The sequence below is a fragment of the Echeneis naucrates genome, chromosome 21, assembly GCF_900963305.1.
Source record: "Echeneis naucrates chromosome 21, fEcheNa1.1, whole genome shotgun sequence".
NCBI classification, from domain to species: Eukaryota; Metazoa; Chordata; class Actinopteri; order Carangiformes; family Echeneidae; genus Echeneis; species Echeneis naucrates.
The window spans coordinates 1,840,099-2,119,960 of NC_042531.1; the positions used below are offsets into that span (position 1 = coordinate 1,840,099).

The window sequence follows — 279,862 nt, forward strand, 5'->3', positions numbered from 1 at the left end:
TCGGACATGCGGTAACGGTCCATGATGTTGTCGCAGTCGTCCATCAGCTCGTGCATCTGACCTCCAAAGTTCTCCCTCTCATAGATCCTCATCCTGAACTGGCCTCTGTGCTGTAGGACAAAGGAGGGAACAATTTAATATCAATAGAAGTTATTTCAGATGATATTTCAGATGAGTGCATCCCAACGCAGTTTGGTAACCTACCATGGGGATCATACGGCAGGACCTGATGCAGTCCCTCATTCCCATCATGCTCATGTAGTCGGCGTACTCGCCCCTCCTCATGAAGTACTGGTTTCCCATGTAGTTGGGGCGGTCGTAGACCATGAAGCAGCCGCTCTCCACCCGGCAGGAGTGACACCTGCTCAGGTAGGAGGTCATGTCGGAGCAGTCGCTCATGCACTCATAGGAGCGACCCTGGAAGTTCCTGTCCTCGTAGAAGATGATCTGAAAAAGAATAAAATAAACAAACGTGGATTTATCAAATGAATGAAACGCCGTGAATCCGCCCTGAGGTGGGGGTGGGTGCTCACCTTGCCCATGGTCATGGTTGTGCTGTTTGTTCCTCAGAGAACTGGTGCTGCTGATGACACTGATGTCGGTCCTGTTTTAACCGTTACTTTTATACCTGACCGAACCCAAAGAATCCGCGGCGCCCTTTGTTGGAGAGGCCTGAGTCAGCAACATGGTATAGAGGCCTATAGAGTGCTGAGGGGCGTTTGTTACGCTTCCATGTGACTGGATGCCCCAGAAGACTTTAGAACGGATTTTTCCATATAGGGAAATAAACACAATGAGCATCTCACAATGCAAAAAAGCTGAAACAATGCGACTGTTTTACACAACGCACAACACACCGTATGGCTGTCCGATTGATCAACAGATCATTCACAGGCCCGAGTTTCCTTTTGTGTGAACACAATAACCTGACACGGCAGTATATAACACACATCTGTTTATCCAGCTGTTTGTCGACCTTTTATACTTCTATCTTTATTTAATTTGACGATAATAATGTGCAACAAACACTCCCTGTTGTGTGACACAGATGTGAGGCTGTTTTCAGCTTCAGCAAACATTTATTACAATTTTATCTACTTTATTTAATCCACTTCAGATCTCACAACATGTGAGACCAAACTACAGAAAATAAAATTTGAGTAAAAATACAAGTGTCTGCTGTTGTACTGTGTGCGTGTTGGACATTTTCCTTCAGATATTTTAGGAAAGCGTAGAAAAGTGTGAACAGAAAATATCTGAGCTTTTATGTGTAAATTTAGCAGAATGTAATTATAAGGTCATTAAAATTAAAACCTTTATTTAAAGTTTGAACAGAAATCCTGACGTGGATGTCAGGCCAATGCTTGACTCAGATCTTATAAATGTTGAACTCAAAGGTCCTCGGGTGCTGAGGATGGAGCTGCTGTTTCTCCTGGAGCTGTCGACGTTGGGAGATTTTGAAATATTCAGAAAGAAAGATGGTTACGTGAGCTGTGTGATTTAGGTGAAGTGGAAATTTAATTTCCTCTTCTCTCTTTTTGGCCTGCACATTAAGATGATTTAAGGGAGTTAATCTTCTATTTAATAGCTTAATCTGTTTGTTTAATTTTAATATGAAATTTACCAGATTAATCTGAAAATCCCAGCTTCCTCCGGCGCTCCATAATACGCATTCATTCAGCGATGTAAATAAACACAATCTGATGGGTCGAGTGTGAAAGATGCAAAGTTGTGTCTCCATGTTCGGACTATTCCAAACGAATATATCAGGATTATCCTGTAAACCTTTCCAGGCTGAAATAAAAAAATCATTCAATTATTCATAGTGGTCGAAGCTAAAGGAACTTTTTTTATTTGATACAGTATATTTATATAAAATAAAATGTTTTAGTGGAGCTCCTACAGCTTTCCAGCCGGACTTTGAGGGGACGTGTAAGAAAACGATGACAACGTGAAGATCAAACTTTGTGTGCAGAGTTTATTTCAGACTGAACAAAGATGATGAAGTCAGTAACACAGAGGATACGGCCCATTTATCTTTAAGATGTTTATTCATGTTCCTGTTAGTGTGTACTTTCAGAAACAAACATATTTCTATCAAAATAATAATACAATGCAAGTTTCCATATTTTTTGACAGCAGAAGAACTCCACAGAAACTCAGACATGTTTAAAATCGCATTTTGCTTCATTTTAAGAGACATTTTAAAGGACCTGGTTGGTGCTTTGCTTCACGGCCAACGTTAGCATTACCAGCTGCTCACCGGCCGGTCTGTTGAGGTCTGAGGTTTAAGGAGGTAGGTTTTAAAGGAGGCCTCGACACGGCTGCACTTCTCCAGGAAACTTTGGTGACTCTGTTTTCGCAAGATTGGCTGCAGCTAGCTGGTTAGCATGTTAACTCCAGAAGAAGGACAAGCAGTGATTAGCAAATCTATGCTAACGTTTGCTATGTAGCAAAAACAAAGCTCGGAAATTGCTCCTTCAATTCTGGTTTTACTTCCTTTTAGTGACTAAGCTAATATTTTTATTGGGATTGTCCTACACATTTACAGTGCTGTCATTCAAATGGGAAACATTTCTTATAGATTTCAATACAATCTGACCTAAATCAATCTGAGTTTCTCCTTGATAGTCGCTAGAGAGAATTAAGGCTGAAGGGTCTTCAGGTTTGGCTTCACGTTGTGGGCCCACAGTCCCACTGAAACATGATTCAAATGAAAAACCGCCACACCAGAATTTAGAAAGTTCTACCGTTTATTGAAGTTGGATTGTACAATTAGCACATGTCCATGATGCGTCTCATGCTCATGAACCTCATGCCGCTCATGCCCATGTCCCTGAAGCTGCGGTACTCTCCGGGCCTCAGGTACATCATCCTGCCTCTGTAGTGGGGCTGCTCGTACATCAGCCAGTGTCCGTCCATCACGTTGCAGGACTGGCAGTCGGACATGCGGTAACGGTCCATGATGTTGTCGCAGTCGTCCATCAGCTCGTACATCTGACCTCCAAAGTTCTCCCTCTCGTAGATCCTCATCCTGAACTGGCCTCTGTGCTGTAGGACAAAGAAATGTCTCAACATCAGGTCTCTGTGGAGGTGGAGTCTGGATTGGAATCTGTCTAACGCAGTTTGGTAACCTACCATGGGGATCATACGGCAGGACCTGATGCCGCCGCTCATTCCCATCATGCTCATGTAGTCGGCGTACTCGCCCCTCCTCATGAAGTACTGGTTTCCCATGTAGTTGGGGCGGTCGTAGACCATGAAGCAGCCGCTCTCCACCCGGCAGGAGTGACACCTGCTCAGGTAGGAGGACATGTCGGAGCAGTCGCTCATGCACTCATAGGAGCGACCCTGGAAGTTCCTGTCCTCGTAGAAGATGATCTGAAAGAAAGGAAAAAAGTGACTTTGGTGGCAGAATCAAGCATTCGTTTAATTTTATTTTTGTGTGTTTCCTACCTTGCCCATGGTGGCTGCAGTGGTTTCCCCAGATCTCTCAGAGAACGGCGTTTGAACTGATGCTCTGGTTCTGTGGACAAGTTACATTTATACCTGGACAGAGACAAAGACTGTGTCCCTCTCTATTGTCCAGAGTCCTGACACAGCAACCTCGCATATAGAAGCCTATAGTTTAACAGGAGTCAGGGTCACAACCTCTGCGCAGAATTTTCCTTTATGGAGGATAAAGCTCTTTTTTTTCATACATTTCATACATTACTTTTTATGTATGGAATAAAAATTGTTGCTGGAAGCTGCACAGAACAACTGACCGCATTAGTCAGCTATTTAAACACTGCAGATACTTTAATTAGAGCTTTTACACACAATGGGAGTCGATGGGCCGACATTTTGCCAAAGCTACATCACAAAAGCTTTTTCAAACTCACAGCAGAAACCATTTGTGGATAAGAAAGTAATTTCATTGTCACGTGACACCGTGGAGATCGTCCATGAAGGAAAAAACATTTTTACCTGGTTGAATTTAACGGTTCATCTTTCTGAGGCTGTTTATTTTGTTAATTTTTATTTGAACTGGTGAAATAAACTCACACATTCATATAGTCATCATACATTATTCAATATTATTTTTAAATAATTGTTATTCATATTTATGGATGTTTTATTTATTTCCAACGTAGCGTGATGTTGATATGTGGGTGGCGTTGCCGATGGTAACCCATAGCAACCCCGCGTACGTGCCGTAGGTTCACGGCGTTGTGTCGGTGAACGTCATTTATGTGTGTCTTCCCGCCTCCACAGAATTTATTACATGACTGTAACTTCTGTCTCGTGACGTTACACACTCACATACAAACGAGTCAAACACAACCCTCACACATCCGTTTTAACTGATGTTCTGTGGAGGGTTAGGGTTACCAACATTGTTTCTGCGTTGTACTTCCTCTTACTTCCTGTAACCCTAACCCAAACCCTAAACACAGATCAAGTCAAATGAACATTAATAAACTCTCTTTCCTTCTTCTCCAATAAATAGCTTTCCTGCGGCCGATGGGACGCTGCAGTGACTCGCTATCGGAAAGTGTTAAAGAGCAGCTAACCATGTTAGCATGCTAATGTCGTTTGAAGTGTGGAAACAGAAAACCAACATGTTCCTTTACTTGGTGAATGAGGGGATGAAATTTGACCTTGAACTGAAAAGATAACGATCTCCTCTTTGGGAAACGGAAGTAAAAAGTTGTTAATGTTGGTGCTAGCTATGTAGCAGTAGAAAAATAAACGGCTCCTTTACGTTCCTGTTCGGCTCACATGTAGTAAAAGTATTTTGTCTCCTCAGACTGTTTCAGTATTTACTTTACATTTTGCATCAGAAATGTATTTGTGCTCATTGTGAGTGTTCAGATATTCATTCATTCATTTAAATTTCCCACTCAGACAGTCTGGCTCGGCACGCCTGCTCCTCCTGCCATGTACTTTAATGTCATCTTCACAGGACGGACTTCTGTCTTTCATGCTCCACGTCCAGATTTCTGGTTTGAGGATCCTCAAACATCTCCAGCGTTGACACGCTGGAATTGGTCCAGATGTGGATGTTAGCATCTGGCAATCTTGGCCCATAGAGATGAGGGCTAAACATCGATAGCTAAGTCCAGGCCACATGTATGCTGCCTAAAATCTATCTGGTAGTTTCCTTCAGTTTAATGAACTCTAACGATCCCCCGACTTCTGCCAGGTGTGTTCAAGCATTCAGTTTTTCTGCCATAAAAAGCAACAAGGTTGGGGAAAGCTGAAAAAATTAAACCACCTTCATGTATTTTGTTGTTCTACAAGTTAATTTCTGCTGATTATCTGCAGACTGTGATTAAATGTTGGCATGGAATTAAATGTTTCAGATGAATGATAAATGATCTTTATGTTATTATGGTCTGTGTGGACACGTGATCATTTCAATCAGCGACACAAAAAGTCAAATTACAATTTTGTTTCTTTATTTAGAGGAATTTAGTAGCAGGAATCCATGATGCGCCTCATGCTCATGAACCTCATGCCGCTCATGCCCATGTTCATGAAGTTCCTGTACTCTCCGGGCCTCAGGTACATCATCCTGCCTCTGTAGTGGGGCTGCTCGTACATCAGCCAGTGTCCGTCCATCACGTTGCAGGACTGGCAGTCGGACATGCGGTAACGGTCCATGATGTTGTCGCAGTCGTCCATCAGCTCGTGGCTCTGACCTCCAAAGTTCTCCCTCTCGTAGATCTTCATCTTGTAGGATCCTCGGTGCTGTAGAGGAAACGTTTGACAGGTCAGAAAACGGGCCGAGCTGTAATGTAAAAATGAGGCGCAGACGAGGGCCGTCCTACCATGGGGATCATACGGCAGGACCGGATGCAGTCGGACATTCCCATCATGCTCATGTAGTCGGCGTACTCGCCCCTCTTCATGAAGTACTGGTTTCCCATGAAGTTGGGGCGGTCGTAGACCATGAAGCAGCCGCTCTCCACCCGGCAGGAGTGACACCTGCTCAGGTAGGAGGTCAGCTCGGGGCAGTCACTGCTGGTCTCATAGTGACGGCCCTGGAAGTTCCTGTCCTCGTAGAAGATGATCTGAAAGCACCCACATGTTATTTTTTGATTACCTTTGCAGTTGAAGTGTATTTTGTTGTTGTTCGAGTAGCTTTTCTTTCTTTCTGCACCTACCCTGCCCATGGCCATGATCTTCTGGTTCTGCTTGTGCTGCTGTGTATCTCTGTCGCTGCTAACCGTTACTTTTATACCTGCTCAATGTGAAAAACGTATGTCGGGCTTCTATTGTCCAAATCCCTGATTCAGCAACATGCCATAGAAGCCTACTGAGCAGCCGGGGTGCTAAAGGGTTATTATCTAAACCATACTGCTGCGGCTGAAACGCATGTACTGTACATGAGGTATTGTTGTCCGACATAAAGACAAGAGAAGCTTCTGACTGTGATATCGCAGCCATCTCTTTCCACCCACAGCGGACAGTTATACATGTTTTATTAAACATCTAGTTTATATGGAAAAAAAAGTCCAATAAGCAAACTGGACACACACAGTAGGAATAAAAAAAGACATTTTTTTAATTCCTTTTCTTTTAATGTGAGCTTCTTTCTGCAGGGACGAAGATAAGAGTGAAAATGTATGAACATATTTATTAACATAACATTAACTGTTTCTTTATTCATGTTTTAACACTCTTTTAACTCTCTTTGGCAGAAAGTGAAAATCATTAAGGACGTTTCATATTAATTATCAATGGTTGACCTTTTTGGAATAACGTAATGGCCAGGATGGTTTTTATACCGACAGCTTTACTCCCATCAGATTCATGATGTACAATTCCTCTTTTAATCTTCTTTGAAATGTTGAAAATGGAAAGTTTTATGACATTTGGCTGTATCTTCCCCTGTTGGCTGGAAATGAATCATATAAAACTGACAGAATTAAAATATTCCTCCTACTGAGTCTACCTCTGCTTTGTGAATTCATCTTCACACAACATCCATCTCCTCTTTGTCGATGTTGCTGTAATCATTTTTCACATGCAGGATAAAATCCAGATTCCACGTTCTGTATAAACACTGACTGAGCTGAACAGATCTGATTAATGAGGACAAATTTCTTCGTTTTAGGACTTTTTGCAGTTTTCTGTCAGTAACAATCACTGAAGTCCACATTTTACAGACTTTTAAATGTTTTAACAAACAAAGTAAAAAGCATCAGAAAACATTTACATCTCAGTTTTTATGGATGTTAATAACAAAGGTATGTAGTTTATTCCATGGCTGTTCATATTGTGTTACACTGTTAATCTCCTGATTTTACTAGGTGGTTTTAATACATAAAAATGTAAATATTATTTTACATATAACGAAAAAAACTGCTTGTTCATATTTAATCTCCACTGTAAAATGTCTGCATGATGATTTCTGTGGTCCTTTTTAAATAGAACTTTTGCTAATGTTTTTATTTTGTGTAGTAAATATCTTTTTGTTAGCTGTTTCTGTTTATTGATGTTTATACATTTATTCTTCTATTTATTGGAAACTGTGTTTCTAATAGTTTTAATTATTATAAAAGTGCCGTTGTTAGCATTATTGCTGACAGAATGTGTTATTTGTACGAGAATTTACATGCTTTAATATGAATTGGTGTCTTAGTTTGTCTTTATTTTTTTAACGCAGTTATCAGTGATGTTGTACGTTGTGTATGTTTCAGTATTTCCTGGCAGACCTCGCTGTGTAGAAGCTTCAGGTTCAAACAGACGCCAGCAGACCAAACTGAAATGTTTGAATCATTTATTGACCGTTATTGATGAACATTTTGCCGTTTTTCTAACAGGAGTCCATGATGCGCCTGATCGAGCCGATCCTCATGTCCATGGGGCCCATTCCCAGGTCCCTCATGCTGCGGTACTCTCCGGGCCTCAGGTACATCATCCTGCCTCTGTAGTGGGGCTGCTCGTACATCAGCCAGTGTCCGTCCATCACGTTGGCGGACTGGCAGTCGGACATGCGGTAACGGTCCATGATGTTGTCGCAGTCGTCCATCAGCTCGTACATCTGACCACCAAAGTTCTCCCTCTCGTAGATCTTCATCCTGAACGGACCTCTGTGCTGTAAGGTGAGCAGACAGAAAACCACTGAACATTTCACAAATAAAACTCAGGCCTCTCTCTTCGTGTCTTTGACCCGAGACGGGCTCTGATCCGGACTCGTACCATGGGGATCATGCGGCAGGAGCGGATGCAGTCGCTCATGCTCATCCCCATCAGGCGCTGGTTGTCGGGGTACTCCCCCCGCCTCACCAGCATCTGGTGGCCCATGAAGTTGGGCCGTTCGTAGACCATGAAGCAGCCGCTCTCCACCCTGCAGGAGTTGCAGCGGCTCAGGTAGGAGGTCAGCTCAGCGCAGTCGCTGCTGGTCTCGTAGGAGCGACCCTGGAAGTTCCTGTCCTCGTAGAAGATGATCTGCAAAACGAATAAAGTGCATTTAAAAAGAATTCCCTCTGAAATTTGAAATGTGTGACTCAAACTATGCCACCACATAAAAAATGGTCTCTCACTCGGCCCATTTTGGTGGTTTGATGCTGCCCCTGATTGCACTGGTACTTTGCCCGGCCAAAGGCTCACTTTTATACCCATCACGATAGCTCAATGATCTATGGAGCCTTTGTTTTGAACGTCTTACTCAGCAGCGTAGCGTACAGGGCTATAATGTTTGTTAAATCACTCTGTAAATGGTTATTATTCCAGACTGCATGGATCTGGGGCAGTGCCAACTGCAGCGGCCCTCCTGGGGGGGGGACAGGTGGGCGAATCAGCTGGGACTCTTTGTGCTGTCGGTGCTGGGTCTTTGTCATATTCACAGGTTAATCATCGCATCCACATCTTTGTCTTCCCATTGACTTCATGCCTGAAGAGAGTTCACTGACAGCAGGAATAAAAATGTATCAATGAATGAGTATCAAAACACAACTTTGAGGCAGTTTTGACAAATTAGGATTTCACACACAAAACACATTTAAATTCAAAATCTTTATTGATTAAACAAATTAAATGTCGACATTAACGCAAACGTCAGAAATGAAGTCAGGTTTACAACGGACCGCTTTCTCCTTTGTTGCACTTTTTGTGTGGCACATTTTAAAGCTTACTTTCTTTTAAATATGTTGTGTTCATCACTCTTTGGACTTTTTGCATGGTGATATTTCTACTTAAAGGAGCTAGCTGTAGATTTGGCTAAAGCTAACCTGCACAGCTGTTTAAAAGTCAAGAGGTTTAGAAACAATATGGCCACTTCGTCGGGGTCACACTGGACGGTGCACCGACTCCGGATGAAGCTAACTGGTTAGCACGCTAACTTCCGGAGAAGGAAGGAAGCGACAGAAACAGAACGGTTCTCAGTGAGCTGAGGAACAAAGTGTGATGACAAACTGAAACACAAATCTGTCGTAAAACATTTCTCAGGATGAATTTGTGTCTGTTTGTTTCTCAGGAATGTTACATATTGGTGGGAAAAGTCAGTAAAAGAACGGGTGCAAAAGAAATAAGTCATGAAAAGTGAAGTTTTATTCATGTTTATCACACACTACATGCTATTTACAACAACATGACAACGACAATGAACACAGTAAAGAGAGAATCAATACACACATAATGCTGAATGTTGTACAAAAGCATTTGAAGTATACACAGTCAGAACCGAGTGTCCAGACGTTTAGATCAGATCTGGATCATTTTACACAAACTGTGTCTGATTCAGTGAAAATCAGATGTGCTTGATTCGTTTCCATTTTGTTTGGTGAACTGTGTGCAAGCTGATAAATAAAAGTCTTCAAGCAGTTTGTGTGTCTGCGTCTCACATGTATTTCACGGATTGTTTTAATGTGTGTTGGTGATTTTTTGAGGGGATTAAAAACGAGTCCAGCTGATGCTTTTACATGACATAAAATGGTTGAATGTTAAATTTACTGTACGAATGTTGTCGAGTAGGAATATAACGCAGTTTCACAGAATGTGTCCTTCAGTTATTAATATCTGCTGCCTCAGAGTCCTGGATCGATGCGATGTGATGTAAAGACTGTCACATTCCCCCCCAAAAACCAATCTCCTGTGTGATATAAGACGCGGCGACAACGTTTGATTTGTGTTTCATTTTATTCAAAAGCACATTTCTCTGCTGCTGCTTCAGCAGGAATCCATTATACGCCTGATGGAGCTGAGCCTCATGCTGCCGAATCCCAGGTCCCTCATGCTGCGGTACTCTCCGGGCCTCAGGTACATCATCCTGCCTCTGTAGTGGGGCTGCTCGTACATCAGCCAGTGTCCGTCCATCACGTTGGCGGACTGGCAGTCGGACATGCGGTAACGGTCCATGATGTTGTCGCAGTCGTCCATCAGCTCTTGGCTCTGGCCCTGGAAGTTCTCCCTCTCGTAGATCCTCATCCTGTAGGATCCTCGGTGCTGTGGGCGGAGCAGCATCAGTTATTAGCTTTTTAAAAAGCACATTGTAGGAAAAATAAAATTATCTTTGTGACCTCTGACGTGTTTCTCAGCTTTGACCTTTTTAACGTCTCTGCCCACCTGAGGAATCAAACGGCAGGATCTGATGGAGTCGCTCATGCCAAAAGACATGTAGTCCGGGTACTCTCCTCTCCGGAGGAAGTACTGCTGGCCCAGGAAGTTGGGCCGCTCGTAGACCATGAAGCAGCCGCTCTCCACCCGGCAGGAAGTACACCTGCTCAGGTAGGAGGACATGTCGGAGCAGTCGCTCATGCACTCATAGGAGCGACCCTGGAAGTTCCTGTCCTCGTAGAAGATGATCTGAAAGAAAGGAAAAACAAAAACGACAACAACACCAAAAAAAAAAAAAAAGGATTCAGATTCGAGCCATTTCAATCATTTTTCACATTGCCTGCCTCTGCTCTCTACATACCTTGCCCATGTCTGATGATCTGTGTTGGTGGGAATCTGTCCAACAACCTGCGGCTGCCAGGCGGCTTTTATACTTTATAGGCGCTCTAACAGGGTTTTGTTATTCAAATTATCTGGAAGCTGATGAATAAGCAGCTCTGCGATCGCTGTTAATTTCATTTGTGCCATCGCGGTCTGGAACAAAACGGGAGGGGAAATGGTTGGAAGACACAAGGTGGGGAGGGAAGAGGGATAAGGACAATCTGAGTGTGACCCCTGTTAATTCCATCTTTATCTGACTTTGTTTGGAAACAGGTGAATTTGAGTCGTTCCTCATTTCTGATTGTGATGCTGTGAGAAGGACTAAAGCCTGTTTGAAGATTCACTGATCCCTAATTTAAATGAAGTGTTGTGTATGTCGGAGAAAAACACTTTAATCCTGACACAACTTTTTTGTTTGTTTGGGTTGTTTTAAACTTTGAGATGAAAACTGAAAGTGAGAGAATTAGTTCTGTCCATTTTTTAGAGATCCCACATAACAATAATAACTTCATTCATATGGCAGCAAAGATCTTCATGAGAGCTTTGAGTCTGAGGCTGCAGTCGGGTTTGTCTGAGAAGGTCTGGATTCACCTGCACGAACAAGACAGATGAAGTGAATACGAAAGGATTGAAGAATGAAATATTAATTACTAATAAATAATCTTCTCAAAGGGCAGAGATCAGTGAAAGCAACACAAACAAATTAATGATCTTAATCTTTCAGAAGTTTGACATCTCACTGTGGCTCCTTCTCAGAAACCATTTTGCTGATAATCAAAAGATTCTGCATCTCGATATAAACCACAACACTGCTGCAGCTGCGACGTCAGTCACAACGGGGAAGGTAAGGAGGGCACGCTTGGTCTGGAGGTGTCCAAGACCTCCTCAGTCCAGATAGTTTTCTACGAGGCCCGAGCTACGACCCTCCAAATACCACCAGTATGTCCAAAGCGGGGGGGGTCCTGCTTTTTACCTCATAACAGCCACCAAAGCCATCATTTACAACTCATTGTCTTGTTCCCATAAGTATAATGATAATAATGTCGCTGCACTGGCCTCATTCAGCCGCTCTGATCTACTCCCTACACCGAGTTCATGACATGAGGTTAAAATGGAATCACCGAAATGAAACAGAATGATGTAGTGAGCATGTTGTATTAAAAAAAAACGTTTTGTGGGTTAATTTCCTGCAGGAGAGTTCCCAGCTTCTGTCAAATACCACAAAGTGCACCAACCAAGCAGTAATCAGTCAAAGGCCAACAGACAAAAAGGAGAGATAAAGGGCTCATGATTTGGCAGCAGGGCGTTTTGTGTTCGTGCCCGTGCACATCAATTATTGAAGGAAACTCGGAAAACGGCCAAGAAACCCATTTTGTAGATGTGATCGCCAACTAAATGAGGAATTAAAGAGAAGGTCAAACGATTCAGACGCTGAACGCTGACGGGATTTCACCCACTGTAATTCTCTAAGACGGCATGTTTGTCCTCCACGACCGGCCCAGACTTCTACAGCGGCAGCCATCTTGGACTACATCGAAGAGTCATCAGGTTCTGGAGCTGGTTCCAGAGAACCCTCTGGAAGGGTCAACACCAAATTGGACCCTGTCGGGCCTGAACATGTGTCCTTCTCTCTCTCGACTCTCATGAATAAAATCACTTCCTGCTCAGAACAGTCATCTGTTTGCTCGCTAACAAAGCGGCCAGACACCTCAGAAGCTCTGAGTCCGTTCTGCTGACGTTCTCCAACGTGGAGAACATCTCCACGCACAGCTGGTCGGATCACATCGTAAGAAACGACCATAAACTGTCTTGTGAATCATTGCTTATTAAAAGCATAAAGAATGTGATTCATTCTGTACATAAAGACCAAAGGTTCATTTTTCTAAAATAATAAAACTGGATTAGTGTGTTCATCAGTCACACATAGCTGAAAGTCTTCGATTCATTCTTCTCCAACTTTTTGGTTTCATCTTGTCCAGAGACACGTCACAGTTGATGTGAACTGACCAGACGAAGGACAGCTCAGATCCGTTCAGACGGAGGTTTCGATACTTGGCACTGCCAAACAACTATTGTGTGTGGAAGGTCAATTCAGTGAGTTAGAACAAAGGGCAGAATCTAGATGACTTTGAACTGTAATAACGGTTATGTTCACCGCTAACCACGGGAGTGTCCGTATTGTTTCTGCCGCCTATAAAGAGAACAGCTCAGAGGTGAAGCATTTTGGCCTCCATCATGGAGAAGGTGGGAATCACCTCGGGGAGAATGTGAGCCTGTTGATTCATCTGTACATTTCTAATCCTGTCTCTTTCCAGATTGTGTTTTTCGAGGACCTGGACTTCCAGGGAAAGTCCTACGACTGCAAAGGGGACTTGGCCGACCTGCACGGCTACATCCGGAGATGCAACTCGGTCAAGGTGGAAGGCGGCTGGTGGGTTCTGTACGAGCGCAACAACTTCACGGGCTACCAGTACGTGATCGGGCCGGGGGAGTACAACGAGTACCGCCGCTGGATGGGCTTCAATGACTGCGTCCGCTCCTGCAGGATCATCAAAAACGTAAGTCGCCGCACACAAAAGTAAACCCGCCGTCAGAATCCAGCGTCCTTCACGCAGGCCTTTGTCTGTGCCGGTTTCAGGCCAAAGGGCCGCACAAGCTGAAGCTGTTCGACCGGCCCAACTTCGACGGGCGGTCTCTGGAGCTGACTGAGAACATGAAGTCTCTCCAGGAGAAGTGGCCGAGGCCGGAAGTCCAGTCCTGCAAGGTCCTCGAGGGCTGCTGGGTCTTCTTCGAGCATCCCAACTTCTCCGGTCGCCAGTACCTGGTGGAGAAGGGCGAGTACCGCCATCACCTGGAGTGGGGGGCCGCGAAGGCCATCGTGGGCTCCGTCAGAGTCATCGCGGAGGAATTAAAGCCAACAAGTTAAAGTCAAATATTACAAATAAAAAATGTCTTTGAATCTGAGGCTGGTCTGTGTCTGTGTGTCTCCTTTCACCGGAACACCAAAGATCGATAATGAGGGGCAAATAATAAAATTAGATTTTAACTCATAACATCAGAAAGAAAATATTCCTTCCAGTTTTGTTCTGAAACAGCTGTGATTGTTCTGCAGCTGAGCTCTGCTGATTTAAACTGATGGGATTCTCTAATATTTTAATGTCACACTAATAGCTGAGCAGCAGGGCTCACTGATCACAGTGACAGCCAGACGCCATTCACGCCATAATTTGGCCGCCGCGCTATAAACAACCTGAGCCCAGTAAATAGTTGGCACCGCATTTCCAGGAACACAGGAAGAATGTCTCTGCAGTAAATACCTGCAGCCCCGGACAGATTTACAACTGAAGACAAACTGTGAAACAGCAAGTTCTGCTCTGAGGGGGAATCATTTATAAGGAACAGCATCAGGCCTGTTGTGTTATATCTGCTGACGTGGGAATATAACATCTCACCTGCAACACTTGAATGAGATTTAAATTTATTTTTAATGAGAACTGTAGCCAACCCTCGATTCGTGCGTCGACTGAAGGTTTAAAAAGTCCGAATCTGGTACGAAAGTGACAGAAATGAGCATTAAATCCTCATCGGTGGTTGAAAAAGGCCGAGCCCTCCTTCCTCCAGGCCTCTCCGAGGTCAGCTGACGGAGGGCGGTGCACACCTGTCCCCGGTAAAGTCCACGCCGCCGCGGGCCACGTGGCCACACGCCAACTTCGCCGCAGCTTCGGCGACCAGTTGCAGAGGAGACAGTTTAATTTGATCAATAAATAGTTTCTGGAATCAGGATCAAAAGGTCAGTGAGCATTTTTAAAACAATTGCAGCATCAGCCATTGTGCAGATATAAATGCTGAGGTAATTAAAAGAACAATGACGTCCGCTGGCAGCACGTTTCGAACGCAGGATATATAAATCTGGGCCGCGATGTGGGCTAAACAAACGGTTATCAAACTTTGGTGTGAGGCCCAAACATGGACCGCATCGGGAAGGTAGGTGGAGCAATTGTTGGCCTTTTGAGAGAAAAAGGTCAGAAGTCTGCTCTCCACGGTTTAAACATCTCTCCGTTCTCCACAGATCGTTTTTTTCGAAGACAGAAACTTCCAAGGTCGCTACTATGAGTGCAGCAGCGACTGTCCCGAGCTCAACACACACTTCAGCCGCTGCAACTCCATCCGGGTGGAGAGCGGCTCCTGGGTCCTGTTCGAGAGGCCCAACTACCTGGGCTACCAGTACGTCCTGACCCGGGGCGAGTACCCGGACTACCAGCGCTGGATGGGCTACAACGACAGCATCCGCTCCTGCCGGCTCATAAGAAACGTGAGTTTGTGTTTCTCCTTATTAAATTAAATAACCTGAAGTAAGCCGTTCATTTCAGCCTTTTATCATTCAAAGCTACATTAAACATAAATGCCAGATTCTGTGAGCTGTCTGACTTCAGGTTAAAAACCAAACTAACATGGAGGCCGGATCCGGACCCTTGGGGACTAAGATTGAAGAATCTAATGTCTTGGAGACAGCGAAATATATAAAAGTTTAAATGTAAATGAGATTTTCTTCATGTGCTGTGATTTTTCTGTATACTTAAAAAACGTCTTTATTCTGAAGAGGACAAGGTCATGAAGAGAAGATCAGTTGGTATCTGTCAGACCAGACTGACTGCCCCCCCTCCTCTCTTTGTGTCTCAGACCTCCAACGTCTTTAAGATTCGTATCTACGAGCGTCCTGACTTCGGCGGTCAGATGCTGGAGTGCAGCGACGACATGATCAACCTGCCGGACCGCTGGCGCCTGCGGGAGGTCCACTCGGCCCAGGTCCAGGACGGCGCCTGGGTCTTCTACGAGCTCCCCAACTACCGAGGGCGCCAGTACCTGCTGGAGAGAGGCGAGTACCGCCGCTTCAACGAGTGGGCCGCCATGAACCCCAACGTGGGCTCCTTCCGCCGCGTTCACGACTTTTAGGAGCGGCGCCGCCTCAGTTCATCGTTTAATAAAGACGGATCGTGCTACATCTGCTGTCTTTTTCTCTTAAATCAACATTTAAATGAAACACAACACACAGACAACCCTGGAAGATGAATTCAGATGATTCAAAATCATTTTCAGATTCACAGACTTCTGTCTCCTCACATAAAAGTTTACATCAAATCTTTCCTTAAATGTGCTAAAGGTAGAAATATTCTCTGCATTACACAGAAACACTGAAGCAAACTGATCGAATGCTGATGTTCGGAATCAATTTAATTTCTGAATGAACTGAAAGAAAACAAACAAAACCAACAAACAGCTTCGTCGATAAAAACAAATTTTACTGACCAAAATAGAAAGCATGAAGATTGATGACGAGGCCTTCGAATGAAGAATTGAAAATTTGTATTTTAATTGATCAAATCATCTGCATGCAAAATCACAACATTCAGCTCCACAAAAGAAAAAGTCCATAACTTTTTCCTGACAGAAATCATCGGTGTATATTTCAGTTTACGAAAGAAATAAAAAAATTAAATACGTCGAACTCCCCTCACTGAAACATTTTCACTTTCTTAGTCCACTAAATGAACTTTCTATCATTTATACATATTTGCTAAATAAACTGAATGGAACTCATTCAGTTTTATTTTTATTTGTATCTGCAAAAATGGATGAGTACTGATGACTGATTAATGATCTGTAGAGGGGGGCTGAAACAGGTGTGCTCCGTCCTGGATGTCCCGGTCTGGTTCGCCTGTGCAGGCCGTCCTCTGGGGGGGGTCACAGAGATCAGCTAAACCTCGGACAAAGAGCTGCAGCCTGCTGATGACTCAGTGGGATTTGCCAGTAAGAGCCTGGAGCATGCCAGCTGCTGTTAGTGCTGACGCTCAGCTCACCGGAAAACAATGTGACCCCCCCACAAAAAAAAAAAAAAAAAACTAACAAAGAAACACTGAAAGGTAGACCAGCCAGCACGTTCTCCTGTTTGGGGGCATTCACCTCGAAAGCCTCTTTGTTTACAGGGAGGGGTCAGTCTGGGGGGCAGGGGCAGGAAAACGTCACACTGTGCCCCCTCTTGTGGGAGACGGGGGGAGCTGCAGTCCAGATGTGTTCCTGTGTTAAACCAGATCTTGGTGTGACCTCCGGAGATGCAGATAAAACGGCCTCACCTGATTGGTTCATTCCTGTGACGTCATAGTGGCCATCTTTGACTTTGTCCACATACTTTGGTCCACGTTGTGCGTTTCATGCTGAAAAAGTGAGACAAACTGAGTTGAGTCAAAAATGTCAGTTCACTCCGGATATTTATTTTTCCTCATTTCGTTGTTGTTGTTGATCTGGAATGTCCCACAGCTCTGGTTAATATTAACTTTAAAAAAATCTTAAGATCTTAAAAAGTTTACATGTTGGATAGAAACTTTTCAGAATAAATGAATATTAAAAATAAATACATACTTCATTTGATTAAAAAAGAACGAAAAAATATGTGTGGGTTATGTGTGTGTTTATAAATAGTTTAACAGTTGTAGTAGTTCTGATCATTTGAAGCCTGAAGTCAGACGTCTGCAGCAGGTTGTATGATTCTAACAGAAACTTCCTCCGAGGCCTTAAACATTCGTGCTTTCTTCCCTCCAGCTCGGTTATTTTTAACCGCTGTGATCTGAACTCTGTTAATCTCGGGGAAAGAATGTCGTTTCTGGCTGCAGCAGTTTCCTTGTATGGCAGCGGCGGTGGAGGCGAGACGAGACGGACACGAAGCCACATCAGACACATGAAACAGAGTTAAAAATAGCACAGCCTGTCAGGCTCCTAATGGCTGATGAGAGGTTCAGGAGGACCCGAGGACCACGGAGAAGGTTTCTGATGTCAGTCTGAGTCTCTGCGATGTGGCTTCCTGCCTGGGACGCCATCCTCCAGCCAAAAAGGAGGCGAAGACACACACACGCCTTCGTTCACACCTCTCCGGCGAGCACCGAGAACACATCCGGACCTGCTGGGGCCTTAACTTGGCCCCGGGGTCTGAACTGGCAACGCATCATGGAGCTGGAGATAAAAATCTCTCTTCTGTGCCGTCCTGAAGGACACAGCTGATCTGTCAATAAAGGCGTTTTGCCCAATTTGATCCAGTTCAAGGTCAAACTCAGTGATCTGGATCTCCAGCTCCTCCAGAGGCCTCTCCATCCCTGACCGGCTTTTTTCTCATATTTTACTGTCGTTGATTTAATTTACATTCCATGTTTGAAAAGCTTAAATAAAAAAAAAAATGTAGTTCTCAGAAACCCAGATCCAGATTTCAGTATCCAGCAGATAGAAGGACTGAAACACCAAAAGGTGTGATGAATGGCTCCCGTCTGATGCTTCTTCCCTCAGGATGTCTCTGCAGCTACAGGCATCACAGGAAATCCACAAGATGGCAGGATTGGACCCGGAGTTTAAAACCGGGTTCAGGCTCAGTTGATCCAACAAGTTCGCTGCAGGAGAGAAATCCAGTCCGCCCTCTCCTTTTGTCTTTAGTTTGAACGACTTCCACAGTTTTATTTTATTCCAGTATTTGATGGTAAAGATCGGTGTGAGAAAACAGAGAATTAGTGCTGGATGTGCAGCCAATACATGACTCACGCCACGCTCCTCACTTTCACACTGAATCTCGCTTTCATTCCCTCTTTGCCTGCACACACACACCTAAAGGTTTACCAGGGAGCCTGATGTGACGTCAAGCCGGGGAGAAGGAAAAAGAGACAGTATTGCCATGGAAACCCATCTCCCTCCGTTTCCCTATGATCTCTGATCCATCCTGGATCTGAACACGAAGGCTGCTTTATCACAGACAGGAGAAGAAGAAGAAGGAGGAGGAGAGCTATGTGAACGGATACAGGACGATAAAATGTTTTTGAATGAATCCCGTTTACAGACTTTTGAAGTGAACTTGAAGGCATCGCCAACATTTTGAACACCTTTCAGGTACACAGGTGTTTCCACTTCCTCCTGCTGATTGGCCACACAGTCCAGAGCCGTCCAATCAGGTGGGTCGGCTGAATAAACCTTTTGGTTCTGCTTCCTGTTCAGGAACTTCTGAGGTCTGAGGAGCTCGCTGCAGGAAAGTGGAGCAGCAGGTGAGGTTCAGTCACGACATCTGCCTCTTTCAAATAAGGAAACTTTCCTCTTTTTAACTTTTATTATGTGGAAGCTAAATGCCATCTGTTGTTATCCAAGATTAAGTTAGTTTAACATTGAATAATCTAACAGTAAGCTCATGTTCATATTTCATAAGTCCAAACTGACATTTATTGCTGGAAAAGAAAATGTAATGAGATTTCAAGTTTCTTGTTAAATTCAGATTCCAGGTTTGTTAGAAATGGAGTTTAAAAGTGAGCTGCTGTGCTGGATGTGACAGGAAAAACTGTAAAATAATGTATATGTGATCATTTTGAAAGTGACTTTCTGTGTGAAAGAAGATGTTTGAAATGAAATATTCACATTCTCAGCTGCCTTTAAAACACGTTTTATTCAAAGCTTTTCCGGTCAGACTACAATTTAAGATGTTTTCACCTGCACCCTAAACATTTGTTCACGTCTGCAGGATGCACTCGCTGCCTGTTTCAGTTCATCTCCAGCACGCACACGGTGAATCATCTTAAACGGTCCAAAGGTGAGTGTTTAACTGCCTCAGATAAAAATCCAATATCTGAATCCAGAGCGCAGACCTCGGCTCCTCGGTGAAGGTGGGGAGCAGCAAACAGGAGTGAAATATACTTTCTATTTGTGCTGTCTTGTTGAATTGATCCGGAGCAGTTGATGCATTTAAGTCCCTTTTCATTCCTCAGGTGTATTGGCTTTATTGATCGACGCAATCGACAGTCTAAATTAGCATTCAGCGCTAACAGCCCTCCCTTTCACTCAGTTGCTGGGTTGAATGTGGAAGATGCTGCTTTGTGTGTATTTTTGGGTTTCAGGTTGTTAAAAGCTCATCAGGCCCAAATGGCGGTTGTTGTTGTTGTTGTGCGGTGTTAAGGCTTGTTTTGCATCGATGACATCATCCTCCAGTTCATCCAGGCCTCAGGCCTCAGGTTATATCTGATGTTGTCATTGTTTTTATGATGCTGCTGGCTGACCGGCTGTGTGTGCACAGACTTCAACACTGTTTGCTCACAGTGTGTAAAAGAAGCGACACTGGGCTGAGTGAGAAAGGTGTCTGTCTCTTTAAACGACCATTCCACACAGCACGTTGTCACGTTTTGCATAATGTGGATTTATTTTTTTTTCTCTCCTTTGGAATTTGCATTTTTCGAACGTGGCTGTAATTTTTCAAGGTGACTTCTCTTTGTCTGCTGTGAAGCTGCGAGGCAGAAACGTTCCCCAGACATGTTGAAGTCAAAACAAAAAACCCGCACAGATGGCTTTAATTGTACATCAGCTCGATGATGCATGCTCGCCAAAGCAAACAGCGGTTTATGATGACGGGGGGGGCTGCAATGTGTCCAGCACACACAGGCCTGGTGCTGCCTGTCGCTGCCTCTCTGAGTGTTTACAGTGCTGGATGAGGGGGGATCCTGGGAGGCTGCTATTTTTAGCTCTGGTTTCATCATTCGTCTCTCTCCGCTCGTCATGCAGCTGCAGGCTGCTGCTGCTGCTGCATCCTAATGAAGACACGAGCAGGACGACACTTTCTGCTCACAGGCAGCCTGCTCGAAAAGCGACAGGCTACATCTCCATTTCTTTTTTTGTTTGTTTGTTTGTGTGTCGCTGTGAACTGCTGCGTGGAGCAAAGTTTAAATTTACATGAGCTGCATGCTGACCTGACCGGGCGCTGAACTCCAGCCTCGGCCTGGAGGGCTGCAGAACTGTTTCCTCCCTGTGTTGCCACAACACGCTCCTCAGCATCTCACCCCTTCAGTGAGCCCCCCCCACCCTTTAACATGTGGACGGGACAGGCTCGGTCGGGATGACGGAGCAGCAGAGGACATCAAGGTCAAATCCTCAGTGCTGTTGAGTCTAGTCTTGATCTTTGAAGCTGCGTTTTATCTTCACAACAGATTAATGGTGTCTGTTGAGTTTCTCTTCACTTTAAGTTTTCCTGATTTATTTATTTATTTATCTGCCTATTTTTTTGCCTATATTTTTTTTTTGCTTCAATTACAGTGTGAGAGGGAGACAGGCAGTCCATGTTCATGTGTGTGCCACATTACCGTCTAAGTGAAGCTTTAAATGAAAAAGGTGTTGAAATATTCGGAGGACACCTGACCGGCCGAAGGGAAGACCCCGGAGATGAAGGACAGTCCTCAGGAAATGAGGTTTGAACCGTGAGACCTCTGCCGGCCCGTCCAGTTCAGTGTGTGTGTGTATTTTGGGAAATTAGTTTTGTCTTTGAAGGGAAATCGTCATGGAGACCAAACAGCAACACAACAGCCCATAATGGAATGAGAGGTTCCCAAAGTCAGGTCTATTGATAGCTCAGTGGAAAACCAACATATCTGGGATAAGCTGCAGTGTTTTCCTTTTCTTCAACCTTTATTCATTTCTATTTTCTTTCTTTACGTAACTCGTCTTAAAGCGTCACCAGATCGGTATCGGCTGGTTACTGCGTCTATTCTTGGAGATATAAACAGATTTTCACTCCGAAGCGGCGCAGTGGGGTTTGTTTAGAGAGCCCTGGTGCTGCGTCACAGAGGGGGATCTGGGTTTGAGCCGAGGAGAGACCAGCGTCTCTGATTTTTCCATCATGTGAGGAAAATGTTCAGCAGATGAGCCAGATTCCTCCGGTTCTGTTCCTCTTTGTTTCATGTAAAGCCAAACGAAGGGCTATAACCTCTGATGACCATCGGGGGGCGACTTTTCCAGTTGGAAAAGTCAGATTGTGTTGAAGTCTATGGGAAAATGTCCCTCCTCCTCCCTCAGTAAATGTTTTGCTGATGAGTTTATGGTCTCTGTCTCCCCCTTTTTTTTTATTTTTTTAATGATTCTCCATTTAGTGGGAAATGGATCAGAAAGGAAGGAAGGGAGGGAGGGAGGGAGGGAGGGGTTAGGGGGCGGGGCGACTGTGTGACGGACAGACTGTATCACCCAATCAGGACAGAGTCCAGAGCAGGTCAGGCCCACCTGCTCCTCCAAATGTTGTTTTTACTGGTTTAAAAAAAAAAAAAATGGATGGCGGTTTAGTGAACTCCGAACAGGAAATGAGAATCGATGACATCACAGATGGTTATTTAGAGATTCAGAGTCCAGTCACATGAAGCCGTGTTGTTTCCGCCTCAAAAGCTCCTTAAATATGTTTATGAATCAGACTACACTAGGAAATCTGTTCCTTCTGCTCAGAGCTCCGTTTGCTTTATTTTATTGGGATTACTGTGACGTAGATGTAGGTGGAGGTGAGCCATAGAGACGACCCTCGTTATTCTACTTCACCAACTTCAGCGTGTTCTGTCGTCGTCTCTGACGTACGTGGCCCTGCTCTTCTTGTTTGAACATACGTGGCAGTGATTTAGTGAGTGTAACGGCGTGATCCAAAGAGAAGCCTGATGTGTTTGTGGATGGATGGGGGGTTTTCCAGCTCTGACGCCTTTATGCTCTGAACTCGTTCGATTCTGTCAACAGTCTGATAATGAAGGACGAGCAGAGACGCCTCAGAGACTCATTTAAATTTCAGATGAGACGCTGAGCTGCTGGTCTTAAACGCCAGCCGGAACGCAGAGATGATGACTGAGGACGTGAGCTGTAGGAGAGCAGCAAGGCCGAGCGACACATTAATGCCCCTCAGTGTGACGGGAGGTAAACATTTTCCCATACACATCAGTATAACCTGACTTCTACTTCGCCCTTAATGGCCACTGATTGAATCTGGCATTAATACTCTTCTGCTTTTATCTTAATTTCACCGACTCAGCAACAACGTCCGCTCCTGTTTGACACTTCTAGGGACACTGATGTTCACTCAGAGGGTTCGAACTCAGGCTGGTTCTGCTGTGAGGCGTCAGGGCCAACCACTGTGGCACCGTACCACCAAAGTCAGCTTAGAAATCCAACTTTAAGATTATATTAAATCATTAAAACCAACGATGAAGGCGTTAAAATCGAGAAGCTGCTTTCTACAAATATGTCCGACCTCATCTGTCATTTAATGAAGAATCAGTTAAAATACCTCAGTTACGTGTTCGGACCTTTTGGTCTCCTCTTTAAATGAACATTTCATCAATAAGAGAAAGGAGCCCCCAGATGTTCCTTTAAAAAGTGGCGTATGTGTCCTAATGAAATGCTGTGAAACAGTCGAGCTTAGCCAGCAGGGACTGATGCAGTAATTTATTCTCTTGTATTTTCTCTCCCGGGCAGCCTGGATAGGTGGCACAAATGGAGCATTTTAATTAAAAACTGCTGAGACACAGCGATCCTGGAGGAAGACTTGGCAGCCGCCGACGAGTCCACCCGTTCCTACGCTGTGTGTGTGCGTGTAGGCGGCGAGCGCCTCGTTCGGTCGAAGAAAACCAATAACGCAAACCCAATTATTACCTTAACGGGGAGCCAGAGCGCTCTGTGAAGGCCTGGCACCGTCGGCTGCTCTTGTGGGTTTATTTCCGTCTCTCTTTCAGGTCGCCATTGGCCCGACGCGGCGTTCGCTCCAGGCCTGTGCAGGGCGGCTTAGCATATTTATATGATGACCAATATGTCATCCTTCGTAGACGAGGCGTCCAAGAAATGATTAAACGTCCAATTCATAGCTGATTTCGATCTTTTTGCTGAGACAGAAATCTCCAAAGTAAAATTTAATTAAACGGAGTCTTTGTTAGTTTGTTTAAAATGAAGAAGAAAAATATCTTCAACTGTTGCTGCTCTTCAGAAGCCTGAGATTAACGCTCTGTCGTTTCCTTTTCTCTTTTTTAGTCAAACATGACCAACCACATGGAAGATTATCTCCAAACCTTCGTATGAATTATGAGCGCAGCACTTTACTGGCTGTGGAAATGCCTCCGTCAGGGTAACATGATTTCACAAAGTGCTGCCTCGCAGTTTTTCTGCTTCTTGCACGGAGGCACTTTAGCTTTGCTCACATTTCACCGCAGCTCTGCTTCGAACTGAACTGAGGCCTGTTGCATTTCTTGTGTTGGCAGCAGTCTCCAGTTAGTTCAAGTTTACTTTTGCTCCCCTCTGACCAATAAAAAAAATGGATGCTTTGCTTTACTCACCAGGATCTGACTCAATTTGTGGAAAATAATCATTCTTTTCTCGTACTGACGCTAGCATGCTAGCCACTTGCCCAGCTGAGGTCCTTCCCTGAAGAGGTCAGAGGCCGTTTTACAAACTCCTGCCTGATAAACAGCTTTTAAAATTATTATTAAAAGATATTTTTAGAATAGGACAAATGTTTCTTCAGCAGATTGTACTCTTAAATGTGACTGTTGGCTAGTTTGTTTTTAACTAATTTGAATATAACATGTCCTCTTCACCAGAGGACCAGAGAGCTGAGTCTCCACTGACAGGACAAAAGAAATCAATGCTTGTATCGTCTTCGGTGTGATATTAATAGATGATTTAGCATTTGTGGTTTCCTTTAATCAGCAAAATCAGAATGTGACTCTGAAGGGGAAGGTATCGCCGTCTCTGTGCGCTTCTTTGGTTTGTCGGGAAAATATTCCAACATCAGTGTCTCTCTTTTTTTTTTTCCTCTAACTGGTTATCTAGACGTCCACAGCGGGACCAGTTCACTTCCACGCTAATCACATTAAGAGTGCAGATTTTTGGCCGTGGAGCAGCAGGACACGAGTGCGTCCGCTCCCGGCAGCTGGTTCACATCCACAGCCAGCAACGGAAATGAAAGAAAATGATTCCAGGATGATCACATATGACTAATCAGATGACTGTTCAGCTGGGGATTCACTAATCTGCTAATTGCCCATTCGTCCTTCTTCTTTTCCTTCTCGTGCACTTCTGGTACGAGCGAGCAGGAGTTTCAATGATGTTTGGGCCGACATCGTTCTCATTATGTTGCAGAGAGTGATTTGTCTTGATGTGCTCGCAGTGAGCGCGAGAAAAAAGGCACTGCACAGTCGTGAGTATAAAAGTTTTCATCAGTCGGATTATGCAGAGAAATTAGGCTTTCACTTTTGGAATTTGTAGCTCAGCCAAGCGTCTCGTTTAAAAGTAATCAACTTCCAACGTGCAGCGTTTCTGTTAGCGATGAGCGGGTGGTGGTGATACTTCTGCGGTCTACCACAGTTGGTTGCGTGTCCTGTTGTGTCTAAGCCGTACACTTGGGATCATTGTTTGGAAAAATGGCAGATGACTGCTTTGAATGTTAAATTGTTGTGAGCACAAAGGTCTTTGTGACATTTCCATCGGGGAGCGCTGACCTCTGTGTCCTCGCTCTCTGTCCAGATGTCCACGGCGCCGCTGAAGTCACAGCCAAGCTCATTTCACATTAAAGAGAAGCCTTCGCTCAGGGTGAGGAATCTGAGGGAAATACAGATCTGCTGGAGCACCGGTGGACTGTTAGACCTGTCGGGCCGGCGGTGAGATAAAAAGATAAAAATGGTCCATTGACGCTCTCATTTGTGTTCATGGGAAAAAAAAAAAAAGTCATTCAGGTGGTTCAATGTGGGACTCAACAGGGAGAGACTGAGACAATAAACTCAAAACTTACTGAGCTTACTGCTCTCTGAGAAGGAGGGACATTTTCCCCTAGACTTCAATACGATCTCACCAGCAGAGCTCCCCCTGGATGTTTATTAGAGAGATTTCCTGTTTTAGGCTCTTCGGCCTTGGCTTCACTTCACAGAAGAGAATCTACATCCACTTTAATAGACAGTCTGCAGCTCAGTCTCCTGTTGTTGTTGTTGTTGTTGTTGTTGTTGTTGTTGTTGTTGTTGTTTCCAAAGTGAACAGAAGCAGAATAGAGTCCATGAGTTTCAAATTTTTTTTTTTTATATCTATTCTGTAAATAATAATTGAAAAAGGAATGAATAATAGATGATCGGGACTTGCTGAGTTACTGCCGCTGTTGGAAAATCAGAGTTAGAATGATTTATTTTATTTTTTTGTTGCGTAACGCTCATTATTTCCAGTTCCTGATATGCAGCTGAATTCGGCCCGTCAGGAGGGACGGACGCTCATTAACAGTCAGCTGGTGAGGAGCGAAGTGGCTCAGTGGCATCACAGAAGGATTTACCTCGCAGGATCAAAGCCGTCCTTGATAATCGTGTCCTTCAGCGCCTCCTCTGCATCCCGGCGGCTCCCACATCCACCCACACCGCTCGGCCATCTGGGACCATCCGAACAGCGTGCGCTCCGGATTAAGATTAAAAAGCACATTGTTTTTCCTCCACATCTAAAGAAGCCAATGTGCGTTATATTTCATTTGGCCGTATGCGTTTTACTGCTGGAAGAACACAGTGAAACAGAAGAACACTGCGAATTTACAAGTTCACAGGAAAAAGTGATGTTTAACATTAAAAAGACGTTTGATTTATAATCGTGTGTTCCAGGAAATGGAACGAATGAGGCAGCGATCAATAAGACGAAACTGCTGATGATAATAAAAAGGTGGTTGGATGAAATTGGTCTTTCAGTTTTCTCCTTTTCTATCCAACACACACACTCACCTCCGTAATCCAGATGACGCCAGGGGAGACTCACATGGACCGATAGAACTGGGCTGGAAATGTCACGGTCTATAAAAGACGGCGTGTGTAAATAAATTGATTCTCAGTGATTCACTTTGTCCCCATTTTTGGTCCCCAAGTGTCAAACCTGAGTGTGAGATCAACAGCCGGACTAGATGTTGGCGCTCTGGGAGTTCATTAATGAATCAAAACTGAGTCCCGGAGGAGTTTCTGCTCATCTGACTTCATTTCAAGATGCTCAGCAGCCTCTGTGGTGCCTCTGAGCCGTATTGGCCGAGAATATGGAGTAATTATTATCAATCCAATAGATCCCTCTCTCTGTCTCCGTATGATGTTCAGGTATTGTGTTGTGGGAGCTGGTCCTGATGGCTCATTCCCCCCCGGAGGAAGTCCAGGCTGCTCAATATTCCCCATATGAATCCTTTTATTGGCTGGCTGTGATGGATTACAGCACTTCAGTCTGACTCCTAATCTAAACCGCTCCTGGTTTCTTCTGGCCGTTGTATTAATGAGCAGTAACGACTTTTCTGTTTGATCATTTTATAGAGACTCAACCCGTTCAAGAACACCATTTAAAACCCAGATGAGATCTAAGTCTATGAACTGTTTAATTCCTGTTTTCATCATAATATCTGTCCTTTAGCAGCCTTTTAATAAACCCCATTTCCCACGAACATGGATGCACCGCTGCGAGCTTGCGTTCCTCCGAAACAAACAAAATGATTTTGGATGTAAATATTTGTTCTCTAATGCCACAGCAGTGTTGGTAAACCTAATTTTCGTCACACACAGATGAAAAGACAACGAATAAAGATGGAGTGAGATGAAATAGCAGAAGCTGGTCAGTTTTATTTTTTAATAAATAAAGAGTGAAGGTTGGGTTTGTTTGGCTCACTTCACTTCAAACATGCTACTTTTTTTTTTTTTTCTGCTCAGACAAATCATTTGAACCGTCTGAATCCTGACAACTCCATCTGAAACCCTCCTCAGCGAGTTTGTCTGTTGGGAAATGACTGCCAGCTGATGAAGGAATAAATTCTTGATGTCAAGGCCGCTAAACATGTATTAAAAAAAAAAAACAAAACAAAACACAGCCCACTCTTCTCAGTAATGGAGCCGTCAGCCACTTAACAGCCGTGAGTGTTCTCTAATGTGAAACGCTGGCGAGCATCCCTGACTGATATTTTTTTGTCGAGCCTTTGATTCATACGTTTCGGGGGAGGTGTTGATGCAGATGAATGGAGCTCAGATGAGTAGGTTGCACAGACGGGGAGGAGTGTGGCAGCGAATTTCCACGTGCAGCCGATGGTGGCTGAAACACTGCAGAGTGAAAACCTCCTCAGAGTCGAGTCGTCTTCTCTCCTCAGAGCTTCTGCATCTGTTTCTAGTCCATTTAATTCTGCCTCCCACTTCCTGTTTTGCAGTTACAGTTATTGTGAGTGTTAGAAACCGCCGGCGTGGGTGATGTGTTGTCAAATGTTTCCATGTCTACAATTGTCTGTAACTGAAACTGAAAAAATAAAAATAAAACAGACCTCTGAGGAAAACGGCCTCCTGTCAGTGGTGTCGTGTTTTAAAAAAGAAGAAGAAGAAGCTCCTCGGGGTAAAACAAAGGTGACGTTCAGGGGAAGGTGGAAACAGCAGCGTGTGGTGGTGCAGACCCACATGGGGCACTTCCTCTCTCGTCCTCATGAGTACACGCAGGCGTCACACGCAACCTTCAGTCTGAGCTGCGTTTTACCAAGAAACCACCAAGGCTTTGATGTCGCAACTGTCGTTTCTCCCCCCGCGACAAAGAGCCATCCTCTCATCAGTCAGACCGTTGAAGCCACCTGTGTCCGAGCCCACACACTGGAATCAAAAACAGTCAGTCAGGGAAACTGCAGAGGAGGATTCTGGGTCGGATTTGATGAGATTCTGCTGCTATTTCCTGAAAAACCTTTTCCTCAGCTCCGTTCCCAACTGTAACAAAATCCACTTTTAAAAGCGTGAATTTGCATGTGTCCTTCAAACGGGCCCTGACTGAAGAGGCCGGTGGGAAGACTGTGTTGCCTCGCTGAACTTAATATCAAACTCAGCAGAAAAAGGGGAAGAAGCTTTTTAAACCAACCACAAAACTTCCCTCGACTACAAACCGCCGGAGTTAATACGAGCGTGGAAACAACCCGACGATGTGAAGACAGTCAGCCACCGCCTCCCCTCTGATTCAGGCTCATTTCTTTTCTTTACACAACTTCACTGTTTCAGCTTGAGCTGACGCCACCGACTCTGGAGCTGGTGGAGACCAAATGTAGAGCTAAATGAGGGGAAACACCGGATTTGGCTTCCATCACAACAGTTTTTGGAGTTTGTCTGTGCAGTTTTAGCTGGAAACACAAACACACGACTGTTTTATTGGTGTTTGCATTAAAACACATCTCTCTTTATAGGTTAGGAGCAGCTGACCTGCTGTGGACTCTCTCCTGATTGGGTGGAACAGTCAGTCAGTCACACAGTAGCCCCGCCCCCTAACCCTTCCCCTCCTTTCTGGTCTGTTGGAGCATCATTTAAAAAATGATTGAAGAGACTGAGACCATAAACTCGTCAGGAAAACATTTTCTGAGATGATAAATGAGAGAATATTATAAAAAAATGCAACTTAAATGGGGTTTAAAAGAAAAACAAATACTTGAGTTCCTCAAATGGCCAGAAACATTTTTTCCAAAGATGATGGTGTATAAATAAATAAGTTTGACCTGCGTGAAGCAGAAAAATATTTCACTTCCTGCTCCGGAACAAAATGTTGCTGGTTTACTCATCACAGCATTTTGACCTCTTTTCTAATTCAGGAAACAGAAAAAATATCTAAAGGAAACGTACGACTGAATCCCACCAAGCGTTTCATGTAAGTGGAACATAACCGGATGAGATCTTATTTTCTGTCCTTCTCAAATGAAACTGAAGGGTTTGAAGGGTTTCAGCTCCTTTCTGGTCCTACTGGCACCATGTGACCTTTGGCTTCGCAGTGACATCATCATCATCATCATCATCAAGGTCCTCCTCCTGCCGCCTGGAGATCCAGCGCTTGAAAGTTATCAGTGGATGTCAGACATTCTTTGGGAAGTGGTAGAAATTTGGAGCGAAGGGTGTTTTCCTCCTCCAACACAATCACATTCCTGCAGGCCGCTCAGCAGCGCCAATTTCCCTTTTAGTATTGGTCGGTGGCCCTGTAGATTTCTCAGCTCATCCTTCCACAGAGTTTCCCATCGTTCGGATTGTCCCCATCTTTGGATTGTGTCCTAACCGTGACCCCCCCCCTCCTCCATCTGCTCCTGGCTAGTTTTTTTAGTTTTATTTACACCGCTCCACCTCTCCTTCCTCCGCCGGCTGCTCTCATATTATACAGTTACTAACAAAGGAGGAGCGGCTGCAGTCCTCTTCACTCAAACTGACAAGAGTTTTTGTGTAACTTCCAGGCGACAGGAAGATGGAAATATGGGGGGGGGGGGGGGGGGGGGTTGGTGGTGATGGTGGTGGGGGTGAACGCTCCTCCTGTTTCTCTGGGGATCAGACTCTTTTAGCTCAGCAGCAGGAAACGATGCAGGATTCTGTGAAACAAGGCTTTCACCGACACGTGAGAAAGAAAAACTCAGAAAAAAGACAGAGAAAATTGGTTCAGATTGTGTGCGTTGTGTGTTGTTCATATGTGTGTGTGTGTGTGTCTGTGTAGAAAAAGGGGAGGGAGGACAGATGGATGGATGCTATTGGCTTTATTCATCAATGACTTCACTACAGAAATAGCCGGCAGCACAACAACAGACCGACACATTGCAGTGACACCTTCAGAGTTGTGTGACACAGTGTGTTAGTGTGTGTCTGTGTGTGTGTGAGGGGGAGACGTCATGTCATAGTAAGTGCAGAAAGAAAAATGAAATATAAAACCTGATTTTTTTATTTTTTTTTTCAGTAAATGCTGATTTTATGTTTTGTGCTGTTATTGAATCTTTTTAATGACTCGGCTGAAACCATTCGTATTTTTTATTTCTTTTTTTCATCTCGTTTCACATTTTGAATCTTTAATACAATCCTCTTTAATGGAACAAAGACACATTAAAATAAATCTGAATAAAAAAAATGGATAATTGAGGGCTTTGAAACAATCAGTGGCCTCGATATTGACATCATGTAATAACAGGCTTTAATTCTGAGGTCTGGAACAGAAACAGGTCTTCGACAGGTGTACCTAATAAAGTGGCCACCGGCTGTCAGCATCTTTGGAAAAAATGTTGGTGACTGAGTTTAAATGACATCCAATTATTTGATGTCTTCCTCTACGTGTTATACGTATTATTCAGTGTAATTTGGTAATTTTGCAGCTCATGTAGCTCACGTTAACATTTTAAATTTCACCTCAACACAAATATGAAGGACTGTTTCTGTCGTGGCTGACACATTCTGACTTCCTCCACTTGGCCCATATTTCCTGATGTCAGTAAAATGATTGTTCTCTTGAACATAAATGTTTTGTTTTGCTGAAATGAAAACAGAGAACTCGGAATCTAAAAGCAGTTTTGTTTTTTATTTAAAAAATGAAGTCAGTGGTTCCTCCTGGTCATTTTAGATTATTCACCGCTGACCTTCACATTTCTCTTCTATGAACTGAGTAGGTTTTTGTATTAATGATTACTAATTTAGATCAGTTTTGGCTTTTTGAACCCAACATTAGAAAAACCAAAGTGATTAACTGAGTTTTGTCATCGATCGGGTGGCTGAGTGTTTTCATTCCTGTTATTTTTGTGTATTTTAATCTTCTTCTTTAATAAAAATAATTCACTTTTAGTTTAAATAAACATAATTTAAAATGCACACGTGTTTTACGTTTTTTCGGGGCATCTTGTTGAACTTTAGTTTAACTTTTAGCAGGAAGGCTTCCTCAGCTGTGAGGTTTTCAGTTCAGGTCTGAAAAGGAAATAATCCTCTACAGAATGCTTCAAACCTTCAAATAGAGACGTTTTGGGTTTTTTCTTTTTTTATTGTGAGCTAAGTGGTTTTGACAAAGAGCTTTAACCGTGCAGAAGGTGGAGTGAGGGAGGAAAAGATCGGTTTGCAGCTGTTGATCGGTGAGTCAGAAAGAGGGAAGAGAGCGAGAGAGGAAACTGAACACAAGGGGAAGCAGAAACGGAGAGAGAGGGGGGAGGAGGGGGAAGCATTAACCATGCGCACATGAGAGAGAGAGAGAGAGAGAGACAGAGAGGGAGACAGAGAGAGGGAGGGCAGCAGTGGGAGAAAAAAGCTTAATTAATTCAGGGTGGATGGGAGGGATGTTGCTGCTGTCCCTGCTGCCGAGGCTCCACAGCCTCTGCTGTCGTGCTGCTGAACCAGGAACCAGGAACCAGACTCCAGTCCAGACCGGCCCGGACCAGCACTCTGACTGACCGGCTGTCGGTCTGGCTGGCCAAACAGGGATGTTACACCGACTGTAGTGGGAGCAGCAATGGCCAGAGGTAGGGGAGACCCTCTCTCTCTCCTCTTTTATTTCTGTCTCGCCTTCTTTCTTTCTTTCTTCCATGCATGTCGGCGATCATGGTGTTATTTTTGTTGTTGTTGTTGTTGTTTGTGTCGTTGTGTTCGCAGCCCCCCCACCCCTGCCTGTGTCTGCTTTCCTTTGGACTCCTCTCCCTCCTCATTTCTTGCACAGTTCTCTTTCTCCTTCTGGCCCCATTTTAATGCTGCTTGTGCAAGTTATTTTACTACAACTGACCCCCCCACCACACCCTCCCATGCTGAAGAGGATTTGTCATGAATGGCATTGCAACTTGTGTGGTAGTCAAACAACCCTGGAGCTGGTGTTGTGCGTTTCGGTAAGAGGTGGGATGAAAAGCTGCAAAGAAGCGACATGGTTTCAGATCAATACTGTAGTTGGGTCAGCTGGTGTCTGGAGACTGATGGACGTTAATCTGTTGGGGGGGGGGTCAGATCACTGTTTGATGGAAGAAGAATTAACATGAAAAATGACTCCAACATGTTTCAGTCTGACCTTTCCAGCCAAGGACATACGTCAAATTAACAAGAGCTGAAATTTCTATCAATGCTTCAGATTATTTTGATCTTGTGTCTTCTGCACCGAGGGGGGGCCGGGGGGGGGGGGGGGCGGACACAGAGGTGGAGAGTTGAACTGTCGATCTGACACTTTCTTCGACCTGTTATTAAACACAACTGGTCTTTGAGTGTATGTCGCCCCCCCCACATCTTTAATCCCGCGCTGCCTCCTTCAGAGAGAGAGAAAGAGACGGCGACTTCTGATGATTAATCTCCGGTCGGCACGCCTAATTACATCTCATCAAGTGAGTGACCAAATGTGATGGTTATTTATTCCCTGAGAGCGTCCTGTTGTTCTGCAGTGAAACATCAGGGGTCTGTCTTTGAGTCGAGCTGGAAAGAGGAGCGACGGATGGCAGGAAGCACCTGTGTGACGGCGTCCCGTGTAGTCGTTTAGAAGTCATCTCGGTGAAGAGTCGGGGTGGGGGGGCAGCTGGCGGAGGGTTAGGGGAGGTGTTCTGGGCCTCACACCAGGACGACCCGCTTGCCGTCGCACAGATTAGGAGGTGGAGGGCTTGGAAGAGAGCACGCCGACGCCCGATGAAATGGATTCAAAGGATGACATTCTTAACTTGAATAATCGAGTTGGTTTGTAACGGACTCTGAACAGCAGGTCGTCTGTTTGAACTGTGATGTGACAAACAGAGGTTTGGGTTTTTGGTTGAAACCAGCTGAAACAGTGAAGTGATCCCTCGACGTCAGCTCGTACATGATGTTGTCGTGGCGACGTCTCACCTTTTTAAACTGGTGAGTCAAACGTAAGTTTCTCGTTGACACATCCAGCAGTGTTGGTCAGATCCATCGCTGCAGAGCGGATACGACGGCTACAAAAATTTGCTTTTGGTGTGTGTCACAGTTTTGCTGACAGAAATCAAAATGTTCACCCACGCCTGTTTTTCTGCACCAAATATGCACCACGCACCGCCTCGGTCCAGCTTTCCCTCTCTTTTATCTCTGTTTTTGGTCTCCTCCACCTCCTCGGGGAAACACACAGTCTGCCGTTTGCTGCTTCGCGCGTGGATGAGCTGATGATAAATAAATGATCAAAATCTTTGAGAAGATTCTTAAAAATGCTCCATCTTTCTGTTTTTCACACCCGTCTCACTCGGAGGAAGATTTTCACTTCTTATTTGACGTGTGAACCGGCAGCACAGATCTATTTTCTGACTGACTGTCCGGTTTATTAAGCAGACTCTTTCCCATCCTTGGGCATTGATCTACCCGCCGCTGCCTGAGCTGAGCCAGCAGTAAACTCCAGTAGGTCAAACTGGGCTGACTGGAAACTTTCAGAGGTTGACAAGCTAAATCCATAGGAATCCACCGCCCCCCCCCGCCCCCACCAAAAAAAACAAAAATAAATAATTAACTGAACTGCGTCTTAAAGCAACAGGCTCGGTTTCCAGAGGCCAGACTGTTTGTGCTGCCTCATCAGAGCCGGCCTGCAGCGACATTAAACTGTATGAAGCGGCTTCAGTGGAGCGTTAAATCTGAGTCACACTGTCTGACGGCTTTATTGTTTGGACTCTTTTTCACCGGCGCAGCAGCATGAGGTCATCTTTAAAGGTGCTAATTTTAGGTCGTCCAGTAGATGACCTTAACACGACCGCTAACGGCCGTTTGCTCACCGGGACAGAAGTTCAGCTTCTTCTTTTTATGCGAGTGCTAACGTTGGTTTAAAGGTGGCGCTGCTTACATGATGGCTGCAAAACATTAAACACAAAGTTAGTCACATTTTGCTTCCATAATGAATGTTAAACCTTTTCAACCATGTTTTAAAGGCAAAAGTGTTGATGTGGCCTCTTATTGGCTGCTTCCTGCCTCCTCCCCAAGAGAGTTTTTATCTTTTCGTGTCTTCTCATGGACGGCTATAATTTTCCAATATGTGACAGAAACAGGTTGGTCTGGAGGTCGATGCCTGTTATACTGTCGTCTGATGACTCACTTCATATTTTCATTCTGACTGAACTTCACCTATTTTATTCATTCTCTGTATTTCAGTTTGTTTGTTTGGTTTTTTTTTTGTTTCTCAAATTACACAATCTGACTCTGGAAATCAACAATTACTATATATAAATATATATCTATATATATATGTGTGTGTGTGTATATATATACAGTGTGGAAAAATGATCCCTCCTTCTCTTTGAGATTTGTTTCCTCTTGGCTGTTTGACCTTCGCTGTGCAGAGCTTAACGACAGACGGCTGTTTTTACACAACTTTAAACACCAGAAATAAAAAGATGGAAACGTCAGATGTCTGGTGGCTCATCTAAATGAAGGATTTCCAGATTCACAGATTTATTTAGGACGAAAGAATATAATTAAAAGGGTATCATTTGTGTGGCTGCAGCAGAATCCATATCCAGGATCAGCGGGTGCTGGCTCGGGGAAGCAGGTGTTTATCTTTCCTGTTGACACATATTCACGTTTCCTAGTCACGACTCCGACCCGCCAGAGGAGGAAGACCGCGTAAATCCACTCTCTGTAATTGGTTGGCATTTCCCTTTAAATTCAGTGCAATCAGTTGTTGTGTGTCGCTTGGCCTTTTCCGTTCCCCTCTGCGCTTTACACACAATCCCCCAGTTGCCATGACACCCAGGCCTTCCATAAATACTGCTGGTATTTGTGAGGCTCCGTCCCCGGCAGGTTAGAGAACAGAAAGCCAGAAGGACCCGAGCTCAGCGAGGCTGATCGATCCGCAGCGGCTGCCCCTCACACAGGATCCGAGTGGCCGGCCGTCTGACCTTGACGGTGCCCACCTGCAGCAGCTGAACCTGAGCGGATGACTAACGGTGGCGGGGAAGACGTGACGTTCAGCTGCTGTGAAAACTGGAGATGATTCACTCTCTGGAGACAGAAAAGTGAAAGATAAAACTAGAAAAGTGGGCACTAAGCAGAAACAGTGAGTCGTGATAACGGGGGTGAGAGGTGACGATAGACGGGAGAAGAAGCAGGGATACTGTGTGTGCGTTATTTTGTGTTGTGTTTGGTATGTGTGTGTCTTGTCAAGTCTTGACAAGGGATCAGCAGCAGGCCTTTTATGGGTAAAGATGCAGCTCAGGCTGCAGCCCCCAAGGTTAACCATGCCCCCGTGCACACAATATTAGCCTCTAAATTTGTCTTCATATTTGCCCCCCTCCCCTCCTGCCCACTGAAAACCTCACGCAGAAGACAAACAGGAAATATCAAGTTGTAAAAATCCACTTCAGCACTGTCTCGGGGGGGTGTTGTTGAGTTCAGGGACTCAAGGAAAAACTCTTTGTTGCTGTGTGTGTGTGTGTGTGTGTGTTCAGCTAAAATGACTAAAGCAGAGAGATGACTGATGTTAAAAGTGAGCAGTGAAACGACAGAATAAGGACAGAAAGGATCGAAGTGCCATGAAGGTGTTTCTGCTCCTCGGCCATAAAGACTCCAAATGTTGCATTCACTCATTCATTCATTCATTCATTCATTCATTCACTCGTTCATTCATCCATCCGAGTGTTTGAATTCAGCAGAACTCAACAGCGACAGTGAAAGAAAATAAGCGTAGACCCTTTTTGTGCAGTGATAGTTTGAACGGTGTGAACAGCAGATCAGCCCGCCGTCTCCTTCCTACCTTTTTCCCAACATGCTTTGCCACTTTAGCGTATCACTGATGTTGTGGACCTTCGGCCTCCCCGTCTGGTGGCCTGTTTTTCTCTCTTCCCGTCTCATCACCACCATCATGTCCACTTGCATCACTTCAACATTTCTCTTCCCTTTTTTGCCCCGTTCATGAACTGAGACAAAAAGAAATAAATCTACAGAAACTCACCGTTGAGGTGAAAATAAATTGTCTTTTGATGCCATGGTGACCATAATAAACACTTGGTTAGGGTTGGCAGGAGGTCAACACATGTCCTGTCCAGATGTCGAGTCGGACACAGCTGTACGGTGACGGACTCGGAGGAGGAAGTTCCAGTCACACTCTCCTCCGGCGCTCTGAGGAGTCGGGTCAGGAGAGGAGCCCAGAGTCCGACATTCAAACCGAGGTGTCGCTCAGCTTCTGTCACCGACGCTAACCAGCTGCCATGTTTGTTCGAACTGCCGAGGCCAGGCGGCCTGCAAAGCTTCGACTTCATCTGTGAAAACATAGCAGCTGGATGATTAACCAGGATTTATTTAAAGATGGATTACAACCTCTACATAACAATCTGAAGAGCCACATCTCAGCTGGCTCCTTTATTGATTTAATGTTCGACTCACCGATCTAAACCGCCTAAATCCTACTTGTCACACATTCTCACAGCCAAGGTTTTACATTTCTTTAGATTCTCTGCGTCTTATGAGCACCTTGTTGTTCTTCGTTACTTCTTTTGTTAGTAACGCTGTAGGTGATCCAAATTCTTCACTTAATCACCTACAGTACACAATTCAAATATACACAAACTGTATCTAGTGTGAGAGCAGCATAAAGAGTTTCCATTCTGAAGCTTCTGGTTTGTAAATTGGCAGTCACCACCTTGTTGTGGCTTTTCTTTCACTAGTAGAAACTACATCTGGAGGAAAAGGTGACTCTGACCTTCTCTGTACTCTCTCCTGACTGGGTGAAACAATCTGTCAGTCACACAGTAGCCCCGCCCCCCTAACCCCTCCCCTCCTTCCTGCTCTGTTTCCCTAAATGCAGCATCATTTAAAAAATGAACATCATGTTGTGTTGAAGATTTGAAACCAGACGTGGACAGAGTACGCAACTTCACGGCTTGAGTAAAAGTACAGATACTTCTTGTCAAATATTACTTAAGTAAAAGCACAAAGGTATTTGCCTAAAAATGTTGTGTTTGTAAACCTTTCATCATCTAATCTCTACAAAAACGAGATGTTTGCCATGTTGGAAGTAAAACAAAGGTGAGGCTGCATGTCTCTGAGTGAATTTCCCTCAGGATAAATAAAGTAGATATCTATCATATATATCATATTTATAATAAAAAGACAGAAAAAATATAATATTTCTGTTTCCCAGTTCAGGATGTAAACTTGAGCAGCATGGTGGTCAGTGGTCAAAAGCAGCGAGTAACGAGAGCAGCAGTAGAAATGTTGTGGAGTAAAAAGTACAATAATCGTCCTTCAAATGTACTGAAGTGAAAGTAAAAGTATACTCAAAGTACAGATACTCAAAAACTGTCCATTCCTGCTTGAAACTGAGACTGAGACCATAAAACGTTTACTGAGGAGGAGGAGGGACATTTTCCCATAGACTTCAAAACAATCAGCAGTTTAGTGCCTGATAGAATATTTTTATTGAAGCACGTGAACTGAATCAACAGATTCCTCGTAACGGTTTAATGAAGTTGTTTCATCGCTCGTATCGCTGGAAGCTAGTCACGGGCGTCCTGAGCCTGACGGGCTAATTCACCTGAGCGCAGCAGAGAGGAAACGTGACACATGCAAATTGACCTCGAGGCGAGCTGCTGCAGGTGTGTGGTGGTTTCAGATGCACCAACGATTATATTTACAGGTAACACTGAGAGCCGTGAAAATGAAAACGGCTGCGTTCGGGAAGGTTGAGACAATCCGAGCAGGTCTGAAGCCTGCAGCTGTAATTCGTCTGTCGTTTTAAAACCGTGTTTCTGGGAGGAATGGATGGATCTGACCAGCTCTCCCTTATGGTCCCAGGACTGAGACCATAAAGTCATCATCTCAAACCACAAACTGCTTCACTTTAATCCTAAAAAACCACGGAGGTCAAAAACAGCCTCCGGTTTCATCGGCTGACTCAAACTTCGTTGTCATCGTCGCTCGGTGAATTTGAGCGGGACCGGCCTGCTCGGGTTAGGGTTCGGTGCGACACTGGGGCTTGAATATCAGCGTTGTTCTGCAGGCGACCCAGTTCTAGCGGCTGTGTCTATATTTAGCCGGAGCTTGGATCGTGAAGATTATCTGGGTGCTGTAAGTGACTGATGTTTGACACAGAAAAGCTGCTGTCGGTATCCATTTAATCATTCGGCCGCACGGTCCCGCGGCTTCCTGCAGCAGCTTTGCTGTGTGTTTTTGTGTAGTGTGCCTGCTGCTATCAGAGGCTCGACACACTCTTCCTGTAGAGAGCCCGATTAGCCCGCAGCATCCTGCCCGGCGCTCCTGTGTGCTGCTGTTCGACGGACTCTCCTGATCCCGGTCACACTGGTGGGGCTGCTCACTCACACGTCTCGGCGACGCGTTCTTTGGTTTAGTCTGTGAAACAACTTCTGCCTGTCCTTCACTGACATCTGGACTCCGTCAAACCCAAACCTACACCCGTCCGCCTGCTTTGTTATTTTGAAATCATCTGCTACAGTTTTGAATCCTTTGGAAACGTTGACCTCGACTATCAGTGTTAAAAACAAGTCACAGGTCGATACTCTCACGGTGCTTGTTGTGTTTGGAGCAGCTGATGCATGCCCAATGTTTAAGAAGAGTTCTGACAGCGTGCGTGCTGGAGTTGATCTGGATGCAGATTTTTTGTCTGGCACTGAGCGAAAAATAATAAGAATCTTCAATCTAAATAAAAACATAATGAAACCAAAACACAGTGGATTTAGTGGATGTCAGTAGATTTAGTGAACTTTGTAGCACCTCGATAATGAAAATTCAATGTTCACCCACTTTAAGTCTGTTTTTGGCTGCTCAGCTTCCACGTTGTCGAGCGTGTTGTTGTTGACAGCTTTTCCTCTGATAATATCTGCAGCGGCTGGAAATGATGCTCTGAGCCATCCATCTCTCTTCTGGGACAGCTGACTTAAAAAATCACCTTTAAAAGTCAACACAACTGCTGATATAAAAATACCAGAGTAACATTTGGAAGATGCGCACACATTTCATTTGAGCTTTCAGAACAAACCCGTTGTGGCTCTCCTGAGTTTTCGCTGAAACAGATGGAGTGTTAAATGTGAAGGTGTAGATGAGCCCTCTTTCCCCCTCGTCTCTTTCCTCCTGACATCACTGACGCTCACGCAGCCAACTGTTCTTTGGTCTGTTTTCACTCTTATTATTGTTATTAAAGACAATGAGAGACACGGAGCTCTTTGATATTTTTGGAGAAATTATGAAAATCATATATACGTGTGTCTTCATCTGCATTTTAAATGTGTGTATTTAAAAACTCCTGGGAGGAAAAGTCGAAGTGACAAAACACAAAACCGAGACGAGAACATCAGATAACAGAGACGTGATGAGGAGAAAATGAAACATAAGCTTTCTGTCATGTTTTCGACATTTTGCACCAATAAATGCTTCACTGGCTTTTTTTTTTTTTTTTGTTATGATTGCGTCTTCTCACGGTTAAAATCTTTCTTGAAATCAGAAATGCTGCTGATTCCATTCGTCAGTTTTACAGCTTTAATCAAAACTTTCACCTTTTAAAAGCTCTCTGCTTCACTTTCCAGATCCTTCAGATCTGGAAGCTCATCCGTCCCTCAGTTGTGTCTAAAACTAAAGCGTCCCACAGATCAGATCTGCTCCTTCTCTGTTTTAAATCTGTTTTTGCTCACTGACCTTCCAGTTGCTCCGTGTTTTTCTTGTTTACTGAAGATTTTAAAGTGAAGGTGCTAAAGCAGACTTGGCTCGTTCTCCAACATGAATCAAGCCACTGAAGGAGACTGTAACACAAAGTGTCCACACTACATGTGTGTTATTGTTACTGCAGCAGAAATCCAATGTGTTGCTTTTCCTTCTATGTTCACTTTGATGTATTTCCAGCTTGTTGAACATAAACGGAATAAAATATGATGTAATATAAATGAAATATTATCCGAGTATCCCAGTAGATGTATTTCTGTTTGAATTCAGTTGTATAGAAGGACCATTTGCCCGCCTGAACCCATTTAATGCAGCTGCAGCGGTGATGTCTGTCTGTCTCCATCACGGCGCCCCACTCCAGTGACGTCATCGTTTCCAGGGCAACCTCGAGAGCACAACAGAATCCCTCGACTCGGCTCAGAGGGGAGGCCCCACGACGCCTGTGTCACGCGCTCGCAGCGTGTAGATACACATCTCCCCTTTTGTTCGAGCACACGTGCAGCAGCGGGGGAAGGATGTGGGGGGGGGGGGTAACAAAAAAAAAAAAAAAAAAAAAAAAAACACACCTGACGGCTCTCTGGTTGTCTCTTCTGCACCACAGACCTCCGCTCCTTTTAGTCAAAAAGCTGTATTCATTTATTTTTCCTCAACGTTGTTTAACCTAAAACCAACACTCCGCTTTACGGGCTTCGCTGCAGATTCACTTAATTCGAAGCATAATTGGAAATTTATGTTCACAGTGGACTTGACCTATTGATGCAGTATTGACTTTTCAGTATATGAAGCTGGTGGATGAGGATTAATGCAAAGCGAGCTGGATGTTCACGGCGCAGAGCTGCTGCGGGTTGGCTGGACAAGCCTGTTTCCTAATTTGGGTAAAAGCTCTTAGTCTAAAATAACAAATCTGAGGACTCACCTGCGTTCGAGGTTCCTTATGCTCGACCTCAGACACCGATCATCATGCTCATGTTTCCCAGAGAAAGTCAGCTTCATTCCTGCTGCCTTGAGCGTGTTTGTTTTCACTCGTATCACCTTTGAAAACCTTAAAAGCAAACTGACTGAGTATAAAATTTAGAAACTATGTGAAACATTTCACAGTCTGAGATGTTTGTGATTCTACGGTTTTGTTTTATTTTCTTCTCCTCGTAATTAAGAAAAGCAGAAAACACACTGACCAGCTAATGCGGCCGTGTCATGCTTGACCTTTTCAAAATAAAGCCACATTCTTTGAGGTTTGTCTCGGGGGTTAAGAATCCCATTGGCCTTGTACAAACATCATTTTCTTTCTCTCCACTGCTTCCATTTTTCCACCACGGTCAAATCATAACGGACTATGCAGAGAGAAATATTTAAAAATAGGCTGACTGTTGTCGAAATGACTCACATGAAGTTTTGTTCGTGGGACAAACCTTGAAAGATGAGGTGTTTCCTTGCAAAACACACAAAGAGCCCAATGTGAATATTTACCGAAGTGCATTTGTTTAAACTGAACGGGAGAATCTGACTGACTCAATCTGTGAATCTCAATCTGACTGTTTTTATGTTGATCGGCGCTTTGTAGAATAAATGAAACCTGTTTCTTTGAGCAGCTTCTAAAAATAAGCTGCTGTCGTTCCTCTCGGCGAGTCGGAGTTAGTCACCCGTGGATTTAATCTTCTTCTTTCTCAGAACTTCGTGTTCTGGTGTCAGTGATCGAAGCAGAGCCAGAACGCGTCACGGTGACGTCAGCTGATCCTGCTGAGCTGCAACTGATAAACGATTGTCATCCCAGTGAAGCCAGAAGGAATATGTCAGAATGACAAATAAATGAAAATGACCGACTACGTGAGCTGTTTGGAGCACATGAATCATATTCTGCAGAATTATTATTATTACTGTGTTAATAGCAGATTGATGCTCTCGTTCTTCCTCAGATCTGTCTGTCATTAACCTGAACTACCGTCTAACTTTTACTATAGTTTGTATTTTAGTGAGCTGACAGTGTTCCTGTCGATCCCTGTGTGTTTTTAGTTTTTAGTTGTAGAATTGTGTTGACTTTGCTGGCTTCCCTTCCGCCTCCTTCACCAAAATGAAATGAATTGTCGTGTTTTACTTGGTTCTCGGCAGAACTTGGAGGTATTTTCCCCTCCTCTGTCTCCTCCTCATCACGCTTTACCTCCCTCTCTGCTGTAAATCTCTTCTTTACTCTCCCTCCACATTTTGCTCAATTTTAGAGCAGTCAGTCCAGATTATCTCTCTCTCTGTCTCTCCCTGCAGGTCAGCGAAGGTCATGGAAGGTCATCTTTGGCTGTTTGGAAACCCAGATCCATCTCCGAGTCACTTCCTGTGAAGACGCACACCTGACTGACTGACCAACCTGCCATCGTCCTCGTCCTCTAACTGCTAACTTAACGGAATATAACACATCCATTTTTCTATTCTTTTATTTTTGAGTTTCTGTAAATTCAACATTTGGAGCACGTCGGGATCATCCTTGGTGGTGGTGGGGAGGGGGGGTCTGGGGTGCAGACATGACCTCCCGAAACCTCTTCGCCTCCGTCCTGTTACACAACTCGACCCAGCGATAGTCTCCGTCAGCAGCAGCCGAGGACTGACACACTGCCAGAGCACAGAGCCCCCCCAGGCCTCGGGCAGTATGGGAGACGGGAGCTGGGTATGTCTGAGCCCAGCTGAGTTCGCCCAGCTGCAACAGTACAGCGAGTGTAAGTACACGTCTGAGCCTCCAGACTTGTTTTTGTTTGTTTGGTTGTGTGTGTGTGTTTGTGTGTGAGTTTGTGCTGTGAATGATGAGTTTCTTTCTGCGTCTGGGGTGTTTGCAAATCCAAACTATGTGATACTGGCACTGTCGTACACAGAAGGCTGAAAATATCCTCAGCTCTCATTTAAAGCTTCAAATCTGAAGTAAAAAAATAAAATGAAAACTGAGATGCACCATCAAAATTAAAGCTTTGTAGTGACGATCACTTTTTATTACTCTACAAAATATGGTGTCATGTACACAATAACATGCAGGAGAGAAACTACATTTAAAGTGATTTCTTTTTTTAATCTCAGCTCATTTGTTGGCCTTTTTCATCAAACGTCTCTGTGTGAAGCTGTAAATCAATAAAAATATGAATAAGTGGAATTTTTTTTATGATCCACAGAACTGAATGAGATACTGTGTGGAAGTCCCACGTCAGCACTTTCAACCGGTTTTCTCAGCTTGTCTCAACACACATAAAATTATATAAAGCCATGTCATAAATAAAGCATGGTGAGAGTATCTACCCATCGGGTTGTAAAGATATCCCCAATCAGATATATAAACAAACAAGCAAAGCGTTCATCAAATCTATAAATTAAAGTTTTCTTAATAGTAATATTCATTTACTTGTACATGAAAAGGATCTGAAGAAAATCACAATCAGGTTCAAGGCTCACTTTACGCACCGAGTGCTAAAAAATCAGTCTGAAGACATCCAACAAAACTGGGATTGCTTAAATGTGCAGGTGTACCCTCCAAAGAGGTTCAAACCCAGAACCTCCCTGCTGTGAGGCCACAGTGCTAACCACTGTCCCACCCAACTCGTACAGAAAAATCAGCTGTGTCTGGATGGTTGACTGTTTCTCAGACGGAGTTTTCAGTGTCTCGGCCTTTTACTCGCTTCAGAAAAACTTCGGACAGGATGTTTTGCTGTCAAATTAAGATCCTCTCTCTCTTTCCTCCCTCACTGCCGACCGCCATTTGTTAGTCAAAAGAGCATCTGCCCCGTCGATAAACAGTGATACCCTCTCCCTGCAGAGGAGTCAGTCCTTTATAGACCTGCAGGAAGAGCCGCAGCAGCTGATGATGTCATTCACTGTTGGACTGAAGGTCAGCAGTCAGATACACGACGACTTTGGACCTGCGTGGAACCAATGCCTTTATTATTTAACCACATCCTGATTTATAAATGTTCATTTTCAGTCATCACAACATAAAGAGAAGCACCAAAAGTCCTCATTAGTGTTGAGGCAGAAGCATAACGCCAATATTTGCACATCCAAATAAAATTCTGCATTGATGTGAACGTAAAACGAAAAACAATTCCTAATATTAAACTGTACGGCCCAAAAGTTACTAGAAATGTTATTCAAGCAATAAAATGTGCCAAAACCAGACGCTGTCAATCAATCAGGCTGAGGGGTCACTGACACCGATTAGCCGGCTAATGAAACAGAACTGACACTTAATTGGCTGATCGGTTTGGTAATTGGTGAACGGTTGGGCCTTCTCTGACTGACTGATTCTTCTGAAATGTCGGGAAAATGATCATTTCTGTGTGTAATAAACTCAACATAAACAAAACAACGTGTCATGTGAACGCTGGTTCTGGGCAATTAACGACGCGATTAATCAATTCACAGAGAAACTAATCAGCTGATTAATCGAGGATGAAAAGGATCATTAGTTGAAGCATCCTCTGATACTGAAAAAATAATTACTCTGCATCATTATATCATTCTTAACTCGTTTAGTTCCACACTGATTCGTTTGTCGACTGAAAAAATACTATTATAGCAGCTATTTTGGAAATCTTCAAGCAAAAGCACCAAACTTTCCATCTACTCATTTGTGAGCATTTAAAAATGTATTTCTTTGACTTTAATGCGACAGTAAATCTGACATACACTGAACGATGTGAGGTTAATGTTTATTTAAGGAATATTGTCTGGTGGAGAAAAGAGTAAGCTGTTTGAAGCTGAATACAAAGATGTGATTGTTCCGCTCATTTTATCATTTTTGCAGCCGTTGCACTGATGTCTCTAAACACGGAAACAGGATGAGTCATTTCCATCTACTTACTACATTTATGTTGTATTTTTAAATGAATGGGCGATTTTGCAGAGAGATGTGAGCTTTCTGATGTTTGCAACAGGGAGAAAAACTTTCTCAGTTTTTTCCCCCTCAGACTCCACGAAGAAGCTGAAGGATGTGCTGGAGGAGTTTCACGGAGAAGGAGTCCTGTCCAAATACAACCCTGAGCAGGTGAACTTCCTGTCGCCGTCCTCCATCCTGTTGTCTTACTCACAGAAATGCTTAGTCACCCCCCTCCGCTTCAATAAAGGCCGTGATGGAGACACACCCTCGGCTCTGACTGTGGCGCCTGACGTCAGCTGAACTGTTTGTAAAACGCCGTCTGGCCTTTGTCTCACATTTCTGGGCTTTTTACAGCTTCTAAGGACAAACGGAGGAGTGTGTGTGTGTGTGCGTTATATTGATGAGGATAATAACGATAGCAGAGATGACGTACTCGTATTTACACAGACACACTTAATAATAATAATAAAATGATGATTAGTAACTGATAATAACAATAAAAGTTAAGTGTATATAAAAACTTTGACATATCAGTGATAGTTCTCCCTGGAGAAGTCCTGTAAACAACAATAATCACCTTACATCTTTTTGTTGCTTTATCGGTGAAATAAGATAATTGTTGTTAAAAACTGTCAGACTATTAAAATCAAAGTGTTTATGTAGTGAACATTTCAGTGACAAAACAGGAAGACAGAGATCAATCCAGCAAATCGCCACGGTCACATATTCCTTGGCCTCAGGTGTGGGGGCTCTGCGGGGTAATAATAATAATGATAATAATAAAGAGAAGACATCAGCTCATATGTTTATGACAATCTGCCTTCTTCCTCAGTCGTTACTCATCACCTAACTAACCGCCCGGCTGGACGTTTGGCGCCACAGGAAGCAGAATTAACGGTCACGTGGGCCTTCTCCGGCTGCACTGTCACCCGGCGCCACCGCTGCCGCCATTTGTCAGTGTGTGTTTGTGTGTAGTGGAATCCGCTGAGCCGGCCGGTGACATCGGTTTTGTGATCCCGTCTGTTTAAAAAGTAAGACCGATGACTCTCAGCTTCACAGGCCGAGGTGCCGAAACTCTCAGCCGTCAGACACCGTGTTGTTTAGCTGAGCTCTGTTTTTCTGATGACGCAGATTGAAAGCTCGTGTTTCGTCGATGGGTCGACGTTTAAACCGTAAACGAGGCTGCAACATTCAAACAAACACGTCGAGTTCCTCCGATTTGTGTCCCAACATGTGCAGTGATTTTGGGAAACTTGTATGAATTATATTTGGACAGCATCGTTTCAAAATTCTCATCATGTTTGCACTTAATCATCACGGATTATTGGAATTGAATCTACAGTTTGATGGGTTCTGAATATGTTCCGACCTGTTCTGTCCTCTATCCTGATTGGGTGGGACAGTCTGTCAGTCACACAGTAGCCCCGCCCCCTTTTTGTGATCCATCAAATTATGAACAGACGTCGGCCAGAAAATACTGAAACAAAACCATAAAATATCACGACTATAAAAAATAAAAGGAGAACATCATAAAGAGGAAGAAGCCGACGCCACATAAGAGCGAGTCTATAAAAATAAGTTGCATTCTACCTAATGTCCATGAAGTCTATGGGAAAACGCCCTCCCTGCCATTCCCGTTGACATTACTCATCTTACATAAAACCTCTAAAAGTCTGCTTGTGAAACAGATTTGTGGATGGCTGTGGTTATTTTAGGCCGCCGTGCACCGGTCCAGGTTAATCTCAGATCTGCATCCCACCACGTCCTGATGAGATTGACTTTACTGCTCTGTGGAGGTTTGAGGCGGACAGACGACATTTTCCCTCCTTGAACGAGAGAATCAGCTGTTTCTGTTTCTAAAGACCGAAGTTGGTTCAGATCGGGATCAGTCTTTGCTGCTTTACTTCTGTGTGTGTGTTTTTATCCGGAGAATTAGGAAGAATTCACTGACCGTGTTTTGGATTTTCTTATTTTCAGAGCTCCATCACAGTGAACAGTCTTCATTAGTGAAATATATAATTTGCTGAATTTGGTGAATATGTGGAGACATTTTTTAAAAAAGACAACTTTAGAAGGAAAACGGGAAAGCCCGAAGTGAGGGCTTAATGATGGTGACTTTGAACTCCAGTTTGGTCTCATCCCCTTTTTAATGGTTGAACTCTGCAGCCTCTCCAGGCCGTTGTTGAGTTTGAGCCCCACCATCATCTTCATCGCCACCTCCCACATTACCTCGCACAAAGGAGCTAACCCCTTCTCTTCTTTTACCCACTCCTCCCTCGCTCTTCCTTCCTTCCTTCCCTCCCAACTGTTAAACAGAAGCAGGACGTTCTGAACCAAGTAAGGCTCGGCCCGGCGGGCTCTGCATGCTGTGTGGTGTCTGTGTCAGCAGACTGCATGCACATTCTGTCCACTAACACAACATAACTCCGCCTTATCTGCAGATGGTCTGTCACTCTGCCAGGGGGGGCAAAGGGCCAAAGTTCATGGGGTCCCTGAGTCACCACACACTTGGTGCAGTCATCACCACAACTCATGACCGTTGACGTGAAGTGTGCCGCTGTCTGTTAGTTTTTTTTTTTTCTTTATGTTTTGAGTCACAAACGGATCAGTTTTGTGCCTCCTGGCCTCGCTGACCTCAGAGAGACCAGCCGACTGCTCTATTGGACCTCGTGCTTCTGACATTTCAATGACCTTTAAACCGGGACATGCTATAAAAACCAAAGAATGTTTTCATTTAGATGGTTTAAAGTGTATCAGCTGTGTCCCCACACAGCGGCTGCATCCTTTAGAGTTTCTCGAGGTTCTTGAGGTTTTAAGCATTTTGCTCTGTAGTTGAACTGTTACCTCTCTGCTCTCTGATGAATTTGGGGCCATGAAGGATTCACTTCTTTTTCATGTTTGAAATTTGTTTGCAATTTTTGTCTTCAAATGCAGCCTCTGACTCCGACACAGTTGATGTTGAGTCATTTAAGTTGAGCCACATTAACTTTTTTTTTTTTTTTTTTTTAAGACAAAAAACAAAAACAACAACATAAAACCTGGCATGTCATCTCAAACCTTCCATTTCAGGTCAGATCAACTCAAATCAAAAAGTCCATCACATTTCCTTCCTCTGTCGTTGTGTTGATGAACCGATTGTCTGTCGTGGTCTGTGTCAACGTTCTCACAGGCGTTCCTCAGCGATCCAGTTAACCGGTTTTGTGTTTCCTGTCGCACGCAGCCCATCGACTATGAGGGCTTCCAGCTCTTCATGGCCACTTACCTGGAGAACGACATCCCAGAGGAGCTGTGCCAGCACCTCTTCACCTCCTTCAAGAGCAAGACAGGAGGCTGCTCCCCCGATCAGTCCCGGGCGGGAGCCAGCATTCTGGGTAGGCAGCGATTTTAGTCATTTGTTGGTCTTTTATTTGTTGGATTTTATTCTGTTGCCACACTGCCACGTCTTTCCTCAGATGCTCTCAGCCATCCTAGAAGTTTTCAGCCTTTATTTTCTGGAGTTTTTCTCACTCTTTGTTTTCATTCTCCAAGCATTTCTACAATTCAGCCAGTGGAAAAAGTGATAGTTGTAATTACAGTAGTAGCAGAAAAGAAAAAATAGGAAACTATGCAAAAGTTCTATGGAAATAATCAAAGAAGCTTCCTGGAAAGATTCATGATGTTTGACCACCTTTACTGTGGCAGCGAGAGAAGAACAAATTAAAATAAGGAAACAAACTTAAGAAAAAAATATGTGACCTAACCAGAGCTGGATCCAAAAAAGCCAGCCTTCCTTTTGCTAGATTTTTATTATTGATGAATTCATTTTATTTAATTTTATTCATTTTGTTGAGGCTTTGTCTGAGTTTGAACGTCTGAGCTCGTCCCATTAATCGTTACTATGATCTCATTGTTAATTTGTGTTGCTAGGCGACATTTAGTGGTCGTTGTAACCATGATGGGGGCAAAGGGAGAGAAGTGATGTAATTTATACAGCAACAACCAAACACCAAAATATGACACAGGAAAGTGTGCGTTCGATTCCCGTGTGGAAGAAGCAGTCTCTTTTTGTCTGTGTGAGCGTTGTTACTCTAACCAACCTGGCTGTTTTTTATTGTAATTATGATATTTTTGTAACAATGACAGCACTAATGCATTTTCAGCAGCGCTGAAGACGAAAAGAATTATTATACGATGAATCACCACTTTAAAAGGAGTTTTTATCAATTCCTTCCTCGTGTTCAAGAAGCACGTGGAGTCCAGAGTGCAGGTCGTCCCTCGGCTCGTCGTGAACCAGGCCTGCGCCCCCCACCGTCCCCTGCGTGGGCCCTGGCTCTGGGTGCTGCCTGTCTGCTCCTCACCATGGAGCAGCTGAGCACACAGATGGACCGTTGAATGAGAAATCTATTTCTGCGGTTGAATGCTTGTAAAAGTGTAGAGAGGCCAAATGTGAGCTTAGCTTTTCCTAGAGTACGGCGTGAAGTGTCACTTCAACCATCACGTCTCACAGATTCAGAGCTAATTAAAAGAATTCACTAATCACAGCTATTTGCACACCTTAGCGGGACACGATGAAATTTCGAATGTGGCGCTGTCAAGTCGAAGTTAAAAGCACCTTATTCATCCATGTTGATGATGAGCAGGTCATCCTGAGCAAACTCAGAGGCCGGCGTCATGCTGTACCTGCCTCTGTGTGTAACTCTGTCTAAAATGAACTGAATGATGGTCTGCAGCCACTTCAGTGTGTTCAGTGTTCAGCCTGTGCTGCCCCCTGCTGCTGATCCTGGAGAACACACCCCGAACCATCAGCTCCCAGGTTGTGGGGTGTAAGAGGAGACCGTTGGGGCTGTTTCCTGGTTGGCCTGAGCAGCCAGAGGACGGAGACCCGGACAGGAGTGATGTGACTGTTTCCACCAATGATGCTGTTTGACTAAACATGACGTGTTATTTTCTGCTTTCTGCTCCATCATATCTGCCGCTCGTCCTCCACCACAGCAGCCTGTCACGGACCCAAACAGTAGGGCTTTTATTTTGATGTGCTCAGCCTCACTGATTCTCACTCATTCTTGCTGCGTCTGCCGCTGTCTCTCCCGTTTCCCTCCAAACAATGACTGGCCTCAGACGCCCGCTCCATTGACGCAGGCATCTCTATTCAGACCGAAGTGGCCTGTGCCCCCATTACAGGTACCGGTGCAGGCAGACCCCCCCCACCACCTTGCTGCTCCCCCCCAGAGAGGTCCTGAGAATCCTGCTGCTCCCTTGGTGGCTGTGTGCGCTTCTTGTGCTGATGTGAGGTGTTTTAGTGTTTACCTCAGCCTTTTGTGCCTTTCTGTGCCTTTTGATGAGTTTGTTGTTGTGAAGTTTTGCAGTGAATCTTTGTGTTGCTGCCCCCCCCCTCCCCCCACCACCACCACCACCACCAGCCTGATTAGCTTCCAGACTCTCCCTTCTCCATCATTTCTCTGACTCCATCCACTCTGTCCTGTTCAGGGATGAACGGGAAAAGCATCCTGTCTGCCATGGGCCGCCACACACCCGAGCACTCCGGCGTGATGAGCACCCCCGGCTCCGGAGCCACCACCTCCCCGTGTTCGTCTCGCTCCTCCTCGCAGCATTCATGGATGGGGGCCCACACTCCCGGGGGGCCCCACCGATCACCCTGCACCACCCAGGGCAAGGCCTTGGAGGGCAGCAGCAGTAACACACTGACCCCCAACGCCGGTCCCGCCAAGTCACCGGTGTCCCCAAAACTCTCCCCAGGTGAGACAGCTTTCAATACATCACCGTCAAACCTTCAATTAAAACAAAACACCACCTTAAAAAATATCCTTCTACACCTAAAAATATTCTGTTCATATCTCATCACTTCAGCTTTGCTAAAACTAATGACTTTTCTTTATTTGTGAGTTGATTTATTGTTGATTAGTTCATTAAATGAACATTTTCTCTGATTTCAATCAATCACGTTTTGACGCTTGTCTGTGTCATTTTGCTGTAAACTGATTATCTCTGTTGACATTCAGCCACTCTAAGTAGTCACTTCAGTTGATATTTGACAGAGTGGTGCACAGATTCAGTAATAATCATTAGTTGCAGCCAGCAGCAGTTATTAGTTCAATTATACATTCTGTTTCTTTTTGAGAAAAAAAAAAAACTAAAAAGAAAAGAAAAATATCTAAATATCTAAAACCTTAACTGACTGATTTTTCAATCACAATTGCAGCTGCTAAGATAAAATTATGAGTCGAACGGGTCAGCTTTGGTCCGTTTCATGTTATAAGAAGGATTTGACACATAACAAATGTCTGAATGTTGTAACTGGTTCTGGTCCTGCTCACCAACACTACCTCTCTTCACTGGGCCTCAGTCCAATGATTACAGAAGGAACCTAATAAAAGTTTACACTTCCTGTCCTTGGAGACAAACCAGGTGATGGTGGGTTCAGGGGAGGACGGCTGCTGAGTGAGGCCTCTTCCTTCAGCAGCCTCAGGAGGTCAGAGGTCAGAGGTCAGGGGTGGAGGGCCGTCTTATAGCATGACAGGCTGCTGCTAATCCAGTTATGGCCATGATCCCCGTCACATGATGTCATTTTGTCGCAGTCAGCGGGCCGACACGTCTCCGTCCTCTGTCTCTGCTGGTCTGGCCTCCTCTGCTCTGTTTTTTATCTCCTCCTGTCTCTTTTTAGTTTCTCTCTCTCTAAAACTGTCAGACTAATCCTTAAACGTGTAATTCACCGCCTTCCCTCCCTTTTAATTGTTGTCTGGTCGACAGAGAGGAGCCGCTCTGAGAAACATTTGTCGCTGCGGGGGAGCCCGTCGCCCCAGAAGGCCTCCTCGCTGCCGGCGCCTCAGGTGGTCTTCCTCAAGGACATCGTCTGCTACCTCTCGCTGCTGGAGAGGGGGACGCCGGAGGACAAGCTGGAGTGTGAGTGACAGTGGGACAGTGGGGGGGCGGGGGTCAGGTGGAAACAGCTCAGGTGGACAGTCAGAGAGAATGATGAGGCTGTTGCCTCCCCAGGGCTCCAGATGCAGCCGTCACACCTCCCAGATGACCAGCTTAGGCCCCCGCTGCGTCCAGTTGACCTCCTTAGTGTCCCAGGATATATCGGTTCACACTGACACGCCTAATCTCTGCTAACTGCCCTCCCCCATGCAATGGTGCAGAAGTAGCACGCTGCACTTCTTTAACCCCCCCGGCCATCTGGAGGGAGTCCAGGAACAAACGTTGCAGCTTCACAGAGCCACTAATTATCTGACGGCATCATGGGATCTCTGCTCTCTCCTCTCCCTTCTAGTCATGTTCCGGCTGTACGACACAGATGGCAACGGGGTGCTGGACAGCTCGGTGAGTGGTCTCTCTCTCTCTTATTTCCCACCTCCTCCTCTTCCTCCTTGCTGTTTTTGTCGCTCATGTTGGCCTTTTGGTCACAGAGCAGATCCAGGAATAGCAGCATGAGCGGGGCGGCTGTGTTTACATGAGCTCACTCATAGTGGTTCTGCTCAGTTTAATGTTAGCCATGTGCTGAAGGGCGTCACGTAAACAGACCAGTGGGGGGGCGCTTCACGTTTCTCGCACCTTGTCGTGTTGTGTTTGAAAATGTGTGAGAGGGGAGTGTGTTTTAGCTGGAGGTGTAGAGAGGAAGGCTGCTCTCTCACTATTCTCAGATCCGTGTTTCTTTTTCCAGGAGCTGGACCGAATCATCAATCAGATGGTTCACGTGGCAGAATATCTGGAGTGGGATTCAACAGAACTGAGGCCGGTGAGCAAACACACGTGCTGTAATCAAGTCCAACGCACAACAGAAAGACACACAAACAAAATAAAGTTGCTAGAGGCAGCTTGAAACAACAAACAACTACGCCTGCATTTATTCATTCAGACAAATTTAGCCATCAGTTCAATTCTACTATTGCAGCATGAATCTACAATGAAAACACATTTTATTCTGTCCTCAGGTCATTTTTATTCAGTTTTAAATCAAATTGAACCAACTAACAGTATTAAAGCTAAAATTTGAATCCATATTGTTTAGCAGAGTGTATTAATTCCAAACTGCAGCTGAAGGCTACAGTTCCTTTTCAGTTCCTCGCTGTTTGTGTTATAAATTTAAGATTACATAACATTCAAGTCCGTATCTGTGACTTTGGTGCTCAGATACTGAAGGAGATGATGGAGGAGATCGACTTCGACCACGACGGGACGGTCACGCTGGAGGAATGGATCAGAGGAGGCCTCACCACCATCCCTTTACTGGTCCTGCTGGGCATGGACACGGTACATACTGGTTTCTTTGTGTGTGTGTTTTACACCATCTCTCATTTAGCAGCACTGTGTTTTTACTTTGTTGTTTCCTGCGATACAATGATTGCTGTGCACCGTTAGCATCAAGTGTTGTGGTGGTGCAGTTTTTCATTGAAGACAGAAAGCTCCTTTTCTTCGTTGGTGGAATCACGCTGGCTGGCTCTCACATGAGCTGACATGGCTCATTATTTTTAACTGAAATCTGACTTCTTATCAGAAAAACTTACATATTGCAAAAACAAAAGTTACTTAGAAATGTAAGTAAAATGAAATTTACTGCGAATAGAAAGAATACAGTTTGGTTTGGAATGCTAATCCCCATTGGAGCCATCCATCGTTTTTTAAATTCCTTTTGAGTGGAGGGTTTGGACACAAAGCTGTCCCCATTCAGAGTCTTTCCCTGTCTCTTCCCAGAATGTCCAGGAGGACGGGCAGCACGTTTGGCGTCTGAAGCACTTCAACAAACCAGCCTACTGCAACTACTGCCACACCATGCTGCTCGGAGTCCGCAAGCAGGGCCTCTGCTGCTCCAGTGAGTCCCTCCGGTGTCCTCCTCTGACTTCCTGTCATTGTCTCCTCTCATGTCCCCCCTCCTTTGTGATCTGGCCTGCTGTCTCAGAGTATCTCTGAGTCAGAGCTCAGTCATCGTTTAGGAAGCATTCACAATCCCAGAATATCAAGTAAATCACTGACTGTCCTGCAGGTTGTGGTGGACTCATCACCTGAAGTGAGCTGTAATGTGCTGAATTATTTATTTGCACTTATTAAGGCGAGAGGAGGCCGATACGGAGTGTAAAATGGCTTAACGCAACAAAATGAGGATGTGTCAGCTGTTGTTGAAGTTGCTTTGTGATGTGAAGCGTGTTGTTGTTGTTTTCCTTCAGTATGCAAGTACACGGTGCACGAACGCTGCGTGTCCAAAGACATCGCCGCCTGCATCAGCACCTACGCCAAGTCACGTAGACACACCAATGTGAGTACAAACAGGGTGCAGCCGCCATTCTGCACAAGCTAACACTGTGCTGCTAACATAGCCTGATGATGCTATCAAACTGCCAACACAAACTAATGATGCTAACAGACTGCTAACACAGCCTGATGATGCTAACAGACTGCTAGCACAGATTAATGATGCTCAGACTGCTAACACAGCCTGATGATGCTAACAGACTGCTAACACAGCCTGATGATGCTAACAGACTGCTAACACAGCCTGATGATGCCAACAGACTGCTAGCACAGATTGATGATGCTAACAGACTGCTAGCACAGACTCATGATGCTAAAAGACTGCTAGCACAGCCTGATGATGCTAACAGACTGCTAACACAGCCTGATTATGCTAACAGACTGCTAGCACAGACTGATGATGCTAACAGACTGCTAACACAGCCTGATGATGCTAACAGACTGCTAGCACAGACTAATGATGCTAACAGACTGCTAACACAGCCTGATGATGCTAACAGACTGCTAGCACAGACTGATGATGCTAACAGACTGCTAACACAGACTGATGATGCTAACAGACTGCTAACACAGCCTGATGTCTGGTGGTGCAGGAAACAGAAGCCTTAGCAGTGTCGGCCTGCTGAGCAGGTTCCTGTTGGTCCTCAGTCCAGTTTAACAAAGTCTGGAGGATCACGGGATGCAGACTGGGTTAATGCAGTTCATGTTCTGTGTACTTCAGGCAGTCTGGGATGATTTCTCCGGCTCACATCACATGCTGACTACAATCTGGGAGCTTTGTGCTTTTATTCGGCTCTGGGTCACTGTCACGCTGCTGTTTATTATTTAATCATCTGTTGATGAATGGGCTGATTTTACTAATCACTCACTCCTTTAAGTTCAGCATGAAGCACAAATATGAATCATTTCTTATTTCCAGTCTTAACGCATGCTGATGGCATCAATGTAAATGAGACTATTTAGACTAATTAATTGTGAAGAAAATAAAACCGCAGTGAAATCCTAAAAATGACTGTTAACTTCCATTAAAGCCATCTGCGTATTGTGTCCTATCAATCACCACAGCTTCATTTTTTTACTAGTGTTTGAATTTAAATTTCCTCAACTCCAAACGATGATTACGTCCAGTCTGAATGACTGATTGTAATGAGTAACACCAAATATTGAATCTGCCCTTCAGGCTATGCAGCATGTGTGGATGGAGGGAAACTCTCCGACGAAGTGCGACCGCTGTCACAGAAGCATCAAGTGTTACCAAGGCCTGACGGGCCTGCACTGTGTCTGGTGTCAGATCACTGTGAGTAGAAAACCAGTGTCAGTGGGTCAGTTTTGCAGGAGTATTATCATTATATTTACATAATCACTCTCATATTTTACTTGACATTGCTTTTCACATCCACTAGATGTCACTGATGACTTGCAGTTTGTTCAGCAGTGATCCGGCTGTCAGCCCACAAAGTCCTGCACACCTTGTCACAGAGGCAGAGACATAGTTTGATAATGATGCATTAGATGCTGTCAAACAGTCAGTGTATCATTTCAGACAAAATTTTAAGTAAAAAAAGCGTTTCATTCTGGTCATGTTCGATACGCTCGTCCACTCACAGATGGATGACGCCCACACTTCTTATGTTTCTGCCTCTCCTTCCTCTCTGCAGCTCCATAATAAATGTGCATCCAGTGTGAAGCCGGAGTGCGATGGAGGAGCTCTGAAGGACCACACTCTGCTGCCCTCTTACATCTGCCCCGTCGTCCTGGTGAGAACTCCTTACTCAAGACGACGCACATACAAATAAACAAAAAAGGCTCACTCACACCGCTGTGTTTGTCACCATTAGCTGCTTTAAAGAGATTCAAAGGTTTCTGCTCCAGAGAACTTTGAGTTTTTACTCTTGATGGGGCAAAAAGAAAAAGGGAAACATCAAGTGAAGGAAACCTGAAGCAGCGTTGGACACAAGTTCACCAACAGTAGACAGCCGCCTTGTGTTGCTGATTTGTTCCCTGACTACCAAATCAGTCCTGGTCTGAACGCCACAGTCTATGTGACCGATGTTCATCCCTTCATGGCTGCAGTTCTCTCCTGCAGGATACTGGTCCTCACAAACAACAGCAATAAGTCCTGTGGACTTCACGGGCCCCAGTACTCAGATCAGACCCATTGGAATCCTAAAATGTTTGTCACAGACAGAAGCAGGAGACTTCGGGAGCTGAAGAGTCCAATCCATCACTGTTCCTCTTTGTTTCCACAGGACCGTCAGTCTGTGGTGAAGCGTGGCGAGGGCGATTCGCCGCCCAGCACCAGCCCTGACGACGCCAATCAGACTTTCAAATTCTCCCCCGGCGACGGACAAGCGCTGCAGGTACGTCCGGCCTCCTTCCTCGGGGCTGACGACTTCACTGCAGAGGAGATGACTGACTCTCTTCTTACTTCCTGGTCTCCAGATCAGCCCCCTACCTGGGACCCATCCGCTCCTGGTCCTGGTCAATCCGAAGAGCGGAGGGAGGCAGGGGGAGCGGTGAGTTTAGCATCCAACATTCGATGGAGAATTTATGATTAGAAATGCACAAAAAAGTTGATCTCTTTCTTTGATATCTCTGTTTTCAGTTCAAACTTTTGGATTTAACCCTTAAACTTTAGATATTTCTTTTCATTTTGTTTTTTTGTTTTTTTTTACTTGGCATTACACAGTAGTCATCTTTTTTTGTTGTTTTGACATCCAATTTCCTTTTTTTGTTTCCTTTTTCTGTTTAACATTTAATTATAGTTGGATTAGTGTAAAGTAATACAACTTTCCCTTTTAATTAAAGCACTTCCTGTTCAAATTTAATTCTGGCTCGAACAATCTTCCAAACAAACAGATTAATCACAGATTTATTATTTATTATTTTTTTTTATGATTTTTGGGCACTTTGTTACCAGCTCTTTGTGTTTTCCTTTTATTCTTCCTTGTGTTTGATTAACTGAAGCCTTTTTCTGGCCCGACAACCAGAATCTTAGATCACATCGTTCATTAGTGGTCACCAATGGTAACAGATGCAGTGTCTTATGGGACATTGTCAGGAAATGATATCACCTTTTTATGAGACAGATTCTGCCATCAGCTCTTCACCTGCCTGCTGTCACGTTGAACGCTGTGGTACTGATGAGGAAGGTTTTTAGTGCTTAATAAATGTCATCTCTTCATTGTTGTATTTCTCCAAACCTCCCTGGCAACTGGGACCAATCGCATCCTGTCCCTCTGCCTCAGCCTGACACATCACCATAGCAACGTCCTCTTTATTACCATAAGAAAGGAAATTATCCTCTATTAATAGATATTACAAAAAACAAAACAAAAAAGAAAACATCTTGAACAGGAAACCAAAGGCCAGTGTTCTGCTGTATCTGTCGGCATGTAAACTGAATCTAGTTTCTTCAATTCATCAGGTGTAGCTGTATGATAGTCAATCACATATCGATGCTTCCCATCCTTTATGAAATATTTGTGATGAAGTAGAGTAAATGAAATACACCGACCAGGCTGCTATTGGGCCATCCAAGCATATTAAGAGGTAATTAAATTCCTTGCGTGAGACGAGCATGAGGATGATTGTCGAGGCTTCAGTGAGTGTTTTATGTAACTCTCACAAGGTTACAGGAAACTGCCGCTCGGACTCGCAACTTGCAAACACACTGACAGTTTGTGAGAGAAGAGAGAAACTTCTCATCTGAAACTCTTCCTTCTGCAATTCAGAAATTCAGAAAGTGCTGCAGCACTGTACGACAGATGATTTAATAAATGTTTCACATAAAACTGGCCCCTGAAAATCAGCCTGCTCACTGACATTTAGAAGATAAGCTGTAAGAAGAATTTATTTTTGAAAAGTTTATTCAAACATATGAAGATGGATCCGTCAAATTATCTTGGCAGGGTTTCTGTGTTGTAGACTTTTTGATTTTGAGCTGTCAGAGGCGAACGCTGACAGTTGTGAGGGAATCGTGGTGATTCTGTTGTCAGCCTCTGATGATGGTTCCGATCGAAGTCAATTCGAAACTTTGACGGCTGAAGACAGCCTGCAATTTAACAGCGTTACAAATTTAGTAGCATTCATCAGAAATTGTTCCGTTTCATATTGTTACTGTACGACTGCAGACTGCAGCTACAAACCCCTCATGTCTCTGACAGTGACTGCAGAGGTGAAAGTGTGAAACAGTCCACCTTTATTTAAAGAGAGGGAATGATTTAAGCTTAGGCAGAGGGGTTGGTGGGGGTGGGGGGCCAGGAAGACCAGGCAAAAAGACAAGTGCAAAAACACGCAGGAGGTCAAAACCTGGCAGCCAAAGGCAAGTACACACACACAACAAAAAGCCTGACACCGCACAACAGACAAAGTGCACTGGTGTATGGTAAAAAGTGGGTGGGGTCAGGTGACTTGGCTAAAGTTACTTAGGCTTGATGAGATTATCTGAACTGAAACGCTAAAATCTGACTCGGCTGGTGTTTGTTTTGTAAACCTTAAGTGACAAATTAACCTGAAACATTTGATTCTGATGTCGGCCCGTCATCAAATGTCTGTCTCCTTGCAGGGTGCTGAGGAAGTTCAGGTACCTTCTAAACCCCCGGCAGGTGTACAGTCTGGACCAGGGGGGGCCGATGGTCGGGTGAGTCCCATCAGGGTCTTTCTGCACATTAGTGAAGGACTCAATGCTTTAAAGAGTAAAACCAGCAAAGATAATACTAATGACAACTAATGACAGGGTGTGAAGAACCAAATAGAATAAAAGAGAGCTGTTTGGAGGAGGATAAAAGCAGAAATGAAATTAATATAAATGTTAATAAACAATAATAAAAGAAAGAAGCAACCACAGTCTGAAAGTGGACTAAAATCATTCAGAGCTTTGGACACAGTTAAAAGGAGCTTTAAATCACAAAAATATCCAAACTTTTATACAGCAAATATCAACGATATGAACCATGACCTTCATCTGGACAGGATTTATTGCCTGACTTGAGTTTTGTTTCACGTCCTGATGAAACATTTATCTCGTCTTGTTGGGGCTTTTGAAAACTTTTGGGTCTTTAGCGTGAAGATGGAGGTTGTTATTGGAAACCTCATCTTTCACTGGATTAACTATTGAGTTAAAGAGCCGGACGCAAAGAAATAAAATGAAAAGCAGACGGGCTCTAAATTTATTTTACGTCAGCCTGAAGCTGCAACAGGACAAGACGGCGGGTACAAAGCTGAGGTGCAGTTTGTGGTGGTTGTATCAGTGCAGCTAAACCAGCTCTCCCCTGCGGTGGAGGTCAGTGAAGGGGAGCTGGGTGAGCATTTGATCCCTGAACACACACACACACACACACGCACACACACACACGTACTGTATATATGCGTCAGAGCTGAGCACAGCTTGTACATTAAAAATGAATGCTGCTGCGTTTCGTGTCCATTCACAGAGCGACTAAAAGAAAAATCTCCCTACGCAGCACAAGCGGCTTAAATGCTTCACCTTGAAGGTGAAGCTCTCCCTCCCCCACGTCCTCCCCCCTCCCTTGTCTCTCAGTTCAGGCAAACAGAGCTGCTGCCCTCGAGAACACATTGTAGGAAAAACGACCCAATGACGCACTCGGGTCTTTGGGGGATGAAGCTGTACATGAAACAACCACAAAGGTTGTTAACTCTGATGTGGCGTTGGACTCAGTGCTGTGATGTGACACTCTGCCGTGTAGCTTTTGGCTAAATCATCCTGAAACTTAGTTAACTCATTAGAACCACATTAAGGCTGTTTGGTTTCTCCTCTCATGTGTTTGGGTCGTTCTCCAGCTGATCTGAAGTTTCTGTCTTTATCTGATCAGGAGTTCAGCTCTAAACAGCAGACTGTCTTTATTCTGTCAACACAGAACTGATCCAGAGACTCTGAATGAGACGCTCTGATTGGCTGTGACATCACCCACCAGAGCCAATAGGAGCGTCTGAGGTAGAGACGTGACTCTAGACGTCACTATCAAAGATGGAGGATGAGAATGGACGGATAAACGCACAGAAGGAGTCAGAGAGTAAGACTGAGCCAGAGCTGGACTACCTTCGATCATACATTCATTACAGGCAGGTGATGTTCCCTTCTTGGCATCTCTGCCTGGCGCACCTCCGCCGGCGCCCTTTTGCCAGCTGCAGGGTCAGCCGGGAGCCGGGCCTCGCTGATGTTTTGCCCCTTTAATCCTGGAACATCTCAGGGTGGTGGAGCAGCCCGCTGCTCCCCTACAGCTTGTCCTTCCTGCGAAGCCAGAGCCAGAAGCTCCTCTTCTGCCTCTGATGACTGAAGAGGCGCTGAGTAGACGTTTTTCGAACATGCCGCGAGCTGCCATGTCTTGATGAGGGGAGACCAGAGCAGGGAGGTCAGCCGCAGCTCCAGGAGTCATGAAACACCACACCACTTGATTTCTCTTCGGTGGGCTTAAAATGGTTAACTAAGTTTTTGCTCAGTGAAATGACACTGCTGGGACAATAAGATGTCTCAGCGTTGTGTCATGATTGGGGCTGACCTGACAGTAATTATGTTCTTGTTCATTATTTGCTGTGGTTACACCGGAGTAATTCTGCTCTACAGTGAATACAAAACACACACACTCTCACGCGGGGCTGACTGTGTCACTTTGGGGGTTAACCTGCTCTCAGCTGGGCTCGCCACAACTGTTACCGTTGGTTCCCATGGCAACAGGCTCAGCTTTGAAGTGACAAGCAGCTCCGTCGCTTACACATCCGAGTTGCACTTACGGCTTTCAGCTCGTCCATTAAACCAGCACCATCCTGAGCTTGTCCTCATTTCACAAAGTGGGATATGAAGGCTTGATGAAAATACAGAAACACTAAAACAACTTTGATTTGATGGGATTTAATCACATGATTTAATCTAAATATGAAGAATGTGAAAGAAACCAAATAATGAAAGAAGAAAATGATCACACACACACACACTGAAGATAAAACCAGGACATAAATATTCAGCTTTATTCAATAAAATGGCTCAATAACATCCTGATTCATGTTGTACTGAAGACTGAAGAGTCAGACTCATCAGGAAAAGATTTACTGAGCTAATAAAGAAGCATATATTCAACATGACATCAGGAAAGACACCTTCTAACTTTCTGCTTCATAGTGTTAAATTGGGGGGGGGGTTAGTGTGCAGCACCAGGTGGTCAGGGTGAACGGGGGTGGACGTCCTGGAAGCAGCTGTCTCGTGACGAGGACAGATGAAAGCTCCCGTCCACACCTTTGTCCCAACGCACATTAAAAGTCCCTTTGAAGGACGTTGCACTCTGTGACTGTGGCGAGAGCACAGCTGGGGGGGGGCACGCATTGATTAACGCCCCCCTTCTCTCTCTCCCTCTCTCCTCACAGTCTCAACTTCTTCCACGACGTCTCTGATTTCCGGGTGCTGGCTTGTGGAGGTGACGGCACTGTGGGCTGGATCCTGGACTGTATAGGTACGATGTGTGAGAACTACAGTGGCCCTGAGAGCTTAAAAAACTGGATTATCATGTAATTTAATCCATCCAGATCTTCTAAAGCCACAAATCATTAAACCACATAATGAAATGTTTTTATTTCTGTTGTGTTATGAATTTGCACACTGAGATTTTATAACTTGTATTTTATAAAGTTCCTCTGCTGCGATAGCGCTTTAGTATAACTGCTGAAATCTGGGAGTGCTGCTGTCTTTTGTAAAATAGATAAATAAATAAACTATGAGCAGTCAGCAGACCAGACAGGTTGTAAACAATCTCAGTGTTGGCCAAATTATTTAGCAGATGTACTGAATGAATGGAAATGAGGTGAAGTTACATTCACATTGCGTCAGTGAATTACTAACCTCCAAAAACACAGCGAGGAGGTTTTATCATTCAAATTGAATGAACCTAGTGTGACTTTATTGTGTTAAACATAGTCTTATTTGTCCAACATCAATGGCAAATTTAAGGAAACTGGCATTGGAATCTTTGGAATTGGAAGTAAACAAGAAAATTCTCCATCTACTGTCAACATCAGTTTATCTTGGCTATCACACTTCCTGTGAAATGAGGAATTATTCCCAACTTTCTTCCTCACTAAATTCCTTTTTTTCTCGCCATGTTCCCAGATGCGTCAAAAATAAAACGTGACTTTTCCGGTTGTTTGAAAGTCTGCTGTACCAACCTGTGTTGTCTCTCAGATAAAGCCAACTTCTCCAGACGCCCCCCTCCGGTGGCCGTCCTCCCCCTGGGCACCGGGAACGACCTGGCACGATGTCTCCGCTGGGGAGGAGGTGAGACCAAAGGCAGCGTTACCTGACAGAGTGGGGACGTTTTAGTGTGGGCATTTTAGTAAAGTGGGGACATTTGGGCCAGCCTTCACTTTTTAAAGGCACGTGATGTTTGAGGATTGAGGGACTCGGGACAATAACGGGATTCAAAGCGCCGTTTGTGGCCTCGTTTGTTTGGGAAATAAGAAACGAGGGAACAACGAGAACTCTGACGTGTCAAATTAAAATCTGTTAATATGCAAAGTGCTGCTGCTGTAACTCCTCTGCCAGCCTGTCCAGGGAACTCTGGGACTTTTTGTTGGATAGATCATCCTTCCCGGAAAGAAACGCTGAGGTGGAGGAGCCGTTTAGTGTTATGAATATTAACTTTGGCAGCAAGGTAGATCTGCGTTGGGAAAATGAAGTACATTTTTAGCCGAGCTCGTCTCGCAGCCTCCGGGGATGACGCTCTCGGCCAGGTGGTCGATCCACCAACTCAGGTCTCATTTCGATTCACCTGCCAGTCATCATGATTTCCTACTTCCTGTCACATCCTGTTTTCTTCAGCCAGTAATATTCAGTTTACTGTCACAACAGCCGGAGCCGTTAAAGGAATCGTTAAACGCAGTAATCAACTATTAAAACAGAAATATGAGAAGCGGTATTAAACAGATTATGTGGATGGTAGACGGAGGACAAAGCACAGCGTCACAAACCTGCAGGCATCTCTGCAGACTCAGATCACAGAAAAACTGAAGTATCATCTGAAGGCCGACCTGTTTCAGTCTGAATGAACCACTCAGGCTGAACTCTGCTGAAGGAGTCGGTGAGAAATTAACTCAACAGTTCCTCACTTTTTTACGAGAAGGAAATCGTTCCCCGTGTAATTACTGTAATATCTTAAGGCCACCAGTATGTCAGAAAAAATAAAGCTGGCACATTTCCCAGACGAGCCTCATTAATGCCTCACACCCTCCTGACCCCCCCGGGGTTTTTAAGATGTCAGGCTGGAGCTGGATGTCAAAGGACTCCCTGTGGTGCTGTCCTTTTGTAGTCCAGCAAGGAAATGTATATTATCTGCCTCATTCCTGATCCGACTTCGAACTTTTTGATTGATTATTGGAAAACAGATAAAGTTATTCCTCTCTGGCCAAATGTAAACAGACATAATTCTTTGAAGGTTTCCAAATCGTGTCCCCACGCGTGCTCATATCTGTCGGTCTTCTCCGGCAGGCTACGAGGGCGGCAGCTTGGTGAAGTTCCTCCGGGACATCGAACACAGTACAGAGGTGGTGCTTGACCGCTGGAACATAGACATCATCCCTGATGACAAAGAGGAGAAGGGAGACCCCGTCCCCTACAGCATCGTCAACAACTACTTCTCCATCGGCGTGGTAAGGACACCGATGTTTATTTTCTTTACATACCTAGAATTAAAGCTGCAACTTAAAGCCAAACTTCCCACAGAACAAAAATTAAGCCAAGATATCGCAGAAATGAGCACTGCCATCTCGTTCTGGCTTGGTCCTGTACTTGAAACTAGAGACTGAGACTATAAATGCTTACTGAGGAGGGACATTTTCCCATAGACTTCAATACCTGACCTCTGATGGTCGACTGCAGGTTCTAGACTGCCGTGAGTTTTCCGACTCACTCTTTCAAACAGTGAACACACCTGAGCATTTTAAAACGGATCCCCAAGCGTACCGTCCCAGACGCCATCAGATATGTTGGTTGTTCGACACTTCACACTAATTGCCGGTTGTTTATATCACACATAAGCCCCCTAATTGTCTGATTGAGACACAGCTGTTACAATAACAGCAGGGGGACACAGATTATCAGCTCTGTGCGGACACGAGCAATTAGCAGATTCATCAGTGAATTTCTGCTCCCTCTCGGGCAGGTTTCTTTAATTGGAGGGAAGAAACATGTTGCCAAGGTTCCAGTTGCCTAGCAACCCTCCTCCCCCCTCCCTCTTTTTCTTGTTTTTGTTTATTTTTTTATTTTTTATCTTGTCCGGACGGAGATGGCGGTAGAAAGGCTCGGGGACATTTAAACAGAGGTGAAAGACAAACAAACAAGGCTTCGCTGGAGTTATCACATTGGAGACTTTAAATCGGCAGCAGGGAGGGATTCACACATTTACCAGACACACCGGGCTGAATCTAAAGCGCAGCCATTCCTGTTCATTTAAAAGAACCTCCTATAAATAGCTGGTGTCCAACTCTTTTGCTCAACGACATCGTACCTGATGGGGTAATGAGACTCGCACAGTGAACGTTGTGGTCGAAACCAGACGGGTAAACTTGGTGTGTTGCCAGACTTTGAGCTGAGTCATCACTCATACCAGCTAAAGCAGCAGCCATCTGCTGTTTTTATATTTTCTCCTTAAACATTCACGCACGATTAAGCTCATTACATGTACGGTACACATGAATATAAATAAACAGACGAGCAGAGACATATGTGAGCAGGTCCGACGTTAGAGGAGGGTTTTATTAGACAACTGAAATCTGCTGACATGTCAGCGCGCACACAAATCTGTGTGTCACTGCTTCATGTTTATTCTTCTTCTTTTTTTTTTTTTAATCAAAGCTCCAACACAAAAACTCAGTCAGTGTTTGATTTTTATTATTTAATCACTTTGGTGTCCAGAAGTTTGAAGTTTGATATTATCCACTCGCCTGCCTGGTCAGTGTCGGTCAACAGAGCAGTTCTGCTCCTGCATGAATTTATCACACAGATCTTTTTATTTCCTCCTGAACCATTTCATGTGATGAATTACAATTTATTAGAACTTTCACTTTTATTGACTTTTATGTCCTGATCAATCAGAGGAACCAGCACGTTTGTTTTTGGTGCTGATTGTTGTTAGTAAGATGAATGTTTCTCCCCCAGCTGATCATTTCTGTGCTCACAGAGAGTAAGAGGGTCAATAAAAATGATGAAAAAGTAAAAGGTAAACCTTAAAGTCACTAACCCCAACTTTCTTATTTGAGAAACTAATGAGACTTAATGTGACTTTTTCTTCCGCTCTCACCCTCCAAACAACAAAAGTCCACTACTTTTGGTCTTATTTATTCACCATACGTGGTGAACGCTCTGTGGGAGAGTGTGACCATTAATCTGAACCTGGAGCACCATTTCCCGCGTTAAGGTAAAGGTTGTGTGTTTTCTCCACCCCCCTGCTCGCGGCTCGGCTCTGTAAATAAAGCGACAGATCTCCGTGTCTCCAGGAGCCGCGGTGACAGATGGCCGAGGATCTGGACGCACACGACACCTGAGCAAACCAACCTCTGACTCACAGCCCGCCGTGTCGCCATTAGTAACCCTCCCAAACCCCGCTTCACGTATAACCATACAGGGTCTGCACTTCCTGCCGCCCTGATCGCAGGCCGAGGCTCGCTCGAGGAGGGGAGGGGAAGGGACGGTTGCTATAGCGACGGGAGGCTGGCAAGGCTGAATCGGAGAGCTTCCACAGTCATCTGTCCTTTATCTCGCTGACTTAATTGTGGATGACATGGCGTGGGCCATGTGGTTGGCTCGGGCCGAGGCACTCAGAGCTGTAAACCAGAAGGTGCATCATGTGATCTCTGTTTCAATCTGTGTCTTAGTTTTAAATGATGTAAGGCTTTTTTTTTTTTTTTTTTTTTTTTTTTAAAACCTCCGCGGGCAAACATTACATTTTATTCCTTCTTTGCTTTTTGTGTGTGTGCATTGTTGTTTGAGGAACAGCGTTGAAGTGAAGTTGTGTGCTGGGTTTGTGCTGTTGGCAGCGGCGGCTGGCTGTGTGAAGGTGGGCTCGCTGTGGGGGCTGGCAGCAGAAAAGATAGCAATAAGAATATGTGTGAAGGCTCTGCCTCCTGTTTCAGCTTCATGCGGCTCCATATAAATCTGTACTGTTGCATTTAATAGCCCCATCAGTCACGGCACAGATATTTCCTGGTAGGTATAAAAATCACGTTCAGCTCTGAAAGTCTTTAGTGGTTCGAGCTGGAGTTGTGTTGTTTTCTCTCCTCAAACTGGAGAATGAGATTGTGTGTGAAAATGATCGACGTCAGTTCAGATCTGGATCTGACTCCTTCTGTGTGTTTATCCGTCCGTTCTCATCCTCCATCTTTGATAGTTACCTCTAGAGTCACGTCTCTACATCGGACGCTCCTATTGGCTGTGGTGGGTGATGTGACTGCTCCAAAGAATGAGCAGAACTCCTGATCAGATAAAGACAGAAGCTTCAGATCAGCTTGAGAACGACCCAAACACATGAGAGGAACTTTCTGTATTCGACTTTTCTGTGGTTGTTCTGGTTCACAGAGTTTTTAAGGTAGAGCTATTTCCCAGATTCTGGAGAAGACAGTCTCTGCTGAGCCACATATGAGACTGAAGTTGCTCTGATTCTGAACGTGTGGAGATTTGGCAAATGATGACTGAAAAAGAGCTCTAATGTAGCTCTGAAAGGGTTAAATATACAAAAATCCTTTCGCTCATAAATAATTTCAGCAGATTAAAGCGCCTGTGTCCGCGTCGGGATTGAGATCGGCTGCCGAAGTGCATCCACTTGACCTGCAGCCTGGAAAGAATCCCGTGAGAGGAATCTGAGAGGAGGAAATCACACCATGTCAGCAGCCATTACAGATGCCGCCTCATGTTGCAGCGTTGTGTGTGTGTGTGTGTGTGTGTGTGTGTGTGTCCTGGTGTTAATGGCCAATTCCTAATGCGTGCCACAATCCCTGACTTTGCCTTCAGCCATCAGGGTGTTCAGTGTCCTCTGCCTCTTCTGATGGACATATAAGTCTCTAGCTGCGTCTCTCACCTGATTTGCAGTGCGGTTCTGGAACTTTCAGTCAATCCGCATCATCTCCTCCTCCTGCCGCCTGTCGTGTCACCCTGTTTGGATGCACAAATTGCTGTTTGTCTGCTTGTCGTTGGCTTAAAGGTTGACGGGGGAAGTTCGCTCTTAACCTTGAAAAAACAGATTCCACAGGGACTAACTCCACCGGCGGAGGAGGACAGCGTGATACAGCCAGACGCTCCACAACGGCCGCCGAACTGTTTGTTGTTGTTGTTTTTTTTAAACTCATGAATTAGTTTTAATTGAGCCAATGAAGTCGTTGATAAACACACAACGTAAGCCGGACAGCCTAACAGGATGTTGTTTTGGTGACATCATCATTTAAATACAGAGGACAGTAAAGATGCCACACATGATCCCTGATGGTGTTTATACGGGTCGTTAAAGCGCTGAAACAAAGGCCAGAAAAGTGTGCATACAAAGCGTGTGTGTGTGTGTGTGTGTGTGTGTGTGTTTGAGGGAGATGGAGTAGGGCTGGCACACACTGAAGGTCAGGGGAAGTATCAGTGACAGGAAGTCAGCGTCTGCCAGGTTCAGACCAGGTTACTGCAGTAATGAATGACCGTGCTGAGTGACACCTGGCTGGTCTTAAAGACGGGAGGAACACACACACACTCACACACACGCACGCACACACACACACACTCACACACATGCACACACACACACACACACACGATGAAGCTACGAATCCCCTCTAAACTCATCCAACGTTGAAAACATCTTCAGATCTGAATGAGACTTTATCTCCTCACTCATCAATCAGCTTCACACACTGCTAAATCCTGATTGGTCGACGGATTCAGATGACATCATATCTTTTTAAGGAGCGACCTGTTTCCTCCAAATCGTTCAGAGAAACACAATGTTGTGTTCTGTTGTTGTCATGTTTGCATTATGTTTAGTGGACGTTTTAATAATGATGGCGGGGGTGGAGGTCAGATTGTATTGAATTCTATTGGAAAATGTCCCTACTTCTGCGACTGATGAGTTCCCGGTCTCAGTCTGCACTAAAACCTCTGGCCTGCGTTGGCTTCTCGCTCCGTCTCTAACTCTTGGCAGACATCAGCGTGGCGTAAACGCAGCAACGGTAACAAGAATGCGAAAGCAGCTAACAATGGTGTAACAACGTTGTGTTGATTGGATTGAAATTAAAAATGTGTTTAGCCGGTCTGGCGTCACACGTGCCGCTCCGAGTGTCTCAGCGTAACAGCATCCAGGCTGACTGTGACATTTCTCTTTGACATTAATGCAAACCAAGCAGTCACCAGAGGCCAGTGAAACACAATAAGGGTGAACTGACAACCCGCCTCTCCATCAGGTCCCTGTGGGTCCCACTGAGGTGACATTTTCCAGCTAGGTTTTTTTTTTGTTGTTGTTGTTGTTTTTTTGTCTCTTTCTTTTTACCCCCCCACCTTCCTCTTTTTCCACATCAGCTGTCCGACTGCACCTCCTCTCGCCTCCACCCACTGTGTTCGAAACTTCAAATGGCAAGATCAAAACAACCTTCATCAGGCAGGCGACTACGGGCGGCGGCAAAATGTCACATATTGTTACCGCCAGATTTTTAAAGGGGGGACAGAAAAGTGGAGCTGGTCAGTGATTGCCCGTGGACAGGGACATAAAACAAGCCCATCATGTTTTGGAAAACCTTTGCGGGGCCATCGTTGTGTACTCAAGTCCAATCCAATCCACCAAAATCAGAACACACAACTCCCCGAGTGACTACAGATCCTCAGCAGCTTGGAAATAACACTGAACTGCCCTGTTTCCTGCACGTCTGCCATCAGTCACCTCGCCATGAGAAGCCCGGTTCTGTGCAGAGGATCTGCTCGCTTCGCCGCCCCCCCGGCCCCGGTATCAAATTCTCAGCCGGTTAAAGCAGCAGATGCAGCTCTATTTTAAGGTCTGATATTTGCCGATGGTGTTGGGGGGCAGGAGGGGGAGGGGTGAGATCTCGGCACAAGGTTGAGGAGGTGCAGCACCGCTGGATGCTTGGCGGGGAGTGACAGGTGAGAATGCGTCTAGTTGCACCTGTCCAGCTGCCTTATCACGGCCTTCCGCTCGCTGAGAAAACCCACCTGCACGGGCAGGCAGGACGCTCCGGCCTGTCAAAGCTGCAGGCGGTGACGCTGCCATGTGGATAATTTCATTAACCGGGCTCACAAAATGAAGCTAAACAGCTGAAACCTCTCTGGTTTGACAACCGACAGAAAGATTCACCAGAACGTGACAACGCTGGTCTGGATCTCAGAGAAAGTATGGTGACTGCAAAAAGTCTGAACCTCTATAATTTATTTAGCTGACAAAATGATAAATCCTTTAATAGCTCTGAAATTACAGCCACACTGTCACCACTTCCCTCTGCACTTATCTAAACGTTGCTGCTGAATAAGAAGAAAATTACACAATTAGAGCAGAGTGGAAGAGCCACTGATATTATATTACAGTGTGGTGAGCAGAGGCTTTCAAACAGCAAAGATTTATATTTGAGTTATTTATCAAATTATGTGACCACGTGAAACTCACATTTGAATTTAACGCTAAAGTTGTATTTACTCACCAAATTTGTTTTTGATTTAAATTGAAGTTCAATGTGGTCCTGTTTGTTTACATATTGTTGTATTAGGATTTTTTTTTCCAGCATTATCTTCGTGCATTAACGGACGGAGCAGGTCTGGTTGTGTCGTGTGTCTTGTCTCTGTTAAACAGATGATGTTATTACACTGTGACACAACGCCAAGTCAGAGTGACGCTCTCCATCACATCCGACAGCATTAGCCATACCATTTCCTTTTGACACATGGGCGATGGGGTCTCTGGACACGTGGATCTGGATCTTCATCTTCATTTATACGTATAAAGTGGCGGTTTTATCTGGATCACTTCCTGCGGCCTGAGGAGAGAGAGAGCAGCTCTGGTCAAGCTCAAGCTGAGCTCGCTCTCTCTTAAACTGATCACAGTGTGTCCATAAAAGTGGGCGTGGACTCTGTGAAGCCCATGCAAAGTCAGATTGTATTGAAGTCTATGGGAAAATGCCCCTCCTCCTCCCTGATGAGTTTATGGTCTCAGTCTCTAGTTTACAGTCTTCAGTACATGATTTACATTTTTTGGATGATGCTCCATTTGGAGGGGGATGGGTTAGGGGGTGGGGCTACTGTGTGACTGACAGACTGTACAAACCAATCAGGATAAAGTCCAGAGCTGGTCAGCTCCTCCTCCTCCTCTAAATGTGGTTTGTTCTGGTTTAAAAATAAAATACAAGATGGCATTGCAGCTGAGTATTTTGTGATGAATGAATAATAATCATAACCCTGATCAGAGCTTCATAAATAAAAAAAGATCTGTCACTAAGTAAAAAAGCAGAGGCAATGAATATGCAAAACAATATAAATAAAATATGCTTCACCAAAGGCTCAGACATAACACCTGTTCACCCTCACAGATATCAACTTTTACACAACATGTCAACCAATCTGAGATGTAATCGGAAGCAAGAGCCATTTAAAGCTTTAAATGCCACCAATAAAATATTAAAATCAATTTAAATTTATCAGGAAGCTTCAGAAAGGAGGTGAGCAGCAGGCCGGTGGACAGAATAAATAGGGTCCTATTGAACCTGCTCTTGTGACTGATCACTGACCCAGAGGTCAAAGGTTAAACACACTGGGGGAGGGGCCTCTTCTGTTGTTTTACACTGTGATACAACTGCAGGAAGCGACTATCAAATCACAGTTTGTTGTTTTCTGTATCAATCTGATCAAACATTGAGCTGCAACGTGGAAAATTCACATTGTGGGTTTTGACTTCAGTTGCAGTGATGACAGTCCAGTTTCCAGTATCGTTAGCTTCAGTTAGTGTTGGTAATTGGTGTATTTGGTCAATCCATCATCTGCTTTGAGTGAAATAAAATATTTTAGCTGATTTATAAAACCTAAAAATGGCTCCTGCCACCAACAGACAGAAAAATCAGCTTCTCTTCAAACGATAATCCTCGATAATCCTCATTGGTCCTAAACTGATTCATCAGGACTCCTAACAGGCCAAGACTTGTCATCAAGGATCAGCAGCTGATGGTAACTCCTGAGATGACGAATTCTCTGCTCTTCAAACCTTCTGCTGATACTCAACAACCTGGCAGCAGACGGAGGGTTTGAAAAAGGAAGCCAATTGATGCCTATAAAAAGAAAAACAGGAGAGGCTAATATATGTTATATACATATATATATATATATATATATATATATATATATATATATATATATATATATATATATATATATAGTCAGGAAAGAACTTCTAGCTTGACATTTCCACCGTCAGAAATGTCATTAAGAAACGGCAGATAAGGGAAACTGGAAGTGGAGGCACGAATCGGGAAGGGAAAGAAAACTTTCCGATAAAACTGCAGCTCTGCAGAGGTGCTGACTGAGTCCGTGTGGGGGGGCAGGAGGAAAATCCACCGCAGCCTCGTCACCACAGTCTTCTCTGCTGTGTCATTTCACTGAAAGAGGAAAGAACCATTTATAAAATCCACCTCAAGTCCTGAATCTCACTGAAAACCAGCTGGTAGAACTCAAGCAGCCTCAAACTGACTTCCTGAAATTTGTAAAAAAAGATCCCGTTTACTGTGACGTTTCTGAAACGTCTCCTCACGTTTCTGTGTGACCATGATCAGAAATGATCAGCTGACATCAGAGGAAAGGTGGATGAAGCTAACAGTTGGATGACAGTTAGCTGCTCCAGGACTGAGCTGATTGAGACCCGTGGTGCGTTCACTGACATCTGGATGGTGTGCGAGGTCGACTGGACTCTCTTTCAAATCCTGTTTCCCGTTTGATTCAGGAAAGACATGAAAAGTAGCTCTGGTGGTTTTGGAGGATTTCTGTGACGTTAGGCGGTCTGTGAATTTTCCCTGGCCTTAAAATATCTCCAAAAATACAAACGATCTCCAAAAAAAGTTTGTGAATATCATTCTGGAAAATAGCAGTAAAGTGTAGCTTTTACAGAAGGACCCTGTCGGTAACTGTCTCCTCCTCTCCCCTCCGTTGTCTCCTCAGGACGCCTCGATCGCCCATCGCTTTCACCTGATGCGGGAAAAGCACCCGGAGAAGTTCAACAGCAGGTAAATGTGTGAAAAAACAGAAATGCTGGTGCGGAGACATCTCTGGGGGGGGGGGGGGGGGCAGAAGTTCTGCATTAGCCAACAAGCTGCCTGGTAACCAGCTGGTGACCTCACACTTTAATCTGGAAACTCAATATCTCACTGAGTCACAAACGCCGGTGATCAATACACGGCGGGATCAATACACCTTTCTGTGATTAAACCTGACTGGACTGCAGCAGGTTTTTGGTTTTTTTCAACTGGTTTTTGTAGTCAAAAAGTCAGGTTGTATTGAAGTCTATGGGAAAAATTTAATGAGTTTATGTGCTGCCTGTGAAATGTCTTCCTCGTTCACAGCAGCAGTTTTTGCTCGGCCTATGTAGACAGATACTGTGGCCGCTGATGAGCATATGACCGGCATGCAGTGTGTGTCGCCTGAGGAGGGAGGGGGCGGGGTTGTGTGTGTTGGTGTGTCTGTGTGTGTTTTAAGAAACAGTGTCATAATGTGTAGTGTCTCAGAACTCAACGCGTCAGCAACTATCGCTGCTGCCACTTTGGATAAAAGCCATTCTGTGTTTACTATCCACACTGAATATCTGTGTTTGGGCTCATATGCACATATGCACATGAGTACAAATCACTGAGGATGCCCCCCCCCCCTCCTGAACAATCCCCCCCCCCCCCATTGTGGTCACAGTCAACTTTGTCAGACTCCTCAGTAAAGTATAAAATCTTGTTTTGACTCACTTGGGATCGGCAGCTCTACATCCTTGTCATGTTTGTCGTGCACAATGGAAATGTTTCATCAGTCTACATATGGAGGGAGAAAGAAAGAGGGAAAAAAGGCTGTTTATTCTTGGATTCAATAATTGATGTGTAACTTTCCAGCCATCGTCCCAGCCCTGATTCCAGCATCGATCTCAACACGGTTACCTATAAAACCTTTTTAGCGTTTTAACGGTTGAGAATATTCTTCTCCCACCAACCGGCCGCTCCGTCACTGTGTGAGCCGCTCGTGGCTCCGATCCAGCTATAAGCTCCAAGCGACGGCGCCCCAACACAAATCATCATCCTACCAGTCCGATATGGCCTATTTAGAGCAGGCCAACACTGGAGGTTATTGTTGCTGTGTGAATTCTCTCCTTCAGGACGTCTGCGGGGCAGCAGACAGCTGATGGACAGCTGCAACTGTTTCATTGTGGCCTGACTGATGTTTTGGCAGAGCAGATATCCGTCCATCTTTACAGCAGCGTCAATTGAAAGGAGTCAGTGTGCCGATCGAGCCCATTTTTCCCCTCCGTGGGGGAGCAGGCGATAAATGACCTTTGACCCCGGAGAGAGAGGCCCGCAGCCGCATGCAGCACTCAGCTGAGCGCTTCACTGTCCAGCCTGCCACTCACAATCCCACATTGTCTGCATTAGTGTGTGTCTTTCACACGCACTCACACTCACCAACACCATCCCCCGCTTGTCTACAACACCCCCCCCACCCCGTCCTGGGCCTGTTGGGACAGAGGGGTTGTGTGACTGCTGACACCTCGGCCTGCGGAGCTCCACCAGCTCTGCAGACCTCCAGGAGCCTGAAGTCCAGGTGCTAATGACTTCTCACACTTGGAACAATGCTGTGTGCGAATGTGTGAGTCTTTGTTTCTCATCGCAATTCGAAGGGGGGGCAGATTCAGAGAAGAGCTGAATTCAAAAAATCTTTTTCTTGCCTCAACATGCAGACTAGAGGATGTTTCCTTCACATGATCACCAAGTCAGTCGCACAATGAGAGATTTGGCTGAGTTAAGTCATCGTCAACAATGAAACTGCAGTGACACACTCGCTTCTGTGCAACAATCAATCAAAATAAATAAATGCATAAAAAAAATTTGCATTTTTTTTGTAAAGATGGGAAACCTCACAAACCAAACGAACAGATTTTAGCCTGAGTTACCGGACAGATCGGCCTGAAACACTCCTTAATATTTATCTGTCGGTTCACGTAAACGCCGTTAGCGCTTTCCAAAAGCTGCTCTGTCAGCTGATTGGATGAGCTCAGATCAGATGTCAGCACCTTTGTGACCTCTGCCCCCCCCCCAGCTTTCCGGCTGGACACGTGAGGATGTTGCTTTTTTCTGTTCAGCGTCTGTCGACTCTGCTGCCCGCGTTCTTCTGTTTATCCCAAACAAACTGCCGTTACCGTGCCGAGAAAACGAATAACAACAGCTTCTGTGTACAAGGCAAACACACAACCTAAAGCACGCACAACAATTACAAAACGAAGATGGGTTCATTATTATCTAATTAAAGCAATCTAAGATTTTAACACATCCTTTCCAAATTACTTTTCTGTTTCTTAATGCATGAATTGTATTTATAAAAAAAAAAAAAAACTGGTCACGCAGTAGACACAGTAGAAGTTTTATTCATCAGTAATTCACATAAACACCTCATGTAGTAAGAAGCTGTGACGCCGAAGCAGAAATCAAAGCTCTTGCTAATACAAAACATTCTGTCTCCATGACGGGGAGCAGAAAATGACTTTTTCTTAGATTTCTAAGCTTTAGGTTCCACTTCTCCATCAGCAGCACCTGAAATTCACTTTTCAGCTTGTTGATGTGATGTTTCCTCCTGATATGTGTCACAAAGTTTCTCTCTGCCATGTTGATTTTCATTCAAATAGTTTCTATTTATCCAAATTCTTAATTTTCGTTGGTGGATGATACTTAAAGGCCCAAACAGTATAAAGGTGAAATGTTCACGGAGAAATACAGTAACTGAGCCTGAAAACCAGCCGTCTGGATTTCTGGAACTTTGTGATGTCACAATGAGGCAGTAACCGCCCTAAGCCACTCCCCCCCGACCTTCGACCCCATCCTAGAGAGAGGAGATGATATTTTGGTTCTTTAAACCAGAAATACATCTTCTGATGGATCGAACACCGAAGATGGCAGAAATAAATTCCACTCAAGAAGAAACCAAATCAGCTCCTGCTCAGACTCCGGTTCATTGTGTGTCCTGATTTCACAACAGGTATGAGTATGGAGGGGCAGAAAGGGGGGGGCAGAAGGGTCAGGAGGTCACTGCTCATAGTGGGGATTAAAGGAGATGCCTATCTGTAGGGGGGCGGTGGGCAACAGTTTGGGCCAGAGACTTTGGGAACCCCCCCAATATTACAGCGTGAATGCAATCAGTCATCTTCATAGTCGCCATTAAAGCTGAGAGGAAGTACTCCTCTTCTCTCCAGTGGGAGCCTGGGGAGGGGGGTTCAGCCAGCTGCCCCCCCCATTTTTCTTTATTTTAAAGATCCCTTTTTGTTCCTGCCTTACATTAGTTCTTCGTGCAGAGACCTGGGAATAATGGAGGAAAGGCTTAACGAAGTGGCGCTTCTCCCTGTTGCACTCATAAGAGAAGGGGGGTCAGAGTGGTGGTGGTGGGGGGGGGGCAGAAAAAACATGAGTTAATTGCATTTTTTACTGGCCGTCTCAAGTGGAAGCAGCTTAATGAGGTTAGGCAGCTCGCCTGGTTGGGAATCACTACTGCTCCTAATTGTGATCTCAAATATGCTCATAATCCCCGACTTGACAGCAGCACAGGGTTCAGGGTGGGAGGGGGGCGTGAAGGTTAGAGAGAGAACGAGTGCAGCGGCGGCAGCAGCGGCGTTTTACTTACAGTCAAAGTAAAGCAAACTGTCATTAAGGAGTTGTGCGTTTTTGTCTGACGTGAGTTTTAAGTCTTTTTCCTCAGACGAAGTGAAAGTGAGTCAAAGCGTTCGATACCCTCGTCTCTCTCTCTCTCTCTCTCGCTCTCTCTCATAACCTTGTTATTGCTTCGCCCCCATCATACAGCGCTGTTGTGTCAATAGCTGTGTTGTCAGTGTCAGCAGCCGTCATTTCATGCATTACATTTCATTTCTGGAGTCACTCAGGGCGAAGCGTCCCTTTGAAACACCATCAACTTATTCCTGGTCTTCGTTAGTGTGTTCGTAGCATTTTCATTCATTAATTCATCTTCTGCCTCTTATCACGGGGGGGTTCTGGAGGGCGGGTCACCCTGGACAGGTGTCCAGTCCATCACAGAGACAGACAGACCTGTGGTTTAGAGTCACCAATGAACCCAAACAGGATGTCTCTAGAGACTGCACACAGAAAGTTTTCTGTTTTTGGACTTTCTTTAAACAGAGTCGTTGAGCTTTTCACTCTTTATCGACAGTTACAGTCTCAGTTAATGAATCAGTTTTTGAACCCCGACCATCGTGACACTAATTGTTAGCGCTTCGTTTTGATATTTCACCTCCACTGTGTCATTCAGCCGCTCTAAAACTACAACGAATGGCATCAGGATAGAAACAAAACAGGTCGCCGCTGACAAACCCGTCTGCAGGGCAGCAGTGATTCAGGAATATTTCCCTCCAGCAGCCATGTTGGCGTTTCAGCTCAGGTCTGTAGTATGGAGACCCTGCTGTAAGGCTTCAGGGAGCGCCAACGGCGCTTTGACCTCTGAGGTCACCACACGGCCGCTGGACGTCCCGAGCTGTCAGATTCAAAAACGACTGCGGGCGCCGGACGGCTTCAATATGTGTCCGCTGCACCCGAAACAAACGGCACCCCGGGGTGACTCTGCTCGTCACAAACATGTCCGTCCTCTCTCCTCAGGATGAAGAACAAGCTCTGGTACTTTGAGTTCGGAACCACGGAGACCATTTCTGCCACCTGCAAGAAGCTGAACGAATGCATCGAAGTGGAGGTGAGTCACTGAGGCAGAAAAGGGCTGCGCACCTGACAGAAAAGAGGAGAGTGGTTAAATACTCCAGATATATCGTATCTGAGGGAATAAAAAGGAGCATCTACGCCTCAACAAGTTCGCCTTTCTGTCCTTTATGCTGACGGGCTTTTCAACGCTGTTATTTCATGTTTGTTTGTTTTGAAGACATTTACGCCAAAGTGGTTCTGCCGTATTAACGAGGCAGACTATTCATAGCACAGCCGCAGATTAATGCTCCATAAAGTCACTGATTGCCTCATTCTGTCACACGGCGCAGCATAATCTGTCACCTGGGTGCTTAAATCACAGCGAGACTCTGAGAGGACATGTAAAGAAAAGAAAAGGAAAGACGTGCATACAAACTAAAAACCATCTGAAGGGGATCATATCCTGCATCCTCCATACATTCATCCTTTATTTACGATTTTTCACGATAATTTGAATAAATAGTTTGTCTTTACTTGTTTTTGATGTCCAATAGTCAAAATAGATGATCAAAGAGAGATTATTGCATTTATGTTTCTATTTTTGGGGTATTTTTCACCTTTATGCAGGATGTCAGCCCGTTTACAGTTTTGAAACTAATTGTAGGAAGAAGAAAAAACATCTGTGACGTGATGAGGATTGTGCAGATAGACCTAACCATAACCCTTTTTTCCTCTGATGGAGAAATTTGTCACAGTCTTCTTTAGAAAAATCTGAATTTCATCCCATCTGATCCGACGTTGTGCTTCGTTTGTAACTCAGATTGTTAACGTTTCGTTCCTCCGGCCGCCAGTCGCCTGTATCTTTGACGCTGACGTATTTATCTCTCTGTGGGGGGGGGGGACTTCATCATGAAGTGACATCATGTCTAATAAGACATGCCCACACAGACACTGCCTGTGTGGGCAGATTGCTGCGTATGAGGACAATCAGGTGATTTTTCACAGGCAGGAAACCTTCAGATGGCGCCTGGCGAGAGAAGCTGCGCCGCAGGATGCAGGAAATAAACGCCAGACTGAGGAGTGTTGGTGTGAAGACGCTGCTTTAATTGTTGACCTTGTGAGACCTTAGAGTTGTTCATTAACACACTAAGGTGGAGCAGTTGTGCGCTATTGAGGTTTGAAGTTGATGACGACAAGTTTTCCATATAACTCGCCTTTATTAAGAAGTAAAGTTCAATCCAAAGTCCTTCACAGCTTCGAAACCAACCTGTGCCCTCACAGAGGCAGCTCCTATAACATCATAAATAAAAATAGACCCAGTTAGCAACAACTTTCTCGACATCTTCTCTAAGTTAAATCGGGTTAGAAAAACAACCTGTGGTTCATCTGTGGTTTTAATTTGAGCTCCACCTGAAGCTGCGACGAAGCAGATATAAAACTGTGCCTTTAAGTCAGTGTACAGTGGAAATATGTGCAGGCACAAGTATGTTTCACACACACACACGCTTCACTGCGCTCTTTGTGTTTTGCCTGCATATTGTGGGCGTACGGTAAAATCCAGCATTTCTTGTAGTTGTGTTGACTCAGCGCTCTGCACACTGAGTCACAGCAACACACTGTTGACAATCTCTGCTGTGTCGAAATAATTATTTGAGTCCAGATGAGACTAGACGGAGTAATTCAGAGACGGGCCGAGAGTTTGTCCGACAGTTTCTTTGTGCAGATGATGAGACAGTGGGCCAGCGTACGTTAATCTTCTGATCATAAACGTGAACGCACATGTCAGAGTGACGATGACGGGAGCAAAGGGGAAAGCACAGCGATAGCTGCGTTCGATTCCCGTGCTATTTTTGCCATCCACAACTAATTGACGTGACGATTGCAACCATGACAACAGAAATAAATTAGACATTGTCATTTTACTAAAACACATCGAAACACAAGTAACTCACAAGCAACAATAAAAACTTTAAGGTGCACGATTATGTCCAGCGGCAGAAAACCAGTTTTGTGTTGCAGGAAATGGCACAACTGTTAAATCAGACGCTCAGACACGTACAGAAACATTACATAGACTTCAGCAAAACGAAAAAAGGCCAGACATCAGGAGAAAAGTCCTGTCTGTTGATTGTGCGACGTGTCTCAGCGTGTTAAAGACTGCTGAGCTCAAACATTGATAACGGCAGTAAAGTTTCAGGCTGTGGCTTCGAACCAGACAACGTTGGCCAGCAGTGGATCAACAGACAGATGGAGGCAGCACATGCTGGATCAGAAGAAGCTGGCTGTTAGCGTAAATCTGTCATCTTTGTCGGTCTGCGATGAAGGAGGATGTTCTGGATAAGTTGTGTTTTTCTGTAGCCGTTCCCACCGTTGTTTCTTTTTTTCCCTTTCCTTGCTCAGTGCGACGGGATCATCTTGGACCTCAGCAACACCTCCTTAGAGGGCATCGCCGTGCTCAACATACCCAGCATGCACGGCGGCTCCAACCTTTGGGGCGAGACGAAGAAGAGGAGGAACTACAACCGCATGAGCAAGAAGGTCCCGGAGAGAATGCCGGCCAGCACCGTCACGGACGCCAAAGAGCTCAAGTTCTGCGTCCAAGGTGAGTCAGTGCGGACACCATCGGCTTGTTTCCTGTCCGTGAAATGGGCGTGGCCATCATTGAAACGCAACAAAACCAGATTATTGTTAAATGTAAGTTTTATTTCAGTTTTTCTGCATCAGTTTAGTTGTGAACGAAGTTAGTCCAGCTCTGGATCAGTCCGACTCTCTGACTCCTTCTGTGTGTTTATCCGTCCATTCTCATCCTCCATCTTTGATACTGACGTCTGGAGTCACATCTCTATATCAGACGCTCCTATTGGCTCCGGTGGGTGATGTCGCAGCCAATCAGAGCGTCTCTGGATCAGTCCTGTATGTTTCTGAGTTTATTGTGGTGACAGAATAAAGACAATCAGATATTTGGATCATTAGAGGCTTTGGAGCTGATTTTTCATCATCAGAACTCCTGATCAGATAAAGACAGAAGCTTCAAATCAGCTGTAGAACGACCCAAACACATGAGAGGAACTTTTCTTTACACAGTTTTTATCAGGATATTCTTGTTTTGTGAGTTCTTAGCGGTTATCACAGTGAACACAGTCTTTATTGGGTCACAGATGGAGTTAGCTGAAGTTGGTGCTGATTCAGAATATGTGGAGACTAAAAGGGTTAACTTTTAATTCAGTTCTCTCTGAACGTCTGCAGCAGTGAAACCAGAACCAGCAGAGATAAGAGTGTGTTACTGAAACAAAGTGAATTTCCTCCTGATCTGCGCTGTCTGAAAAATGTCATTTAAAGTCTCATAAGAATCAGAAGATCTGCGACTTGTGAAAAATGGGTCCAGTTTTTGGCCTGAATGGACGCGGACCTGCCGTCTCCTTCTTGAAGCTGCCATAAAGCACCGAGCTCTAACAAAATAAAACTTAGAGATGCTTCATGTTATTTAATTCAAACGTACAGAGGCATGATGAAACAGTCTGAGACCGCCTCTGCTGCAGTGAGATGGACTGATAAAACAGGCCGTGAGTAATCCCTGAGCCCTGAGGGGGAAGTAGATCTGGTTGCTCTTTATTGTGTTTTTTTTTTTGACGTGTCTCTTTGAAAAGCCGTCTCCTGTCGAGCCCTCGTCACAGGTTACAGCCTCGGTCTGGAAATGAGTTACCATCGCTTCGGACGAAGTTTTATTATTTTGGGGGCGTGTCGTTTAACGTAGCAGCAGTGACACTACGAAATACGAGCCAAGGCGTCCAATCAGAGAAGAGCGAAGGCATTTAAAGGCCTTTTAGCACGATTTAGACATCGAGAGAGAGAGCCAGGAAGTGGCGACGTGCAGGAAGGAGCGGTGACGTAAATTTAAAAAAGGCTTGCTGAGCCCCAACAGCCGTATCGGTTCCTGAGAGAATAATTCCACCTCGGTTCATCCTTTTCGCTTCACTTCGTCTCTGTGTCTTCGCTGACTGATGTGAACCTTGTTGCCACGGCGACGGTGAAGCAGAGTCGGGAGGGGAGACGGCTGAGGAGGAGGCGGAAAGAGGAAACAGTGTTCGAAGACACTCAAACGAGTCGGTCACTGTCAGCCGTACCGGCCCTTCGTCGTCATGGTAACACCTGGTTGAGGAAACGCCACAGTACATTTTGGACACAAGTTTAGGACTAAAATAAAAATAAAATCGTCCTTAAGGTTAGGGGACACTTTTCATTGCAGTAACAAATATTTAAGTATTACATCTATTAAATGATGGATTCATATCGGCAGCACTTCCTCCCTCAACAACACTCCCATGATGCCTTGCTGCTTCACGCCACCAAACGCTGCCCTTTGTTGTGTTTTCGGCTTCATTCAGATTCATTCAGCTGCAAATTAGCTTAACGTTGAGACTTGCTAAGACAGAAGTTTTTAGACATTTACAAACACACACACTATTTACAGACACACAAATGTATAGTGTGTGTGTGTGTGTGTGTATGTCCAGGTTGTGTTGCGTGTTTGAACGTGTGTGGTGGAATCTTTGTCCTGCAGAGTTGTCCCTCAGGATTTAACCTTATTAAATTAGCTTCTCCTGCTAATGCTATTTGGAAACAGGACTCAGAGTGGACTGCTCCAGTTTCAGAGAGAAACTGTGTTAGCTTTGCATTTCTGTGTGTGTGTGTTTGTGTGAATGCGCGCCTGCATGTTTATCACACAGCTAATTGTTTATGGCAGTTGCTTTCTCTGGCACAATAAACTGAAGCTTTTAAATCCATTTGCTGCAGATAATGCAATGAGCGAGTGAAAGGAGCCCGCGGCGCTCGTGACCTCAGCGCTGAAGCTCCGGTCCTCTGAGTCACCCTGTTCCTGCTCTGGTTTTCGTTCTGCGTGGACAGAAACGACAACTGAGACAGTCTATAGCCACTTCCAACTCGTGTCACTGAAATTTCCACGTGTGAAGCGAAGGCCGGGCTAATCTGCATCGTGAATATCGTCCGACAGTCCAGGTTAATTTAACGTCAGCGTACCGTTTTACAGATTTTCACAGCCCAGGATCATATTTCTACTCCAGGTTACCTCTTTAGTATTTATTAGTCATTTCTGAGCGTCTAATTCAAATTTTAATTCTATATTCTCACATAGTGTCGCTGCACATATATGCTTATTAATATACAGCGTTTTTATTCATCATCTTGTCTCCAATTATTCTCCAGATGTGTCTCAGAAGGCGTCATACACAACACGTTATCATTTAAAGTTAAAAAGAGTGAATCCTAAAATGTGTTTTTTCAGGATTAAATATTTCGATTTGTCAAATCATTTCGTCTCACAAGTTCAGCTTCTTCTAAAAATCATGAATGAGTTTAAAAATTCAGCCTCAGGTGAAATGTCCAATTCCAGAAAGAGGTCCAGCATGTTAAAAACAGGTCGACCCCCCCACAGTATCAATGTTGTATATCAGGCAGCATCATCATCGCCAATAAAATGGACTTCTGGGATTAAATTATAATTATTAATAAACCGTTTTCCTAAAAAGTCTACGCATCGTTAGCTAAAAGCCACACGACAGGAGTCACCTAATGAAGCTCTCCATCAATTACACTTTGAGTCCCCCCGCCCAGACATCGACACAGAAAGCGAAACATTCAGAGGAGAAGTCCAGATCAGAGCTGCTGACAGTGAGGGTCCTGGTGTCAGCCTTTATCTGGACCATCTGGCTCCTCCTCTGTTTATTTCCGCTCTGCTCCTGGATCAGATTTCCTCCACTTCCTGTGGTGGATGAAGCTGGAAATAAAGCGGCTGTGGCCGGAAGGTGGGACTTTGTTGCTGAGGTTTGTGTGAATGTGCTGGATGGCCAGTAATAATCAGATGGGGGTCACTGAGGTCATTACAAGTTTCAAATTGGATAACACAACAGCAAACACACAGATTAAATAAGACCATATAATCTATGTTTAATCTGCAGGTCGGTATCAAAAAAAAAGAAAGATCAGTGGTTTGATTGGCAACTACCTGAGTTTTAGTAGTAGTAGTAGTAGTCTGAGTTTTAATCCGTTTTAGTCCGTATTTAGTATTTTTAGCTGCTCAAACTTCAAACTTTTAGACTTTTATGCTCAACAATAGTTGTTGTTCTGTCAAAGATAAGGACACACAACATCTAAAAACCTTTAGCTTGTTGTCGGTTTTGTTTGAGGCTCCTCCTCCATCTGAGTCCTGAAAAGACAGAAAACAAACCAGCACAAAAAGAAATTTCAGCCCTCCTCCAACTGCTTGTGCCTGAAAAGGATTGCAGCTGTGGACGCTCTGTGAGCCTTCAGCCGTTTGTTGGATGGATGTTGGTGTTTGCTCGGCCTGATGGGTAATTAACAAAGATGCATGAATCCATTTGTGATGATGAGTTGAAGTTCAAAGGTCACTGAGGTTATTTCAAGCATTTCCTGTCTCCCGTCCTGCTCGACCATCCATCACACCTCCCAGCTCGCTCTAACTTCACCTTTCCTTGTCTCTGCTTTCCAAGACCAACACCCCCCCGCCCCCACCACCCCCACCACCACCACCACCACCACCACCACCACCATCACCACCACCACCACCACCACCACCACCACCCTCCCTAACAATGGTCAAGCTGTGCCACACACTACGAAGGAGGTTATTTTAGGCCGACCCCATTCAGAGTCTGCTTATTGTTTTCTTCTCACACGAGAGGCAGTGAACTATAATTACTTTGACCCCCCCAGACACACACACACACACACACACACACACACACGCGCGTACACTGGAAATAGTTCTTGTACGAAGCTGCTGAGTCGCTCCCAGTGGATTGTGGGAGAGTGGACGACATGCTCAAAGTGAATGATTGGCAGCTCTCAAAGAGGTCGCTGTCAGACGGGATGGGAACGGAAAAGATCACACGAGAAACCGTCCTCTAATCGACGCTGACGTCCTCTCACAGAGGAATATTCTCAGGACAAAAAAATAAAAAAATAAATGAAAGAGGAGAAATCACCATCTGGATGCTCACAGTCCGTGCAAGAATTCAGCAGCCTGGTGTGTGCGGTGTATTTTCGTACCCTATCATAGTAACATAGTGTTCCCTGTCAGGCGGCCAAGTGCTCTCCCCCGTACCTTCACCTCCGTGGGGGCTGGCGAGGTGAGCTGCAGTTCCTCTTGACCATCTGCCATGACTCTGACCACCCTGAGACAATAACAGGTCGGTCAGGAGGGAGGCAGGGAGGGCCAGTGGGCGGAGGAAGGATACACAAATATGCCTGGCTATAATTATAGCCCAACACCTCGAGCTGATGCACAATGAGAGCTGCGGTTTTTCCCCTGAACGGTTTATAATTAATCTTTCAGACCTGACAGAAATAATTCAGCAGATGTAAAGACTTTTTATAAGCTCTGTTGTTGTGTGACATGATTCTTCATTAGGTCGACACCAGTTTGGTCAATATTAAGAACAGTTTAAAAAACTGCCGTCACCAGCTGTTGTGTGATGTCAGCCTAATTATGAGAAAACTCTTCTTTTAGAATTGAAAAATGTATGTTTATGTTTTGAGAAATGACTCATTTAGAGAAGTTATGAGTCTAAAGACAACAGAGAGAGTCTCCACTTGATAAATTGGCCTTTAATCATTAATGGGGCACTTTGTTCACTCGCCTCTGAATCAGGTAGTTTGTCTCTGTCTTTTAGAAGCCACCAGGAGCTTTGGACCTGTTTTCACTCGTAAGGAATTTATTTCCACCATTCCACAAATTTCACCTGACAGAAATTCATTCCTGAGCCAGAAACTCGATGGTAACACGTCCTCCGCTGTTTGATGGGCCATTTGCAAAAAAAAAAAAAAAAAAGATCTTATCAGAATATTTTATGCAAAATTCTATGACTTAACTTATTTTTAAAGCAAAATGATTTAGATCAATAATGAGATGATTGAATTGATCATTCTGCTGAGAATCGATGATAGCTCAGAAATATTTAATATTCAAAGCTGAGTTCTGACTGTATGAAACGTGACTCTGTTTGAAATAATGAATGAATTCTCGGCGGCTTCAGATTCGCCTGCACAGCAAAGGAAAAATAGTGCAGCACAGCAGTAACGATTCTCACTTGGCACGCCGATGCCATCCCGTCCCAGAATGCACCGGGGCTGCGTTATGTAAGAGGCTGTTCTGTTCTATTCTTAGTTCTACCTCGCTGAGATGTCACAGCGCTGGTTGCCTGAGAGTCGACAGAGCAGAGACCTGATGAGGCCGGACTCATCAGAGAGGTGAGAACCGCCATCAGGCCCTCGCTCCAGGACTCGGGCGGGACGGCATGCCCATCTTTGGTGCTTGGTTTTGGTTTGGGTGGGAGGTTGGAGTAGAAGTGTAGAGGTGGGTGATGTGCAGGAGCTTTATTTATTTGATAGCAGAACGTGTGTGAGCTACGCTGCTTTATAGTCCAAAAATAGGACACATCAGCGCTCACTGGAAATTTTACATCCTCCTTTCCTCAAAACCTTCTCACAGACTGACACACAGATGACAGACTCCATCCATCCTCCCTTTTAATTCCCATCTGTCATGTGGACAGTCCATTCTGCCCCCCAACACTCTCCCTCCTCCTCTTGAGCCCTCAGTCTCCAACTGTGGACTTTTTTCTTAATGGATGCCCAATCCTATTATGATTATTTCCTGGAAAGCTCTGCAGAGACAGAGAGATGCTTATGGTGAACTGTGTGTGTGTGTTTGTGCACGCGTGGTGGAGTGTTATTAATGAGAATTTCTGGATCTGAACATGTGATCAGAACACTAAGATCACATCCCGCTTGTGTTTTTTTTTTTTTTTTTTCCTAGGAATTTCCTGAGAATTACAGGAATCTGGAAAACAAAAACTGAGTTTCGTTTTGTGGAGCGTTTTGACTTTTATGTTGACAGATTTAAATGTTTAAAGCTGCACTAAACGGTATTTAAGGTTCATGTGATGATCTCCTGACTCCAGAGTGATCCTGAAGATGGGGTGTCAGTCAGTAACTGATTTATCAGGTCAGCTCCACTTTCTGCAAATTTAAACGGCGGCGAGTGCAGATTTATTACCTCTGGAGCTGAAGAGACAGAACTTTCACACCCAAGTCTTCTTTTTTGGTACCAGATGTGTAAATAAGCATTTTGATGAAAGTTCAAATATCCAGGCTGTGCAGCGAAAGCATCAAAATAGCAAAGGAGTGAGTATTCCAGCTGTTTCCATCATCAGATTTCTTTCCTTTACGTTAATATAGCATGCTAACGCTAACCCTAACCTCCGATTTGTCCTTTAGCAGTAAAATATGGCGTGAGATATGAAGCAGTTGCATCATCGTGCTGATGCCAAGCTGCAGCTTTAACATTTTAAAAAGGGGCTTCTGCTTCTTATTCCGCCTCCCGTTGAGCTGCTGTGCACTAATGCATCCAGCCCGACGGCTTCACTCTTCAGGGGACGAACGGAGCTGAAGTGGCAGCATCTGAGCGATTTTAAAATGTTTGTTCCCAACTCCACTTCGACGTTTTCCTTTGAATTGTCATCTGAAATATTAAAGAGTGCCAGTGACTCAGCGGTGATGCAGCTCAATTGTCTTTTTGTGGCGAGGCTCCAAACGGCAGCAGTTTTCACACGCACGTCCACGGTGATGCGTTAAAACACCTGAACCGACGCGGCTTTTGACCGCAGAGAGAATAATCAGGAGGTTACATGCCTTAAATGTCTCTGGACGTGAGAGGTGATGACTCAGCCTCGTCCTGACAAAACACAGCAGTTTCCTGTTTGTAGCTTGAAACTGTGGCAACAGGCCAAGCGAGGTCTGACGGCGTCTGGGAAGTGTTAGCGGGCAGACAGGCCTGTCTGGGCCTGGATGCGGGGCTGGCTCCTCTGATCCAGATCTGGGCGGCTCTGAGACGAGTCGCTGTCAGTCTCTGGGTGACATTTTCAGACGGTTTGTGACTCAGAGCTGAGCAGGAAGCTGGCCTGGGGGAAGCCCGGTGTTTTCTGCGTGCACCAGCGAGGGCATGAATGTGTTTAGGTGTTCAGCTGGCTCCAGGCTGCCTGTCTGAGCGAGTTAATCAACTCTCCAACCTGCATCATCGGCCGCGGAGAACGGGTTAGAGAGCAGCCTCACATTTCACTCAATTCTGGGTCTGTTTTTGTGTCGAGCACCAAAACACGCTTCTTCCTTGAGACGGAGAGAGATAATGAACCGAGGAAATCAAATCTGGAAGCATTTTTTAAAAAAATCAAATGATAACCATCAAAATAAAGCTCTTTCCCTCGATGACTGCAGGAAAAGATTTTTGCCTCCAACACAATTGTGCGATATCGCCTCACAAATTATCATGCTGGCTGTGGAGACGAAACATTTCCCACAATCCTCTCTGATAATTAATTTCTCCAAAAATTTGTGAAACACAGCGAAGTCTGCATCATCTGACATTACTGAGGCAGAGTGTAAAAAATAAAATGGGCTGTCATGGCAACAACGTCACGGCTGACCTTTCAGTCATGTCTGTAAATATTGACAGTAGAAGATAACGAGGAAAAAGTTTGATGGACTCATTATCACTGTGGACACGTCCTCCTCTGTGCGCTGAAAACAACATAAATAAAGTTTCAGCACATAATTAATATTAAAAGTTTATTTTGCTGCAGTAAAAGTCAAACAGAAAAAAAACATAATTTTGATTGGAGTGGACAGCGTGAAGTTTAGCTGGATCACGACTTTAGACGTTTGGTCGTCACCATCCGATGGCGGTGGTGGCCTGAGAAGTGCCAGCAGGAAACATTTTTATTATTTAATATGACGATGTGGAAGGAGTCGCCTGAATCTGAATCTCTTATTGCTGGGTGTGCGAGGAGGAGGGGCTTGTGTGAAAAGAGGCCACGCCCTCAGTTGTCCGTAACTGTCTTTATGCAGACTTCAGTGACCAGCTGCTGGAGGTGGTCGGCCTGGAGGGGGCGATAGAGATGGGGCAGATCTACACCGGACTGAAGAGCGCCGGGCGCCGGCTGGCTCAGTGCACCAACGTCACCATCAGGTCAGAAACCCGCCGCTTCCTCCCATCCTCCCCCCCGTTTGGTCCTCCTCTTCCTCTTCTTCCTCTGACCAACAACATCCATCCATCTCCTACTTGTGTGATCAAAAATGTGGTGTCGTTGTTGTGCGTTTGCATGTTAAAACGACAACACGTGTAGCTGTTAAACACATTTCGTACACCTCACAGAGCAACAACGCTCAGACGACAATCTCATGGCGAGTATCAGCTGGGCCTGTTTTTTTAAATGCAGATTTTTTACTTCTTTTTTGTCTTTGTTTGATTGTGGAGTAGCGAGGCAGCAACAGAAAGAATACAAAGTGCTTCACACGAGCAAAGAAAAGTATTAGAGCACGATTAGAAACACAATCAGCCATGAAAACCACAATAAAATCAATTAGGAGGGAGGAAAATGAGATTTAAAATAGATTAAATGAAATAAAATACATAAAACGCAGATAGACAAAGGTAATAGTGGAGCAGAAAGCGCAGTTATAGAGCAGTAATGGGTTGTAAACAAAGGAAATACCACACCACCGTTGAACTGTGTTTTATTTTAGACATGCTGCTGCGTGATGTTCCACTGTGTTGAAGCCTATGGGAAAATGCCCCTCCTCTCTGATGAGTTTATGGTCTCAGTCTCTAGTTTGCAGTCTATAATACAACATGATGTTGGCTTTTTAAATTATTGCTCCATTTAATCCCAAACATGTATTTTTACCAACTATGGTTGAAAAAGAAGCTTCAATAAACTTAAAACGGAAATGACTGGAGCAGAACTGTCGCCGAAGGATTTGGCTTTGATACAACGAAACGTGAACCTGGTCTCTGGTGGCATTCAGAGAACAAACAAACAAAGCAGAACCAGCCAGAACGTCACTGTTCACACAGTTCTGTTCACGCAGCTCTTGCGGGACCATTTTAACGTCCACAGTCGCTGAAGAAGTGGCGTTTACGACGAGCAGAATTAAAGCAGCATTCATCACACCCATTCTGCCGGGCCGTGTTTCTGTAGCCACGGAGGCATGCACCGAAGTCTTAAACCAACTTTCACTCTGTGTGTGGACACAGCAGGTCTGTGAGTTTAGCGAGTGGGGGCCTGTCTGGGACCGGGTCTCATGGGAACAAAGGGTGCAGTGTTTGACCCGGTCCCGGGACAGTGTGAACAGGCCTCTCGTGACTCTGAGGTGTATGTGAGCTGACCTGCACCACCCCCCCTCCCCTCCCCCTGCTCATCCCTCCGCTCTCTCTTCGCAGGACGTCCCGCCGGCTGCCCATGCAGATCGATGGCGAGCCCTGGATGCAGCCTCCCTGCACGGTGAGTTCAGACCTTCTGCATCGGTGAACCAGGTTGGTTGGTTTCGGTTCAGGAGCTTCTCTGTCGATGCGTTAAACCCGCTGATGTTCAGATCTTACATGAGGGGAACGCGGGCAGAGAAACCAGAACCAGCCTGAAGCAGGTCTTTATCGAACATGGTTGAACTTCCAGGGTTCAGAAGTGTCTCGTCCTCGGGTCACTGTCAGACGCTTCAGTCGATTACTTCAGGGCTGAGCCTCGCTCTTCGTCACGCAGATAAAAACCCACGGGGCAGTGTGACCCGGGTGTGAAGGATTCCCGGCCCGATGTTAGCGGGACTCTTTAGCGTAAACCTTGACAGAGGACAGAGAGCTCTTTGCTATCCGACTGATTTTCTGAAAGCTGCGATGTTAAAGTCATCACCGCCGGGTGTAATATGTTGGGACAGACTGTGAGAAGGGCCTTGTTGAGTTACCATGTTGTCGTCTCTCTGGTTGTTTCAGATCAGGATCACACACAAGAACCAGGTCCCCATTTTACTGGGCCCGCCTCAGAAAACACCGTTCTTCTTCTTCAAGAAACGCAACCGGAGCCGTGACTAAGGACGCGAGCACGCACAGAAGAACACAATAAAACACACATGCACAACACACACACACACACACACACACATGCACATACACACGCCTCCCACTACGTAAGCAGATCCATCAGATGACTTGTCTTCTGTTTGGAGTTGGGAGCTGCTTGAAAGTGGGAACTTTGATTTGCAGGATCACATCTGATCAGCGGCCCAGACAACCCCCCCCCCCACCTCCTGTGCAACCCTCGTCCTCTGGTCCAGTCCCGAGACCTCCAGGTCCCAGACATGGATTTAGTCTCAGCTGGGATTCGAGTGTGTCAGTCCAAGCCGCCTCCTCCATCACCCCGCCCAATAAAAATAAATAAATTTAGCCATATATCAGTACTGCACTGCCTGCTGCACACGCACCATGTTGGCTGCTGGGGTTCCCAGGGACTGTCGGGGGGGTGGGGGGGCAGACTGCAACACACTACAAGGAGAGAGAGAGAGAGAAGAAGAGCGGCGTGGCGGTAATCAAGGGCTGTTTACGAGGCTTCTGGGTAAATAGAGTAAGAGCCACCTCTCGGTTAAAACACCTGAATGAATAATGAAACAGCCATCGCAGCGGGGCTCCCCGCAGACCGACAACGCCATGAGGAAAAGCCTCATCCATTATTGACTGATTCTGTTTGTGGGCTGATGCCAGCGAAGCGTGACGGCGGCCACACAGACAGGATTTTAGCCCTTTAGCATCCAAACAAACATCCTTTAAAGCATATTTACAGACTCTGTTGACGACACCAGGCAGAGGAGGAAGCGCCCGTCCAGAGAGGTCGGTGCAGTCAAACGCCGCCATCCAGATCGCACCCACAGCCGGAGGCCATTTCTGCTGGGTCAAGGATTGAAATAAAGTCCCATCAAGGGTACAGGAGCAGGCCCCCCGGGAGGGTTTTTATTTACCAGAGCATTGACGGGGGGGGAGCTAAATTTATCCCCCCTTATTTCAGCGAGGGCCTATTTCTCCTGCAGTGAAACCCAACACTTAATTACTGTGTCAAACATTGACTCGCAATGTCAAGTGTGCTGCCCCCCCCACCGGCTGGAGGGGGCCGCGGCGACTTCAATGTGTTCACCATTTGTTTAACTACCAAAAGAAGAGACGGACAAAAAAAAAGAGGGCGAACTCAGTCCAGTGTTTTGTAAAGAATGTGTCCACGTTACTGTCCCCACAAATACGACAAAGTGTAATCTACCGTATGTGTATATTTCTGGAAAGTAGGTGTAGTGTAGCTCCAACTGTAACACACAGACTGATGTGTTTTTGATATATCATCGTTATTACTGTGGACGTTTTAGCTTAGACAGGTTCAGATCAGTATTCTTCACTGTGCAAAGGCAGCAGCTTCCCGCCTCGCCCGAGTCGCATCACGCCACCTCAACGGGACAGGAAGTGGGGGAACGCCACAACAAACTAAAGTCAGCTGGAGGTTTGGCTACGAGACGGAGGCCACACGTCAGCAGCTGAGTGTTTCTGGTGAAAGTAGACCAATCGGACATTTTTGTTAGCTTTTAAGTTGTTTGTTCCAAAACATTTGACTAAGAAGTAAACATCAGTTAGATTTAAAACGGTTCATCCTCAGAGGAACATAAATGTCAAACTTCAACAGACTTCATATCAACAATCAAAAGCAACAGATCTGAATGTCACAGTGAAGTCACCTCGAGCTGACATATTTTGAAGCTGAGGTCGAGACCGATCTCAGTCCTGGCGAACTGCTGATTTCCAAAATGAAAATATTGTGAATGTCCAAATCCGGATCTGTGAGTGCTGTGAGTCGGGCGAGGGCGGGAAGCTCCCGGGCCCCCTGCTGAGGTGCAGGGCAGAGTGGGACCGATGCTACCAACAGTCGGTCCACCGTCTTCAAACCCCGATTCCCTTTAAAAACACTCCGAGTCTTCACACCCCGGCGCTCAGGCCCCACCACATCAGCCGGGCTGGACTTCGGTTCGTCACTTTGTCACTACGTTTAGTGTAACACAACTGGCACACGCACAGACAACACAAGACAACACTGTGGGACTGTCAGAACAGAGCGCAGCACCTTTATCCTGACCGGGCCTGAGCGCCGAGAGGCCTCGGTGGTGAAAGAGTGCATGTTTACAGTAACTTTCCATTGAATGACAGAATGGTTTTAGACAGCTATAATACCAAGTGTATATATTTGTTTATAATATTTTATCTGAAGTTAACTTACATCACCGCATGCCTGCTGAAACAAAAGGAGACTGAACAAAACAGGAGAGAGTTGATCGGACTATTCAAACTTTTTTTTTTATCCATTTATCTGATATATTTATTTGTGGTGGTTTTTATTTAATTTTATTTGATAGCATGTTTAAGGAAAAAGCAAAATAGACGCTGTCTTGTTATATTTAAGAAAAAGAAAGAAAGAGAAATGAAAATGAAGTTTCTACCATCTATTTGTGATTCAGTGCCGGATTGAAACAGCAACACAAACGCTGCCCCCCCACCCCCATGTGTGTCACAACTCATGTCTAGGTCCGCTCGACAAATCAATCGCCTTAATAAATAAATGGACCCACTTTGAGCTCGCAGCTTTGCGACGGCGCTCCCACAGACAAATGGAGGGAAGTAGAATCAATCAAAGGCCGACAGCTGAATTTAGTTTTTCCCTCATGTTAAAGGACTGATGTCATTTAGTGCCACAGAGCTGACTTTAATTAGCAAACAAGGGAGGTGATATCAAATCTGTCTTTATCTGCAGCTCGACTTTAAAGACAACAAATCTGCTGCACAAAACACAAAACAAGGCCACTGGCTTTGTTTGTCTGTGGCTCAGCAGTTTTCTGTGTGCGGCTACTCCAAATGAATCTTTTAAAAACGGGTCACGTATATCTAGGTTCATTCCCTGTTGTAGTTTTCAGTGGACGGTGAAGTGAGTTAGGGAGCGGCGGAGTAATTACACACATTTGGTGCTCTGGAGTGTGTCACCGTGTGCAGCGTTTTTGTGATAGTTTTTGTTCCTCCTCATCATCACGTGTCGGTTGTCGGTGAAAAAAAAAGACAGAAGATCTCCGGCCTCGTCCTTCATCCTGTTCTGCTCTTCTTTAGATATTTTCAAACGGAAATCTCTCTGTCGGAGTCTCAGATGTATTCAGCTGTCCTCCTCCTTCTGAGGTCTTTTTGTGAAGACGCTCACCGGCCCGGTTTACTTCCCCTCTGAGACGTGTTGTGTTTCTGAAAACGATGTTGGACAACTCTCAGTGAGGGGAGAACACGCTTGTCACGTTGAGCTGAGCTCTCAACCTGAAACTCGATGGAGGTGTCCCCGCCTCTGGAGCGTGAGTCAGAAAGGCCCCGCCCTCTAAAACTTCCATTACTGTCCTATTCAAACACATTTATTTCCTGAGTGGGAGAATATTACTGTTGTTAGGGTGCTAACAGCTAAGTGTCACTGAATGATGTCCAATATCAGCCCCCCACACAACTCTGTGCCATTATTAGCAGCACTTTAATTTAATTAAAGCACCCAGTCATCAGTTTCCACCCCCCGTCTTTTTTTAGCGGCACTGCCCCCACCCTTTTTTTGCCCCCTCCTCGGGGGTAAAGTTGGCTCCGCAGGCCCGACTGCTGCGCTCCAGTTCTCATCCTGTGGCTGATGAGCAGCACTGAGTCACATCAGAGCCCCGGTAGCGTGTTGTCGCTCTACGTGCGCACAAAATCATCAGATAACGGAGCCACATATCGCAGCTGCAGTGCCGTCACACAACTTCAGGGGATCGTTAACAACGAGGAGAAACAATCTGCTGACACTTACGCTGTCTGTGTTATGAACTCCACGTCCGCGATACGAGCCCCCCCTCAGGGCCTGTATGGTGGGGGACTCTCAGCCTGCAGAGGGTCAAGGGCAACCCCCCCCCACCAATGTTGTCCACCACCTGATTGGATGAGAGAGGTGGAGGTCGATTTGCCCAGCCTCCACCGTCTGCCCTGTTTCTGTCGCCCTCGATGTTTGTTGGCTGTCGGCATTTTGATGGACTCAACATTTTACCAAATAAACACAAAAAGTTGAATATGCATTTTGTCCCTTTTCTGTATTTATTGTTACGTAATTACACAAATTAAAACAGCCTTTAGTCTAAAGGTCCTGATTCCGGCTTTGAATGCTGGTCCTGGTTCTCTCTGTTTGGATCCGTGTGTGTGGTTATGGTGGCCCAGCAGTGGGCTGGGGACGTTTCCAGGGTGGACCTCGCCCTCGCCTTATGTCAGCTGGGATCAGCTCCAGCCTCCCACGACAGATAAACAGTCCAGAGAACAGACGGAGGGACGTTCACGGTTCCCAGATGATGTTTTGCCACCAGCCGTTTGATATGTCTCCAGAACTATCAGAAGATTTACATGAAATCAGCAAAAACCCAGAGGATGAAACTTTTCCTCGACACGTTTCTCATGTCCAATCATTTAGTTTGCAAAACGCTGATCCTCGTTGTGTTTGGGGCTAATAAGCAAATGTTAGCTGATCGTCACGATAAACAAGCAGCCACATGCGTCTGCTGTGCTTCATGAAGTGATTATGGTGCTTTAAAGAAAGTCTGCACAGTTTGAGGCTTTAATATCGTCTCAGGAATCAGTCTGTCAAACTATTTATTCAGCCAACGGAGCTCAAAGCGCTGCTGCGGCTCACTGAGCTGCTTCCTGTTAAAACCTGCATGTGTTCAGTGTCGACAACCTGGAAGCAAAGAAAATCACACAATGTGCCATTCACGTGAAAACAACAGAAAGATTTTGTTTACTCTTTGTGATTTTTTTTCTTTTTTTTGTCTTCTCCTCTCACCCTTTTGTCCCTGATGTGTTCACGTAGCTGCTTACAGAGAAAAATAAAATTAAATAAAAAGAAATGCCAGAAAAAGATGGAGACATTGAATTAAAAATGGGAGGGAGACAAAGAGAGATGATAAAAGAAAGTGTGGTTATACAACTCGGAGCCTCAGTAGAGCCTCAGCAGAGCCTGCCTTTGGCGAGGCTCGCTAAGATAACAAAGCAGGAATTATCTCCCAAAGTGCTATTAATAGCAGGCGAGTCACATCTTGTCCCTCAGTGAGAGAGCATCCTGCGCCCAGAGGCACTACTTTCCCATTTTAACTCTTTTTGAAATGTGCATTTTGACAGACATTTGCAGGCCGAGACAGACTGCAGAGGCTCGGCGGAGATAATACTCTCAGCTGCTCGTGCTTCATCACGGCGGGGCTAAAGGTCAGGTCCGCTGATGGGAGCAGCAGCACGCAGCCTCGGTCGAGGCAGCGCGGATGTCTTCCGGCGTTTGGTTGACAAGTTGAGGTTCAAAGTTCGTTGTCTTCCTTTAAAGAGTCAGTCAGTGCGAACATTCAGCGGTGAACTTTGAACACGAGCTTTTGAAGGGGAACTCCGCTGATTTGACACATCACAGAAATAAATCAGAGGGCTCAGCAGGCCTCTGTAGTCGCCTCTGCTCAAGATGCTGCAGGCTGCGTCGGTTAATGTGCACAGGGGGAGTGTTGTGCTTCTGTCAGGAGGGAAAACATGAACCATCCTTACCAGCATGAAGGACGATGGCTCAGAGAGTCCAGACGTAGATTTGTAGCCGCTAAATGCATTTATTCAAATTTAGTGACCAACTTTATACTTTCAGTCCGACGCTTCCGAGGCAAACATACTTTTTCCTCACTATATGTTTCGTACCTGTGTTTGTTCGCTCCTTCTTCAAATTTAGAACACAAATTATAATTTGTAATTATTTAATATACTGAGATGACGGAGATGACGGAGATGACGTTATTTCACCCCTCTCCGGTGTTTCCACAACAGGTGAGTGTCGGCCAATCAGAGGAGAGGGGCCTAACCTGTTTAATTCTGAGTCCGTAGGTGGGCGGGGCTGAATTCATGTAGAAACATAGATCTGATTTTTATACAACACGGGACCTTTAATTTGTGCTGTGTTTGCACTTTAACTCTGATTAAAGATGTTCTTGTTCACCTGGGTTAATAAAGAACTCTTGATTCAGGATTAACCCAGATTTCACTCGGGAAGGTCGCCGCTGCTGACCTGGCCGTTATGTCAGTGTGACACTAACCCACAGTCATCGTCTTCAAGGGATCAGGACATCAAATCCTTCACCGCTCCTGCTCTCACACTCACACACCGGCAGCATGTCACCTCTTTTCACATATGGCCCGTTTATTTCAGGAAAGAGTCAGAGCAGCTCGCTCTCCACATCCGCACCGTGTGAATGAGTCTCTGCACACACACACACACGACTACAGCTGAATTTGACTGTGGATATTTTTAAACCTGCTCACCTCCATGTTTTTTTAGAGTCCCCTGAAAGACAAGCTGTTCGCATTTGGCCTTCAACCTCGGCGGCGACTGCCGAAGACCGCCCTCCGTCCTCTGTGACAGCCACATGTGTGTTTTGTGTGTTCTTGGCTTCCTGATCTCTGCGTCGTCTGGGATTATAGTTTCTGTACCAGCTGCTGGATTTTGTTTTAAACTCCCGGTGACGTTTGTTGTCATACCGGGTTTATACGAGGGATTCCTAATTTAGTGAGCGAGGTGATAATAGGCAAGGTTATTTATTTATGACCTCTGACCTTTGGGCTACGACAGCCGCTTCCTCACACACATATTTATGGAAATGAAGCTAAAGAAAGAAGGCATAACATTTATCATTTATATCAGATTCAGTCTGCACACCTTACGATGTTTGATAAGTTAAACAGCATGCTGATTCCTCTTTTCTTCATTTCAGTGCACCAAGTTTCTGTGATTTTCTCCAGAAGATTTCAGACCCTTTGCTTAAATTAAAATAAAACTAATCCAGACAATGCACTCACCAAATGGTTCCATCCTTATGAATTCATCTGCAGATTCTTTTCTCCATTAATCAACTGATTGTTCCATAAAACTCATGAAAATTATTCAAAATTATTGAAAACTATTTAAAGGTATGAGAATAAAACAAATGAAGGAACTCTCCATAGGAACCAGGAAATATTTGGGATCTGTGTAAGAGACATTAAGAGTACTTTAAAAAGAACAAGTATGCATGCTGCATTCAAACTGGAAGTTTAAATTGAGATAAAAAAGAATATAAATAAGATTAAAGACCATTGACTGGAGTTAAATACCCCCCACGGTGCATTTAATGCTAATGTGCCCTGTATTTGTCCTGATATGATGGACAAACTGACGAATCCTCTCCTAATCAACCTCCGGACATTGTGAACCTAAATGACATCACTCTAGGATTATTTAGTTTTTTTTGTTTTGATGGAGACATTTATTTCTAAGTGTCTGTAAATCAAATTTAACCGATTGATAGAAAATCAGCTTGGAGCTTTCAGATTTTCAGGCTATGTGGACGACACAGTCATTTTTATTTTCAGTACAACAGTTCAGTCCACAGCAGCTCGTGACTTAAACTCAAGATTAACTAAACCGGTTAGTTTCCTTCGGTTCAGGTTCTTCTTCAGCAGTTTAGGATTTAGTTATATGTTCAGTGTTTAAATTCCTATTAAATTCAGATATTTATATGATTATATTTAGAGTTCAAATGCTCCACATATTTGTTAAATTTAAACTTTTCAATCTCAGGTTACATTTTTAAACTTTTATACTTCTGTGTTTACTGATTGTTTGTTCATGAATCCACGGCCATTTCAGGTAAATCAGATTATAACGATCATGAAGAATGTAAATAAATCCAACAGTACAGTTGACTGAGTCGAGATGATCCGATTTGTTGCCCCAGTCCGGGGCAGATCTTTGCCCTCCGGGGCAGCTGGCCCTTTAAGAAGCTCATCTTGGCACCGCTACTTTAAAAAAAAAAAAAAAAAGTGTGAATGAAATCCAACCATTCATAAATAAAGGCCGCTGCCGCGCTCTGATTGGCCAAACCGCGGCTGCTACATAATTCATGAGCCCCCGGTGACGCCATTGGCCGCTCTCTTGACTGACTCCCCGAGCCGACCAATCAGAGGCCGACTCCGCCTCCGTCCGCCGGAGCCCGACGGGGAAAAGCGGACCGGCCCATTAAGGAAAAGCTCAGTCAAGTTTGTGAGTCGACGGATGCTCATCGGCTCCTGTTGTGTGTGAGAGTGTGTGTCAGACGGATACACGACTACAGACACGTTGTGTGTGTGTGGTAGTTTTGTTTTTTTTTTTTTTTTTGTGGATTATTCCTGCTGCATTTTTTACCGACGGAGAGGCGGCGGACACACAAATAGGAGGTAAGCTGCAGCACTTCTGTCGACGACAACTGTTTGTGTAGCTGAGGTTTGTATGTGTGTGTGTTTTTTGTAGACTCCCCTTTAAAAAAAAAAAAAAAAAAAAACCAAAAAAACAAAAAACGCAACGCCATTTTATTTAAAGAAATTTACTTTTTGGCAACCATTTTAAATCGGCTGTGTGTCGGATTTAAAGTGCGTTGTTTCATTTATTTATTTATTTATCTCTTAGCTTTTTTTTTTTTTGTCTTTTTATTATTATTTAAATTTTTTGCTGGCCAACGCGGTCAGGAGACTTTTTTTTTTTTTTTTTATGAATGGACAGGCCTTTTTTTCTTCCTCTGTGTTTCCACGGATCGAGTTTCACTTCATTGAGAAAAACAAGGGGAGGGTTGATGTGGGGGAGGGGCGGGGGAGGAGGAGGAGGAGGGGGGGGGGGGTCTTCCTCCCTCCCCAGGGCCTCCACTGAGGAGCCAAAGTTTTCACCAATAATTAGCTCAAAGTTGTTCTGGATGACTCAAGAACACAACTGTGACTCTCTTTTAGTGTCTTCTTAAAAAATATATATGATTTTAATATTTTACACTAAAGCTTCTGTTTCATTAGTGTGTGTGTGTGTGTGTGTGTGAAGTAACTTTATCTTATATTTAACTGTCTGTATTTAAAGTTGCCCCTCGGGGTGGGGGGGGGGGTGTGTTTGTTTTTTTTGTTTTTTTTTTTTTTTGGCTGTCTCTGTCAACTTTCTGCTGCAGATCGACTTGTTTTATTCTTATGAACCTGAACGCTGGCGTCTGTAATTATTGCCCAGCAGCTCTTTTATTCGTCATCCATTAACAGGAGCAGTGAGTCACATCGCTCTGTTGATTTTTGGGGGGGGGCAGAGCTTGTATTTCAGCCTTTTTCTTTTTTATATATAGTGCTTCTAACTTAAACGAGCTGCACACTTGGGGGGTCGGATCTGTTAACCATCAGTTCTGACACCAGCAGTAGATTCAAATCCCCTATAAGTCAATGATCAGCTCTGTGTTTGGCCCTTCTTTTATTTTATTTTATTTTATTTTATTTTTTTGTTCGGGCTCACCACAGACTCTGGAGAGCCCGGCTCCTCTTTCCAAGTCTTTTACTCAACATCTCCCAAGCTGCTTACAGTGGAAAGTAGAGCCCACAGATGGCCGGTGAGCGGGGCTTATATAACTGTGTTACATGCAGCCCGTAATGACTGTGTGTTTACATTGTGCCGCTCGCTTGTGTGGTTGAATTCAAAGAGATGTTTGTTGGTGAGATAATAAAGAGCTTGTCATCAAATTGTGATGCAAGAGAAGCAGCAGCAGTTGTTGTTGTTGTTGTTGTTGTTGTGCAGCTGCATGAACACATTTCTAATACTGAAGCTAAATATATGTCATGTCATCATGATTAAAAGAAAGTGTGTGGAAATAAGTTGATTGTGTTGAATTTCCATCCTCGTTTGAGTGCTTTGAAGATGTCGTCCAGGTCTTTTGGTGAACCTCGCACCAGGCTGCAGGAGCGTTTGATGTCCAACGTGGTTTGGTGTTTTTCCACTTTTCCACAAGGCCAGTTTTTATTCAAGGATCATTTCTATCGGTGGAGACGGAGTACAGAAAATATGAGATGGGAAAGAACAGGCTCTGGTGTCATTTTAATTATTTTGCCTCATTTATGTAGGAGGGCTGACGGGTTCATAATGGGTCTTTGATTTATAATGTTTTGGTCGTTTTAAAGAATGGGCTAATTTCATATTTATCACAATAAATTGGTAAATTGTCTCGTTTCAGCGAAACAAACTTGGACTGTTGTCCCCATGTTAAAATAACACATTATTACTTTTGCTGCTTTAAATGTGAAATACATTTTCTGACACCTGCCTTCTGTTCACTCTCTTTCTCAGTGACCTGCAAAGTGACCCCGGCGCTGTCGCTTTAAAGCGAACACGAAGCCCCCCCTCCTCCCCTGATCACCCAGATAACATGGACGGATTCTACGACCAGCAAGTCCCATTTGTGGTCCCACCCAGTGTAAGTGGACATGCGCCAGCCTCGCACCGACGTGGTCACCGCCGTGCGTTGACCGTACACTTCGCCACCACGTGATGCCTTCTGTTGATGTTCTCACACTTCTTCTTCTTCACCTTCTCTTGACAGCACAAGTCCCACGTGGAGGAGCCCTCTCACAGCAGGCCGCTCAACGACAGGAAAAGGAAATTTGTCGACACAGAGCTCGCCCAGGACACTGAAGGTAATGTCAGCCAGGTGTATTCCTGCAGTTGAATGCACAGATGGGAGCCGGCGCTGCATTCATGTTTTTGACTTTTTATTTCCAGAACTCTTCCAAGATCTGAGTCAGCTGCAGGAGATCTGGATCGCAGAAGGTGATTTTTTTTTTTTTTTTTTTTAACATTTATTCTCTCGTAGTTTGCTTTTAAATGATCTTTCTACAAGCAGCTCCCTCTGAGACCTTTTTGTTTCTCAAGGATGAGCCTGATGAAAGTTTTCAGATAAAAGATTAACCTGGTGAGAATGTGAGATGTTATGCTATTTTTGAGTTGGCAACTGGAGCAAGAAGGGCAAAGTACTGTGGATGAGGAACTGCTGACCGAGCTGCTAACAAACCAACTTCAGCCTGAATACTTTTCTAGCTTGGTCTCGCTTCATGTCTTCATCCACTTCTCTTTTTTTGGACAGCAGTTTTTTTAATCTTTCTCCTGTTTCCTCACAGCCCAGGTGCCTGATGACGAACAGTTTGTCCCAGACTTCCAGTCCGAAAGCTGTGAGTACCTGATTTCTCTTTTTCTTCTGGCTTAGTTTGTTTGGACCTCCTTCTTTTTTTTTTTTTTTTTTTGACCCCTGCTCATGATTAGGATGTTTTATCTCAGCCTGCTTCCTGCCTGATGGCAGTTACGGCAGTCAAGCCTGCTAAAAGGAGTCTCTGTTTTTGGCTTTCATATTTTTTTTTTCTCCCTCTTTTTCCTTTTGCGTTAACATCCGGATCGCTCCAAGTTTTGTTTTGTTTTTGTTTTTTCACTCTGCCATTCTTCGTCTTCAAAACGCAGCTCTGGGAAAGGCTGCCCCCTCCTCCTCCCCTCCCTCGCCTCCATTTTGAGTTTAATCAGCCGATTGGCATGGGGCATCACATGAGCCAAGCTCCTAATCTGATTTCACACTTTCCCGCACTCGGGCCCTGCTGCTGAGGTGGGCTGGATTCCAGTGGAGAGTGCTGCTCCCCGAGTTCGTCTGCAGCCTCCTGCTCGTCTCCCCACATCGCTCTGGGATATATTTGAATTATGCCCAAAGGAATCATTTCTGTCCTTCCCTGCCTCTCTCCGTCTTTCTCCGTTCATGTTTTTGTCTGATGCGTAGGAGGTGGAGACAGGGTGTGGTTGCTGCCTCTCTGTCGGGGCCGCCTCTTAAATTTTTGGTTAATGTGGCCCGGTGAGCAGCAAATTTGACCACAAGCCTTCAACGCTTTAAACACACGATGCATCAGCGGTGGGATGTGGAGCTGTGTGCATGTGTGGGTTTATGAAAAGCGTACTTGCGGTGCAGTCCCTGATCTTGTGTTGTTGGTATGCTGCGTTTTTGGGTTTGTAAGTATGTGAACTTTCAGTCAGTAGGGCATCACATGGTGAAGTGCTCCTTCATTTACCCTGCAGGCCTGAACTTCATGGACTTAGGAGGGAAGTTGGGTTTGGTCATTAATCCATTAAACCCTAACCCCCACCCCCCCACTTTGCATCAGTCCGCAGTAAGAAAGAAAAGATGCCTAATCTCCCCATTATTTACTTTTGTCTTTGTGTGAGGAGTCTCACACAAGCCATTAGGCTTCCCAGCACTCCCTGTGGACAGCAGGGGTGGGGGGGTTCACGTGCCCATTGTTAGCCCTCCTCGGGTCCATCAGCACCCTGGGTGATTTATCTGGCTCCCGCTCCTCTGTGCCCGGGGATCCAGTTTCTGTTTCTTATGTGGCGCCCCGGAAACTGCCACTGATACGCAGAAAGCTGCAGCGAGTGTCTAATGGTTACAGCACGGGAGAAGAAAATCATTCACCACCATTAGATTACAGCCACACTGATTCATGGGTATTGGTCTTGCTCTGCCCTAATGGGAATCAGACGAGGGGTTTGATGGCGTTGGTGTGTGCAGCGCGGTTGGTATCGTGCTACCTAGCAGCGGTGGATGGATGGCTGTTTTCGGAGTGCGGAGTCGACCGTCATTAAGGGCGGATGATAAATAGCTACTAAGTGTCTCTGTTGGTCGGGGGTGGGGGGGGGCATGCAGACGCTGTCCATGCCTCCCTTTATCCATCAACTCTAAATGTTGTTAAGATAACTGCTGCACTTCTGTTTATAGCTTCAGTTGGTTGATATCTGGACTCTATCTCGTGCACTCAATTGTGTTGTCTCCTCGTGTCCAGTGATGTTTCATGGCCCGCCACCAGCCAAGATCAAACGAGAGCTGACTCGCTCCAAAGAGCTTTCCCCCTGTCGCCAGGACAGGAGTCCCATGCCCTACGGAGAGAAGTGCCTTTACAGCTACAGGTGAGTGCCGGGTCGTCGACGCCGCATCGATCCTCCATCTTGGATCAAAGTGGTTCTGACCCCCTGCGTCTCTTCCTCTGCAGTGCCTGCGACAGGAAGCCCACTCCGGGGTTCAAGCCATTAACTCCCCCCTCGACGCCGGTCTCTCCTTGCGGCCCCACCAGCACAGGAGGAACACAGCGGCTGAGCGAGCAGACTCCCCCTCCCCACCCCCATGTAGCCAACTCAACCACAAGGCCGCGTCCCGTGCACGTACAGCAGCCAATCACAGCGAGCACCGGCCCTTCCAACCAGCAAGCACTCCCAGTCCACAGCCACAGCCCGCCCTTCGCCGTGCCCTGTGCACCCATCAGCCACGATGCCAACCACTTCACACCTGAGCACAGGTGAGCATGCACAAACACACACACGTGTTGATCTGGATTCCAGCTTCCAAAAAATCTCATTGACTCCCTGCTCCCCTCTTCTCCAGGTTCCAGAGGCAGATGTCAGAGCCATGTCTACCTTTCCCCCCGTCAGAGAGTCAGGGCCGGCCCCCATTCTTGCCGCAGCCCGCCCCCAGCAGCAGCAACAGCAACAACAGTCTGGCACGTGATGGCCGGCCACCGTACCACCGTCAGATGTCAGAGCCACTGGTGGCCGTGCCTCCCCAGGGGTTCAAGCAGGAGCTCATCGACCCACGATACACCGAGCAGGGCGTCCCCAGCATGGGGCCCCCCCAGGGCCCTCCGTGCCCAACAGCTTTCCACCCCATGGCCATCAAGCAGGAACCCCGTGACTTCTGCTTTGATTCTGGTGAGTGGGAATATTTGGAGAAGGGGAAAAAAAAACAAAAACAAGCAGAGACAAGTCCGTTACTCCTCAGTACGGCCCCGCGCCGGCCTTCTGCACATGCTCAGTAGGGCGGCGCCCTGCTAGCGTCCTGGTCCGAGGGTGAGGAATGTACCTGGCCTTGTTTGTTCTGGGTGCTAACACACGCATGTGAGTTTTAGCGTTGAGCAGACGCCTGCACACACAGGTGCTCAATTCAGACACACATATACACTCACTCAAAGCTTAATCTGCATCATTTCTCCAGAGCCACGGCAGCAAAGTAAAAGTGGGACTTTTAGCCCAGCGTAAGCCTCCAAGGGCAAAAAGTAAGTGGGTCATCCAGCCAGGTGCAGAGAGGCCTCTTCGCTGAGCCTACCTGGAATAGATCTAGGACAGTGCCCTCGGAGGACTTGGTGACCTGCAGCGCCGTAAGTCCATCGTAAGAGTCTGGAGACGTGCTGCTTGAGCTTTTTACCGAAAGCACAGTGCCGGTCCACCTCCTCCTTCCTCCAAAAAGACAGAGAGCCCTTTTCAAACAGCCGTGGCAGAGATGCTGTTTACTCACATGGTGCAAATCAAACAAGCCGGAGCGATTGCCGGAGCATTGTTTGATCCCGACGCCCACACACCCAGCTGTTACTTTATTTTCCTGCCTGCTATACGACCGACCAACCGATGGACCGGCTGGCTGTGCAGTGATGTAATGGCAAATCCTCTTAGCTTCTTATGGCCTTTAAATACCTATGTCACAGAGGCCTCACGTCTCTAGATGGATGGAAGATGTGCATGATCAGCATGCTTATCGTGGGACACGTGGTTACCACGCAGACACAAAGCCGCAGTTTGAATCCGGGCACAAAACTGGATCAGGGGCTGGACGGGAGGCGCCTTCGAAGTTTTCCTTTTGTTCCTGACTCGAGAATAACAGGCAGCTGCTGCAGACTCTTTCCTGAGTGAGAGACACTTGGTGCAGATTGATCTGTGGTTTCTCTTATCAGTGGACAGGAAATGGGAGTTATTGGTGGGGGGGGTGGAGGAGAAGGGAAGGCTGTTGGTGCTGCACTGCAGAGACACTGACTAACAGAAGACAGGCCTTGGCCCCCTGGGGGTAGGAGTGGGGGGGGCAGTACTGGGATAACTTGATTGTCATTGAGATAAAATACAGTGACCACGGCGATAATCCCATTTAACTGCTTGGCGGACATGTGAGGGATGTTGTGTGCTGTGCTGTGCTGCGCTCTGGGCTAGGTGTTTGTGTATCTATATTTGTGTGTGGATGTGGTGTGGCATTTTTTCAGCCCAGCTGTTGGAGCGTCCCATGAACGCGGCCCAGCAGTCGCTCCCGTGTTTTGACCTTTTATTTCCTCGTCATATATATTTATCAGTGTGACCTAACTCACGGATATAGCCTGGACTCAAACGTCTCCACAAACCCAGCCAACCGATATGATGCTGCAGATACAATATCAAAGCTGTGCGTCTGCCCTGCGCAGTGGCAGGGGTCCAGATATATCTGTCAGCTGCGAGGTGGATCTCCATGAATTACACATTTGATATGACAGTGAGGATGTCTGGGCTAAATTTATTCCTCTGTCTTCTTTGTTCGCAGAAGTGCCTAACTGTCAGTCATCGTTTGGGAGAGCGGGGAGCTTCTACCAGAATAACCACGAAAGTAAGTTCAGATTAGTTACTCTTGCTTCGTGTCTTCCGTGTTTTAAATGGAACCATCAACTTCTCGCAACAAATCGAGCTGCTGAAAGCTCAGCATGGGGCGATAGATGGGTGGAGGGGGAGCGGGCGGCGCTGAGGTAGAGGGAAAGTGAATCCGGTGCAGCTGCTCATCTCTGCCATCAGCAGCTCTGTGGGCTGAACACCGAGAACAAAAGCTTCTTTCCCGTGTTCTGTTTTCTTTTCTTTGGTGTTTTCAGATGACAGAAAAAGAGATTAGAGTTAATTACATCCTGTGCACGGTGCCGTTTTACAGTTTCTCCCAACAGTGTGTGCTGTTGACATTTTAGGGCCGGTTTACCTGAAGACATTTCCATCTTGAGAATTTCTTCTTTTGCAATGAAAATGGCAAAAAAGAAAATGGTTTTCATCCTAGTTGATGCTTGTCTAAAACTTCACAGAAGAAGTTACCTCAAAAAAACCTTCAAAATAAAGCAGGTCCAGACCTCCTCTCTGTAGTTTTTAAGTACTTGGCGACAGTGCTGAGCAGGAAAAGCCTGAAGCAGAACTGGACTCAGGTTGGGCGACCATCTGGACCAGTTGGTGAAAACCAGAGAGCAACTCATTTCTATTCTGAAAAATGATCCCTATTTCCTTTTCATATTCTGTTGTCAGTAAGTTCCAAAGTAAATAAAAATGATCAGCCATTGGTTTAACTGATTGCCTCCAACTCCTGAAAAACCTATTGAAAACGCTAAAAACAAAAATATATATTTTGTCCAAAATTTAAAAAACACCTCAGAACATTTTACAATGTTTATTATCGTTAATCTTCAGTAAGTGAATTCATCACGTTGCCTTCGCTATCCTTGCTTTGCTGCAACTCACACATTTCTTTCTTTCTTTTTTTCTTTTGCCAATTTTCCAGGTTTCTCCTTCGACAGAGATCCTCAGCTCTACTTCGATGATACCTGTGTGGTCCCTGAAAGACTAGAAGGTGAGAGCAGCCAAAATGAGGCTCACAGTTCAGCTGGATCCTGTGAGTCCAGGAAGGTTTTTTATTATCAGATTGGAGAGTGTAGACGGAGAAAAGGCAACTGATTCAGCCTCAGGTGTGAATAGAAAGGGGGGGGTGGTGGTGGTGGGGGGGGGGGGGTCGGTGGCCTGCTCAGACCATTCGTGCCCACATGGTCTGCTCCCTAACCGCTCGACTCTCTGCCCCCCCCCCGCTGTGAGCAGTTTCTGGAACATAGTGAACAGCAAGTCCACTTCACAGTCGGCCATCTGGCAGGAATGTCTCACCACACTGTGGCTTCTTCTTCTCTCTTTCCCCTTCTGCCTCTTCATCTCCTCCGCCCCGCCCGCTCACAGGCAAAGTAAAGCAGGAGCCCTCCGTCTATCGTGACGGCCCTCCCTACCAGCGCCGTGGCTCCCTGCAGCTCTGGCAGTTCCTGGTCACTTTACTGGACGACCCCGCCAACGGCCACTTCATCGCCTGGACCGGCCGCGGCATGGAGTTCAAACTCATTGAGCCCGAGGAGGTCAGCCTGGTGTCTCTTTGCCGGTTTGTTTGTCTTTGTTGTTCGTACTGCTGCAGCTATGTAACCTGTGTCCCACTCCGTCCTCAGGTGGCTCGCCGCTGGGGCATCCAGAAGAACCGGCCGGCAATGAACTACGACAAGCTGAGTCGCTCGCTGCGCTACTACTACGAGAAGGGCATCATGCAGAAGGTAAAGGCACGTTCACCATTTTCTTTTCTCTCCCTGCTGTGAAATAATGTAGGTAGAGATATTTGATGACCCTGTCAGATTCCACTTCCACATAAACAGTCTGTTTATGTTCAAACTGAACCAAATTTGATCAGAATGAATAAACGGCTGTTTTACCCATAATTCAAGAGTCCCTGAAAGGCCAATTGCCCATCAAGCTTCATGAGTCTGTTGTGGTGTCTCTCAGGTGGCTGGAGAGCGGTACGTATACAAGTTTGTGTGCGACCCTGAGGCTCTGTTCTCCATGGCCTTCCCCGACAACCAGAGGCCCAACCTGAAGGCCGACCCCGACGGCCTGCCGGGGCTGGACGACGACACCGTGCCACTCACCCACTACGACGACACCGCCCCCTACCTGCTGGATGCCGGCGAGCAGTGTGTGGCAGGCCTCGCTTTCACAGACGGCTACGGCTACTAGCAGACGCTCCGGATGGGGATTGGGGGGTGGGTCCTGACTCACAACACACGTTGCACACCAAAACACTCCCAAAAGTCTCTCAACGCCCAACTCTTTGAAAAAGATAAAAGATGGAAAACGAAATCCACAGCTGGACTTGCTGAGCTGCTTGGATGGAAGGAAAAACCTGGTGTTCCGCTCCTTCATGGTTCCTCTCCTGCCCCCTGGGAAAGAAAGAGCGAGGGCGGCAACAACAGTGACAAACTTGGTTCCTGCACCATCACATGAAAGAGAGAGAGGGGGGGGGGCAGTGAAACCTGTGATGGTGAACTGGACTCAGTGGACTCTGCCTGCCTTATCATGCAAAGTAAGGCAAAAAAGTGGGGGGGGGGGCGCTGCTGTTGCTATGGAGACCAAAACCAATCGAGGCCACAGTCCGCCAACTTTAACTGAACTGACAGACCTGCCCCACCCCCTTCGCCCTCCTCGCCCCTCCTTTGTACTGCGAGAGTTGTTACATTTCTGATTTTGTGACAATCTGCTTTTCTTAAAAACAATCAAATAACCAACATTAAAAAAATAATAATAAAATAAATAAAAATCTAATGAGATTTGAAATGCAGCATTATTCTGTAGTTGCCTTTTTGCCCCCGGTCCCCTCCTTCCTGACTTACTCCTCCCCAACATTTCCATGTCACCACATCCAAACTACAGAATCCGTGAAAGGGCTTTAATTTGCAAAGACGGATCCAACAAAACACACAAACTCACAGATTGACTTGTTTCCTGTAGATAAGACTGCAACTTTTTCTTCTTTTCACTTTTCTTTTAACTCTCCAGCTGTTCTGGTTTTGTTGACGCTTTAGAGACCCGGACCTCTCAGGTTTCTGGGGCGTTGCTGTATTTCAAGGCTAGTTGGTCGGGCTGCTCTCTTGTGTAAATGTTAACGTTTAATCGTTCTGCCCTCGTACGAGATAGTATCCACCTCCCGTTAGAGACTGCACCCCATCGGAAGGAGCCCCCGCCCCACTCCTCTCACCATCATTACTGGGTACTTTCTTTTTATTTATTTTGTTTTTTTTGTTCATTAGCACTCCCACATCCTAACCTTTAAAAAAAAAAAAAAGAAAAAAGAAAGAAAAAAGGGATGCACACAATACAAGAATGTCTTTTCCCGGAAAGCCCAAGAAGTTTATTCTGTATGATAATAAATCTTTTTGTTTTGTTTTAGTTTTGTTTTATATTTCTGTCTGGGTGCATAATATTCCCTCGGCAGTGTACTCGTTCCCCTGATGCACCAGTATGGCAGGAGCATCAGGATGTTGCATGCAAAAAAAAAAAACAAAATAAGAAAAGAAAGAAGTGAAATGTTTCTGCCTTCTTTCTGGACGCCTCTCTTGCCAACCAATCATGAGATGTCAGCAGGAGACCTCTGCTTCTCTTTGCATGGTGTAATCAGTCCACTAACATATCGCTTTATTGTCTCTGGACAAAGAAGATGTTTGTGATATTCTCTGCATTGTTTTTTTTTTTTTTTCATTTTCTCTGTTTCTGAATGGGGGCAAAGACAAACTTATATAAAGTATATATTTTTGCTATAAGGCTGCATTTGTTTTTGATTTTGATGTATAAGCTGTATAGTTCTGGCTCTAATAGACGTACCTTTTTAAAAAAAGAAAAACCTTAATCTGTTTGATGCTACTCCTGCAGACTGTTTCTTTAAGAGGCCTCTGTGTTTGGGCTGGACGGCAGATGAGATGTTGTTATCATGCCTGTAGATTTGTGTATGTGTGTTTGTGTGTGAGTCTGTGTGTGTGTGTGTGTGTGTGTGTGTTACACAGCGACAACACACATCATCATGGGATCCCAGCCCAGACACAGGGATTGTGTCTGCACTTGTACAGGCTTCGGTCCACTCCCCTCACAACGTGTTTCTTACACTGCTGAGTTTCTAATAATCTGTACTGGGTACAATAAACAGTCCTCTATGCTTCACTGCCTGCAGTCCTGGTGTGTTTCATCATTTTCTCCCACCCCCTCACTCAGTCAGCTGACCGGCTGCTGTGGTTGACCTGGCTGATTTCGGAGTCACATGCTTCTCCAGACTCTCTGGTGTATTTCAGGGTAAATGATTCTCTTTTAACTTTTGGCAAAATGTGTTTGAGTGAAACTAAAATCTATTAAAAAAAAAAACAAAACAAAAACATTTAGAAGAGTCCTGGTGATTTTGTTTTCTTGGTACTGAAACTGCTGCTTAAGATAAACTGACAGTGAATAATGTGTCATATTTTTAATGACACACAAAGTCGACGCTGCACGCTTTTAAACCGACTCTGTTGACTAATATTTATGGGTTAGTTACACGTCTGTGTTCTCACGCGCACATTTCTCACCAGTTAATAATTCACATTTTGACACGGCGAGCTCTGACAACACACTGCACAGGAGGAGGCGAACAGCGTTCGATGCCGTTGTTTGGTGCTTGTTTGAGTTTGTAGAATAATTCATGAGCTGAAACATTAGCCTTGACAGAGAGCACAGAGTAAGTCATAAATATTAAAACAGCCGATACAGGCCTGAATGACGGCTGTGAGGTTAAAGTGTTGATCCACAAGCAGGGTAAGAATCGTTTGATTTGTATTAAAAAACATATAACAGTGGTCAGCATTCTCATTTCTACCCTTATATTGTTCAACTTTTACCAACATAGCATGGTTCAGCAGTTCCAGGTTCTGGATTCAAACCCTGGGGCCTTTAACACGGCTGTCTTGTTACTGAGTAGCTTCCTTCTATATTTAGGTCAACAGAGCTCAATAGGTTAACCGGTGACGCTACGTTGTCAGGTGTGGATGTCTTTATGGATCAGGTCTGCCCAGCTTGGACTCCGTCCCTCGTCCACCGTCAGCTGGGTGCTTTATATCACACTGTATGGTTATCCATAATAAGGAGACTCCATGTGTTGCACGGAGAGGGGGATGAGCTGTCACATTCCTATTTACCCCACACTCTTTATAGATGAGTGATGAGCACAAGGGCACTTCAGCACACAGACAGGAGGAGCTGGGGAATCAAACCACCAACCCTGCAGCCGCAGCAGTGCCGGTAAAAACACAAACAAAGGTAATCATCGTGTGAAACGGTCAAACTGTATTATTTTACTGGATCAATATTACAGATGCATCAGCATTTAAGAAGCTCTTAAGAAGGAATTGATATTAAAAGCTTCATAAGCTCTCTGACAATGCAGCATATTTTAGAAATGATCACACATTGCCTCTAGAAAACAAAACCTGTGTTACAGCTTTGATAGAATTTGTTGTTTTTATTATATACTCCATTTTGTTTTATTGTAGAAAGTGAACACCATCTGAATTGTGTGGTGCTCCACAACTATCTTGTGATGTTTGTTTCATTTTAACGACCCACTGAAGATTTCCTAACATCTGAAACGTTTCCCCGGGGCTCGTCTCTTCACAGCGTCTGGCTCGTAATGTCACCGAGGTGCGAAGTTTGTGTGCAGCTGAATTTCGTCGCCCGACAGAACGATCTGGTGTGTGATAAAACGGCAAAGCTTTTTCAGCTCGGCCTTTTGTTTTGATGGCCGGCAGCACTCTGCCTGGTGTTGAGTCAGAAACTTATCAAACCACAGAGTGTAAAAGCCGAGCGTTGGTCTCCAGTAACGCAGCCTGGCAGGCAACTTTCCATTGATTGAGAGAGCAGAGTGCCTTTGAATGCTATGAAAGGCCTTTTAGTGTGCTCATGGGAGGTGCCCTGCCCTGATATTGTGTTAGAGAGAGTAGTTGTGACTGCATCCAGCATTCATAACGGTTGTGTACTCCTGGCTTCTCTTTGTGTCTTGCTCTTCCATTGAAAGCAGTCGTTGGAGGCGTATGAGTGCACTTCAGTTGACTTCTGAATGGTCGAATGGTGGAGATAATGTGTCCTCGGCTATGAAAACCATCCAGTCTGAGGAAGAAACGGTGGAAGTATCTGAAGAAAAAGAAAATGTGAACATTCACACATCTCGGATGTGAATTATCTCCCAGACACCCACAGTCAGATCGACGTGACACAACAGCTCAGTCACTTCAGACTCTCAGAGTTTGTTGCTTTTTTGACATGACCATGTCATGTCATGTTAGTTATAGTCAGTTATTTATGTGTGCAGCTATTAATGCTATTAATTCTTGTGTTTCTGCCGATTTCTTTATAATATTACAGGTCATTGTGTCGATTATTTCAGCACTGCGTTTGTCTTCTCGTGTCATTGTTATCATTTTTCCTAATTCTTAATTGTTTGTGTTTTTATGTCTCTACTGTGCATCCCGTATTATTCCCATTAAGGCCAAAAACAAATAAATTAAAGGGAACATCATTAGTTCGGTCATGGAGGCATTCAAACTTAACTACTCCAAATTCAGTTATTTAACATGTACACCTAATTATCAGCCTCACGGTGGCGCTGGAGAGTTTGTGGGGGTTCATCCTCTGGGAAACAAAATTTCACTGAATTCAACGTGATAGTTTCTGAGGTATATTTCTCTCTGTGGCACAGATTAAGACCAGTATAACAGTCCTGATGTGTGATGTCTCGTCACCTTGGAAACGCTGCCCAGCATCAGTGGACCAGGCAGAGGTTAACGGTACAGTATGGACAGAGCGCATACAGGCCGGAGATGTGATTTAAAGCTCCACAGACACGAAACAAACAAGCCTGCATCATAAACATCACTCCCAATCAATGCATACACTATTACAGAGTGCTTGATACCCGGCCCGGCCCGGGGGGGGCGGACAAATGGCTGCTACTTCAACATACATTACATCACATGACCACCAGTAAAGCTCGGGTCTAATATGTTTTCAACTTTACAGTCTTCAGACTATGGCTGACACACACACACACACACACACAAATATGGGTCACACAAGTGGGAAGGGATCAACACAAATATTTTACTTTATTTGGCCAACACAGTGTGTTCGCACAGTGTGGTTCAGTACTTTATTGAAACCTTGCTCCCTAAAACTCTGTTACATAACTGGAAGCACACAATCAAACACGCACACACACACACACACACACTCGCACACCACCCACAACTCATTGTGCAAGTCATATTTTCTCGGGGTAACTCGTATTTTGCACTGAGCATGGCTGCCCTCCAGTGGTTTGAGTCCTCAACCACGAAGGACATTGGCCCCATACAGTTTTATTATTGTTACTATTTATTTATCAACATTTTTACATCTTGCCATTTCTTTCATATGGCGCCAACTTTCTGATTATCGATTTAATAAATGTTAATGGCTTATATTCATACATACCATACATACCTTCTCCCAAGAAAGATGCATCCGCAACTCATTCCTCGTGATATTAATATTAGTGGGAGATATTACATTATAATAAAATAAAAACAAAATACACTGGCCTCCTGGTGACTGCGCTGCTAGTAACTTCTTATTATAAATATTTAGGGACGTGAATAGTGACCCAGGTGAGATACGACAGAATCAGCTTCCCCTCAGAGTTTTCAGCTTTATTTTTGCTAACACAATAAGGCGATGAGTGCTCGCTGCTGTTGGGGGTTTTTAGGCCAGCGTGCAGCCGTTGCTGCGAGCTAAACCTCTGACCTTTTTATTTGGATTTTCAGCTGATGGAGTTTGAGTTCCATCATGTGACGCTCATCACTCTTGGCAACTATCGCTGGTTACTAAACAACCAAGTAATTCCTGTGTTGTTGTTTTTTTCCACAGAAAGTCTGCTTCATTGTTGCATCACATCCTGTGTACTTTGACTCATTCACACACTCAGTGACTATAAAATGAAACCTTATACTATAAACTATACTTTTCTCTCTGCACCCTCCTGTCTTTGGGTTGATATAAGACAGCTCAGAAGCATCTGTGATCATATTTATATAATATAATGTGTTTTTGATGTAATGTTTTGTATGTCAGATAAATTGTTCTCATCCATGAATGTGCTCAAAAATACTGAAGTTAAAATTTAATTCATTCATTGTAGATTGAACTGCACGATCAATATAAACTATAAAGACAATCCACTTCCCCTTTCCCACTTAATAAACAGGACATATAAAATTTTTTGGATTAGTTTGGAAGTGCTGGTGATTGTGCACATAAAGCTTTGTTGATGTTGGAATTTTACAACTGTAAACAACACATTGCCATAGATGTACAAGCTGTTCTCTGTTGTGGCCGAATTCTCCACAGGCTGCAGCCCTCTCTCTTTCTTTCTGTCTTTTTTTGTCTCTAAACAGTGGGTGTTGTGTGGGAGCTGAAAAATGAAGCTTTGGTAATAAGAGTTTTTCACTCTCAGCTGCAACACATTGAATTTCTCCCAGTGGAACAATTAAGAGGCTGAAATAGACAGAACCGCGCGAAATAAAACGCAGCATGTATGGGGTTTGGGACATGAATACGTCCTGGTGGTGTAACCGTACTGTCACTTCACTGAGGACTCTGGCTTTTAAATGCACTGACGTCAGGATTATGTAATTGTCTTCCCTATGGCTGTTGGGAGAGAGTCTGACAACAGGATCCTGAAAGTATATTACTGGCTTCCTTTATTCACTTTCCTTTTTTATATTGAATAACATTATATACATTCAGTAAAAAGCTCATGCTCAGTCTCAGACATGTTCCAGCTCATATTACTACTCATGTCAGGGAAGGTTACTGTTAGATTTACTTCTGTGTTTTTACACATGTATCTTTAAGTAGCAGTGTCCAAGTACGCAGCACAGAGTCATTTCACCTCCTTGGACATGCAATTCTTCCTTCACCTACTCTTTAACAAGCAAATGTATTAACTTGTGGTCCATTCTATATTATTTTAAAATATGTTGGATGCTTTTTGTGCAAATAATGTTAAATAGATTGAAGGGGTTATTGTTCATAGGAGGCAGGAGGGCTGGAGTCTCATATAGATGTCCAAAAAAGAGCAATTAAAAAAAAAAAGGAAACAGTTAACTGGATTTAACAGATCATAACTGACTTTAAAAGAAGAAATTAGAATAACAAAGGTTACATACACTGACAGACAGACACACACACACACACACACAAACACAAACACAGTAACCTATAAACTTTAAAAACAGGTACTTTATTTGCCTCAACAGGCTTCCGTAGTTACCAATTAGCTTAATTAGCAGGTGGGCTCAACACATAGTTGATGCAGTGACAGGCCGCAGTTTGCTTTAATGTACATTTTATTCATCTTTTCACGGAGACAAAATGGCAGCACAACAGGTAACAATGGTTTAAATTTTCCTTAAATTATTTGTTCGTAATTTTTATATTAAATGGCAATTTTCTCTCTCCCTTTGCTGTTTGATTAGTTAGCTTAATGTTAGCTTCAAGTTAGCTAATGCTAATGGAGCGTTGCTAACGCTCCGTTAGCGGTTGCTTTATTTTTTTCGTTGTTTATTGATGGAGGTTTTTTGTTTGTTTGTTTGTTTTGTATGAACCCATGATTATTTCCCCAGACAGTGTGGCCTTGCTTCCCGCTAACATTGCCCTGCTACCTGGACAGAGAGTACGCCGGCGTGGTGGTGCCTTCGCCCTTCGTACACTTCTGCAGCACCGTGTACAAAAACCTCGGTGCAAGTAAGTGTGCAAGAGGATCAACTTGTCCACACACAATATGATCATCAAACTTTTTCTTAATTTTAAAAGTTTTCATGTAACAAAGTTCTCCTCCTCCTCCTCCTCCTGTGACGGCCTAATCCATCCCAAGATTCACTGCGACAATACGGAAATTAATATGGCAGCTTTATATATAAATAATGCAGAACTGGGGGATTATTTTTATTTTCAAGAATAAATTGTAAGAATTATGATCATTGCAGTACAGACAATACAAAGCTGAATTGTGAAGAGCTGAGGCTGTTTAAAAACTCAACTCACTGTGGTTTCTCCATCTGCAGAAGAAGGCAGGCAGTTCTTTCTGGACAGGTTTGTGGTTGTACATCTCCTTCAATCACTTTAAGGGAACACCTACTGTATCACTAACTTTTACTGTAACAGACGTCTCTCTTGCTCTGACAGGTCCGTGTTTGATTTGGTGGAGGCTCACCACTGTCTTGAGCTAACCGACCCAAAGCTGCTGTCCTGGTTTCTCTCTTTGTCTCCAGATGACAAACGGATCATCCAAGGTGTGTTTTCAGAGGTCTAACTTTTTTTTTTTTTTTTTGCAAATTGTGTTAAAGAACATTATAGCTACAGATGGATGTGAACACAAAATAGTGCGAGCTAACCAAGTATTCAGTCAGTTCAACAGAAAGTGTTCGTGAATGTGCAGGTTGTGGAAACAGAGGGAACCTTCAAATGTGCAGCTCAACATATGTTAAGTTTTATACAGATGGAAGACCATTAGCGTTTAGTTCAGGCTGTCAAGACAGTTGGCTTGTATTGGCCATTATGCACAGGAATATGCTAATGGTTACACATGACAAACAAACACAAACATTTAAAATAGGTTCTTTACTGTACCACTCCCGTTAAGAGTGCCATGATTGCACATGATAAAAGTAAAACAGCTATACGTCAAGATGATTATGGATTATCACACAGACAAGTATGTTTTCTGAGAAATCAAGACTTTCTGTATGTGCATTGTACACACACACATTTCGTCATGTGCTGTATGTGAAATGAAAAGTTCTGAAGTGTAATTTTTAGTTTCGATTGTTTTTCTTTCTCACAGATGATGGAGGATTTTATCATTTCCTACATAGACATCCTGCCTTAGAAATGTCAAGGCATCATGTTTATGTGAAGTGTAAGTTGAGCTGAGGTGTTATCGTCTTCTAACAGCCGTCCACACATTAGCATTAAACTGTCTGTTCTTTTTTTATCACAAATGCAGATAACATTGGAAACAGCAGCTCTGTCCAGCCAACCATAACCTCCAACAAGCCCAAGTATGTTTCACAGCACAAGCAGTGACCTGGTAAAGCAGTATCGCATCAATGAAACTGTTTTTTTTTAAACTATGATTTATGGATGAAACTCTGGACTTTTCAGATCTAAAGCAACAGGTGCAAAGATGCGCAAATGTGGTAACTTGCAAACGTCTCTCACACACACACACACACACACACACACAGTGATGCACATTTTATGAAGGAACATCTGCGATTGTAAATGCATCATTCAGATGTTTTTCATGCCTGTGTGCTGGCATACCGGCATTACGGGTTGTTCATTTATTGGATTCTTGTCAGGGAACTGAGTAGAGTTTGATGGTTAAAAGATCACTGGGATTTCACATTTTTGGCTATAAATCATGAATTTATATAAGTTTAGACACAATGTTACTCAAATCTGGGCATGAAATTAAGTTATGGGGGTATAGCCAAAAGAACAAGGTCCATTTCACTGTGACATTGTAATGTTCCACATAAAGACCTCTGGCTATTATTCAACTGCTATGTAACTCGAGGAGAGTGATCATATTTCCTTAACCTTAGCCTGTTGGCAAAGGCAAATAACCGTGAGGTGGTAATTCCTTCCTTGATGTATTTGTAAGAGTTTTGTTTTAGCATAAGTTTACAATAAGTTTGTAGCACCCATATGATGTAGATTGACCAATTCTTTTGTGACAAGACTGTTGTAATGGAAAACTTTTGCCTTTGACAAGTCCATATCTTCAGTCCAGTGGATAGATCAATGAAAAGTCATCAGTTAAAAGAACACATGGCTTTATTCTCTGGGTAACTGCTGCTTGATCTAATTGACATCAAATTTGCAGTCAGCAGTTGTTAAATTAAAACTTTAACTTTCCTACTAAAAAAAACTTCAGTGTAAGTTTTATTTCTTTGTGCCTCCTGGAAGAAATGCCCTGCACACATCTGGAATTGGAGATGCTGCATCGAAACGTGGACAATTTGACTCTATTTGGCTGTAACAGCAGGGACAGAACACAAAGTCAGCGACAGAAGACTGCCCCCCCCCCAAATCAGCTGATACACCAGCAGGACAGGTTCCCCACAGATTACAGCTCTATTGCACAGGTACTGAGCTATCAGAAGGACCAGATAAACAGGGTAAAACACTCTCTGTGTATATGTGTTCAGTTGTTTCTTCACAGTTCCGTTTGAAACTGGAAGTAATATGTGATCTTTGTTTTGAAGTGTTCACCTCTGTCCCAGCTGAATGAAGGAACGCCATCCTGGCACATGACCAGCGGTGGAGCCCTGGCAAGCTTCTCTCTGGATGTGGAACTAGAGCAACGCAAGCAGGGGGGAAAGCCTGAGCTCAAGAGCCAGAGTATAGACTTCACAAATGCTGAAGTCAATCCATTACAGTAAGAATGACTCCTATGGCTAACGTGATATGAAACATATTCATTTCATCCTGACCCTATTAAGCCCAAAGCCACGACGGCTGCACCAGAGACATTCTTTTATTTCCTCATTTTAAAGAGGGAAGTGCGTTTCTGTCTCACTTTGGTTTTTATTGATCAGCTCTGGCATCAATAAGTCACAACAGTGATGTTGCAGCCCATCAGTGTCTCAGAGGCCAAGCTGTCAGTTGCTTGAATAACCAAAACAAATTAGATCAATCATTTACTTTTCTCAGTGACTCAGTGAGGAGATGTTGGTCTGAGTTTAGTGTGCTGACAGAATAAAAACATGGACAAGATATTTAGAGCATAGAGGGTTTGGAGCAAATTTTTCAGGGAGAAGGAAAATAAACTGGATTGCAGCTCAAAAGAATGAAGATGTCCAAGTAGAAATAGAAACTTCAAATCAGTCAGTCACACGACCTGCTATTTCTCTGCTGCCTCTGCTAATAAAGCTAAAATAATAATAAAACTTAGAAGTCAGCTGTTAAATATCTGAAGTAGTTGGAGACAAAGATGAGTTTTCACATCAGTTTGTTCATATGTAAATATGTTTCGTGTTTCATGGTCCTCTGAGCAACACTTTCATGTTAAAGGTCAACAATTGAAAACACATCTCCTGAGTACTTCAGCTTTGACAGTTCTGAGATCGATACCGTCGAGAACAACAACAGGAGAATGGAGTGGGTGAACTGTCCTCTGGACTCGGCTGGCAAAGGCAACACAATAGGGGGATGTCAAGATTACACAGTGTGTGGAAACGAGCACACTGTGGATAAGAATGAGACGAGCTCATGCTTCAATGATCAGAGTGACAGCTTCCACAACGTCATGGAGGATGATAAGAGCATCCTTGTCTGTCTTGTCAGTGAAGGGCTGAAAACACATGATGGGGTTCATTCGGGTTCAGTCGGCACTAATGTCGAAGCACCGACACAGACCAGCAAAAACACAAAGTCCATTCAGTCTTGTCTAAATTTGGGCACTTTAGAGGACAGCTCAAATGCGTCCAGTGTTAGCGCCTGTGATGTCATGGTCGGCACAGAGTTGGCACTGCACACCTCAGCTTCCAACCAAACCGAAGATCCAGAAACTGCTGACAAAAACGTCATCACTGAAGTCCACATGGCAGATCTGGACTATCTCGCTGAGGTGAGGCTGAAGCCAAATCGTCATGATTGTAGAAGCTCCAGAAAATTGTTTAACGACCTCTTTTTAACAATTCAGGAATTCATCAAAATGAAGACCGCTCAAGAAAAACAGAGAGAGAAAAGGTGAACCAACAGATTCAGACAGTCTTTCTACTGGCACAGGACTAACATCTTTTAATATTTGACTTCCAGTTTGGGCAGTGAAGTGAGGAAAGAGTGCGCTTGTTCCCAGCGTGTTCAGCAGGCAGAGCTGCGTCTCCTGACTCTGCAGTACAGCATGTGCAGACAGCACTGCTGGACTCTCTATTGTACCTCTGCTGAGGGAGGCCAGCTCACCGCTCAGCATGAGGATATGAATCATCATCGGTCAGTTGTTAACCTGTTTCAACATGTCGCAGTTTTCCTTTCATAGTTATTTTTATTTTTTTTATATTGTGATACATCCGTCACATTTTGTTTCTAAGACACAGGAAGCCACCTGTTGTGATTCCCCTTTTCTCTTTAGGCCAAAGGACGCTCCTGTAAACTTTTTAAGTATTCTGCAAAAATTGGAATCTGACTATAACCACATGAGGAACCAGATCCTGGAAGGGGTACCCCTGGAGCAACTCCAGCCACTGTCTGTTGACTCAGAGAAAATAACAGCAGGAGCAAGTTATGTCCCTGCTCAGGTAAGGCTAATGTCTGAATATTTCAAACTGATGTCAAATATTTTAAGAGTAACAGCCGCGGTCTGATGTTCCCTCTTTAGATTGTCGGTGAAGTGCTGGGAGGCCCTCCTTTTTGGTATGTTACACATGTTTTATTCATTATCAGCACACTGAACATTTGACTGTGTAGACTGATGTTGTCAAGTCTGATCCATAAGGAGCTCCCTAAATCCACAACAGTGTAATACAACAGGGGAAGAAAATGGAGATCCCAACAGTGGCTGCCAGGTATACTCATAGGCTAAGATGTCAAGGAAGAGGACAGCCAGTGACAAATCTGAAAGCTGTTTGTAATTGCTGTATTTTTTATATTTTTGATCAGTCGCAGGAAAAACGGGGCAAGAGGGAAATCTGCAAATCAAGTAGGGCCGTCACTCTCATCCCCCACAATTCACAGCTGGAAGAGAAGCAGATACGTAAGTAAAAGTATTTCTACATAAGTACTTAACAAGAAGTTGATTAAATCAAATATGTACTTTTCTTTGTTTGGACAGAAGCTGCATGCAAAGAGCTCAAAACCAACGAGGCGTGGTATGATGCTGAAGAAGAACTGCAGCCTGCAGGATCCTCTGCAGCTGCTGAGACAACACAGGACCTTACAAAAGAAGGGTCCAAGGGTAAGGAATAATAGAATCTAGCTAAACATTTTCAGTGTAACTGGAGGATTTAGATTGCATTTCGGATCTGACCTTTGGGGTGGGGATTTTGTTATGACCCCAGAATCTTCGTGTGAGGAGACGGAGAGTTCTCTCCTCTGTGTTTCCAACCTGCCCGGTGATGTGACAGAGGTGAACAGACTCCAGAGAAGAAATGTTCTGCTGCTGTTGTAACATGAATCAGAATGAATATATGTTGGGAATGAGACGGCACTTGGGTGTTGTATTGTTTGTTTGTAGCCAGCAGAGGGCAGCACAGGCTGTAACTGAGACTTTGTCTGTGACAGAGTGACCTGATGCTGTGGTTTGAGAAACACAGTCTGTCTGGAGTTCACATCTGCAATTTAAAGAAAGATTCCAGGTGAGGGTGACAACATCTGTAGTAGGTTCACATTTCTCACTCTCTTTGTTTGTGTATTAGATTTCCGTATTTAGCACACACCCCCGTTTTTCAGCTTAGTCAATATTAACTGTACTGCTGTATAATGAGCTGACACCAGCCCCCGGCTCAATATCAGACACTGTAACTCTGCAGTCCTACAGCTTCGCTTTCGTTAATGTCTGACATACCTTTTTAAATGTTGTTACCTAACTGTGCTCTAATTTATTGCCTCCTTATCATCACCGTCACTTTTTTTCATACTGAACAATTGTGATGTTTACTTTGATTGTTCATGCTTGTGTTCGGACAACTTTGGTTTTTGAAATGTCTTTGTAAAGCACTGTGTAACTTGTAAAGGTTTTGCATGAATAAAGTTATTATTCCCTGGCTTCAGTCATGCAGCTGCTGCAGCAGGGTCTAATGTCAGAACAGCAATTTGCCTCCAAAATGGACCCATTACTGTCAGTGTAACAACTGTTCGTCTCACTGGCTGCGTTCTGCAGAGTTGCCATAGTGATGGTGAGTGGTGCCCAATCCGCCGAGGCTGCAGTGAGGGGGCTGAATGGCTGCAGCCTGGAAGGACATGCTTTGCATGTCGAGCACATCAACGGAGCTGTTGATGGGAGCCAGAGCCGGGCCTCACAGGAGGCCTCACAGGATGCCACCAAACCTCCACCCAGTAACACTGAAAAAGAGGTGGGACTATGAGAGTGTTGGAGGTGGTGAAATGGTGATTTTTGTTTTAATGCAGGTTTTAACAGCAGGGCACCAAAATAAATCAGGACTAATTAAGTAAAATGCTGACAATAGCAGATGTTTTCTGGTGCTCTTGATTTAAACTAATTGGTTAAATTGTCTTTCAAAAATGTAATGCCAACAAACTCTTGTATGAAATGTAGATGTTGAAGTCAAGCTGCTACATGTCCCTGCAAATTCACTGCAGTTAGCAATATTTTATGGAACAAAAGGTTCATCAGTTTTATCGATCAAAATGATCAAAAATGTAAACACGTTTTCTCTCGTCCTACTAGTCGACGCTCAGCTCCAGCATCAACCAGAGGAAGGAGGTCTCCGTCTCCCCCGCGGCGAAGACCACCTGGGTGCCCCAACACTTCGGCACCATGGGCAGCTTCGACAGCCTCACGGAGGAGCTGATGCGTCTCCACCCGGCTGTTGGGAGGCAGAGGATTATGGAGGCCCTGGTGGAGCTGAGGGCCACACACCAGGGCCTCCTCCGCAGCCTGCCGCTCGGGGTCATCCGGGAGATGACCTCCCAGCTGCTCTCCAGGCCGGCGGGGGCCACACAGCCCTGATGAGGGCGGTTAGCTGCTGATGAGTTTTATTTCACGTTAGAATCAGAACAGAAATATGTGAATGGATGGAAGTTCATCTGCCAAAAAAAATAATAATTTGGAGTTCATGATTGTTATTGAATCCAGTTCACTTCCAGCAGCTTTTTTTTTTTTTTCTATTTTCAAATAAAGAGAGTGAACACCTTCATCCCCTCTGCTCTGCCTTTTCATGCTCTCCCTGCTTTGGATCGCCCCCCCACCCTCCGTCAGGAGCCACCACTAGGTGTCCCGACCCAGCAGCCCGGCCTCGGTGTGCCGAAGGAGTTAAAGTAAATCCCCGGCCGGGGATGGGCGGAGATTGGAGCAGGGAACCGGACAATCCGAGCTGGGCGATCAGATCTGGGAAAAGAAAGTCAGCAGTCCGAGCTGTGCGTGTTTATGTTGTGGTCAGTTCGCCTCGTCCACTTGGACCCTTTTTCATTATTATTATTAATTCTGTTTTGGTTCTTACGCGGATCCATGGAGCCGCGCAGCCACCATGGGTGAAGCAGCCGCCGGCTGCAGAGAGGAGTCCAGACCGAGAGCAGACGGAGGACCGGAGTCTGAGAGGCGGATCAGCGGGACTCCGAGCAGCGCTGTCTTCGTGGACTCTGTGGAACTATGGAAAAGTCTCCGTCCTCACAGGGAGCCTTCACCCTGAGCGGCCGATAGACGCGCCTCAGGAGCTGGGATGGTCCAGGCGCTTCTGCAGACCAGCAGGACTGAATCCGGCTGGTGGGACTGAGATAAACCCAGAGACAGAAATCCGCTTTTTTCTTCGTCTGTCTGTCTGAGCAGCGCCATGTGCAGCCCGGGGACATGGATGTGGAGAGCCGCTCTGTGCTGCGTGCTGCTGGGGACGGTAACACACAGTGTCAGAGGTAGGACCACAACCAGCTGCTCTCCAATGCACAGACACACACACACACACACACACACACACACATTGGCTTTGACGTGGAAATATACAATTAACACTCCTGTTGCGTTAAGTTGGCAGAGCGATGGTGTTTTTCCTGCTGCAGCTTGTGTGTCTGTTGCATTTATATTATATGTCAAATTTACAGGTTCAGAGCTGAGGAAAGAAGTCTGACAACAAAAAATCCTGCATCACAAAGAATTCAACTGTATTATTACCTCTATTGCTCTTTCACCCTCATCAGCACTTGCTTTATTATGTTGAACATCCTCTTGAAAACTGAAGTCTGATTTTGATTGCTTTCCCACTTCCATGTCGGGGTTGTGACCGTCCGTCTCCATGATCTTTCTTCCCCTTTCTTCAGGTCTCAACATGTGCATGAGTGGCAGTGCAACGTCCTGTGAAGAATGTCTCCTGATTCACCCCAGTTGTGCCTGGTGTGCACAAGAGGTAGACGTTTTCTGCGAGTAATTCCTGTAGAACGGCTTCGTGTATGAGCTGCCTTTGTTTGTTGATGGCTTATCTGTCCTTCAGGTTTTTGGGTCAGGCCGGACTCTCACGTCACGCTGCGACTTTAGCCACAACCTGCTGAAGCGGGGCTGCCAAGTTCGGTTCATTGAGTACCCCACGAGCAGCATCTCAATCCTGCAGAACATGCCGCTGAGTTCGAAAGGGTCTGGGGCGACCAACAACGTTGTCCAGATCATGCCTCAAAGAATCTCCCTCAGCCTCAGGCAGGGTAAGATTTGTGCACGTTAAAGAGTCAGAGGAAAACAGGAGCGGCTAAAAAAAGAAATGTTTTTGTATAAATATTGCAAAGCCTCAGCTGCAAGAGTGAATCAGCTAACAGATTCTCTCCACCTGCAGGAGACAAGACGTGGTTTGGACTGCAGGTACGGCAGGTGGAGGACTACCCGGTGGATCTCTACTACCTGATGGACCTCTCGCTTTCCATGAAAGACGACCTGGACACGATCCGTAACCTGGGCACCAAGTTGGCTCTGGAGATGGGAAAGCTCACCAGCAACTTCAGGCTTGGCTTTGGCTCCTTCGTGGACAAAAACATGTCCCCCTTTTCCTACACAGCCCCCAAGTATCAGGAGAATCCATGCAGCGGGTGAGCAGTGGACGCAGGGCTCACCGCATGTTTAAACTGGGATTGTGCTTTTGGAGTTGAGAGATGTTCTTGTATGGCATAAATGCACTACAGCAGAAGGCAGCGAAATCCTGAACGCACACTTCTGCTTTCGCGCTTTCATGAATCATGCATACTTGGATATATCTACTGCAGAAAGAATGAGAGGTTTTCCATATTTGATAAAGAAGAGTGAATTTGCAGCTCTTGAAAATGGCCCCTCTCCTCCCACGCTGCTCAGGGTTGTTGATGGGGTCAAACTGAAAAGGAACAGAACAGAAAGGGGGTGAAAAAGCTGTGGCACACAATAATTTGCCCCGGAGGTGAGAGCACATTGCTCTAGCTTGCTGGCTGCCATCACGCATCACTTCCCATCTAGGTTATGGCTCTGGTTGTGTGTGTGTGTGTGTGTGTGTGTGTTTGTGTAAGTCACACACAGTTAAGCATGGAAAAGAAATATTAAAGGGATAGATGACAACGTGTTGACCCCAGACAACCCACCTCACTTCTGCCATTTCAAATGAGATAAGAAAAGACGTGCAAATCAGCTGGATCTGAATGTAACTGTTCTGATCCATCACTGAGTGCTTAAAATGGAATTAATAGATCAGTTATGTTATCCTTACGTGACTTCCAAAGGAAATGCCTCCATCTCTTCTTCTCTGTCTCATTTTTGCACAGATACAAACTCTTCCCCAGCTGCGTCCCCACTTTCGGTTTCCGCCACATCCTCCGGCTGACGGACAAAGTGGACCGTTTTAACGAGGAGGTGCAGAAGCAGATGGTTTCACGCAACCGAGACGCACCAGAGGGCGGATTCGACGCCATCCTGCAGGCTGCTGTTTGCAAGGTGACAAATGCCTCATTGTCTTAAACGCTGTGCTAACGCAGGTCTCTGTTCGCACACTGTTGCTTCACTCCCTCTTGAGTTTTTAACCGCATCCTGGTAATGTACACTGAGTCACCATCATTTAGCTACAGACGAGCATATTTTGGATGCCGAGATGCCCCCCCCAACCCATGACAGGCGTCTGACCTATTTAGTCTGTTAATTAAAAGCACCATGGGGGATTGACAGGAAGTGGAAGTGCAGCTGGTTAAACATGAGGACAAGTCACTCGCTGGCCCAGTCGTATTCCTCCTCTCCAGATTTAATTGTTTTCTGCAGGAAGAGAATGACTGGCTGCCTTGTAATTTACTCAGACTGCGCTATTTCAAACACACTGGTTAGAGGACTGGGCTGGGTCTGTCCCGAGGCCGCGCTGATCCAGATTCATTCAGTGTTGGACAGTGAGACATTTCATCCAAAGGTTATTTATATATATATATATATGCTTTTAAAACAAATGTGTTGATTTTCAATGACGAAAATGATGACGCATTAAGTTTCAGGACCCCCCCACCCACTCTGAGTCCAGTTTAGAAGAAGTTTTTCCTCCACAGGATCACCACTTGTAGCTCTTTGTTGTCCTTTTAGGACAAATTAAGGTCTTCAACTGACCATGTTAACAGCCTCAGGCTGTATGTACAAACAAACTTACGGATGTAATAGCGTGGAAAATAAATGATTCCCTTTTTCATTCTCCGACACCTAATGCTTCCCGGACTCTGCTTTGCAAGAACCAGTGTTTTTATTAAGAAAATAAATAAATAAATAGATAGATGTTTGCGCTATGAGTTGAAGACACTTGCTTTTCCGTCCAAGATAATTGTTTTCCTTTCTACCCCAACAACAGGAAATAGCGACCAGCTTGTGTCACGCGTGATGAAGAGCTTGGGCGTTTAAAAGCATAAAAAAAAACGAGGAGAAAAGGATGTTTTGTGAAACAGTCGCTGATCAGCACAGTTTGGGCGGGTCTGTGCCGCTCCGGCCGAATAATGGACCGAAGGCTCACAAAGGCCTCTCTCTCCTCACTGGTTGAATTGTTGTGTTTCTTTAGTGCCATGTATTAGTCAGCACTCGCTGTCAAACACTGCCTGTTGTTTCGTACTGATAAAGGTCAGACTGGGACCTGCTATAGAAAGCTCTGGCTGTTGTTACAGCCTCACTGTTTTGCTTGGAGAGAGTCTGAATCCATTAATGTGAATTTGACCTCCTCTGTACTTTCTCATTAACTCATTAGGAAAACTTTTACTGGACTAATAAATAAAGAAGTTGGACTGTTTCCTCATCAGCTTCAAGAACAGTCTGAACGCCAGAGTTACCCCCTGATGGTCAATAGATAGACTGCAGGTTTAAGGTTTCCCTTTTCAGACCCTGCTTCTGCAGTGCTAACCTTTCCCTCTGTTAACAGGCAGAAATAGGCTGGAGGAAGGAGGCCTACCACCTGCTGGTGTTCGCCACAGACGACGTGCCTCACCTCGCTCTGGACGGCAGGCTGGGCGGCCTCGTCCAGCCGCACGACGGACAGTGTCACCTCAACGACAGGAACGAGTACAGCGCCTCCACCAAGATGGTGAGAGGAGATACTCAGTGTTCGGGGTTTAAATAGTATCTATAATTTATTTTTTTTTTTTTTGTTGATGTCAGTTTTGCTGCTCAGTTCAGAAACATTTGGATCCAGATGTTGTCATACTGGAGATGTTTCATCCAACTGGCAGCTTTCAACATTTCTCATAAATCTGATCCACTTAGTGTTTGTTACTGTCATCTCAGCAAATTAATAGATATATAGAATTTTATCTGATAAAACAGTGATTTTAAGAGAAAGAGACAAAGCATTGCAATCACACACAGACACACAAGCTCATTCGCACATCCTAATGACGACGCAGCAGCCATGCAAAGTGCTCGCCTGCCCGTGGTAGCCACTGTGGGCTGCAGTGTTTTGCCCAACATGACTTTGGCAGCTTTGTGGAAAATCTATCCCAGCTAGATGTTTCAAGATTTTTAATAATCTCAGATCTTATTGCAGAAACGTCTCCGGGCAGCTTTACCTCTCAGAGAGCTGAAACCTGAGACTCACTGTGATACAATACCCCTTCAGTAAACCTCACTCTTTACAGAATCCAGCTGTGAAAGGACTTTGTTATTTCTGATGTTTACTTTAAGGACTATTAGTAAAAATTCCTGATGCCTTCTTTAATAACAAGGTCACACGCCAAGTTTTTTTTTTTTTTTTTTTTTCTCCACCCAATGATAGTGGGTTGTCTGGCTCCACTTGGCTCTCATCCAAGGTTCCCAAACCAAAAATCTGTCTTCAATCCAAAGCAAATATTCAGCAGAAAGTAGGCTGGGAAATTTTTCAAATTCTTCCTCAACCAGGCCGCTTGAGTACGAGCACGTTGTTATTAATAGCAGCAGCCTGTGGTGGTAATTGTAGAGGGAAGAGCCAATGCACGCGTCCACACCTGAAGGCTGCCTGTAAAACTACACAACAGACAACCCCACAACCCCCCTCACACACACACACACACACACCCCACCAGTGACCATGGGACATCTCTGACATGAGTTATGATACCAATCATGAGCCAATGGAATTTTTAAAATTGAGAGGTTTAGTGAGGTTGACAAAGGAAGTCTTTCACTCACTACGAGTGCTTTGAAAAATATCACATGGATGTTCAGTGCTCCTGATTAAAAGGGATTTTTTTTTCTGTTTTATCTTCTAAAAGCAGAATTTGCAGCACACAAGATCGACAGAATGGAAATACTCGTACATCTTTTGTTTCATTTTTGAGAAGTATAATATATGTGGACCACAGTACCCATAATTCCCCTGTCTTTCTCTACAGGATTATCCTTCTCTGGCTCTTTTGGGGGAGAAACTTGCAGAAAATAACATTTTTCTCATCTTTGCAGTGACAAAGCGTCTTTATGTCATTTATAAGGTACATTTCTTTTTTGCTCTTTTTCTTTGTGGATTTATGACCAAATTATTTTACATTAACGTCAATAAATCTGTCTCTTGTTTGTGTCTTCACGAAGAATTTCACTGCACTCATACCCGGGACGACAGTGGAGATCCTGGATCAGGACTCCAAGAACGTGATTCAGCTCATCGTCGCAGCCTACAATGTGAGTAGATGGAAGTGGAGACTGTTGCTGGTTCGTGGGATTCCCTGTTAGTGTGTGTTTGTGCAATGAAACGGGGGAGAAAGACCAGAAAACAAAAGGGGGAGGGTGGGGGGGGAAATTCTTTAAAGTCTTCTCGCCACTGTGACAGAGTTAACAGGCCTCCAGCCGACACTGGCAGTTACACAAAACCTGGAGTTCTCATTAGTTTTTTATTTTTATTTATTTTGCTTTTCCTTTGTTCTGTAGGCCTATTAGTTATTAGGCAACCCTTAAATGGGACGATAGTTTAATTTTTGATAGTGGATTGGAGACATTTAAGTCAATTACTAAGCAAAGATGAATGAATTAACTCTCAGGAGCTTTTATGCAAAAAATGCAGCTCAACAGGCTTCACAATAACAACACAAAATTTGAAAAGCATGCAAGACTTTGAATTATGAAATTATATTAAGCTGATTGAAGAAAGACAGCTGTTAGCCATAAGATCTGGTATAAAAAGACAAAAGAAATTGTTTTTAATTTAAACTTTCCACTGACTCAGCAGCTCCGATATTTAACAGAAATGTTTTCCATATTTTGGGGTCATAGCAGCTAAAAGTGGAATCCCCAAAGATTTTTGTGGGGACTCCGATCTTGGTCTTAGGCCTTCACACTAGTCACAAGATTAATCTGAATTTGTGTGAAATGATTAAAGGATAATGATGATGAGTTTACTAAAACTTGATGGACGGAGGCTTAAAGGTGCCACATGTTGGGTTCGGTGACTGCTTTTAAAACGTATGCATTAACATTTCCTTGTAATGAGGATTGTGTCTATAAAAATATGTGAAACCTGATTCTCGAGAGTCTGCCTGGCCCAATTGTCATCTTGAAAAAATAAGTTTGTTTTCCTGAGCTTCCAGACTCCAAAGAGCTGCTCTCTATGTAGTCAACCTTTCCCTGACATGTTTTCCTGTGTGGGCGTGCAGATTTTTTCCTCGCCGGCTCTCGTCTGGGCCTGTGGCAGCGTTAGCCCTCTGTGACAGAACAGTGGTGTCAAACGCAGACTTGACACTCTCAGTGTGTGTGTGGGAGTGGACCTGAATGAAGTGCTTTGACTCAAGGCCTTATTAACATTCCAGCTGCCACATAGCATCCACCGGTCTGAGGTCGTTAGCATAAAAAGGCCCAGCCAAAGGCCGTGAGGTTTGCGTCGTGTAATCGACGCACTTTTCCACCGCTTGCTCTTGATTGCATTAGCGGTCAGAGGAGGGTGAAAATGTGAGGCCACGCTTCCCCGTGTGCACCAACTACCATCCTGGTTTAAACTTGGCACAGTTACCTCACAGTAGGCTCGGGTTTGCACGTGTTGAACGCAGCCAGATGCAGATGGTGTTTCACATCCACACACGCACACACGCACAGCCTGCAGTCATGCATAGTCTTTGTGGTTGTGGTAAGATGAAATATAAAAATGTGCCTAACCAGGGCGATGCAGTCTCTGCTTTTAACTCCCTGTTTCCACTGTGTGACTCCGACAGAGTTACAGGCATGAAACGATGAGATGAGCTGGTTTGGTACAACACTGTGTGGGAGGCATCAAATTAGCGTGGCTCTATTTTCGGAACGTTGGAAAGTGTTTATGTCCACAATGGTGGAGGGTTGTTTTTTTTACCACTTAAAAAAAAAGTCATCTGTTTTGAAGCCCCTGATTTTACTCCACGTGTATCAACAAACCTTGTGTTGTGTCTTTTGTGGTGCTTTCTGCAGAACATTCGCTCTAAAGTGGAGCTGACAGTGTGGGACCAGCCGGAGGACCTCAGCCTTTCCTTCACCGCCACCTGCCAGGATGGAAAACCTCTGCCAGGCCTCAGGAAGTGTGCCGACCTCAAGATAGGAGACACAGTGAGACACAATTTGTTCATGTTCTAGCTCTTTCTGATTGTAAATAGGTTCATTTGTTCTATCAGTGCATATCCACCGACAGCCACTGGAACGCTGCGCTTGCAGCAGTTTGATGGAGTTTGTGTTTCTGCACTTAAAAAACACCCAAGAGTCATGATTACAAAAGTCCCTGGTTTGTTCTGCCAGAGATCAAATCATTTCCTCCCAAATCAAACCAGTCGGGGCAGCACCTCTATCAGCAGCAGAGAAAAGGCAGAAGATTCAAGCTGTTGGAATTCATTTTTATACTAATTTGTTATTTAGGGTTAGTGCTTTCGCTGCTTACGTCCCTCTTGATGTGTGAACTGCTAATTTCCCATTATGGGTTTCACAAAGTGTAGCTGTTGATAAAACAGTCCACACTTTATCTGCTGAATCCTTCCATGCCTCGCTGCTCAGTGAGGCTGCTAATCAGTCAGATATTGATTAGTATTGACCTTATAACTGTGGACAGGCTGATTATCGGGAGCAACGTTGACTCCCTGTTGTTTTTCCTCAGCAGCCTAAATCTCCTCACACTCACAGTCTGCAGGGTAAAGAGATAAATAATAAATATCTACAACAACCAAACATCAGCCCAATCAGATATGAAGTCATCCAATCAGTCCATAGTCCAAGCCAACACTACAAAGGGTTTTCTGCACGGACGTTATGCAAAGTAATTAATTATTATGAGGCTAAATGAGGAAACGTTGATTCTGGGTCATATTGTTCAGCTGTAATCTCTCTGTCCTGCTGAAGGTGATAACCATAAATACAGGCAGCGAGTAAGGAAAGCCAGTCGAGACTTGGCGCTCTTGGACAAACGCCTTGTGACTGTCAAATCCTATTATAGTGAGTTTCTCTGTGATGAAACTGAGACGGAGAAGGGTTTATGTTACTTTTCACTGCCAAACACACGTGTGAAGAAAAGTAGTCACAGCAATGGAAGTCTCCACGACCTGCTGAGGCACTCAATAAGGAAGGGGACGTCCTGTAATCACTATGGCCGTTGCTTTGTTTTGTTTTGTTTTGTTAATAATGCTGCTGATAAATAAGGACAGACTCAGTTATCATCGCCCAACTCTTTTGGCAGGGACAGCTCATTCCTCTGGGAATATCTGCTCCCTTGACTTCTCAGCTGGATTCAATCAGCTGTGGGAAATGCTGCATGTACTTCACCAGTGTTCAGACCAACAACAGCACTGCAACACAAACCGCCGGTTGACCCAGTAAAAAAAAAAACCTTGAACCCAGCTGAACTCCTGCCGCCTGCTCAGATCGGTTTCCACTTCTGCCTCGCAGTATCGCCGCTGTGCAGTGATTTTATGTGTGATAAGGCGTCCGTTACTCAGACTGGATTTTCTCATCAGTGCCTGTAGCGACACGCACAGTCTCCGTTTTATTTTCGGCCTGAACGTATTCTGGTTTGTTCTGAGGTTCATCTTCAGGTCTCTGTTTTTGTGGTTCTGCTGTTCTGAGTGTGGCTGCTGGGCATGAATACTAAAAGTCCCAATTTTGAACTTTCCCAGCGTTTTCTTCACAGACTATATTGAAGTGCCTGCGTATTGAAGTCCATGGGAAAATGTTGCTCCTTCTCCCTGATTTATTAGCTCAGTAAACGTTTCCTGATGAATATATGGTCTCTAGTTTCAAGTCTTCAATATAATATAATTATTTTTTTTAAATGATGCTCCCCTTTAGAGGAAAATAGATCTGAAGGCAGGGGAATGGATTAGGGGGCGGGGCTACTGTGTGGTTTAAAAAAACTGTTGATGATCACCACAGTCCGTGTAACCTGCTTTCTGTTGTGGCCCCTCTATATTCAGGACGAACCCCAATTCAAATCAGTATTGAGCCTCGGATTCATTGTAAAGTACAAGCGGGGGGCAGCTTCACACATGCTGCTTCCCCCTAAGAGCCCCCCCTCCATGCTCTTCTCGCTGCTTTATTTTCCTGGGATTGCTTTGGGGATGGGAATGTGCAGTGGAGGAGGAGGAGACGGCAATTGAGGCAGAATAGCACCGGGGAATGAAAAGGTTGGGGGGTGCGATTGGCCCTGTTCATGTCTTTCTTCCTTTGGCGCTGAAAGGAGGTGGAGGACAGCAGTTCGGTCCGCCCGCTGCCAAGCTTCTTAGTCTTTCACTGGGGACGGGGCTCAGACCACGGCCCAGGTGTCAGTCACTGTGTGAGCTCGAGCCCGATGCTGCATCTCAATGGCTTCACACAAAAATAAGCAAGGGGGGCTGGGGGGGGGGGGGGGGGGGGGGGGGGGGGGGGGGGCGGTAAGCCATGACAGGAGCAAAAATTCTAGCCTGAGTGTATGCGGTTAAAGCCGGCATCCTTTTCACTGTAACACCCCCAGAACTGTATGAGCACTGAATGGGATCATACATATGAATAAAACATACCACAGCTCCTTTAAAAAAAAAAAAGGGTGGGGGAGGGGGCAGTATCCTTAAACAAACCAGAAGCATTTGAATTAGGTTTTCTCTGACATTCCCAATGGGTTTTGTCCCACTTAATTGAATTTCAGTCGGTCATAAGAATCCCATCATCCAAAATTATTTCTCCATGGTAACGGACTTTATTTTGTCTCTAAAGGTTCATGAATGTTTGCGGACATGTGGCTTCTCTTACATCATGCTGTAGTACATACCATAGCGTCTGATCTGATTCCCCTACGTCTCTGTGAATCACATTACTTAACGTCTGTGTGTTGAGGCATTCCCTCAAAGACGACTCCTCCGCCCCCCCCTCAAGTTTCTCACCAGCCTCATAAGCATATGATTGGGTGATCCGGCCTCCTCGGGACTCACATTTACAGTAAATTTAATTGTGTCCCTTCATTAGCTGGTTTCCTGCCAGGCGAGCCTCTCCCTGGAGTCTGAATCAGCTTGTGTTGCAACAACTGCCTCATCTTAATGTAACTTTTTAAGGCCCTTCTTTTGGCCCCCTAGTTGTGAAGTTTGGCCCTGTTGCCTATCGAGCTCATGACTGAGATGACACTGTGGTGAGGTTTTGTACTGATTGAGTTTCACAACAGTAGCTGCATTTTTCCATCATTGATGATTTACAGGTTCAATTACAGCAGTGATGTCAGCGCTGAGTGATAACGGGGTGAACATTTTCAGCTGATGGGAAAACAGCCTTTTAGCTCCAGTTAACTTCTGTTTCTCTGCTGTAGTCCGTGTGCGCTGGCTGTCTGTTCACAACAGCAGCGTTTTCACCAGTCCAGTTCATATCATGTGTGATGTTTCCTGAAATAAATCTCAGCTCTGATAAACAGACCCACACAGTAAAGACACGTTGGGGCCGTTATTATCGGAGCTCGCAGCTTGATCTTGATCCTGTGAGATCCAGGTGCAAACGCTCAGATGTTCATGCCAAGAACAGCAGGTGTAGCGAGCGTGGGCCGTTTGTCTTCGGAGCGTCAAGTGACTCCGGTCAGATCTTCAAAGCAGAGACAGCAGCGCCTCCCTGCTCGAGCGGTTTTGATCTCTCACCCAGAATAACCGAGAATATTCAGCCATACAGTCTCTGTGCAAATCTACGAATCAAGAGGATGTGTTTAAAAATCTGATATCTTTTGTAAACAAACAGCAGCATTGTGGGTTGATGCAGAATTTAACATGACATATGAAGTTGTACAGAATCACAGCAGCATGATTTCCCATGTTCTCATAAAGGCAGGACAGGAGGGACAAAAGCAGAAAAAAGGAATTACTTCTTTCCACAGGGTAATCAAATGGGTGTTGGTCTAATATCCCACTTTCACAACACAGGGTCATGTGCAGTTCACGCCCACAGACTAGCTGGCAGCTGTATTTTCAGTGCAGTGTGGCGTGTTCTTCGGTGAAGAGATGCAGGGCGGGATCACGGATGAGATGGAATCAGAGGATGTTGGGACATGCGGTGGTTCAAAGTCTTCCTGATGCTGCTACTGTTAAAAATCACATCAGATTGTCTGAACCTGACATGAACCCTTTGGAGTGAGCAAACAGGAAGTAGATAGAGGAAGTCATTCATTTTCCTTTCCTTTCCTGCATAAAGCCTTCTTCTTTCTCCACGCAGGTTTCGTTCAACGTGAGTGTGGAGGCGCGGAGCTGTCCCCCCCGCGGCACCGACCAGACCTTCACCGTCAAGCCTGTTGGATTTAAAGACCGCCTGCAGGTTTCTGTGGATTATCAGTGTGACTGCGGCTGCAGCCGGACAGCACAAATCAACAGCAGCATCTGCAGCTCCATAGGTAGCTCTGCTGACCATACATATTTCTGCATGACAATAATAAGAATAACAGGCCGATCACATCTCCTTTTGTTTTTCCCCTGAAATGATCACAGAAAATCATGCATGGGTGCTTCCTATAAATTTTAGTAAAATAAGTAATAATTATTTGCAGCTGGGAGAGATTCTGATATTTTTCAAAACCGTGTGACTTTGAGTTCAAACATCTTTTCCGTTCGAGCTTCTGTTAGTAAAACAATCCTGGTCTTTTTTGTGAGTAAAAACTGTGCGCTGAAAATCCCCTTGAACTCTGACTCTGAATTATACAGGACAGAAAGCTTCCTCCTGTGGGGTGAAACTGATGGCAGCTGGACGCCTCAGTCTCTGATGTCAGACCGGGTATTTAGTCCTTTAATAACTGAGGAAAACTCCCACTTCACCCCGGAATCGCCTGCTCCTTTTACCTTGATTATGGAGAGGCTCTCACTTGTGGTTGTTGTGGAGTAAATGACAGTTATAAACCCAAATTATACTCTTACTGCTAAGTGTATTTTAAAACTTGCGATATGAACATGTGAAATACAGAAACTTTGGATTTATCTTCCCTTTTTTTGGCAGAAATAAGTGAAATTATTTGTCATTTTGATGTCTGCGGATTAAATAACAGGAAACACTAAAACTGACTGGAAACAGTTCTGACTCAGGAAGAAGTGACTCCTCTAGAGGAATTTAAATTATCCTTTTTCCCAGAAGCTGAATTTCATAGCCAAAATCCTGCAGAATCTTAACATGAACTTTGCTGGTGCAGGAACTTATAACTGTGGGACCTGTCGCTGCGAGCCGGGCTACCTGGGCGCCCGCTGCGAGTGCCAGGAGGGCGAGGCCAGCAGCATGTACCTGAGCGCCTGCCGCGAGGCCGAGGGCAAGCAGATCTGCAGCGGGCGAGGCGAGTGCAGCTGTAACCAGTGTCTGTGCTACGAGTCAGAGTTCGGCAAGATTTACGGCAGCTTCTGCGAGTGCGACGACTTCTCCTGCGCTCGCCATAAAGGCATCCTCTGCTCAGGTAAGAAGGTGGTTTTCAGGTTGTCGCCCTGGGGTGTTTGAACTCCGTCAGTCAGGGCCATGTTGAGCTGCTGTAGCGAGGTCTCTGCTTTGAAATCACAGCTGTTGAGAAGCTGCATCCTCGCCAACATCAAACAGGCTTTAAAACCATTTAAATCTGCTTCTTGTTGTGGGGTGTAACTTAAAATGATTCACATTCATGATGTTGAGTCACGTCCCATACCTGCCCCGGGTGTGTCTTTGCCCCTCCCACCCCACTTTTTATTTACTGTGAGAGCCGGGACCTGCAGGGCAGTTGGCGTCGCTCCCACAAGAAGCTCAGAGGAGCAGCTGCACAAGTAGTTGTTCAGATGTTCAGCCGGCGTTGTGTTATGTGTGTCAGCCTCAGTAGACATGTTTTCCGTAGGAGACATGTCTTCAAATGACGGCAGACAGGAGACAAGGAGAGACTTAAAATAAATATCCTGGATGAGACAGATTTATCGTGTGGCACATGATCTCATCAAGATCTAAAGAGCGCTCTCGGACTTTATTATTATTCAGCTCCTGGAGCAGATAAACTGTAGTGCAAAGGCAGTGAGTTAAAATAAGAACTAAATGTTTATTAAGTGAAACACCAGGACTTTAGCTCACCCTTTTCTGTATTTGTTTAGATTCCATATTCGCCAAGGCAGCAACTTCAAAACAATTAAATCACAATAAAATCTAAAATATGAATTCAAATTCAAAGACAAAAGGGAACAAGTGCATATAAAATAAAATTCTCCTGCGTAATTTGTGCAATCTGCTCCAGTATCACTGAATGTTTTGGTCATCTGAACTGTGAAGTTAAAATCTGTTTTTGTGGTTCGTCAGTCACGTGTCCTAAAAACGACGTAATCATCGTCTCATCCGGTCACAACAGGTTAGAAATCAACAGACTGTACAGCTTATACAGTAACTGTGGGCTGTAATGGTCTCCAAACTGCGGCTCCAATCTCCCACCCTGTCATAAATGTGCTATTAATCAGCGGTTTGTGTGTCTCTGCCTGATCTGTCCCTGTGTTATTCTGAGGTTAGCTATGAAAAGGTTCTGGCTGAGGCCGGAGCAGTCCTGTTCCCAGAACACCGAGTCCAAGACTTTGCATTCTGGTGCGGGACCCCCCTGGCCTAAAAGGGGAGGGGGGGGGCAGAGCTTCTGGCTTATCCCCAAGCCAACAACTGTTCCTGTGAAAACCACAGAGAACGCTTTGTGACGGGGGGCCGGCTTTGGCGCGCTCCCATGACACAATGCCTGCCTCTGTTTATCTACACCCAGTGGAAACATAAGTCTTTCGTTTAGTCAGCAGCGCGGCCGGACGTGCACTGAACGCACAAACGCAGGGCGCTCTGTTTGTTTGTTTGTCGATTGTCCATAAGCCATCATTAAATCTTAACAGTCCACTACGTTCTGCCGCTCCTCCTCCTCTTTTCTCAGCCTGGTTGTCCTGACTGTGGAGCCATAATGAGATCCTAATGATACCAAACTGTGCACTCCCACCTCACTCTGTGTCTGGAGCAATCAGATTGTTGAAGCGCAGTTCTTTTTAAAGAGGAAATCAGCTGGCATGGCATCCTCAGTTGTTTCTGCCGCCGAACGTCTCTCTGTGAGGTGTAGTTGTTCTCCTGTAGATCTGAAGCGCTGTGGGTCCCACAGGTGTCAGGTTCAGCTGTCAGTGCTCCTGTCCTGGACCGGCATTCAGTCAGAGACGCTGCAGACGTCTGTCCAGGAGACTGGACACAAGGAGAAATAATCAGCGGGGCCTCAGGGGCACCTCCCCGCCGAGGACAATCCAGATTCATGAATATAACAGAGTAAATAGATAGTTGTGATCCCATCAGCGGCCTTTTGTTTGCTTGTGCAGGTTGTTAGAGGTTTATTCTTGTTTCTTCATCTTAACGAGAGTTGGTCATGTAAATACAGTTTGTACTGTATCTTACTGAGGTGCTAACTTGTTAAATACTTCTTTAGTGTCACTCAACCAAAAGGGCTCATTCAGTAAACATGTGTCCAGGTTGGACTGGCTGTAGGGCTGAGCTATAATTGTGTGTGTGTGTACATTAAATGGGTGTGTACATGTTGTGGCAACACAAGGCAGCACACAGCTCTGATTCCTGAGCTTTAAACTGGTGACCCAGCAGCTTCACGGCAGGACTCACCCAAGCATTTTCTTTCTTTCTGAGGAAAATAAAACTCACGACAGTGACCGCTCGGATCGTTTCCTTCTCTCTCAGCCAACTTCTCCTTCTCTGTTGAGGAGATAAAGTCTCTTTGGCAGCTCGTGTAAATGTTGTACCTGACATTACAGCTGGTTTTCATTATCAAAGGCTCAAGGGACTCACTGAGAGGTGTGTGTTTGTGCGTTTGGGACGTTTACACTCCAAAGTGTTGTTTGGTTCCAGGCCACATCGGCAGTGAGGCTTTAATTCAATTCTCCAAAACCAACACTCAGGAATTAGAGGAAGTGAAATTAGGTATGGAGGAGAAAAAAACTGTTTGGATTTTCCCATTTTCTTTTTGAAGAAGTAGCTTGAAGATCACGTCAAAAAAAAAAAAAACATAAAATAAAAGTAGCTCTCTCAGTGCCTTGTCCTGTTTATCAAACCTCAGTTCGCTCTTTCTGTTTCGAAAGCGGTCTCTGCTTCCTCTTCCTCCTGGCCCCCTGACCCACATCTCTGCCGCCAGCCCTGCAGCTGATTCTAAATAATGATCTAAGCACTCAGCACTCTCCAGTTGCCAGAAATAGCGTGACTCCATTTTCCAAACTCACACAAACCTTCTTTTACCCCATAAATGCAACTTCTGCACCCAGTGTGTGTGCGTGCGTACATGTGAGTCTCCTTGTAGGGTAAACTGGACCATATGTGTTTATTGATGCTCGTGCCCAGAGTTTCTGGAACTGTGCTCGGTGAGGGAGGCAGCTGTGCTCAGTGTCTGCTGGATTAGATTTTGTGTTTTGCTTGTCAGAGTATGAACCCATAAAATAGTCCATTGTGACGGGAAGGAGCCGAGCAGGTGAGGTCGAGGAGTTCAGGTCATTATCCCGGCAACCGTGAGAAACATGTTCAAGCGTGACGAGCAAGCCAGTTTCACTGTGAAGAAAATATGTAAAGCCTCAGCTCCCACCCAAAACTGCCATCATTTAAAAAAAAAAGAAATAAAAAGAAGACACCTCTCACATTTTAACGTCGGCATGATGACACCTTGTTGTCTGAGCCGAACGTGTCTACTGTCAGTGAAATCAGGAATCAGGAAACCAGACTGATGTTCCATATGTTCGTCTTCGTCCGCTCTGCAATGCTGTAGCTGCACAGTCTGTGGTTCACATCACAGTTTAAAATGTCAGTGAGCGTGCTCTTAGTTAAGGTGTGGGCAGGAACACCTGATTGGCTCGATCATGCAGCAGGTGTGTTTCGCTCAGACGTCTGGTGTCATTGACATTTTGATTTGAGCCTTCAGTGCAGGCTTGGCCACGTTGAGGGTTTAACCCACTGAAATGAGTTTTAGCTGGTTCGTGACGAACACTCAGAAGTGATCCACCTTCGTGGGAAAGGGAAACTTTCGAAGCTACCTGTGCAGCACCTTTAGACCCCCAAGGTAAAACAAACACCGGATGATTCCTCCTCCTCCTCATTTAGACTTGACTGGACTTGGCCGCTGCAGACAAAGACTTTGACAAACTCCAGACACAAGGCCACACCCAGATCTACTCACAGATAAAGTCCAGGTGTGTCTGCACTCGAGCTGAGGTGTGTTTCACATTCTTTTTTTTTTTTTGCTTTCACTGTGATGTCATCTGGTTGAACTTTAACCCAACATTGGCAAAGGAAGTGTTTGGATTTCATCTCACGGTCTTAGCAGCTGTTTTGAAGGCTGGTGGAGAAGTCCACTCAGCTTAGTAGTAATTCTGCCCCCTGGGAGGTTCATCAGCACTAAAAACCCTGGTTGTTACCGTTTCAGCCCTGAAAGCTGAACAGATGATTGTTCCAGCTGCATCCATGCCGTTTGGTGCGTGCTGCGTTAAACCAGGGATGAGAAAATAAATAAAGGACTGCTCCTGAATTCAGAAAACAGGCTGGAGTCAAGCTGGAGCTCTTTAGCAGCTCGTAGGGTTAACCAGTTCAATATTGACTCCACAATCTGGGGTTACACAACTGCCACCCCCCCCACACATCAGTACTTTGCCTCCTTTGAATGAAAAAGTGTTTTATTCAGTGGAGAAAACTCTGGAGGCTCCTTTCCACCTGAGTGCTACATGCTGTGTGTGGGTAGTGACTGAGGAAGGTCAGTGGTTGAACGGGAGAGACGAAAACTCATCCCAACATCCGTTCAATCAATGTAAATGTTGGTGAAATGTTGGTGTTGTGTTTTCAGCTGAGGAAGTTCAGATCTCAGATATACACATATATCTCCTCAGGAGAGTTCATGGTTTGGCAAAGAGAAAGTTTGGTGAAGTTTCCCAAACTCAATAAAAACCAGCAGAAAAACTTTTCCCTACGCTGTGCTCTTGTTTGTTTCAGGGATGTTGGCCAAAGTAAATGAGCCACAATTACTAAATCGCTGGAATGGCCTCAAATTTATAAACTCAGCTGCTGCAGTGCATGTGAAGGCTTTTCACTGTCGCGCCATGAAACCTCCACATCAGTCATGGCACTACAGAGGAGGCCCAGCCCTTAACAAGGATCTTCAGTGTTCACACCTGCTTTAAAATGAAGGGACCACTTCTCATTGGAGTTCCCCTCCCATTTATTTGTGTGCGCAGATATCAGCCAATCGAACAGGTCAGTTGAGAGGGTCCGAGCTCTGCTCACAGCTCTTCAGTGAAATTAAGTTCTGCTCATTGAAGTTGCCATCTCTTTTTTCTGTTTGTTTTGTTTTGGGAATCCAAATAAACCAAATTTGGAGAGGCTGGAGATGAGAAGGAGTGATTGGGGGCTCCAGTCTTCACGTCCACAGTCAAATGTTTTCAGTTCACAGTGGTGTTCATACTGCTACCAGAGCGGGGCCACATGTGGACCAGACCACCACTGAATGTGGTCTGAGTGATCTCAAATGAACCCTCAACTTAATTTGGAGAAATTAAAAGGTGTCCACTAGAGGTTGGATGTTGGTGCCAGGTCTGAACAGGGGCTGTGGTTTTACTGCGGCTGGGACCAGATTGACTTTGTTGTTTTGGTCGGTATCTCCGCTACAGATAGATAATTATAATTTTTCTTCAGCGGTAAATGGTTCGATGCTGCCTCAGCATGTGTGCGCTTCAGATGAGGAGGTCATTCTGTCTGCAGGTCGTCGTCCTCTGATTGTGTTGCTGTGACTCAGGAGTAAACACTGTTTTCATCGCTGTTGATTATTGTTGTCTGTTGAACACGAGGTGTTATTCTGGTTTAAAAAAAAAAAAGACAAAGAAAAATGATCTGTAATCAGATCAGATTCTTCGTGTTGGTGCGTTCACAGGTGGGTTCAACTGTTCTCTTCCTGGCAGCCTGACAGCAGAAGAACCAGTTCCTCATGAAATGCAGAGTTGATATTAGCTGCCCGTATTTTTGATAATGGACCTGTCTTGGCCTGCACATTCTAACAGCCTACATTTCTTTAGCTGTTAGTCTGACAGACCAACACACGAACAGACAGGGCAGAAGTATTGTTTTTGGAGCCTTTTAAAGGGGAACACATCCCCTAAAACTTAGGCAGCATGTAGAAAACACACATCAGACGTTTGGTACAAAGACCCAGATTCAAAAGAGAACTTGAAGCGTTTATGTGGGGCACTCAAAATACCCAGTTTGACCACAGAGCCCTGTCAGAAGTTTTAATAGCAGCTTTTGTTTTTTAAGTTATCTTTTTGCCTCCATTCAGTTCACCACAATGAGAGAGAGAGAGAGAGAGGGGCAGGAAAGATGGAGCTGGGGGGGGCAGGGGGGGGCTGCGATCAGGTCTAAGCCGCTCTGGTATCCGCTGTAACAGGTGAGCCACTGGGACGCCTGTAATTACAGTCTTTGTGACTGTTGAAGCTTTAAGAGGAGGAATTCACCATTTATGAAAGAGGCATATTGGCCATGTTTGTAGGAAGCGACAAGATCCATATCGTGTGTGTGTGTGTGTGTGTGTGTGTGTGTGTCAGAGAAGGCCGGAGCCTGGGGGCAGATTTTATGGCAGGATCTGCATCCAGACCAGCTCGTTGGTGCTGTGCATAAATCTGACAACACAATCTGGATTTTAAAGATAATTCAGGACACTGAACTCCACCCAGCAGCCTCAGCCGGCTTTAATGTCAGCAGTAACACTAATCTCAGGAACCGCTCGGCCTTTCACATTTTAAGGACATTTATTCACACTTGCCGGCTGGCGAAGCTTCATGAGCTCTGAGTTTACAGAGAGAAACAGAAGAACTGTGTGTTGTGTCTGTCTTATCTTATCAGAGCAGTATTTGTTCCAGCCTTCGGCCCTGAAGGAGGATCAGCGATCATCCCCCATGAATGACAGAAACTCTGACTAGCAGTGCTTTAGCTCGTCCTCCGGTGAACTCCTCTCCTTTCCCTCCTCCTCCTTCTGTTGATGTAAACTTTTGTCCTGTCTGGAAATTTTCTTTGGAAACAAAACTTTTTTTTTTCTTCTTCTTCTTCTCTTCTTATTTTTGGCCTAGTCAGCGTTTAGCTTGCTCGCTGACCAATCCTTGTTTACAGAAGCTGAAACATTCACTGACTTGGCTGTTTGTTTCTGTGGTTCTTGTTTCTATCAGGAGAACAGAACCTCTGTTCCCATCACTGTTATTACTCTTCTGTCTCTGGAGCTTTGCTGATGTGTACTCGGGGATAAGATAACCCTAAAATCCCACAGTGAGGAAATTTAGCCATATAACAGAAGCAAAATAAGCAAAAACGTAGCAAAAGTAATGGTGAAATAATAGAAAATGTATAAAAGCCTAATCCATTCCCCCTGAAGTCATAAATAACTCTGTCTGCACATAAATGATTCTAAAACTCCCCTCAAAGAGAAAAAATCCAATTAACCAGCCCAACACTGTGACCTTGACCTCAGCAGCTACTGTTTGAATTTCCTTTGTGTTTTTTTTTTTTTTTTTTTTTTTTGGGGTTTCCCCCCCCCCAAGACATAAAATAAGAAGTAAACTCCCAGGCCAGTCTGAGCCTGCGACCCGACGGTAATCTCATCCCACAGGCGACTGTAATTAAGCGGAGCGGGTTCTGGTGATATTCAGCTGTCAGAGCTTTGGTTTAAAGTCGTCCCATCATATTCTGCACGTCTTCCCAGAGATTGTTCCCGGCTCACTCTGTCATTAGACAGTTTGAATTCAGATAAAAGAAACAACGCTACACAAATGATGTTTAGCAGGATTAACTGACAACTTTTATTGTGTATCTACACGTTGAACCGTTGTCATCTACAGCTACATCTGGTTCAGTTGGTGATATATTTTCACAGCAGGCAAAAAGCATCAAAATGCCAATAAGGATTTATTAATTTGTAAGAATAACAGTGGTTCTCTCAGAAGGGAATATTTGCTGGTATTTTTGCTTTCAAATGGTCGTAAACTCATCGTGTATGGATTTGGTTGACAATCTGAGATTTCTGAAACCGTTCTTGGTTTTGGAAACTGCTGTTATTTTTGTTTGACAGAGAAAACTGCCAACTTCACAGAGAAACACTCATAAAACTGTATTCAGGAAGAGCACCTTTAAACCGACCGTCAGGGATTCTGGGACTATGATGTCATCCTCCAAGCCCCGCCTACAGCACTCGGACATCCATCGCCATCCAACCCTGCAGGATTTGTTTTCTGTCAGTGTTCACCTGAAATCCGTTATATTTTTATTGGCTCACTAACTAACTTTGTTGCTGTTGTGGTGGTGTCCGGCTTGAGGACATACTTGTCACACTAGTTGAGGTTTTTGGCAGAAACACAGATGTTTGGCTTACTGTGGTTAGTCTGCTCCCACTGTACAGATCCATATATTCATCACTTTCCATGGAAACAGACTGAATTGCAGTCTTCAGTTCCAAACTGAGGCCTCAGCCTTGAAGTATCATTTACTTTTTTCTGTCGCAACATCATTCTGAAAATGAAATGCGAGTGGGAAGAAGATGCACTACAGAGAAAGCCTGTAGTCCTTCATCCTCCTCAGGGACACTCTGGTCACATCTTTACTTGTTTTTTTTTTTTTGGTACAAATTCCTCATGTGGCTCAAAAAAACCAAGGCGCACCGCAAGCATTTCAGATATTTGGGGAAGCTTTTCATCGGGCTCAGCTGAGAGCAGAAAACTCTTGGGACTGCAACTGGAGATGCAGGAGGTTAGAGGCCATGTTTTCTTTTCATACGCACACAAATGCACCACAGCCACTGTGACCGCCACTGCAGGAAGTAGGAGGAGTGGGACTCCCTCTGCACACTACCAGATCGCACCAGATGCTGCATTCCTAATGAAGTGCACAGAGTTCAGAGTTCTGGTGCGACCACATGAAGACGTTCGCTGTCTGCTTCAGGTCGAATGTCTGATGATGTTTTTTCCATTTGCTGAAGCGTCTCTGGACTCTCAGATTCTAGGCAGACCTCCTCGTGGTGTTTAATTATAAATCAGGTGGCTCTGCATGAATACAGTCCACAGAGAAACTCAGCCTTGAAACTGAAGTCAGGACTTCTGTAACTTTGAGAGGTCACAACAAAGAAATCACGACTGTCAGTTATGTCCAAAGCTCCGCCCACCTGAGTCCAACTTTACAGGATTCAGCTTCTGTGAGTGTTTTACCCGAAATCTGCCTTTTTTTTTTTTTTTATTGGCTCACTCAGAAAACAGTCTCTCTTCTGATTGGCTCACTGACCTCTTGTTGCCTGAGCACCAAAGAGAAGCCTCAGGGAGGATGAGATAGTTTTAGAATCACAGATATATCTTGTAAACACAAAGGAAGACCTTTAAACTTTAATCTCATGCTCACACATCTGCGGTTTGTAGCGATGTTACGGCTGCGGCTGTGTCTGTGGCGCGTTAAATTCCTCTTTGTTCACTATCGCTGCAGACAAGAAGTATTTGATGATGCACACAGTTTCTCCAGATGTCAGATGTAATTTGGGGGGGTGGGGGTGGGACTCAAGCTGTTTACGCAAACGCCACATTTTTATAATATGGTACAACAAATATTCTTCTAAAAATAACCAAACAGTTCATTTCCTCTTTATATAATCCCCAAATATTTACTCAAGCCTGTCTAAATGTGATGTTTGGATCGGGTGCGTCTCCAAGATGAACATATGGGTATGTATTTCCCAGCCGTCACTGGATCTCTGAATCTAGCTCTGCATCAGTTTAATGTGAAATAAGAAATACATACCTGATCCCATAATTGCTTCTCTGGAGACAGCCGGTCTTTTGGGAGGAGCAGGCTGTAATTCAGCTGATGTTTTTGTTTTCCCTGCTACATTTTCTGGAATTATGACGGTGTCAGAATCAACAGTTCACTCTGCTGACATTGTGGTTTGCTGTTTATTGTGTTTCTCTTCCAAAGCCTCTAAAGCGTACATACAATGTTGATGCAACAATTTTCATGACTCAGCTCCTGTGCAGCAGACGGTCTCGGTGTAAATATTAAGTTCAGCATTTACTGAAGAAGTGCAACAGGAAGTCCCAGATTGGCCTGTCTGGCTTCTCCAGAAAAGAGAGAGGGGCATCCTTTGTCTGACAGGATTCAGAAGCTTGTTCCACCATCTGGGAACCAAAAACCAGAACAGTGCAGACGGAAGCAGGCGTGGCGATGAGCAGCTGGGCTGTTGTGTTCTGGACCGTCTGCAGCATTACAGTAGAGAAGGCAACAGATAAGTAAGACCTGGACCATGAGCTGGGTCAGGAGAGGCCTAATTTCTCTGCTCTTCGTATTTCCAATCACGAGGCCCAGAGGAGTCGGGGAGCTTCTGAGTTCGCCCCGTTCACATTTCTGTTTCCGAGGTCCAGCCGTTGCTCTCACTCTCTGCTTTTTCCCCCAAAACTAAATGAGAACTTTGTTAAATGAAGAAAATTTTGTGGCACCGAGCCTTAACGCGTCACTCCTTCCCTACAGGCGGACACTCTCCTGATTACAGTTCACACAGGCAAACAAAAGGAGGCTTTAAAATGCATTCTTCTCTCTTCCTTTCATCTCGCTCTGCAGTAGCAACGCAAGACATCACTGACTGTGATCCTCTCAGTGTGGGACTGATCCTCCAGCCTGCCAGCCAGCTTCGGTTTGTTTCTCTTCCACATTTGTCACTCGTGCACTGATCTGAAACGCATTGCTTGGGAAACAGAAAACAGCTAACTGTCAGAGGTCAAAGTGGGAAACCGCTCCTCCTTCTGCGTCGCCTGGCTTCAGTTTGGCTGCTTGTCTAAACAGATCTGAATCCACATCTCCTCCTCTGTGACAGCTGCGCTTATTGTGAGCTGTTTTAATCTCACGATTTGGTCAAAATGCTCCGACAGCCAAAAGAAGAGCAATGACTCAGCGGATCAGGAACAATAAGGAATGGTCGGATAAGGAACCCGTGCACTTGCTCCAAACATCTGTTTCAAAGTGTGCTGATGGTTATCGGATGCGGGCCAGTGTTGTTGTAGGTGCTGGCATTCTCTTCTGTCAGGAGGCCAGTTCATCTGCAGAGTGAGCCAAACGTCTCCTCTGATCCAGATGAAGAGGCAGCGCCTGACCGTAAATCGACAAGGTGGAGACAACTCTAACTCATGCTGTCATAAACTAGCCAAGATAACTAACTCAAACTACATGATTGAAATCTCTCATTTCAAACCATCACGCCACAGTAAATGGACCCTTTTGCTTTTAATTACTAAGCTTAATTTATAAACTGTTGGGACTGAAACAGGAGACACGCAGATGCTCAAGATGAGGACTGCAAGACTGAAGATTCAGAGCAGATGTTTGTGTCCTGCTGAACAACAAGCTGCGCAATGTCTGTTTACTCATCCAGCAGACCTGGCTTTCTTTTAGCTCCGTATTTGGTGCCCACCAAGTCCTGAGGGAAACCTTCAATTTTCCAACTGTGAGACTGTAAAACCAAAAACGGTGAACCACTTCTTTCTCTTTCACATGTTTTAAGTTCATCCATCGCTCAACTCAAAAAATGTATTGTTGCAGGAAATGGCAAAGCCAAACTGAAGGGCTGTGAAGCTGCAGACCAAACGCTCTCCGACAAACAGCGTTTGGCGATGGCAGAGCTGGTCAGCAGCAATCCAGCAGCGGTGCTGTCGTTTAAGGACACGATCCCAGGACTGGTATGGTGACTCAGCCGCATGCCGCTCATCAAGGCAGCCTCCACTGACCGAGGTTTGGCAGGAGCGCTTCAGACAGTGAGCCACAAGAAACAAAAAAAACACTGATCAGCATCAGCTTTTCCACCTTAAAGATGCAGAGTTATGCCGTTTTCACTCAACCTTGAAGAAGTGAGATGTATTTATGCAAAAAAGAGAAAGAACTCAGAGTCCAGACACCAAGTTGCACAACCTTGGTGATCAGACAGAACATTTCCTGTTTCTGTGACGGGATCTGGATTTAATCATGGACCCTGTTTTTGTTCCACGCCGTGTCTGAGGTTCAGTGGCAGAGTAATTTTATTGTTCTTATCCCCGGCTGTCATGGGTGTATGTTGGACACGAAGAGCAGCCACTCCTAGACAGACAGCGGTGATTTCATTTCTTAGTGACCCAATTTCTCCTCCGCTGAAAAAGGTAAAGCTGGCGGGTTATTGAGTGATTATTCTAGCTAAGCAGCTAATCTTCACAAGATCAGAATATTTAGCATTTTTCTTCACCAAAGAGCAGCAGTGTAGTTGCTGTTTAAACGTTGACCATCAGTTAGCAGGAAGCACTGAGTGGAGGATCCAGGAGCCAGTTAGCTCAGTCCTGAAGTCTTCACTGAAGTCTTCAGCTCCACATCTGTCACATCGCTGTGCTGATGCTTCTTCCTGCTGTTCCTCTGTACACTTCCTCCACTGCACACCACGAATCCTCCTCCTCCTTTGACCTGCACAGTCTTTCTGTGTCTGCCTCGATGAAGTCCAGTCCATGATAGCAGCTTAATGATTGCGGTCTCTGTGGAAGGTCTTGGACCAACTGGTGTGAAATTGACCAGTTAATAAAGCTTCCCCGATTACAGCTGCCCCCCACCAATCACAAATCAAAGTTTCAACAATGTCCAGCAGGACACAGATGACTCCCTGAAGACTTGCATCCTGTTGAGTTTATTCCAGAGCAGATAAGAAGTTAATGAGTTTGGTTCAGGAGGGGCCAGGTCGCTGCTGTGAAACGTCACTGTGAAAGCAGAAAGAGTGTGAATAAGTGTGGATCTGACTCTGTGTGTGTCCATGTGTGTTTTAAGACAAACTGTGATGCGAACTTTGACCTCAGAAAAACATCAGCTTAGTCTCTAAAGTCACACATGCTTCCTGTTATCACACGATGTCTCTTTAGAGCTGCAAACATCAGTCGATCTGGAGAAAACCAATCAGCTGATTTAACAGTCTAATATTCATATTTGTCTTTTTTGTTTTGCTTTTCTTTAGAAATGGCTCCACAGTATGTGATGACACAAAAACTGGAAAAAATCCTCAGCAGATAACTCAGTGATGAATGAATAATGAATAATCAGCAGTAATGTGTTTGCTTATAACAGGTAGTAATAACTTCCTCTCCACTCTCGTCTCGTCCAGGTCACGGGGAATGTCACTGTGGCGAGTGTAAGTGCCACGCCGGCTACATTGGAGACAACTGTAACTGCTCCACAGAGACGTCGTCCTGCTTTTCAGACGACGGGACGATGTGCAGCGGCCGAGGAAGCTGCGCGTGCGGCCGCTGTCAGTGCACCGAGCCGGGGGCTTTCGGAGATACCTGTGAGAAATGCCCCACCTGCCCCGACGCCTGCGGCACTAAACGGTAAACATCCCGCACTGACACCAGCAGCTTTGCATCAGAAATCAAACTAACGTGGCAGCAGTTTGACCTCAGGGGCCTGTGTCAGTGATGAGACCCAGTCCAGCAGGCCGCTGTGGGGAAAATGCACACTCTCTCACTGATGGACTTATCTGAGACAGTCATTCAGATAGCTCTCATTCCATCCGTGACCCTCAGAGGAGGAATCGTCGCCCCCGTTTGAGCAGCTCGGGCTCTCTGAGGTCAAAGGTTGAAGACAGACGGCTCTGAATCGTCTCGATGAGCCTCCTCCTGTACACACAGCTCCGGTTTACCAGGACGCAGGCCATCTTCATGGAACCACCTTTGACCCTCAGCCAGACTTGCTGCTGTCGGTCTGTCAGCTGCGTGCAACTTTTGATTATTTGTCCACCAAGCAGATGAAATAATCTGCAGTGTGTGTGTGAGAGTTCTCCTTCCATCTGCAGAAGCATTCCCAGTTTCTAAAGGGCGACATTTTCACAAACCTCTGCTTGGAAATAAGACTTTCGGATTGTTTCACATCTTGTGCAGACTCACGTCAGTTGCATGCTGATGTTTCTCTTTTGAACCTCTCCTCTGCTACAGGGAGTGTATCGAGTGCCGGCTCTTCAACTCAGGACGACTTGCAGACAACCAGACTTGCCAGCGCCTGTGCAAGGATGAAATCATCACTGTGGAAACGCTCAGTGAGTACACACACATAATCACACAGCAGCTGGCTGCCAGAGGGAAGTATTCACATCTGTAACAGCTGCAACAGTTTCTCTTTTCACATTACATACCCCCTCCACTGTCACTTTTTATTTTCCTGTCACTGTTGTTGTTGTTTGTCATCCAGGGCGTTCAGTTAATGTGACACATTTAACGCCTGCGACGTGATGAATGACAGAAAACATTCACGTCGGGGCCAAACAGCTCCAACAATAACCATATTTTAAACATTTACGCACCGCCAGTGAATTAAGAACAAGATGAGAAGCCTGTAACTTCGGTCGTCAGAGATCTCATAATCAAAACAAAAAAGAAAGTTTGGTGACGCCATGAAAAAGCAAGGGATCATGGGAGTTATTGTCTTCATCATCAGGCTGTTGGCTCCTCCCAGTTTGGATTCCTTCTGTGTTGATGGTGTAAGTCAGTATTAGATGATTAGATTAATACATCAATCAATAAATACAACTCTGACATAAATCCTGAAATAAATAAATGGAAAATTGTACAAGTGCAAATAATATATGTAAGTGAGGAAATCCAGAAAAAATCTAATGATGAGACTTTAAACTGGATCAAAATCAAAGTTAAGTCAGTCAAACAGATTGATGGAAGATTTCTGGATGTTGATTAAACAGCTTTTGCAGACTTTGGATGAAAACCTGCATCACTTTCTCCCCTCCAGCCTTCAGTCGGTGGTGGTTTATGTGATTCTGTGGCAGGTGTCAGTCTGGGCCTCCCTCAGCTCCACAGAGCAGGAAACAGCAGGCAGGACTCAAACTGGAGAGTTCAAAGAGGCCATTCAAGCCCAAAATCCTGCACAGACCTCCTCTGTCCGCAGTCCTCTACAGGGAGGATCCACTCACTGAACAAACACGCGCCTGCTGGTGCTTCTGATGGGAAACAGTGACTTAATGGCCTTCGTGGCACAGACATTTTGCACCCAGGAGACGGGAGACTGTCAGTTGGTTGTGTCTGCTTACAGAAACTATTAGAAGACTGCTCCGTGTTGGTGCAGCGCGGCTTTGGCCCAGATCCGGCATGTTTCATAGCATTCCTCGTTAGTTCAGCCATCTGACTGGCCCTAATGGACTCCACATGTACATTCCAGATGCTTTGTGCATGAGACACAGGGGGTGGGGGGGGAACGAGCAAGCGCAGGGAGGGGTGGACCAGAGCAGGCTGACCTCACCCCCTCCCTCAGGAGCTTCTGAGACATTTCAGGTGGCGAATTTTGACTGAAGATACGACACCCAAAGTATCAGTTTGGTTGGTGTGTGTGTGTGTGTGTGTGTGTGTGTGTGTGTGTGTGTGTGTGTGTGTGTCTGTGTGTCTGTGTGTCTGTGTGTGTGTGTGTGTGTGTGTGTGTGTGTGTGTGTGTGTGTGTGTGTGTCTGTGTGTGTGTGTGTGTGTCTGATGACCAATGAGCTTTCTGCTCCCTCCTCCAAATAGATGATGATGAAAATGATGAAGGAGGCCAGACAGAATTAAGGGACAGTAATAAGTAACTGCTGGACTGCATTTTCAACAATGAACCGCCAAGAGCAAGGAAAAATAAATGAAGTTGATCCAACTGGTACATCCTGAAGCAAAGTGTTTTCTCTGTTTCCACTTCAGAGACTGACGACCCCGGCGCCGTGCTGTGTCTCTACAAGACCGACGACGACTGCGTCATGAGGTTCACCTACTCGGAGCACGCCAGCGGGCAATCCGTCCTCACCGCACTTAAAGAGCCGGGTCAGTACCATGTAGCCAACAACACCATGTAACAACACTCACAAACAAATCACAGCAGAGCATGAAAATAACAGAAGTTTCTCCAGGAAATCGTGTTGTTGGCTGGACAGCGCAGACGAAAGTCACTTTTAATGACACAATTCTGGCGAGGAACAGAAACCATAAAAATCTTAATTCCACTTTAGCTCAAATTGTCACGTCATATAAACAGTAATGTTTTGGACGTTGAAGTTTACTGCAGCAGTCTGCTGTCATTTGATCAAAGAACCAGAGGGTGAACATTCATCTGAACACCTCACCTGAAGGAGTCAGACTCCGACTGAGCTGAAATAGTTCATGGCATCCACTGATGGATAGTCACAGATTATATCTGGCTTTCAAACACACAGCTCACTCTGCGCTGCCTCATTTGAACTGACCTCCATCACATTCATGCTTCTCACTCAGCTCAAAGAGTCTCTGCTGTGTGTTATCTTCCTGCTCTCTGTCTCACTTCCTGTCCACGCTGTCCTATAAACAACCCCTCAACGCCCCATAAAGTGTAACTCTGTCTTCTCTTGTCAGAGTGCGGCGGCGGGCCCGATGCCTCGATGGTGCTGCTGGCCGTCGTCGGCAGCATCCTGCTGGTGGGTCTCGTCCTGCTCGCTGCATGGAAGCTGGTCATCACCATTCACGACCGGCGAGAGTTTGCACGCTTCCAGAGCGCTCGCTCACGCGCCCGATACGAGATGGTAAGACGACCTCACCGGACGCACACGCGCACACTTCACCACACGTACCAATGTGAGGCGGTAACTCCTCCTCTCTCTCCGCTCGCAGGCCTCCAATCCTCTGTACAAGCAGCCCGTGTCCACGCACTTTGTCGAAACAGATTTCAGCATGTACGGGAAGTCCTACAACGGGGGGGTCCACTGATCCCTGAGCACGGGGCGCGGCAGGACCGGTCCGACTGACAGATCCCTGGAGGACGAGGCTGTGGACTAGACTGTGACTGGGGTTGGGGGGCAGTGCTGGGGGGGCTCAGGGGCCTTCCACAGAGAAGATTAAGCCGACTACAGATTGAACAATGATTTGACCTCTTCTTCTTCTTCTTCTTCTTCTTATTCATCATCTTCATCTGCGTGCTTCGCTCATGGCAGTCGGTGGAGGAGAGACCGAGCGTGGACTCTGTGGTCTGGTTTAGAGACAAAGTGAAGTCCATAACTCCAACCAACACCATCATCCACTTATATTTGTATATTTTTATAAATACTAAAAATGCTGCCTTTTTTTTTTTTTTTTTTTTGGTCTAAACTATGCACCATGGCGTTGAACCTCACTCACAGGATTATTAAACGGCACAAACTCCTGACGGGACGTCGTGGTACTAACATTTACTAAAGCAGCAGGCGGCTCACCTTCACTTTGCACAGAGAATATTAAGAGTCAAGATTTAAAGTTTCTCTAATGGTGTGTGTGTTGTATGCTCCAGTTGCACTCCCTTCTCTTTCTCTGGATCACAGGGCACCAAGTTAAACCCCAAAACAAACTCTGACTCCTCACAGATGAAGACCAAACTCTGTCTCTGCTGCTGAAACGGAAATCTGAAGTTTTGTCCGTCAGAAGCCGAATAACAGCTGAGACACACTGGATGTGCTGCGTGTGTGTGGCAGCCATCTTAAAGCTGCGTCACATGATCTGATGTGCAGAGCAGTTTTACATAAACACCAGCAACGTGACGCAAAGGTGGCACATTATTATTGATATCATATTTAATATATAAATATATTTTTTTAGATTTTTGCAGCTGCACATTGAGACAGTTTGTTGGGGACTATTTTCAGTGGTGGTGGTAATCAGAAAATGGGTCCTTTACTTTTTATACTGTAAATCCAAAATGTTTGGGTTTTGTCAGTTTGGAGGAAAAAAAGACGTCACTTCGGGCATTACTAAATTCTGACAGTCTATGATTCAAACATCAGCTTGGAAAATGTTCACATCTGTCCAGGGAGACAGTTTCTGTGAGTCTGTCAGTTTGTTGCTGGTTTTGGCCTCTCCTTTAAGTTCATAGACCTGACCCCCCCCCCACCCTGTGGTGCCTTCAGGGACCTTTAAGCTGACTGAGGAGAAGGCCGTAGGAAGGTGCCCTGTGGCCTTCTCTTGGTTTTCTGTATTTTTTGGTCTTAACAGTGAACGGGACTTGGAGCTGGTGTGTGTTTGTGTGTTTGTGTGTGTGTGTAAATAACAAAAGCCTGAGTTTGTGTGTGCATACGGTGTCAGCTCAGACACGGATCGTCGGATCAACCTGGTTCCTGCACAGATTTGAACTTTTCTACTTGGATGGACGACACATTGATGTTTTACCGCCCACAGCAACAACAATAAATCTGCTTATGTCAAACATCACGGAGTCTGTGTTTGGCTCTGCCCTGTGTTTTGTGTTTTTTTTTGGGGGGGGGTCGTCAGATGGGCTGGTTGTCATGGCGTCATCATTGTTGCTCGGCAACAGTGATGAGTGAAGGAAAAAATGCTGGTGTAGTTTTAAATGGTGTCACTGTTGTAACCACGACAACAGGAGGTACTGCAATGGATGTGGGTGCCGCACCGCCTGTACACTATCGTAACCATGACAACTGAGATTTGTGAGTTTTTCAGGAATTTCTTATTCTATCCCAGATCACCGTCTTCACCTGAACACACCCGGGGAGAGCTTTGGTGCATAAATCTAACCGAGGTTGGCGCTTTATGACAGTAACCATGGCGACAAAGCCAAAGTGCATCACTCCTGCTACAGTCTGCCTGCCTGCTACTGTCACCATGGCGACAAAGGACAGGTACACCTGTCGCCTTGTGGCCGTTAGTGGAAGATGCTTGACTTTAAACCAAAACATCTTTTGGGTTTTGTCATTTTCTGTCAGGTTTGGTTTAGTTTGATAAACCTGACGAGGCCTCTCAGGCTGCTTCCATTTCACACGTTTTTAAGTCCACACTTCACCGTTTGGTTAACCATCCGTTCACTAGCTAAGCCTGCTGTTGTGTGTTTGTGGTGGTAACACAACAAAGCCGCTCTGCTGCTCTAATTTACACCTCACACAGCAGACGCTTCGACAAAATGACCCCGTAATTATGTTCAGCTTCTCACTCTGCATCCATGATGGGCTGTTATCGACAAATAAAAGAACAAGCAGAACTTTACATCTGCCTGTGTGTAATATCTTTACAAATCTACAACAGTGTAGTCTTATCTGATGAGCCTGGTACACGTGACACAGGCTGAAGTTTTGGAAACAACATTACTCCGGTTTCGGTTGTATCTCAGAGCCAAATCAAGCGAGATCCTTTTTGGTGTTTTCCTTTAAAAACTCAGTTTCTCTCACTACAGTTGGAAAGTTTGTTTTGTTCTCTCTGAGATGAGCTCATAAATCTGTGGAGGGGCAGGAAGGGCTGAGGGTTTTTTGTCGACAGACAAAAATAAACCTTGAAAGCATTGATGTGGATGTTCAGGACTAATTATCAATAAACAGATGTCCTGATTAGCTGCACCTCGAGGTGGGATGATGGGAGATTGATTTCAGTTTCAGCTGAGAGCACTTTTGTTATGTTTTAGGCACCGGGCCCTTCAAACTGAGCACGTTCCCTATAAACACACTCACTGTATTTATACTGAGTGTATTTTTAACCTCTGTATAATTAACCATAAATGTTCCGTCTTTTTTTCCCTCCGATTCTAAAAGCGGAACACTAAACTGTGTTTGATCAACTATAAGCGATTGTTTGTTTCCCCACAAAATAGAACGACAGTCTGTGAGTGCGCTGTCGTGTTTTAAATTACCACCTTTAGATTCCCAGCAGCCTCAGCTGCACTTTGTTGTTGAGAAAATGGATGAGATGTGTCATACCTGAGTGAAATCTGTGTTTCCATGCCGTAAGTGTGTCTTTCAGTTTTGGTTTTAGGTCACGATAAAGGTATAAAAATGTCGTGCTGACTATCTAACACTGATAATTTCACTTCCTGTATCTGGACTCCTCCGTCCGTCTTACACTTCATTTCTTACATTTTGGGGAGACGTCTTAGAGGAAATGAAAGTTTAGTCATCGCTTTGGGCTTCGACATCGAGCCAACTGTTGGAAAAGACACTTCACTTAAAGGAAGACAGGCCAGCAGCCATGAAAACAGGGAGGAGACAGTTAGCTGCCGTTAGCTTAGCCGCGGTCAGACCAGGCCAATATGACTGAGTCTGTTAAAGTGGAAAAGAATCCAGACACTTTTTATAATCAGCCCATAAATGTGACGGTCCTGTGGGGGGTGGAGGAGGCTAAATTTGGAGCTAAAAGGGCCCAACAGTGTCGATCCTCTTACAAACCCAGCAACTTTGAAATGCTGCTTCTGCACATGGTCAGGGCTGATAGCAGCTAATTTGTGACGCAGTCTTTGTCGATGAAGCGTCTGTGTCGCTGCCAACAGAGACATTTGTCTCCGTCCTCCCGGGGAGGCAGGAAAAGGAGCTGCAGCTCTATTTCCTGCCGAGCACTGACCTCCTTTTTTGATGCAAATGTTTTGTGTAAACTGTGGTTTCGTTCCCAGTCTGGTCTGAATACCGAGAGGATTCATGAAGCAGGACTTTTTTTCACATGAACGCCCGTGTGTGTGTGTGTGTGTGTCTGTGTCCGTGTCCGTCCATCAGTCCTCTCTGCAGACGTCCACATGCTTCCATGAACACAACTCTGATGAGTGCTGACCTCACATGGCTGCACCAACACAATTTAGACATTAAGCATTACAAAGGCGCAAAACAGCATTGTCAGAAAGTCACAGGGTGGTGACCTTTGACCTCCTGTTGCTGAATGCCGTTTCTGTGGATTTGACCTGAGGTCAGGTGTCAAACAGCTTTATTTTTTTTTTACTTTATTTTTTGATCTTTTAGCTTCGTTTTATCGGCGAAGAAGCTTTTTGATGTATTTATATCTGTGAGACATCCATGTTTATTAATTTGGCTACACAAATATCAGCTTCTGCACCGCTGCATGTCCCCGTACTCTCTTTAAACGACCTGTTTGAACGCTTCTTTTCAGATTAGCATTTTTCTGAACGTATTAGGTGCCAATAAATTAGTTTTTAGTTCCTGCTGGACCAGCTTACATGTAGGAACATGGAAGGAGACGAGTGTGTGAGCAGCAGGTGAGAAAGTCTTTTTAACTTCAGAATTATTTACAATGAGCAGCAGATAGCTGCTGTTGTAGACCTGATAATGACGGTTCAGATTCCCATTGAATCTGAAGGAGCAGCTGTGTTTGATCAGATTGTTTTCACAGAGACTGAGGAGTCAAAGATGGGTGAAGGTGTCTGTATACTTTCAGCCTGTTGGTGCTGCTGGTTCTTCTGGATGCTCCTCAGTGTCCAGCCTTCTGCTGCCACCTGCTGGAGGAACAAATCTGAATTCTTTATCACAGCACCAACCACTGAAATTACAAATGGCTACTTCTCCCAATTAAGTTCAAGTGAAAAAAAGAAAACTATATATATATATATATATATATATATACATATATATATATATATGTGTGTGTGTGTGTCTGTAAACAACCAGCGATAAAAACAAACAGAACCATCAACTATTATTAAAAAATAAGAAGAAAAAGGAAAAATACAGTGAAGACATTTGTGTGTGTTCACACACTGCTCTTTGGGAAACATTGTGTTGTTTTTGGAGCGTTGGCCTCAGGTATACTCAGAGTTTCTGCTGCCATCTGTGACGCTGTGACCTCAGTTTGGTGGGCTTTTTTTCAGAAGGTTGGCTCAGCTGCAGCATTCTGGAGTAATTAATGTGATCTTTTACCCTGCAGGGCCTTTATTTAGCCACGAGGAGGCAGCAAACACAAAATTAACAAACAGCGTTATCAACTTTGAGTTGATGTAGAAAATTAAGTGGACTTTCTTAAATTGACACAGAAACTTTTGTTTAACTCGTCAGCTGATTTTTAAGGTGATAAATTAGAACCAGGAGATGTCGAGGGGTCATCTGGACGGTTTGTGTGTCTGAGTGTGTTGTCGACCACCAGAGTGATGAACCAACAACAGCCTCAGTGCCAGAATATTGAATCATCACAAAAACAGAAGACTCGATCATGCACTGCTTCTTTTCCTCCGTCCATCTGGGCCTGCTGATCCATGTGGAGGTATTTCACAGGAACCTTCAGCGTCTGAACAATAAAATACACAACTCCTCACTCAGGGAAACGCTCCAGAATCTCCTGGTCCCAGTCGGAGGACACTTGAGGCCCCTTGGACTAAAAACTAAAATCCATCTTTTGTTTATGTTCAATATCTAAATTCAGACAAATTCAATGGATTGTTTTAAAGCTGCAGTAAAAGTGTTGGAAATGAAACACGTCAACACAACAGTGACGTCGCACATACCAAATTCAGCCCGGTCCATACTAAGGCCACATGCTTGTCTCCGTCTGGCCCAGTACGGGTCCAGTTCCACCAATTCAGATACGAGATGCTGCTTCCACATCTGGACCAGTTCTGCTGCACAGAGAAACCCGCTCGGACAGAATATTCAGGATCTGAAGATGTCTCAGAACAAACCTCTGAGCTCTGAGTCTGTCTCCAGTCTTCTATTGGAAATCCTTTTTTTCTGAGCCCCCCCCCTCCATGCAGACATGAGGTCAGTACTCATTATTTTAATGCTCTTTCATCAGAGACGTGGAAACGGTGATGAATCTCTTATTAAAATACAGTTGTAATTTTCAGTGTGTCACCATTACTGCGTCTGAGACAGACTTTCCATGTGTGGGTTCGAAGGGGAGGGGCACTTTGGGAACTAAGACGGTCCAGATCATTTCCTCCCAGATCTGGAACCAATTCAGAATAATTTTACCCAGCATTCATTAGTATTTATGTATGTGCTAACCTGTTTCTGGGAAAAAGGTGGTATCGTGTTCCAAACTGACGGATGTGGCTGCTTGTTTTCCTTCAGATATAAATAAAATCAAACCAACTGAGAGATGAATTGACAGAAAATTTGGAAGAATAGAATTCCACCAATGTAATAATTAATAAATCACTTCATTTTGAGCAGACTCAGGAATGATCAAACATGATTTCGTTCTTCCACCACATCAGCCTCGTAATGTCACTGAAGTCCTCGTGGAAGATTTGGATTTGGAAGATTTGGAGCTTTGCTGCAATAGAAACTTGTTAAACTTTTCTGATTTATGATGTAAAATACATGTTCACGCTCTTTTATCTCCAGTGTGAACTCCTGTGAGGAACATCTGGACCGCCAGATGTTGGAGGTTTGGGAGGAAACTGGAAAATAAAAACAAAGCAAAAAACTGGGCTGAGTTGAGGGAGTCCAAATAATTCACATTATATATTTATGTATATATTATATATATTTAAAGGATCCTTTAATTAACAGGGTTGTATTTTTCTTTTGTGCATGTTTGTGTATTGTGTTGCCAATCATAATGTTGCCAGCTGCTGATTTTTAACTGAGAAAGAATGGCTCAGATTCAGATTCTCATCAAATGCTGCCTGCAGGAGGTAAACCTCAGGGCACACTGTGAGGAAATTCACCTTATCTGTTTCCAAACTTCTGGAAGAGCACAACTGGGGAAAACATCTGGAAACAAGCATTCTGTGGTCTGACCTGTTGAGCAACTAAACTTTACACACCACACTTGGAGAGCTGAACTGAGCTTTCCCCCCCCGATGACAACACAAAATCAACACAAGAAGTGACTCTGCTTTACTGTCAGACCCACACCGACCTGAGAGCCCGCCCACCTCTTTGGGTGTGACTCCGTGTGCTCTGATTGGTCGGTTGTGGAGGTGAGGGAGGAGCCTGATGATCTCCTGAGGGTGATAGGCGTGCACGTAGCAGGTAGCCGTAAAAGAAACACAGTCAGTGTGGCCCAGATGGCGTGGGCTGGAGGTGGAGCCCGAACCGGAGCAAAAAGAAGAAGTGCAGGTACGGAGCTTGTATCCGTCACACGTCTTCTTCTGTAGTGCTGCAGTCTAATAACCAACACAGCGCAAAGCCAGCTGTCATAACTGGGTTGAAGTCTATGGGAAAATGTCCCTCCTCCTCCCTGATGAGTTTGACATGATGTTCATTTTTTAAAAGATGCAGAACAATAATGTCATAAGTATATTTGGATAATGAATAATTTCACATTCATTTGATACTTTGAGACCATTTTGTCTTGAATGAATCGGTTCTGTTTGGAATCAACAGAAAATAATGTGATTGTCACAGTTTCTTCCAAGCGGCCCCCAGCAGAAGTTAATGAACAGGCTGGACTTGCTCAGTAAACCTCCCGCCTCTCCTGGGAGCCGAGGGTTGGGTATATAAAGCAGAGGGCCGGAGGACAGAGCAGCTGGAAACATCTGGACACGGCGGCTGCAGGATGCACGTCTTCGCTCTGCTCTGGACGCTCGGCTTCCTGCTGAAGGAGGCTCAGACCTGGAGCTACAAAAACGGAATATTTCACAACTCCATCTGGCTGGGTAAATACCTGCTGCCTCCTCTGTGCTGTCAGTCACTCCAGTCTGAGATGAAACTGAAGGAGTCATTTACATGTTTTTATTCCTAGCTGCTTCTTTTTTTTTTTTTTTACTCTCTGAACCTCACAATCTAAATGATCGGATCAGAATTATCTAGCTTCTGAGCAGCTTCTCCTTCCTGTGACAACTTTGTGCGTTCACACAGGAGGCTCATTGTGAGGGAACACGGAGGATTAATGGGTAACATGCAGCTCTTCCTGCTGCCAAGCAGCACGTTTATGATCTGGCTCGGCTTTATACACGGAGGAATGACTTCATCTTCTCAGCTTCTCAAAATGCAAACAAAGTGCATTTGTAGTAAAACAAAACTGAACTCACACTCTGTATTTATGAGGTGAGACTGAGCGGCTGCTGTGTTTCACACTAATGACTTCACTTTACTGCCTCACACACATTTTATTATTCATGCAGCTTTTGTCCATTCTGTCATATTTCACACACTTCTGGATTCTGAAGTGTTATCAAAGTCCTACAGAGGTCTGAAGCCTCAGGGTGCGTAACATCAAACTAAAAAGCAGATATCACAGCGATAAAGGCTCGAACAGCTGACTGAGCTGATTCTTTAAACCAAAACACGTCACATCAAAACTGCAAACCCTCGAAGCTGATTCCTCTGCGCTCTCCGGTCGGCTCTGCAGTCGGCTCTGCAGTCATGCGTGCTTAAAGCCAAAACAGGATCAGCAGAGGCCGGGGAGCGAGTGACCATGTAGTTGGTGAGCTTCCAACATGAGTCTGCACCTTCGCTGATTCATGTTCGGCTCCATTGAACTGTCGCTCTCTCTCTCTCTGGCTGAAAACACCCCCCCCCCATGAGAGTTTGAGTGTTTGGACCTCATAAAAGCCAAACCACATCTTTTAAGCTCTCACCAGGTAGCTCAGATACAAGTCAATGTGGTTGCTGCACAACTTTTCATCACAGACGCTCAGTCAGATTGGCTCCTTCTTTTTTGTTCCAGCTTCTCTGATTCTTTTACTTTTCTCGCTCTCTCTCTGTGACAGAACAGGCAGCTGGAGTTTACCACCGGGAGTCGCGCAAAGGGAGATACCAGCTGACGTTTAAGGAGGCCAAGGCTGTGTGCAAGTACGAGGGAGGGAATCTGGCCACTTACGAGCAGCTGGAGGCCGCTCGGCAAATAGGTCTGCAGACACAAGCGCAACACAACGACCAGAGGAAGTGTAGACACGATCCATGAACACAATCCTGACCCCCAATCAGTTCACATTAGAGGTCATTTGAAGTGTAGGTCGACCTTCAGCTCTGACTGGCTCCAGCCTCCACTGCAGCCTTATAAGGATTAGCTGTGTGGCTGATGGACGGACGGACCGAGGCTTCTCTGTGAAGGAACAGTAGCGCCACTGGAATGCTTTTAACGTGAAGGAAAAGAGCTTCACATACATTCACAGGTTAAAGGTCACACCTCCTTTGATGCCGAATCTGAACCGCCCCCCTGAGTATTGTAAAAAAACAATCTGTTAACACCGTCTGGGCTGAGTGAGCTCAGGCTGGATCCTTTTTTATCTGGCTGAGGTCTGCTCATTGTAACTGTGGAGCGTAAAGTGTGAAGTAACACAATCTCACTGAACGGCCTCCAGGAAGCTTCCTCCAGAAGGTTCTGCGGTCAGCTGGCTTCAGTCACTTAGATGTTCCCTTCACAGAGTCCAGGCACCTGCTGACAGGTAACCCTGTCCGTGCAGGTCCTGGATCCAGCCATCGTGTTCATGGAGGTTTTAGTATTCCCGCTTTGCCCCAGCCCCCTCCTCCATTGAAGAACAGATGTTCTTCTTCTCTCGCTCAGGTTTCCACGTGTGTGCAGCCGGATGGTTCGACAAAGGTCGTGTTGGCTACCCCATCGTCAAGGCCGGCTCCAACTGCGGCTTTGGCCGGGTGGGAATCATCGACTACGGATACAGGCTGAACAAAAGTGAGCGGTGGGACGTCTACTGCTACAACCCCAACTGTGAGTTCACCTTTTACACACCTGAGTGGCTTTAATACGTTTACTGAAGCGTGTGTGTCTCAGTCTCAGGTTTCAAGTGTTCAACACAAAACGATGGTCCAATTTAGAGGAAGATAAATCAGTCGCAGACCATCTTGGCAGATTTGTGTCATTTGGCCCAAAGACAAGAGTAAACTTTTAGACTAAATGGAGGACTCAGTCAACACCCATCTTCACTTAACTTTTGCATTTAAAATCATCTGTAAACAGTGAATATTCAGAGTTAGCTGAAACTGTCTCTGACGGAGGGAAAGGAGCATCTAGCAGCTAAAGAGATGAGTTTCCCTCAGAAACTGATCCGTTATCGCTTTATTTCTTAGCAGCCATCCATGTAAGAGAGGCAGAAGTTCAGACAAAAACATCCATAAAGATCTTTTATTTGAAAGCTTTTCACATATAAAGCACGTTTTAATAAAAGTTTAGAGTTTGTGGAGCTGATATTTTCATTACATTGCCGAGGAGGCGTAGGCCGGTCGTAAGAGTGACGGATGAGTCTGTGGTTGCGGTGCCGGACTCATTGGTCCCAGTCGGGGAGGGGGGACCCGGGGCCCCCCAGGTTAAGTATTCATCGGGTGAGGCTCCACAGACTCATCGGGGGGTTTGTCATCACTGCTGCAGGACAGATGATATAGAACCAAACCCGGACTGGGTGCGGCCGCATCAGAGCAGGACTGTGTGTGTTTTTGTGTTTTGGTCTCAACTCGAAGCCACAATCTCAGTCCCACCCTGTGAGTTATCACCTTCAGACCCAGAATAAACCAGCAGGAAGTGCAGACTGTCTGGATAAGACGTCGGTGGATTAGCTCACTGATAACTGTGGCACAGTCTGTGGTTAAAAAACCACCACGCTCCGGTGAGTCAGGACGGCAGATCCTGTTGAGGTTTCACTTCACTGATGAAAATCCAACTCTGAATTCTGGGAATGTTCTGAATCCTCTCTGGTTTTAACTCAACATGAAGAAAAGTTAATTGTCCATCAGAGAGTGATGGAAGTTTCTCGTCTATGGTTCCCAAATGCAGAGTTAGATGACTTCACAGCTTCAGCCTGTCTTTGTGGTCTCTTTTTCATAAGTTTTACTCTCTTTGCTTTTTGGTTTCTGTCTCTTTGTAGTCATTTAGAGTCTCTTTTTAACCAACCCTGTCTTTATACCTCAGTCTAAATTATGTCCCATCGTTGCTGTCAGTTTGTCTCTTTGTTGTAATTATTTGTTGCTTCGCGGTCATCTCACATCTTTCTGTCTTTGGATCCCGTCGCTGTCTTGTATCTCTTCTTCCTTTGTGCCTTTTAATGGAGCTCTTTTTCCTTCAAACAACAAACACCGGGCTGCTTCGTGCAGAGACTCTGAGTAATGAGGCTCTTGAAAAGCCGCTCAGAGCTCCAGTATGTTCACCAGAACTGTCCTCCGTCCTGCTGAGGACGTCGTGGACAGGGACGTTTGGAGATAAAACTGATGGAAGCTGTGAGAGCAAACAAAATAAAAGATAGGCTAAATAATAATAATAAAAAATCTGACAGGAGTTGTGAAGATCTGGTTTGATGAATTTAATACTGAATACTTTAAACCTGAAAGGTGACCAGCAGGATTTTTGAAACAGTGACATCTGGTGTACAAACTCTCAGACTTCTTTAAGATATACGCTCATGAAATCAGAAATGAATGATTAATCGAAAGAAGTAGCAGGAAACCAGACATAATAAAGCAAAACGTGACTGTTATTATTTCTTTAATGCAGTAATAGTCATAATTTTGGGTGTTGCTCAAGCTAAAGAGGAAGGCCCCACATTTGAATCCTAAAAATCTTCAGGTGGGGGCCTGTGTCTTTTATGTTGACTAGAAATAGATGTAGCAGCCTTCATTTTGTATTTTTTGATCCTGCGTCAGCCCCCCCCCGTAAAGTGACCTCCTTTGTTTTACAGCTAAGGAGTGTGGGGGGGTGCTGACGGATCAGCAGAAGATCATTCAGTCTCCTGGTTTCCCTGAGGAGTACCAGGACGAGCAGATCTGCTACTGGCACATCCGGGTCCGCCTGGGCCAGAAGATCCGGCTCCGCTTCCTGGAGTTTGACGTGGAGGACGACATGGCGTGCATTGCAGATTACCTGGAGGTTTACGACAGCTACGACGACATCTCAGGCTTCGCTGGGAGGTGAAGACAGCTGACTGTCACTTTTAGGTTTCATGTCAGCTGATGGGTTTTTAAGTTTAAAGGGAATTTGCAAACTCTTCCTTTGCAGGTTCTGTGGAGATTATTTACCTGATGACATCATCAGTACAGGTGAGACGTTGATTTAATACTGAATATCACATTTGCACTGATGGATGTGACAATTTCTCTCTTTTTTTGTTTGTTTGCAGGAAACGTGATGACGCTGAAGTTCCTCTCTGATGCTTCAGTCACAGCGGGAGGCTTCCAGTTAGAATACATGACCTTTAATGCATCTCTGTTCCCAAACAATCAGAACAACTCGTTCCACTGACGAACAGTTCAGTTCACCGACGTAGTGCTCATGCTGTATTTATAATGTAGCTGGTTATCTCACTGGCTGTAAAAAATGAGTGTTTGTAGCTCATGAAAGGAATCATTATGTCTAATAAACAGGGGCATTAAATCAAGTTGCAGTTTCATGTATTGTTTTATTGTCTTTTCAGTTCAACACTGTTGATTCTGTTTTTAGTGACTAGACTATCTAAGTGAAAAGCACTAAAAGTAATTTATCAAAAAACTATTTGTTTACTGGTCCTATTAGTCCCTGTGATTCACTCAGTTTGGTGACAGGTCGACATGTTCTGGTCTGTCTAGGTCCAAAACTGTAATTCAAGGTTATAGTTTCAAGCTTTTCTGAATTAATTTCTGACTCCATCAACGAGCCGCTGCTTATTTTTTCTAACAAAACATATTGTTGCCGGATTATCATCAAGAACAGATAAACTGCAGATCCAGCTGCAAACAAGACAAATTACAACAGGATGAGACAAATAAAAATACCAAGACATCAATCAGTAAAAGAAACAAATTAAACATGAAAAGTGACTCTTGGTCTTAATATAAGCCATGAAATTCACATTTAAGCACAAAAATAACCAAAGAAAAAAAAAAGATGTTTTAAAAAATCTCTATAATTAGTGATAAAAAAAAACCTAAATTAACCTGCAGATATCGATTAAATATAAATTTTAATATAAATATAAATAAAGATTAAATATCTTTCATTAACTGGGTCGAAGGGTAAATAAATAAAAATCATAGTGCTGGTAATTTTTAAATAAATACAGTTAATACGTAAGATTTCAACGTGTTTTAAATGTTTTTAACAACTTTTACACAAACAGGAAGTTATTTTAAATTAGCTCAAGCCACCTCGTCTCGCCCTTATAAGGTGGGAAATGGGCGGGGCCTCGGGTGACGTAGTTGGGGTCAAAGGTAATTTCGTACGTCGGCGTGGTGGTTTGGCGCCAGGCGGATTTCGCGGGGCAGCAGCAGCTGGAGGGGAAGAAGAAGAAGAAGAAGACGGACATATTCAATTAGTTCAACAAATTCTACAGGAACCGGCGCACCGGACCGGACCGGACCGGACACACCGGGACGTTGGAGCAGGTGAAGCCGACGGCCGGCGCTTGTCTCCGGCTTGGATGCCGAGTCCCGTCAGCCTGTCGGAGCTTCCTTATCGGACTCGATCGCTGCTGCGCGGAGCCCGAAGTGTAAATATCTGCACAAGGTTTGTGTGTTTAGTTCTTCAGTGTGAGTCCGTCAGCGGCCCTGCAATGTGTGTGTCTGTTTTTGCTGTTGTTGTTTGTGTTCGTGCTTCAAACTTTGCCTGCTAGCTGCTAACCAGCAGGAGCTTGTGCAGCTAGCAGCAGCAGCAGCTCCTCATGGGTCTGATCCGGTTCTGGTCCGGTTCTGATCCGGTTCCTCGGAGCCCTCCAAGATCCCGGTCTCTGAGGGAGCTGGTCCTCCGCAGGGTCACCGTGATGGCTCAGACCTGGTTTTGGTCCTCGGAGCTGGAGCTGGATCTGGTCTGGTGGCCTCTGATAGCATTCAGCACACTCATTTCTCTGCTCCACACTGACGGCTGAATTATAATGATAATAATGATCTTTATTGTCTGCAAATGTGGAAATTCACCTTCAGCTTCTCGTCTAATCTATCAGAATAAACACAACAATAAATGACAAACGTGGAAAATAATATTTCCAGTTTTATTGCAGGTTTTCTGTTGGTCTGTTTGAAGGCAGTTTTTTATAAATTCATCCAACGCAATGTGAATAGTTTGTTCTTTCTAATGACTTTTTTTATTGACAGTCTAATAGAAACTAAACACAAAACCAAACTATAACTCTTTTCTTGTTGCTTCCTGTGTCTGCAGCTCTGGATTCATTGGCGTGTGAACACAGCCTTGTCTAAATATCACAGAGGTACGAGCTTCTTCTTCTGCTGCTGCTTATTTCACGTCAACTGTGCCGAAAGATTAACGTAATTTTCACACATGCACATTCAAATTTACCTTCACAGGTTGAAGGACTCGACCAGTCAAAAGCTTTTTAAAGAGCGATACAATAAAATTATTTTCTGGGCTTTATAAAGCCAGATAAAGAAGATACAAATAAGCTGCCATGTAATTTGGCAGATTTTTTTTTTTTTTTTTTAAATATATATATATTTTTTTATTAATGTATTGACACGTGTGTCTGTGTTGTGTGTGTGGTTTTTTTTTTTTTTTTTTAAAGGCCTTGAGCAGTAATAATGATGGCGACGGCGGGGCCTCCGGGCAGCTCCAGCATCCTCCCTCTGCTGGCATCTCTGGAGGACGCCACCGCTGGACAGTCGGAGCAGACAGACGCCTACCTCACCATTGCAAAGTAAGTCGCCTGTTTTCAGATCTTCCTCTGTTAAAGCTGGAACACGAGGGAAGGAAAATAATATTTTCTTTCCCCCCCTTTGCAGTCGGCTCAGCAGTGAGGAAAGCCAGCACTTTCTCCCTGTGGTTGAAAAGCACTTTTGTCGTTTGGGTAACGCCATCTTGGTGAGTCGCGGGGACAACCTCCAAATCTAAACCTCCCGTGTTGGTAGCGAAGCTGTTTATCTCTGATGCCTTACAACAATATATCTCGCTCTTCCAGGCTCACATCACCAGCCCGAATTCAGAGCTGAGCCAGGCTGCCCTGCAGGCCTTGGGGTTCTGTGTGTACCACTCCCGTGTGGCCTCAGCACTCCCCGGTACATTCACTTACCTGTTCCATCCATCCTCATTATTACTGGATCAAAGTCTAAACACATGAAATGGGCCCTGACTGTGATGCTGTTGTCTTGTTTCCTCCAGAAACATTCACAGCAGATACACTATCAGCACTTTGCTCCCTGGTGCAGAAGTCCACAGACAAGAACACATGCACCAGGGCATTATGGGTCATCTCCAAGCAGAGCTTTCCTTCAGACGTAGTCGCCAAAAAAGTAAGCATCGTCCTGTGATCTGGAGAGCAGTTCCACAAACATGTCCTGTAATCAGCCAAGGCGGCACATCGTGACCAAAATAATGCTCCATTTTTCACCGACTGTAGATAACGTCAAACAAACATTCCTCCTAGTCTTACTGCTATAAGTGTACATCTCGGCCTTGGCACTTCTTTATCTAGAACTAGATTTGGCCTTCCAGTTTAAATGGAATGTCAACATTCGCACAGCACAAGGCCTTTGTGACCTGCTCTAAAAAGAATCCTCCAGCTTTTATATTTGTTTTCATGGGTCTGGGTTGTTGATTCTCCGCTCAGGTGCCGTCCATACTGGGAGCTGTAGAGAGCGTGTGGAGCAGAGAGGACATTCAGTCTGTTGTCATGGAGCACGAAGCCTTAAATGTTGTCATCAGGTAAAAAATGATCAGTGTTACGGACTGTTACTGTCAGACAAGGTGGGAATCAGATGTTGGTTTTTTTTTTGTTTTTTTTTTTACATTTATTTTCTAAAAATGACTATTTTGATTTCATGACTCTTGGACGTGCGCAGAATGTGATGCTCAGACATGTAATTGTACCCTGTTGGCTGTGAAGGCTTCTGGACCAGGCGCCAGTCCAGATGGGTGACGGAGCGGTCCGCTGGGCGAAGCTGGTCATTCCTCTGGTGGTCCACTCCGCCTCCAAGGTGCGTCTGCGGGCGGCGGCGGCCATGGAGATGGGCTTACCTCTGCTGCTGGAAAGACAAATGGAGGTGGCTGCCATCATGGAGCCAATGATGTCTTCTGTGAGTGTCGGGAATCGGAATACTCGACAGTCCTAGATGGACCTGTTCGGGAGAGAAAGAAATGAGAGACCCTACTAACTTACTTTTGTCTATCTTCACCAGAAACTGATCCCAGAGCTGCAGAAACTCTTCATGTCGAAGAACGAAACCAACGTCCTCAAACTCTGGCCTTTATTTGTGAAACTACTTGGGAAGGTAAAGTGTGTTTTCACTGCGTCTGCTCTGACACATCAGTGTGAACGTGGAAGAATGGAGCTCTGAAAGTGGTTTTCCCTCCCAGCTGCTGCACAGAGGAGGGCCCTTCATCAACTCACTGCTGCATCTGGAGGAGCTGGGTTTCCGCAGCTCCTCCCCCACTGTCAAAAAGATCGCCTTCATCGCCTGGAAGAGCCTCATCGATAACTTCTCCCTCAATCCAGGTGAGCAGCTGGACCCGACTTGGTTCCCTGTCCAGTTTTTTTTTTTTTTTTTTTCATGCCTTCCTCAGGATTTAATTTGAATGCCTCTGCTGCTCCTCTGAAGAAATCCTGTGCAGCGCCAAACGCATGAAGCTCCTGATGCAGCCGCTCACGTCCATCAACATCAGGACAGAAGCTCTGCTGCTCACCAAAGTGGAGGTGTGGTGGTACCTGGTGGTCCAGCTGGGACCAAACCTGTCGTCTAACTTTGATCAGGTTAGTCGGTCCGCGCCTCAAAAGGGAATAGCTCCATTGAGATCAGAGCTGGAGCTATTGATTGAGTTTTGTAGTTTAGTATTCTAGTGAGCATTTCACAGGCTAATCAAGTCATCAAATAAGTAGTTGTTTAGGGAAAATGATAACAATGAAGATAAGTTTAAATTACATCAGCTTTTGTGCTTTTTCGTTTAAGTGACAGATCATTGAAGATGTGCTGCCGCAAACAAACTTCACTGTGCTCTCTGTTTTTCTTGGCCTTGGCCTTTTTTTTTTTTTTTTTTTTTTTTTTTTCCATCCTTTGTATCGCACCACAAAATCTGTAAACGTGTGTCAGTAATAACTGAACATGTCGTCTAATGCGAGTGACATTCATTTAAGAAGTTTCGATTCAAGAATTTGAATCGAATTAGTTGAATAATCATTTGAGTCCCACCTGAGATTCTCCTTAATGGCACCGTGCTGAGTGAACAGTGTTTGTCTCGATCCAGGTGTCTGTGCCTCTGCTTCAGTGCACCATCGGCTCTGACTTCTTGGTCCCAGGTACGTCGTCCAGAGCTGTCGCCCAAAATGGATCTGCTACACCCAGTACACCCAAAACTGGTAGGTCAGCACATCCGCCCCTCCTCCCAGACCTGCTGCTCCTCGACACGATACTCTACACTGAGCCTTTGTCTTCCTGCAGGCGGCTCCAGCTTCAACAGCTCGGCCAACGTGTCCCGGATGAGCCTGAACAGCAGCATCCAGGTCCAACCCACCTTCCCCTCCATCCAGCTGCTGGGCCTGGAGATGCTGCTTCACTACTTCCTGGGTCCAGAGGCGGTTGCCATGGCAGCAAAGAGGAAACTTGTCCTGAGTCTTGGTGAGAGTTGGATTTGTTGCTTGGTTATAAATGGGTCCAGTTTCCTTTGTGTTGTGGAAGAGCACGTTGGTGGAGCAAGTCGACACGCAACTGAACAATAATACACCAACAAAGCACAAAATTAGAGCCAGTAATGAATTATTTTTGCTTTAGAGGTGCAGCTGCTGGCATTTTTTTAAAATAAATATGCTACTCTCTGAAATTTTCCATTAATTGTTTTTAAGCCTTAAAAAAACTTCAACATCATGTCAGCAAATTTTTTTTTTTTTAAATCTAAACCTCCCGTGTTTATGAAACACTGAAAATGCTGAAAATGCTTTTTCAGCGTTTCATAAAGGAGGAAACTATCCTTCTTTCGGCCGTATGGATACTTGAGCTGCTCAGCTTGTATGTTGTGTGTTTGTTGTGTAGATTAATAACCACCGCAGTTTAATCATCAGGTGTTGTCTCGTCTCCTCAGAGCCCTTGACTCACTCGTTGCTCTCTGGCACTTCTTTCACCAAACATGCCGCCGTGCTCATCTCCAACATCAGAGATGGATTTATCTGCATCGGCAAAGATGCTCCAGGTAAACCTTCCCGCTTAAATTCAGCGCTGACTCTACGTCGCTCTTTAACGGAGTAACAGTAAGACCTCCTCAGGTTTCCTGAATAAACCAGTTGATCATCCTTTTCCCTCCCGCAGATTCCCTGTTGGACGTCATATGGACGAGTCTTGTGCGCTTTGTCAACTTAACCATAGAGTCAGGTAAGTCCTTCACCAAAGACATCAAGTCAGCAAAGATGGCAGATGAGAGTAGACGGAACACTGAATGCTATGAAAAGACTTGACATGACTTTTGGACGGGTTTGAATTTCTGTGGGTTTGATGGCGGTTAGCAGAAATCCTTTTTTACAATTTTTTTTTTTTTTGTTTTTGTTTTTTTTGGGGGGGGGGGAGGTCAGAAAATGCAGCTTATTTGCTGTGAAGATAAAAGAAAGCCTGTGAATGTGATCAGATACTAAAGACATTTGCAGGATATTTATTTCGTAGTTCATCTTACATTCGGATTAAAAAATGTTTAGGTACAGCTCTGTATGTGTTGTGGCTGCTGCTCAGCTGGGTGAACTCCTAAAGTCGTGGGTTTCTCCTCGCGGCGCCACATACAGCACTCTGATTGGGTCTGGGCTCAGCTGTTTGGGGGCGGGGCCACTGAGAGTCCGTCCCCACCTCCCCGCCTGACTCACTCTCACTGTCATCAGTTTAAGTCAGAGCGTTTGGGCCCTCGAGGTCCGGACAGCTGTGAAGAGACAGAATCACTGAGGGGTCCGTCCCCGATGATGACATCGCGTCTCTTAAATCACAATCAGGCGTTCGAGGTTGAACTTGTCTTTTCTGTGAGTTTTCAGTAAACTTTATTTGCTCCTCATCTGATAGTTGGCAGCAAGAAGGAGCGTCAGGGCTGTGAAGTGCTCACACTGATGCTGCAGGCTCTGCAGAGCGTCGTCACCTCAGAAGCTCTGCCTGCAGACCAAGTCCTGGTAAGACTGGTTGAATGTGTCGCATGGAGCTTGAGGTTCATCTGATATATTCATTCCTCGCAACTCATTGATGTTACAACTGAAGTAACTATTGATGACAAAAACAAAAGTTTTATATTTTTTTAAGTATTATAAAACTGTAGATTCTGTGTTTTGAGCCTTTAACCAACAGGGACTATTTATAATTGGTTATTTTTAAGCATCATTGTAAGTCACATCTCTACCAGAGAGAGCCAATAACACTTCATTGCTTTAAAAATGACAAAATAAAGATTAAAACTGTTGTTATTGGCTTTTTTTTTTTTTTTTTTTATTGTTTTGAGTTGGATCTGAGGTTTTCAAGCCTTGGGCCGGTTGGTTTAGTTGATAAAACTCGGATTCTGGGATCGTTTCTTCAGGTTCTGCTCGAGGCCACGTTGACCGGCGTCCCCCAGAGAGTTCTTGGCTCCACCTCCTACCAAGTTGGCAAGATGGACGTGCTGAACGTGAGTGTTCCCGCTGCCTTTATGTCCAGCGGCCATGAAAAGGTCACTGACGGTTCGGTAAACCTGTGTTTTCCTCTCATCAGGGAACACCAGCTCTGTTTCTCGTCCTCCTCCTCTACAACAGCAGCATGATTGCAGCCTTCGTCCAGGACGAGAGGTGAGTCCTCGCTCGTGTGTGATTGTTTCATGGTGTTTGTGTGATGTCATGAATCTGGAACTCGCCTTGATCTGTTTATACTTGACGTATCCGTCTCCAGGTTTTTTCAGTGCCTTCAGATGCTGGTGGGCTGCGGCCTGTCGGGCCCCACGTCCCCTCTGGCGTTCGGGGAGGCTGTGCTGGGCGCCATCAGAGGCAGCGGCTGTTCTGTGCAGAACAAAGAGCAGCTGCTGAGGATGTGGAGCGTGATGGTCGGCCCGCTGACGGAAACCATCACACAGGTAAAGGAGCGCTAATTACTCAGAGGAACCTGACACACCTGAGTCCAGATTTCACTCAACAGATGTGTAGACTGATCTGCACTTTTGGGGACAGGAAGGGCTTTTTTAGAATGAAAGAAATATGACTGCTATTTTGGAGAAATGTTAAAAACACTATATCAGCATATTAAAAAATCATCTGTATAAAAATCCCTGGCATGGATTGCAAAAGCTGATAGTTCACATCAGGCTAAAATACAGATGAAGAGTTTTTACTTTTAACAAATAATAAAAAGCCCTGTCATGATGGTAAAGTGAGTTAAGTATAGAAAAAACTAAATGTTAGGCTGTTTTCTATTCATTCTCTCTGTTTTGTCAGCGGGCTGATCGATTCCATCTGTTACAGTTGGACTTTTTCTGATTTCAGTCTAATGAAGTGAACCAAGGCGATGCTCTGGAGCACAACTTCAGCGCCGTGCACTCTGCTCTGCTCTTCCCCATCACACACCTTCTGCCCGGTGCGCCGCTGCAGCAGGTCTGTCAACGTTAACGCTTTCATTTTCTCCCCATGATTATCTTTGGCCACCTGCTGGCACTTTAGCCTGGTCTAACCTGGTCCTGGTCCCCGTGTTTCCTCAGACCGCCCAGAAGTCCATGCTGTCTACGTGGGCGAAGCTGTACAAGGTGTTCGCCTGCTGCTCGGCGCTGGTGGTCACCGCTGAGGAGAACATCTGCTGTGAGGAGCTCTGCGCCAAGATTGCTGCTTCGGTAGACAAAGACGCCCTCAAGGTGAGGACAAATAATGAGCCTGTAAAGTGATGCACAAAATTTGGAGTCCCAGTTAATTCCCAAATGAACAAAATAACTTAAGTTTTTAACATGTCTGTGCCATTTTGACAAATCATGAACATGTCACATTCAAATAGAGCTATTTATATTGTTTAATTTAGATGTAAAACTCTGTAGTTACACTTATCCAGGCACGGCTATTTGAGCACTCCTCAGTTCGGTGATTGCACGAACTATTCAGATTAAACCACCTGAAGAATTCAACAGCTTGTGCAGGAAAGGCAGAAACGAGCAGATTAAATTCAAGTCTCTGTCGCGTCCTTTATTTATTATGGCACTATCCTCCCACAAAATAAACCCAAAATCCTAGAACTGTTCAAGTTTATTAAAACATCTTGACTAGACTGAAAAGAACCGTGTTTCTGTCTGATCCTGCAGGTTCCTGCTACATTAAGCTGTGTTTCCAGCTTCCTCCAGGTCATGGTGGAGTGTGTGGACTTCTCGCCGTACACTCCTCAGTTCCAGCAGAAGCTGAAGTGTAATAAGTTGATCTGATCTTGGTTTAGTTTTCGGTAAAGGTCCTGAGTTAAAGTGAGGATTAACCCCCCCCCTCCTCTTCTTGCAGCTCCTTTTACGCCTGTGAACTGGAGAAAGAAGAACAAGGTCCTGGGGAACCTGTCCACGTTCCAGTCCCTGCTGGTGCAGTGTCTGGAGGTTTACCTGGAGGATCCCGAGGCCTGCTCCGAGGCCACCGGGCTCGCTCTGGTCTCCGTGTTGGTGGCCCTTTTCACCAACCTCGTCCTTGCCAACGCCATCCAGGAGGTGCTGACGTCTCTGATTCAGCCGCTCAGGCTCTTCTACCAGCAGGCCGGCAGCGAACAGACGGCGTTCAGCGCTCAGCTGCTGTCGAAGGTGCAGCCTTAATCCGACAGAGCCGAGCAGCACCAATCCGAATAGATCAGTGATTGACGGGAAACTCTGAAAATGTTTTTAATTGCAGCTGGAGAAGCTTCTCACCGACGTCCTCGGCTGCCTGCAGAGCCGCTCCACTTTGGCCTACGACGACGAGCTGCTGTCTCTGCTCTCTCCTCTGCTGTGCGTCCTGTTTCCGCACAAGAACAAGCACATCCGGACTTCGGTCACTCAGTTCTGGAACACAACCTTCGCCAACGCGGTTTGTCTCACATACCCCGAAAACATCAGGTGAAAATCTTTGGGTTTATTTAACTCTGAGGCAAAGATGAAGTCTGAATGGTTGTTCTGATTGTCTCCATCTGAAACATCTGAGGGCTGAATTCACTTACTGAATAAAAAAAAAAATCTGGATTGTGTAGAAAGTTCTGTATAAAATTTATTTATTGTTTGGCGCTGAATAAAATTCATTTATAGAGCAATTTTCATGGAAGAAGTGTATCCAAAAAAGGGTAGTACAGTAAAATAAGAGGGACAAAGAAGTTACACAGGACAGAAGATAAAGGTAAAATATGGAAATGAAGTAAATTCAAATAGAAGACTGCAATATTTGTTTAGGTCACCTTCAGCAGCAGGTCCTATTAAAACAAGCTGAAGAAATCTTTGATGGGTTCTGAATTTGCATTTAAATTAAAGATGAATGTGTTTTGCTATTAACTGTTATATTTTTTTTTATATAGAATAACAAAACCAACGTGTTATTGTTGACAGATAGCTGGATCGTTACACCCTGACCTGACATCTAACCTATGATTTAACCTTCAGCAGCCAGAAGGCCAGGTTTACAGCAGAGGACATTTGTTATCTTTGGGCCAAAAGAGACATATTTCAGTTTTGTCCTCACTTGGCATCAGTGGTCAGAAAACGAGGGCGTATTTTTACATTTTTTTATATCTGGCTCAAATACACATCTGCGTCATCAGCACAGCTGGAAACTTATCTTCCCCAATGTCACATAAAGGACCTAAAGGGTTTTGGATCTAAATGGAGGACTTTGTCAATGTTTTCTCCTTCACAGACCGATACTGAGCCAAGTGAAACAGAAGATCCCCATCATCCTTCCTGGGTTTGAGGTCGTCCCTGTTTCTGATGAGCTCAGCGGACAATATTCAGTGAGTGGACACAAATGGCTGGATGAAAGATGGCCGCTGTGTGTGTGTGCGTGCTCTGTTCTCACCGTCGGCCGGTTGTGTTTGTTCAGAGTGAGAGTTCCCAGCTGGAGACCAAGCTCAGCGGGATGCCTGTGTCCTCCGTGGGGAAAAGGGACTCGCTGCTGGCAAAAGCCTCTGAGACGAAAGACCGGAGCTCTGCTAAGACGTCCAAACCGGTTTCTGTGAGTCCAGCTCCAACACAGGGCCCTTCACTAAGCCCTTCACAGTCAAAGTAAAACATTCAAATGCAAAAAAAACAAGATACAAATGGAGACAATGTCAGATAAAATGAAATCCCAGAAGTTAAAAAAGCAAAATATGATTTTATTTTTTTTTTAACCTTTTGATTGACTGCACAATCTTCATTTTAAAAAGTTGCATCGATGTTGGTGGAAACTGCTCCTCAGCTTCCTGTTAAGATAGAGACACGTGACTTTGCACATTTGTTTTATGAATGGCACCAGTGATTGATTGAATGAAGGGCAGTGTGTAATTTACAGTTCATATTGATGAACAAATCCGGACCTTCTCTACATTAGCATGATAACAGTGTTTCCCTTCACAGACAAAGCTGGACTTCTCCTCCCCCAAACCCCCCCGCAGAGAAGTCCTGGAGGAAGAGGCCTCCATCGACTTTGTCTTCATTCCCCCTGAAACGAAGGAGAGAGTTTTGACGGAGCACCAGAAGGAAGTGAAAAGGACTAAAAGGTCAGATCTGTCCACCAACATAAAACATATTTGAAGCTCTCGTGTCGTCAGTTGCGTGAAGACGATGTTTCCCGTCACAGGGTCGACATCCCAGCCATGTACAACAACCTCGACTCTTCTCTGGACACGACGGCTTTCACTCAGTACACCCAGAGCCAGGAGGACTCTCAGTAAGTCCTGACCCAGAATCAGGACAAATCTCTGCTCTCTTATTAAAAACAGAATCCATCTAACGCATTATTCTTCCCTTCAGGGACAAACTGCCCAAAGACCAAGCTGAGAAAATCTCAGGAGACTCTCCTGGCGAGGTAATGAAACGCACTCCCTAATCACGGGCCAAAGAAAGGAGGGAAGACTCCACTGGGGGGGTTGTTTTCACCCTCCTTCTCGTTCTGAGTACGAGTAAAACAAAGTCTCTTTGTATTTTATTGCTTTGAGCTTTAAGTAGCCTCGGCTGTCCCATCTGACTTTACTGTAAACTAAAAGTGTTTGACGTAGCTGTTGGTTAAAATCTTGGAGCTTTAACTGATGCAGTGGCAGGTTTTGGCTGTCCGAGCTTTTTTCCCAGAACCAGAGCCAAAAAATGACGTGTGAAAACAGTAAGAGCTGAAATCATATCCTACATCTGTCAGTCCTTGTTGTGTTGGGATGACAGAAGAAGATTGGTAGCTCTGATGTGTCTTCCTGGTGGGGGTCCTGATCTTCTCTGGATCCAGATGTTCTGGATCTGCTCTCTGCCTTTAACCACAATGCCTCCCCACGAGGGGCCCGAGAGGCTTTCTGGGCAGATGGGGCCAATTATCTGTTTATGCAAGTTTGCAGGCAGTTGCAGTGGCTCCTTTTGGGGGGAAAAATTAAAATAAATAAGTCGACAACAGTCAGATACTTTTAATGGAGTTTATCCAAAAAATAAATAATGTGCTCTCTCCCACAGATGTAAAATCGGCTTATGTTCTTTAACATGGTTAACATGGCTCCTTTCTTTTAATCGTGTGTTTAATCCCAATTTTACAGTCAGGACAGAAATGTTTTTAAAATTTGTGGTTCAGAAACAAAAACAAATAAAAGTAATGTAGGTGAAAGTTTGTTAATGTGTGAGCGGTGCAGAGATGTGAACTGATGAAGAGCTTCAGCTCACAGATACTTTTGATTTTGATGCACAGTTGAGGCCGATCTTACACAGCGAGACACAGATGATCACTGTTCTCCAGACGATGGCCGGTCTGGACTTACATGGAAACAAGAATTCCATTACAACACAAATGTGGATTTAATTGCATTTGGCTCTTAATCCATTCTCACTTATAAAGCGGTGACACTAATTTAGTTTGATTTGGTTTCTTCCAGCTTCCTCAGGATGGAGTGGGAAATACGAGACAGACTGAAATCCTAACAAAAGAGACTCAAGACTATGCCACAACAGAAGAAGTGGATAAAAAAACAGAAAAGAACCTGATTGACGAGATGAACTCGGAGTCGGCCGATGTTTCTATGGAGGATGAAAACAAGACTGTAGATGGAGCTAAAGATGCGATCCCAGAGTTAGCCGATGTTTCAATGGACGATGATGCCAAGAAAGAACCAAGAGCAGAAGCTGAGGACATGGAGTCTAAAGACGGTTCCAGTCCTAACATCTCTGGCTCTTCAGATTTGGTCTCAGGAACTCCACAGAAGCCCAACAGTCGCAGGCAGTCCTTTATCACTCTGGAGAAGTATGCTGAGGGAAAGTCTGCAAGTCCCAGCAGCACTTCCAAGTTCACAGGCCCACTCATGAAACTCTCCAACACGAAAAAGACTTCGCAGACAACCGCTGGCCCGAACCCTGAGGAATCCCAGTCCTCGATGACGGGAAAGATTAACTCGCAGCATACCGTGAGCAATGACGCAGAATCCCCTCGAAGGCCGAAGGACTCTGGGGTGAAAACTGAGCCTGTAAGGTTGACTGAAAGACTTCCCAGTGACATAACAGAGGATGAAGATGTTATCCCGGACACCCAGACTGATGTGGAGGAGAGTAGAGAAAAGACTTCCCCCTCAGAGGAATTGAGTCCGTCCAGTCAGGAAGAGGATTTGGATGATTCTCAATCCTCTTTGACCCAGACTTCTCCGACCGAACCCCGGAGGTCCGGACGCTGCAGGATCCGACCTCTGCTGCCTGGAGAGGGTACAGAGGAACGGGAAGAGAAAAGCGTCCCGCAGAAAAGGAAACGCTCTGGGGAGGAGCTTAAAAACAATTCTCAGAAGTTCAGTCCAAATCAAAGCAGACCAAACACAAGAAGCAAGCAGGCCTCTGAGGAAGACGGCGGCAGGTTGCAAAGAGGAACTCAGAAGGACAAGAGCGAGACAAGCCTAACCAACTCTCAGGGGAGAGCGAAGAAGAGAACCAAACTGTTCAGAAGTGCAGAGGACTTCCTTGATAAACCTGAACCCAGAAGGAGAAGCACCAGAGAGCAGGACTGCAGCCAAACTGACCTACAGTCAGACACACAGTCAGATCATGACAGCCAGTCACAGGGCAGGCGTGGTCGGCGGAGCAAAGCATCATTGGAGAGTGGCGAGGACAAGGGTCAGAAAAAAGAGATTTTATCGCCGAGAAAACAGTCAAGCCAAACCACCACAGATGAGATTGTAGAACAGACCGAAAAGGACCCTCAGACAATCGCTCCTTCCTCTCCAAATGACGGCAGATCACAAGAGTCTGAGCTTGTTGAAAAAAATGGTCAATTTGATGATGAACCAAAGAAAGATTCTCAAATGGTCCTTTCTCAAACTGACAGTCCATCCCAAGAGTCCGAGCTTGAGCAGGAAAATGAAAATGAAAAGGGAGGTTCAACTAACAAGTCCAAAGATGGAACAAACAAGCTGACAGAATCGGAGGTCAAAGACAAACGCAGATCAAGAAAGGGTGCTAATCAAAACCTGAGTCAGGAGGACTCTCAAGTGATCACACCTTCATCTTCTGATAGCCAGTCGAGGCGGAGATCTGGAAGAAACAAAGCTTCATCTGAGGCAGCAGAGTCTGACAGTAAGGACTCCTCACGGCGGCAGAGCCGGTCCAACTCTCAGACAGTTACATTGCCCGAAAATCAGGCAGAAGCCAAAATTGGAGGAAGGACCAGGAGGAGCAAAGCTCAGGAAGAGCTATCAAAATCAAGTCCGGAGAGCTCTCAGTCGTTAGATGGCGATGGATTGAAGAAGTCGCAAGGCCGGGGCAGATACGTGAGACGGCGGTCGTCTCAGGCGTTCGGAGAGAACTCCGAGTCTGAATCCCAGGAGGCCATAGAAAATCCTCCGATGCCCAAAAAGAGAGGAAGGAAACCTCGAGCTTCGCTGCAGAGCCCTCTCACCGTTGAATCAAAAACAGACGGGACAAATAACAAAGCAGCAAATGATGCTGTTAGTAATTCTCAAGAAGAGGATTCGCAAAGTACCGACGCAAAGATAGATGCAGAGGAGTCACAGGGAAGCAAAGACCAAGAATCCCTTCAGGTCCCCGCTGACATCGAGCAGAAAGAGTCTCCAATGGATGTGGAGGATGGTGCTGTAGAAGGTCCGGAGCCAGCTGCTCCAGAGACTGAGCACATTCAGAGAAGGGAAGAGGAGCCTGGCGACCCTGAAACCAACGTCGACAGCATATCTCAAAAAGCGTGTGATGTCGGGGACTCCGAGCCGCTCCAATCAGCTGGAAGGACTCGTGTAGAGGTTGAGGAAGAAGCTGCCGTGGACACCGTGGTGCCCCCTGACGAGACAGCAGAGAAGCCTCAGACCTCTGAGACTTTAGAGGACAAAGACGAGGACGTTCCCATTGAAGAAAACCAAAAGGATTTCTCAGAACCAGAACAAGAAGAACTTCCAGTCGTTCCAGTGGAAGAAGATGCAGCCCAGGTTGGTGAAAGTGTCGCCAATGACTCAGAGGGACTCTCAAAGGAGGATGAGGAGCCCGTTTCAGACTTCCATACTGAGGACGGGATCGCACCTCTGCAGGAGAACGACAAAGACGACAAAATCCAGACTGCGGAGGGTCAGGATGAAGACGAGACTCAGATGGACGACGCTGGGAACGACGTCGTCGTAAATCTGGATGCTGCCCTGACCGATCTGTGCGACGCTCCGGTGGCTGTAGACTCGACTCACAAAGATGTTTTCCAGGACTCTCCGGTGAAGCAGAAGGACCTGGAGTCCGTCATGGCGTCGGAGGTTGGTCAAAGCCCCAGCAGTGGCAGAACCAGAGGAACCTGGTCTCCTTCGGCTTCCCCCTCCACCAGTATTCTGAAGAAGGGTCAGAAGAGACCACTCGAGGAGGAGACTCCCTCACCGCTCGTCAAAGTAAGCAACAACCATCATGAGCTTTTATTTGTTTTATGTGGATTGGAGTAACTTTATTTTCTCTCCTGCAGTCCAGACGTGTGTCTTTTGCCGACCCGATCCAGCAGCAGGAAACGGCAGACGACATTGATCGTCGCAGCCCAGCGATCAGGACCAGCTCCCCGAGAAGATCCAAAGTTAGCAGCATCCCACAGCCCAAGGTACCGCCGAGGACCTCACATTCACACAGACCAAAGATTTTTCTCCTGTTGTGATTCAACCTGCCCATTCTTCTGTTTGTCTAGTATGTCACTACTCCAACAAAGGGCTTGATGATCCTCAGCCCCAGAAATCTGCGAAGTCCAGGATACAAGAGCTCCAAGAAATGCCTGGTAAGACCAATCATCTAATCAAAATATCTCTGGTGTTACCATCATAACTTTGAGCTTCTACCATCGATCCAGAGAGGAGGAGCACGTTAGGAAAGATCCACAAATCCAGTTCACTGAATTAGCTCAAAATTTTCAACCTGCAACTTTGATGCAGCCAGCGTTAATTCACAATGTCTGTGGTGAGATGAGAAAATAATAAAAAAAAAAAAAAAGCTCCTCGGTGTGCAGCTTGTGGCTTCCTCTCCTCATCACAGATCTATTCCTGTTTTGTTTGTCTAGATTTCTGAAATGAGCCAAGAGCCTCGGCCCGTCCCCAGAGACTGCATCTATCCAGCCCTGGTTGGCTGTTCCACACCTGTGGAAGCTGTGCTGCCGCAGATATCCTCCAACATGTGGTGAGTAAAACAGGAAATGTTTTCTAATTGTCCTGGTTCCTGCTCCTCTAACACAACCTGAATGTCCCCTCAGGTCTCGCGGCTTTGGGCAGCTTGTTCGAGCCAGAAACATCAAAACGGTCGGCGACCTCAGCGCTCTCACTCCCACTGAAATAAAAACTCTGCCCATTCGCTCCCCGAAAGTCTCCAACGTGAAGAAGGCGCTTAAGATTTATGAACAGCAGGTACAATGACGGAGAGTCAGCTGCTGCACAACTGTCTCTAAGGAGACAAACGCAGCGTTATGTTTTGACCTTTGAACTATTATCTTCCAGCGAAAAGGCAAAGGAGGTGACGAGTTGAAGAGTTTGGATGAAATGGAGATGATGACCTCTGAGCTGGAGGAGACGAGCGTTCGTCAAAACCAGGATGAAGAGGATAAAAGCTCAGCTGAGACGTTAGGTGGGTTTTCTTCTCAGTCGAACTAAGAACAGTCTGCAGAACCCGTAAGGCTGATCCTCTAAGTACATTAACAACACAATCTATTTGCAGCTACAGAGCTGCTGGACGAGCCGCTGCCTGCAGACGTGAGGCCACAGCAGGACGGCGGCGAGAATCAGACGCCCGACGCGCCGACAGGAGGAGACCAGCAGCACCAAACTGAAGTCCTGCTGCTGTCGGACGTGGAGGCCCTGAGCAGCAGGATGACGCCTCCAGAACTCAGCCGCTGCTCTCCACAGGAGCTCCTCCAGATGCACGATCAGTTAGGAGGCTTGATGCGCCGCGTGGTGGTCGAGCTGCACACGCGGCTTCGCCACACGGACGGCAAACCCTGACCGACTAAAAAGGACGGCTCTGTGACTGAGGATGAAGTATTCTGCATCATGACGTCGCGCTCGGCGAGAAAGTTTCACTAAAGGAGAATTTTATGGTTTTAACTGGGTATTTTTTGACCTAATTTTTAGAAGAGCAGAAGAGGCTTCCCCTCTCAGAGGGAAGCACAGTCAACACTTTTTAACTGCGTGGACATTTTCTCAGATAGATGTAGTCCGACTGTTTGCTCTGACTGATTCAAAGACTACAGATGTTTTCATGTGCCTGTTTTTTAGGCTCCAGTTTGGCTCGTGTACATTTTTATAGATTGGTTTCTGATCTTTTTCTGTCTCTGTCCATTAATGTCTTGTTTCCCTTTTTAATGTAATGAAATGCAGTAGATGGTAGTTGACATGCTGCACTTAGGTCTTTATTTGTGGTTTTTAATGTTGAAATAAAAGGATAAACAGATTTTTAATTTCAATTTTATTTTTAGCTCTTAGCTAGCCTTCGGTCTCTGAAAGGTGAGAGAAAAGACGGATCAGTTTGACACTGATGGACAGGAAGGGTTGGCCTGTGGATGAAAATGTGTCCTGGACCTCGTCCCCAGCTGACGTCCCCCTGTTGGTCTGTGAGCTGCCGTTTCACCAAAGTTTAGTTTGTAATTTTGGCATCAACATCTTGGTGTTGAAGGTGGATCTGACCTGCTCTGTACTCTTTCCTGATTGGGTTTCTGCCACACAGTAGCCCCGCCCCCTACCCCCTCCCCTCCTTCCTGGTCTGTTTCCCTCTAAATGGAGCATCCTTTAAAAAAAAAACAAACAAACATCATGTTGTGTTTCAGACTGAGACCATAAACTCGTCAGGGAGGAGGAGGGACGTTTTCCCATAGACTTCAACTCAATTAGATTAAAGTTCAGTGGAGTACAGAGCAGACGTCACAGCTGGAGGTCAGAGGTCGAAGCAGCTTCACAGTTCACTCTGTTTCCTCCCTCTGAATCAGCAGCTCTTCTGTTTGTAGGAGCAGAGGAGGCTGATCGGATTGCTGTGCTCCTCTTGGCCGGAGGCCTGCGATCTAAATGGAAATACAGTAATGCACCGTAATATAACACAAAATGACAGAAGGTCCAACCGGCTCCTTCCCATCGTCTCCACGCAGGCCGCCCCTGTCGTCTTCTCTTTGGCTCGCCGCGTCGAGCAATTATCTGATTATTTCTGCAGAGTGCTGCCAGAGGCTGCGTTGCATTTCCACGCTTTATTGAGATAAGTCGGACTCAGCCTGCAAGCCCAGCAGGTTGGGCTCCGGCTCCGGATCCAGCTGGACCATGACCAGGAAGAGAAACGGGACCAGCAGACTTCTCCCACCGCAGGGCGAGAACGTCCACGCACAGCCGGGAAGAGGGAACGCTGCCGAGGTAAGAGCACGGTGCATGAGTGATTTTAACATGATGTGATGTCTGAGCTGTGTCGGATCAGACAATCAGACGTGGATTGATCAAGCTGAAGGCTGATTTATTTATTTATTTATTTTTAATTCATGTAGAAGTGGATTAACTGCAGCAGGTCTCATTGAAATTCATGTTAATGTTTTGTGTCTTATGCCGATTTGCTGATTCTGTAAATAAGTTTAATTACGTTTCACAAAGTTCACCTTAAAATGGAAAGGAAATTTTAAGTCAAATAAAAACAATAAATAGATGAAATACTCATGTTTACGCTCAAAAGAACCTGGAGAAACAAAAAGAATGAGCTCCGTTCGGTTTAGATCAGCATCCTGGACAGTCTGTGCTTACTGTGCAGCCCTGAAGCTGTTTCTTCACCAAACAATCCATCTACTCTTTACGTCCAATTCTTGATTACACTGAGAGAAACGACGTCTGCTCTTTACTCCTGACACTTTAACATTGATTATTTCAGGCTATTTTTAATTTCCAGGACTTGCAGTGTTTATTTTTCTGTGTCAGATTCTTAACATGTGGCCGTTGCAGGAAGAAAAATGCTGACTCAGCTGTTTCTGGGATGGACTGCCTTGCTCAGCGGCCTCCAGCCGGCTGCTGCCTCCATCACCACCAGTAGGTGCAGCCACGGCGGTGGTCGTTTTCCTTCCTGTGACTTCCTGAGTGTCTGGAAATGAACTCGGTCTTCAGCAGGAAGGACACAAGTGATCCGGACTGAACCTGTTGTGTTGTCAGCTGTTGTTTTCTGTCTTAGCAGGATCTCCATCCAGCCGCTGGTCAGCTCGGAGATGTCAGGTCTTCATCCCTCCTCCTCCTCCTCCCCCCCCGTTTCCTCCGATCAAACACAAAGCTGAGCTGATGGTGATGAACACAAACACACAAAAGTGGTTTCAGTTGAATATCTTCTATAATCTAACTGAAGTTCCAGAGTCTGAACTTTTTAAATCGACACAAAACTGTTGGTTTGTCTTTAACTCTGCAGGTTGATATAACAGAACAAATCACAGGACCTAAAGGGGAGCAGGTACTTTATTCAAAATGATATCAATGTGTTGATCACATCATATGGGTTCAGTACATTCACTGCAATCTGACCCGGTTTGTGTTTTTAAGGGCTGCAGGGGACCCAGAGGGCCGAAGGTGCAGCGTAACACACTGAAACACACGTTTCACTGCACTTTTCTACCCAACTTCATGTATTTATGGGCAGACAGAGGTGACTGGTTCTGACTGCTGCGTGTCCTTCAGGGCCAGCCTGGAGCGATCGGTCCAGACGGAGAACCAGGACCACAAGGAACCATGGGAGAGCCAGGTCCAAAGGTCACAGACACACAGCGGCAACATTTTAAATCGTTGGTTATTGTTATTTGGGCTGTTTAACATTGGATCAAATTTACAGTGAACATCGTGATCAAACAGCCAAAATATCGAATAAAATAGAAATGATCAGACAAGTAAATCGGATTGAGCGTCAGGTGTGGCTGTATTTACCGTCACCACGTCGTGATTCCACAGGGGGAGAAGGGCAACAGAGGCTGGAGGGGTCTGTACGGGGACATAGGAACTCCCGGGATGATAAAGGTGCCCAAAAAAATAAATAAATACACAAGCCGCATTAATTTCTAATTTTATTTGCCATTATTATGCCTTTTTTTTTTTTTTCCCCCCCAGAGAAGTTGACCCCCACGGCTTCATCTGAGTCTCATTCTCCCCCATTCTTTAATTTTTCAATTATTTATTTTTATTTGCTGTTGTCATTCTTTACATCACTTTCTTTCTTGTATCCAACCAGCACTAAGAAAAATGTAGATTTTAGTTGCAGGTGAGTCTGTTTTTCTGCAGATCATCAGTGTGACTTTACTGTAGTGATCATTCTCTGCTTTCACAGGGCATTAAGGGGCGAAAGGGAATCATGGTAAGTGACCGTCATGCTGCACGTTTCATACACATTTCTGAAGAGCAGCACTTTCATTCTTCTTTATTTCTGTCTTTTAGGGTGAAAAAGGTGAGAGAGGAAAGAAGGGAGCCGGCGGAGAGAAGGTGAGGATGAAGTCGTTTTTCTTTTTGGTCCTGTTCCTGCAGATGTCAGATAGATTTCTGAGGGAATTATTTGGACGTGTGTCTCCACAGGGTGAACGCGGCGTCTCCGGAGAGCTTGGAGAGAAGGTAGAGGATGTGATGAACTCTCAGGTTCAGAATGAAGTAGACTAACACTCTGACGTCGTGCTGTGCTGTGCTGTGCTTTTCCAGGGCCACCCAGGCCTGCGAGGAGATCCGGGTCTGAGGGGTGAGCCGGGCCCCAGAGGAGACCTTGGAGGCAGAGGAAGCACGGTGGGTGAATACTTCTTATTTTTATTTCAGTAGGAATAAACTCCACGCAGCTGCTCATCACTCAGCTGTTTCGATCTGTCTGCAGGGGCTGAAGGGATCCCAGGGCCCTCTGGGGAAGCCGGGTCGTCCCGGTCCAACAGGACTGCCTGGTCGGACTGGAGATCCTGGACTGCCTGGACAAGGTTTGTAAGAGCAGTGACACAGAGACGATGCCAGATTTTACATGATGGACCAGCTGCAGGAAACTCAAACAGGGAGAACATGCAAACCAGGAAACTTCGGACCGACTGTAGAGATCTGATTCTACAAGGAGCCAAAATGTCAACTAAACCACCAGGAGCTCAAAGAGGACGTCCATCCTCCGTTCTCTCTTTTAAAAAAGGGAAAAATATGAACCAGAACGACTCACAGATTCACAACACTTTTGTGTTGCAGTGTATGTCCTGCCTGGCCTGCAGGGAGACACGGGACACAGAGGTCCTCCTGCTGAATGCCGCTGTCCACAGGTTCAAACCCCAGAGCGAGTCCAGACGGTCAGTGTCACACTCAAACACAACCAGTGCTGACTGATCAACAATGACAGTCTGCTGTCTGATGGTCCGGGACGAAGTGTTTCCATTTCTAAAGTACTTTATATCTGCAGGTGTTTATAGCAGATGGAGAGAAACAGATGAGGAGGCTGAGGGGGGAGAACGTGATGGTTCTGAGGACGGACAAACCGGCTCTCTACATCTACTCCGAGTCCCAGTGGATCAACATGCTGGTGGGGACCCCTGCAGACAGAAACATGCAGTAACTCTCCAAACAATCCTCCTAGTTTATGGTGCCATCGACAGTTTTAGATGATGGAAAGACATTTTAGCTGTTCCTGATAAAGTGACGCTGTCAGAAAATATATTCTAGATTAGTCAACTCTAATAATAGAAATAAAAAAAGCACCATCTGGCACCAAAGTGCTGCAAGGAAAAGTTTAATCACTAAAATAAACAATATTAATAATAAATATTAAAAAAGAAGTGAATACTCATGTAGAAGTAGCGATAAACTCAAAGGTACAACCTACAAAATGAATTTTCAGCCTGATGGTTGTTAAAACTGAACAAAGCTTTCAGTGCGTTTAATGTATTTTTAAACTGTCGTCGATGGTGTTCTAGAAATTTCCCTCAAATGCGCACCAGACTGAAGTTACAGTGAAGAAAATGTACACGAGCCTCCTGAAAGTAAAATGAAAAGGTTTTCTTCTTTGAATTTAACAGTAATGACATTAATATGTTGTTTTTCCGTGGACCAGGACGACCGCAGACACTGACGTCGTCCCGGATTGTGAGCAGTTTCCAGGTGTGATTGTGTGTAACTGTGTCAGTCTGCCTGTAACAGAGCTGTTTTATTTTAATGCCATACATGCACGCGCAGCATTTTATTATACTTTCAACTGTAACTCATCCCTCGTGTGAATAGTTTTTATATCGCGAATGCAGAAAATGTGATTGGACTGATGTGCAGCTGCAGCTCGGACGAAGAGATCAATAAAATCAGATTCCTGTCATTTGATGTCAGACTGAGATTTCAATAATTTATTCTTCATTTCAAGTTCTCAATGTTTTTTTTAATTGAATAAATAAAAGATTTAGGAAACTTGCATGTTCAGATTGGAAGGCGACATTTTGGAGAGACTTTATAAAGCTGGATTTGTTCCGAAGCAGTTAGTGGTTCGTAGCTGTACGTAAAAATGGCCACCAGGGCTGAAACATGAAGCTGACGCTCCACTGGTTGCAAAAAGAAGACAGATTGTATTGACGTCTATGGGAAAATGTCCCTCCTCCTTCCTGAAGCTGACTATGAATTTACAAACTGAAGTTCAGCTCACGCACCAACAGGTGTCGTCGCAGCGGCGTTCTGAATGTGGACTGAAGTGTTGTGCTTTGGCTGGTGATCATGAGTCACAGCAGGAACAGCTTTTGGAAATAAATTCTAATAAATAGTTTGTGCATCATTTTATTTTCAGGGAAGGAGTCCTCCAGAGTCTCTACAGAAAACTCCAGATGGGTTTAGGACCGGGCTGGTCCAGCTCTGTTGCTCCACATTGGTCACCCTGCAGTGTTTTAGCGGTTAGCATTGAGCCAGTATGACGAGTAAAACCATTCAATCTCATTTAGGTAAGATTTTATTTAATAGTGATCTATTTTTTTTATTATTTTTTTTAACCCTTTTGTGTTTTGACCTTATGACACAACTTCTTTGCAACATGGTCTTGGTTTGAACATTTTATTTATCACAAGCGCCTGGGCAAGAAAACGGGAGACTGCTTCTCTGCTGCCTAAATACAAGTCTGACAGGGATGGAAAGCAATGAGTTTTCTGACCTTTAGCTTTTCTAAAACCTTCATTTCATACAGAGAGATTGTGTTTGAACAACCTCCTAATATCATAGCCATTATTACGTCTCAGAGTTGGGCTGTTGAAATACTTTGTCTGCCTTTTTCTTGTTCCCAAACGCAGATTTGAAATGGTATTAAAACATTTGAAAAAACAAGGCAACATCCATCTTTGATCACAGTGGTTTCAATGTTACCAACAGCTTTCCCCACAACTTCACCCCAAAAATATCATTCGCTGAAAACATGACCCCGCAGATTTAATTTGAAGGCAGTAATATATGTATATTCCCCGAGAGCAGAGGATGTTGACTTGTGTTGTTTTTTTTTTTTGTTTTTTTTTTGTTTTTTGGTTTAACATGATGTACAGAGTGCCGTCAGTCTGACTCCACAGCTGTGTGCATCATCAGACGTCACAGAAACCTTTAAGACAGTTCACAATGACTCAAACATACCTGAAAATCATCTGCCACACTTCCTCACGTACCAAAACTTTCAAGGCCTTTTGTCAGATTTAAGCGGTTTGCTGCTCTTGAACGTCACTCGGCCGCACCATGGTGCAGGCCTCGGGAACAGGAAGTACTTCTCTTGCAAGAATAATTTCACAAAAATAAATTGAAATGATTTTGCTACCAGAATTGCACATTAAGATTAAATCAGAGTGCTTCAAAAACAAACAATTGCACATTTTAAAATCACAAGAATTGGCATCGTAACATCACATTACTGGTGTCTGTCATGTTACTCTTTAGGTGGGGAAGTCATGCAGGTCATTTTAATCTCGTGGCTGTGAGGGAGAATAAAAAAAAACAAACAAACAGGTAACAGATCAAAAATCATAAATTATTAAAAGAAAAAGCTTTTATGAGCTGAACTAAACTGTTGTGTCCTAAAGCTGTTAGAGTGCAGAGGGACAGTCAGTTTGGTCTCACTGGCTAACGCGCATTTTTCATAAATGAAACCAGAATAATCGGAAATTACAAAATCATTCATTACAAATGACCTGAACTGACCCCGGTTGTTTCCATTATGAAACCTTTTCTGGCGGCTGCCTCCTGGCCCCCATTTTTTTTTTTTGTTGAGTGGTCTTTTTTTTTTTTGTTTTTTGTCTGAGAACCTCGAAGCAATTTAGTCTGATGTGACTGTGAGAAAGTAATGAAATCTCCTGAAGTGGGCAAAACTCCAAAAGTCACTTGAATGACTTTCAAAGAAAATCTAAATAAATCTAACTTGTTGCAGGTTGTAATATGGGGCTGACAAGCATGACTGTGAGGATTTGATGCCTGCATGACAGTAAACTGAATATTTTTGTTTTGTATTAGTTAGTTGGTGAAAACACAATTGTGGGAGATCGTCATTATTATCTGACTTTTTTTATTATTTTTTTTAAATAAATAACTGACGATAAAATGTGTCCTTTCCTGTCCAGTTTCTGATGCAAAGAGGTCCGGGGAGGCCTCTGATTAAAACCTCGACTTCAAGATTCAAAAGGTGGGCCTCGTTCTGCAGTTTCACTACACAAGCACGAGCAGTTTAGTTTTTCAGGCACTTTTTCACTAACCAGCAAAGTGACTGGCCAGTCGTTAACGATGCCAAGAGTGACTGATTTATTCACGAGAGAGTTGACCATCACCTTCTTTCCTTCACACGGTCCGTTGTAGCTGACTAGCTGCTTGGTCTACAAGCTGTAAAACACCGACCGCAAAAGCTGAGTGACTTACTGACGAGTTCAATCTGAAATTTGACCAACATGGAAAGGCTGAGCTCAGATTACAGGAGGCTCCAGTCAGGTTTTTGCAGGACTGCCCAATTCTGGAAAATCCGATTGGAATTAAAAACATGTAAATCTGGAGAAGGAGGGAAAGGCAGTAAATGAGTGTAGAGAGGGAAGGGAAGACAAGAGAATAAGTTAATGTGGAGTTCCCTCTGGTTTTATCGCTGGAATCCAACACTTATAATCTGAGCACAGCCTTACAGGGAGATTCTCTGGCCGTCACCAACCCACCAGCCGAGAAGCTCTGAATATAAAGGAATACAAGTCCAACTCAGTGGGACTAGCTGGATGCTAGTTTGATAAACAGATCAACAACTTTTAACATGTTTTTTGAGAATACAGACCCGAGTTCAGTCAAACTCATTCTCTTCTGACACTTCTTAAAAACTTAAAATAATTATAATAATATCTTTCCAGTATTAAATAATCTTATATAAAAACACACACAAAAAAAGTTTGAAATAAATGGCAACACCCCCCTCCCTTCCCCCCAAAGCCAACATTTCTGTACACATCAACTGTTTCGCATCCCTCCGTTAAATCCTCCTTCCCTTCGTCGCTGGCGTTGCGTCCTCTGCAGCGGCTCCATGCAGTACCAGTTGTTTTGCAGCAAATTGTCTCGGTTGCTGTCGTTGAAGTCTCGTCTTGTGTATATTTCAATGCAAAGCTGCACAGACGTGAAAAAAGCTTGATAGGTGATTTTTCTGGCTTGCCCACGTCATTGGATTAAACATGTATTGGTAATGATAGTAATAATGAGGATAATAGGAACAATCATATTCTGAGATTAAGAGTAGGAAACACAGTTTGCTACTTGCTCGGAGATCCAAGGGTGGATGATTTTAGGATGAGGAGAGACGGACAAGTCAAGACAGACATCGATTATTTCTTCTCTGCATTAATGATGGGACCTAAATCGTCACTTTTGTCCTTTAGGCTCCACTCCTTGTCCTTGCTCCCTACCACTCACTGGTCAGTTTCGTGCTTTGGTCCCTTTTTGGCGGAGCGGGAGGCGGGCCTCGCCGCAGCGTTGCATAGCCTGAGATGTTGGCGTGTTTGGCGGAGTGGGAGTGTGTGTGGTGGCGAGACAAAGTGTGGGAATGTCCTCGGACACCCTGCTGCTGCTGCTGCGGCAGGAGCTCCGGGGGGGGAGGCGGGAGGAGCGCCATGTCGTCCATGGTGCCCACGGGGTCCATCTTCGATGAGATGAGGTGGGAGGATGTGAGCGAGCCGTGGCGAGACACCGACTTCCGCTTCAGGGTGCGATTGAGGTCTTCCAGGAAGTGAGGCTTTAGTGTCAGGGAGCCGGGCCCTGCTGATTTGGGGGAGGTGGGGGGAACAGGGGAGGAGGAGGAAGAGTAAGAGGACAGGGAGGGAGGGGGTGTCTGAGACAGCGGCGGTGGAGAGAGGGGCATTGATGTTGTATTGTCATACTGGGCCGTGTTGCTGCTCCGCCGGTTCAGCGTTGGAGGTGGGACTGCCCCCTTTTTCAGCGAGCCTTGTTTCCATGACGATGACGACGACAACATGGTAGAGGATGCTGACTGTTGATGCGGCTGCATCTGAGGCTGGGGGTTCACCACGGCGACCTTAGGGGGGTGATGGAACTCCGACGGGTGGGGAGGAGGAGGGAAAAGCTCAGAGTCACTGGGGGGAGGCGGGAAGTAGTCAGGGGCTGAGTCGAGGTGAGAAGGCTGGGAGGGGGGAGGTGGGGGAGGAGGGGAAAGGAAGTCAGAGGGCTGATGGTGCTGGCCTGTTTGCAGCCCCTGGAGCGCCAACGGCAGGTTTGCCAAGTTCAGCTTCCCTGGCTTGGGGAGTGGAGCAGGAAGTGCGGAAGAATCCTTTGAAGGAGATCCGGTCGCTGACGAGGAGCTGGACGACGTACCCGTTTGAGGACCTTGGCCAAACTTGTTGACGAGGCTCTCCACCTTCTTTGACCTCTCTTCTTGGGCCTCACCAGAACTGGACCGAATGGAAGAGGCTCTCTGTGGGGTTGGTGGCGGCCCTCGCTTTGTGGATCCCGTTGATGAGGTGGAAGGCGACTTCTTTATGGGGGAGCCCGTCTTGGACGAGGATGAAGAGGGAGGAGGAGGGAACTCTCCGAGTGAGGTGTCAGGAGGAGGTGGGGGGAACTCTGGGGATTGTGGAGCCACAACGCCTCCCGGCTGCCACTTTGGTTTGGCCTTGACTGCTGGAGGAGACTGAGGAGCAGTGAACTTCGATCCTTCCATGGAGTTGGAAGCAGGCAGAGAAGATGGGGCAGCGTTTCCTGGGAACTGATTGACAATCTGTTTGACCAACGAGGAGGTAGCAGCTGCAATGGAGACGGCAGAGGAGGAGGAGGAAGGAGACAGGGCGAGGTTTTTGGAAGAGAGGCTGTGCTGCTTCGGCAGTGTGGGAGGGGGCTGATTTGGGGAATGTCCCGTTGAAAAACTTTGCTGCTTCTTGACTGGCCCATGGCCGCCGTGGAGCGGCGTTGGTGACACAGGTGAGAGGGCAATCGGGAGGGACGAGGGACCTGAAGGTTTGCGAGCAGTTTGAGGGGGGAACCCACCAGTGAAGGTTTTTGGTGGTGCAGGAGGGGGCGCGCTGGGGGACAGTGGCTGCAGGGCTAGCAAGGAGGTGGGCGGAGAAAGCTCTACCGGAGGAGGGGGAGGTGGTGAATCGTCGTCGGGCACTGCAGGGCTAAAGTCGTACACCATGTTGGGAAACTTCTGCGCCAAGAATTGCTGGAGGCCAGCGTTGGAGAGCTGAGGACAGGAGGTCTCTGCAGGGGGAGGAGGGGGCAATCCATTGGACTCCAGACTCTCTGGTGGAGGAGGTGGGAGGTAGGTGGGCTCCTGCATGTCCTCCTCCATCGGAGGTGGCTGTGGGAGAGCGGAGGGGCTAGGTGGGCCGTACTTCAAGGCAGCCATGGCTGAGCCAGGAGCCGGTGCTGTGGGTGGAGGAGGTGGGGGTGGAGATGGAGGTAATGGAGGGGAAGTACTGTAAGCAGCTGGAAGGGTGTTGTAGTTTGGTTTGGCAGACTGGATGGGAAGGGATGGGGGCGTGGCTCCGGGCAGCGGGCTCCTGGACTGGTTTTGGCTCTGCAGACGAGCCAATGTGCTGTACTTGACGTATGACGAGGTAGGTGCCGGCTGATGGGCCACACTTACCACAGGGGGAGGGGGAGGGGGGGGAGGTGGCGATGGCGGTGATGGGGAGGAGTCATCAGACGGGACGAGGCCGTCGGTGTAGCTGGTCCGGGAGGGCGGGGTCTGAGGCTGAGAGAGAGGGAGGGGCTGTGGAGAAAGGGTGGGTATCTGGAGAGGGATAGGCCTACTGATTGGGTCGATCTTCATCATCTGCAGAGGAAACGAAGGGCGGGGGGGACAACAACAACAAGTAAGGTCGTCTTTCTGGAAAACAAATTATCGAAAAAATAAAAACTAAGGATGAGTTTCAATAGCACGTTCCATTTTGAATCTAGTTCAAGTAGGTCAGTCAATCAATTTTCAATCTGCCATTCAAGATTACAGGAAGTAGAACTGTGTTGTTCTTACTGAAGAACAATACTTGAGTTTGGAAGAAGAGACTCTGGCTTCAGGAAGACTTCGTGAATTCATGTTTTCACAATGTCATTTCCCTCCGAACAAAAAAAAGGTTCAGTGCGGAATTTGAAAAGATTCAGATGGATGCTATTGAACTCGATTAGGTCAATCACAATCAGAACACAGAAGGTTTCCGCCCATTTCGCCGGGACTCTGGCAAAAAAGTTTAACACTTCACACCATTCAACTTTTGTCAAGCACATTCTGAAGTCAGGTTAACATGCTCTTCCAACAGCCGTCCACGCAGACTACAGCTGATTTTAGTTGGGTTCCGCCTGGTTCAGGGCTGAAAAAGAGTCTAAAAGTGAGTTCATCTCATCCTAAACTCAAATGTGGGCAGTTCTTGTTAGGAGGTTAAGGTCAAGAGCCTTCAGCCGCAGCCATTTAAAAACATAACGCTAACGATTTTAATCTGAAGAAATGTATAAAACCAAATGACTCTCGCAGAACGTATATTATAAAGACAGAATATAAAAAGAACTATTTCTGTTATTTAAATTATATTAGTGCAGTGAGACCGTTTCAACCAGAGGTCACCTCAAACAAACCCACGCGAGCATGCCTGTTACATCACTTCCTGTCTAACCTCCGCTCCCTCCTCCTCCTGTACAAAGAGGAACTGGCATACGTCCCTTCACTTTTAACCGCTGGCAGGAGAAAGCAGAGGGGATCATGGGAAAAGTAGTCCACAAGGAAACAGACAAAGGCAGGAAAAGGTGTGTGTGTGTGTGTGTGTGTGTGTGTCACACCTCTCCTTGCGTTCCTCTCCTCCAGGCGTCAGAGAAGATGGAGCTGACGACACTCTGGGAGCGGGTGTGGCCTGTTGACGTCATCTCTGAAACGCCGCTGTCTGATTGGCTAGAGTGGTTGGACTGAGACTCTGAGGGGTGAATAGTTGGAATTAGTTTTGTTTAACTTTTGCTCCACGATGCTCATTCGGTTCACTTTGGTTGTGTTTGTATAACCTTTGCTCCACTAAATTTACGGTTCTTCCTCTAAAGTGAACTGGGGACAGACCTGGAAGGCTGGAGGAGCTGGATCCTGACTTGATGGATGAAGACGAGAGGGAAGACCAATCGTAAGCCGCCTCTGTCCTTCTCATCGCCTCCTGGAAATTGATGTACAGCTGCTTCCCATACTGATGGCCGGAGAGAGAGACAGCATGAAAATAACAACACACACATTAACCGTGCTGAAACGATCAGCTGCTTTAAGCTTTAACGCTGATTCCCAGAAAAAGGCCCCAATGACCTTTATATCCCCGTTTTACATCTGCTGGTTGTTTGACAGATTTTTTTTTTTTTTTTTAGATTTCCACGACAGATTGCTGTGATAAAATCTGGAGACTCTGTGAACTTGTTTTGCTGCCATGGAAAGAAATAACCTCATTACAAACTGAAAACATTTTCCAAGCCCTGAAAAGTCAAGTTGAAAAAGAATATCTAATGTCTTTTTGTTCCTGATTTCTGGTTTTATGTTTGGGCCAACGTGAAAATTATTCAACATGCTCACAACACAGTTCCAAGATGTTTTGTTACCTTGGCGATACGAATACTGTTGACCCATTGTTGGAGCGTCCTGACGTCGTCACAGCAGAGATACTTGATGTACTGCGACTTCTTCTGGATCTGAGGGTGCTGTACAGAAACAGTCTGCATTACTTCACAGGATATTTCAAAATTAAATTAAATGTTTCTAATTTATTTATTGTCTAACATGAATATCAAACTGCTGCTGCACCGATAAACTGAATTTACTGCTCTATTATCTTTGAAGTAGGTGTAATTACTCAGTCTCACCACAGAGTGGCACTGTGGGGCAACAGTGACACAACAGGGATAAGTAGTAATCCCATAAATCTGTGTGTGTTTGTGCGACCGTACCTTCAGCACCATGCAGTAATCTGTCGGAGCCTTGTACTTGCTCTTGTAGTCCTGACCGTGATAAACGTTCACGTGATCCAACTGGAGGAAACACACCAAATCTCTGGACGCCTGCACAGACACACGCGTTGAAACAAGCATCTTTTTTATATAAAAAAAATCATTACGAACAAAGAAAACGTGGCTGACTCCCTTTGTGTTCTTTGCACAGACCTTGGCCTTGCCCTTGGGGACGTAGTAGATACCAGACGCCCTCAGCAGGAAGTAACGCTTTTTCCACGACTTCTTCCCGTCCTCTTTCAGCCACAACACTCCCTCCATCTCAGGGACGGACACCGAGCTGCCGCCAAAACAATCCTGATGAACACAGAGAGAGAACTCGGAACGGTTGTTGATGGTTTCTTTTCAGCCAGAGCTGCGTTTTCACCCATTAAACAAAAACACAAAAGCTTAGTAAAAATATCATTTCCTCTTGAAAGTGAGTCAGTGGAAGAAATCAGATGTGCTGAGGTAGCCCTGAAAAATGTCTGCAGGTCTACGAGGCGAAACTCAGGGTGTAATTCTTATAAGTCATTTGTTGGACATTTTGGTTTTTGTATTGAAGACTTGAAACTACAATCTGAGCTAGTAACTCAAGGGAGCAGGAGGGGCGTTTTCCCATAGACTTCAGTACAGTCTGACTTGCATTGAAGGACCAGAAAAAAGAGAGTTAAAGACGCACACTGATGGAAACTTTTCAGGAGTTTGTTAAAAACGTGTTGGAGGATGTCAGAGAAGAAAAACTGACCTCTAACAGAGCCTCTTTGTTTCTTTCAGCCATCTCACACGTCTCCTTCCGCCCCAACAAATAGTTCTGCGGCGGAGCAAAGAGAGACAAGACGGGTTGGTGGTGAGCAACTTGTGAACTAAACTGTGCAGTTTGTGCGTTTGTGCGTTGTGCCTCACCTGGGGGTTCTTGAACAGAGCGTACTTCTCGATGCGCTCGGTGAACATCAGCCGGTTCTGACTGTCTCTGGTCCAGTTCAGCAGGTTCTCCACCAGGTTCTCATGATCTTCAAAGATCCGCTCTGTGCAGGGAGAGTCACGCATTTTACACTTCCATCACCTCAGAGAAGAACAATACATTAACCACCGCTATCCATCTTCTCCCACAAATGGTTTTAATCCACACATAATTTGCACCTCCAGGCTTCTCAGTGGATTTTATATCTCAACAGAAGAAACAGATAAAAGAAGTATTCTAACTACAAATTCAGATCAAACTCAAATCTCCAGGATAAAAATTCTAAGTAATATTTTGTCCCTGAGCTAAAAAAAAAAACAGTTCTTTCTCTCAAACAAAAGTAACCCAAAAATCTACAGTTTTGTAAGTTTTGTTTTATTTTTTTATCGTACACTAACTCTGTGAGCAGGAAGAAGAAGAGTGTTCCTGCGGGGACAGAATAACTCGCTGCTTTATAGAGACAACAACGCGGCTCGTGGCAATCTGCTGCCCTCATTCCTTTTGAACAGCGTCTCGGAGTCTCCCTCCCTGAGACGGACCAAACATCCTCCATCTGTTCGGTCAGTTCCTGTGACTCTAATATGGTTCCACTGGAACTTTAAAATAAACCTCAGCAATTACATAGAGTTTGTTGTTTCAGTACGTCATCTGGTTGGCTTGTTTCTGCAGCAGTAATAACGTCGCCTTTTCTTTCCTGTTTATTTTCTACTCTATAATGTCTTTACAATCCCCAAAGGTCAGCTACATTATGTCACTATTTTTCCAACCGCTGGAGCCGAAGCAAAGATAATTAGTGCTGCTTAATGAATCCAAATATCCAGATCACAGGAGCTGCTGGTGTTGTCGATGAAGGTAAAATATTTAAGAACGTAATCATCACTAACACTTTTCTGAGTTTCCCAGAACAACTGAGTAATGGCATGAATCTGGTGACACGACAATCACAGATTCTTCGTATACTGTGCAGCTGAATGTCCTGGTTTGTTTATCACAGCAATTAAAGCAGCTCTTCTTCTTATTCTGGTGATGATTACAAAGTCAAACAGTTCCCTGCAGGGTAACCAGCGGGAGGTCAGAGGTCACGATCTGACAGGAAGTCAGTTTGTTGCCAAAGGGCACTCAGCAGTCTTCCCCCAGATTAAAATCTTCCTCAGGCCGAGTCCTGATCCTCAGACCAGGTTTGGCTTAAGTGAGAAGGGTGAAGCGAGCTTCCCTTTGCCTTCTCTTGCTCTCTCTCTCTCTCATATCGTTGCTGACTGGCTGTTCAGCCTGAAGATGTAGGTTAGATCACACACTTCACTGCACCGGACCCACACAAACACTCTGTGTGTGTGTCAGACAGTGTTAAGTGGAGCTGAAGTTTGTAGTACAGTGTGTGCTGGCAACCCCCCCCAGAGGCAGCTGTGTGTGTGTGTGTGTGTGTGTGTGTGTGTACACTCAGATCGCTGAGTGTGTGTTCTGTCTGTCAGTCCCTGCTGGGCTCAGTGTTTCTGAACACGAGAACAAGCCCCGCCCCCTCGTCCTCATCGCACCTGGATACCTGGCCTCTGTGAATTCACTCTGTTGCTAGGTAACGCCGTCAACACAAAGCAAAGAAAAGAGATTGACAATAAACGCACAAAAGTCTGAAGTGTTACCGCTCCAAAAACACTCGTGGAGTTTAGAGCTGACGCTGTGAAACTGAAACGGCCCTCAGATGAACAAGATAACACAAACAGCAAACAACGACAAAACCGAACTTGAGCTGTGTGATCAGAAGAGCTGCTGATTAACACAGAATAACACATTTGTTTTGTGTGTGTGTGTGTGTGTGTGCGTGCTCACCCATCTGCAGCTCATTGATGGTTTCCACCAGCGACCAGTCTGGACTGTATCCACAGTGAGATTTCTCCAGCAGACTGTCCAGAACCTGAAGAACAGGAGCCGTTAACGAAACTGCCACTGAGGTGCGACTACCGAGAAGGGGATTGTGGGTAAAAAGGTCACACCTGTCTGACCGTCTGTCTCTCGTCCACCATCATGGTCTTTGAGCTCTCGTCGGACAGATGAACACGAATCACCAGCTGTGAAGAAGAATTTATTTGATTTATTTGAAGTTTAAGCCGCTTCGCTTTGATCCGCTCGGATCTGGTTTGTTTCAGCTCCAGTTGTGTTTCAGTAATAATGTATGATGATGATGATACGAACATGAACGCACACCCAGTTATATAACGTCTTAGCATGAAGCATGAAGTGTTGTTGCTATGGTTACAGCCTTAGCTTTGTTTACACTAAACCTTCCACAATATCAGCAAACAAAAACTTAGATTGTTCAAAATGTAATATAATATGATCTGCTGTGAGTGTGTGTGTGTCTGTTAAAGACAGTCCACTCTCACCGCTAGATGGTTAAAACACACACACACACACACACACACACACACAGGTATCTGGAGGTCTGTATGTGTGTGTAGTAAATCCAGATTGCCAATCCAGTCTCTCTCCCTCTCTCTCTCTCCCTCTCTCTCTCTCTCCCTCCCTCCCTCCCTCTCTCTCTCTCCTCCCTCTCTCTCTCTCCTCTCCCTCCTCTCCTCTCTCTCTCTCTCTCTCCCTCCCCTCTCCTCTCTCTCCCTCTCTCTCTCTCCCTCTCCCTCCCTCTCTCTCTCTCTCTCTCTCTCTCCTCTCTCTCTCCTCCCTCCTCCCTCCCCCCTCCCTCTCCCTCCTCCCTCCCTCTCTCCCTCTCTCTCTCTCTCTCTCTCTCTCTAAGGGATTGGGATTTAACTGGTGGTGGTCATTATACTGAGTGCTGTGTGTGTGTATGTGTGTATGACCCCAGCTGTTATTGACCAAAGTGTAACACTGACCTGACCCAGAAAACAGAAAACTACTGGACACGTGCCAGAGTCAGACTCACATGCACAATGACACACACACACACACACACACACACACACACACACAAATATACACATCTTCACTGCGTGTGTGTGTAAAAGAGACTCACCTTCTTCACTTGGGCCTCCTTGATCTTCTCGAGGGCGACTCGGATGTTTTCTGCCTTCAGCTTGGCAGCCTGCTCCTCCTGCGCACACACACACACACACCAGTCAATACAAACTAGCAGCACTTCCTGTGATCATCATCTTCTTCTTCTCTGACTTTATTAAGGATTAACCCCCTCTTCTCCCCTCACCTGATTCCTCCAACAGGAATTCATCTTTATCGCAGTTGTTTTTCCTCAAACAGTCGTTTCCAGCAAACATCAATTATGAAACCACAAAATCAACAGAATTCTGCGTGTCCTCTAACACGTTACTCCCACTTCACATCACAAGCCTTCTTCTACGTCCTGCAGCTGTTTTATCCAACTCACAGATTCCACAGAGGGAGAAAGGAGAAGAAGCGCCAACAGCTCGAGGTTAGTCCAGACAGGAAGGAGGCGAGGCGCCCGAGGAGCCGTCAGACTTGTCTCTCCTCCTCCTCCTCTCCATAATCGTCCCTTCTTATCTCATGTTACCGAGAAGCAGCTCGGGTTAATGCTCGGAGCGTCCGCACACCTAACTGGACGGCGATGTGAAAAGTGCCACAGCTCCGAGACGAAAATCTGCAACCACAGACTCTTAACGCTTCCACTTCGTCAACAAGATGATGGAGTCAAGATAAGCAGCTTGACGATGGAGGTGCTCCAATTTCAGTGCAGAAACCTGACTGTTTCCACTCTGATTCGAGCTGCATGCGGACTAATCTGGTTATCGACTGACAGACTCAGGCGTCCACTGACAGCCAGATTTATTCTGATCCATCAGAGAATCTACTGCCTGCCTGCTTTTCCTGGACGCTTCCTCGTCCCGTCACATCCTCCGTGGCCGAGCGAGGTGGAGGGAATGAGAGGAGGAGAGATGGAGCTGGAGATGGATGGGAGGTGGGGGAGGGGCGTCGCTGCGTTGCCAACTTGCATGCAGAGGCTGTGATCTCTTTATTTCAAGCTCTCCTGACCCCCCTTCCTCCTCCTACAACACAATCTTCCCTTATCTCCCCGTTTTGGCCTCCTCTTCCGCTCGCCGCCTCACATGAGTGTCTGGATGTGTGGCGGAGTTTCTCCACAAACACAAGCACAGACACCGGGAGGAGCTGAACCGTGAACCGAGAAAAAGGCCAGGAGGAAATGAAAATGACAGGGAAAGACGAGAAAGAGGAGATTAAGAACCAATCTCCTTATCGGCATCCCCCAAAATCCCCCCCGATGTGTATAAACACACAAACACACACTAACACGCAGACTGACACACACTACAGACCTAAATTGTCAGCAGCAGAGAGCCTCCAGTTTAAGCTCATAAACAGCTTCATAATGAGCGGCCTATGGTTTGTTTAACGGCTGGCAGGAGATTAAAGTGAATTTATTGCGTCAGCAGTTTGACACATGGAGGGTCAAAAGGTTTGACGTGACAAAGAATCACAATGTAGAAAGACAAAGATGATATAATATCAGAAAATGTCGCATTTAGCTGGAAAACTTCAGGTGGGATTCATATGCTCAAAGGGAAAGTTTTATTTTCACGTCATCTGGTGATTAGTTGGTTACAATTATTTCCAAAACGGCCCAAATTTAAGGATTTCATTCATTTCAAGAGGGATATTAAAATACAGATTACAGCAGGTGAGCCACACATTCAAAATGTGAAATGTGCCTTTATGTAAAGATTCTAATAAAGAAAAATATTTGTAGCAAACTGAGAAATAAAAAATTACAAAAAAATCCCACCAGCATCCAGATGAACAGAAAAGACAGTGAAAAATAAACTGAACTGGCTCAGGCCGGTTAATGTGAATATCTAAAAATGTGCTTAGTCCCAAAATCCAAAACAACCTTTTCATATTATGTAAATCTAGTTTTCTTCAATTAGCATCATGAGCTGTCAAAGCTCCAGTGACGCACAATACTGGACTTACATAAAACCTATCTGTGCTTTAAAATAGCTGAAAAAAACAAAAACACAATGTGGATATCCAAAAATCAGCACAGAGGATTAAACTTGAGATATTACGCAACACGTCGGCCGTTAGTGCCTTTTAACATTTGAACTGAAGGCGTAACTGAGCGAAAATCCACATTTTAATGTCTCCTCGTTAAACCTTTAGCCTGGAAAAGCATTTGTGTTATGATGCGACAGTGGGTTCATAAGAAAGTTCATCACAAAGTCGGACTGTGTAACATCTTGTAGTGCAACTTTCTTTGTGTGTCCATTAGCGTTAGCACTGTAATGCTAACTGACAGGATATTGCGCGCCAAAAGCAGGAAGCTAACGTGTGTCAGTCAGTCAGTTATCATCTCCTCGTATTTCCCTTCAACATCTTTATCATCACGTTCTGATTGATTTGATTTATCGGTTTCATCTTTAGAATAATAAAAAAAAAAAAAAAAGAAACAACGTGTTATTATTGCCAACAATTTTTTCATTTAAAAATGTCTTCGGAAAGTTTAACTCAACAGGAAGCACCACAAGTCACCCGACTGATCTATCGGTTCTCTCCCAAACAGGCTGCAACTGTAGTCGACGACATAAAACCTAATTTAGTGCAGCGAGTTAAAATAAGCAGGTGGATATAAACGTGATATTTGACGCTGTGTTCACTGTCTTTCTTTAAAACCTACTGATCTCTGAACAGTGATGACAATAATACATTAATTTGATTTTATTTTGATTTTAAATTCTTATTTTCTATTCATGAGAAAGCATTTGTTCAGATGTTCCCGTTCTTCTGTCATGGTGGGGGGGACTTTCTCTTTCCACCGTCACCAACATCATTTTCAGCTCTGCAGCATTAACGGTTTTTGTTTTTTTTCCCATGTTTCTCATAGAAATTCTCTTGACCTACATTATAGAGACACTAAAATTAGCTCTGGTCCAGGACGGATCCCGCTGCCTTTGAAGTCAGGAGGAATATGTCCCTCCTGAGACGCCATAGGCTCAAAAACAGAGAGGAGTGATGCGACTTATGTGGAAGCTGCAGAAGTGGGCCAGCTGTGTTTGTGTGTGTGTGTGTGAAGGAGACAGTGAGTGGGTGGACTGCAGTTATTGCTGCGGGTGTGTAACACTGACACAGAAAGACTATTCCATATGCAGCACAATGCTCATACATACAATCCCTTCACACACACAGCTGCTCTAATGAGTGCAGATAATTACACCCTCAGCCTAATCACTGCTGCAGGAATTAGACCGGCCCCACAGCTCGTAATCTGCCTCCACTGGAATCTCAGGGCCCCGCATGGCCCCCCTCCAACGTGGGACCACAAATGAAAACAGAATCATGTTTTTTCGTTAGTTTTTTTAAGCATCAGTGGAGGGAGGGGAACTTCCAAATTCATCTTAACAATTTAAAAATGTCATTTCAGACGAATCACAATTAGATCATTCGTGGATGTTTTAACTGGATTAGGTGAAATTATGAGCTTTAAATCTAACTGATCCAGAACTCAGGTTGATCTAACCAGAGAGGACTTGGAGAAGATTTGTGTGTCTGTGTGCTGCCAAATAAGACGGCCCACTGCCAGACTTGTGTGCATGTGTGTGCACGTGAATATATATAATATGATGCTGAAGGGAATCCCCCCCCCTTCTCTCTGCACCAAAGAGGATTATCCCTGCAGATCTGGAACGTTCCTCTAACATCCAATTGAACGGCCTCATCTGCTTTATCATCCAATCAAATCATGGCTCTGCCGATCCAATCAGGGGAAATCCTCCGTCCTGACTTTCTAATGCCCACAAACACACACAGATAAATAAAACTTTGACCTCTAAGAGGACAACAGCTTTCACTTAACAGCAGCAGAGTCGTACTTCTATTCAAGGACTTTTGAGTTTATAAATGTTGCATCATATCAAGAAAAAAGTTAAACAAAATACAATATAACCTCAAAAAGATTTCACGTGTTACGATGTGATTCGGATTCAGGAGGAACATCTACTGATTCCCAGCAGCGTATCTGCCCCCGTCAACGGTATCGATCCAGCTCCATGAGCTCCAAACACTCATGACCAGACTGAGCGACCCGAGGCCGCGGCTGAACTTCCGACCTAAAGAGTCAGATTCGCGTCTGATTTCCAACACTCTGCAGGAGGTCGGATGATAATTATCGTAGCAAAGGGCGGAAGTTTGTCACGTCAGAAAAACGAACAGAGCTCAGATTAAAGCACAGCTCTGACGTTGAGCTTCTGTAGTCTCGCTTCACAGCAGGAGGAGTCGGGAATCGAACTGCCATCACGTTCCATCTTCCCAGCCAAAGCCGTCCAAGACAAGAGGCATGTGCAACATGTAGGATAAGCCAGAGGATTCAAACGGAGAACATTCCTGCCGTAAGCCACTGTGCCACTGCGCCAACGAACAGAGGCGTGGACCGTCTGACTCACAGCACAGGATCACTCAGGATGTGTGTTAGCTGACAGTCTGACTCTTCTGCTTCTCCAGTCGCTCCACCGCACACAATGAAGAGCAGATCAGCTGCTCGAACACACGGCGCACAGTCCAATCCAAACAGGTTTAAATCTGAAATCTAACAGTGACCAACAAGTCCTGTGAGGAAAACCACACACATGCAGCATCCGATGTAGCTAAGCCTCATGCCTCAGAGTTTAAAAAAAGGTTAAGTGTGACCTTTGAACTCCAGATCAACCCCCACCACCATAAACACACAGGTATGACTTTTATTCACAAAGCTTTACAGCGTTTCATTTTGACTGGTCCTCTCTGTAGCTTCGACAGCTCAGTCAGCCAATCAGAACAGTTTTCTTTTATGTTCTATGAAGATGTTTATTTTATGTTCCTATTTCATATTCATTCAATAGAAATATGTCACAGATGTAGGCAGAGTGTTTTGTTTTGACATGAAACTAGACTCGACGCTCTGTAAAGCTTTGGGAACAGACACCAGCAGCCAAACGGTTCATCACGTGACCACACACAAACTCTGACCTTTCCGGCGCTACAGAGGAGGAAGAGAGGGCGAAGAAGAGGAGTAAGCATGCACTGTGGTCATGACTCATGCATTAAAAAAAAAACAACAAAAAAAACAAAGGAAGGATGGCGGCATGCATGCAAGAGAGGTGGGGGTGTCACCTTGGTCAGCAGGTGGGTAGGTTTTCCTGCTATGTTTCTCAGAATCAGAGAGGTTTCCCTGTCCAGATAGGAGTGCTTTAAAAAGAGAGAGAGTCGGTGAATGAATCTGCTCTTTGATTGGTTGGATGTGGCGGTTTAGCAGAAAGCTGTGCAGTGAAGCAGAGAGCAGCAGCAGGAAAAAAACATCAGCATCAAAACCTGCGAAGGAGAATAAATATGGACACTCCGACTGCGATGTTCAAACTCTTCTTTTTCTGAAAACTCATCTTAAAATTCCTGTAAAAGACAAGTTCACTTTAAGTATTTAAGTACCTGCAGTCGATTTCAAGCAGCAGACCGCCAGTCTACCTGCTCTGTACTGTATCCTGATTGGGTGGTTCAGTCTGTCAGTCACGCAGTAGCCCCGCCCCCTAGCCCCTCCCATTTCCCTCCAAATGGAGCGCCATTTAAAAAATTAACATCACTGAGAACGTTTACTGAGGAGGAGGAGGGACGTTTTCCCATCGACTTCAACACACTGTGACTCCCTGTAAAAAACCAGTGCAGACAGTTTTTGGGTCTCTGAGTACAAACCACAGTGGACCGGAGCCCCGTTAACATTTCTTTGGGAACTTAAGGTTAAATAATTCAAGTAGAAACAAGTTTACATCTTCGGTGGAGCGTTTTAAGTTCGGGCCATCGGTTCCCAGACACCTTTATTAATCATTTATCCGCTGAATTATTCACCAAGTTGTCTTCTTTCCACAGAAATCTGTGGCTCAGCGAGGTTGGAGCAGTTCCACATGCACTTCATTGGTTTAATGTCAATTAATTCATATCTTCATTGAATGTCTGAGACTGATACGAGTTAAGTGTTGTAAAACACACACACACACACACACACAAACAGTGTTTCACAAATTTGTAAATGTGTGTGCTTTGACCTCTGAGAGCATTTTACAGAAAGCATTATTTCTCTTGTGAAGGCCGCAGATTAAAAATAATATTTAGGTCAAACACACACATCCACGATTACACTCAGCTCTTCCCTTTGGCCAAGATCTGACCAATCACATCCAAGTGTGTGTTGATTCGTACGGAGTGCTGTTCTAAACGGTTTGACTTTATTTTCATGAATGAATGAAGACGTCGACTGTCAACATCAACAAAGGTCAGATTTACATTGTCCGGTAAGAAATTAGACAAAGTAAGGCCATTTTCCCATCGACTTCATGTCCTCTCTGAGTTCAGGCTGTTTTTACCGGCCTAAACACAGCGAGCGTGTGGAGGCAGCTCCACTTTTCTGCCTCCATCTCTTTGTGCACTTCCTACTTCTCTCCTGTCTGTGTACTCAGCTCCCATCATCGTCTCACCCCGATTCTTTTATCGTCTGCAGTCGTCTGCTGACTCACTTTCTTCGCCTTCTCTCTGATCTGCGGTGTGCGAACGGATGAGAGCGCTACCGGTGCAGCTCTTCATCTTTTCGACTCAAGCAAGGCAGCAACCGCAACAACAAGGTCTGGGGTTAAATTCCCTCTGCAGCTGCCAAGGCGAAACACAAGACTTTAAAATTCACAGTAGAAATAAAACAACCTCAGTTTGTTTTTTGTTTTTTTACATTTCTGCTGTGAATTGTTCCCATCTGACTACGTAGGTGATTCAGTTCGCGATTGAAACTGTGAGTCTAATCTGGGAAAGAAAAAAAAAAAAAAAAAGGGAGCAAAGACGCAGCCTGAAGCAGCAGAATCTATCTGCAGCAGTGAGAGAAAATGTCAGCCAGCACACACAAAGAGAAAAACTTAAAAAAGAAAAGTGAGTGTGAAGCAACGCTGAGCGGATCGGAAACAAAACAGATAATTTCTGCCTTCTGATCAACGTGGTAATATTTTTAAAATCCTGAAAAGGTCTGCTGATATTTTGTGTGTTGAGATGAAATAAAATGCAATGTGAAATCCACATCAGGCGTCGATGTTTTAAGTTCGGAGTAATTCCCCCTTTGTTTTAAATGCCATTATCATCTGATGCACATTATTTATCTCGTCCTAATCTGCTTGAAACGACTGCAGACTCGGCGTAATCCGAGCCGGCGGGCAGGTGATCCGGTCTAAACGCCTCAATGAAATTACATCGGCTCAGTTCAGTCCTGTGGAAAAGTGAGCACAGTGAAGCTCTGTCGAATGGCCCTGAGGGGGCCACTGGGCGTACAAAGAAGTCAGTGTGATGAAGTCTATGGGAAAATGTCCCGCCTCCTCCCTGATGAGTTTATGGTGTCAGTCTGAAATACAACATGATTGTATGTTCATTTCTTAAATGATGCTCCATTTAGAGGGGAGGGTGGGCGGGGCTACTGTGTGACTGACAGACTGGACCGACCAATAAGGATAGAGAGCAGAGGAGGTCAGATGCAGCCCTCGCTCCTCCTCAGCTCACATCCTTGTTGAAATATGGTTTCATCAAAAACCAAGATTACAAAGTGTTGCTTTGTCTCAGGCGCTCCTGAACCAACGTGTTAAATCACGGCGGGGTTCAAAAACGGCTTGCTGCTCGTGCTTGTCTTCACGTACCTCTGTGCTGTGGTGACCTTGACCGAGTCCCTCCGCCTGTCCTGACGGCTGCTGACCGTCCAACTCTGAGCGGAGGACGCTGTCCAACGAATCCATGGAAGAGGCAGAGTTAACAGAAACCCCGGACGCCGAGGTGACAGAGGAGCGCGAGGAGTGGACGATTGAGCGCGCCTGAGGTGGTGCGGAAAGAGGAAGAGTGATGTCAGATGACGTCATCTGGCTGACGGGAAAACGTTCAGGACATTCGTTCACCTCGTGTTCGCTGACCGTCCCGACTGATCCGGTGCGTCGATGCTGGCGCTGAGAGGATCCGGGCCGCCGCATCGTAGCTGACGTGTAGATGGAGGCGGAGCTCAGAGAGTGGGAGGAGCTTTGACGAGCAGCCTCGTCCATACTGAGAGATGCCTGCAGAGGGAAACAACAGGAGGAGAACAGGGTGAGTGCTGATCCTCTGCTGTCGGTTTTTGTTGAGCAGCAGACTGAGGCCCTACTTCTGCAGCAGGAAAGCCGCCCTTTAATTCTGCAGACTTCTGTGAACCTGATAAGAGTTCTTTATGTTAAAATACAAATCCACGTGGAGGGATGAATCCCGTCACTTGTACAAACCTTCTCCAGTTGGGCGGTGATGTCGTCCAGGCTGAAGTTAGAAGCCAGCGCCGGTCTCCCATGATGCCCGGTGGGCCCTCGGATGGTGCCGGCCGGCGACGCCCTGGTGCTGCTGCTGCTGCTGCTCGCCCCGCTGCTGCCGCCACCGCCGCTCACGCTGTTGCTGCTGCTCCCACCGCCGCCGCCACCTGCTGGCTGCTGCTGCTGCTGCCTGCTGCTGCGTCCTGCTGGAGGCTTCTGACGGACCTGAAGACGTAGAGAAGTGAGCAGGTTTATATGACTGGATTTAAATAAATATAAGATCTGCAGAATTGAGGGTGTGGCCACCTTTGTGTCAGTCAGTCCCAGGCGAGCCATGCCGCCGGCGCTGTTGGGTTTGGTGTTGATGGTGCTGAGCTCCTGTTCGATGGAGCAGAGATCAGCCATGAGAGCGTCCAGATCCACGTTCTCCCCCTGATTCAGTGCCTCTGCAGACAGAGAAAGATCAGAGTGTGAGTCGAATACATCAAATCCCCGTGGAATGGGCGTTTACGTGTCTCTGTGTGACCGACCGTTGATGTTGTAGATGGAGAATCTGTAGGAGAAGTTGGCCATGTTGGTCTCCTGTCTGAGGGGAGCTTTCTGCTGAGGAGGCCGCTCCGGGCGACCGTCGTCCAGACTCTGGACGGACAGAGAGCCAAGAAATGATTTTTTACTCATTACTGCACTCCCTTGACTTTATATTCTCTCTAGCTTCATATTTAGCTACAGGATGGCGATGTGTTTCTGCATGTTAGCGCCGTACATCCGTCCATATGTGTACCTGTGTGAGCTTGTCCAGCTCTCCCAGCCAGGCTCCAAACATCTTATCCAGGTCCTGGTCTTCCTTATCGCTGTCCTCCTCTTCCTCCTCTTCTTCCTCCCTGACCTCCACCTCCTCGTCCGACACGTGATCCATCTGAGGAGAAGCAGAAGGAAAAGAAGTTGAGCTCTCAGCTCCATCTAGTGGCTGACAGCCCGCTCTACACGTCACATCACATCCAGTGTTCATGTTCATTTCAATGAGACCGACAGCAGAGGGAGCATTAAATCCAAATCATCACTGAGGTCAGAATGACACCAAATACTCCAAAAACACAAAAAAGGCTTCTCGAACATTTTTGAAAGCTTTTTGGCACTTAAAGAAAAACTTGAAAGCTGCAATAAAAAAAAAACAAAAAACAATTAAAAGGCTGTTTGTGACCGAGCACAGCTGCTGAAAATATAAGTGAACCGAGTCAGAAAACACTTCAAGCTAACGACCATTTAAGAAGACAAAGTCCAGCTGTGTTTAATTAAGATTGAACTGCTGTCACCAAAAAACAACCCTGATGTCCTCTGAAGACATGCAACATATCTTAATGTAGCCTTTTAAAGAGACAGGGACAGCAAAAAGACATTTTTGTCTCCCACAACAAAAAATGTTTTTAAAATATTTGGTATTATCAATATTTATTATTATGTTGTTTCCCTTTTCCTGGGAAAAGTGTCATCAACCCAAATGACTTCCTCTGCATCTCATTCTGCACATTACTGACAATTTTTTAATGCAATATTGAAAAGATTTACCATAAAAGATATTTAAGACTTCTGTTTCCAAACTCCTGACGTTAACAGGGAGATTAAGATTCAGATTGGACGTCTCAGCTGTTTGCCTCCGTGTGCAGGAAGCCAAACTGTTCTGCTCCCGGTCTAAAAATAATAACAATCCTAAAGTTGATTTATTACAAACGAATACAAGAAGCATGTGTGGTGAAATCGGGAGAAAGGTTATGAGAGATTAAGGCATGTGTGTGTATTAGCCTCCTCGAGATCAAGTCAACACACTTTTGGAGGGAGTGTTATTGTGATTAATGATGGAAATATTCTTCAATAACACACACAGAAAATCTATGGAAGCTTAAGTCAAAGACAGAGACACATGGCAGCTGTCGAGATCTTCTCTGCGTTAACAACCATCCAACACATGATACAATACACAGTCAAATCATTTCGATTTGTTTTTGTACCAAACACAGACACACTGACTCTTTAATATTGATAAAGAAAATAACCTACAGGAGGTTTCATGTATCAAAGCAACATGAGGTACATTTTTCTGCGCGCAAAACAAAAGTTACAATTTCAAATTACTTTTGTTTTTAAGTCCTTTTTTAGTGAAACCAGATGACTGGAGTTTGATTCAGGGGGGCACAACGACATCGACAGGGCTCCAAAGGCATCGCTTGTCTCGCAGGTAGCCCGACCAACCCCAATGTTTATTTATAAGAAGCTGTTTGGGTGAAAAAGAAGAGAAGGGATTCTCCACAGTCCAGACCGGGTTCTCGTTCTGGTTGGATGGAGACACAGGTACCGTTTTCACTTTGTCATAGCGGATCCCTGCAGGTGGGGGGTTGTTCCAACCCTTACTGAGAAAGAGGTCACATGCAAGCGACCCAAGATGGTTGAGTTAACCCTTAAATACAAGTTCTCCAGGTCGGAGACTCGGAAAAAACAGGTCTCATCTGGTCTGGAATCCCCTCAGGGACCGAACCCCCCCCACCCTCACTGCTCCTCAGAAATGACATGGATGTTTAACATATCAGTCAGTTCCTCCTTCCTTCCTACCCGACCTTTCCTCCTCCCCTCGCCTCCTACAGGCGTGTGCGGGGTGTCACACAGGGCTGAGTTTGTTATTCCTGGGTCGCCGTTCTGTTGTCGCCCCCCATGTCCCACTCCGAGGAGAGACAGCGAGCCAACACACACACAAGATTAGAGAGCAGAATATCACACACCCACATATAAACACTTTGAAACACACACACACACGCAAACACACACAAACACACTGAGGAGTGGTGCTACAATTACATCCCTGTGGTTAGGAAGGTCTGTCATTTAGAGGGGAAGATAGGGCGAGTGTGTGTGTTTGTGCGTGTGTGGTTTGGGGACTGCCGAGCGACTAGAGGAGCGTTGTGAAAAGTCTCACAGCTGCGCTCGTCTACAACAATCTGCCGTTTCCACGCAGGCGAAGGTTCGATGCCGGCCAACAAACGGCCCCTTTTTTTTCCTGCCGATTTAAAATCGGAGGAATTCACTTCACGTTGTGTCTGAACTTCAGCTCGCTCCGTGAATGAGGCTTCGTCTCAGAGAAAACAGCAAAGCTCCCGCCTTTACAACACAAATCTGCCTCCAAACACACAAACTTCAGCTCCCTGGCTGCAGAACTCAATCTGACAGTTTCATCTTCCTTTTTTAAAACGCCTCTTATCAACATATTAAACGCTAATGGATCAAATTTCACTGGGTGCTAATGCTATCTTTAGCTATGTAGCAATAGCCAAAAGGAAAAACACTGACTATGTTGAACAAAAACACAACTTTTTGTGTCACCTTTTTCTGCAGGAGACGTAGGAAAAGAAAAAACAGATTGACTGATGCATTAATGCAGCGGAAACATCTCGTATCAAGAGACATGGACGAATTCAAGAAAGAAAAAACAAGCAAACAAAAAGTATCACACGAATTCGAAGGCGTGTTTTAAACTGCTGCAGGTCGGAGCGATGGGCTGTCCGTGCAGCGTGCGTGCTTCCAACGTAAACAGTAATTACTCTGCTGCTGCAGCCACACTCCTCCTGTCTGTCAGATTGAAACCATGCAATCACGCTCCCATTCCTCCTCCCCCGGCTCGCACTGTTTTTCTCACCTTCCTCCTCATCTTTCATTTAGTTCCTCCTCCCCTTCTTCTGTTCCCTCGTCTCCTTTACGTAATCTGTCCTCTATTTTCATCAACAAGGGTGAGACCATAAAAGCTGAATCGATTCGTTAAGGTCAACGAGAACTTCATTTACAGCTAGACAAGCTTCGACTTTGTCCTGTAAGCGCCTGTTAAACTCAGCAAGTTGGAGCTCACAGACAGGAAGTGGCCCAAACCTCCTAAATCTGACCTCTGACCTCTCGCAAGGAGTTAAATATGGAGGTTAAGACAGCTGCTGCCTGACAGCGAGGCGTCAGGACTGACTGATGCATGTGCAGCGTGGAATTCTGGGATGTTTTCAGGGGACGTGAACCTGGGAAGTCTAAGGAAGTCTAAGGAATGAAAGGAGACGAGACAAGAGGGGACAACAGGAGGAAAGGTGTAAAAAAAAAAAGGAGACTAAAGAGGGAACAGGAGCAAAGGAAAGGACAGAAGGAAAGGAGCCAAGATAGAAGAGAGGCAAGGAGAGGAGACAAGATGAGTAGGAAAGGAAATGAATAAGAAGAGACAGAAGACAAGGAAAGGAGCCAAGAGGAGAGGAGAGGAGAGAGAGCAAAGGAAACAAGGAAAGGAGAAGAGAGGAGACAAAAGGAAAAACCAAACCCTGAACTGCTCCCAGCTGTAGTGCCCTTCAGCAACACACTTCATGTGTCCAGGGAAACGACAACAACAACAGAGAAGACTTTAAAGTCCCGCAGAGCGTTTAGTCCGGCCAGTTCCCACGGTTCTATATCAGGGCATCACACACAAACACACACAAAAACTGTATTTTTAGGCTTGTTGGGTTTGGTAAAGCGAAGCTATAAATCAGAGCCAGAAAAAAAAGAAGTAATGAGTAAATCCAGACGGTAAATTCAGATGATTCACACACACCTACACACGTAACACACAAAGACGCACACTAAAGCACTGACCAAAAATGTACCAAAATAAAAACGAGAATGAAAATATTTCCATCGAATGTTCGATCATTTGTCTGAACGTTGGAGCATCAGAAGCACACACATCGGACTTAAATCTACGTTTATCCGCTTTTATGGATTATTTGTGTGTCCGTGTGTGTGTGTGTGTCTTTTCGTATCGCTCTCCTTCCCAAACAGTCCGTTGCTCATAATGAATTCAATTCCAGCTGACATCAGAGAGCAAACAAAGTCAACGTGATTAATGATTTTACTACGACGAGTTTAATCTCACAGCCTCCGACTTTTAATGTCATCGTTTACACTCAGCTGGACGCTGCAAACAAACCACACACACACTGCAGACGCAGCCGGTTTGTGCGTCTGTGTCGTGCCAAAAGAGGATTCACACTGGGCCATCAATTAGCTACCCTTTGTGCGTCTGTGTGTGTCTGTGTGAGAGAGGCCTGAACGTCTGCCAAGTGACCCTGCAGTGAAACTCTCCCTTTCATACCGGAGAGGTGCATTATGGGAGTCTCTCCACTGGACTTTGAGGTCCAGATCGTGGTCTGAACCGATCCAACACGAGAACAAGAACCCTCGATTGTTGTTACCGGAGAAAGTCACAGGGAAGTTTGCGTTATCAGGTTTGACTTTCACCGCTCTGGTTACCGTGGATACCCGTCAGATGGACGGATTTACATTTCATCAACGTCAAACGAGCGACGGCTCTGTGGGACCGGATCCATGAAGGATCTGCTGCCTCCAGGATCAGGATTTCTGATGGCTGCTCGGTGATTGTGCTGTTTGTTTGTAGCAGCAGGAGGAAACTGAAGTGGACTTAATGGGGGGAAAAGAAACGGCGGTTCATAATTACCGGATCAGATGTCCAATAAAGCTCCAAGTCCATGTGAAGTCCTGACCTGGATGTGGGGGTGTTTTCCTCCAGAGGGACGACAACACAGCAAGCTCAGCAAGAATCTTTCTTTAGGTCACAGTGGGGGGGCTCTGCAGAGCTGCTGCCACCTGTGGCCCTGATCACAGGAGAGGGATTTTACAGCAGTACAGACAGTAAATTAGTCCTGGGGAGGGCCGGAGCCAATCCCAGCTGACGGGCGAGGGCGAGGACAGCCATCAGGGGCAACTTGGGGTTCAGCGTCTTTCTGATAAATGGACGAGCAGCTCCATCAGCTCCATCAACGCCTGTGAGGTGACCACGTTGTTCTCATCTCCTCCGGATAAAACGGGGGTGTGCACATTCTTCATCACTTCTCTCCGGCAGGTGATTTAAGGCAAGACAATAAAATGTCTAAGTAAAGTTTTGGCTGAAAACCTGACGTAGAGCAGCTCGGGGTTAAATCTGTTAACAGGATTATTAAAGCCAGAGTGAAGCTTTTAGTGTGAAATCCCCCCTCAGACTGGGCTTCCTTCCCTGAGCAGCAGTGGAGGGAATTTCACCCGAAAAAGGGGCCGCAATTCGGCAGATCTGATTGGCTCGGACTACAGGAGCATTAGGAAGGGCTTTGTCAAGGGCCTGTAGCAAGAAAAGCCCCGAACGTCAATCGTTGTTTAAAGACAGAATCAACAGCCTCCGTCTGCTGCAGAAAATGTGAAGTATGCTGTTCTTTGTGGCACATGAATATGGACTGAATTATTCTTGAGGTTGCATTTGGTTTGTTTCATGCAGGAAGAGGAACGGACGAGCGAGGAGCCGCCCGCTGATCCAGCAACAATGATATCACTTCCCCTGGGACCGCGGGAGGGATTACATCATTTCCTCCCCGCTTCCTCGCCTCATATTGACATCTGCCTCTGTCTCTCAATTCAAGGAAGGCAGATTATTATAGGAGCGAGTGGGAGGTGGAGTGTGTACTTCATATTCACACACACACACACACACACACACACACACACACACACACACACACACACACACACACACACACACACTCACACACACTCACACACACTCACACTCACAGGGCAGGTACTTCTCCGTAGCTGTTACCTCTGCGTGTTATTCATCTATTACAGGAACATCCACCTGCGTCTCCACCTCCTCCAAAGGTTTGGATGCTTGGAATCACGTGCACACGCAGTTGTGGCCACGTGCACCTTTATGACAAAAGAGACACACACACACACACAGGAGTGTGCGTGTGTGTTTGCAGGCATGCGATGCAGACAAAATTACACCCTATTGTTTCCGAGTGTGCTCGAGCCCCCAAGGCTGGAGATCCCAGAGGTGCTCAGCTGCCACCATGTAACATGATACGTATACATGCACGCACACTCACACACGCACACAGACACACACACACACACAGTGGTGTGTTTCAGAACAAACGACTTCTATTTTTTGCTCCAAAAGAAACAAACAAGAGGCAGCAGGAAGTTGATTCTGCTGGAGCTGAATTGATTTACCACAGATGCATTAAAAGACATGGAGACAGAATCACTGCCAATTGACCCCTGTGAACCAAAACATTACAACCCCCCCCCAAAAAAACATCCACCACCAACCCCCATATGCACAAACAGGCTGCAAGTTGATACACATGAGATAGACGTGATGGTGCGACCACAGGATGGATGGAAAGTGGAGGCTCAGCTTTTATTCTTGGAGCTGAGGTGGCCCCCCCAAAGGGAGAAAACGCTGTCATCAGTATCAAAGTTTGATCTTCTGGTTGGAAAGAAAACTCCTCAGATTTCCAAAATAGCAAGATAAATATGGTCTCATGCTCGGACCGCGATCCGCCCTGGCTCTCTGGTTCTGGCCCTCACGCGGTCCTCCAGACTCAGACCGAGGAACCAGGACGGAAATCGCTGCGACTGATGCAGTCACAACATCGGTGTGGAACCAGATTCAGGGCAAAGCAACTTTTAAAGGGACGCATTTTGTGTTAGCGTTCATCGTGTTGAGCAACAAACTTTACCAACAGCTGCGACCTGAGGTGGAAAGAAATAACGTCTCTCCTCAGCAGCTCGCCTCCACCCAGCTCAGCACCGCCCACTGGTTTCAGAAGAGCTGAGCCGGTCCGACCCTGATCCAGATCTGGGCCAGGTGGACTCTAAAGGTTCTGCAGGTTCGTGGGACTGGAGGTTGATTGTCATGATTAGAAATGACTGTATATTTTCCTCTACGCTGCCAAACCCACACAGCTCCTCGCAGACACACAAACCACTCCTTCACAACTGCCCACAACCGCACACTGTATTTATAGAGTGTGTATTTATATGTATATACACACACACACACACGTGTCTTTGATATGAGCATCAGCAATGCATATACAGCTGTGTGTGTGTGTGTGTGTGTGTGTGTGTGTGTGTGTGTGTGTGCCGCCAAAGCTGATTGATAACAGGGCAGCGCCTTCACACACACTCACACACACACGCATATTAATGGGAAGCTGCTGTTGGTTTCAGGAGGCAGCGCAGCAATTTAGATTTGAAGAAAGCCAAATTTAAACTCCTCCACACCGAAGGTATCCTGTGTCACTTTCCACTATTTGTACCAAACCCCTGCAGGATGTTACATAAAACGGCTTGACTCGTGTCCTGAGTATCCAGATTTATAAAACTGGCCCTGAAGTGTCGGTCCAGTGTTGGAGCTCCTCACCACAGAGACATTAAGTTTTCCACAGAGCACGAACACGAAGCGGACATCGGCCCACACAGGACAGGCGGCGATTAATCGTCCGTGAAACCTGACGAATGTGGAAAGGCCCGCGGGTAAATGTGGCCGACTGTGGAGGCTACACAACAAGAACATTTATTTTGGAAACATCTACATACTTTCCTAACCATCAGCTGAGCTCTGACATTTACGGACTGGAACAGAATAAGTGGCATACAGCATGTTAACAGTGTGCCGCAGCTATGAACACGATGGGACGGGATAATAACAAATCTTACACAAGACATCTCAGCCAGATGTGAGCTGTAACTTTTCCAGATGCCAAAGACCAGTTTATATAACATTACAGCCAAGAACAGAAACAGGAAAGAAGGAGGGACGTAGACGGGACAGCAGCAGAGGCAGGGTGGTGGTGTTCTCCCCATTTCTCAGCTGCGGGGCTGCAGGGATTCGATCTGGAGCCTCCAGAGCAGCTGAACAGAAGAAGCACCCTTTCACCTTTTTTTTTTTTTTTTTTTTTCACAGCAGAATAACTGAACCAAACAAATTCAGCTTAAATTGATGTCATATAACATCTAACGCTTTTTGTCAGGACAACACAGCTGAGGACACAACGTCTTCAACACCCAAAGTGAGGAAGCAGAAAGACCAGAAACAGGTGGAGCAACGCGTAACATGAAGAGGCATATGAATAAAAAAAAAAAAAAAAAACTAATCCAAAATCCAAAAATCAGGAGCGGCAATGTTTTTGATAAAGGTGTCACAACAAAAGAGATTTCCACAACATTTTCAGTGAAGATAAAATATCTAAAACTGTGAGTAAAGAACATTGTACCAAAATCTGAAGACACGTGGAAACACATACGACTGCGGAGGGTAAATCTCTCTCAGCCCACATAAACAGAACGCAGAGCTTTTCCACATGTGATATGAAAATGATAAATAGCAGTTTAATGTTGTTTACCTTTGGTCTGCTGACAGAGCTCAGCTCAGCTCCAACACAGCGCAGAGTGGACGAAGTCAATCAGCCTGCAGAGACACACGGAGAACATTTATTATTACACACCATCGAATTTCCTCTGGACGGGGAGAAAAGCAGATGCGCCGTCTTCCTTCCTGCTCTCTGCACAAAACACACTGGACCTCTGACAGTCGGCGAACTCACGGCCAGAGCCTGAATAATAATAATAATAATGATAATCTGTGATTAAGGGACCAGCTTTTTTTGTGGGGGGAGTGAGAAGATCGGAGCCATCTCCATGAAGTCTGATCTAAAAACTGAAAATGGAATAACCTATATTCACACACACACACACACACACACACACACACACACACACACACACACCTGGCAGCTGTCTACACACCAAATGTACAGTCAGCAGGCGGCACCAGTGTGTGTGTGTGTCATGCTGAGCAGACTGGATGTGTGTGACCTAAAAATAACTGACAGGCCACCACATTGAAATACGCTGCTGTGTTTTTATCTCTCTACATTTGCTGCCTACATCACCGCAGCTAATTACGGCAAAACTCGACACTGTTGTGATCACATCTGTGTGTGTCTGTGTGTGTATGTGCTGTTGGGAAGCTGCTGCATGCTGAACATAAATCCGTCTGTCACATGTCTGAGTCTGTACTCCTTCCACATTACAGCTACGCTGTTCCAACACACAAAAACACACACATCACATGTACAGAGGAAAGCTGCAAACAAACACACACACACACACACACACACACACACACCACACTCCAATCCAAGCTTGCATAAGATCATTAGGTGCTCTCATATGATCAGTAGCTGATGACGGGAGCAACAACAACACCGTTGTTGGGACAAACACACACACAGTGTGCTGCTGCTCATGAGACGTTTGTGTTTGTCGCTGAAACAGGTATGTGTGACTGATCCTGAACTTTGTGATGTCACAGCAAAGCAGCCGCCGCCCCAAATCCACTTGGCCCCACCGTCTCATCGAGTACGAGACTCCGGAGTCGCTGGGGGTTGCCATGACAACCGGATGGCAAACAGCTGCAGCAGCTGAACTCTGGGCGATCTGTTGCGTCCATCCTTCGGTTGTGACACACAACTTCACACTTCCATCTCATTCCAGGAATTATAAGCTGACGCGTCATTTAAAATGCTTCCTCATCGCTCTGTGTCGCAACTGACAACATAATTAGGATGAATTTGCTAATAATGCCGTTTCAAAACAGTCAACCAGTGTCTACAAATATCCCTTTTTCCTGATGAGTATCACTGACGGAGGTTTTCCGGTCCGATCATCTGTAATAAGCGACTTTAGCATCTTTACCTGATGGTGGGAAAATATCGAATACAACATACGATCTTATGAAACTTCTAAAATCTTTTTTCTCGAAAGCGAATTTTCTCTTGTGATCATCCTGGTGAATACTAACATGTTTGCTGAGGCTTTGTTTCTGCCTCTGCTTCTGAGCAGATTGATTCGTCCTGCGTTGCCAAACAGGAAGCATTAAAGGGCGTTATGAAACAACACAGCCTCGCAAAAGAGGCTTTAAAATCTTGGAAAGAAATCTCTCCATTATTTCACTCATAATGAGACCTGGAAGTCTAACACGGCTGGTTAACACGGCTGCCCTGTTAATTGTGTGTATAATATCATGATTATAGTTTCCACAACAAATAATCTGAATTACTGGCAAACTGGTAAACATTTCATTGAAACAACAAACGTATTGTTGGAACAACTGATATCAGACTTCACAAAGCATACAGATCAGTCTGTTTGTTTATTTAATTTTAATTGTCTAAAATATCTTTTAGATCATTTCAGTTGAAATTGTCACGTCTTTGATAATACCTGTTTCTCAAATGTGAGGATTCCCCATTTAACTGTGATGAGCTTTTTTCACTTTCCTCCTCTGATTTATAGAGTAAATGATCAAATATAATCATCTGATTGTGGGGAAAAAAAAGTATTGGGAATAAAAACAGTATGAGATCCGGGCAGGAAAAAGAAGGCTAGCAGTCTCTGCCAACCAAAATTAAATCTGCCCTTTTAAAAAATGTTCTTACTGCTTTGGAAGAAAATGCCAGTGAAGTCAGTTTGTCTCTAAAATGAGGTGAACCCCAGATGAAGTTCATCACAGGAACATTTAACCTCAGTAAAAATCAGTGATGTGATTCTTGTCCAAGCTTAGTAATCATTTCACCCTTTTCAGCTTCTAATAGGCAATAAATGTATGTTAAAATATTAAAACCACAACTGCACCTAAACGGGGTGGCGCCTCTTCACTGAACGTCACATGAGTGGGAAATCTGAGTTCATTGTAGCCTGGAGGAGCGAACTGTGTGTGTGTGTGTGTGTGTGTGTGTGTCTATCTTTGTCAGGATCCTTTGTAGACCTCCTTCAAAGAACTGTATGAAGATTTACAGGTTGGGACTAAGAGCCCTGCTAATGAGTGCAAGTCTGCCTGTGAGCGACTTTGTGTGAGATACCGTGGCGTTTAAATGCATCTATTTAGAGCAGCTCGTCTCTTGACAGCAGACAGTTTAGTCTGGAGCAGCTGAAGGCCGCAGACGTCTGGAGACAGACCGACAGCCACGGCGGATCTTCGTATCTTCAACTCTGCAAACTTGAACAACGTGAACTCTTTTTCACTGCCAGAACTAAACAGGTCTTGTGGCAATCAAACCCCCAACTGCATCAGAATCTGCGCCTCAATGCTGAGCTGCAAGACCTGAATGCACACGGCACTGCCTGGAAACCAGCTCCCCCCCCACACACACACACACACACACACACACACACACACGCTGCACTGCCTAGACAAGGCCAGCCGTCGGGTCACATTACTGCATGCATTCTCTTACGCTGCCCTCGGGTTAAATCTGCAGCGTGCCTTTTTCTTTTTCTTTTTTTTTTATAACTCAGATGGGGCACAAGCTGCCGGCACCAGAGGGCAACGAAAAACGAGACGGAGTGAATGAGAAGAGCAGAACTGCACTACAATGGGAAGCTGAGTGTCCGTGTTGTAAATCGATGCGATATCTGCGTCTCAGCCAGATTCAGTTTTACGACTGCTGGTGTTTTGAAGATGCTTTCAGGAGGGAGCTAAATGCTCACAGGGTTTGAAACTGGGCCGATGTGTCGTTGTGTTTCTTTCTACATCCAATCAGTCGTGGCCGGTTGCTGCTCATGGACATCGGCTCCTTTATTAGGGAAAATCATTGTGTTGCACGAACCAACAGATGAGACGTGAGAAGTTGTCAAGAAAGTTTGATTAGAATAAATAGATTTTGTGGTTTAGTGTGAGCTTCTTAAATGCCTTCATGCACATTAAAAGAAATTATGTCATGCAGGCAGGACAAGACAAGACATCCAGGTCACAGCTAAAGTGCACTGGAATGAAAACATCAGCAGCAGATGAAAATCTTGGGCAGATATTTGACTGATGAAAAAAATCATTATCTGCATGAACAAAATGAGCGACTGACACAATATTTTCCGTTCAGCGCGTTTCTCGCATTTTTCAGCGCAAATGATGAAATGAAGGAAATAATCGTCAGTTGACGTGACGGAGGATCAGGGGTCAGTGCTGCGGCCCCCTCGTTCCAAAGATGCAGCCAGTCGCACCGCCACATTGTGCGTTCGCACTGAAATCTGATGAGTGGCTGTTGATTGTCAAAAGCTTTTTGACTCCTGCAGCGCGAACACAGCAGAACTGTTTCTGAGTGGCCGGCAGGACTGTGAGCCCCAAACTGTGAGGCCTTTAAGACCAGGACCGGTGTTAAGAGGGCTCTCATTATCGCTGTTGAGACTGCAAGCATGAATGGAGGTGCACACACAAATGCACAGACACACACGGGTCTAGTGTTGCTGCAGTGGACTTGGTTGCACTGCAGAACTGTCAGAAAGAATCACAGTGCTTTGACACACACACACACACACACAGAGGGAGGGAACACCAATTCAAGGTCACTGAGCTAGTGGGTTAAAATCCTGCTAACGGCTAACAAGACAAGGACGATGGAAGTGACAAGGTTGACGGCATCCGAGTGCGTTTCCAGTATCTAACACACACATTGGCACAAAGACGACAAAGAGCTCTGTCCAGGCACTGGAGGAACACAAAGTCAGGTTTACGTCCATCAAACAGTCTCAACTTTCCCCCACGTACGAATCAACATCGAGCTTGTTGCTGAAAATTTTCAGGATCGGAACAATAAAGGAGGCAACAGCCCATTTGGAAGTTTGGCTGTTGGTACGCAGCCAACATTAGAATTAAAAACTCGTTAACTCCTTTGTTTCCTACTTTTCTTTCTTTCATTTCTTCGTCGCCTTCTTTTACTGAAGTTAGCATCTGCTGCTCTGTATTTTCAGTTCAATTCCTTTATTTGTCCCGCGGTGGGGAAACTGCAAAAAGATTTCAACTCACGTTCCTCAGAAACCTCAAGCAGTTCTCTAGCAGACTAAACAATTTGAATTGTAAACACACAGCGGTGGCTGAAGCTGGTCGCACGACTGCTGAGTGGAAAGCTGTTAATGTTCATGTTTGACTGGACGGCCAATCCCACATTCATTAGTACACTGAAATTCAACCACGAGATGTTTCAGAGCTAAAGTGTCTCTATTTTGGACTTTTGAAGTGAGCTTAGTGTACATTTAATTCCTGATATACTTCATTACTTTATTGCTATGAGTTTGATATTACTTTAAAATGACGGTAAACAATAACAATAAAGATGAACCAGTTAGCTTAGCGTAGCATTAATACTGGTATTGGAAGGCAGCAGCTGGCCTGATTTGTTTCTTGGTTAATTAAATAGACAGTTGTTTGGTCAGTGACACACAGAATATCCCAGAGCAGCATGCAGTGCCATTAAACATCCAACCAACAGCGCCTGGGCCCGTCACCCCCCCAATAACAGAGTCGTTTTAGCTCCCATCACATTTAAAGATGGCATTTTCCTTCAACACAAGCACAGTGGCATTCTGGGTAAGCGCCTCGCAGTGAGAAAAAAAAAAAAAGCCAAACTTTCCATTTCTACCCGTCCTCAGTTGAAGCGACTCCTGCCAGAAACAACATCTGCTGTAGGAACCAACGACAGAGCGACATGGGGAAGGGAACGTTTTTTTTTTTTTTTTCCTGTGGGTGGATTTTTATGCACAACTCTGAATTTGTGTTCGCCAACGTGCACCGGTTCGCTGTATGTAGGCGAGCGGCACGTCTCCGCAGCTCAGAGACCTGCTCAGGCACATTTAGCCGTACACAGAGAAATAACACACACTTATAGAGAGTTATGGAGCTAATCATATAATGACAGAGCTGAGAAACAGCGACTGAATCTGACTCAGCTAAAAACCATCAGACCAGCTCCAGTTCTGACAAGTCCTGAGCTACAACTACCCCAGGACAAGTTTCACCTCGCTGCCATATAGAAACTTCCACTTCAGAGACTTTGCATCGGTCTTTGGAGCTACTGTATATGTTTGAAACTCTTTACCCCCCCTCGGGTCATTGCATGGATTTAAACTTGTCCAATATACATTATTACGCTATAAGCTAACTGGCCACCTCACGATCAACGGCCAGTTAAACTCACCAGAGCTCCGTTTGTGCTGGATCAACACCACAGAGTAAAATATCTCACTGTGGATTCACTGTAATTCTGAACAAACCAAAAGAGGGATCCTCCAGAAGGTCATCTTGCATTAACAGTCTTTCATCAAAACTGCTTAGAAATCCTGGATCAACATAATCCAGGTTTTCCTTTCGCGGCAGGAACGACTAAGTAACGTCTTCAGTGGTGCCATTTTTACACAATGCAAACAAATGCATGCCACAAAAGAGAATTTAGTAGCTTCTATCACAGCAGCCCCTTTAATGCGCTCCGAGCTGTTAAAGGATCTCGTCCTCCTGATGGCCCACAGATTATCAGGAAAATGTCATCAGACAAACAAATCTCTTTCAAATAAAACACTGTGAGTTTTCGAGGATCTATTCAGTCAGAATGGGGTTCCGCTCCAAACCAATTCAAACTTTGTAGGTAAAATCAAATTGAGTGTGAATATGGAGTCCCATCGTCAGTTTAACACGGCAAACAGGGAAAAACACGTGTGTGTGAATTGTATGTGATTTTGGAGCAGACTGTTGCTGACTTAAAGACACCTACGCAGAGGAGCATATTCCATATTCACTTTCCATCCACACATTTTTCCAAAACCAGTCTGAGGACTTGAGCTGGCCGCTTCCCAGTCACAACTCGACCACGCTTGACTCTTACACAGATATATTTAAAAAAAAAAAAAAAAAAAAATGTCTGCAGATGTTGCCACGAGTGGTGCAAGTCTGCAACTGTGACCTCCGTCCTGGACCGTCCTGCGGCGGCCGAGCTGCTCTTTTCCCCAGAAAGCAGAAAGAGCCGCACGGCGTCCGTTTTCATCCGTGCTGACAACAGAGCGAAGGCCCACATAGTTTCCATCTCCACTGGAGAGCCGTCTGGATATTCTGAGGTAGCTGTGGTTTGGTCTGGGCCTGGTTCACGTGTGAGTGTGTGTGTGTTTTAACATGTGAGCGTGCCAACAGACACACACACATACAACAGTAGCCGTTCCAGACATACTCCAAGTCATAACATTTACACACATCCAACACACAGGTTCAATGCCTTTACCTTTCTGTTAGAATGAGCATCGGAAAACACTTTCTACGAGCCCATGGACACACACACACACACACACTACTGTGTCAACAGTTACTTCAAACCCACCAACGGACTAACCAACAAACCCCAAACACACTCTCACTTTGTTTCACGCTCTCACACACACTTTATAATAACATCACCTCCTTTGAACACCAACGGCACACACAATAAAGGCCGTGTGGCGCAGCACAGCGTATAATTAGTCCGGCTTTCATGCCTCGTTTTACTGCTTTGTGCAGCTAGAGCTAACCGGCCAACAAAGGGCCAGCTCCAGTGTTTTCCGTCTGACTTCATGCTACAGGTGGATTTTCTGTTTGGTATGTTGCTCCTCTGCCTTACGTTGATGTCGTGAAATTTCACAAGCTGCCTTCTTTTTCCAAAAATATGAACACTAAATGAATGTGTATTAATACGTTCTAGACAGCGTGGATTGCAGCTAACCAGGAATATACCTGAACTATATTATCAAGTCCTGTATGTCCTGTCAAGTCCTGATTAAATTCACTAGCTAATAGTTGATCTAACAGCTGAGAGTCTAGAAAAAGGCAAATGAATGAAACAAAAGTCCTCCTGGCAAAACGAACCGTCCACATGGTTGTGCGGTCTGAACCTCGTGCAAATACACACGTCAAAGCTCAGGAAAGATGACTTTGGGGCAAACAGAAAACTACTGTGGCCTCATGAACGAATCCACCGAGTGATTCTAGTAAAATCAGCTGATCTATACAGCCATTCTTTACATGTTTTACCATTACGTGTAATGATTAGGACATTTCACTGTTAAAAAAGATTCCTACACGTTAACAGAAATCTTCGTCATTTCTGTGCAGCACTTTCTTCATGTATATGCATGTCAGTTCGGAGAGTACCAAAACTATGTAAATCAGCTACAGCAGGAAAATGTTGAATCTGGGTTTTTACTTGTGAGTCCTTGAAGTTTGCTTTCATTTGAATCTTAAGTACAAAATTTGAATTCTTCTTCAACCACACCTAAAGCTGAGTTTTCAGAGGCAGCAGAAACTTTAAGAGACAAGTGAAAGAGAACGAGCTTCCATTCAGCACAGTCAAAAACGTCAGTCCTGATCCCCAGCTGCACAGCCTGCCCCTGGATCTCCACAAGGGCCGAGGGACATAGAGCCAGAATGACAAAGAGAGAGAGAGAGAGTGGGAGAAGAGAAAATCGGCTTGGCTAGAGCGATACAACTCAAGAGGAAAAACACAACATAGCAAAAGAGCAGAATAAAAAGAAAGAGAGAAAAAAAAAGTAAAATGAGATTCAATTTTCCAAGAACGCAGGCTGTGCACTAACACAGCAGCAGCAGCCAGAACGGCTCTACATCTGTCTGGAATTAAAGAGAGACGGAGACGGAGCTGAAAACTGCATTTGAACTGGTGTTTTGTTGATGAAGGGAGTCTGTGTAGAATCCCACGCAGACCAGATCCACACATCCACGTCCCCGCAGAAATGAAACACAAAGTCACGATGCTGCAAGTTCTCAATCTGCCGCTCAGCTATAAATTTGATTGCATTTAAACAGCTGAGTTTTGCATTTGAAAATAAATATGATGTCACAACAAAGCAGTCAGTTCCGTATTCTTAATTGATCGCTTGGCCAATCAGAGCAGAGGCTCTGGCACTGTCTTCTGATTGGCTGACAGAAGATGAAAATTGTTGGATATCAAAAAGCCAGATGCCTTTTAAAAGTTTTGACAGATTTTCAAATGTCTTTAAAGCTTTTCTGGTCAGATTGTTAACTTCAAATCAAAATTTTACTTTAATTCTTGTGCACCAGTTTTGAGACATTTTTCTCCTGTTGCGGAAAAATGACTGATATCTGAGCCGTAACTGCTTTCCGTCTTTGGATTGCGCTGCTTTAAAGGTAGGATTTTTATTCATGTATTTATTTTTTTTGTACGTCACAACTGTATCAACAAACGAACGTCTTTGCTCCGTAACAACGTCACCACACTATTACAGGAATGTCCTCCAGAAAAACACCAGCTTCCCAAACAGCATCCCTGACCTCTGAACCCTGAGGGGGGTTTTCCTTGTGCACACATACCACAGAAATACACAAACTGTTTTTGTGAAAAGTCACATTTTCTTAGTAGAGCAGACAGCGAACGCACCATCGGGACGTTTTATCGTTCTACTGTTTGATGTTTACTTTACAGGGCAGTTAACAAAAGGAGAGGACTATTACCTCATCTGGATACGCCATTAATATGGTGTGTTCCTGTGTGTGTGTAGGAGGCGGACACACACATACAGGCTGAGTCATTGCAAACACACACACAATTTTGTTTTTTGTTACAAGTGTTGTCCACCTGTTTTTGTGAGGATTCATCATTTTCAGTGATCACACATGCATGAAGAAAAAAAAAAATATGATCAAGAGTCATCTTTGAAGAAAATATGACTCCCACTTAACCGAGGTCTTGACTGCATGAGGAGCAATGTCTGTTTTTGTTAAACATCAGTGAGACGATACGGGACACAAAATGCAGATGCAGCACTTAAAAGAAGCACACAAATGCAGCTGCTGTTTTTTAAATTAATAATGTCACGTTTCATCGTGTTGTGTTTGAAAACTTCAGAACGCCCTCCGCTGCTGTCTGTGATGTTTTTGTTGATGCAGCACACTTTTTTTTTTTTTTTATGTATGTACTTTGGCAATAATTTAAAATACAATCAGACATCCTGTGTTGGATGTCGAGTTTATTAAAAAATTCAAACCAAAATGTTGTCTTTGAGTACACAACTAGTGTGTCTGCTGTTTAAATTATCCCGTTAATCGATGCTGACTGATTGGCCTCCATTTCGGCATCTTGCAGCTTCCCTGAAAGCAACTTCATCCTCAAAACTGTCAGTCAAATCAGTTAGTGTGGTTGGTTATTGGTGTGAGTTGTCCTTATTGTGTAATCGACCCTTTTTGCTTCTCATCAGAAAGCAACATCTGAAGCGTTCTCAAGAACCGGTTTGAAGAGCGGACTACCTGACTGACAGGTACGACTAAAAAGGAGAACAGACACAAACTTTATGGAATTTTTTTTTTTGGACAGTCAACCGATTCAGTGGAATCACACACGACTCCCAAAGGCCAGTCCGACGATGACAGATGGGTCTGCTGTCAACGTGTTTGTGAGAGAATGGGTGAGCGCAGTAGAGTTTAGTGAAAATGGAGTGTGGAAGTCCCCGCTGATCGCTCAATAGGTGATAAATGCAGATATTTCATGGTACACTGAACAACTTTGGACAACCAGCTGAAAGAAACAGCCTTGCACAGTTCCAGTTGGGCTGCCGTAGCGTTGGAAATTTTTCAGAAAGACCTTCTTACTTTGTGCTGCACAAAGCTCTTTCGCACCAAAACCGTTGAAGGTGCCACATTTTCACTCCCTTTTCTGCGCTGATAGTTTATTTCAGCTGTATGGCAGGATCTGAACCAGGGAAAGGTTACATAAGTGGAGCTTGTAACTGGAGAGTTGGCATTAAGTCCATTTCCTGCGCCGACAGGATAAATGAATTACGATTACCACCTTTTTACCACCGCTGAAGTGGACTTTGAGCTGCTGAGTCGACGCCGGTGGACCGAACAAAACATCAAGAGACCTGAGTGACTTAAACCGCCATAAAATTAAATCCTTTCCTCCGTGAAGAACGGTGAGTGTGTGTGCAGCACAACGTGCAATCAAATCAATCAATTCAGATATCACAGATGCATATCGAAGTTCTGATAATGTAAAATAAACAGTTCATGAATCAGAGCCAAACTGAACCTCCCTGATATCCACAACAGCGAGCTTATATTAGGCTACTTAGCCATAAAGCCTGTGTGTTTTCATTAAAAAGAATCAGCTGTACGTCACTGCCCAGCGATCTCACAGACCAAGCCATGAATGGAAAACACACACAGCAGACACACAATCTCCACTTTCTCCCTCCAGTCCTGGTGCGGTTTAACGTGCGTGCATCTCTGCAGGCTTCGCACTGACACAGCAAAACAGACGGTGCTGCATTACACGACACACTGTGCACTTTTGTTCCAGGTTACTCCGATTTATCCACGTGGTGGAATGGATGCTGGAAATGTGTGAGGACATAAGTGTTTCCTTTTAGCTACAGTTGTGACTCTATAATCTCAGCTGCATTATTTTGGCGAGACCGTTGAGGTTTGACTGAATATGAATCTGCGGCCCTGCTGCTCCTTCACACCCTCTCTGTCTGTCTCACCCCTGGGACAAAGAGGAATTTCCTGAGAGAAGAAGGGATGACTTTTCCATACACTTGGTGAGAGTCCGACACACACACACACACACACACACACACACACACACACACACACGCAGAGTGCATGACAAAAAGGAAGGAAGAGGGAAAACAGCATCAAATAGTGACCTGGATTGACTTCTTGCAGCCACCGGTGAGAATAAACTGACAAACTGCAGCAGAGCAGCTGATACAGATGCAACTCGTGCATTTGATGCGATGTTTACAGAATAACTGCAGAGCTGCCAGAGGAAGCGCAGCCGGCCAACGCTCGCTGGCTTCGCGGAAATGCAGATGTGCAATTCAGCAGACATTCATATCTACTTAAGTGCCCCTGAGCAAAACAGCGGAGCCCTCGGCCGCTCACAGAGCATAATCCAGCATGGGAAACTGACATTTTGTCTTAAAATATCGAGGGGTGCTGCGGCAGGAAATTCTCCCTCTGGGGAACATAAACCTGTCGATTACTTCCACTCACTAACCAGCAGCTCAAACGGAGGTTTTGCATCAAAGTTGGGGGCCGAAGCTGCGCGTTTATCACCTCAAACCAAAAAAGCCAGCTGACATCAGAAGTGTGACAGCCTTGGACAACAAAGACCAGACTGCTGTCAGTCCACTGCTTGTAAATTCTCATCCTGGTTAACGCCACAGGCCACAAGCAAACCCTGCTCTAACTGAAGGACTCAACTTCCAGACTCAAGACTTTGATTCTCCCATGAGAAATGCAACAAGACCCTCTAAAGGCTGCTGCTCCTGAACACCACTTACAAAAATCAATCGACAAAGCGAAAGTCATACCGCTTGATCATTTGGAGAAGCAGCGCAGGCCGACCGCAGGAAGCCTGGAGATGTAAAACTCCAGTGGAGCTGGCTGAGCAGCGTTCAGCTGAAGTAGGGCAGGGGGGGGGATTTTTATACTCCAGTTAACCCTCAGCGCTCCTGAATTCTGCCCCACTTTGCTGCACGCGACCGTCTCTGCGGTGATGGGCCGGGTTACAAGATACCAGCCCTCAGAGACGACCCACCAGCATTAGTCCTGGTGAGCATCGTGCGAGTTTTAAATATTTGAAGGACCGCGGCTTTCATCACAGTCACACTTGGGTTCAAAGCGGTGGGCGTTAATGTTCTTGGCTGCGTTATGAACCTTTTTGCAGCGACAGCGCTGGTCCTTTGATTAAATTTAAACCCTGGCACAAAATGTTTGCAGGACCATTTCAATAATTGGATATGGAAACTGAAGTTCTGTACTTCGCTGGCCCAGAGGGGGATGTGATGACATCACTGCGTGAAAATCAGCATTATTCATTTGAATGGCACTCAGACGGCGGCCATCAACAATCCCTCAGCGTTGTGCCAGCGCAGTCTAAAGCAATCTGGTAATGAAGCACTCAATCAGCTGATCTCCAGACTGGACTTCTTTGGGTTCATGTGGGTCCAGCTCCTCTGACGCTGCAGCAACGCCACTTCTAAGGTCACAAAACCACCATTATGAGGACGGCGTTCTAACTGCTGGGAGGCAGAACAACCTGGTAACCTTCATGACATCTAAACAGATTTACGCTCCCTTTAGCTCCATGTAATAATTCCTGATGCCAGCTGATGATTTGTGTTCAACAACTCTGCTGGGACAACTCATTTCGAGGTGCATCAGAGGGAGGACGGGCCTACCTGCAGGAAGACAGCAGGAGGAGGGGGTGAGACAGACAGACAGACAGACAGACAGACAGATGGCAGGCCTGCATGTCTGATGATGCTGAATTTAAAATGCCCCCCCCCTCCCCAGTCTGTATATTATTTAAAAAGATGATTAAGCTGTCCCTGAACTGGATGGAGGCAGCTGCGGGGGGAGCACGCCCATGGCCGTGTAACGCTGTGTGAATGCCACGCCTTGGCTGGTTGTGTCAGTTCAGCACAGTCCGAGCTACATGCAACACACACACACACACAAAATACAAAAACACAAAAACATAACCCCCCCCCCCCCCCCCCCCCCCCCCCCCGCCACCCCGCAGCAAAATGTTCCGCCGCCCTCCCGGAGGATCCAGGCCGGGGGAGTGTGCAGGCCGTGCTGCGTCTGACCGAGCACACATGCCCAGAGAATAACGGCGCAAATCTGCACCAACTGGGCAAATGCCCCCCCCAAAAAAAATAAAATGCACGTAACCAGCTGTAAATATATAACAACCCCCCCCCCCCTTCTTTCTCTGACCGGATTAATTAATTAATTAATTGGCTTTTATTGCGGCGGATGTTCATTAAAGGAGCCGCTCTCTGCGGTGCGGGTCCGGATCAGACCTTTACAGGTCCAGACCCGGACCGGGGGGGTGTGAGGGGGTATGAGGGGGGTGAGGGGGGTAAGTAGAGAGAGGAGAGATGCATTAAGGTGAAGGGAGGGATCGGGCTACTCACGGTGCGGATCCTGGGAGGTATCCTGGTCCTCGGGAAGAGAGAGAGAGAGGGAGAGAGGGAGAGAGGGGGAGAGGGGGAGGAAGAAAACCGCAGCCAGCAGCGGGGGGAGGAGGGGGGACACAGAGGACAGTCCGTCGGCCCAGGCTTGGTCGGGATCCGTGCCGGTCTTCGGTCCCGCTCCCGGATTTGCCAGATTCCCAGATTCCCAGATTCCCCTGCTGCCTCTCTGACTCCCAGCAGCCTCACTGTGGAGTCAGGGCAGAGGCAGGAAGCGCTGATGACGTCTGGGCCGGATTTTCACAATAAAACCCGAGGTCAAAGCGGCGAACAGGCAGAGACGGTAAAGAAAACAAAAAGAATAAATAAAAAAGTAAACCTATCCTATTATTTTATCATATTTTTGATTTCTCACCTTTTCCATTAAATTCTGTATTATCAGTAACTTCCTGTTCATAAAGCCCAAATCTGTATAAGACACCAAAACGATCAAAACGTGATGACAAACAACAACAAATGAATCCACACGGAGGAAATACAAAAAAAATCTGCTCATCGAGTCCAACAGAAATGTGTGATATTAATTTATCAACTCTGCTTTTTATTCTGAAGTTTCGACTGCCGGATTTCCGGTGTTTTTAAATCTAACTTGACTAACTATTCCAGCCGAACCGGATCCCCCCCACCTCAGCGGGAGCGTGCATCCAGACCCTGCGCGTTCCCGGAGCCTTGTTTCCTGTCCTGCCCAACCCAGAAACCAGCCAATCAGAACCGATGACGTCATCTAACTTTATTCTATTCTAATCCAATTTATTCTCATTTTATTTTATTGATTTTTGCTGGATGATGCTTTTTTTTTTGTGACGTTATAAATTCTGCTGATATTAAAATTGTCCCAGTTTTCTTAAAGCAGCTTTTCATATCGAAGCCTGACCTCTGCTGGCCTGAGTCTGTCTGTGTTCTGCTGCTGCATCTGATCACATCTGAGCACCAAACAGTCTGAAGTACATGAAGTCAGCAAGCTGCACTTCATAAGAATACTGATGTAATAATAATTTTAAAAAAAAGTAGAATTGGAAAAAAAATATATAAAAAAAGAAATTAAGTAAACATTCCCATTCTGTCTCAATGAAAACAATAAAAAATCTAGAACCTATAAAATGTAAAATAAATAAATACATTCTATGTGTTGTACAAATGTGTTCAGTTATTTGATCTTTTCAAGATAACTAATTAATTTCTAAATAAATGGATATATTGTGCTATTCATTGATTTGGATCTTTATAACTGAAGAAAGCTAAAAATAAAAAAAGACTGAAAACAAAAACATCTTATTCCATAAAATGTAGTTACTTTTTTGTTAAAGGTGATTTATTGACTCGAGGCCAAATAGCAGAAATGTGTCTGACTGGTTTTAAAACGAGCTGAAGATTAAAGCGTAATTTACTGGATTGTTGAGTCAGACTACTTTCAGTCAGGTATTCCTGATTAATGATCAGGACATTATCTTTTCATTCGAAGAGACAACGATGAAAACTTGCTGCAGAGCATCCCAGAGTGCAACAATCAGGCAGGTGGCAGGAGGAAGGAAGAGGAGGCGATACGAGCTGCAGCTGTAAACCACAGTCTTTGTTTTCTGCCTCACTGAGCCGGTGACAAAATGTCACTGCCGCCTAAACAAGGACTTTTTACCTTTTTCATTGGTATTCATATGAAAATAACTCACAGTTAAAACCTCAACCACAACTTTAACTGACCTCAAATGTTCAGTTACAAAAAGATTTCCATGTCACACGCCACCAAAGGTCACGTTCCAGACAGAGAGGCTTCAAAAGGCCTCAATCTGGAAGTTCAGTCTGTTGAAACGGGACGTCCCCCGTCTGCTGGCTTAAAGCTGATGGGAATTACGAGTTTTCCTCGTAATTGCTTTCTGTTCATTGATATTTCCGGTCTGATGCGTGCATGCCGGGGTCTGTGGCTCCAACTCGACCTCTGCTGCTCTCTTTTCACCAGCAGGATCAAAATTCAACAAATTCAAACATCAGAGTGAGTCGGTTTCATGAAAAGGGGATATGAAAGAGAGGTTTTACTCTCAGTCTCACACAGAGAGGAAGAGGGGTTGAAACTTTGGGGTCTCGCGTGGTTGTGGTCTGCTGTGGGCTGAAACCACAACCGACAATACAAAGAAGCAGCAGAAGGCACTTTCAGTGTGATTCAATGAATCTATGAAATAACATCGTCACTTCACTGTAACAGTGTCAGTGCTTCTAAACAAAACTTTCACTAACATTAGACATCTTCCTCTGATGATAATAATAATAATAATAATAAAAACAGCTGACAGCAGATGAAGCCTCAGGGATGTTTTTCTCTCTGATGTCTTGGGAGGCAAAACTTTTGAGTTTCTCCATGAATTCAGAAGTGAAACATCACAGGCTATAAAACCTTTATGTCTCCAAAACATGTGAAGTGTGATTATTTTTTTCTGACTTTAAACATCAGAACACCTGAGTGTCGTCTGCATAGCAGTTAATAACTCTACGGCTAACTTTTGTGTTGTGAACTTAAACAACCTGGAGTCAAAGTGTGATTTATACCGGCGGTTTGAAAATCTTGTGATTGATGATGTCGTTTAACTATTCCCCTAAAAATGAATTTTATATCCAGAGTTAGCAGGCTTTTTGAACGCGACATTATACGTAATTCTATTATTTAAACCATCTAAGACAAGAGCGGAGACTGTGTGAAGGTGAGGCCTCCTTCATTTTAAATGTTTATTTGTCCTTGTTCTTTGTTGAATGTTTGTTATGTTCTGTCTATCTATTTTTGTTCATCTCATTCCTTGTGTGTTCACATACTTGGCCAATAAAGCTGATTCTGACTCTGATTCAGATTCAGATTAGTTACTCACACTCCGTCACATCTGGAGCCAGTTTGTGTTCAAACTGAACCTGCACACCTGAACATGTGGGGAGAATGTTTCTGTGGTGTAGTTACTGTTAATGTGTGTATGTTTAAGTTCAGAGGGAGTAACATGTCAGCATGTGTGTGAACATGCGTGCAGGCTTATCGCTCCCCATCGGTGCTTGTGCAAGTGTGTCAACATTGCATAAAACATGGTTTCACGACTGCACACAGGAAGTGTTCCAAACGCACAGAGTCACTCTTGCTTCTTCTGTGTCAATGAACGGCGCAGATTGGGCGGCAGGTGGAGAGGAAGCAGCAGCCGATCAGGAGGACAAAATGATCCTGTGGTTGCTGATGGCGTGTTTGGGCAACGCAGAGGCCGCGGGCTGTCCAGGTAAGAAGAGCCGACTCCATGTGTGCTCAGAGGAAACCATGGCTGTCTCTTTGTCCCTTTTAAGCATCACCATGACTTTCAGAATGACTGCAGGAGCTTTCGTGTGCTCGTGTCGTGTCAGGAAAAAGTGTCTCAGTGACCTTACAGGCTTCCTTGCTTTCATATTTCCTCTCTTCAATGTCAGGTGATTTTCTGCAGATCTTGAGGATTCAGATTTAGCTTTTTTTGATTTCTCTGTCCCCCTTTCAGTCCACACATCATTCGTTTGGCTTTTCACCGATCCACTGATATTTACAATTATTGTAGTTGTTCTGTCCATTGGGACAAACAAGGATGCAGATCAACAAATAAGCAAACAATCAGTATCTGGTATATCTCTTTAATAGTTTAATACAATAACTGTGGTATCCAGATTTAATCTAACTTGTAATATCAGAACAGGAAGCGGAGCCACAATTTGATTCTTTCTTTCACAATCAGATAAAAACTATCAAAGGGAGCTCTTGATCCTGAAGGTTTCTGATACTTTACTTGAGTAAAAAGTGTCAAACAAAAAACTTTAACAAGTATTAGACACCTTTGTCTGATAATAAAAATAATAATAATAATAATAATAATAAAACCAGCTGACAGCAGATGAAGACTGAGGGAAGTCAGGTCAGTTCTAAAAATAACCCTCCAACCAATCCCAGCACAAAAAAATCCCCTCGTGCGATTAGACCTTTTTCTCTCTGACGTCTTTTGAGTTTCTCCATGAATTCAGAAGTGAAACATCACAGGTTATAAAACCTTTATGTCTCCAAAACGTGGAGTTTGACGGGCTGATTAGTTTTTACTGACTTTAAACATCAGAACACCTGAGTGTCGTCTGCGTAGCAGTTAATAACTCCACGGCTAACTTTGTGTTGTGAACTTAAACAACCTGGAGTCAAAGTGTGATTTATACCTGCCTGGTGTGGTTCTGTCCTGCTGCAGCTCCTGGTTTAAAATCTTGTGATTGATGACGTCGTTTAACTATTGAGTAAAAAGTGTCAGGATGCAAGAAAGTGTAAGAAAAGAAAAAAGGCACACTGAGGTTGTTAGATAACACAATCAATGCTGATCCCCTCTGACTGATAGCCTGCTGTACTGTTTTTTAATTATTGATGTAAGTATGTGAAAAGTGTCATTTTACTTTTTAACTGCTGTTTAAATATTAAACTTCTTCACATGCTGAAATCTGTCAACCAGCATACAAATAAAGCTCTCAAATATGTGTTTAGTAAAAAATAGATCAACAACACAATAATGTATGCAACAGCTACAGTACGCAGCTTCGTTGCTGGTTAGTGGTTTGGCGTTTCCTCTTGTTTAGATGAAGATGTTGGTGAGTTGCGAATGTGTTCTCATATTTAAATGGAGAAAAAGAAACACAACAACTTCGGCTTCAGTTTTCAAATATACAGAATAAATGTTGTATGGATAAAAAAAAAACTTCATTATTTGTTCGTTTTGTTTGTAAGAAAATAGGAAAACTAATTCAGACTCCAGCGTTTAACAGCTTGTGAAACCACAAAAAATTGTATCAAATCTCACATCACATCATTCCTCTAAAAGGAAGTGAGACAACTCCAGAAAGGATTCAACAAACCGTCAGTTGTGTTGCTCAGCTGTCACAGTTCAGCGTTCGTTTATTTGTTTATTGAAGCTCACAGTAGACACACTTAACTTTTGATGTGATGAGGTTTTAATTATGTGTTGTGTATTCTGTCAGTCCAGCAGACCATCTCGGTGACAAAACTCAGTAAAATCAGCGTCTCCTGTCCGTCTGTCAAGTCCGACGACCTGAAGCTTAACTTCCAGCTGCTCTTCAACGAGAGCTGCATCAAACACATTCATCTGGATAAGGTCGGTGCATCAGTGTGTGTTTGTGTGTTACAAAACTTTGTTGTTGCTTGAGAAATGTGTGTGTGTGTCGTTTTTTTATTTGCCATGTTGCTGGTTGCTTGGTGGGCTCCTGCAGGGTGCCGCCGCTGCATGCAACCGCAGCTGTTCCACACTTCGCTTCACTACTGTACGTTTTCACGTGGTTGTTCAGTCCGTCTGACCTCAAGTGAAGCCACAGTATCTCAATTCTGCTGCAGCACAACGCTGCACACACATTTCATGAATGCGTGGGTTTTTTTTGATTGTGTGTGTGAAGAGTTGTGCAGATTTTTTTTAGGCCTGTGGGCCAAGCGTGCAGTGGCTGTCCAATAGATGGCAGCACAAACCGGCATTTCAGCCTCCAACATGGCTGCAGATGTGAAGTCCTTCTTCCATCCTCCACCTGACATCACAGTCAGTTATGTTCAACAAAGCAGTTTGCAGCAGAGGCAGGTTTATTAGACTGGATTTCATAGGAGGGAGTCATCCAGGATGTGGTTGATACACTGAGCGGCACGCACACATTTTTCGGTTTTGTTAGGTCAAACACGCTCAACACTTAATGATCGTTACTATTACACAAGCCCTGCCTTTTGCTGTACAGAGATTATAATCAGACTGACCTTTGTGAACTTCACTGCAATCATGAATTTCTTAAAAATTCAATCTGCGTGATATAAATCCTTACCTATGGTATATAGGTTAGGATTTATATCACGCTTTAGAGTCCTTTACAAATATAACCGAGCAGCCGTTGGTGAACGAACGCCATCTTGTCACGTTGATGTAAAGACAGATTTCTTTAAGGTGTTAGGATGATGAGCTCAGAGTGGGCGGCTGTACTCCATAATTTCATCGTATGTTGTCTCTTTTCCTTTGTGTAGGAGATAAATCCTCCAGGGTGTTTGTTTAGCGGTCAGTTTGAGGTCACTGCTACCAACAGTGGAGTGTATGTCTGCAGGAGGGAGGTGATCTATCCTCCGCCATTTATTACAGACTGCCACACCACTCAGGTCCAAGTGGACGGTAATTACAAGACCAAAAACTCACTAATACGGTCAATTATATTTCATTTTTTGTATCATTAGAAGATGTAATGCAGGGAAATATATCAATTCCTATTCATAGAACAGCAGCCTTTGTCATCAGACAAATCCAATCAGAGCTGTCCGGACGGGTCTCCATTCATCCCTGGGATGGTCATGTGGGCGGGCTGTAGCCTTTTATTGGTCTACAGCCTGTCAATCACCTGCATTGCCATCATTATATGGGTAAGATTGAAAACGAGGAGTGATTTTGTCAGTCAAAAAAAAAAAAAAAGACAAATCCTGCAAAAGTATTTGTGACACAAAGCTGTTCCCTCTTTTTCCCTCTGTTTCCTGTATTCATCAGAGGAAGCTGAGGAGAGACGACAAAGACACAAATGTGTACGCCAACACTAGACCTGGTGAGCACAGGAAACTACAGAAGAAGAGTTACTGAGTTAGGAGTCACTTAAACGATAATTATCTGTACTTTTGTTCTACTTTTACTTTTGTCACGCCAAACCGAAATACTTCACACATTAGGCAACAGCATGTTGCAACAGAGAAACTGTTTTTAAATGTAAACCAACACAACCCACTCAAACAGCAAACGTCCAACAGTCAGACAGCGGTCAGTAACACCTTCAGCGCCTTTGAAGTTTAGCATTTGCCTCATTCAGAAAATGTGAAACAGATGAGCTGACCAAAGGTGGAGTCATGTCAGTCAGTCAGTCGGAGGAAATCTGCTTCCTGACCACAGCGCTTCTGTCTGTGTTATGTCCAAGTGTCGAGGCCCCGTGACGTCAACCATCGAGTCACCAAGTGCCAGGGAAGTTGGAGCTGAGGAGGACTGATGGGTGGATCTGACCTGCCCATCACACAGGTCACAGCAAGTCGCCCCGCCCCTCCTTCCTGCTCCGTTTCCCCCTAAATGGAGCTTCATTCAAAAAGTGAACATCAAGTTGTATTTCAGACTGAGACCATAAACTCATCAGGAGGAGGAGGGACAGTTTCCCATAGACTTCAACACAACCTGACTTTCTTTTACACACCAGTGGAGTTGACCCCTGGTGGTCTATCAGTGAGAAAAGAGTCAGTGGTTATCAGTGTTTTACTGAGTTGTCTGATGTTAATTTGGTCTGAAGTAGGAAAAGAAGCATCAAAAAATGTTAGAAAATAAATAATCCTGTCTGCTGTCTTAGTTTATTTCATCTGACTGAGCTGAGTACACAAATATTTGAATATCTTATTTTGAATGATTTATATATTAAGATCTTCATCAACTTTTTCATAAGATCATGGTTTTACTCTGACTTCAGTAGTTTCCATATTAATGTGAATTTCTTCTTTTTTGTGAATGTTGTGAATGTAATTTTCTCTCACATTGAGTCAAATCTCATCCTGAACGGGTCAGAACCGTCTCATGTGTGAGGAACATTATTTAGAAATTACTAAATGGAAAACACAAGTTGCCAGCACAATAATAAATGAGCTGAAATAAGTCAAATGAGCAGCTCTCATGGCTTCGCAGGAAATGAACAGAACGAAAACTGCTGATCAAAGCCAAAACTCGACCACATCCCAAAAGACAAAGATTTAAAATCGTCTTTTTCCAACTGTTACCCTTTTCTGATGTAAATGAGTCTAATATTTGCAATAAATCCGCATTTGGACCTGTAATCAGGTTTGGCAGACTACATATTTGAACTCAGTTTAATTAGTTTTGTAGCTTTGGGTTTGAGTTCGTCTTGGTTTGTGTGGAATTTACAGGTTCTCCAGTTTTCTCCTATAATTCAAATCCAAATTAACTGTTCAGGACAACTGAGGACTCCATACACAGAATAATACGCAACTTCTTCTTCCCACATTGAGGACACAGAGACCGCTCGTGAAAATGTTCATGTCAGTTTTTTGTCACAGGTTTTTATGTGAAAGCAGAAAGTTTTTACTTTCTGAGATTAAAGCAAAAATTTAAAGTTTCACACTTTTCAGTTTCCAAAGTTTTCTTGATCTCAGTTGAGTATATGTTGAACGTGGATGTTGATTCATTTTTCTATAATAATAATAATAATACATTTTATTTGGATAGCGCTTTTCAACAGAACTCAGGCGCTTTACAGACAAGAAGAGTGCGAAATGGACAAAAAGTGCTCAAATACAAAAGTTGGTGAAATAAGAATAACACACAATTGACATCACATTTAGAATAGCAGTGAGAGTTTAAGGGGGAAGCAGGAATCAGACGGGATGGATCAAATACAGAGCAGATCAGGTGTGTTTCGAGTTGAGTCTTGAAGGAGGTGAAGTCGGTGCGGTTGATAAGTTTCATTATTTTGAAGTCGCAGTGGGATACAGTGAATACTTTATCCAGACATCTGTACTTTCCTACACAGGCATCTTGGGCAAATCCCTTTCTCGACCTGAGTCTTATCTCATCTCCTTTCTGTGCTTATTCCCCTCTGGAGTGCCCCTGGGAGCAGTACTGGGACCCCTCATCTGTACAATATACACCACTTCCTGCCTTTAACAGCCTTTTTCAGGGACATATTAAGTTGTCACAGCCAGAAAGTCATCAGCTTCACTTAGTTATAAATCCCCAAAGTCTCAGTCTTAATATCACATTCGGTTGCATGCTGTGCAAAGTGCACCGACTTTATCTACGTTAGATGAACTTTCCACACGATGCATGAAATCTCAATTGGTGCTGATGATAATTTTTCACATTCTTCTAAACCAGAGTGAAACAATGATGGCAGCAGAAATAAACCACTGTTTTCCGTGTGACTGAAGACTGAAGTGCTGACTGTAACTTCAGTCAGCTCTGTGCGATTGGGGCTTAACCCTGCAGAGTGTTTCCAGGCAAAACAGACACAGATGTGACGTCAGCAGAATCTCACAACATCAGCACTTTCGGTGTGGTCGAGGAATAAAATAATAAGTTATTTTGCGCTTTTGGCAGCCTCTTTATTGATTAGTCAATTAATTGAGTTTCATTGACGTTTCTGAATCCCCCCAAAGTCGATGAACTGATTGAAACTGGAGTTCGGAATTTGAGATCTGATTGCATCACACTCGGAATTTCAAAATAAAAAAAGTGCAAAGTTCAAGGTTAGATAGATCTGAGGCTGTTCCGGTGCCAAAATCCACATTCCTTTTGGTTAGTTAACGAAGAAGGAAGTGGAATGAAAATACGATGCAGCTCTCTCTTAAAGGTAATGATGGCGTCTGGCATCTGGCAACGTTCTCCGTGACTGAATCTGCTTACATTTCTCTACTTTTGTTTGCTCAGATGTTTTCAATGTCCACTGATGCAGACGACACCTCATTTGTGTGAAACGAATCTTCCATTCCCATAATTCTCATGAGACGGTGAAATCATTGAAGGAATCCTCCTTTATTCAGGTTTTGTTTTACAGCAACATTTTTGTTTAATCTCGAACAATCGTGAAAACTCAGCCATCGTCTTCAGATGCAGGCTTTAAAGACACTGCGATCAAAATCTTGTAGGGAAAATTCAGTGGAAGATTAACTAAATATGAACGCTGCAAAAGTTTCCACATGAAGAAGTTTCAGTTGAGAATTTTTTTTCCCCACAACAGTAGTTGGCCAGCAGATTTAATAGATTTCACTTCATTTGACTTTGAATCAACTGACTGAAACGAACCAAAGGACAAAAAAAAAAGGACATGGCCAGAAATATTTTGTAGGATTGTTTTTGTTTTGTTGCGTCTTTGTCGCAGTTTGAGATCAACTTTTTTAGCTTTTGTGCATCTTCTTCTTTCTTTTTTTTTTTTTAACTCGGGCTAAACTAATTTGATAAAAACCACTCAGCTTCCATGCAGAACCACAACAGTTTAAAACCGTCGCCTGTCTTTACCGGCAAAACACCATCGTCATTTCCTGTGCTGTGGCGCACAGTTTCCATCCCTGCTGGCAGCTCGACTATAAAGGTGAGTTTCACTGTTTTTGCTGTGTTTTGAAGAAAATTCTTTTCTGCGTGAGCGTCTGTGCATTCATTCATTCTGTGCTGGATACTGCAGGATGTTCCTGACACACTGTGTGATGGAGTGGACTGTGTTGTCGGTCCTCAGCCTCAGCCTGCCTGTGTGGAGTGGTGAGTGGAAACACTTTTACTGCTGATGGTCATTTTTGGGTCACACTTTGATTTTATTATTTTGACACGGTCCAGATTTAGCACTCAGTAGTTGATGGAGGATGGAAACTTGAATCCTGACTTTCCTCAGACAGGACGGATCAGTACATCAGGTTGTGTTAGTAAGTAAAATGGCTTTCACAACATTAGTTAGTCTGAGCTTAAAACCAAACTTTATACAGACACACAAAAGACTAATGAAACGTGACGACTGGGATTATTTTTCACATTTCACATAAAAAATACTCATCTGTGGTGGTGGAGTGGGCCATTTATAGATTCATTTGTATAACTTATTTTTGGTGAGTAAGGCTCAGGGGGAAATGATAGATTCTGACACTGAATAAAACACTTTTTCCAACTTCTTATTTTCAGTTGAAATTCTCTTATTTACATTTTCCACTGTCTTACTTTCAGTTTAAATTCTGTTATTTTCAGGCTGAATATTTTGGTGGATGGGTGGGACCAATGACAGTTAGCTAAGCTTAGCACAAAGACTACCTAAAGAATAGCTCAGTTTCACCGTGAAGCAGTATATATCATTTATGTTCTCATACTTACAGAAACCAGGCTAAAAAAACCAAGCTAGCTATTTCCCAATCGGTTTCCAATCTTTATGCTAAGCTAAGCTAGCAGGCTCCTAGCTGTAATATCCTCACTGCACAGGTGAATGAGTGCTATCGATGTTTTTCATCTTCATTGATGAACAAGAAAGATATTTTTTTTTCAATCACTGCTGAAGAAACTGGATGTCAAGGGTGGATGAGACTTTTCTGACTACAAAACATAAAAAAGCAGCATCTCTCAAGAGTGAAGGAGGAAAACTAAACCCCCCCAATCACTCTTTCACTGACACAAAGGAGTGTTCAGCTCTAATGTTTTTAAGATGGTGGTTTTATGTCCGTTATGCTGCTACCTTCTGTCTTCGCTTGATGGTGCAGCAGAAGTGGAACATGTTTTCTGAGACAACAATCAGCCTGCATTAAGGGATCTCCAGCCGTTATTTGGCGTCGGGGGCGTGTGTGAATGCCACAGCTTCTCTGCAGGATCAGGACGTCTTCAGAGCTGAAGCCAAAATTTTTTATCTCCGTGTGGGTGTGAAGGCTCTGTCAGAGCAGCACCGAGAGGTCAAATGAATCATGTCTGCAGCTGAGTAATTTGGAAAGTAAAAAAATAAATATAATAATGAAAAAAGTGTCATTGATATGATGCAGTCATTGACATTTTTGCTGTCAATGAACATTTTCCACTGCGCACCAGAAACTGTAACATCAAAGGAGTAAAGTCTTCGAAGGTGCATGAGTTTGGTTTCATCAAAACACGGATGAACAATCTGTGTTTTTAGGTCATTTGAATTAAAAATTTTCTGTAATTTCTCTGCCATCTAAACAAAGTGACTGCAGCAAAAAGCTTAAAATACATTGACGTCTCCTACAGTTCATCACACAAACACCAAATCATGGATAATCACAGACCCTGCAAACACAAAAGGAGTCATTCTTCGTCTAAAGCTTCAACTTGAAAACTAAAAATGTTCCCCATAAACACCAGAGGAAACTGGCTGATGAGATTTTTCTCAGTATTGTAAATGATTTCTTCTTTCCCTGCCTCTCTCTTTTGCCTTTTTTCTAATCCAAGAAAATAATCAGACTTTCGTCATCATTGTTGGTCTTTCTCATCCCTCAGCGGTGAAGGTGATCCAGCCGTACTCTGTGACGGCCGTCGACGGTGCAGCAAAACTCCAGTGCTTCATTCAGCCCCAACCCCTCTTCCACCAGATCCAGCTGTCCAACGGCCACAGCTCCCAGTACCCGTACCCGGACCCCAAAAAGGTCAGAGTGTCTCTGCTGAGAGGCCTCCACAGCAGCCAGGAGCTGTGCTTGTCCACCCTCAACATTCCCGAGCTCGCAGACACCGACCGGAAGAACAGCCAACAGGTCTGTCTGCAATATGGAAATGTCCAAAAGTGCCAGAAACAAAGCATTGTGGTGCTGCAGGGATGAATAATAATAACTTTATTTATGCGGCACATACAGAGGGGAAGAATGAAACTAAATAATGACAGTAAAAGGAAATCCCTGATTCTGTCTTTTCTTCAGGTAGATACATGGAACATCACAATCTTCATTTTAAAATACAAATATGTCAAATTCAGCTGATCTCATCAATTAGACAATATCTGTTATATCAATGTTGTTGGGTTTTTTTTTTTCTAGTAATTTCCCGGTTGAAACCATAATATTTTGATGCAAAAGATTTTATCTGCCAGCTTCTGACCATAAGAGGCAGATGACACGTGAAAACACAACTTTCATCAAAACTGAAATGATGTTGTGTGTTTTCCCTCAGAGGGACATTGTGTATCTGATTCCATTAGATTAACTCTTATGTGTAAATTTACAAGCTGAAAACAATGAAAAAAAAAAAACAGGTCATTTTTACATTATAACCCAGAATAATAGTTAGGTGATAACAGGCTGGTTGTTATGGTTACAAAAATAAACAATAATAAGATAAACAACTTGGTTATACTAATAAAATGATGATGGTGTTAGGCGCTTCCTCTGTTGTCATGGTTACAAAATCACCACACTTTGCACCTGTCATAGTTACTACAGCCACTAGATGTCACCTAGCAACAATACCTGACGGATGACCTGTCAGAGAATAACATATTGTTCCAAACATTCAATTAGGCGATTAAAATATGATTTTTAAATATGGCAGAGTAAAAAACAACAACAACCTTAAAGAGAACAAAACACACTGCTGTTGTTGTGTTGTTTTCATTTCTAAATTCTATTTTCTAATAATTTCTAAATCGATAAAAGTGCCTCAGAGGAACCACCGGCATGATGGAGGAGTGAAGGTTGACCAACTTTGTGTTTGTGTTGTGTTGTGTTGTGTTGTGTCTGCAGTGCTCTGCTGAACTGACTAAAGGTGCCGTGGAGCTGACAGTGTCAGGCCTGGAAGCCACAGACACAGATATCTATCGCTGTGGGATTGAGGTCTTGTACCCGCCGCCGTACCTGAAGTTCATAGGCAACGGCACTCTCGTTCACGTGTTAGGTGAGATAATCAAAGTGAACAATTACCCACAATGCACCTACCTCTGCCTGCCTTTGACTCTTTATTTCAACCTGACTTTTCTTCTGCCCACAGAGCGCTCTGAGTGTCCCGTTCAGGAGCATCACATGGTGACGGCGCACCACGGTGCCGAAGGAGAGGAGGAGGACGAGGATCAAGGCGAGGCTGACAGGAGGACAGAATCAGCCAGCACTCCTGTGGTTGTCCTGGTAACGCTGGTCATCATCGTCCTCATCATCATCATCTACCTTCAGGTCAGACAATTATCACTCTATCAAGTTATTCAAGTTGCTTTTATCTTTTGCTGTTTTCGAAAAGAGTCAGGACTGCGAGTGAGTGAAAAAGAGAGAGAGAGAGAGAGAGCGAGAGGGTGGAGGGCGTATTTAGTAGGTGTGAAACCAAATGATCTTCTGTGAATCAGAAATAAAAAAGCTCCACCCTGAAGCTAAAAGCCACATGGAGCTGCAGCCCTCAGAGTTAAAAATAGACACGCTTTGTGACTGGTCGGTGGAACGTGAGCGCGTGTTGGTGAAACACCTCCACTTTCTCCTCCAAACGTGGTTTATCTTGGTGTGAGTAAAAAATCAAACAAACAAGATGGCCGACAGACAAATTAAACACTAGAGGCTCCAAAACTGCAGTTTATAAACTATCATTGTGAACTGAATATTAACTTGTACACAAATAAACTGGCCTCCTGGCTGAATGCTAAATGCTCCGGTGTGTTATATCTAATAAAAGTCTTTAGAGAATCATTTTATTTACTTTTTTCTTCTGTTCACAGACTCGCCAGTATCAACAGGTGAGGAGGAGGGAACTCATCAGATCGGTGCCCGGCGGCCCTTACAAGGTGGATGCTGTTGCAATTTCTTGTGACAACAGTATATAAAAAAACAAAAACAAAACAACACAACAATGCAGAGTCCTCTCAGCACTGAATACCGTGTATTTAAGTACTGGCCATTTATTAAATATCAGCCTGTTCTGATTGAGGTTCTTCTTTTGTTATAGAAGGACGCCAAAATGACATTTTGGTGTTTGTGCATATTTTATGTTTACGTTGTTGTAAACTCAAATGACATAAAAAAAAGAAGCTGGAGCTTGTAAATTGTTTCCACTGAGTTCAGTTGCTGCTGGGAAGACTTGATGTTCGATGTTTCTGTTGACTAAATGTTCAAGCTGAGGAAATGCAATGCTTTGGATCATTAAAGTGAATTTATTCACCTGTGAGCATATTGATAGTTGCTGTATATTTTATATATCCATGATGGATAATTCATTTAAGTAAAGTTTCTTAACTTCAAATTATTCTTGAGTCTTTTTTTTTCTCTCAAGGATTGTGGATAAATCGACTTCCCACATCAGAGATGGATGATAAAAATCCCAAACTCTGTTTTATTGTTTCCTTGTTTTCACATTTCCACAAAGAAATAATTACTATGCATGGAGCTAAATCTAAATAAAAATTGAAACACAAAAAAAAGGTTCAAAAAAGTTTCAGGGTTTAATCCAAAGTTTTATACAACAAAATTCAACAGCAGAGGATGAATCATATGAGTTACGGGGGCCTAAAGCAGACACACACAGTACCATAGCTGCGATGAATCAGAGAAAATGAAAAGGTTTTCATTTTTCAGAAAAAAACGCCTGAGAGCTGGATCTGATTCCAAAAACAGCCAGAGATATCTGAGTGAACAGGTCAGAAACAGGAAGCCTGGAAACTGAAGAAGGTAAAGACTGAAAACTAGCAAAAGGCTTGATTTTGCACTCACCCATTAAGACTGCTGCGCTGTTTTACTTCTTACTTACTCACACTAATTCATAGCAACTTGTCCGAGCGTGCTTACAGCCGAAACAAGCAGCCAGTTTCGTCATAACTGGTGCACCACATCCTGAGATAAGTCAAATAAACAAAGACCTAAAGTCTTGCTGTGTTTTTCATCTGATAAAACTTGACCCAGATAAATGTTGCTGATGTGATCAGTTTCTGTCCATGTCTCCGGCTGTCTCAAGTTTTCACAGCTTATTTCAAGCATGTCAGTCTCAATGTCGGTGCAGTTAGAAGAAAGGCATGATTTTATACGGCCTTGCCTGAAATTTGGAGTTTTTATTACTTCATGTGAGGCATGTGTGAATTTTGCTGGGGCTTCGACGCCGCTGTTCAAAATCAACGGAACAGGTGGAATTATTGGATGGTCCATCTGATTTCTTCTCACAGAGGCATTCAGCCATCAGATAAATCCTGCTTCTCATCAGCTTCACCATAAAGTGGCTGTATATGCAGTTTATAGTCAGTCCAGGGTCCACAGGATCTAACAGATGTGGCTGGAGGGAGCGGGCTGATCCACACCAACTTCAGATACAGCTGAGCGTTGAAAGTGTGACCTGATTATTTGGGAAAGTATCCGCGACCACCAAAGTTCTTATGGATCATCTGCGATGAACATAAACTTTTGTGATAATTCCTGAAACATTTCATGCAAAACAACACAATTTAAAGGACGTCGCTGTGAGAAATTCTACAAAACTTTAAGAAAACAACACGATTCTGCCGTGAGATTGAAGTTTATTTAGTTTTTGGCTGCTGAGGCGTCACTGTTCTGCCTCAAATGTTGCTTCCAATTGTCATCATTCTGTTGACATATTAAAAATATTTTTCCAGATCCCATCTTTCACAGACTCAGCAATGACAGAGCAGGCTGGGATTGGCTGATTGTGTTTGTGGTTTGTATCAAAACTTCACTGAGACATACAACCTGAAAAACAGGATGTGGGCTCACACCGCTGACTCCGAAGTTCCAAACAATCAAAGGCTTGTCGAGGTAAAATGGACAAATGAAATACTGCTTGCAAAAATGTTTCATTTGACTCATTTTCTTCTTCTTTATTTGAGTATTTTAACATTTTATTATTATTATTATTAAGTATTTATTGGACCTGATGATAAGATGTTCCTTTATTCGTCCCATAGTGGGGAAATTTACAGTATTACAGCAGCTAGAGGGCATCAGTAAAAAAGAAACAGAATTAGACAAAAAAACCTGCAGCGGAGGCCCACGGGGGGTGTTAGGCTGAAGGTGGGCCACTCAGTCCTGGGCGGATGCCACAGTCCATCTGAGTGTTGTAGAACCTGTACGATGAGACAGACTTTAGAAGGTGTAGGACTTTATTTTAGGTTTTGGATCTTTGTTTGCATTGAATTAACTAGCTGTTGTTGCAGATTAGCTATAAAGGTCATTTATGTGAATTATTACTACCATTATTATTATTACGATGATGCTCAATAATTACTATTATCAGAGTTTAATCAGGTGGTTTTTCTTTTAAATTATCAGTCAAGTTTAGTCCAAACAGAAAAAATAACCTTCACTATTTTGTACAGCACAAGGTGATGATTTGGAGTAAAGTCCAAAACCAAAAACTGAGAATTATTTATTTATCGACCAAATACTTGCAGGTTTCAACTTGTTGTTTGCGTTTTGGGGTTAGAGACGCTCCAAATGATGGTTTCATCAAAAGGTTGCATAAAACTGCACACACCCAACTACAAACAAAAGTCAAACACACAAACATCTCAATCTTCTGTTGTTCAAAAATTTCCACAGATGGAAATTGTCAAACCACAGTAATATGACATCACTCACACACCATCCTCTGCGAGAGCTGTGAAGCGTTTTGAGCACAAGGTGTCATATACAGGAAATATTGTTTCCCTCTGTGAAGACAGAAGCAAAAGAAATGTGACTGACAGCTGATGACTGTAGTATTCAGGCTGGGTGGAAACAGACTCATTTAGCCCGACGCTAGAATTTCCTTCAGCGTCAGTTCAGTCTCAGAATGAGCTGTTTGTGATTTTAGTTAGTTAGTTGGGCATTCAGTGTCGTTCTCTGTAGCACAGTAATTTAGTTTGGTCAATCTTTTTTAAGTAGAATGGCGTTCAAAAGGAGCAGAAACTTTAAGATGAGCACTTACGGCTTCAACATCTTCGTCCTCACAGTTTACCTGAGTGTCTTTCCTCACAGAGGCAGAACCTTTGGTAGGACATCTCTACTGTCTAATCAAAATGTTTCTGTTTTTATATCTGATGATCCACAGAAATGTGTTTTGTTTTTTTTTTTGTATCAATGAAACTGTCAGTATATTAACGTGAACCATTTTGACACTGTTCAGCCTTTTTGTTTTCCAAGAGAAGCTGAATTATTTTCATTCTGCAGATTTTAAGGTGAATCAGCCTCGTTTTCAGACTGTGGACCAGGACGGATGGGTCCTTATCAGCTGTGAACACACGGCGGACGTCCAAAATGTTACAGACATTCGACTCTACAGTGTAACACCGTAGGTATCCAGCTGCACTAATAGTGAGCTTCTGTTTGCCTAAAAATCTTTGTAGTATCTGTGTCTGTCACTTTCATCACATTTTTTCTTCCTATGTTGAACCTCTTTCTTGGTAAGCATGTTACAGAAACCAAATCAGACCACAAACGAGGTCAGGTCTAGAATATTACTTTTCACAGAATTTCCTGTTAAAATGTTGAAAAATATTCTTTCAATCTTACACTCTTTCAACGCTATTGATAAAACATTTATAGAATCCTGTAAATTGAATTTAATGAATCTCATCAGACAAATCCGTAGAGTACTCCATGCTGACAAATAAACACACAACCAAACAAGCAGCCTCCTGGTGGCTGGTTTGGCATGAAATTTCCTCCACCGTCACAAATACAGCAAGTTTTTGAAGACAAGCTCCGACTGATGTGTGTCTGTCTGCTCTCGACCAATGAAAGGTCCACAAAAAACATAATCTGCCAGAAGGGAATGTCAAACTGTCGGAACATCTTCATGTATGAACAGAATCCAAAGAAATGGATTTTCTTCATTTTCAACATCCAGCCAAAGGACACGGTGAACACATATATGTGTGAGGTCACAGTGACGAAAGATTTTTTCGATACAACCAAACACGGAACACCAACAGAACTAGTTGCAGGTACGTGTTTAAAATCTGTAAAGTCTGTTTGAAAGGTGTTGGATAAAAAAAAAAAAAAAAATCTAAACTCAACCAACCAATGTTATTTGTGTTTAAATTCATATCCTCTAAAGAGGTTTCTGCGACTTCTGCGATTAAAAACCGTTAAAAACGTTAGGGAAAAAAAACTAAAGGAAAATCTAATTTGTATTTTTCCCAACTTCAACATGAACTGTGGCTCATTTAAACCTGAATCTGAATAATTAGTCAACCAAACAGGGGGATCGTAGTGTTTGTGTTTGTGTGTAAAACTGCAGTAACAGGAAATAACCATTGTTATTTATGGTCAGGTTGGAATTTGCCAGGTAAAAATGAAACGGTCTGCTCGACCCCCCCCCCTTCTCCTCTCAACTGGATTCTGATTGGTCTGCTGGCTCTGCTGCTCCTGTCCAGCTTCACCATCATCCTCGTCTTCATCAGACTCTTGGTGACTGTAAGTCGGCCTCACCTACCGTTTCTCTCATGTACTACTTTGAGCAAAACAGGTTAAGCTGGAAAAGTTGAAAACACATAAATTCTCCAAACCGAAGCCCCGATTTTCCCTTTTATCTTTAATATTGTTGGAATTCAGCCTGACATTCAGGAAGGGCAAAGCAAACTGAACTGTCTTATTTCTGTTGACTTATTTTCACTCCATTGACCTGTTAGTTGTTGTTATTTTTTTTTTTTCATGACCTTTGACCCCATCTTGTAGAAATCTCCCACAATCCATCACTGAGGCTTGTTTTTATCTTATGACCGACACACACCTCAGGAAAGAAAACTCTGACATATGTGTTTCTTCTGTTTCAGAACAACAAAAAAAACAACAGCAGCAACAACAACAACAGAGAACCCGAACACTCAACCTACGTGGTCATGAGGACAGCTCCTCTAACACAAAGGGCATCTCCCCACATTTACTACGACTAGTTGGTTAACTGATGCTGAATCTGAAACTGTTGACATCTTGCACTAAACAGCAGGGAGAGACAAAGACCATCTGCAAATATGCCCATATGAATATGAGCAATTTGTTATTATTTAAGGTATTTTCCAAAACAGTCAACTCTATATTTAATATCATACATTCAGCCAGACAGAGAAATAAAAACTGACAAATTAATTAAAACAGGGAACACACGGATGGAAGCATCAAGAGCAGATCCTTTACTTTTGCACTGTAAATGATGATTTACCTTTTGTTTGCCCTTTATTTTGTTGCTAATGCAGTTTATATTCTATAATTCATTCATTGTAGCAGCACTTTGACGCTTAGGTATCAAGGACTTTGGGAACAGGAGTCAGGGTCATGCCGGCTATGAGTCAGACTCCTTGAAATTGGCCCTGTGCCTAAATATTAATGAATATGACACAAGTTAAAAAAAAAACAAAACTATCTCATCTCTTCTCTCATGACATCTGAATGTTCTGCTCCACTTGCTTTGCTTCCTTTTACTTTACCTAAATATATTTTATTTAAAAAAAATATGAAGTCAAGCTGATATTTTAATTGAAACTAAAAATGGAAACATGTGGGGCCCTGTGTGAATACAACTGGCGTGTGCGTGAGCGTGCATTGTTTTGTCGGTGTCTTAGTGCAGATGTGGAAAAGAACTGCTCTCCTCCTGAGTGAAGTTCAGCAGCAGGTTGTATTTTGGGAAGGACAGCAGAGGGAGACATCAGTGGGCTCTATGATATTATTTCCATCCCACTCAGCAAAGACACAAGAAAATATCTGCTGCTGCTTTTTTGATTTGAGGATTTTTGACCTTTTCAGGGAATTTTTCAACATTTATTTGTGTGATATGAGTGTGAATTAAAGTAAAGTTTGGGCAAAGTAATGGACAAACATACACATTTAAGTGTCACACTGCCTCTGCAAGCTATTCTTCTTCCCATAATGCCTTTGGTGCCAAGAGAAGCAGATGCACCTGAGAAGACACGATGTGGAGGAAAACCTGATCCATCGGACCAGACCACCTGATGCTCGTGTTCCCACTGTAGGAGGTTTAGGTTGTGGACACCCTGACTGGTCTGCAGCCCCACAACAAACTGCGAAGCTCCGTGTGAAGCTCGTCTGCTCTATCAGACCACATGATCCCCCACGTCTGGTAGATCCTGGTCTCTGCAGACCAGGATCATCCCACAGAGCTGCTGCTTTGGAGAAACTCTGAGCCATCTACACACCATGGTTTGGTTTTCAAATTTTTTCTGCTTCCAAAACACCAAACTCAGGACTAAATGTTCACCTGTTGCCTCAACAGGTTTATTTTGTCCCTCATTAAAATACCAACCTCCGACTCACAGTTCCTCTTTCACATATTTATTATTCACCACTCAGCTAAAGACATCCTGCTGAGGAAACCTTTGAAGGAATCTGATCATCAGAGAATAAACATTTTGTGTGTTGCTGCTTAAAATTGAAAAATCTGAGAATTAAGCTGTCAGTTTTAATGAACTGAGATATCTTCACAATTCACAGTGATTTTCTTTGCTTATCTCTGAGTTTAGTTACTGATATTGCCAGATATTGCATCATGTGTTTTTGCTTCCTGGGCTAGTTTGCATCATGAGTGGATTTCACATCATGCGTTTGCCCTTAGATGTTTTTCTTCACACCTTTGATTGGATGGAGCCCTTTGAGATTTGAGTTTGTAGGAATCGGCCTTTAATGTGAGAAGGTGTGAAAGGTTGATGAGAGCGGCTCATTAGAGAAACATCAGCTGCAGGTGGATGTTTGGTTTGTGTTCGATCCCACTGCGGTCTCTCAGACCTGGATGAGTGTGTAGCACAGACAGGCAATAGACTCAAATCAATTTTATTTGTATTGCATCAGTTTGCAACAGATGCCATCTCAAAGCACTCCCCAAATAGATATAAAGTTATTTACAAAGGCTTAAAAAGTTCCCACCAAAAGTAGCACTTGGGAAAACTTCCACTGAGAACGAATCCCGGGACCAGAACTGGACTTTGGCTGGTGCATATATTGTTAACTTAGCAACACATTTGGCTATCTAATGATTAAATTTCCCGCTTTAACCTGCCAGTCTCTCGTAGGGCTGAAATTCAGAGACAAACAACCATCCACACGACAGGTTTCAAACCCAGAACACAAAAAGGCCACTGGTTGTAATGCAAACCCTAACGCTGAGAGCCACAGTGCTAACTGCCCTGCTGCCATGCTGTTGAAACCAACAGTGCCCTAAAGAAGCCTTCACCGGCCTTTAAAGAGTGGATGTAACAACTGCTCCTCAGGTGGAACGTCCACAAGAACCTCAATGAAGCAAAAAGGCAGAACTGAGCTGCCTTCACCCTCTTGACATGAAAAAACCGAGTAATTACCAGAGATGTGATTTCTTTAGGCTTTTGTGACTCTAAAAAAGGCCAACTGCTGAGAAGGAAACACAAAAACAAAAGACAGTTAGCTGAGCAGTGGCCTTGGATGACAGTTATTGGGGCCAGCTGGCCTTTTGTCAACTCCATTAAGACTCCAGACCTGTTGATAAACTTACCTGATGTAACTTGCTTTATAAGAAAATTTGAATGTTACCATGTTACCAGACAGAACCAGGATGATGCTAATTTCAAAGGTAGCGGACGACAGAAGGGATTTCTTGTAGATGCAAGTGAAAGAATGACTGCAGTGTGATGTGGTCGGCGTGAGAGCAGCAGGAGCTCATCAGCATTTCCTCTCTCAGACCTTTGATGGGAATGAGCTTTGCTTTACGTAGCTATTCAACTCCTCCTGCATGAGACGAAGCTGTTTCACTCGCAGCCCGTGTTGATTTACGTTCTGCTGTCGTCCATCTCCTTACTCACTGTGTCTCTGAGCCTGCTGCTCATCATCTCTATTCCCCACGTCAAGCACCAAACATCCCTTCAGTCATTAATCAAAGTGTGAGATAGTGATGAAAAGCCTGTGGTGAAATTATAATCAGCTGATTTTAAACACTGAGAAAATGTGTTTTTTCTCCTTTCTTGGATTGTCACTTTGCTTGGTTCTGGATTGAAATGAATTTAATATAAGAAGTTTTCCCCTCCAGGGAGCTGCAGACTCCCACCATCCTCCTCCTCCTCTCTCCAGCTGTCACAGATTACTTTGTGGTCCTCTTTCGGTCCTTTCAGATTATGCACATCGATGGCAACATCATGTGTCTCCTGTATCAGGATCTGTTGTATGTGGTCACCTCGGCCTCTGTAGGAACCATGGTGCTCATATCTGCTGACCGCCATGTGGCCATTTGCGATCCTCTGCATTACCCCATGAATGTGACGCAGATGTCTTGTTGTGTAAGATGACTTTGATTGCCGAAAAAGTCCCCTAAAATTAAAATTTATTATTTTAGGTGACAGGATCTGTATCTGTCTGATGGATCTGGTCTGTAGCCTTACAGAGTCTGATCCTGAAGGACAACCTGAAGCAGCCTGGCAGATATAACTCCGGTGACTGAGAGTGTATCCTCAGGATTAATGACATTGCTGGACTACATGTTATCAACAATAATTCCACCCCACAAAGCGCTGATAAAACTTACAGATCATTTTAAAAATGATGACGTCAACAAGGCCGATAGTTGGGGCCTTCCCTCCTTAAACTTCTGTATTCCTGTTGTAAAGGAAGGAGGAGGGACTTCAGCTGAGACACAACAGGAACCAGTGGCTGACGTGGAGCAAAGAGATAAATCAGCTGGATGTGTGAGAGGTTTGGTCAGAAATCTGGAGGAGCTCCAGCAGCTTCTCCTCTCTGATGATGGAGAGCCTGGAGGAGACTGAACTCTGCTTTCCACAGCTCCTCAACTCCTCCTGCAGGAAGCCGAAGCGCTCGGAGACCGAGGCCGTGCTCGTCTACATCCTGCTGTCGTCCATCTCCGTGCTCACCGCAGCTCTCAACCTGCTGGTCATCATCTCCATCTCACACTTCAAGTAGTTAACACATTTCCTCTTTTTCAGCAAAATATGTCATTGATTTATGATTTCAGATGATGTTTATGTGTGATTATAAATGTCATATATTGTAACAATAGTGTGATGTTCCTCCTTTAATCCAGGCAGCTGCAGACCCCCACCAACCTCCTCCTCTTGTCTCTGGCAGTCTCAGATTTCTTTGTGGGCCTCGTCATGTGCTTTCAGATCCTCCTCTCAGACAGCTGTTGGACCCTCGGCGACCGCATGTGTACTCTGTATGGTGTTTTGGACTACATCATCACCTCGGCCTCAGTGGGAACTATGGTCCTCATATCTGTCGACCGCTACGTGGCCATTTGTGACCCCCTGCGTTACTCTGACAAAGTGACTGTAAGAGGAGTCGTGGTCTGTTCTGGTCTGTGTTGGGTCTGCTCTCTGCTGTACAACAGCGTTGTAATGAAGGAGAACATCACACAGCCAGGCCGGTACAACTCCTGCTCCGGAGAGTGTGTGATTGTCATCAACTACATCGCAGGAGTCATCGATGTCATGTTGACCTTCATCGGTCCGGTGTCCGTCATCATTGTCCTGTATCTGAGAGTGTTTGTGGTGGCCGTCTCTCAAGCTCGAGCCATGCGCTCTCAACGTTCAGGGACTTTTCTGGCTAAGAGGTCTGAGCTGAAAGCAGCCAAGACTCTCGGTGTTGTCGTGGTTGTGTTTCTGATGTGTCTTTGTCCATATTACTGCTCCACTCTTACGAGCCAGAGCTCCTCGTTTAGCGCCACCACCGTCCCCTTAGAGAGCTGGTTGTTTTACTTTAACTCCTGTCTGAACCCCATCATTTATGCTTTCTGTTATCCCTGGTTTATGAAATCTGTCAAACTCATTGTCACATTGAAGATACTGAGGTCGGACTCCAGTGAGACCAGAATACTGTAGAGAGAGATGTTTACTAATTCAAAAGTCTGAACGCATGTTAAATATGTTCTGCAGCAGCTTCAAGTCTGCCAAAAATGATGTGATGACATGTTATATTATTATAACTGCTTTAAGTTCAACAGTCAGTGTCTGCTCATGCAGCAGCCTCCACAGAAACACATAAAATAAACATTTATTTTTGCTTACAATAAAATATTGTTGTATTATATGACAGTTGAACACAATTTGTCATAAACATCATAACTTTGTTGTTGTATACTGCCGATAAACTGTGATTTAATGTCTCTGTAAAGTTTTTGTCTGATCAAACTAGCTTGAGCTCATTACGTAATGTTGATTATTAATAGACTGCACTGATTACTCCCTTTGTGTGTTATTAAATCAGAAAACTAAACAGAGTTCACTTTCTCCGCAGCACAAACACAAACACATATTGTTGCAGCACCCGCGGCCTCTGGACGCTGAACAGGTCTGAGTGTCGGCCAATTATCTGCAGCTGATAACTGTGTATCTCTGTGGACGAGAAGGTTTTCACACCTCCTCAGTGCAATCAAAGCCGTTAAGGAAAGAAGACAACATGACGCGTTGTCTTCGTATCAAAACACAAAGTTATCACTGTCATTGCATAAGCCACCGAAGTAAATAGAAACAATTTTGTTGACCTCTTGAACTTTCTGATGTAACCTCAGATCATGAAAAATGAGCTGCTTTTCATCCAAGCTGTTTCACTTTCAGCCCGTGTTGATTTACGTTCCGCTGTCGTCCATCTCCTTACTCACTGTGTCTCTGAGCCTGCTGCTCATCATCTCTATTCCCCACGTCAAGCACCAAATATCCCTTCAGTCATTAATCAAAGTGTGAGATAGTGATTAAAAGCCTGTGGTGAAATTATAATCAGCTGATTTTAAACACTGAGAAAATGTGTTTTTTCTCCTTTCTTGGATTGTCACTTTGCTTGGTTCTGGATTGAAATGAATTTAATATAAGAAGTTTTCCCCTCCAGGGAGCTGCAGACTCCCACCATCCTCCTCCTCCTCTCTCCAGCTGTCACAGATTACTTTGTGGTCCTCTTTCGGTCCTTTCAGATTATGCACATCGATAGCAACATCATGTGTCTCCTGTATCAGGATCTGTTGTATGTGGTCACCTCGGCCTCTGTAGGAACCATGGTGCTCATATCTGCTGACCGCCATGTAGCCATTTGCGATCCTCTGCATTACCCCATGAATGTGACGCAGATGTCTTGTTGTGTAAGATGATTTTGAGTGCCGAAAAAGGCCCCTAAAATTAAAATGTATTATTTTAGGTGACAGGATCTGTATCTGTCTGATGGATCTGGTCTGTAGCCTTACAGAGTCTGATCCTGAAGGACAACCTGAAGCAGCCTGGCAGATATAACTCCGGTGACTGAGAGTGTATCCTCAGGATTAACGACATCGCTGGACTTGTTGACCTCACTTTGACCTTCATTGTTCCCGTCTCCATTATTGTCACTCTGTATGTCAGAGTATTTGTAGATGTTATCAACAATAATTCCACCCCACAAAGCGCTGATAAAACTTACAGATCATTTTAAAAATGATGACGTCAACAAGGCCGATAGTTGGGGCGTTCCCTCCTTAAACTTCTGTATTCCTGTTGTAAAGGAAGGAGGAGGGACTTCAGCTGAGACACAACAGGAACCAGTGGCTGACGTGGAGCAAAGAGATAAATCAGCTGGATGTGTGAGAGGTTTGGTCAGAAATCTGGAGGAGCTCCAGCAGCTTCTCCTCTCTGATGATGGAGAGCCTGGAGGAGACTGAACTCTGCTTTCCACAGCTCCTCAACTCCTCCTGCAGGAAGCCGAAGCGCTCGGAGACCGAGGCCGTGCTCGTCTACATCCTGCTGTCGTCCATCTCCGTGCTCACCGCAGCTCTCAACCTGCTGGTCATCATCTCCATCTCACACTTCAAGTAGTTAACACATTTCCTCTTTTTCAGCAAAATATGTCATTGATTTATGATTTCAGATGATGTTTATGTGTGATTATAAATGTCACATATTGTAACAACAATAGTGTGATGTTCCTCCTTTAATCCAGGCAGCTGCAGACCCCCACCAACCTCCTCCTCTTGTCTCTGGCAGTCTCAGATTTCTTTGTGGGCCTCCTCATGTGCTTTCAGATCCTCCTCTCAGACGGCTGTTGGACCCTCGGCGACCGCATGTGTACTCTGTATGGTGTTTTGGACTACATCATCACCTCGGCCTCAGTGGGAACTATGGTCCTCATATCTGTCGACCGCTACGTGGCCATTTGTGACCCCCTGCGTTACTCTGACAAAGTGACTGTAAGAGGAGTCGTGGTCTGTTCTGGTCTGTGTTGGGTCTGCTCTCTGCTGTACAACAGTGTTGTAATGAAGGAGAACATCACACAGCCAGGCCGGTACAACTCCTGCTCCGGAGAGTGTGTGATTGTCATCAACTACATCGCAGGAGTCATCGATGTCATGTTGACCTTCATCGGTCCGGTGTCCGTCATCATTGTCCTGTATCTGAGAGTGTTTGTGGTGGCCGTCTCTCAAGCTCGAGCCATGCGCTCTCAACGTTCAGGGACTTTTCTGGCTAAGAGGTCTGAGCTGAAAGCAGCCAAGACTCTCGGTGTTGTCGTGGTTGTGTTTCTGATGTGTCTTTGTCCATATTACTGCTCCACTCTTACGAGCCAGAGTGCCTGGTTTGGCGTCACCACCGTCCCCTTAGAGAGCTGGTTGTTTTACTTTAACTCCTCTCTGAACCCCATCATTTATGCTTTCTGTTATCCCTGGTTTATGAAATCTGTCAAACTCATTGTCACATTGAAGATACTGAGGTCGGACTCCAGTGAGACCAGAATACTGTAGAGAGAGATGTTTACTAATTCAAAAGTCTGAACGCATGTTAAATATGTTCTGCAGCAGCTTCAAGTCTGCCAAAAATGATGTGATGACGTTATAATATTATAACTGCTTTAAGTTCAACAGTCAGTGTCTGCTCATGCAGCAGCCTCCACAGAAACACATATAATAAAATGACATGTCAAAAGTTCCCACCGTTGCAGCCGTCTGTTGCTGAAACCACAACTTTAAAAATCTGGACCTGTTCTTCTCATAGAAAAACAAAACTGCTCATTCGACGTCAAATTGGCTCAAGCACATGTGAAATACTGTACAGACTGCAGCAGCATTCAGAGCCAACTCAGTTTCCTGTTGTAAAGTAGCTTTTGTTGCTTTGTGATTACTGATTTCAGCACCATAACTTCACTGACATCCTCACCGCCATGATGCTTCAGTGTCAAAGGTCAGTGTGAGAGCAGCAAGAGCTCATCAGCATTTCCTCTCTCAGACCTTTGATGGGAATGAGCTTTGCTTTACGTAGCTATTCAACTCCTCCTGCAGGAGACCAAAGCTGTTTCACTTTCAGCCCGTGTTGATTTACGTTCTGCTGTCGTCCATCTCCTTACTCACTGTGTCTCTGAGCCTGCTGCTCATCATCTCTATTCCCCACGTCAAGCACCAAACATCCCTTCAGTCATTAATCAAAGTGTGAGATAGTGATGAAAAGCCTGTGGTGAAATTATAATCAGCTGATTTTAAACACTGAGAAAATTTGTTTTTTCCTTTTTTGGATTTTCAATTTTACTTGTTTCTGGATTGAAATAAATTTTACATCAGAAGTCAGGAGTGTATCCTCAGGATTAATGACATCGCTGGACTTGTTGACCTCACTTTGACCTTCATTGTTCCCGTCTCCATTATTGTCACTCTGTATGTCAGAGTATTTGTAGATGTTATCAACAATAATTCCACCCCACAAAGCGCTGATAAAACTTACAGATCATTTTAAAAATGATGACGTCAACAAGGCCGATAGTTGGGGCCTTCCCTCCTTAAACTTCTGTATTCCTGTTGTAAAGGAAGGAGGAGGGACTTCAGCTGAGACACAACAGGAACCAGTGGCTGACGTGGAGCAAAGAGATAAATCAGCTGGATGTGTGAGAGGTTTGGTCAGAAATCTGGAGGAGCTCCAGCAGCTTCTCCTCTCTGATGATGGAGAGCCTGGAGGAGACTGAACTCTGCTTTCCACAGCTCCTCAACTCCTCCTGCAGGAAGCCGAAGCGCTCGGAGACCGAGGCCGTGCTCGTCTACATCCTGCTGTCGTCCATCTCCGTGCTCACCGCAGCTCTCAACCTGCTGGTCATCATCTCCATCTCACACTTCAAGTAGTTAACACATTTCCTCTTTTTCAGCAAAATATGTCATTGATTTATGATTTCAGATGATGTTTATGTGTGATTATAAATGTCACATATTGTAACAACAATAGTGTGATGTTCCTCCTTTAATCCAGGCAGCTGCAGACCCCCACCAACCTCCTCCTCTTGTCTCTGGCAGTCTCAGATTTCTTTGTGGGCCTCGTCACGTGCTTTCAGATCCTCCTCTCAGACGGCTGTTGGATCCTCAGTGACTGCACTTGTACTCTGTATGGTGTTTTGGACTACACCATCACCTCGGCCTCAGTGGGAACTATGGTCCTCATATCTGTCGACCGCTACGTGGCCATTTGTGACCCCCTGCGTTACTCTGACAAAGTGACTGTAAGAGGAGTCGTGGTCTGTTCTGGTCTGTGTTGGGTCTGCTCTCTGCTGTACAACAGCGTTGTAATGAACATCGTACAGCCAGGCCGGTACAACTCCTGCTCCGGAGAGTGTGTGATTGTCATCAACTACATCGCAGGAGTCATCGATGTCATGTTGACCTTCATCGGTCCGGTGTCCGTCATCATTGTCCTGTATCTGAGAGTGTTTGTGGTGGCCGTCTCTCAAGCTCGAGCCATGCGCTCTCAACGTTCTGGGACTTTTCTGGCTAAGAGGTCTGAGCTGAAAGCAGCCAAGACTCTCGGTGTTGTTGTGGTTGTGTTTCTGATGTGTCTTTGTCCATATTACTGCTTCAGTCTTACAAGCCAAAGCAGCTCGTTTAGCATCACCACCGTCCACATAGAGAGCTGGTTGTTTTACTTTAACTCCTGTCTGAACCCCATCATTTATGCTTTCTGTTATCCCTGGTTTATGAAATCTGTCAAACTCATTGTCACATTGAAGATACTGAGGTCGGACTCCAGTGAGACCAGAATACTGTAGAGAGAGATGTTTACTAATTCAAAAGTCTGAACACATGTTAAATATGTTCTGCAGCAGCTTCAAGTCCGCCAAAAATGATGTGATGACATGTTATATTATTATAACTGCTTTAAGTTCAACAGTCAGTGTCTGCTCATGCAGCAGCCTCCACAGAAACACATAAAATAAACATTTATATTTGCTTACAATAAAATATTGTTGTATAATATAACAGTTGGACACAATTTGTCATAAACATCATAACTTTGTTGTTTTGTACTGCTGATAAACTGTGATTTAATGTCTCTGTAAAGTTTTTGTCTGATCAAACTAGCTAGAGCTCATTACGTAATGTTGATTATTAATAGACTGCACTGATTACTCCCTTTGTGTGTTATTAAATCAGAAAGCTAAACAGAGTTCACTTTCTCCGCAGCACAAACACAAACACATATTGTTGCAGCACCCGCGGCCTCTGGACGCTGAACAGGTCTGAGTGTCGGCCAATTATCTGCAGCTGATAACTGTGTATCTCTGTGGACGAGAAGGTTTTCACACCTCCTCAGTGCAATCAAAGCCGTTAAGGAAAGAAGACAACATGACGCGTTGTCTTCGTATCAAAACACAAAGTTATCACTGTCATTGCATAAGCCACCGAAGAAAATAGAAACAATTTTGTTGACCTCTTGAACTTTCTGATGTAACCTCAGATCATGAAAACTGAGCTGCTTTTCATCCAAATCACAAAAAGCACAAAAGAGTCGATGCTTTGTTGTTTGTGACAGTTCAAAAGTCCAGTCAGACAGTAAAATAATCTCTTTGATAATTAGGGTTATTTTTTTATATCACCAAGGAACTGAGCTGAGAAATTTAACTGCTGGGTCGTTAAAGTTCAATTTTCAATATATAACCAGCAAAAACCAGATTTTTGTCCGATCGTAATAAGGAAACTTTTGTGATTGAGATTTTAATATTTTAAAATGACCAATGTGACTGCAGATTCTTAAAAAACATGAATGTTGCTCAAGAGGCCAAAAGTTCAGAGTAAACAGTGATCATTTTATTTATAGCTGACAACATCGGCGTCATCACCTTCAAGTGTTTGTTACTTAACTTTACTGACTTTATCTTTTCAACTCCTGCAGGAGACGGAAGCTGTTTCACTTTCAGCCCGTGTTGATTTACGTTCTGCTGTCGTCCATCTCCTTACTCACTGTGTCTCTGAGCCTGCTGCTCATCATCTCTATTTACCACGTCAAGCACCAAACATCCCTTCAGTCATTAATCAAAGTGTGAGATAGTGATGAAAAGCCTGGACTTGTTGACTTCACTTTGACCTTCATTGTTCCCGTCTCCATTATTGTCACTCTGTATGTCAGAGTATTTGTAGATGTTATCAACAATAATGCCACCCCACAAAGCGCTGATAAAACTTACAGATCATTTTAAAAATGATGACGTCAACAAGGCCGATAGTTGGGGCCTTCCCTCCTTAAACTTCTGTATTCCTGTTGTAAAGGAAGGAGGAGGGATTTCAGCTGAGACAGCAAATTATTGGATTGATTTATGATTTCAGATGATGTTAACCTGATAACGACAATAGTGTGACGTTCCTCCTTTAATCCAGGCAGCTGCAGACCCCCACCAACCTCCTCCTCTTGTCTCTGGCAGTCTCAGATTTCTTCGTGGGCCTCCTCATGTGCTTTCAGATCCTCCTCTCAGACGGCTGCTGGATCCTCAGTGACTGCACTTGTACTCTGTCTGTTCTTTTGGACTACATCATCACCTCGGCCTCAGTGGGAACTATGGTCCTCATATCTGTCGACCGCTACGTGGCCATTTGTGACCCCCTGCATCATCATTTTCTTCATCCTCTTATCTGGGCCAGTGTGGAGTTATAATCTCCCCACCTGGTCCTCGTTCTTCTCCGTGGCCTCCTCCAGCTGGACATGCGAGGAAAGCCTCTCTTGGGAGGATGGCCGAGCTTCTCACCCTATCTCTAAGGGAGAATCCAGCCGATATCATTCTTTCAGTCATGATCCATCGCTCATGACCATAGGTGAGGGCAGGAACAAGAACTGAACAGGAGATAGGGAGCTTTGCCTTCTGGCTCAGCTCCCTTTTTGTTCCAATCGTGCGGTAGAGCGAACGCAACACCGTCCCTGCTGTTCCGATTCTCCAGCCAATCTCATGCTCCATTTTACCCTCACTCATGAACAAGACCCCGAGATAGTTGAACTCCTTCACTTGGGGTAAGGACTCATTCCCTACTTGGAATACGCAGTCCACCGGTTTCCTGCTAAGGACCATGGCCTCCGATTTAGAGGTGCTGATCCTCATCCCAGCTGCTTCACACTCGGCTGCACACTTGTCTTGTGAGCACTGGAGGTCACAGACCGATGGAGCCAATAGGACCACATCATCCACAAAAAGCCAGGATGTAAACCTCTGCTCCCCAAACTGCAGCCCTCCTCCCCCATGACTACGCCTCAATATCCTGTCCATGAAAATCTCAAACAGCATTGGTGAAAAAGTACAGCCCTGGCGGAGGCCAACCCCTGACTTATTACCGAGAACTCAGACACAGCTCTCGTTTTGGGAATACGGGGATTGGATGGCCTGCCCTCAGAAGAGACCCCCTCACCCCATACTCCCACAACATCTCCAGGGGAACCTGCTCGTACGCCTTCTCCAGATCTACAAAACACATGTAGACTGGATGGGCATACTTCCAGGCCCCCTCCGGGATACATGCAAGAGTAAAGATCTGGTATGTTGTTCCACGACCAGGACGGAATCCGCATTGTTCCTCTTCAATCTGATGTTCGACAATCGGCCAGACCCTCCTTTCCAGCACCTTGGAGTAGACTTTCCCAGGGAAGCTGAAGAGTGTGATGCCCTGGTAATTGGCACACATCCTCTGGTCCCCCTTTTTAAACAAGGGAACCACCACCCCGGTCTGCCACTTTTTTGGCACTGCCCCAGACTTCCACGCAATGTTGAAGAGGCGTGTCAACAACAACAGCCCCTCAACACCCAGAGCCTTCAGCATTTCCAGACGGATCTTATCAATCCCCGGGGCTTTGCCACTGTGGAGTTGTTCAACTACCTCAGTGACCTCCTCGCGGGAGATCGACACTGATCCTCCATTATCCTCCAGCTCTGCCTCCACCCCAGAGGACATACAAGTTGGATTCAGGAGTTCCTCGAAGTGCTCTTTCCACCGTCCGACTCCCTCCTCAGTCGAGGTCAACAGTGACCCATTCTTACCATGAATGGCTTGGATGGTCCCCAGTGTTCCCCTCCTGAGATGCCGAGCGGTTTTCCAGAAACACCTTGGTGCCTCCCAAAAGTCCTTCTCCATGTGTTCTCCGAACTCCTCCCACACCCGCTGCTTTGCCTCCCTCACTGCTGAGGCTGCCGGCCCCTTCGGGCATGTCTGTACCTTGCAATCGCCTCAGGAGTCTCTTAGGGTTAACGTACCCCGGAAGGCTTCCTTCTTTAGTCGGACGACTTCCCTGACCACCGATGTCACCATGTTGTCGAAGGGTTACCACCCCTTGAGGCACCTAAAACCTTGAGGCCACAGCTCCCCGCAGCAGCTTCAGCAATAGAAACTTTGAACATCGACCACTCAGGTTCAATGTCCCCAACGTCTACAGGGATGCCAGAAAAGCTCCTCCGGAGGTGGGAGTTGAAGGTCTGTTGGACAGAGGCCTCCTCTAGACGTTCCCAGTTCACCTGCACTACACGTTTGAGCTTGCCAGGTCTGTCCTGAATCTTCCCCCGCCACCTAACCCAACACAGTTGACATCTCCACCCCTCTCTTCACCTGAGTGTCCAACACATGCAGCCTGAGATCAGATGACATGATAACAAAATTGATCATTGTCCATCTGCCTAGGGTGCTCTGGTACCAAGTACACTTATGAGCATCCTTAAGCTTGAACATGGTGTTCATTATGGACAGTCCATGGCTAACGCAGAAGTCCAACGACAAACCACCGCTCGGGTCCAGATCAGGAAGGCCGTTCCTCCCAATCACGCCCCTCCAGGTGTCTCCATCATTGCCCACTTGCGCGTTCAATTCCCCCAACAGGACTATGGAGTCCCTACTGGAACCCCATACAAGACATGGTGCATATGCACAAACAACAGTCAGAGCCCCCCCCCTCACAACCCTGAGGCGTAGGGAGGCAATCCTCTCGTCGACCAAGGAAAAATCCAACGTAGTGGCACTTAGCCGGGGGCTTGTGCTTCACCCCATGAGCAACTCCAGAGAAGAATGGAATCCAACAACTCTCAAGGAATAGAGATCCAGAACCAAGGCTGTGCGTAGATGTAAGACCCACCAGATCCAGCTGGTAGCGCTCCACCTCCCGCACAAGCTCTGGTTCATTCCCCCCCAGCGAAGTGACATTCCATGTCCCCAGAGCCAGCTTCTCCTGCCCAGGTCTGGGTCGTCAAGGCCATCTGCCTTCACTGCCACCTAACTGACAGCACACCCGACCCCATCGGTTATCCCTGCAAGTGGTGGGCCCACAGGGTGAAGAAAGTGTCACATTCCTTTTTCGGGCCAAGCCCGACAACCAGGCGCTCGCTGACAGGCCCTCCTGCCATGCCTGGCTCACGAAGGGGGCTCCAGGCTTCCGCCAGGCATGGTCACAATTTCTTTCCTCGCTGTTTCATGGGGTCTTTTTGAACCACTGTTTGTCTGGCCCCTCATCTGGTACCAATTTGCCCTGGGAGACCCTACTAGGGGCACTTGGCTCCGGACAACATAGCTCCCAGTTTCATTGTGGCACAAAAAACCGCCCCACAATGATAAGGTGATGGATCTCCGGGGAGAACCCTGCGTTACTCTGACAAAGTGACTGTGAGAGGAGTCGTGGTCTGTTCTGGTCTGAGTTGGGTCTGCTCTCTGCTGTACAACCTGTCACAGATTACTTTGTGGTCCTCTTTCGGTCCTTTCAGATTATGCACATCGATGGCAACATCATGTGTCTCCTGTATCAGGATCTGTTGTATGTGGTCACCTCGGCCTCTGTAGGAACCATGGTGCTCATATCTGCTGACCGCAATGTGGCCATTTGCAATCCTCTGCATTACCTCATGAATGTGACGCAGATGTCTTGTTGTGTAAGATGACTTTGATTGCCGAAAAAGTCCCCTAAAATTAAAATGTATTATTTTAGGTGACAGGATCTGTATCTGTCTGATGGATCTGGTCTGTAGCCTTACAGAGTCTGATCCTGAAGGACAACCTGAAGCAGCCTGGCAGATATAACTCCGGTGACTGAGAGTGTATCCTCAGGATTAATGACATCGCTGGACTTGTTGACCTCACTTTGACCTTCATTGTTCCCGTCTCCATTATTGTCACTCTGTATGTCAGAGTATTTGTAGATGTAGAACAATAATGCCACCCCACAAAGCGCTGATAAAACTTAGATCATTTTAAAAATGATGACGTCAACAAGGCCGATAGTTGGGGCCTTCCCTCCTTAAACTTCTGTATTCCTGTTGTAAAGGAAGGAGGAGGGACTTCAGCTGAGACACAACAGGAACCAGTGGCTGACGTGGAGCAAAGAGATAAATCAGCTGGATGTGTGAGAGGTTTGGTCAGAAATCTGGAGGAGCTCCAGCAGCTTCTCCTCTCTGATGATGGAGAGCCTGGAGGAGACTGAACTCTGCTTTCCACAGCTCCTCAACTCCTCCTGCAGGAAACCGAAGCGCTCGGAGACGGAGGCCGTGCTCGTCTACATCCTGCTGTCGTCCATCTCCGTGCTCACCGCAGCTCTCAACCTGCTGGTCATCATCTCCATCTCACACTTCAAGTAGTTGACACATTTCCTCTTTTTCAGCAAAATATGTCATTGATTTATGATTTCAGATGATGTTTATGTGTGATTATAAATGTCACATATTGTAACAACAATAGTGTGATGTTCCTCCTTTAATCCAGGCAGCTGCAGACCCCCACCAACCTCCTCCTCTTGTCTCTGGCAGTCTCAGATTTCTTTGTGGGCCTCGTCACGTGCTTTCAGATCCTCCTCTCAGACGGCTGCTGGATCCTCAGTGACTGCACTTGTACTCTGTCTGTTCTTTTGGACTACACCATCACCTCGGCCTCAGTGGGAACTATGGTCCTCATATCTGTCGACCGCTACGTGGCCATTTGTGACCCCCTGCGTTACTCTGACAAAGTGACTGTAAGAGGAGTCGTGGTCTGTTCTGGTCTGTGTTGGGTCTGCTCTCTGCTGTACAACAGCGTTGTAATGAAGGAGAACATCGTACAGCCAGGCCGGTACAACTCCTGCTCCGGAGAGTGTGTGATTGTCATCAACTACATCGCAGGAGTCATCGATGTCATGTTGACCTTCATCGGTCCGGTGTCCGTCATCATTGTCCTGTATCTGAGAGTGTTTGTGGTGGCCGTCTCTCAAGCTCGAGCCATGCGCTCTCAACGTTCAGGGACTTTTCTGGCTAAGAGGTCTGAGCTGAAAGCAGCCAAGACTCTCGGTGTTGTCGTAGTTGTGTTTCTGATGTGTCTTTGTCCATATTATTGCTCCACTCTTACAAGCCAGAGCACTTCGTTTAGCGCCACCACCGTCCCCTTAGAGAGCTGGTTGTTTTACTTTAACTCCTGTCTGAACCCCATCATTTATGCTTTCTGTTATCCCTGGTTTATGAAATCTGTCAAACTCATTGTCACATTGAAGATACTGAGGTCGGACTCCAGTGAGACCAGAATACTGTAGAGAGAGATGTTTACTAATTCAAAAGTCTGAACGCATGTTAAATATGTTCTGCAGCAGCTTCAAGTCTGCCAAAAATGATGTGATGACATGTTATATTATTATAACTGCTTTAAGTTCAACAGTCAGTGTCTGCTCATGCAGCAGCCTCCACAGAAACACATATAATAAACATTTATATTTGCTTACAATAAAATATTGTTGTATTATATGACAGTTGAACACAATTTGTCATAAACATCATAACTTTGTTGTTGTGTACTGCTGATAAACTGTGATTTAATGTCTCTGTAAAGTTTTTGTCTGATCAAACTAGCTAGAGCTCATTACGTAATGTTGATTATTAATAGACTGCACTGATTACTCCCTTTGTGTGTTATTAAATCAGAAAACTAAACAGAGTTCACTTTCTCCGCAGCACAAACACAAACACATATTGTTGCAGCACCCGCGGCCTCTGGACGCTGAACAGGTCTGAGTGTCGGCCAATTATCTGCAGCTGATAACTGTGTATCTCTGTGGACGAGAAGGTTTTCACACCTCCTCAGTGCAATCAAAGCCGTTAAGGAAAGAAGACAACATGACGCGTTGTCTTCGTATCAAAACACAAAGTTATCACTGTCATTGCATAAGCCACCGAAGTAAATAGAAACAATTTTGTTGACCTCTTGAACTTTCTGATGTAACCTCAGATCATGAAAAATGAGTTGCTTTTCATCCAAGCTGTTTCACTTTCAGCCCGTGTTGATTTACGTTCCGCTGTCGTCCATCTCCTTACTCACTGTGTCTCTGAGCCTGCTGCTCATCATCTCTATTCCCCACGTCAAGCACCAAACATCCCTTCAGTCATTAATCAAAGTGTGAGATAGTGATGAAAAGCCTGTGGTGAAATTAGAATCAGCTGATTTTAAACACTGAGAAAATGTGTTTTTTCTCCTTTCTTGGATTGTCACTTTGCTTGGTTCTGGATTGAAATTAATTTTATATCAGAAGTCAGGAGTGTATCCTCAGGATTAACGACATCGCTGGACATGTTGACTTCACTTTGACCTTCATTGTTCCCGTCTCCTATATTGTTACTCTTTATGTCAGAGTATTTGTAGATGTTATCAACAATAATTCCACCCCACAAAGCGCTGATAAAACTTACAGATCATTTTAAGAATGATGACGTCAACAAGGCCGATAGTTGGGGCCTTCCCTCCTTAAACTTCTGTATTCCTGTTGTAAAGGAAGGGGGAGGGACTTCAGCTGAGACAGCAAATTATTGGATTGATTTATGATTTCAGATGATGTTAACCTGATAACGACAATAGTGTGACGTTCCTCCTTTAATCCAGGCAGCTGCAGACCCCCACCAACCTCCTCCTCTTGTCTCTGGCAGTCTCAGATTTCTTCGTGGGCCTCCTCATGTGCTTTCAGATCCTCCTCTCAGACGGCTGCTGGATCCTCAGTGACTGCACTTGTACTCTGTCTGTTCTTTTGGACTACATCATCACCTCGGCCTCAGTGGGAACTATGGTCCTCATATCTGTCGACCGCTACGTGGCCATTTGTGACCCCCTGCGTCATCATCATCTTCATCCTCTTATGTGGGCCAGTGTGGAGTTATAATCTCCCCACCTGGTCCTCGTTCTTCTCCGTGGCCTCCTCCAGCTGGACATGCGAGGAACGCCTCTCTTGGGAGGATGGCCAAGCTTCTCACCCTATCTCTAAGGGAGAATCCAGCCGATATCATTCTTTCAGTCATGATCCATCGCTCATGACCATAGGTGAGGGCAGGAACAAAAACTGAACAGTAGATAGGCGCTTTGCCTTCTGGCTCAGCTCCCTCTTTGTTCCAATCGTGCGGTAGAGCGAACGCAACACCGTCCCTGCTGCTCCGATTCTCCAGCCAATCTCATGCTCCATTTTACCCTCACTCATGAACAAGACCCCGAGATAGTTGAACTCCTTCACTTGGGGTAAGGACTCATTCCCTACTTGGAATACGCAGTCCACCGGTTTCCTGCTAAGGACCATGGCCTCCGATTTAGAGGTGCTGATCCTCATCCCAGCTGCTTCACGCTCGGCTGCACACTTGTCTTGTGAGCACTGGAGGTCACAGACCGATGGAGCCAATAGGACCACATCATCCACAAAAAGCCAGGATGTAACCCTCAGCTCCCCAAACTGCAGCCCTCCTCCCCCATGACTACGCCTCGATATCCTGTCCATGAAAATCTCAAACAGCATTGGTGAAAAAGTACAGCCCTGGCGGAGGCCGACCGCCACCGGAAACAAGTCTGACTTATTACCGAGAACTCAGACACAGCTCTCGTTTTGGGAATACAGGGATTGGATGGCCCGCCCTCAGAAGAGACCCCCTCACCCCATACTCCCACAACATCTTCAGGGGAACCTGCTCGTACGCCTTCTCCAGGTCTACAAAACACATGTAGACTGGATGGGCATACTTCCAGGCCCCCTCCGGGATACATGCAAGAGTAAAGATCTGGTATGCTGTTCCACGACCAGGACGGAATCCGCATTGTTCCTCTTCAATCTGATGTTCGACAATCGGCCAGACCCTCCTTTCCAGCACCTTGGAGTAGACTTTCCCAGGGAGGCTGAAGAGTGTGATGCCCTGGTAATTGGCACACATCCTCTGGTCCCCCTTTTTAAACAAGGGAACCACCACCCCGGTCTGCCACTCTTTTGGCACTGCCCCAGACTTCCACGCAATGTTGAACGACGACAGCCCCTCAACACCCAGAGCCTTCAGCATTTTCGGATGGATCTTATCAATTCCCGGGGCTTTGCCACTGTGGAGTTGTTCAACTACCTCAGTGACCTCCTCGCGGGAGATCGACACTGATCCTCCATTATCCTCCAGCTCTGCCTCCACCCCAGAGGACATACAAGTTGGATTCAGGAGTTCCTCGAAGTGCTCTTTCCACCGTCCGACTCCCTCCTCAGTCGAGGTCAACAGTGACCCAAACTTACCATGAATGGCTTGGATGGTCCCCCGTGATCCACTCCTGAAATGCCGAGCGGTTGTCCAGAAACACCTTGGTGCCTCCTCCAGGCATGGTCACGATTTTCTTTCCTCACTGTTTCATGGGGTCTTTTTGAACCACTGTTTGTCTGGCCCCTCATCTGGTACCAATTTGCCCTCGGAGACCCTACTAGGGGCACTTGGCTCCAGACAACAGAGATCCCAGTTTCATTGTGGCACAAAAAACCTCCCCACAATGATAAGGTGATGGATCTCTGGGGAGAACCCTGCGTTACTCTGACAAAGTGACTGTAAGAGCAGTCGTGGTCTGTTCTGGTCTGTGTTGGGTCTGCTCTCTGCTGTACAACAGCGTTGTAATGAAGGAGAACATCACACAGCCAGGCCGGTACAACTCCTGCTCCGGAGAGTATGTGATTGTCATCAACAACATCGCAGGAGTCATCGATGTCATTTTGACCTTCATCGGTCCGGTGTCCGTCATCATTGTCCTGTATCTGAGAGTGTTTGTGGTGGCCGTCTCTCAAGCTCGAGCCATGCGCTCTCAACGTTCAGGGACTTTTCTGGCTAAGAAGTCTGAGCTGAAAGCAGCCAAGACTCTCGGTGTTGTCGTGGTTGTGTTTCTGATGTGTCTTTGTCCATATTACTGCTTCAGTCTTACAAGCCAGAGCACCTCGTTTAGCGTCACCACCATCCCCTTAGAGAGCTGGTTGTTTTACTTTAACTCCTGTCTGAACCCCATCATTTATGCTTTCTGTTATCCCTGGTTTATGAAATCTGTCAAACTCATTGTCACATTGAAGATACTGAGGTCGGACTCCAGTGAGACCAGAATACTGTAGAGAGAGATGTTTACTAATTCAAAAGTCTGAACGCATGTTAAATATGTTCTGCAGCAGCTTCAAGTCTGCCAAAAATGATGTGATGACATGTTATATTATTATAACTGCTTTAAGTTCAACAGTCAGTGTCTGCTCATGCAGCAGCCTCCACAGAAACACATATAATAAACATTTATTTTTGCTTACAATAAAATATTGTTGTATGATATGATAGTTGAACACAATTTGTCATAAACATAACTTTGTTGTTGTGTACTGCTGATAAATTGTTATTTAATGTCTCTGTAAAGTTATTGTCTGATCAAACTTATCTTTGAACTCATGACGTAATGTTAAATAACAGAGTGCACTCATTACTCCCATTGAGTGTTATTAAATCAGAAAACTAAACAGAGTTCACTTTCTCCGCAGCACAAACACAAACACATGTTGTTACAGCACCTGCGGCCTCTGGACGCTGAACACAGGGGTATTCCACAAAGCGGGTTATGTGAAAACTTTGAGTATGTTCACCCTGAGATGAGAGAACCTCGTTCAATATAACCTGCTCACTCGCAGGTTTTCTTTCACAAACCCAGAGTTTCTACCTGTCTCCTCCCACACAAAGACAGCTGTTGGACATGGATTGCCCATTCATTCCCAATCTGATTGCTATCGAAGGCCAAGTAATTCGAAATGCTTTACCTGGCGAGAGATTAGATGTCCTGGCGTTTCCAGAGGAGTATCTGTCATTTATCTCAATAACATTCTCGGCCATACGTCACCAAACTCACACACTGTGGAGGTGCGCTCACATCACAGCAAATGTTATGCGTGGCGCTAAGTTCTTTTTTCTTTTTGTTTTATTTTTGCAAAAGGTAATTTTCTTGACAACATCAGTGATGCAGAGCACTTTGGAAAGGCAACAGTGTGTAGAGCTGTGAGAAAAGTAACTCTTGCACTGAAACGGCTGTTCCCAATGTTGGGAGTGTTCCCGGGACACAAACCTGTAAGAAACGTCAAAGAGGAATTCAACAGGATTTAGAAATTATATTCTATTATTTTAAATTAAATACATTCTGCTGCTCTCCCTGTGGCAGCAGACAGCGTTTCTTCATCATCATCCTCCTCCTGTGATGTTTCAGAATACGTCAAACAGCCATCTGAGGCCAGATCTGAGTCTGGAATACTTACAGCTGTGCCAGGTGTTCAATAGTTTCAGTCGTGGGCTGAGCAACGCAGATGACAACATCCACAAATGTTGGGGGGGCAGAGATGTATAACAATAAGTGTTAGAAATATAAGTTTTATTTTTTAAAAGACACAAGTGTGTACTTACATCTGATGTAAGTACTTGTGTCCTGGGGGTTGACCCTGGGTGACCTCAGCTCCTCAGCCTCTGTCAGAGGTAGCGGTGGCGGCTCTGCCTCCTTTCTGTTGGCTCAGCAGAATTCAAATGTTAATCTTTTTTTTTTTAAATTAGTACATTTTATTTCGTTTGTGTACACATTGTCACTTTTTGAATGACTTCAATAAAAATGGGTAAACATAGTATGATGTGTTCATCTACTCAGTGGGCTATTAAATGAGAAGAGTTAAAACGTTTTGTTAGGGGTTTAAATTAATATTTACTTTGTTTAATAGGTTAAGTCCATAAAAAAAAAAAACAAATCAAAATCAAAGTGAGGTAAGATCAGAGCCCAGCAAAAAATATCCTTTACCTTGTTGAATGATGTTTTGATATTTCCCTTCTCTCCTGGTGGACTGCACCTAAATGATGACCTGATTTTATTCCCATTTGTATTTAGAACTGTAAGCTACGGTGTTTTACAGTTAAATGTAAAATCAATGGACGAGTCCATCCAAACTTACGCGTTGACTCGGGTAGTAATTTCTTCTCCTGCTGCAGCGGTGTTACATTTACGGTGAAACATGTTCATCCTCTCCATCGGCCTCAATTCAGACCTCCACCTCCACCAGGGTGAAATAACTGGATCTTTTTTTTTTTCTGTTGTCACGGTGACTCCATTGATGATGGATTTTGAAAGAGGTTGTGCACGCACGCAACTCAGATCAGCTGTTCTGGAACCGGATACTCAGTTTGTTGAGCACCTCTCATGTCGGAGTGTCGGCCAGTTATCTGCAGCTGATAACTGTGCACGAAAAGCAGCTCACCTTGAATGTCCGCACTCACGTATCCCATGGAAACGTACAGTGACGACACAGAGCGCGAAGAGCCGCCAGGATCTCTCCCCTTCACCTCGACTGTCCGACTCCCGAACTAACGGGACAGTCTGAGCTACAAAGTCCGTGAAACGTTTTGCTTTGAGCGGACGGCAACTTGTAACTCGTTTCATATTAACGTTAGCAACACGCAGCTAGCGAACGGCGCTATGCTAACAAGGCTAATCGCTAGCCACGATTAGCTACGAAATTTATTTAGAATTAAAACGGGCAGTTCAAGTTTAAACATCATCACACAGAACACACGTTTACCTCTCATACATCCAATGGAACAACTAGCCGTCGATCCCAACGTTAGTCACCGACCGGCCACAGCTCCGGTTGGGCCCCGGGTCCCGGTCCATCACTTTCGGATTGAGTATTAGCTTCAGACTCGACAGTCGGTAAGTTTTCTTTTCCTGGCGCGTTAAATTTGGGGAAACTTTGAGCCGCCTGACGAGCTTCAGGTCACGACCTCCTTTTTTTTTATGTTGATGACCATATTAGGCATCGAGCCGCTCAGGTGACGGTAACTATGGCGACCGGCAGCTGCTTCTGTAACGTTAGTCTTTGTAATTCCGTTTGGTCATAAAAACTTTAGAAAAGACTGCAGAGTCTGAGCTACCAAAAATAAGGACGATGGATGGATCAACTTCTTCAGGTTTTATCAGGCACCTGAAAATTCACCCGGATCGGTAACTTAGTTAAGTCACATAAATCATATGGACGGTTAGCAAACATGTTTAGCTTAGCATCAGCTATGTAACGTTAACTTAGTTTGCTACCAGCTTTCTAACTGGGTATTTGAAAAGATGAGTAAGTGTTAGTTTGCTTGTCACAGTTGTTTGCACTGAGTGACGTAGACATAAGTTTTAACAGAAAACTCCGGTTACAGGCTTATTGTTGGCCACGTAACGGAAAGTTACAGGTTTACCAGGTTACCATTACACTGGATGATAGATGACAGAACGTTCATTACGTAAAGAGGAGACATGAGACTTGACTTGGACTTGCAAAAAAGACTTGTTGTTTTTATAAATGAAGGAATTGGAATCTTTAAAATCCTGACGTGTCCCGACTCCAGTCACAGCAGCTTATCTCAGTCTGTCCTCAAGCATTCAGGTGTTTTCCCTCAGGTGACGTCTTCGGTCTAAGTCCCGCCCCTTTACCTCAACAGATTAAGATTGGCTAAATATTAAGGAAGTAATGGCAATCAAAGAAAAGCCAACAATGACTGACATTCTGCATTAGAACAAGATAGGCTGTAAACTTAGCAAAAAGTCAATCAAGTACCCGCTAAATAAACCATGCCCATTAATGAACTGGCATTAAATAGCGCTTTTAAAGTTGTACACATTTATTTATTGTAAACCACAATGAAATTAACTTAAGCATATTTATAGAATGTGATGCAATCTTATTTATCTTATGAACTGATAGTCCATAGCTCACAGTATTCACTGGGCTACATGCAGATGTTATCAACAATAATGCCACCCCACAAAGCCCTGATAAAACTTACAGATCATTTTAAAAATGATGACGTCAACAAGGCCGATAGTTGGGGCGTTCCCTCCTTAAACTTCTGTATTCCTGTTGTAAAGGAAGGAGGAGGGACTTCAGCTGAGACACAACAGGAACCAGTGGCTGACGTGGAGCAAAGAGATAAATCAGCTGGATGTGTGAGAGGTTTGGTCAGAAATCTGGAGGAGCTCCAGCAGCTTCTCCTCTCTGATGATGGAGAGCCTGGAGGAGACTGAACTCTGCTTTCCACAGCTCCTCAACTCCTCCTGCAGGAAGCCGAAGCGCTCGGAGACCGAGGCCGTGCTCGTCTACATCCTGCTGTCGTCCATCTCCGTGCTCACCGCAGCTCTCAACCTGCTGGTCATCATCTCCATCTCACACTTCAAGTAGTTGACACATTTCCTCTTTTTCAGCAAAATATGTCATTGATTTATGATTTCAGATGATGTTTATGTGTGATTATAAATGTCACATATTGTAACAACAATAGTGTGATGTTCCTCCTTTAATCCAGGCAGCTGCAGACCCCCACCAACCTCCTCCTCTTGTCTCTGGCAGTCTCAGATTTCTTTGTGGGCCTCGTCATGTGCTTTCAGATCCTCCTCTCAGACGGCTGTTGGATCCTCAGTGACTGCACTTGTACTCTGTATGGTGTTTTGGACTACACCATCACCTCGGCCTCAGTGGGAACTATGGTCCTCATATCTGTCGACCGCTACGTGGCCATTTGTGACCCCCTGCGTTACTCTGACAAAGTGACTGTAAGAGGAGTCGTGGTCTGTTCTGGTCTGTGTTGGGTCTGCTCTCTGCTGTACAACAGTGTTGTAATGAAGGAGAACATCACACAGCCAGGCCGGTACAACTCCTGCTCCGGAGAGTGTGTGATTGTCATCAACTACATCGCAGGAGTCATCGATGTCATGTTGACCTTCATCGGTCCGGTGTCCGTCATCATTGTCCTGTATCTGAGAGTGTTTGTGGTGGCCGTCTCTCAAGCTCGAGCCATGCGCTCTCAACGTTCAGGGACTTTTCTGGCTAAGAGGTCTGAGCTGAAAGCAGCCAAGACTCTCGGTGTTGTCGTGGTTGTGTTTCTGATGTGTCTTTGTCCATATTGCTGCTCCAGTCTTACGAGCCAGAGCAACTCGTTTAGCGCCACCACCTTCCCCTTAGAGAGCTGGTTGTTTTACTTTAACTCCTGTCTGAACCCCATCATTTATGCTTTCTGTTATCCCTGGTTTATGAAATCTGTCAAACTCATTGTCACATTGAAGATACTGAGGTCGGACTCCAGTGAGACCAGAATACTGTAGAGAGAGATGTTTACTAATTCAAAAGTCTGAACGCATGTTAAATATGTTCTGCAGCAGCTTCAAGTCTGCCAAAAATGATGTGATGACATGTTATATTATTATAACTGCTTTAAGTTCAACAGTCAGTGTCTGCTCATGCAGCAGCCTTCACAGAAACACATATAATAAACATTTATTTTTGCTTATAATAAAAGATTGTTGTATGATATAACAGTTGAACACAATTTGTCATAAACATCATAACTTTGCTGTTGTGTACTGCCGATAAATTGTCATTTAATGTCTCTGTAAAGTTCTTGTCTGATCAAACTAGGTGGAGCTCATTACGTAATGTTGATTATTAATAGACTGCACTGATTACTCCCTTTGTGTGTTATTAAATCAGAAAACTAAACAGAGTTCACTTTCTCCGCAGCACAAACACAAACACATGTTGTTGCAGCACCCGCGGCCTCTGGACGCTGAACAGGTCTGAGTGTCGGCCAATTATCTGCAGCTGATAACTGTGTATCTCTGTGGACGAGAAGGTTTTCACACCTCCTCAGTGCAATCAAAGCCGTTAAGGAAAGAAGACAACATGACGCGTTGTCTTCGTATCAAAACACAAAGTTATCACTGTCATTGCATAAGCCACCGAAGTAAATAGAAACAATTTTGTTGACCTCTTGAACTTTCTGATGTAACCTCAGATCATGAAAACTGAGCTGCTTTTCATCCAAATCACAAAAAGCACAAAAGAGTCGATGTTTTGTTGTTTGTGACAGTTCAAAAGTCCAATCAGACAGTAAAATAATGTCTTTGATAATTATAATTTTTTTATATCACCAAGGAACTGAGCTGAGAAATTTAACTGCTGGGTCGTTAAAGTTCAATTTTCAATATATAACCAGCAAAAACCAGATTTTTTTCCGATCGTAATAAGGAAACTTTTGTGATTGAGATTTTAATATTTTAAAATGACCAATGTGACTGCAGATTCTTAAAAAACATGAATGTTGCTCAAGAGGCCAAAAGTTCAGAGTAAACAGTGAACATTTTATTTATAGCTGACAACATCGGCGTCATCACCTTCAAGTGTTTGTTACTTAACTTTACTGACTTTATCTTTTCAACTCCTGCAGGAGACGGAAGCTGTTTCACTTTCAGCCCGTGTTGATTTACGTTCTGCTGTCGTCCATCTCCTTACTCACTGTGTCTCTGAGCCTGCTGCTCATCATCTCTATTTACCACGTCAAGCACCAAACATCCCTTCAGTCATTAATCAAAGTGTGAGATAGTGATGAAAAGCCTGGACTTGTTGACTTCACTTTGACCTTCATTGTTCCCGTCTCCATTATTGTCACTCTGTATGTCAGAGTATTTGTAGATGTTATCAACAATAATGCCACCCCACAAAGCGCTGATAAAACTTACAGATCATTTTAAAAATGATGACGTCAACAAGGCCGATAGTTGGGGCCTTCCCTCCTTAAACTTCTGTATTCCTGTTGTAAAGGAAGGAGGAGGGATTTCAGCTGAGACAGCAAAATATTGGATTGATTTATGATTTCAGATGATGTTAACCTGATAACGACAATAGTGTGATGTTCCTCCTTTAATCCAGGCAGCTGCAGACCCACCAACCTCCTCCTCTTGTCTCTGGCAGTCTCAGATTTCTTTTTGGGCCTCCTCATGTGCTTTCAGATCCTCCTCTCAGACAGCTGCTGGATCCTCAGTGACTGCACTTGCACTCTGTCTGTTCTTTTGGACTACATCATCACCTCGGCCTCAGTGGGAACTATGGTCCTCATATCTGTTGACCGCTACGTGGCCATTTGTGACCCCCTGCGTCATCATCATCTTCATCCTCTTATCTGGGCCAGTGTGGAGTTATAATCTCCCCACCTGGTCCTCGTTCTTCTCCGTGGCCTCCTCCAGCTGGACATGCGAGGAACGCCTCTCTTGGGAGGATGGCTGAGCTTCTCACCCTATCTCTAAGGGAGAATCCAGCCGATATCATTCTTTCAGTCATGATCCATCGCTCATGACCATAGGTGAGGGCAGGAACAAAAACTGAACAGGAGATAGGGAGCTTTGCCTTCTGGCTCAGCTCCCTTTTTGTTCCAATCGTGCGGTAGAGCGAACGCAACACCGTCCCTGCTGCTCCGATTCTCCAGCCAATCTCATGCTCCATTTTACCCTCACTCATGAACAAGACCCCGAGATAGTTGAACTCCTTCACTTGGGGTAAGGACTCATTCCCTACTTGGAATACGCAGTCCACCGGTTTCCTGCTAAGGACCATGGCCTCCGATTTAGAGGTGCTGATCCTCATCCCAGCTGCTTCACACTCGGCTGCACACTTGTCTTGTGAGCACTGGAGGTCACAGACCGATGGAGCCAATAGGACCACATCATCCACAAAAAGCCAGGATGTAACCCTCTGCTCCCCAAACTGCAGCCCTCCTCCCCCATGACTACACCTCGATATCCTGTCCATGAAAATCTCAAACAGCATTGGTGAAAAAGTACAGCCCTGGCGGAGGCCAACCCCCACCGGAAACAAGCCCGCCCTCAGAAGAGACCCCCTCACCCCATACTCCCACAACATCTCCAGGGGAACCTGCTCGTACGCCTTCTCCAGATCTACAAAACACATGTAGACTGGATGGGCATACTCCCAGGCCCCCTCCGGGATACATGCAAGAGTAAAGATCTGGTATGTTGTTCCACGACCAGGACGGAATCCGCATTGTTCCTCTTCAATCTGATGTTCGACAATCGGCCAGACCCTCCTTTCCAGCACCTTGGAGTAGACTTTCCCAGGGAGGCTGAAGAGTGTGATGCCCTGGTAATTGGCACACATCCTCTGGTCCCCCTTTTTAAACAAGGGAACCACCACCCCGGTCTGCCACTCTTTTGGCACTGCCCCAGACTTCCACGCAATGTTGAAGAGGCGTGTCAACAACAACAGCCCCTCAACACCCAGAGCCTTCAGCATTTTCGGATGGATCTTATCAATCCCCGGGGCTTTGCCACTGTGGAGTTGTTCAACTACCTCAGTGACCTCCTCGCGGGAGATCGACACTGATCCTCCATTATCCTCCAGCTCTGCCTCCACCCCAGAGGACATACAAATTGGATTCAGGAGTTCCTCGAAGTGCTCTTTCCACCGTCCGACTCCCTCCTCAGTCGAGGTCAACAGTGACCCATTCTTACCATGAATGGCTTGGATGGTCCCCAGTGTTCCCCTCCTGAGATGCCGAGCGGTTTTCCAGAAACACCTTGGTGCCTCCCAAAAGTCCTTCTCCATGTGTTCTCCGAACTCCTCCCACACCCGCTGCTTTGCCTCCCTCACTGCTGAGGCTGCCGGCCCCTTCGGGCATGTCTGTACCTTGCAATCGCCTCAGGAGTCTCTTAGGGTTAACGTACCCCGGAAGGCCTCCTTCTTTAGTCGGACGACTTCCCTGACCACCGATGTCACCATGTTGTCGAAGGGTTACCACCCCTTGAGGCACCTAAAACCTTGAGGCCACAGCTCCCCGCAGCAGCTTCAGCAATAGAAACTTTGAACATCGACCACTCAGGTTCAATGTCCCCAACGTCTACAGGGATGCCAGAAAAGCTCCTCCGGAGGTGGGAGTTGAAGGTCTGTTGGACAGAGGCCTCCTCTAGACGTTCCCAGTTCACCTGCACTACACGTTTGAGCTTGCCAGGTCTGTCCTGAATCTTCCCCCGCCACCTAACCCAACACAGTTGACATCTCCACCCCTCTCTTCACCTGAGTGTCCAACACATGCAGCCTGAGATCAGATGACATGATAACAAAATTGATCATTGACCTTCTGCCTAGGGTGCTCTGGTACCAAGTACACTTATGAGCATCCTTAAGCTTGAACATGGTGTTCATTATGGACAGTCCATGGCTAACGCAGAAGTCCAACGACAAACCACCGCTCGGGTCCAGATCAGGAAGGCCGTTCCTCCCAATCACGCCCCTCCAGGTGTCTCCATCATTGCCCACTTGCGCGTTCAATTCCCCCAACAGGACTATGGAGTCCCTACTGGAACCCCATACAAGACATGGTGCATATGCACAAACAACAGTCAGAGCCCCCCCCCTCACAACCCTGAGGCGTAGGGAGGCAATCCTCTCGTTGACCAAGGAAAAATCCAACGTAGTGGCACTTAGCCGGGGGCTTGTGCTTCACCCCATGAGCAACTCCAGAGAAGAATGGAATCCAACAACTCTCAAGGAATAGAGATCCAGAACCAAGGCTGTGCGTAGATGTAAGACCCACCAGATCCAGCTGGTAGCGCTCCACCTCCCGCACAAGCTCTGGTTCATTCCCCCCCAGCGAAGTGACATTCCATGTCCCCAGAGCCAGCTTCTCCTGCCCAGGTCTGGGTCGTCAAGGCCATCTGCCTTCACTGCCACCTAACTGACAGCACACCCGACCCCATCGGTTATCCCTGCAAGTGGTGGCGCCAAAGGGTGAGGAAAGTGTCACATTCCTTTTTCGGGCCAAGCCCGACAACCAGGCGCTCGCTGACAGGCCCTCCTGCCATGCCTGGCTCACGAAGGGGGCTCCAGGCTTCCGCCAGGCATGGTCACAATTTCTTTCCTCGCTGTTTCATGGGGTCTTTTTGAACCACTGTTTGTCTGGCCCCTCATCTGGTACCAATTTGCCCTGGGAGACCCTACTAGGGGCACTTGGCTCCGGAAAACATAGCTCCCAGTTTCATTGTGGCACAAAAAACCGCCCCACAATGATAAGGTGATGGATCTCCGGGGAGAACCCTGCGTTACTCTGACAAAGTGACTGTGAGAGGAGTCGTGGTCTGTTCTGGTCTGAGTTGGGTCTGCTCTCTGCTGTACAACCTGTCACAGATTACTTTGTGGTCCTCTTTCGGTCCTTTCAGATTATGCACATCGATGGCAACATCATGTGTCTCCTGTATCAGGATCTGTTGTATGTGGTCACCTCGGCCTCTGTAGGAACCATGGTGCTCATATCTGCTGACCGCAATGTGGCCATTTGCAATCCTCTGCATTACCCCATGAATGTGACGCAGATGTCTTGTTGTGTAAGATGACTTTGATTGCCGAAAAAGTCCCCTAAAATTAAAATGTATTATTTTAGGTGACAGGATCTGTATCTGTCTGATGGATCTGGTCTGTAGCCTTACAGAGTCTGATCCTGAAGGACAACCTGAAGCAGCCTGGCAGATATAACTCCGGTGACTGAGAGTGTATCCTCAGGATTAATGACATCGCTGGACTTGTTGACCTCACTTTGACCTTCATTGTTCCCGTCTCCATTATTGTCACTCTGTATGTCAGAGTATTTGTAGATGTAGAACAATAATGCCACCCCACAAAGCGCTGATAAAACTTAGATCATTTTAAAAATGATGACGTCAACAAGGCCGATAGTTGGGGCCTTCCCTCCTTAAACTTCTG

At 45.0% G+C, this 279,862-nt stretch overlaps 22 protein-coding genes across 27 annotated transcripts in view; 16 read left to right on the forward strand and 6 right to left on the reverse strand.

Annotated features, from left to right (window-relative positions):
- Positions 1-554, reverse strand: part of LOC115061574 (gamma-crystallin M3-like) — a 717-nt gene extending 163 nt beyond the window's left edge. The window contains exons 1-3 of one of the 2 annotated variants that reach the window (XM_029529976.1): positions 534-554; positions 205-447; positions 1-110 (exon numbers count right to left, since the gene is read on the reverse strand). The exon at positions 1-110 is cut by the window's left edge and continues 163 nt beyond it. In XM_029529976.1, the coding sequence (XP_029385836.1) occupies positions 1-110; positions 205-447; positions 534-548 (368 nt within the window). In that variant the 5' untranslated portion in view covers positions 549-554. Of the gene's footprint in view, positions 111-200; positions 448-533 lie in introns of both variants that reach the window. The other variant, XM_029529975.1, reaches the window with a different exon arrangement.
- A 2,221-nt stretch (positions 555-2,775) lies between these two features.
- Positions 2,776-3,465, reverse strand: LOC115061598 (gamma-crystallin M3-like). The gene is made up of 3 exons (XM_029530002.1): positions 3,457-3,465; positions 3,139-3,381; positions 2,776-3,051 (listed from the first exon to the last, which is right to left on the reverse strand). Exons 1-3 carry the CDS (start codon positions 3,463-3,465, stop codon positions 2,776-2,778), a joined length of 528 nt encoding a protein of 175 aa, XP_029385862.1.
- A 1,992-nt stretch (positions 3,466-5,457) lies between these two features.
- Positions 5,458-6,167, reverse strand: LOC115061597 (gamma-crystallin M3-like). The gene is made up of 3 exons (XM_029530001.1): positions 6,153-6,167; positions 5,817-6,059; positions 5,458-5,736 (listed from the first exon to the last, which is right to left on the reverse strand). Exons 1-3 carry the CDS (start codon positions 6,165-6,167, stop codon positions 5,458-5,460), a joined length of 537 nt encoding a protein of 178 aa, XP_029385861.1.
- Positions 6,168-7,807: 1,640 nt separating this feature from the next.
- Positions 7,808-8,546, reverse strand: LOC115061599 (gamma-crystallin M3-like). The gene is made up of 3 exons (XM_029530003.1): positions 8,538-8,546; positions 8,194-8,442; positions 7,808-8,089 (listed from the first exon to the last, which is right to left on the reverse strand). The coding sequence occupies exons 1-3, from the start codon at positions 8,544-8,546 to the stop codon at positions 7,808-7,810; spliced, it is 540 nt and encodes a 179-aa protein (XP_029385863.1).
- Positions 8,547-10,161: 1,615 nt separating this feature from the next.
- Positions 10,162-10,918, reverse strand: LOC115061607 (gamma-crystallin M3-like). Its single transcript, XM_029530017.1, has 3 exons — positions 10,910-10,918; positions 10,558-10,797; positions 10,162-10,437 (listed from the first exon to the last, which is right to left on the reverse strand). The coding sequence occupies exons 1-3, from the start codon at positions 10,916-10,918 to the stop codon at positions 10,162-10,164; spliced, it is 525 nt and encodes a 174-aa protein (XP_029385877.1).
- Positions 10,919-13,076: 2,158 nt separating this feature from the next.
- Positions 13,077-13,855, forward strand: LOC115062092 (gamma-crystallin 2-like). The gene is made up of 2 exons (XM_029530712.1): positions 13,077-13,487; positions 13,568-13,855. The coding sequence occupies exons 1-2, from the start codon at positions 13,077-13,079 to the stop codon at positions 13,853-13,855; spliced, it is 699 nt and encodes a 232-aa protein (XP_029386572.1).
- Positions 13,856-14,895: 1,040 nt separating this feature from the next.
- LOC115061731 (gamma-crystallin M2-like) lies at positions 14,896-15,882 on the forward strand. Its single transcript, XM_029530219.1, has 3 exons — positions 14,896-14,913; positions 14,999-15,241; positions 15,610-15,882. Exons 1-3 carry the CDS (start codon positions 14,896-14,898, stop codon positions 15,880-15,882), a joined length of 534 nt encoding a protein of 177 aa, XP_029386079.1.
- A 15,855-nt stretch (positions 15,883-31,737) lies between these two features.
- dgkg (diacylglycerol kinase, gamma) lies at positions 31,738-94,089 on the forward strand. Of its 3 annotated transcripts, XM_029530280.1 has the most exons (27): positions 31,738-31,981; positions 42,348-42,793; positions 45,026-45,102; positions 47,251-47,271; positions 48,155-48,305; positions 50,032-50,094; positions 50,401-50,670; positions 51,682-51,834; positions 52,205-52,254; positions 52,595-52,669; positions 53,065-53,184; positions 53,626-53,743; positions 54,096-54,184; positions 55,361-55,477; positions 55,839-55,937; positions 56,430-56,540; positions 56,623-56,696; positions 58,748-58,822; positions 61,561-61,646; positions 62,372-62,464; positions 63,674-63,834; positions 72,356-72,420; positions 77,041-77,131; positions 79,477-79,678; positions 88,018-88,138; positions 89,393-89,453; positions 89,936-94,089. In XM_029530280.1, the coding sequence occupies exons 2-27, from the start codon at positions 42,727-42,729 to the stop codon at positions 90,032-90,034; spliced, it is 2,709 nt and encodes a 902-aa protein (XP_029386140.1). In that variant the 5' UTR covers positions 31,738-31,981; positions 42,348-42,726; the 3' UTR covers positions 90,035-94,089. The 3 variants fall into 3 exon arrangements, with proteins under 3 accessions (XP_029386140.1, XP_029386141.1, XP_029386142.1); XM_029530281.1 differs by lacking the exons at positions 47,251-47,271; positions 50,032-50,094; XM_029530282.1 differs by lacking the exons at positions 31,738-31,981; positions 42,348-42,793; positions 47,251-47,271; positions 50,032-50,094 and adding an exon at positions 47,945-48,003.
- Positions 94,090-98,161: 4,072 nt separating this feature from the next.
- Positions 98,162-108,888, forward strand: etv5a (ETS variant transcription factor 5a). 2 transcript variants are annotated; one of them, XM_029530284.1, is made up of 13 exons: positions 98,162-98,281; positions 100,185-100,311; positions 100,438-100,531; positions 100,617-100,664; positions 101,012-101,062; positions 102,707-102,830; positions 102,914-103,216; positions 103,303-103,625; positions 105,253-105,315; positions 106,240-106,308; positions 106,683-106,852; positions 106,940-107,047; positions 107,268-108,888. In XM_029530284.1, exons 2-13 carry the CDS (start codon positions 100,264-100,266, stop codon positions 107,496-107,498), a joined length of 1,632 nt encoding a protein of 543 aa, XP_029386144.1. In that variant the 5' UTR covers positions 98,162-98,281; positions 100,185-100,263; the 3' UTR covers positions 107,499-108,888. The 2 variants fall into 2 exon arrangements, with proteins under 2 accessions (XP_029386144.1, XP_029386145.1); XM_029530285.1 differs by having other exon boundaries at positions 106,940-107,041.
- Positions 108,889-118,916: 10,028 nt separating this feature from the next.
- On the forward strand, positions 118,917-122,450 carry rbm44 (RNA binding motif protein 44). The gene is made up of 13 exons (XM_029530286.1): positions 118,917-119,007; positions 119,083-119,129; positions 119,199-119,372; positions 119,512-119,677; positions 119,758-119,792; positions 119,875-119,944; positions 120,039-120,132; positions 120,211-120,333; positions 120,437-120,504; positions 120,660-120,733; positions 121,258-121,450; positions 121,786-122,075; positions 122,317-122,450. The coding sequence occupies exons 1-12, from the start codon at positions 118,981-118,983 to the stop codon at positions 122,065-122,067; spliced, it is 1,353 nt and encodes a 450-aa protein (XP_029386146.1). The 5' UTR covers positions 118,917-118,980; the 3' UTR covers positions 122,068-122,075; positions 122,317-122,450.
- Positions 122,447-153,140, forward strand: itgb5 (integrin, beta 5). The gene is made up of 16 exons (XM_029530283.1): positions 122,447-122,966; positions 123,369-123,454; positions 123,539-123,743; positions 123,872-124,121; positions 124,821-124,989; positions 126,434-126,595; positions 127,878-127,973; positions 128,071-128,160; positions 129,910-130,044; positions 134,137-134,311; positions 135,098-135,352; positions 148,073-148,295; positions 148,899-148,999; positions 150,639-150,758; positions 151,323-151,489; positions 151,578-153,140. Exons 1-16 carry the CDS (start codon positions 122,888-122,890, stop codon positions 151,671-151,673), a joined length of 2,409 nt encoding a protein of 802 aa, XP_029386143.1. The 5' UTR covers positions 122,447-122,887; the 3' UTR covers positions 151,674-153,140.
- Positions 153,141-159,135: 5,995 nt separating this feature from the next.
- tnfaip6 (tumor necrosis factor, alpha-induced protein 6) lies at positions 159,136-163,917 on the forward strand. Its single transcript, XM_029530959.1, has 6 exons — positions 159,136-159,255; positions 160,312-160,449; positions 161,109-161,270; positions 163,228-163,456; positions 163,545-163,585; positions 163,666-163,917. Exons 1-6 carry the CDS (start codon positions 159,156-159,158, stop codon positions 163,785-163,787), a joined length of 792 nt encoding a protein of 263 aa, XP_029386819.1. The 5' UTR covers positions 159,136-159,155; the 3' UTR covers positions 163,788-163,917.
- Positions 163,918-164,761: 844 nt separating this feature from the next.
- rif1 (replication timing regulatory factor 1) lies at positions 164,762-181,467 on the forward strand. Its single transcript, XM_029492895.1, has 36 exons — positions 164,762-165,026; positions 165,675-165,723; positions 166,036-166,167; positions 166,253-166,331; positions 166,429-166,525; positions 166,629-166,759; positions 167,077-167,171; positions 167,353-167,542; positions 167,645-167,737; positions 167,823-167,961; positions 168,065-168,216; positions 168,708-168,819; positions 168,902-169,078; positions 169,539-169,646; positions 169,763-169,825; positions 170,495-170,598; positions 170,997-171,083; positions 171,167-171,240; positions 171,341-171,521; positions 171,928-172,035; positions 172,140-172,289; positions 172,728-172,827; positions 172,915-173,201; positions 173,290-173,492; positions 174,280-174,373; positions 174,463-174,594; positions 174,978-175,120; positions 175,201-175,290; positions 175,374-175,428; positions 176,468-179,446; positions 179,518-179,646; positions 179,731-179,817; positions 180,097-180,212; positions 180,286-180,436; positions 180,527-180,653; positions 180,744-181,467. Exons 3-36 carry the CDS (start codon positions 166,052-166,054, stop codon positions 181,025-181,027), a joined length of 7,233 nt encoding a protein of 2,410 aa, XP_029348755.1. The 5' UTR covers positions 164,762-165,026; positions 165,675-165,723; positions 166,036-166,051; the 3' UTR covers positions 181,028-181,467.
- A 5,987-nt stretch (positions 181,468-187,454) lies between these two features.
- Positions 187,455-229,564, reverse strand: raph1a (Ras association (RalGDS/AF-6) and pleckstrin homology domains 1a). Of its 2 annotated transcripts, XM_029529787.1 has the most exons (20): positions 229,334-229,564; positions 215,926-215,990; positions 207,471-207,605; positions 207,220-207,328; positions 206,996-207,135; positions 206,669-206,914; positions 206,315-206,467; positions 206,063-206,233; positions 203,520-203,594; positions 198,400-198,477; positions 197,405-197,479; positions 197,241-197,325; positions 195,359-195,480; positions 195,201-195,266; positions 194,627-194,770; positions 194,414-194,524; positions 194,069-194,167; positions 193,548-193,668; positions 193,280-193,410; positions 187,455-192,284 (listed from the first exon to the last, which is right to left on the reverse strand). In XM_029529787.1, exons 3-20 carry the CDS (start codon positions 207,603-207,605, stop codon positions 189,900-189,902), a joined length of 4,446 nt encoding a protein of 1,481 aa, XP_029385647.1. In that variant the 5' UTR covers positions 215,926-215,990; positions 229,334-229,564; the 3' UTR covers positions 187,455-189,899. The 2 variants fall into 2 exon arrangements, with proteins under 2 accessions (XP_029385647.1, XP_029385648.1); XM_029529788.1 differs by lacking the exon at positions 203,520-203,594.
- A 7,337-nt stretch (positions 229,565-236,901) lies between these two features.
- cd28 (CD28 molecule) lies at positions 236,902-244,101 on the forward strand. The gene is made up of 6 exons (XM_029529789.1): positions 236,902-239,512; positions 239,603-239,676; positions 241,402-241,652; positions 242,634-242,784; positions 242,878-243,056; positions 243,587-244,101. Exons 2-6 carry the CDS (start codon positions 239,604-239,606, stop codon positions 243,689-243,691), a joined length of 759 nt encoding a protein of 252 aa, XP_029385649.1. The 5' UTR covers positions 236,902-239,512; position 239,603; the 3' UTR covers positions 243,692-244,101.
- Positions 244,102-246,501: 2,400 nt separating this feature from the next.
- LOC115062028 (uncharacterized) lies at positions 246,502-250,119 on the forward strand. The gene is made up of 5 exons (XM_029530636.1): positions 246,502-246,838; positions 247,017-247,137; positions 247,590-247,792; positions 248,122-248,264; positions 248,624-250,119. Exons 1-5 carry the CDS (start codon positions 246,733-246,735, stop codon positions 248,741-248,743), a joined length of 693 nt encoding a protein of 230 aa, XP_029386496.1. The 5' UTR covers positions 246,502-246,732; the 3' UTR covers positions 248,744-250,119.
- Positions 250,120-252,238: 2,119 nt separating this feature from the next.
- On the forward strand, positions 252,239-253,996 carry LOC115062259 (trace amine-associated receptor 13c-like). Its single transcript, XM_029530887.1, has 2 exons — positions 252,239-252,736; positions 252,862-253,996. Exons 1-2 carry the CDS (start codon positions 252,561-252,563, stop codon positions 253,655-253,657), a joined length of 972 nt encoding a protein of 323 aa, XP_029386747.1. The 5' UTR covers positions 252,239-252,560; the 3' UTR covers positions 253,658-253,996.
- Positions 253,997-255,312: 1,316 nt separating this feature from the next.
- On the forward strand, positions 255,313-256,533 carry LOC115062344 (trace amine-associated receptor 13c-like). The gene is made up of 2 exons (XM_029530996.1): positions 255,313-255,609; positions 255,738-256,533. The coding sequence occupies exons 1-2, from the start codon at positions 255,434-255,436 to the stop codon at positions 256,531-256,533; spliced, it is 972 nt and encodes a 323-aa protein (XP_029386856.1). The 5' UTR covers positions 255,313-255,433.
- A 1,044-nt stretch (positions 256,534-257,577) lies between these two features.
- On the forward strand, positions 257,578-258,809 carry LOC115035184 (trace amine-associated receptor 13c-like). Its single transcript, XM_029492904.1, has 2 exons — positions 257,578-257,891; positions 258,020-258,809. The coding sequence occupies exons 1-2, from the start codon at positions 257,716-257,718 to the stop codon at positions 258,807-258,809; spliced, it is 966 nt and encodes a 321-aa protein (XP_029348764.1). The 5' UTR covers positions 257,578-257,715.
- A 5,513-nt stretch (positions 258,810-264,322) lies between these two features.
- On the forward strand, positions 264,323-265,692 carry LOC115062345 (trace amine-associated receptor 13c-like). Its single transcript, XM_029530997.1, has 2 exons — positions 264,323-264,625; positions 264,754-265,692. Exons 1-2 carry the CDS (start codon positions 264,450-264,452, stop codon positions 265,547-265,549), a joined length of 972 nt encoding a protein of 323 aa, XP_029386857.1. The 5' UTR covers positions 264,323-264,449; the 3' UTR covers positions 265,550-265,692.
- Positions 265,693-266,248: 556 nt separating this feature from the next.
- Positions 266,249-269,523, forward strand: LOC115062093 (trace amine-associated receptor 13c-like). The gene is made up of 3 exons (XM_029530713.1): positions 266,249-266,373; positions 266,887-267,111; positions 268,807-269,523. The coding sequence occupies exons 1-3, from the start codon at positions 266,249-266,251 to the stop codon at positions 269,381-269,383; spliced, it is 927 nt and encodes a 308-aa protein (XP_029386573.1). The 3' UTR covers positions 269,384-269,523.
- Positions 269,524-273,198: 3,675 nt separating this feature from the next.
- On the forward strand, positions 273,199-274,521 carry LOC115062342 (trace amine-associated receptor 13c-like). Its single transcript, XM_029530995.1, has 2 exons — positions 273,199-273,495; positions 273,624-274,521. Exons 1-2 carry the CDS (start codon positions 273,320-273,322, stop codon positions 274,417-274,419), a joined length of 972 nt encoding a protein of 323 aa, XP_029386855.1. The 5' UTR covers positions 273,199-273,319; the 3' UTR covers positions 274,420-274,521.
- The last annotated feature ends 5,341 nt before the right edge of the window (positions 274,522-279,862 follow it).

Coding starts and splice junctions, on each gene's coding strand:
- LOC115062092 (XM_029530712.1), top strand. CDS start 13,077: ATGTTCACCGCTAACCACGGGAGTGTCCGTATTGTTTCTGCCGCCTAT. Junction 13,488..13,567: donor CCTGCAGGATCATCAAAAAC/GTAAGTCGCCGC, acceptor TGCCGGTTTCAG/GCCAAAGGGCCGCACAAGCT.
- raph1a (XM_029529787.1), bottom strand. CDS start 207,605: ATGGATCACGTGTCGGACGAGGAGGTGGAGGTCAGGGAGGAAGAAGAG. Junction 193,669..194,068: donor ACAGTATTCGTATCGCCAAG/GTAACAAAACAT, acceptor TCCGGCCATCAG/TATGGGAAGCAGCTGTACAT. Junction 193,411..193,547: donor CAGCTCCTCCAGCCTTCCAG/GTCTGTCCCCAG, acceptor TTCACCCCTCAG/AGTCTCAGTCCAACCACTCT.
- LOC115061597 (XM_029530001.1), bottom strand. Junction 5,737..5,816: donor CCTGCCGTATGATCCCCATG/GTAGGACGGCCC, acceptor TTTCCTCTACAG/CACCGAGGATCCTACAAGAT.
- etv5a (XM_029530284.1), top strand. CDS start 100,264: ATGGACGGATTCTACGACCAGCAAGTCCCATTTGTGGTCCCACCCAGT. Junction 102,831..102,913: donor AAGTGCCTTTACAGCTACAG/GTGAGTGCCGGG, acceptor CTTCCTCTGCAG/TGCCTGCGACAGGAAGCCCA. Junction 103,626..105,252: donor TGACTTCTGCTTTGATTCTG/GTGAGTGGGAAT, acceptor CTTTGTTCGCAG/AAGTGCCTAACTGTCAGTCA.
- LOC115061731 (XM_029530219.1), top strand. Junction 15,242..15,609: donor CCTGCCGGCTCATAAGAAAC/GTGAGTTTGTGT, acceptor TTTGTGTCTCAG/ACCTCCAACGTCTTTAAGAT.
- LOC115062345 (XM_029530997.1), top strand. CDS start 264,450: ATGATGGAGAGCCTGGAGGAGACTGAACTCTGCTTTCCACAGCTCCTC. Junction 264,626..264,753: donor ATCTCCATCTCACACTTCAA/GTAGTTGACACA, acceptor CCTTTAATCCAG/GCAGCTGCAGACCCCCACCA.
- LOC115062028 (XM_029530636.1), top strand. CDS start 246,733: ATGGCGTTCAAAAGGAGCAGAAACTTTAAGATGAGCACTTACGGCTTC. Junction 246,839..247,016: donor TCACAGAGGCAGAACCTTTG/GTAGGACATCTC, acceptor TTCATTCTGCAG/ATTTTAAGGTGAATCAGCCT. Junction 247,138..247,589: donor CGACTCTACAGTGTAACACC/GTAGGTATCCAG, acceptor GACCAATGAAAG/GTCCACAAAAAACATAATCT.
- LOC115061598 (XM_029530002.1), bottom strand. Junction 3,052..3,138: donor CCTGCCGTATGATCCCCATG/GTAGGTTACCAA, acceptor TTTGTCCTACAG/CACAGAGGCCAGTTCAGGAT.
- LOC115062344 (XM_029530996.1), top strand. CDS start 255,434: ATGATGGAGAGCCTGGAGGAGACTGAACTCTGCTTTCCACAGCTCCTC. Junction 255,610..255,737: donor ATCTCCATCTCACACTTCAA/GTAGTTAACACA, acceptor CCTTTAATCCAG/GCAGCTGCAGACCCCCACCA.
- LOC115061607 (XM_029530017.1), bottom strand. Junction 10,438..10,557: donor CCTGCCGTTTGATTCCTCAG/GTGGGCAGAGAC, acceptor CTCCGCCCACAG/CACCGAGGATCCTACAGGAT.
- LOC115062342 (XM_029530995.1), top strand. CDS start 273,320: ATGATGGAGAGCCTGGAGGAGACTGAACTCTGCTTTCCACAGCTCCTC. Junction 273,496..273,623: donor ATCTCCATCTCACACTTCAA/GTAGTTGACACA, acceptor CCTTTAATCCAG/GCAGCTGCAGACCCCCACCA.
- LOC115061599 (XM_029530003.1), bottom strand. Junction 8,090..8,193: donor CCTGCCGCATGATCCCCATG/GTACGAGTCCGG, acceptor CTCACCTTACAG/CACAGAGGTCCGTTCAGGAT.
- LOC115035184 (XM_029492904.1), top strand. CDS start 257,716: ATGATGGAGAGCCTGGAGGAGACTGAACTCTGCTTTCCACAGCTCCTC. Junction 257,892..258,019: donor ATCTCCATCTCACACTTCAA/GTAGTTAACACA, acceptor CCTTTAATCCAG/GCAGCTGCAGACCCCCACCA.
- cd28 (XM_029529789.1), top strand. CDS start 239,604: ATGTTCCTGACACACTGTGTGATGGAGTGGACTGTGTTGTCGGTCCTC. Junction 241,653..242,633: donor ACCGGAAGAACAGCCAACAG/GTCTGTCTGCAA, acceptor TTGTGTCTGCAG/TGCTCTGCTGAACTGACTAA. Junction 242,785..242,877: donor CACTCTCGTTCACGTGTTAG/GTGAGATAATCA, acceptor TTCTGCCCACAG/AGCGCTCTGAGTGTCCCGTT.
- itgb5 (XM_029530283.1), top strand. CDS start 122,888: ATGTGCAGCCCGGGGACATGGATGTGGAGAGCCGCTCTGTGCTGCGTG. Junction 126,596..127,877: donor ACAGCGCCTCCACCAAGATG/GTGAGAGGAGAT, acceptor CTTTCTCTACAG/GATTATCCTTCTCTGGCTCT. Junction 130,045..134,136: donor ACCTCAAGATAGGAGACACA/GTGAGACACAAT, acceptor TTCTCCACGCAG/GTTTCGTTCAACGTGAGTGT.
- rbm44 (XM_029530286.1), top strand. CDS start 118,981: ATGGCAGATCTGGACTATCTCGCTGAG. Junction 119,793..119,874: donor CTGGGAGGCCCTCCTTTTTG/GTATGTTACACA, acceptor CTGATCCATAAG/GAGCTCCCTAAATCCACAAC. Junction 120,133..120,210: donor GCTGGAAGAGAAGCAGATAC/GTAAGTAAAAGT, acceptor TTGTTTGGACAG/AAGCTGCATGCAAAGAGCTC.
- tnfaip6 (XM_029530959.1), top strand. CDS start 159,156: ATGCACGTCTTCGCTCTGCTCTGGACGCTCGGCTTCCTGCTGAAGGAG. Junction 160,450..161,108: donor GGAGGCCGCTCGGCAAATAG/GTCTGCAGACAC, acceptor TCTCTCGCTCAG/GTTTCCACGTGTGTGCAGCC. Junction 163,457..163,544: donor ATCTCAGGCTTCGCTGGGAG/GTGAAGACAGCT, acceptor CTTCCTTTGCAG/GTTCTGTGGAGATTATTTAC.
- dgkg (XM_029530280.1), top strand. CDS start 42,727: ATGGGAGACGGGAGCTGGGTATGTCTGAGCCCAGCTGAGTTCGCCCAG. Junction 56,541..56,622: donor GCGACGGACAAGCGCTGCAG/GTACGTCCGGCC, acceptor CCTGGTCTCCAG/ATCAGCCCCCTACCTGGGAC. Junction 56,697..58,747: donor GGAGGGAGGCAGGGGGAGCG/GTGAGTTTAGCA, acceptor GTCTCCTTGCAG/GGTGCTGAGGAAGTTCAGGT.
- rif1 (XM_029492895.1), top strand. CDS start 166,052: ATGATGGCGACGGCGGGGCCTCCGGGCAGCTCCAGCATCCTCCCTCTG. Junction 172,290..172,727: donor TAGACAAAGACGCCCTCAAG/GTGAGGACAAAT, acceptor CTGATCCTGCAG/GTTCCTGCTACATTAAGCTG. Junction 173,202..173,289: donor GCGCTCAGCTGCTGTCGAAG/GTGCAGCCTTAA, acceptor TTTTAATTGCAG/CTGGAGAAGCTTCTCACCGA.
- LOC115062259 (XM_029530887.1), top strand. CDS start 252,561: ATGATGGAGAGCCTGGAGGAGACTGAACTCTGCTTTCCACAGCTCCTC. Junction 252,737..252,861: donor ATCTCCATCTCACACTTCAA/GTAGTTAACACA, acceptor CCTTTAATCCAG/GCAGCTGCAGACCCCCACCA.
- LOC115062093 (XM_029530713.1), top strand. CDS start 266,249: ATGAGTTGCTTTTCATCCAAGCTGTTTCACTTTCAGCCCGTGTTGATT. Junction 266,374..266,886: donor ATCTCTATTCCCCACGTCAA/GCACCAAACATC, acceptor CCTTTAATCCAG/GCAGCTGCAGACCCCCACCA. Junction 267,112..268,806: donor GTGGCCATTTGTGACCCCCT/GCGTCATCATCA, acceptor ATCTCTGGGGAG/AACCCTGCGTTACTCTGACA.